The sequence below is a fragment of the Geotrypetes seraphini genome, chromosome 6 (assembly GCF_902459505.1).
Source record: "Geotrypetes seraphini chromosome 6, aGeoSer1.1, whole genome shotgun sequence".
NCBI lineage: Eukaryota > Metazoa > Chordata > Amphibia > Gymnophiona > Dermophiidae > Geotrypetes > Geotrypetes seraphini.
The window spans coordinates 5,497,032-5,736,312 of record NC_047089.1 but is presented as its reverse complement, the minus strand read 5'-3'; the positions used below and the strand labels follow the sequence as shown (position 1 = coordinate 5,736,312).

The following is a 239,281-nucleotide window of genomic DNA, read 5'->3' as shown; positions in this document are numbered from 1 at the left end:
CCTGTCCTGGGTGACCTCCAGCCAGTCAGGTTTTCCAGATATCCCTAATGAATATACATGAGAGAGATTTGCATACCTGTCACTTCCATTATATGCAAATTTCTCTCATGCATATTCATTAGGGATATCTGGAAAACCTGACTGGCTGGGGGTCACCCAGGACAGGTTTGGGAACCACTGGGTTAGAGCAACAGCCTCAGCACCCTGAGGTTGTGGGTTCAAATCCCATGCTGCTCCTTGTAACCCTGGGCAAGTCACTCTATTCTCCATTGCCTTGGGTACATTAGATAGAGTGTGAGTCCAACGGGACAGATAGGAAAATGCTTGAGTACCTGATTGTAAAAACCACTTAGATAACTTTGATAGGTAAAATATAAATTAATAAATGAACCATTTTCACTGCCTTGGGTGAATCTCTTCAAATTAAATCCAAACAATGATATGAATTTTGTGTCCTCATTGCTTCCACTGCTAGGCAAAATTAATTTTGGGGCAGGAAGAAACAGTAGAAGGTTTAGAGATTAGGAAAGGGGAGGTAATAATGAATTTCATGCTTTTCAAATTAACTCCTCCCCCTTTTACAAAACTGCGCAAGAGGTTCTTCTGAGCATTAGAGCAGTGCAGAGCATTCAATGCGCCAGACAGCCTAAAAACCTTGTGCACGGTTTTGTAAAGGGGGTTAAATGACTCATCTTTATAAATTCGAGTGCAAGGCAAGTTATAGTTCATGTCCCCTGCCCCCTGCCCCAGATGGCTTACAACCATTTACTTCCTCGGGTTAAGGGGCATCAACAACCACAGTTAAAACACATCCCCCTCGGTCTACAAAAGGGCACCTATATTACCAGTTGCATTAAAAATATCACTTAATACCAGTAGAACATATTGGAAAGCAAAAAAAATACTCCTGGGTACCCATATAAAATGAAGTCATAAGTGCCAGATCCATGTACGATGATAATAATTATAATAATAATAACAGTTTATATACCGCAATACCGTTAAGTTCTATGCGGTTTACAAAAGATTATTGGGGTACAAGTTGAGTTGACGTACAAGTTGAATTAACTTAAGGGATGTGGGGAACAATGGGGAGAAAGGGCAAGAGAGGGGAAGGAGGGAAGTGGGTTAACTGTCTAGGTATTTCGGGAATAGGTGGGTTTTGAGGCGTTTCCTGAATACCTCATAAGTGGTGGGCAACAGGAGTTGTTCTAGGTCTTTACCCCATAGAGCAGCCTGATGTGAGAGAAGATGCTCATGGTGTTTTTTTTAGTTCGCATCCTCTAACCGGGGGAGAAACGAAGTGCGAGTGGGAGCTTCTCTTGTGTTTGTTGGCTGAGAAGGAGAAGAGGTCAGTGATGTATTTAGGGGTTAGACCGTAGAAAACTTTAAAACAGAGGCAGGCGGACTTAAACTTTACACGAGCTTCCATCGGCAACCAGTGTAGCTGTTTGAAGTATGGCGTCACGTGATCGAACTTCTTTAGACCGAAGATTAGTTAAAAGACCTGGTTGATTCTAATGACCAGAGCGTTGCCTGGATTCAAAGCATTGACACATCACGTTGGGTCTAGGGGGAGCTGGAAACGCATGAAAGAAAAGGTCAAAGGCTGTGCACAGCACTTTCCAGGAAAGACACCCCCTTCTAAAATGCAAATGACAGTAATCAAATATAAAGGAAATAAGGTGGTACCTTTTTTATTGGACTAACGATGCATTTTTTGATTAGCTTTAGTCCAATAAAAAATATATTACCTTGTTTCCTGTATGTTTTGTTTTATTTCTATACTAGTTTTTCAGCCCTTTACATTAACGGGTGCTAGAATAGATGTGCAGACTTAGGCATTTATTTCTTTCTGTCTGTCTTTCTCTCTCCCTGCCCCCTTTCTTTCTTTATGTCTGTCTTTATTTCTGTCTCTCTCCTTGACCCCCCTATCTGTATGTCTTTCATGCCCGCTGTCTGTATTTATAAATAATATTGCTGAAGGGCTGACAGGTGGATGATACCAAAATCTGCAATAGAGTAGACACCCCAGATGGTGTGAATAACATGAAGAAAGAACTAGCGAAGCTTGAAGAATGGTCTGAAATTTGGCAACTAAAATTTAATGCTAAGAAATGCAAGGTCATGCATTTGGCCTGCAAACACCATAGGGAACGGTACAGTTTAGGGGGTGAAGAACTTATGTGCACGACAGAAGAGCGGGACTTGGGTGGGATTGTATGTGATGATCTTAAGGTGGCCAAACAGGTTGAAAAGGTGACAGCGAAAGCTAGAGGGATGCTAGGTTGCATAGGGAGAGGGATGGCCAGTAGGAAAAAGGAGGTATTGATGCCCCTGTATAAGACTTCGGTGAGACCTCATTTAGAATATTGTGTACAATTCTGGAGGCCGCACCTTCAAAAAGATATAAAAAGGATGGAGTCGGTCCAGAGGAAGGCTGCTGAAATGGTGTGTGGTTTTCGTGATAAGGTGTATTGGGAAAGACTTAAAGATAAAAACAAAAGGAATTGACCCCAAAATATCCACAAAGAAGAAAATCCAGAGAAAACCAAAAAAACTCTGTGGAGTGACGATGTTTTTTTCCATTGCAAATGCAAGCAGTGTCTCACTTCGGTTCACCACACAATTGTTTCCCACGTACTCACATTTATAGGACCCCCAGGGACCCCTGAAGAAGACTTTTTGTCGAAATACGGACAGTGTTGGGTCCTATATCCCTAGCGGACTAGGTCCTTTAAGGCTCTTTTGTGGATGGAATTATTTTATGTGGATGATTTTAGTGTACCTTTGGAACTTTGATACTTTCAAATAAAGTCCATTTAGGAACATCGTCACTCCACAAAGACTTAAAGATCTCAGTCTGTATACTGTGGAGGAAAGGCAGGAGAGGAGAGATTTGATAGTCGTTGAAATACCTACGTAATATAAATGTTAATGAGTCGAGTCTCTTTCATTTGAAAGGAAACTCTGCAATGAGAGGGCATAAGATGAAGTTAAGAGGTGACAGTCTCCGGAGTATTCGAAGGCAATACTTTTTTACAGAAAGGGTGGTAGATGTGTGGAACAGTCTCCCAAAGAGGTGGTGGAGACAAAGACTGTGTCTGATTTCAAGAGAGCTTGTGATAGTCACGTGGGATCTCTTAGAGAGAGGAAGAGATAATGGTTACTGTGGATGGACAGACTGGATGGGCCATTTGGCCTTTATCTGCCATCAAGTTACAACGTCTAAAAGAGGTTTGCAAGTAAACAGCTGAGGCCCAATATTTAGCAGGTGTTGATCAGCATTTTGGTGATTGCTGCCGGTGTTATACTCAAAACTTCAATGTTGGATCATGTTTGGGTTCTGGCATTGAATTTCCAGGTTAATGGATCCTGGATATTCCATTTGCTAGTGAGTCGTTCAGGCAGTCTAATCGATGGTTATAGTATATGTATGATGGATTTTTTTTTGTAGGAAAATTGGGCAGACATCTAATGAGATTTGGTGTATTTGGGTGGTCATCTTAAGAGCTCTGTTTATGTGAGTGGGGAGAATTCCTCTCCATACCTGTCTGCTGGGCATTTTGTTTGTGGAGGGTCTTCTCTCTCTTTCAATTTTTGTGCTCTTTCCTGGCATTTCTTTGCAGTTGGCTGCGTTTCTTTTGCTAGTGTCAGTTCTGATGTGGTCTACTTTTGCTAAGTCATGCCTCACATACCACAGGAGGGAGAAACAAGACTGGCATTTGCATTTGCTCTTTATGTAACAGAGCTGGAACTGGCTTGCAAAATCCAGTATATATGTAATAAGGCCCGAGAAGCACCCAGTTTATCCCCTGGTTTGGCCAGTCACAAGGGAATGACAGTAACACATGGAACGTGTCACAGGATTACATGCTTCCTTTAATGGGAGTGGTCCCCGACAGGAATGTGTCCTATTCTTGTCCAGGGTTATTTCCTAATTGTATGGATCTCAGCACCCCAGGGACTTTTGATGTGTGTCATGGGGGATTTTTTTTGCTTTGTACCTGAGGATGACAATTGCTCACTATATCTCCTGATTGCAATACCCAAAGCATGTTAAAAATGTATGTTTTGTAGATGGGGAGGACGGGAGGGCAGGTTGGGGTTTGGGGACGGGAAAGAAGTTATTTGTTGGGGGGTAGATGGGGAAGAGTTTTCGGTTGGCATGGATTCATGTTTCTTGGGCAGTTGATATATTTGTGGGACATATTTCAGCCTATTCCATTGACGTAAAGTCATTGTAGAAGCCTTGCGTAGTCTGTCCGTACAAAAGGGCATTTCGTTTATTCAGTTTAATATATTGCAAGTGAACTACAGAAATGGCAAAGTATAAACACAATTAATTGCATTATAGACAATATACAAGCTCATAAACACATGATCCTAACTAGAATAAGAATAGCCTTACTGGGTCAGACCAATGGGCCATCAAGCCTAATAGCCCTTTCCCACAATGGCCAATCCAGGTCCCTAGTACCTGGCCAAAACCCAAGAAGTAGCAACAATCCATACAGAATCTCAAAGAATCGCAAGATTCTAGAATCCCAAAGGGTAGCAAGATTCCGAAATCCCAGAGCGTAACAAGATTCTAGAATCCCAAAGAGTAGCAAGATTCCGGAATCCCAGAGCGTAACAAGATTCTAGAATCCCAAAGAGTAACAAAAGATTCCAGAACCCCAGCTACAGGCATCAGCTATAGAAATGCCTCCGCTGGGTCAGACCTGAGGTCCATTGTGCCCAGCAGTCCGCTTACGCGGCGGCCCAACAGGTCCAGGCCCTGTGCAGTAATTCTCTATCTATATCCTTCTATCCCCTTTTCCAGCAAGAAATCGTCCAATCCTTTCTTAAACCCCAGTACCGTACTCTACAGAGTAGTAAAGACTTGAGGTGCGTGAATCTACAGCTGATGCCTTCCGGTGGGCCAGCTTAATTGCTAATTTTTCATTGTCTGGCGGGCCAGAGTTTCACACATCTGCAGTACAGTAAGAGGTCCCACGTGCCTATCCCAGTCTCTGTCTCCACCACCTCTTCCGTGAGACTGTTCCATGCATCTACCACCCTTAGATCACTCATGAGCTTATCACCTCTTAACTTCATCCTGTGCCCTCTCATTCCAGAGCACACCAATTAGTCACTATTATTCTGCCTTTTTGGGAAAGCAGTTCTATAGATTTGATGCAAACCCCTCAATGAGTAATGAATGATTGTTCACAATTTTCTTGTAACTAGGCCTGGAGACGTCTTTTGATACCGCATTCTCCATTTAAGGCACTCAGATCAACACAACATTTATTAACTATTCCTTCTCTAAAAATAATAGGGACCAGGAGATCTACCATTTTCTCAGTCGTAGCACCCCAGCTTTGGAACAATTTACCACTATACCTACGCAATGAACCTTCCTTAGAAAAGTTCAAGCGCTCCTTAAAAAGCTTTCTGTATAAGGACACATTCAATACATAGACAGTATAACTTACCAATTACTAAGCCTTTAGACCCTAATCAATCTTAAGGGTAGGTCACCAAATTATTCTTATTTTATTTTATTTTCTTCTTATGTGTTCCCACCATATGTGTTCTTCCCTAAATGTTTCTTTTCTTTCTTTAAAGATTGTAGTTCATCCCCCTTGACTTTTGGACCAGTTTGGATTAGAACATATATAATTTGTATACAATGTCTTATTTTGTCCTCCCTTTTTTTTTTTTTTTTTTTAATTGTTATACTCATTAATAACAAATCTTAATAAACTTGAAACTTGAAGTGGCAAAAAAGAAGCAATATTCTTTTAAAAGAGTTACTGAAAACACCCAAAAGGGCCTCCAACATCAAATTACAAATGTTTACACCAGCCTCCAACATACACAGGCCAGGAAAACAGCCAGCACCTCACCTCCCCCTCAACTTGAAATCAAAACCAGTGAGGGAACTCAATGAAATGAGACGACAAGCACGAGTAAACAAACGAGAGAGGTCCTGTTGAGTGAGGACAGCGTCACAAAGAAGACAGTCCCTGCTCCAAAGAGCTTACAATCTAAACAGGCAAGACAGACAAACAGGATGTCATAGATACAGTTAAGGGGGCTGGATTGGAGGGCAGAGGGGAGTACAGTACAATCAAGCCATTATGACATCACTGATGAGGTTGGCTCTTATTGGTGGAATGAGGCACTATGACATCACAAGCTCAGCTCTGCTTCCCAAAGACTGAAACTCTTCACACTACTACTGTGAATTATTTCTATAGCGCTACCAGACGTACGCAGTGCTGTACAGAAGACAGTCCCTGCTCCAAAGAGCTTACAATCTAAACAGGCAAGACAGACAAACAGGATGTCAAGGAGGGTTAATCTGCTGGCTGGGTTGGAGGGGAGAGGAGTAGGGTTAAGGACTGAAGGCTGTGTCAAAAAAGGTGGGGTTTCAGTCTGCTTCATTTTGTTGCCCTTCAGAAATCATTTGATTTCTTTTTACGGCCATTGTGTTTTGGTGACAGTAGGGTCCATATTTGTCTTTTCTGTGGAGCAAATCTAAGTCTTTTTTGCAGAGCCAATGTTCACAAGCTGGACCCAAGGAAGAAACTGGGGACAGGGCTATAAAACCCACCAGCAGGCTGAATCTTCTAGAGCTTCAAGGGGCCCCTAAGGCTTGGAGGCCCAGGGGCCCCTTGCTCTGTTGGCCCTGCCTTTTTATGACTGAAAATTAGATTGTTGGAGGAAATTCACAAGCCTTATCACTTGACGGTTTACATTAAGAGGCGCCTAATTTTAATTAGTAAATCGGCTTCAACAAGTTCATAATTTAAAAATTAACACAAAACCCGGCCCAAGCCAATATGGGACAGGAATTGAAGCCAATCTTTTTCCTCCACATTTTTAAAGCCACAATATATCTACTCACTATTTTCCCTGAAGACACAAAATACGACATAGATTTTGTTAATTTTCAAATAGCCTATAAGCGGCTCATAAGTTTATGATATTCAAAGTATTGGGGCTTTATTTAGTAAGTAGTGCTCAAAATTCAGGGCAGGTGACATTTTGTTTAAATCGTCCTTGTCCCCCACTAGACGTTTATTTTTTTTTCTACTTTTAGCTTTGTAAACCGGTCAGTATATTAAATTAGAAATAAACTTGGAAACATGCAGTTCTATAAAGAGCTTCGAGCCAATTCCCACCGAAATTTAGGTGCTAGACTTAGGGCTTCTTTTACAAAGGTGCGCTAGCGTTTTTAAACGCACGCAGCGGATTAGCGCACGCTAGCCAAAAATCTACCGCCTGCTCAAAAGGAGGCATTAGCGACTAGAGCATGGCTTTGTAAAAGGAGCCCTTACTCTTGATAAACCTGGTGAAAATGTTGGCATCCAGTCCACATTCTACAATTCTATGCCTCCGTTTGAGGGAAGAGCTAGTGGGAGCCATGCCTTATAGTATAATGTGCACATTTTAGGGAGTGCCAATTAGTGATGTTAATTTGCTCGTCACTCAATTAATTTGCACACACAAATTTGGGTGCACAGTTCTGCGTGACATGTATGGAATCCGGAGAATGATGTCCAAAACTGCATTTTGTTAGGGAGCTTGTAAAGTTGATCATGATTATTGAGTTTAATTATCAAAATATCGGGAGAATGTTCTAGAGGTCTAAAGGTCTAAGTAGTAGTAGGTCCCGTGCAGGGGTATTAGGGTCACCTAAGGGCACTGGACCTATTACATTGAAACATTCAAGAGACAGTTCCTAATCAGTAGAGCTTACAATCTAATCAAACAGGCAAATAGGGCAAGTAGAGGGTTAGGGAAATTTCTCAGGCATGGGTGCTTTACAAGCGAGTGGGGGAACTGGTCAGAATCTTGACTCTCAAATCATATTTCCATAGTAAGGAAGTGTTGTTTTTTCGTCAGAAAGTCAGGAATTTCCCTGAACTCTATAGAGTTACCCAAGACAAGACAAGAGAAGACAATTTCTGTTATGCGTTCCAGAATTATTAGCTCTTTTTATGATGCCTGTCATGGGAAATTTAGCCTCTGGGGATGAGTTCATTTATTTTTATGGACCCAGCTGGAAAAACAGCTTAGTCAGCAGTTAAGACGCATTCTCAAGTCTGTTAGGGGATCTGATTACTGATCAGGTTTTGATTCTCCCCGCAGATTTGTCATTATGCCAAAGTTCCTATTGGTGCTGGGGATTTGGAATGTTTTTTAATTTTATTTTTTTTAGACTTCCTTGATGTGAGATCTTATTGCATAACACATGGAGGGGCATTTTCGATATGACGTCTAAATTCGAAATTGGACGTTTTGCTGAAAATGTCTCAAAAAAACTTCTACAACATTTAAAATTTAAAGCACACAAACGAGAGCTTTTGGTGTTTGTTCACATTTATCTGGCTAATGCGGTTCTTCTCAGTTCTCTGAGGCATTCCTAGCCAGTCTGGTTTTCATAATTACCACTATGAATATGCCTGAGACACCTTAGCATATTACAGAGACTTCTCAAGTGAGACCCGATGTGATGAAAGCTGGAGATAGCAAAGATTGTGACAGGTATAGGATTGGATGGTGCAAAGTTGACAGAAATACATTTTATCATGAACATGTTTTGAAAGCTTGAAATAGACCACTTGAGTTGTGTTTTATTGTGTGTTAGAATCAGCCGCTATATTCCTTACCCTTATCTCTAGTAAAATGTGAATGTATCCTTAGTAGGGTTACTAGACGTCCAGGTTTCCTCCTTTTCGAGGAGATGTCCAGGTGTCCGGATGGCTTTTCAAAACCCGGCACTTTGTCTGACAAGACCTACCCCTAGTGAATCCATGTTGCCTCCGGTCCTGTAATCCACAGGATTCCAGAAACTTCACCATTCTCTGTTTTAAAAGTGTTTCCATTAATTTGCTTACCACAGAAGTCAGACTTATCGGCCTGTAATTCCTTGCTTTTTCCTTACTTCCACTTTTGTGGAGAGGGACCACATCCGCCCTTCTCCAGTCCTCTGGTACCACTCCTGACTCTAGAGACTCATTGAAAAGGTCAGTCAGGGGAGCTACCAGAACTTTCCTAAGTTCCTTCAGCACCCTCGGATGTACACCATCCGGCCCCATCACTTTGTCTATCTTTATTTTAGCTAGCTCCTCACGAACAAAACCCTCTGAAAATCGATCAGGGTCTAACACTCCTCCATCCCTATTCATGTTTGTCTTCTGTGGTCCCAGTCCAGGCGTTTCAGCCTTGAACACAGAACAGAAATATTTGTTAAGCAATTCGGCCTTTTCTTGATCAGCTTCTACAGATTTCTCCCCTTCATTTTTGAGTCTCACAGTGTCACTTTTGCACTTCTTCCTATCACTAATATATCTAAAAAAAAAGTCTTGTCTCCCCGTTTTTCCATGACAGATATTTTTTCTTCCATTTGCATCTTTGCTTTCCTGACTTCTCAACCAGCCTCTCTTAACTTTTCCAGATATTTTTGCCTCTCTTCCACTTTCTGCGATCTTTTGTAATTTAGGAAAGCTAACCTCTTATTCCTTACCTTCTCAGCTACTACTTTTGAGAACCAAAGCGGCCTTCTTTTTCTCTTACTTTTAATTACTTGTCCTACAAAAAGGTTTGTCACTCTTACAATAACTCCTTTCAGTTTTGCCCACTGCATTTCTACTCCTTCCAGACGTTACCATCCAGACAACAATCCTTGACGTAATCACCCATCCAAAAAAAGTTAGTACTGTATGTCGGGCAGAGCTAGAGCACCATAGTTCTCAGTCTTGATGCTTTCCAAGATATCTCGCCCATCGCCCTGGCTCTCATTAGAATTTGCTGTAAGCAGACAATGATATTGCCTGGCAGGTTTGCTCTTTGTGGGCTCAATACTTGATATAATTTTTTTGTATTCTTTATTGATTTTTCAGACTACAAATGCACAATAAATGATTCACATATCCTACTGCATAATTAAATTTCCCCCACCCTCCCAGCTAATGAACAAATATAATAAAACCTTCATGAAATTATTCATTAAATCCTTGATTCAATTCCAATTCTATTCCCTTCCCTTACCCCCCCCCAGGATGTGTATGTTTATTTGACTATAAAATTAAATTAATTATTCCTCTTTACAGTATTTAGCCAGTGGCTCCCAAACGTCCCTGTTGTATGGCCATGCAACATTCCATTTTATAAGTATAACACAGGGATTCCCACTAGAATGTGCATTTTTTTAACCTACGCTTCTCCCTAAATGTAAAATTACCAAAAGACATACAAGAGGAGACTGGAAGACCTGAATATGTATACTCTAGAGGAGAGGAAGGATAGGGGAGATATGCTACGGACATCTAAATATTTGAAAGGTATTAATATAGAACCAAATCTTTTCTAGAGAAGGGAAAATGGTAAAACCAGAGGGCACAAATTGAGGTTGCGAGGTGGTAGACTTAGGAGTAATGATAGGAAATTTGTTTTCACGGAGAAGGTAGTTGATGCATTGAATGCCCTCTGAAGGTGGTGGAGAGGAAAAGAGGTGGATGAACAAAGTAGATGTCTAATCGGAAAATGAATGGTATAAATTGAAGAACTAAGGCCGGCACTGGCAGACTTGCACGGTTCGTGTCACCTATATGGCTGGGGAGGGCTTCGACGGGAACTCCAATAATTTGGAACAAGAGGACAGTTCTGGGCAGTCTCAATGACACAACCCAGCTATTCAGACATGCTAGCCTGCTGAAATTGCTGCTGGGGCCGCTTGATAACAGGAAATCCAAGAGCATTTCACTTTACGGAAGGAGACTGTGCTAACATTTCTAAGTAATTGTGTGTTCTGTAGAGTTTGGGTTGATTTTTTGAGGGGAGTTTTTCTTTTCCCTTTGTATTGAGCATTTCAAATAAGCTACAGAGTGCAAGACTATTCCAATGGTTAGTGCAACAGCTCTAGAACCAGGTGAACTGGGTTCAATACCCCCTCTAGCTCCTTCCGACTCTGAGCAAGTCATTTACCCCTCCCCCACCCCCCTTTTTACTAAGCCACCGGAGAGGTTTCTACCACGGCCCGGAGCTCATAATTCCTATGAATGTCAGAGCATTTAGCATCCTGGGCTGTGGTAGAAAACTCTACCCGCAGCTTAGTAAAAGGGGGCCTTAACCCTCTGCTGCCCAGGTACAAAGTAAGTACTTATGTTTAATATGTAAACCACTTTCATTGTAATCACCGAAAGATAGTATAACAAATCCCATCCTCTTTCCCTTTACAGAGCTGTAGGGCTGACACTTGTTAAAACAATTTCAAGACTGGCCAAAAGTCCTGTCCTGCTTGTTAAGAGAGAACTTGCCTATACTTGCTTTTTGCAGGGCTTATTTTCTCTTTCTTGAAGCTGTAGAACTGGAAACTCAGCAGGAAAACTGAGTAAAACTATTAAAAAACCTACAGCGGATGAGTCACTGAATGAAATAGTCCCTTTCTCCACTTATACTGGCCTTCTGGCAACCTCAAGATATTGTGGGTACATTTTATTCATGACGTGTTTTGCATCTGGACATCTACCAGAGGGCATTTGCGAGAATTCCTTGACTGGTTAAATTTGTTACATAAGCATCTTTGGTTTTCTATGACTACATTCTAGTCAAATTTCATTTTTGGATGTGCTGATCATACAGTTTCGACATTTATAGCTTTTTTGTAAGCCAGTGGAATGCAAATAGTGTTTTGCATTTCTAGTCATCACCTTTCATAGATTGAGTGCTGCCAACAGGTCCATTTTTCCGGCTCAAATGCATTTGTGCCACGGAGTTCAAATTTCAGCCTCACGTTTTGACAGCAAGATTGAGGCTTAGGGGTATCCTCCTTCTGTCATCCATATAGCCTAAGGTAGAGCCAGCATCGTTATGCTCACATTACCCCTCTCTTGAAGTCGCTTCGCTAGCTCCCTGTCCATTTCTACATCCAATTCAAACTCCTTATTTTGACCTTCAAGTGTATTCGCTCTGTGGCTCTTATTCCCCCTGGGAACTCCACTCGTCTGATAAGTCTCTCTTCTTGGTACCCTTCTCCTCTACTGCCAACCCCCGTCTCTATCCCTTGCTGCACCGCATGCCTGTACTTGGTACGTCAGTCTCCGTCTCTGGAGGTTCTGAAAATCCACCTTTTTGAGGCTGCATTTAAATCCTAATCAACCACATATTGGTCCCCCTATCACTTCCACCCCATCAGCCTCCTTCTTACTCCCCAAATGAGCGACATGTATCGATTCTCCCCTTTTTGTCCTGTGTGTCTCTCTTAATTACATTTTAAGCTCTTGTGAGAAAGGACCATCTCTTGTGTGTCTAATGTACAGCACTCCATGCTCCTGGTAGTGCTATAGAAATAATAAGTCATTAATCCCCTCCCCCCCCCGCTCCTTTTACAAAACCACAAAAGGGGTTTTTAGTGCCAGCTGGCGTGCTGAATGCTCTGCACTGCTCTCAACGCTCATAGGAACTCTATAAGTTTCAGGGCATTCAGTGCGCTAGTCGGCGCTAAAAAACACTTTTGTGGTTTTGTGAAGGGGGGGGAAGGTGTTCTCTCTTTAGGTCCAGGTGAATTTCTTTTTACATACACAGTTGATATTTTTATACTACAAAAAGTTAGTCCAGATTTAAATAACTTTGCCTCTAATATTTGTTCTTGTATTACCAAATTGTTAGAACGGGTACAAGTGGATCGATTTTTCACTCTGTCAAAAATTACAAAGACTAGGGGGACACTCGATGAAGTTACAGGGAAATACTTTTAAAACCAATAGGAGGAATCTTTTAATCACTCAGAGGATAGTTAAGCTCTGGAACGCATTCCTAGAGGATGTGGTAAGAGTGGATAGCGTAGCTGGTTTTAAGAAAGGTTTGGACAAGTTCCTGGAGGAAAATTCCATAGTCTGTTATTGAGAAAGACACGGGGGAAGCCACTGCTTGCCCTGGATCGCTAGCATGGAATATTGCTACACCTTTGGTTTTGGCCAGGTACTAGTGACCTGGATTAGCCACCATGAGAATGGGCTACTGGGCTTGATGGTCCATTGGTCTGACCCAGTGAGGCTATTCTTATGTTATCTTATTGTTTGGAATGCGTCCTGGAACAAAAAGGTTTTAAGATTGGTTTCAAGTTTATTGAGAGAATTTTTATGGCAGAGATGGGATGGCATGGCATTCCAGAGTGTAGGAGCTGTGACAGAGAAATTTGTGTTTCTGGTATAATAGAGATCTTTAATCAAGGGAATGGTTAACGGGGTCTGGCCAGCGGATCTAAGGGCCCTGGATGAAGAGTAAGGAATGATGTATTCATCGAGGAAAACTGGAGAACAGGTAAGTTTGATTTTGAAAACCAGCAAGAGAATTTTATATGTTGTTCAGTGTGAGATTGGTAACCTTCAGGTAAGCCTTTAGGGGGGACAGGCTGGCCTTCAGGAGTGGGGTGTAGACCTTCAGGGGGGTGCAGACATTCAGGGGAGGGGGCCCTGGTGGGAGGGAGGGAGGGAGGAAAGGGGGGGTTCATAGAGACGTTCATATGCTGGACTTTGGGGGGAAGAAATAATGGGTGTAACAGAGGAAAGGGAGAGAGATGGTGGACAATGGGATTTAGGGATGAAAGGAACAGAAAGGGAGAGATGGTGGACCCTGGGGTGGTGGGGAAGGAGGGAGAAATGCTGGATGAAAGGGTAGTTGAGAAAAGGTGGATCTGTAGATGGAGATAAAAAAAAGGAAAGATGCCAGACTTCCAGGGGAGGGAAGGGAAACGGAAGGGGAGGACAAAGATGGCAGATGGATGATTAGCATGGAGAAAGAAGAAAGAAGGAGACCCTGGCAAGCAAGTTATCAGAAGACAACCAGAGCCTGGGACCAACAAGATTTGAATAATGGACCAGACAACAAAAGGTAGAAAAATAATTTTATTTTCTGTTTTGTGATTACAATATGTCAGATTTGAAACGTGTATCCTGCCAGAGCTGGTGTTAGATCTCGAACGTGAGCTAGGATTTAAGAGAGAGAGGAAAAGTCTTTTTTGTTTGTTTATTTTGTTTACACCACAGCGCCAGTGTGGTCAGGAGAAGGCAAAGGGGGTGAAGAGGCTATAAAATAAACCCACCAGGATGTTTGAAAAAAAACAACAAAAAACCCAATTGGGCAGGAAAATTGAATCGAATCATCGATTCAATAGATCGAATCGAATCGAAATTTTTCCCCCTGAATCGGACAGCACTACTTTCTGGCTTTATGGATCAGTTTGATAGCAGTATTTTGGATGAGCTGCAGTCGACGTATTTCTTTTTGAGTAGTACCGTAATATAAATTGTGTTTCATTTTCTCTTGGCTACAGTTTAAAACAGACTTGAAAAGTTAGTTCTATACTCAGGTTTCTGACTCTTATTGATCAATAGAATCTTGTTCACCTCCTTTTTTCTGCATGACTCGTGTTTTTAATTTCTTTACTAAGCTTCAATAAATACTAACCTATGCTTAGTAGTGCTTAAAATAGCCTATCGTGGGATGCATTCAGATTTTAGGCAGTGCTAGGGAAGAGCCCGCTGTCCTGGTACATGTGGATACCAATGACAAAGAATTCTGGTCCTCGAGAGCCACAGGCAGGTCTGGTTTTCAGGATATCCACAATAAATATGCATGAGATAGATTTGCATCTCAAGGAGGCAGTGCATGCAAATCCATCTCATACATATACATTGTGGATATCCTGAAAACTTGACCTGGCTCCGGCTCTCGAGGACTGGAATTGCCTCCCCTGACATAGGAAAACATGTTAGGGAGGTTCTGGAAGCCAATTTTAGGTTCTTGGGTAGGAAGTTAAAATCCAGAACCTCCAAGGTAGCATTTTCAGAAGTGCTCCCTGTTCCACGCACAGGCCCCAAGAGACAGGCAGAGCTCCAGATTCTCAATGCGTGGCTGAGGCAATGGTACAGGGTGGAGGGTTTTAGATTTGTAAGGAACTGAGTGACATTCTGGGAAGCGGAAGTCTATTCCGCAAAGATGGTCTCCACCTTAACCAGGGCCGAACCAGGCTGCTGGCGTCAACACGTAAAAAGGAGATAGAGCAGCTTTTAAACTAGAAACTGGTTGCTCACAAAAAGCAGTGTTTGGAACAAGGTATCTTTAAAAGATATTATCATAAAAGGAAACACCGAGTCTCCTGATAGCGAGATTGCAATAAAGGCTACAGTAGACCAGGGTTGCTTAAATACAGAGCAGCCTGATTTTAAAGAATGCAAATTATCCATGCCAACTGCTAAGCAATAGGACAAGCACTGTTTGAAATGTCTGTAAGCAAATGCCAGAAACCTAAGAAACAAGATGGGAGAGTTAGAATACACTGCACTAAATGAAAAGATAGCTATAATAGGCATCTCTGAGACCTGGTGGAAAGAAGACACTGTCATATTGGGGTATAAACTATATTGCAGTGAGGACATGAGGACATAAAGGCTGCCAATCAAGTGGAGCAAGCTTCCTCCAAAGCAAGGCAAATCATAGGTTGCATATGCAGGAGTTTCGTCAGCCGTAAGCCTGAAGTCATTATGCCATTGTATAGATCCATGGTGAGATCACACCTGGAGTACTGTGTGCAATTTTGGAGGCCGCATTACCGAAAAGATGTGCTGAGACTAGAGTCGGTCCAGAGAATGGCCACCCGGATGATCGCGGGTCTCAAGGATCTCCCGTACAAGGAAAGGCTGGATAAGTTACAGCTCTACTCACTCGAGGAACGCAGAGAGAGGGGAGACATGATCGAGACGTTCAAGTATCTCACAGGTCGCATCGAAGTGGAAGAGGATATCTTCCTTCTCAAGGGTCCCACGGCAACCAGGGGGCACCTGTGGAAAATCAGGGGAGGGAAACTGCACAGTGACACCAGGAAATTCTTTTTCACTGAAAGAGTGGTTGACCGCTGGAATAATCTTCCACTTCAGGTCACTGAGGCCAGCAGCGTGCCTGATTTTAAGGCCAAATGGGATAGACACGTGGGATCTATTCACTGAGTTAGGTGAGGAAGGGTCATTGCGGTGGGCAGACTAGATGGGCCGTGGCCCTTATCTGCCGTATATTTCTATGTTTCTATGCAGTGATCGAATTGGTGGAGGCGTGGTATTATATGCTAAGGAAGGCTTTGAATCGAATGGACTGATAATTCTACAGGAGCCGTAACACACCTTGGAATCCCTATGGGTAGAAATTCTATGTGTAAAGGGGAAAAGGATAGTGATAGGAGTGTTCTACCATCTGCCTGACCCAGATGAATGGACATGTTATCAGAAATTAGAGAGGCTTAGAAACTGGGTAACACAATAATAATGGGTGATTTCAACTACCCTGATATTGACTAGGTGAATGTTTTATGGAGCCGTTGGTTCAGAAACTGACAAAAGGTGAAGCAATTTTAGACCTCTTTCTTAGTGGAGCACATGAATTGGTGCAGGAGGTAATGGTGTTGGGGCCGTTTGATAACAATGATCATAACATACTCAGATTTGATATAATCCCTAGAATAAGTTCACACAGGAAATCCAATAGCATTTAATTTAACTTTTAAAAAAGGAGACTATGATAACATGAGGAGAATGGTAAAAAAGAAACTTAGAGGAGCAGCTACAAAGGTCAAAAATTTACAACAGGCATGGATGTTATTCAAAAATACTATCCTGGAAGCCCAGACTAGATATATTCCATGTGTTAAAAAAGGAGGAAGGAAGACCAAATGGCAGTCAGCATGGTTAATAAGTGAGGTGAAGGAAACTATTAGAGTTAAGAGTATCAGAAAGTGGAAGAAGGATCTGACTGAAAATAATTATAAATAGCACAAGGAATGGCAAGACAAATCCAAGGCACTAAAAAGGAAGGCAAAGAGAGACCTTGAAAAGAAGAATGTGCTGGAAACAGAAACACATAGTAAAAGCTTTTTTAGGTAAATTAAAAGAAAGAAGCCAGGAAGAGAATCAATTTTAGACGACTGAGGGGCAAAAGGGGCTCTCAGGGAAGACAAGGCCATAGCAGAGAGATTAAATGAATTATTTACTTCAAGGAGTTACCAGTGCCAGAAATGGTATTCAATTCTGATGAACCAGAGAAACTGTGACGAACTTGTAGTGCATTTCAGAGATTCACTGGTGTGCTACCAAACGCTATTTTTCCAGGCTTCTTTTTGTGATATATTTCTTTTTACCTTTATTACCATGGACCCCTGATGAAGGTTGTCCGAAACACGGACCGTGTTGGGTCCCCTGTCTGGTAAAAGATTTTTAGTTAAGATTTATTTGTCAAAATAAAATTTGCCTGCACCGTGTACAAGTCTGCAGTTTTGGTTTGTTTGCTCTGGTCTGTTTTTTCACTGCAGACGAAGTTGGACCTTTGGTTCTTTTGTTGTTTTGTTGCTGAACCAGAGAAACTCACACAAATCTTTGTAACACTGGAAGATGTAATGGGAACAGTAGAAAATCTCCTGGACTGGGGGCAGAGCTTGGCCACGAGTGAAGATGGCAGCATAATCTCACTGCTCTTCCATGCAAATGATAACCCACAATTGGAAAAATTGCGACCGCCTCAACTTTCCTTTTTGGTGGGCCAGTTTGTTTAGGTTACAAATATGAAAAGATGAATGCTGATATTTTGGGGCATAGCAATTTTTAAAAATTGGTTTGGGGCCCGTTGACATCTTTTGTTACTTCAACATAGTTGTCTTTTATTTTATTTTTATACATATTCAGGACAGGGTGGGGGGGTGGGATATCTTTTTGGTTTATTCCTTGATTAAATTGTTGGATGGGAGGGGAAGGATATTTTTCTTCTGCATTGTTATTGATTGAATTTAAGTGTTTATTTTGATTATTAATGTCTGCATAATTTCTGGCACTTTGTATTAGTTTTGAAAATTAATAAAGATTAAAAAAAATAAAAATAAAAAAAATCTCTTGGACTGGATGGTATACATCCCTGAGTGCAAATGAACTTGTAGAGTTATTGCAATTTTTCTTCAAAATCCAGCATAGTACCAGAAGACTGGAGGGTGGCCAATGTAATATTGATCTTTAAAAATGGTTCCAGAGGTGATCTGGGAAATTATAGACCACTGAGTTTAACGCTAGCAGAGACTAATAAAAAAAATAAAATGACAGAACATATATGAGGGTTCTTCCAAAAGTTTCTGCACTTCATATTTTCGTGGTAACAGGGTGTGTAGTAGAATGTCATGTAACTAGTCAAGCAAAACAGGGTGATTATGTGGAAAAGTGATGTACAGTGCTCCCCTGAAATTTTGAAGGCTGTTCTCCATCCTTACAGATGTATTTCTTTGGGTTATTTATTTATTGGGGTTTATTAACCACCTTTTCACAAAGGGATTCACCTACAGCAGTGTATTACATTACATTACATTACTGACTTCTATTCCGCCCGTACCTTGCAGTTCTGGGCGGATTACAAAAGAGACATCTGGACATTTCCAGGAGAATTACAAGAAGATTGGTGAATTACAGTTGAGGGAATTACACAGAGGGGACTCCAGGGTTAGAGTTAGGACATCTGGATAAATTTTTTGAATAGTTGGGTTTTGATTTCTTTACGAAAAGATTTGGAGTCGTTTGTTGTTATCAGCAGGTTGGAGATGGTATGGTCCAGTTTCGCTGCTTGCGTCGCTAGGGAACCTGTCACTAGGAGTGGGATAGTAGACTTGGGGGTGGGTCAGTAGAGTGGGCAGACTTGATGGGCTATGGCCCTTATCTGCCGTCATCTTCTATGTTTCTATCTAGTGTATAATACATCAAATGGTAATCAGGTCCTTTTTAAGCATTTTCCCTATCTGTCCCGGTGGGCTCCCAATCTGGGGAAATAGAGGGTTAAGTGATTTGCCCAGGGTCACAAGGATTGAACCCATAACCTCAGGGTGCTGAGACAGTAGCTCTAACCACTAGGCCACTCCTCCAGAACCTAAACCTACAAGTCAGAAGAAAGTACTGCAATGTGATGGTTCCAGGCAGGAGCAAGGTTTTCTACTGCTACTACTATTTATCATTTCTAATTTAACATACAACAGACAGTCCTTGCTCAGAAGAGCTAACAATCAAATTTGAGACAGGACATCTCAGGGTTGGGGAGATACAGTGGGTCTAGGTATCTGACAGCAGTGAGGGGGAGTTGAGAGTTGAAAGCAGTTTCAAGAAAGTAGGCTTTTAGTTTGGATTTGAATACTGCCGGGGATGGAGCATGACGTATTGATTCAGGCAGCCTGTTCCAGGCATACAGTGCGGCAAGAAGGAAGGGACGGAATCTGGAGTTGGCAGTAGAGGAGAAAGGTACTCGTGCTTGATCTTCCTGATGTTTCTTGATTGGGTTCGATTATGGGCTACTATATGTTTCAATGTCTGTTTAATATCTGGTCTCCCTGCTCAGCTTGCCAGCAAGAGTATCTATGCCATTAAATTTTGTTGCTTATATTAGCAAGATAGACGTGCCTACAGTATTCCAAGGGTTTCAGGCAATAGCCCAAAACTGAATGGGTCCTTAGCCCTGCTGAACCCAATTGCTTATTTGTCCCGTTTGATGTTATTGAATAGATTGTAAGCTCTGTTGAGCAGGGTCTATCTCCTACATGTTTTATGTACAGCAGTGTTATAGAAATAAGTGGTAGTAGTCGTCATGTAGGTACCTGGCTGAGAGCTTCTGAAGTTACCTACAGGAGGCAGAAAGTACCTTTACAAGCTTTGTGAAAACCCCCCCCCAAGCTTCTTTTACTCACTGTAGAGAATGACACAGGCACAGAATTTGTCTCTATCCCTGCGTAGAACCACAGGAAACCAGCCCATATCATTCTTTAGTGTCTCTCTCAACCTCAGTCCTTCTACATCAGCATTCTTCAATGCAAGGCTTGAGGATCAATGGCTGGAAACCGTCTCGTGTCATTCTTTAGTGTCTCTCTCAACCTCAGTCCTTCTACATCAGCATTCTTCAATGCAAGGCTTGGGGGACAGTGGCTGGAAACCGTCTCGTGTCATTCTTTAGTGTCTGTCTCAACCTCAGTCCTTCTACACCAGCATTCTTCAATGCAAGGCTTGGGGGAGAGTGGCTGGAAACCATCCCGTGTCATTCTTTAGTGTCTCTCTCAACCTGTCCTTCTACACCAGAATTCTTCAATACAAGGCTTGAGAGTCAGTGGTTGTGGTAATTCATGCTCTTATTCTTATGTGAGCCAAGTATAGGACAATGAAGCCATTGTGACATCACTGCTGAGGTTGGCTCTTAGGCATTGGTGGAATGAGGCAATATGACATCACAATCTCAGCTATGGAATGTTGCTACTCTGGGTTTCTACCAGGTATTTGGAACCTGGGATGGTCATTGTTGGAAACAGAATACTTGGCCTGATGGACCTTCAGTCTGTCCAAGTATGGCAGCTCTTATGTGAGCCAAGTATAGGACAATGAAGCCATTGTGACATCACTGCTGAGGTTGGCTCTTAGGCATTGGTGGCATGAGGCATTATGACATCATAATAACTGCTCTTGATACCAGAGATTGTCATTCTTTAGTGTCTATCTCAACGTCAGTCCTTCTACACCAGAATTCTTCAATGCAAGGCTTGAGGGTCAGTGGTTCTGTCCATTCATACTCTGATTCTTCCCTCTCTTCTTAAAAAATGACACGGGGATGGTTTCCCGCAGTTAAGAGCCTATGGAAGAACAGTGCAAGGCACATAAAATATACAGATCACAATTCTTTGTAAAGTCAATCATTTGTTTTAATATGGTAATAATATGATCTTACAAAACTGCTCAGAACCCTAGAACACCTCCCACCATGTTTAAATACTGTAACAATGCACTAGCTATACATTTTGCCCCAAGAATGAAGAAAAAGAATATTAAAAACATGACTTTTTTCCCTTGGTAGACACTACATGTCAAAAACTCATGTACATTGGGTTGGTTCTCTATCCACTTTACTGGTGGTTTCAGTCCTACCCCCAGGAGAGGTTTTTGATCCTGAATACTGTTCTTTCCAACAGACATCATTGAATGTTTGCACTTTCAGAGTCAGGGGTTTGCAACCTCATTAAACACCTGGCCAGGTAGCTGTTCAGGATCCCCAAACTGAATATGTATAAGATACATTTGCATACAATGGAGGTAATGCAAACAAATTTATCTCATGCCTATTCATTATGGGTATTCTTTAAACCTGACTGGCTGGGGGTGAGAATCCCTGCATTAAAGAATCTATTCTCAGTGGTTCCTAAACGTGGTCATGAAAGCACCCCAGCCAGAAGACAGAATGAATATTCAGTAGGGAGATTTGCATGCATGAAAACCAGGCTGCTATGGTGTGTGCTGAGGATTGCTTTAAGCTGGTGATCGAATATTTCTGAAGCTTCCTTCTTTGGACAGATATCATTTGAAGTCTATATTTTTTTCATGACGTAGGAAGGATGAATAGGTCCAGTGGCTGCTGCCAACCCATAGTATTAGGACATGGGAGAGAGCACATGTCCAATCAAACCATTCATCATGTAAGAACAATGACAACTTTCAGACAATGTCCCTTTTTATTTCACTTTTTTACATCATTGTCAGGACTGAAGTTCACAAAATGTCCTCTCCTCAAGGTGCTTCACCCCCTTCTGCCTTCTCAACACCTGTAGGATGAACTCTGGACACAGCATTAAAGGGCCAGGAACGGAGGCATAAGATATATTACAACAAGTATCGCAAACTGTGTATCATGGCAGATTTCAGGGGTGCCACGAGACGCCCGAGGAGAGGCGCCAGCTGACTGCTTACAGAACGTGCCTCATCCTATAGGCAGTCAACTAGTGCCTCTCTTCCTTTCTAGAACCCCACCACTGGCGGCACATCTGCGCATGTCTACGTGATATCAACATGTCGACAACCACACACTTCCAGATGCCCTTCAATCGCAAGCCCATGTTTAGTGTGTCGTGGCTATAAAAGGTTTGCGGCACACTGTATTAGAGAAAGTGAAGGTAAAAGACTTCTGTTTTAAGGAGTGAATGACCTACTTTGCTGTGAGATTTGAAAGGTAATTCATCAAGGCCCTTCTCTACAAAGCCAAACTAGGGGTGTCGGAGTTCTTACCACCATGGCCAGCGCTAAAAACACTAATGCGGCTTTATAAAGGAGGGGGCATATCAATTAAACATCAAAACCCATTAGATATCGGCTTATCATTACAGGACAGCCTGATGAACTCATGAACTTTGTCACTAAATAAAATTAAGCAGCTATGGATATTTAAATTTCTTTAAATATTTTTTGAGGATTTTGGTGTGGTTTGTAAGGGATACTAGGAAGACTGAACGCTGCTCACCCAAACCTATGAGTGATGATACTGTGATGCATTTTCTGGGGGTGTCTTCAATGGTATCAGATAACTCCTGGAGCAGAGTTTCAATAACACACCAATAGTATCCAATGGAAAAATGCTAGCCTGCAGAAACACCTCCGTCTGGTTACACTGTATGTAGGATGCTGTGGCCAGCTCTGATGAAGTCCGAGGAGCCACCAACTATATTGTATGCTACCCATTGCTTTAGAAAGAGGGAAGCACCAGAGGGAGCCACCAAACATTGCTCCTCACCCCGACTTGTCTTCCTGCCTTTTGACTGACCCGATGCAAAACTTTAACACATAACCAAGAGAGTCCCGACTCCTAAGGCCAACATGGCCAGGTATAAGACATTTAGAAACACAACTGAGAGTCTATGGTACTGTAGAAGTGAATGCAACTCATTCTTTCTAACACTAAGATAAGAAAGTGCAAGATGCAATCATTTAACTTCTGCAGTATTGGAGAACAGTTCATATTTAGAGTTGGGTTTTGCAAATATTGTGCTGGAAAACAGACTAGAAAAGCCCCCAATGTCAAATAAAATTGCCCCATTTTTCTGAACTTCAGTCCTGTTCCACAGATCTTACCCCTAGTCCTGTCTTGAGATCCACATAGCTCTACCAATGCACCTCAAACCTGCCCTAGAAAGGCCCTCACACACACACTGCCATGTCTTGCCCTACAGCACTCCACTCTAGCATAATAACGTACCCCAATCCTGCCCTGCATTATTTCTGTCCTATGACATCGTCACAAAGGTTGAGAGCTGTATGGAACAGGATGGTGTCATGAGGTGGGCAGATGTCCCTTAGAGGCGAGGCTAAGCAGTCATTTGTTTGCATGCTCTGTTAATCTCGTATTTCTATACAGATACACTCAATAATGCTTGGGATGGCCTGGTCCGGCCCATCCTTGTTGCATTCCACTGTGCAGAGTGCTGTGGGTAGTCTGCTTAGAACACAGACCTGTTTAAATCAGTGGCTCCACTTATCTCCAAAGAGACCCAGCCTCCGATCTGCAAAAGGAACAGATGGGGATGGAGCTCACATTCTTGTAATCTCAGATTTAAAAAAAAAAGAATTCTTAACATGTTTGCCATAATAAATAAAAAAAACAACAACAAAACAAGCCCATTCTGCTAGTCTCTTTCCTTGTGCCCTGGAGGCATTGTACCAGCAGCTAAAATCCTGAGCGATGAATGAGAAATTGTAGATTCCCTTGGCTAGCTTTTCTCCAAGCCCACACGGCCCTCCTCTCATCCAGATGGGCTTCACATCTACTCTGGGTCCTTTTCATTATTCCAAACCGAGGATGTAGTTGATACCTTGTACCAGTCCAATGATCACAGGCTGCCAAGCAACTAGATAACGCAACCAGTCCAGCAGCTGTCCGTACATCACATGCGGCCTTTCCCAGCTGGAGATCAGACAAGTTAAAGAATAAAAAGCAAGTAAAGAGATACAACAGAGCCAACAACTTCTAGCTCTTGCATCTTGGCAATTTCTATGAAGAAGTGCAGCCTTTTGCACAATACAAACCAACCCTATACCTGCAACAAGAAACTGTTGTGAGCTTCAGTTTGTTGGGTTTAGTAAAATTTCCTGACTTATTACTGTAACTATGCCATTTCTTCTTGGGACGCTCTCACACATTATGAGGCTTGGAAGAAGAGTCTGTGAAAGCTCTCCTTCACCTCCTTCAACATCTGGCTTTAGGAGAGGAGCATACTAACCAAATAGGGGGTCATGCATTTGATATACCAAACAGTTTACATATATACTGTACAAGTACTTTCAAAATACATAATAGCACCCATTATACAAATATGCTGAAGGAGGGCATTAGAGGAAGCGGACAGTCATTTCTAGAACTTGTGAATACATACAACCTAGATTTGGCATGCAACCTTCTCTCCCCTCTCCATGGAGATGGCTAAAGAGCAGATGGCACATTGCTAACGATTTTCCATGTGGAAGGATCACAACAATTATGGTCCGAAGTGAAGGAATTCCAACTGGTTAGGTTCTGGGGCTGTGGGAATCACCTGGTCAGATGGACTTTCGGGATGTCTACAGCAGAGGAATTGTATGCTAATGCATCTCATAGTGGACATCCTGAAAATCTGACTGGTCAGGTGGTCCCTGAGGACTGGGGTGAAACCCACCATTCTAGGGTGAACAATATGCAAAATCTTGATATAGCACTGCTTGCAATTATAGTTCAAACACTTTGATGGATTATTGTGATATAGTACACCTGGGGCAGTTGAAGTACAGAATACTTTTCGCTCTCTAAATATGACGGAATAATATCGTATATAAAATTACATTGGTTGCCAATACAAGCAAGGATAAATTTAAAGCTTTGTGTGACAGTCCTCAATATTCTATATGGTCATGGTCCATCGTATCTGCTAGAATGATTTTAAGGCCAAATGGGATAGACACGTGGGATCTATTCACTGAGTTAGGTGGGGGAGGGTCATTGCGGTGGGCAGACTAGATGGGCCGGGGCCCTTTTCTGCCGTCTATTTCTATGTTTCTATGAATTAGTCTCTTTATCAGTAGGTAGATCAGGACATGCTTTAAGGAAGCAGTTTTACCTTCAATTTCCCTCCCCAGATCATATACGCAATGGAATGCATCTGTTTATCAGCAGACATTTCTAATCTGAAGTTCATTGTACGGCTTTTAGGAAGCTCTTAAAAACATTTTAAAGAAATTTCTATCATGAACTGGACTGTGATTTGTATTTATTGTATTTTAAGGAATTTGTTATTATACTATGTTTAACTGGGTCTGTTTCCAGTAGTTGAATTCATTGTGATCCACCATGAACTCATAAGGGATTTGGCGGAATTCAACGAGATGTAAAAAAAACGACAACCCTGACCCTATTTAACTTTTCATACTCTTAACTGCTCTTTATTTGATTGTTGAAAAGTCATGACAGCTAAATAAACTTGGAGCTTCCAGAGATTATTTAACCTTCAGTTATCAAAGAAATATTAATCCCCTCTTTATAGCAAACATGTCAGAAGATCTGTAGAGATGTGAAAGCACAGTGGAAAGAAGAAAGGGGACACAAGAGGAAGTGTTGAAGCAGCTTTTGACAATGGCCAAACCACATCAATAAAGGCAGCTTCTTAAATCATCGCTATATTCACAGAGGCCCTTGCACTGCAGAAGCAGAACATACGAAGCCTAGCAATGATCAGGGAAGTGTGTGTGGGGGGAACTATAAAGGCCTAGGAAAGGATGACAGCAGCTGGAATGAAATGACGCAGGTGCTACGCTGTAGAAAGGCTCATGTGGTTCTCATCTCTTCCCCCCCCTCCCCTGGGGCCAGGCTGATCACAGTAACAGGAAGAGAGCTGCATAATCCCATTTATTTATTTATATTTTACCTATCTAAGTGGTTTACATTCAGGTTCTCGAGCAGTTTTCCCTATCTGTCCCGGTGGACTCACACTCTATCTAATGTACCCAAGGCAATTGCCCAGGGTTACAAGGAGCAGCACGGGATTTGAACCCAAGTCTAACCACTCCTTCCTTCAATCAGACCATATCTGCCTGCTCTGTCACCCTGAGCCAGACTGCCAATTTAAATTATGGGCAATATCATCCAGCTAACCAGTTCAAGTCAGTAATGTGACTCCAAGCAGCAGAAGGAGCGTTTCAAGGTGGAGTTCCTTTTTTCCTCCTCCTCCTCTTGCAACCTGATTTGCATGGTTGGGAGGGGAATATAGAGACCAGGTTGGGGGTGGGAAACAGAAGGATGGGGTGCAAACTCACAAAAGAACTGGGTCAGAGAGAGCAAGCTAGAGCATGAAAAAAGATCTGGAAGACCTTCTGGGGATAAGAACAGGACAGACAAGGATGGGGAAGGGTGAGAAAGAACTGAGTAGGGGGGGGTAGAGAAGTCTGGGATTCGACCTCAGCGGGATTCAAGAGAGTGCTTGGGATGTTGGAACCTGGAGAGTAACATTACTAGGGAAGAAAAAACCTGGGTGGGGGAGGGATGAACTCTTGGACATTAGAAGAAATGTGTCAAAAAGATGTAAGATCATTCCAAAGTACAGAATTTTAAAACAATTCAGGGCAAGCTGGACTGGATCATTCAGTTTCTCTAGGTGATATAGAATGCAGCGGCATGATTGATCATCGGGTCCTCAAAGTACGTGCTGCTCTGGCCGTCATATCTCAAAAAAGGTTCAAAGAGCAACCAAAATAAGAAAGGGGAAGAAAGGGCTCTTCAGCTTGGAAAAGAGAAGGGTGGGGGTAGGGGTGTGTATGACTGAAATCTACTGCTGTAGAATTGGTAAAAGTTCGATTTTTCACTCTTTCAAACAGTGCAAAGACCAAGGGACACTCAATGACATTATATGGACATAGTTTTTCACTCAAACACACATCTGCTTCTGTGCGTATCCCGTAGCAACAATTCATTTTCACAAGGTTGTGGTGTGGTGGGAAATATTTCCAACATTTTAGATCAACTTCATTCAGGACACGGTGCACTACAAAAAACATTTCGGAGTGGAGGGTTTTTTTCGATTGTGGTAACACAACTGGGTTTAAAAAAGGTTTGGACGAGTTCCTGGAGGAAAAGTCCATAGTCTGCTATTGAGACAGACATGGGGGAAGTCACTGCTTGCCCTGGGATCAGTAGCATGAAATTTTAGTACTATTTGGGTTTCTGCCAGGTACTTGTGGAAACAGGATACTGGGCTAGAGGGACCAGTGGTCTGACCCAGTACGTCTATTCTTATGTTCGTATTGAATTAGTTGCCGGTGATCAGTAGGATCCGCACCTTGGCACCGCTTGCATTACTCTCATTGCAGTCTGTAGCCACAAAATGTTTAGAGGTCGTGCTGACACAAGGGCGATGCCCATTCCAACTACGGATCTGCTTTTGTAGAATCTTATGCTTAAATACCTTTTGAATATTTTTAGAATTGTTCTTTCACATTCAAAGAGCAGAGTATGTGATGTAGAACAGTGATACAAATTCCCACTTTGATAAATTTTAAATTACATTTTTTAGACAGCTGAAGATTACAACATGTGTAGATTGGCCTGGTGGACCTACAAAACATCCCTCCAGTCCTCCCCCACCCTACTAGGGACCACTGAAAAGTTCTGAGACCAAGCAGGAACAGAATGATGTGGAGCCATGAGACTTAGAAGTTGTTCCACACTTTTCTTGTAAGTTTCATGACTCCACATCATTCTCCTCTTGGTTGGGCTCAGAACTTTTCAGTGGCCCCTCCTATTGTGACGTCATGTTGCCTAAGAGCCAACCTCTTTGGTGATGTCACAATGGCTTGGTTTCCCTATACTTGTGCCCATTTACTAGATGCATTTGCCTCATTGAAATAAAAAGAGTGGAATAACTTGTAAGTTTTGTGGCTCCACATCAGCCCTTCTTGGTTGGGCTGAGAACCTTTCAGCGGCCCCTCGTAATTCCCTGCAGTTCTTTTCATGGAAATACATTTGACACTCCCCCTCCACCCACTGCAGTTCAACCTATGGAAGCATATTGCTAGCATAATTACATTACATTAGTGTTTTCTATCCCGCCAATACTTTTCAGTTCAAGGCGGTTTACAAAAAGAGTTGGCCAGGGAGCGTACAGAGTTGATAGAGTGAGCTTACACGAATTGAAGACTAGCATGAGCAATGGGTTTTGGGGGAGGGTTTATAAGGTTTTTGATTAGCTGATTTGACCAATTTTTTGAAAAGTATACTTTTCAGTTCTTTCCTGAATGTTTTGTAGTTGGTCGTCTTGGTCAGTAGCTTGGAGAGGTGGCTCTGGTGGCTTGTAGTTCGTCATACAGTCTTTTGGACCAAATCCATTTAGGGCTCTGAAGAGGGTGCAAAAGAATTTATATTGTATGCGTGCTAGTATTGGGAGCCAGTGTGAGTCTTGGTAAGCAGTGGTAATGTGATTGTATTTTTTCAATGAATATATCAATCTAAGAGCTGTGTAATTGTTTTAAGGTATAGGCAAGGCATGACAGGTATAGGCCAGGGGTAGGCAATTCCGGTCCTCGAGAGCCAGAGCCAGGTCAGGTTTCCAGGATATCCACAATAAATATGCATCTCAAGGAGGCAATGCATGCAAATCCATCTCATACATATTCATGGTGGAGATCCTGAAAACCTGACCTGGCTCTCGAGGACCGGAATTGCCTACCCCTGGTCTAGGCTGTCACTCTTCAGCACTAATTCACACTTTCCCATAACCGTCACCCCTACAATGTTCTCCTTTCCATGGTTGCATTATCAACTTTCAAAAACAAAGAAACATTTATTACAGAGTTAATGTTTCCAAAATTACAGGCATTTAGCACTCACTGTTTATTTATTTAATTCGTTTTCTCTCCCATTCTCCCCAAAGGTTACACGTTATGATTTGCCATACTTACAGTACAAGGTATACAATTTTTATCCTAATTTGACACATACTAGGGATCTAATACCAATATACATAGTTGGGCACCAGAGCACCTAGCACTGAGCTGTCACGGAAGTCTTCTTAGCAGCTATGCTTTACGTAAAATCTACAGTATGCTGTTAGTAATTTAATTACCTTATATCACAATGCAGTAATGTCTTTAACCTGACTTTCAGCCTTCTCCTAAGATCCTCAGAAGTGCTGTTTATGGATTTTCCGATAGGTAGCTGGTTTTAAGAAAGGTTTGGACAAGTTTCTGGAGGAAAAGTTATTAAGTCTGTTATTAAGACAAGGGGAAGCCTCTGCTTTCCTTGGATCAGTGGCATGGAATGTTGCAACTCTTTGGGTTTTGGCCAGGCACTAGTGACCTGGATTGGCCACCTTGAGAACGGACTGTTGGTCTGACCCAGTAAGGCTATTCTTATGTTTGAATCCCTGTTAGGTTACAAAAGTTAGACAGTTCTAAATCTAATAGATGCTGGCACTGGATACCGGATCATCTGTTCTTCTATTGTCCTCTGATACTTAACTTTTGGAAGTCTATATGGGGACAGATTCATCTCATACTGGAATCTACAATTCCATTGACCTATGAGGCAGTCATATGTGGAACATTACTGTATGTTAAGCCCCCCATGGACCGCTATAAATGACGGCTTTTACTGATTATGACTGGGATAGCCATACAGATAATAACTCGCAATTGAAAAAATTGTGATTGACTTAATTTTTCTTTTTGGTGGGCGAGCTTATGTTTAAGCTTTAGGTATGAGAAAATGAATGCCAACATACTAGGGCATTCTAAGATATTTAACTTAGTTTGGGGTCCATTGACGTCTTTTGTACATTTGTTGTAGTTCTTTTATTCCTCTTTTTGTTGGTATAATTCAAACACATCCGGGGGGGGGAGGGTTATATCTTTAATATGGGGTGGGGGTGGGGGTGATATTGCATTGCTACTGTTTGTATTTAAGTGCTTATTTGTTATTGTTACGGATATGAATATCGTCTTGCACTTTTTGTTAGTAATGGAAAATCAATAAAGATTTATTAAAAAAAAAAAAAAAAAGACTTAGCTTATATTAACATAGAGTGGGGACAGGTGCTTCTGACATGTTTTGCCCTGTGGCTTTTTCAAAGAAGTCCCCCATTTCACCATGTCTTGCCATCCCCATCTATTCCTCTGTCCCTACATATAAGCTAAATATTTTTGATATTTTATTTTATTTTTTTTAATTCTTTATTCATTTTCAAATTTACAATAAGTGTAACAATATATCCAAACAAATAACAATAAATATAACACTTAATAATCATCAATGGTACAAATGATATTCTCTTATCTCCCACCCTTCCCACCCTTTCTTATCATATAATTACATTACATTACATTACTGGCTTATATTCCGCCTGTACCTTGCAGTTCTAAGCGGATTACATCAGAAAGATAACTGGACATTTCCAGGAAGAGAAATACAATTAAAGAGGTTGGACCTAGTACAACAAAAAAGATAGCTGGACTTTTCCAGTAAAAGGAATACAATTAAAGGCGTAAGGTCTAAAGCAATTTTGATGAGAGGATTCTAAGAGGGGGTGAGAGGGGAAAAGGATGTAACAATATGTAACAATAAATTTACCCTCCCCTCCCCCCTCATGATCAAACTTGTAAATTTAAGGGAAAAATAAAATAAAATGTCATCTAATCGGTACAATACTTTGTAAATGGCTCCCACACATCCTGAAATTTTCTGAAAACCCCCCGCTGTATTGCAATAAATCTCTCCATTTTATAAACACGACATAAGGAATTCCACCACAAATGATAATTTAATCTACTCCAATTTTTCCAATTATACGTAATTTGTTGAATGGCAACCCCAGTCATTATAAGTAATAATTTGTTGTTATTTGTAGAAATCTGACTTTTTGCTCTCATTACCATACCAAACAGCACAGTATCATATGATAATGCCACTGGGCAATTAATTTGGTCCCAAATTGATTTCCAAAAATTCATAATAAATGGACAATAGAACAATAAATGATCTAAAGTCCCTGCTTCGAGATGACAGTGCCAACTTAGAGCTATCCAATTTTTGTAACCAAACAGGGGTCCATAATGCTCTATGTAACAGAAAAAGCCAAGTTTGTCTCATAGATGCCGACACTGTACATCGCATCCTCCAAGACCAAATTCGTGGCCATTGAGATGCAGTAATTTGATGCTTAATCTCAATGCTCCAAATGTTTCTCAGACCAGTGTTTGGTTTCTTTTTAATAAGTCCAGTTAATAATTTATACCACTGGGCGGCCTGGTGACCCAAGAAGTCCGCCTGAAAGCATAGGAATTCCATACTATAAAAAAATCATTGCATGATGAAGCCTATGGAAAAGACAAACAAACACCTATATGGAAGGACAGTAGAATTTGGTGGCCTCACACTTTCCACTGTGGTTATGGGGCTGAATCCTCCTCTCTATAGCTCACTGCTGTTCTAGAGACAGGTATGTACTGTTTCTTTCAGATTTTTTGGGGGGTGGGAGTGGGTTAGTGACCACTGGGGGAGTGAGCGTGTGTGTGTGATTATCTGGACAGTTTGGGTACCTTTTTGCTATTTAGACACTTTTAAAACAGATCTAGCGCTGAAAGTCTAACTTCTGTCCAGGACGTTTTGGGAAAGGTTTGATTATTACCACAAGACATCCAAGTCTAAGTCCACCCAGAACCTCCCTCCAAATGACCCTTCCATTTTGGACACACAACGGCTAGGATGCCTTATAAGATATCCAGAAAGACAGTTTTGAAAATCTGGCACTTGGACATTTTGGTGAGAACAATGTTCACATGCCAATTTATACCGTTTTTTAGATGTCTTGTTGTTTTGAAAATGCCCCTAATAGCTATACTGAGGTTCCTTTTTCCCACGTGCATCACTTTGTACTTGCTCACGTTAAACGTCATTTGTCATTTTGATACCCAGTCTCTCAGTCTTACAAGGTCCTCTTGAAATTTTTCCACAATCTTCTTGTGATTTAACAATTTTGAACAATTTTGTGTCATCAGCATATTTAAATACCTCACTAGATATTCCCATCTCTAGCAATGGTTCTAGCACAGACCCTTGGGGATCCCTACTATTTATCCTTCTCCACTGAGAATATTGTCCATTTAACCCTACTCTTTGTTTTCTATCTTTTAACCAGTTCTTAATCCACAATAGGACATTACCCTCTACCCATGACTTTCTAAGTTCCTCAAGAATCTTTCATAAGGTACTTTGTCAAATGCCTTTTGAAAATCCAGATATAAAATATCGACTGGCTCATCTTTAACCAAATGTTTATTCATCCCTTCAAAGAAATGTAGTAGATTGGTGAAGCAAGATTTCCCTTGACTTTGTATCATTAATTCACACTTATACATATGCTCAGTAATTTGTTCTTTACAATAATCTCTACTATTTTGCACGGCAACAATGTCAGACTCACCAGTCTATAATTTCCTGGATCATCTCTGGAACCCTTTTAAAAAAATTGATGTTACACTGGACAACCACCAATCTTTTGGTACCATGCTGGATTTTAAAGATAACTTACTAACAGTAGCTCTGAAAGTTAATTTTTCAATTCTATCAGTACTCTGGAATGTAACCATCTGGTCCAGGTAATTTGCTACATCTTTTTGGTTTACAAAGACTTGTTTCAGTTTTATTGAATCATAAGTACTATAGTTCTTACCCACTTCCCTTCTGCAGCGTGACATAATCAGGCTCGAGAAATGAGCATTGACATGGCAGATGAGGTTTAACGTGGATAAGTGTAAAGTGATGCATGTCGGTAACAAAAATCTCATGCACGAATATAGGATGTCTGGGGTGGTACTTGGAGACACCTCCCAGGAAAGAGACTTGGGAGTTCTGATTGACAAATCAATGAAGCCGTCCACGCAATGTGCGGTGGTGGCGAAAAGGGCAAACAGAATGCTAGGAATGATAAAGAAGGGGATCATGAACAGATCGGAGAAGGTTATCATGCCGCTGTACTGGGCCATGGTGCACCTTCACCTGGAGTACTGCGTCCAGCACTGGTCGCCGTACATGAAGAAGGACATGGTACTACTCGAAAGGGTCCAGAGAAGAGTGACTAAAATGGTTAAGGGGCTGGAGGAGTTGCCATACAGTGAGAGGCTAGAAAACTGGGCCTCTTCTCCCTTGAACAGAGGAGACTGAGAGGGGACATGATCGAAACGTTCAAGATAATGAAGGGAATAGACTTAGTAGATAACGACAGGTTGTTCACCCTCTCCAAGGTACAGCGAACGAGAGGGCACTCTCTAAAGTTGAAAGGGGATAGATTCCGTACAAACGTAGAGAAGTTCTTCTTCACCCAGAGTGGTAGAAAACAGGAATGCTCTTTCGGAGTCTGTTATAGGGGAAAACATCCTCCAGGGATTCAAGACAAAGTTGGACAAGTTCCTGTTCAACCGGAAAGTACGCAGGTGAGGCTGGGCTCATTTAGAGCACTGGTCTTTGACCTAAGGGCCGCCGCGTGAGCGGACTTCTGGGTACGATGGACCACCGGTCTGACCCAGCAGCGGCAATTCTTATGTTCTTATGTTTGTGTTTGTCTTGTGGATTAAGTCGCTTGTTGTATTAACAATCCCTAGTGATGTCTGACATTGTTAATTTTATAATCCTGTTTTACCATATTTGTACTTTGCATAATCTTTTTATTATTGTACACTGCCTAGAAGTCTGATTAGGTGGTATAAGAAATTTTAAATAAACTTGAAACTACTGAACACCATTTCTGGCATTATTATCTCCCCTACATTTTCCTCAGTGAAGACGAAGCAAAGAATTCATTTAATCTCTCCTCTATGGTCTTGTTTTCCCTGAGTGTTCCCTTTAACCCCTCGACCCTTTGTTAGCCATGCCGATCATTTGGCCTTCCTTCCTTTTTATTTAATACAAAGATTATATCTGATCTGGGCTTCCAGGATGCTATCCGTAAATGTTTGACTTTTGCAGCTTCCTTTAAGTGAAATAATCATAGACCGGACAGCACTAATGTAAGTAACACTTTAGAAACAGTAACTTTCATTTTAATAAGAAATTTGCCTCTCTCTTCCGAACACCATAACTTAACACCTGAAAACTGGGGGTGGACTTTCTGACCCTGAGGACTAGTGGGAGAGGGGGAATATAAAATGCAGAGCTAATGAAAACTCCATGAACATTCATTCTAGTTTGACCCTCGTGTCTCCTAGGGATTGTCGAACTGAATTCTCAAAGACAAACTGAAAAAAAAATAATAATAATTCCAAGATAACAAAGTTTTTACGCATCATTTCACAGGCCATGTAATTAAAAGAACCTATTTTTCTCGTGACCCCGTTATACATGCAGGTGTTCTAGAAGAAATAGATTTCCAGGGAATGTTAATGAATTTTTGCATTTATTATAGAACAAGTGCATGCAGTTGAGTCAACAGCAGCAGAACCAGGTCCAGGTCCACATGGACACCTTGCAATTACTTGTGGGTAGATGTTCATTAGGTTCTCATACCAGAGCATCTAAAGTGTTTTTCATACTGAAGATGGTTTTCCTCTACCTGATACTTTAGAGCCAAAAGAAAAATATATATTTTTCAAGGAACAGCTCAGAAAAGACTAACTATAAGGCAAAAAAGACCTCAAACAGTTGAACAGTCCTTACTGCACACCAGTTATATTGCCTCTCAATCACTGATCTTTTAAATGGAATATACCCTACTTTATTCTTCATATAAATTCTGAAAACAAACCACATCTCAAAAAGTAGGAAGAATGTTCTAATGATTTCACCTCCAATATACCATAATGTAACACCCTTCAAACGGTGCGCTGCATACAACTCTTCTGAACCTCCATTTTAGTTCAGTCCTTGTTGGATCCATCCCTAGCAGTATTCAAATCCAAGCTAAAAGCCCACTTTTTAAAATCTGTTTTCAATTCTTAACTCCCACTCACTGCTGGCAGATACCTAAACCCACTGTATCATTTCCTCTACCTTAATCTCCCCAACCCTGAAATGTCCTGTCTAAATTAGATTGTAAGCTCTTCTGAGCAGGGACTGTCTATTGTAGGTTAAAATGTACAGTGCTGTGTACATTTCTTTCAGCGCTATAGAAATAATAAATAGTAGTAGGATTACTGTAATGGTTTATACTATTCTTTTCCTGTCCAATCTCTTTCTAGATTTCAAATCCTTCAAAATACAGCAGCTAAAATGATTGCCAAAGGCTGCCTCTCCAGACTCGTATTTTTAAATTGGAATGCCTGGTCTTTAAAATCTCGAATTCAGAATATTTCGATTTTCTTCTCACCCTGATTTACCCCAAGTTGGATAATTTTGTCTGTTTCAATATACAGTACAGAAACCTAATGGAGACATCATGACCTTATCAGGCTGCTCGTTTCTGGTCCTCTTTGCCTACAAGTTGAAAACCAAGCTTTCTTATTAGTTTAAACCTATTTGTTTAATGTCATGTTTTTCTTTCGTAACTGATTATGGTTTTCTTATCCTCTTTAAACTTGAATTTGGGAGTTGGCAGGATCATTTCACACATCATATCTGCACTTCAATGCATTGCTCTGGTAAAGCACAGGGAGGTTACTCATATACAGGCTTTATATTTAAGCAATTAATAAAAGCTTTTATGTTATCATAGGCAGAGAGCCGATATACAATTCTTTGGAAGGTATAAGTCACTTCCAGCACACAGTTCCTCTTAAACTTGAATTTATACTACTCTGTAAAAGATTCTGGGAAGAAACCTGCTGTGAGGCTCAGAATAGAGCTAAGAGCTGGAACAGGACAAGCCCAATATCCCGTGATCCTCCACTTTTGCTTTTGCAAGTAAGATAAGCGTTGCAATAATTTCATTTCTGATATCGCTACTCTTGTAAAGCTGCCATTCCAAATTTCTCAAGCAATAACACTGCTGCCTAGCTCTTATAAAATTTATAAGGCAGATAAATGCGGGATTTATTTCTTGTGTTGTTCGCTTGATATTCCACTTTTACTAACAGGAAAAACAAAGTGGAAAGGAATGCCAATAAATAAAAGAAAAGCCCCACACATACAGGAAGACACAAGACAGGATGTGCAGCTGAAAGATGCTTATACTCACAGAAATTGCTCATGCTTTGCTGCAACCAAGTGCAGGTTCCGAACAATAATAGTACAGTGCTTAGTGGAGCTGGGTTTAAGATGGTTTAGACAAGTTCTTGGAGGAAAAGTCCTGGGATCAGAAGCATAGAATGCCGCTACTATTTGGAGTTCTGGAATCTTGCTTATTGTTTGAGATTCTGTAATCTTGCTACTATTTGGGGTTTTGAAATCTTGCTTACACTTGAGATTCTGTAATCTTGCTACTATTTGGGGTTCTGGAATCTTACTGTTTGAGATTCAGGACTCTTGATACTATTTGGGGTTCTGGAATCTTGCTTACTGTTTGAGATTCAGGACTCTTGATACTATTTGGGGTTCTGGAATCTTGCTTACTGTTTGAGATTCAGGACTCTTGATACTATTTGGGGTTCTGGAATCTTGCTTACTGTTTGAGATTCAGGACTCTTGATACTATTTGGGGTTCTGGAATCTTGCTTACTGTTTGAGATTCTGGATCTTGCTACTATTTGGGGTTTTGAAATCTTGCTTACACTTGAGATTCTGTAATCTTGCTACTATTTGGGGTTCTGGAATCTTACTTACTGTTTGAGATTCAGGACTCTTGATACTATTTGGGGTTCTGGAATCTTACTTACTGTTTGAGATTCTGCAATCTTGCTACTATTTGTGGTTCCGGAATCTTGCTTACTTGTTTGAGATTCTGGACTATTGCTACTATTTGGTGTTTTGGAATCTTGCTTACTGTTTGAGATTCTGGACTATTGCGACTATTTGGTGTTTTGGAATCTTGCTTACTGTTTGAGATTTAAGTTTCTGCCTGGTACTTGTTACCTGGATTGACCCATGTGGAAACAGGAAATTGAGCTAGATGGAGCATTGGTCTCAACCAATATGGCTATTCTTATGTTAAAATTAATTGGATGCATGCATCATGGGGCCAGTATAACTCGTAATTAATACTATAAATGATAACATTTAATATGAATGATTTTCGATTTTACTGATCTGCAGTTTCATCTTATGTCTAAGGGTTTAACAGAACTGGAACCAACCTTAGCTGGCTGATAACTATGCTTGCAGTTTGAGATAGTTTTCTGGTAGCCAGGGTAGTTTCAGTATGAGCAAACCTAGCATTATAGACCACAGGACGAGAGAAATGAGCACTTATCTCTTTTGAATAGTTTTATGAGTGTGTTTTTAAATTAAATTTTGACATTAACCTTTTAATTGGCAGATGGTGAAACGGCTGCTTTACGTAAATTGATGTTGAACGAGAGCCAAGTAAACGTAGATCTCCCATAAGAGCCATAGAAACGTATGATGCTTCTGAGCAACAAGGCCAAATAAAGGGTTAATGCTTAGATTTTAGGATTACGCTTTCCATCTTAATATGTTCAGATTATTAGAAACTTGTTTGGAGCTAGAAAATGCTAAATAAAGGCAACAAGGGTTCCAATCCCTCGTCCAGTTTAATCTTATCCACACCCCTTCCACAAAGCAGGGCTTTTGGATATCGACGCACACTGGCACCATCTATTTGAAACTCAAATTTCACGTATCCCCAGAAAGCCTAGTTAGCTGAGACTTGACTACATTGAGTGATTACCGTGGTTACTTAAATTTTGAGAATTTTTTTAAATGTTTTTTTAACCAGCGCTTTATTTAAATAAAGATCTGAATGTCTGTGTAAATCATGGAAGTTCAAGACCATTGACTCCTGTTCCTTGCAGTTGGATAATGACAATGGTTGTGGTGGGGGAGAGGTCAGACTACCACCACTTGGCCTCACCAGTGCCAGAAATCAGGGCAGAGCCAGTGAGAGTTGGAATCAGCTACAGTGCATTTGGCTTTTGAGTCTGACCATAAATCAAGCTTTATTTGACAGGCTGTATTAGTGCAGATATATATATTAAAATATTAGCATTAGTGCTGGCACAGAGGAGCTGGACATATGCCCAAATTGTATGGGAAGCTCAGGTGATCCCTTCCTGGAAACTGCTCCTGCCTCTCCTTCAATGGCCCAGATTTCCCAAATTCTCCCGGGTCAGGGCATAGGAACTTCTCCTCCCTTGTTCCTAAATCTGTGTGAACCTCTAGTAAGGCTGCCAACCAGCTCAATATTTGCATGACAGTATCTGGTGTATACAGTTTCTCCATCCAGGCAGAGAATATATTAAATCAATTATTTTTTTGATTTCTTTAATTCAATTCATATCCTAAAAACTAACAAAATTTATTTCATCTACATTTAAAATCTACAATAACATGTAATAGAAAGTGCAAAGTTTTTAGGATATGAATTGAATTAAAGAAATGAAGAAATTAAATATTTAATTAATTTTATGTTATGGTATTTTAATGAATTGAATATCAGCAATTGACTATATTTACCCTACTTTGTACAGACAGTTCAGTTGTTCTGCCTCTCCCCCAGGAGGATCACAGCTGGATATAAACAGAAGATCGGAGGCGCTGCGATCTCCCTTCTGCAGGTAAACTTCAGAAAGAGGCCCGGAACCAGGCCATGTCCTATAAGAAGCAGTGGCCCCACACCATCAGCCTAGCCTAAGCTCTATTTTTTATGGGGAGGGGTTTGATTCTATAATAAGTGATGTGTATGAGCGCTGAGATCTTTGCCCTTGCTGTAAACATCCCCTGGTGGTCAGCTTGCCGCAGCTGCAGCAGGTCTTGGGGGCAGGGAGCCTGGCTCTGGCAAGGTGTTGTCAGAGGGGAGTCACTGGATTCAATGCTGCTGGTCAATGAGCACCTGACAGGCCACTGGCCACAAAATGGCCCTTTTTATGATTTTTAACCCTGTGTCAGGTTAATTGTCACCATTAATACAGATTACACATCTAGCCTTTGCAGGGGAGAACTAGTCTGGCTTTCCTATGGTAAGGTGGCATTTGGCAATTCTCTTGTGTGCCCAAAGGCTACGGATTCTCTCCCTAATCCCCCCCCCCACCATTCCATTTAGGGCAACCAATATAGCAACAGAGCTCATCTACTGCTCCCTATAACACCTTCTACTGGTACGTGGCCACACAAACTGAGCACTAACCCTCCCCCCCCCAAATCTCGCATGCACAAGTTCAGGAATAGGGTCAGTTATGTGCGTAACTTCGTTTAAATAATTGGCTGCTAAAGCCACTAATTTGGAATTGCAGTCCGTTCTCGTTATTCGTGCCGAATCAACTGCAACCAATATTCCTCATTTGCACTGCTGTATTCCTGTATTTGTAGGCCGGCGCTTAAAAGCCCCCTAAAAACCAGGTTTTTTGCTTTCACTGTCACCTTCACTCACAGTCAGGCTTAACCCCTAAGCATCCGGAGAGTGAATTACAGGTACTTCAAGTGCTGTCCCTTGCAGGAGCCTAACCCTATTTTCCGCAGTTTTGAGGCTCAATGTGTACTGCTGGAACCTAACCTCTATTTTCCCATTTTGTTATTCGTGATTTGTGAACATTTTGGGGAACTGTACCATGAATAACAAGAACAGACTATACTCACATAACTGTCAGTATTCTAGAAATTCTGCACGCAAAATCCATAGCACTCAATGGGGTGTAGACCTGGGAAGGGCATGAATGGGTTAGACACGTAGGTTCTAGAATACTAGTAGTTATACACTTAACTATCAACAGTTAGGTGGGAGAATTTACACCAAATATTCAGCTAGCATAAGTGTGCACTCCTGAAGTTAGACACCTAACTGTAGACTTACAGATATTCTCAAAGGACAGCAGGTATATATTCTCACATATGGGCGATGTCATCCATGGAACCCAGCACAGTCTGTCAAAAAGTCTTCCTGCCCGATGTAGGCTCATGGGACCTGAAGTTCAATAAGAAAGCTAAGAAGTCAACTAGGGGAGGTGGGGGGGTTGTGAGAATATATACCTTCTGTCCTTGGAGAACACCTGCCCTCCGCACCTTTCAAGATTGTTTACAGAATCAAGTAGTCTTCATTCGCACCGACAATCAAGTCACCATGTTCTACTTGAACAAATAAGGAAGGTCTTGCCTTCTCTGCTAGGAAGTGATAGCAACTGCTCATAACATCCTGCTCAAAGCAGTTTTTCTGGCAGGGAAACAGAACATCTTAGCAGACAAACTGAGCAGACTCTTTCAACCTCACGAGTGATCTCTTAACACTGGGGAACCCCCAAAGTGGATCTTTTTGCTCCCCCCCCCACAACCACAAGCTTTCCCTTTTCTGCTCCAGGCTCTAAACTCCCAATCGTCTAGACTTGAATGCCTTTCTCCTAGATTAGAGGGACCGGTTCCTCTGTGCACTCCCTCCAATACCTCTTGTTGAGAAAGCTCTACTGAAACTTTGCCAAGATCGAGCCACTATGATTCTAATCATTCCCGTTGGCCATGTCAATCATGGTTCCCTCTCCTCCTATAGCTCAGTGTTTGGGAACCCATCACACTACAGTTGTTTCCAATATAACTCACACAGAATGAAGGCTGTCTTCTCCATCTCAATCTGCGTTCATTAGCACTCACAGTATGGTATCTATCTCCCAGCAAGAAGATGCTTTCACACTATCTGCACCAATGTAAGTTACTATTGAAGCTTCCAGAAAACCTTCCACAAAGTGATGCTATCATTTCAAATGAGCTCGCTCCACTGTTTCACTATATGTAAGTTTCTATTCTGGAGAAATTAACTCCTAACTCCTTCTCCTAAAGAAATATCATATATATATATATATATATATATTCTGAGAGGGGAGGGGGTTATCTGGCCCATTTTCAAACTCAATCTGCCTTTTTACCAGCTTGTCTTACATGCCAAGTTTCATCCACACCATTACATTTTCAGAGATTTGTTTTGTATCCAAGTCAGATACTTTTCACTACTTCCATATAATTATTTCCAAATTCTGTTCATTTAGAGGTAAGAATGGAGGTGGACATTTTGTGACATTAGATTGAGGTTGGATCAGTGGCCACAACCAGCAGAAGTTAAACACTTTGCTCCAATCTATTCACAGTCCTCACTATTAAAGCACAATCGTGGGGATTAGTGAAAGAACACTTTGCCACACATGCAATCCCCAGAAAAGGATACGGGTTGCTGAACATTCGCTTCAGATCCACCTTCTCTTTACAGTATGGGCAGGTCTGCTTCTTTCCCACAATGCACCATCCACGGATGCAGAACTCGTGGAACCTGGAGGAGGAGGAAGGTTAAGGAAGGAAAACAGTAATTGCATATCACAGAGAGAGTGAACATCCAACAAAACGCAATCTCAGGCAGGTACCCAACAAGCTCAAATGCTGGACCAGACACCTACGTCTTGCTCTGACAACGCCTAGGAATACTTAGCCACATCTCAACTAGTGCTGTCCGATTCAGAGAAAAAAGTTTCTATTCGATTCAGCCTATTGAATCCATTTTTCGATTCAATTTTCCTGCCCAATTGGGTGTTTTTTTTTCAAACGTCCTGGTGGGTTTATTTTGTAGTCACTTCACCCACCCCACCCCTTTGCCCTCTCCTACCCATGCTGGTGCCGGGGTGTAAACAAAATAAACAAACAAAAAAGACTTTTCCTTTCTCTGTTAGGTCCTAGCTCACATTCGCTGTCTAACACCAGTTCTGACATGATACACATTTCAAATCTGACATATTGTAATCAGAAAACAGCAAATAAAATTATTTTTTCTACCTTTTGTTGTCTGGTCATTATTCAAATCGTGTTCATCCCAGGCTCTGGTTTCTGTTTGTCTTCTATTAACTAACTTGCCAGGGTCTCCTGCTCATTTAACGTTTTCTTCTTTCCCCTTGCTCACCAACCATTTTCCATTTCTGTCCTCCCCTTCCGTTTCCCTCCATCTCCTTTTTTTTGTCTCTATCCCCACAGTCCAGCATTCTCTAATGACCATTTCCCCCATTCAGTATTTCTATTCCCCCTCCCTCCACATCATCCCTTGGGTTCAACTTCTCTCCCTTTCTTTTCCCTCCCTCCATTTCATTGTCCACCATCTCTCTACCTCTCCTCTGTTTTAAGACCCAATATTTCTTCCCCCCACCGTCCGGCATATGCCCCTCTCTTTGGATCCCTTCCCTCCGTGTACTTCTAATAGCTACACCAGTGGGCCCCCTGAAGGCCGGCATGTTTCTCCCTTCTCACCACCATCGTCCGGCTTCCCCGGTCTTACTTTCAAAACTAATTACTGCCTGCAAAGGATCTCTGGTGATATAGCGATTCTAGCAGGCTGCCTTCAGTCTCCGCTGCATATTCCCTCTGCTGCAGTCCTGTCCCTCCTCTGACGTCACGTACTGTTTTGGTCTGGGATGGACCATGGCAGAGGGAACATGCAGGTATGTGGGGAGGAGGGCTGGTCAGTGAATCGGAAAGCTTGATTTTTAAAGAAAATGAATCAATTCGAATCAGGCAGCACTAATCTCGACAGGATAACAGAAAACAGACACATCTAAGGGCAGGCGAGGCTTGCACCATGGTCAGAAGGTAGGGCTGAACCATATCACTCAGCCAGGAGAGTCACCACTGTGACCAAGGGTGTTGGTGAGACATACTCAAATGTCTGTAAATGAATACTACTGCCAACACAAAAGCAAAGCTGAAGCAGGTTCCAACTGTGCACAAGCTAAAAAGTCAGGAGAGAGCAATCAACCCCTGAAAACCAAAAAGAAAAGACAAACATTGCAATGCACAAGCTGGGCAAGGTCACATGACTGTGTCGTAAGATGTAGAAGCTATCTCAGAAAGGGACAGCTAGCAAGCAGGAGGCATTGAAGAGGAAGCATTACAAAGGTTTCTGGGAGGAAATTCACATACTGGCCTAATAGAAAATCACTGAATGATGATGTGCAGCCAATTCCAGCACAAAGGTAGTGATTCAATTTAGAACGAGATATGCCAGCTTTCAAACTTCCTATTAGGGTGATGTACTCCCTCTCAGGAACTGAGTAATGGGTATTAGAATGCAGGGGGGAGGACGGAGGAAAAAGAAAGACCGATACAGAGAAAGGCTGGTTAGACTCAAGCAAAGCCTGCTAGGATGATGGCCACGGGAGTTGGGTGTGATTGTAAGTCATGATCTTAAGGTGGCCAAACAGGTTGAAAAAGGGACGGCAAAAGCTAGAAGGATGCTAGGGTGCATAGGGAGAGGTATGGCCAGTCGGAAAAAGGAGGTATTGATGCCCCTGTATAAGACTTTGGTGAGACCTGATTTAGAATATTGTGTACAATTCTGGAGGCCGCACCTTCAAAAAGATATAAAAAGGATGGAGTTGGTCCAGAAGAAGGTTACTAAAATGGTGTGTGGCTTTCATCATAAGTGAATGGGGACAGACTTAAAGATCTCAATATGTATGCTCTGTAGGAAAGGCAGGAGAGGGGAGATATGATAGAAACTTTAAATATCTACATCGCATAAATGCGCACGAGTTGGGTCTCTTTCATTTGAAAGGAAGCTCTGGAATGAGAGGGCATAGGATGAAGTTAAGAGGTGACAGGCTCAGGAGTAATCTAAGGAAATACTTTTTTAACAGAAAGGGTGGAACAGTCTCCCGGAAGAGGTGGTGGAGACAGAGACTGTCTGAATTCAAGAAAGCATGAGATAGGCAGGTGGGATCTCTTAGAGAGAGGAAGAGATAATGGTTACTGCGGATGGGCAGACTGGATGAGCCATTTGGCCTTTATCTGCCATCATGTTTCTATGTCCTGGACTGCTCCCCGACAACCCCAAAACATCCATTCAACCAGGCAGCCTTTTGAAAGAGCGTTATTCCATTTCTGGCTACTTCCTAGATAACACCTGTGTCTTCTTTCAGACAGCAGCAGCATTTCGTAAAAAACTCCTATACGTGCAAGAATAAAGCTCAAAACAAAACCTCAAGCCACAGGGCTCTTTTCAAGACCCTGCTTACGTGGAATAGCAGCTCTAAGTTTACCATGGTCTGACCCCTGCTTCTCTAACTCCATGACTTTCTACTCAACAATTCATGATTAAATATCATCTTAACTAGCCATACTTTTCTCCCTTGGAACTACATTAGCCAACAACCTTCTGGCCACAGAAACATCACTTCCTTTAATTCTCCTCATTGCAGTGCTTTCTGCTTTCTGGTAGACTTAGACGTTATCCTCTATTTACTCCCAGATGAGTAACATCCTAATGCTGCTAAGTTCTTTCCATAACGTTCTTTGCCACAGACACCCATCTGCATACTGCTTCTTGTTGGGCAAGACCTTGGTTAACCACACTTACCCTAGATCTGCAAGCCTTCCCCACTTGGCAAGGAACACCTCTCTGTGATGTTTATCAATCTATATCTATAACATGGGTCTTTTCTGTTGCACATTGCTCACTTTACAGAAGGAAAAAATAAGTTTTAAAAAATCCCCTTTTGAACCAGCAAACCAAAATATCAGCCTGAAATACAGATTTATTTCAGATGTAGGGTACAGTTCATGTGTGGTGTACCGAGATGAAAAGAACAGATCACAGTGGAAAAAGAAAAAAAAAAAAGGACAGGAAAGCATTCATATAGTGATATGCTCACTCACACAATCGACAAAATAACAAGTGCTCTCTGCTAATCATTAACCACTTGTTTTGTCAAAACTAGAAAAATCCGAATAGGAGAATGGAGCAGAGGAAAGATGTCATTCCCTTAACTGTATCCATAACGTCCCGTTTAGATTATAACCTCCTTTAAGCAGGGACTGTCTTCTTCGTGACTCTGGACAGCGCTACCTACATCTGGTAGTGCAATAGAAATAATTCTTGATTTGGCCAATCAGGGACTTCCCTAGACTCCTCCCTAAGGAAGTCCCTGATTGGCTGAGGGAGGAGCCTGAGGTGCCTTAGCCAATCAGTGCCTTAGGCCTCTCCCCGTGCATCAGATGATGCACCGGGGCGGGGCTTAAGACCCTATTGGGGTGGTGGCTGGCTGAAGAACAGGACTTTCCTCCTCCTCCCGAAGAATTTCAGCAGCGTAGGAGCAGGAGGAGGGTCCGGGCACTCCTCCTGCTCCCGAAGATGGGAGCCTGCCTCAAGGAGCAGGAGGGACCGAGCACCCCTCATGCTCCCAATTTGGGGTCGGTCGGGCGTTCCGTGTCAGGGGTGGGGCCATGCCGCGCTGCTTTTTTTTCTGTTTTAACATTTTTGATGGCATTAGGGAGTTGGCATCCCTCCTGCTTTTTTTTCTCCGGGGGGGAGGGGAGGCGTGGTAGAGCAGAGCAGGGCAGGCAGGAGAGATCATGGCCTGGGTGGGGGGGGGGAGTGTCGGCCAGATCTCTCTTGCCTGCTCCCGGACTCTCCTGCTCGCTGCCGCCTTTCCCTGCAGTGCAGGCCCGCTTTAAAATCACGGGCTTGCACTGCAGAGAATGGCGGCAGAGAGCAGGAAAATCCGGGAGCAGACAAGAGAGATCTGTGCTGGGCTGAGCCCTGACAGCAGTGACAGGAGGCTGCTTCTCCTGTCACTACTGTCAGGGTGTGCGCATGAGCCGTGGGTAGGGGGCATGCTAACGATCGTTTCCATTTGCATGCAGGCCTTTACTGAATCAGTCGGCCGGCATGCAATAGGAAACGGATCGTGCACGGTTTGGAGGTTTAGTGAATTCTGCCCATTGTAAATTTGATTAAATGCTTATCAAATACTAAACATTTTACAATAAAATAGGGGTAAGAACAAAAAAAAAAAAAAAATAACGAAGAGTCCAAATTTACTCAGACAAACACAAAACACAAAATAAACATACTAAGAAGGAGCAGGAAAGGGGGGAGAACTACAATAAATACAGGAAAGAGAACATATATGGGAGAAAACCAAAAGGACTTGAAGGGATCAATGAGAAAAGAATAGTGGGATCATTAGTCAAAAGCATCATTGAAACATATCAGTATAATGAGGACCACAATTTTCTCTGTTAGCGCCCCCTGTCTTTGGAACAGTATCCCGAATTACTTACGCAAAAAAACAACGCTTGCCAATTTTAGGGTGAAGTTAAAGACATTTCTCTTTCTTGATGCTTTTGTAACTTAAACTGTCCTTTTAAGGACGACTTAGATTCAAGAAAGGTTTCTACCTTCAGTTCCCCCTCCCTTTGTTATTCTTCCCCTTGCATGTTCTCTTTCTCTCTATCAATTGTAGTTCTAACTCTTCTTCCCTTTTGTTCCCGTTCATCAATGTCTTTAAAAAATGTCATTTCCCCTGGTTTGTTTTTGTTTAAATTGTATTTTAATTGGCGCACTGTTTTGGCATTTTTGTACACTGCCTAGGTGGCTTGATTGGGCAGTATAAGAAATTTTAAATAAACTTGAAAACTCCTTTAAATTTGTGTAAATTTTGCTCTGTCCGAAGATGAGTTGCTAACGCATTCCAACGTGTAGGTGCCGTAATTGAGAATATTGTTGATCTACGGGTATTTATTATTTTTAGAGAAGGAACCCAGAGCAGATGTTGTCCAGAGAATCTATTAGATTCATAAGCGTACGCAGCGCTGTACATTTAACATGCAATAGACAGGCCCTGCTCAGAAGATCTTACAATCTAATTTGGAAGTACGAACAGAGATTGAGGAGTTTCTTGCAGGGAGAATGATATTATGGTGAGTGGGAGTCAGAAGTTGAAAGCAGCCTCAAAAAAGTACGCTTTTAGCTCAGATTTGAATACTGCTAGAGAAGGAGTCTGATGTAATGACTCAGGCAGTCTGTTCCAGGCATACAGTGCAGCAAGATAGAAGGGATGGAGTCTGGAGTTGACAGTGAAGGAGGCGGCTATGGATAGGAGGGACTTAGATAGATATTGAGGGGCTGCAGAGTGAGTGCACTTGTAGGTCAGTAAGAGGAGTTTGGATGAGGAGCCAATGAAGTGACTTGAGAGTGTAATGGGATTATGGTGGCTTTCACGGAATATAAATCATGCAGCAGAATTTTGCACAGATTAAAAGGAAGAGGGATGCTTGAGAGAAGAAAGTTGCAGTAATCTAAGTGAGCCGTGATGAGAATATGAATAAGGGTTTTGGTTGTGTGCCCAGAAAGGGCAATTTACTACAAAGAATGAACTATGTCTCTGAAATGTCTAAACTTACAACAATGCAACAGGGACAAGTAATATAATTTCATAAAGTATGGGACATTTATCCTCAGTTCCTCATGGCAAAATGAGGTCACTGTCACACCGCGTGTGGGTGGTGGGGTGGGTATACTGAATTTTGTGTTTTTATTGGGAAAATCTAATAAAGAATTACAAAAAGAGAAAAGATATATTTTTACACTGTCCCCCTGAAGGGGTTTTCCAGAGTGCGAAAATCCACCATTCAAGTAGCTCATTTCTAGTTACTGTATCTAGTAACACTGTCAAGATACTGTATTTGCGAGTCACCTTTTCAAAACATAAAACACATTCCTGTAAGTATGTAATTCTAGAGTGGATTGCTTTTCTGGCAGGGCTATTTATAGCCCTAACATGTGCAGGGAGGGGAGTCACTGACTTCACTCTCTCCATTGCGTCAGACTTTTCTTGCTTTGTGATTTGGGAATTTTTACTGGTGTTTGGATGAATACGTGATGAGAATATTTTTGGCTTCCTCTTTCTCTCTCTTCTTGCATTGCTTAGGATGGTGGGGCACTGGGTCCAGTAGAAACATTAGCAGGGGGTGATGTTTTATGAGCTTTTAAGGTCAGAGGCATCTAGAGACAGTTCCAAGTCTAAGGAGACAAGCTCTCCCAATCCTAGTTTTACCCAGTTTCATGTGAGGAGATGCAGTCTTATCTTTATGAAAGGGAAGTCAGAATTCATTCTTGCTCAGGTTATTCCTCCTTGTGTTGGATTATATTGGTTCTTCTCAACTCATTCCTTGGGACATACTCAGCCAATTGGGTTTTCAAATATTCACAATGAGTAACTCAAGAAAGATATAGTGGCGCTAGAAAAGGTTCAAAGAAGAGCGACCAAGATGGTAAAGGGGATGGAACTCCTCTCGTATGAGGAAAGAGTAAAAGGGTTAGGGCTATTCAGCTTGGAAAAGAGACGGTTGAGGGGAGATATGAGTGGAGTAGAACGGGTACAAGTGGATCGATTCTTCACTCCATCAAAAATTAGAAAGACTAGGGGACACTCGATGAAGTTACAGGGAAATACTTTTAAAATCAATAAGAGGAAATATTTTTTCACTCAGAGAATAGTTAAGCTCTGAAACGCGTTGCCAGGGGTTGTGGTAAGAGCGGATAGCTTAGCTGGTTTTAAGAAAGGTTTGGACAAGTTCCTGGAGGAAAAGTCCATAGTCTGTTATTAAGACTGCTTGCTCTGGATTGGTAGCATGGAACGTTGCTACTCCTTAGGTTTTGGCCTGGTACTAGGGTCCCGGATTGGCCACCGTGAAACAGGCTACTGGGCTTGATGGCTATTCTTATGAATACGTATCACATAGATGTCTATAGCAAGGAGCTAGTGTGTGACATTTGTTGTAGATATTCTGAAGACCCAACTGGATGGGTGCACTGTGCACTCCAAGGACTGGGTTAAGAGCCCCTAGATTATGATCACTAGTTCAAAATAAAGCGGTTAGACTACTTTGTGGACTGAAGAAGTTTGATCACGTGACACCTTCCTATCGACTTTTACACTGGCAAGTGTGAAATTCAAGTTTGGTTGTTTTTGCTTCAAGGTACTCTATGGCTTAGCCCCTAAATACATAGCAGACCTTTCCTCTTTCTCAACCAACAGACACAAGCGAAGCTCACACCTGAACTTCATTTCTCCACCGGTTAGAGGTTGTAAATTTAAAAGTCATCATCAACACCTTCTCGCACATCAAGCAGCATTATGGGGTAAAGACCTGGAACAATTGCTTGTGCCTACTATCTATGGAGAATTCAGGAAACGCCTGAAAACACATCTATTCCTGAAATACTTAGGAAACCAACCTATTCAATCTTAGCCCTTAACAACCGAGCGCAAGAACCACCTGTCGCTCAATCTGTACTTTGTTTGTTCACTCAATCTGTAACATTTCTAATCATTGTAAACCGCATAGAACTTCACGGTCCTGCGGTATATAAACTGCTATTGTTATTAAGTGTGCTATACCACAAATCTATTCACTGCTCAGTTTACTGGTTAAACAATATGTTCCTGATGCTGTGGGCTTTCACCTAAATCGGAATTGATCTTTGTTTGGCTCACCCTAATTAGCTCAGGTGATGCAGAGACACAAACCTTGGCCCATTCTGGAAGCCTAGGGAGCAGCTGCCAATTTTGAGCCATACATTGATCAGAAATGAATGTCTGGGGAAAATTAAAGTAAAAACGATGCTGCTTCAGTCTGTGTCCTTGCTCAGCATACACGCTCTACTCTCAGTCAAGGACCAAAGCAATATCTTCCACAGGAAACCTAAAAGAGTCGCCGCACACTCAAACGGAAAGCTACTCGTGTGGCCCAAGAATTGACCTTTGAATGTCAGCCTTGCTGCCATATCGTTAATGCTCTCACACAAAGAGGCAAACCACAAGTCTGAGCATGATGTAAACGGGCCCCTTGCAAGCTCCGTCAGAAGCAGCACAGCTCAATTTACTTAGTGAGGCTGGGAGATAGGTTTCAATTTGCTGTAACCAGCTGAGCCTCACAGCAAACCATTGTAAAATCCAAAGTTTAAATCTCAAACAAGAATGCCTTCTTTTCCCACTTTGCTAGCACAAGACCTAAACCAGGGGTAGGGAACTCCGGTCCTCGAGAGCCGTATTCCAGTCGGTTCTCAGGATTTCCCCAATGAATATGCATTGAAAGCAGTGCATGCACATAGATCTCATGCAGATTCATTGGAGAAATCCTGAAAACCCGACTGGAATTCGGCTCTCAAGGACCGGAGTGCCCTACCCCTGACCTAAACCATGCACACATCTGCCACTCCCAGCCCTCCAGGTTTTTCTCTGAACGCCTTCCAGTGCTTGCCTGTGAAAGCCTTAAATGCAAAGAATTCATGCCGTTTAGGCTCAAAACACAAACAATTTTTAGTCCAAACATGAAAGGCCTGCTCTATCCTACAGCACATTGACTCCATGAAGGTAACAAGGCTTCAAAAGTCTTCCTCAGCCATCCTGGGGTCTCACGTGGATGTTTCTTCCTCTTCCCTCTAGGCCTCCCAAACCTCTTGGTTTGGAGCCTCACCCTGTTGACTAGGGTTCCTTGATCTGGCTGTGCTGCAGTGGGGAATATGGTTAAGGGAGGGTGGGGTTCTTTTATATATTCCCTCAGTCCTACATTCTCACCTCTCCTTCTGTAATCCTAGATTTCCACCTTTCCCCCTGGAAACCGTGCTGCGACTGTCACCAGTTAAAGAATTTGAAAGACTCCTGACTCGAAGGTCTCTTTTTCCTATAGTACCAACACGTTTCCTTCCGTCTTTTCATGAGAGATGCAGACCCTATCACGGTGCTTTTAGACATTTGAAAAGGATACACATGGTTGCAAGACAGTCTGTAGGTGTTTTCTATAATTCCTTCTTCATTAACATCTACAAAGATGGGCTGGCCACACACTGCGCAGACACTGTCAGAGAGATGCTTCGTCGGCATCCCTGAAGCACTGTAAAACTGCATGAAATGGGAAGACAGAGAGAACGAAATAGAAAACAAAATTGCATTATGATCTTAGACTCCAAATCCAAGAAGAATTGTGAATCCCAACACAGTCTGCAAAAACTGAAAACATTTATATACATATGTATATGCACATAAAACTCTGGCAAATACCAAAGAGCTTGCACTAGTGGCTCTAGTAATTCTGCTATGGTAGTTACTATCAATTAGCAGACCACACATTGTACTTTATGAATTATCATCAGAAATGGTGAGTACATGGTGCTATCAAACAGAAGAAAAAAAAAAGAAAAATAGTTTACAAGTCTTTATCCCCTTGAATATTTTTCTGCTGTTTAAAAAAGTACATTTCAAAATGCATTAAAGTGAAATACTGTATTTTTCGCTCTATAAGATGCACCTGACCATAACACATCCACCTCTAGAAAGGAAAAAAACCAAGAAAAAAAAAATTTGGAACCAAATGGTGTGCCCTGTACCCCTTCTGGTGGTCTAGTGGTAGGCCAAGGCAGGGTAAAGGGCACATCTAGTGATGGGCACGTCTAATGGTAGGCAGCCCCAAGCCAGCCCGCCCCCAGCCAGCCAGTCCCAGGTCAGCCCGCCAGCCCCAAACCAGCCACCCATCCAGCTCCAAGTCAGCCAGCCAGCTCCAGGCCAGCCAGCCCGCCCCAGGCCAGCCAACCCCAAACCAGCCAGCCAGCTCCAGGCCAACCAGCTAGCCTGCCAGCCAGCCCCAAACCAGCTAGCCAGCCCTAGACCAGCCCTTCCCTGTACCTTTTTAAATCCTGCCTGCCCATCCCCTGCTCGTGGGCCCAGCAGCTCCAGCCGGCTTCCCTCCCTGCCTCCCGCAGCACCTACTTTGCAGATGGTGCTTGCAGCCTTCGCTCTTCTGGGCTCCTCCTTATTTCCCAGCCAGCGGCGAAACAGATCAGCAGCACTGACGTCAAGCTTTACGCTCTCCCACTCGGCCCCATGCTGATTTCCGAATGGCTGCGTCAGTTCTTGCGAGTCCTGTGAGAACCTACAGCAGCCATTTGGAAAGCAGCGTATCTTTATTAGGGACCCCGTAGAGTAGTGGATGGAGAGGAGATGGCAACACTGCTCACTGATCTCTTAGTCTCATAGAAGAAATGCCCCTTCTGTATGACTGTGGAGGAATGAGAACCCTTCTTAGAGATCCAGGAATGTTGCTAATCCTTGGCGTGAGATCTATCAGTTGACACTTTACTGCCTTCCAGAAGGCACTCCTTATCTAGACTCATCTGAGCCAAGTTTGAGATCCTTCCCAAAACGAAGATGACCCCAAAAACGAAGTTTAATCAGGCTCGAGGAATGGGCATCGACATGGCAGATGAGGTTCAACGTGGATAAGTGTAAAGTGATGCATGTCGGTAACAAAAATCTCATGCATGAATACAGGATGTCCGGGGCAGTACTTGGAGAGACCTCCCAGGAAAGAGAGTTGGAAGTTCTGATCGACAAGTCAATGAAGCCGTCCGCGCAATGAGCGGTAGCGGCGAAAAGGGCAAATAGAATGCTGGGAATTATAAAGAAGGGCATCACGAACAAATTGGAGAAGGTTATTATGCTGCTGTATCGGGCCATGGTGCGCCCTCACCTGGAGTACTGCGTCCAACACAGATCGCCGTACATGAAGAAGGACACGGTACTACTCAAAAAGGGTCCAGAGAAGGGCGACTAAGATGGTTAAGGGGCTGGAGGGGTTGCAGTATAGTGAAAGATTAGAGAAACTGGGCATTTTCTCCCTTGAACAGAGGAGATTGAGAGGGGACATGATCGAAACATTCAAGGTACTGAAGGGAATAGACTTAGTAGATAAGGACAGGTTGTTCACCCTCTCCAAGGTAGGGAGAACGAGAGGGAACTCTCTAAAATTGAAAGGGGATCGATGCCGTACGAACGTAAGGAAGTTCTTCTTCACCCAGAGAGTGGTAGAAAACTGGAACGCTCTTCTGGAGTCTGTCATAGGGGAAAACACCTTCCAGGAATTCAAAACAAAGCAAGACAAGTTCCTGCTGAACCGGAACATAATCAGATAGGGCTAGTCTCAGTTAGGGCGCTGGTCTTTGACCAGAGGGCCACCGCGTGAGCAGACTGCTGGGCAAGATGGACCACTGGTCTGACCCAGCAGCGGTAGTTCTTATGTTCTTTATTTGGCATTGTTGCTCAGAAGCAACATGTGTCTTCTAGGGCTCTTATGGGAGATCTGCATCTCCAAATGCCTGTTACTTGGCACTGTTGCTCTCGTTCAACATCGAATTACATAAAGCAGCCGTTTCACCATCTGCCAATTAAAGGGTTAAATGAGACTTAAGAGGCAAAATCAGCTGCCCAATTCCACAATCATACCATTAATTGACCTGGAGCAAAATGTGAATTAATCAGAAGACATAAGAAAAGAAATCTGCCTCCAACTCGAAAAGAGCTACCCCTACTGAAACCATGAGCTCCTACTATATGACTGCCCAAGCTACAGACCGTCACCTGGGCTCCAAGGACTATGGAACGAAAAACCTATTTAAGGAGCAGCTCTATCTTCCTGCAATGAGTGTGGTCTGTCTTTGCCATTTCTGGGACATAAACTGTAGAAGTCTGTCCTTTAGTTTATGTCGAAGCCCACTCAAGTCCATTCCAATCTATCTTGCCTTATGTCTGCCCATCTCAATATACAAAAACATTTTCATCTATATATGGTTATATGGCATTTATTAATTTATAAAGCAAAAGATTGTTTCTACTGAATCATTGCTTGATTTTGTAATTGTAGGGATTCAGTTTAATGTTATACACTCCTGTATTTTGTGGATAATCTATTACAGTGTCAAAACCCTCCAATCACAGAAGTTATAATTTACTTTTACAGTATTGCCAAACTTGAAAGAAGAGCAAGAGTTAAGGGAATATTCCAATCTTACAGAGGCAGGTCTTGAGAGACAAATCTGATCAATTTCTTTGACTGGGTGACCAGAGAATTGGATAGAGGGAGTGCGCTGGATATGGTGTATTTAGGTTTTAGCAAAGCCTTTGACAATGTTCCACACAGATGTCTAATAAATAAACTGAGTGCCCTCGGGATGGGTCCCAAAGTGACGGGCTGGGTCAGGAACTGGTTGAGTGGAAGATGACAGAGAGTAGTGGTCAATGGAGATCGCTCTGAGGAAAGGGATGTTACCAGTGGTGTACCGCAAAGTTATGTTCTTGGGCCTGTTCTTTTTAACATTTTTGTAAGCAATTTTGCTGAAGGGCTGACAGGTAACATTTGCCTTTTTGCGGATGATACCAAAATCTGCAATAGGGTAGATTTCCCTGATGGTGTGAACAACATGAAGAAGGACCTAGTGAAGCTTGACGATTAGTCTGAAATTTGGCAACTAAAATTTTTGCAAGGTCATGCATTTGGGCTGCAAAAACCCGAAGGAACAGTAGAGTTTTGTACATGAAAGAGGAACAGTACTTGGGTGTGATAGAATGTGATGATCTAAAGGTGGCCAAACAGGTTTAAAAGGCGATAGCAAAAGCTAGAAGGATGCTGCGGTGCATAGGAAGAGGTATGGACAGTAGGAAAAAGGAGGTATTGATGCCCCTGTATAAGACTGGTGATACCTCATTTAGAATACTGTGTACAATTCTGGAGATCTCGCCTTCAAAAAGATATAAAAAGGATGGAATACGTTCAGAGGAAGGCTACTAAAATGGTCAGTGGTCTTCGCCATCAAGCGTATGGGATCAGACTTAAAGATCGCAATATACTTTCGAGGAAAGGTAGGAGATATGATAGAGATGTTTAAATACCTACATGGTATAAATGTGCATGAGGCGAATCTCTCTCATTTGAAAGGAAGCACCAGAATGAGAGAGCATAGGATGAAGTTAAGAGGAGGAAATACTTTTTTTACAGAAAGGGTGGTAGATATGTGGAATGGGCTCCCGAGACAGAGACTGTATCTGAGTTCATGAAGTCATAGGACAGGCATGTGGGATCTCTTAGGGAGAGATGAAGATAGTGGATGAGCAAACTGGATGGGCCATTTGGCCTTTATCTGCCATCATGTTTCTCTGTGTGTGTTTTTGTAGCAGGGAACATATGCTATTTTCTGAAGCGGTCACTTACCCCTATCGTGGATGCCATATAATCTGCACACATTTCTGCAAAGTCCCGCTCAAGAACTCCATAATAGAGGCCGTAAAAGAGGAGAGAAATCCCAAAGTCCATGGCATCTTCTGGTTTGATTCTGCAATTAAAAATGGCAGTAGCTCAAGCGCATGGGAGAAGGGGATCCTGCTCACTAAAAAGCTGTTATTCTAGAATGGTCAGATGCCCCAGTGAGGAATACATTACATTCCTAAGTGCGATATCAGCCATTATTTCCTATCTGGTGTCACAAGAATTAAGAAATATTGTACTGCTCAAGTCAAATACTGTACAGTACTGTTATTATAGAGACACCTGCTGGCCAATATCTGCATAGCATGAGATATTAAATGGTTCTTTGGTTGTGGGATACTTGTGAGTGGAGGATGAAGCAAATGAGAAAAAGTGTCTAAACTCAAGTCATTTGTATAGGCCTCAGATAAAACACATGATTAAAATAGCATGCTATCTTACAGCTGGAAAGTTTACTGTAGGATTCATTAACTGTATATTGCACTAACTCTATATACACTTCTCCCTCCGTATTCACTGTGATAGGGGATTAACAGAACCGCAAATACAGAAAAAAGCGAGAATAACTTTTTTATATGTCATTCACTGTTTTCTATTAAAAACCATCGTGAATATGGTGAAACCACGAATAACATGGTGAGAGACCTGGCCTGCTTCTGAAGGAGAGGCAAAACACAGTGAAGAAAGTGCTGGGAATCAGCGATTTCTCTAAGCAAGCTGTCGTAATTTGGGGGGAGGAGCCAGCATGCTAAAAACCGTGAATAATTGAAACCGCAAATGCTGAAACTGCAAATACGGAGGGAGAAGTGTACAGCATACCCACGTGACCTGTTAAGGAATTTACTAATAACTACAACAAGCAGAGGATTAAAAAATAAAGTTCCCGACACAGCATATTTCACTTTTTATTAGGGAACACTCAATGAAATTACTTGCAATCACTTTTAAAACAAATAGAAGGAAATATTTTTTTTCTCAAAGAACAGTTAAGCACTGGAACTCATTGCCAGAGCATGTAGTTTCAGGGGTTAGCATAGCTGGGTTTAAGAAAGGTTTGGACAAGTTCCTGGAGGAAAAGGTCCATAGTCGGCTACTGAGATAGACATGGGGGAATCCACTGTCCTGGATCAGTAGCATGGAATCTTTCTACTCTTTGGGATTCTACATGGAACGTTGCTACTCTTTGGGGATTCCTCATGGAATCGTGTTATTGTTTGAGAATCAGCAAAGAAGTGGGGAAGGAACTGTACACGTCAACCTGAGATAAAATTGAGTTTATTAAATACAATCATCTATTAAGATGCAAAACATATGAGATAATCAGTTTGTCTTTCATATACAATCATCTATTAAGATGCAAAACATATGAGATAATCAGTCTGTCTTTTAAAGACAGACTGATTATCTCATATGTTTTGCATCTTAATAGATGATTGTATTTAATAAACTCAATTTTATCTCAGGTTGACGTGTACAGTTCCTGCCCCACTTCTTCTCTGTTGCATATTTGCCATTGTTTGAGATTCCACATGGAACGTTGCTACTCTTTGGGGATTCCTCATGGAATCTTGTTATTGAGATTCTACACGGAACGTTGCTACGAGATTCTATAATGTTGCTACTATTTGGGTTTCTGCCAGGTACTGTGACCTGGATTGGCCGCTGTTTGAAACAGGTAACTGGGCTAGATGGACCATTGGCTGTTTCTATTATGAATCTGTAAAGCAGTTTGTTCCCGAGGTAGATAAGTAGAGCGGTTTTCTATACCAAATCTGATAATGTTGTCAGTTACTAAGTGATATATTATTGCACTAGTCATTAAGCCCGTTACATTAACGGGTGCTAGAATATATGTCTGTCTGTCTTTCTTTATTTCTGTCTCTCTCTCCCTCCCGCTATCTTTCTTTCTGTCTGTCTCTCTCCCTGGCCCCCTTTGTCTTGTCTGTCTTTCTGTCTCTCCCTGCCCCTGTGTCTTTCTTCTTTTCTTTCTGTCTCCCTTCCTCCCACTGTCTGTCTTTCTTTCTATCTGTCTGTCTCTCTCCCAGCCTCCTATGCAGCAGCATTTCTCTCCCCTCCCACTTCCCTGTGCAGCCACAGCAGCATTCCCTCCCTCTCCATTTCCCTCCCTTCACACCTCTTCCCTGTGCAGCAGCAGCGTTTCCCCTTCCCCCCCTTTCCCTTCTCACGGTCTAGGCAGCTTCTTTAGTCCGTTGCCGCCCCCCCCTTCCCTTTCCTTCCCGCGGTCCCGACAAACCTGCCGACTCCAGCCTTCAGCACACGCTGCTTTGGGGCCTTCTACTGCCCTGATTTACTCTGCCGCGTCTCTGATGATGTCATCAGAGACATGCCAGAGTAAATCAGGGCAGTAGAAGGGCCCGAAGCAGCATGTGCAGAGTACTGCAGGCTGCTGGAGTAGGCAGGTTTGGAGTCGGGACCACGGGAAGGGGGAGGGGCGGCAAGACGTCAGGAGAACTGAGTTACCGAAGAGCAGGGAGTCCAGCAATGGTGACCAGTGCTGCGAGTGTAGGTAGGAGCTGGGGACTCGCGCATGCGCACTCCTGCTTGGCCACGGAACTACGGAACATGGAACAGGGAATACAGAACACGAAAGTTGGAGTGCGCATGCGCGGCTAGCGTTTTATTATATAGGATGGTTATTTATATTTGGTTTACTGCAAATTTCTCGAGCTGCGATTGTTGCATTCTTTGAATTGTTGAAACCACCCAAGATAAAGAGTTTCTTTCGGCAGTGGCCATCTGAAAAAATAAAAACAGGGCTAGAAAATTCCAGGATCAGAAAGCAATTTCTAGTCACCATGGCTACCTGGCATCTGGGATTTGCCAAGCTCTGCCTTAAGCAAATGCCTATGTAATGGTGAAAGAAAAGCTCATGAGATCCGATTGAGCTTGAAGCCCAGAAGGAACAGCAGTTACCAGACGCACCTGAAAATCAAGTTCAGTCCAAACAGAGTGAACATGATCGCCATATAGCCCACAATCCCAGTGGCATAGCTCAACTTGTACAACAGCAGGAACCATTTATAAACCAATCTGTAAGAAAATGAGAGGAAAAAAGTGAGATTTTTGCAATAACCAACCATCAAAGAGAGCAAGACTGGAGATGGGAGTTATAGTTAACTATCCCCCGCTTGTATACTGACTTACCAACACAAAACTGAGACATACAATTTCAAAAATACATTACGACATACAACAGCATTGGTTAAAATACAATTTCAATGCATTACTATCAGTTAAAACATAGGTTAAAAATGAATGAAATATAAAAACACCATCGTAAATATTAAAAAAAAAAAATCAGCATTCTTGTTTATCAAATAAGTACGTTTTTTATCATTTCCTAAATGTAAAGTAAGAGTTGGCTTGAGCAATCAACGGGCCCATCCAGGAGTTCATCTTCCCTGCTTGATACGCCAATGTCCTGTAACGACAGGCCCTTGGGGTGGGGAAGATGAACATACCCGAATAAAACAATTTCAAGTACGATATCAAATAAGAGGGTTATAATCCAAAAAGTGTCTTATAAAAGCACTCTGGCCCCAAATAGGAGCCAATGCAGTCTGGCATAAAAAGGACTAACATGATCTAATTTTTTAAGACCAAAAGTCAATGGACCACAGCATTCTGAACTACCGTATTTTCACGCATATAACGTGCGCGTTATACGTGTTTTTACAAACCGTGCATAACCTTGCGCGGTATACGCGTGAGCGCGCTATATAAAATTTTTTTTACATAGTTCCCACCCCGCCCGACGCCCGATTCATCATCCGGAAGGACCGCTCGTACCCCCACCGCTCGCACTCCCACCCCGATGGACCGCTCGCACTCCCTCCCGAAGAACCGCTCGCACCCCACAGCCTCCCCCCTCCCCCATGGAAAAGCTGTCTACATTGTTTCCGGATGCCAGTGAGCCCAGCTGCTTCCTCTGCCGGCGGTCCTGCCCCTTCTCTGAGCACTGCTGCGCTGCTTCCTCTTCCGGCGGTCCCGCCCTTTCTCTGACGTCAGAGAAAGGGTGGGACCGCCGGAAGAGGAAGCAGCGTAGCACAGGGCTCAGAGAAGGGGCGGGACCGCCGGCAGAGGAAGCAGCTGGGCTCACTGGCATCCAGAAACAAGGCAGACAGCTTCTCCCTGGGGGAGGGGGGGGAGGCTGTGGGGGTGTGAGCGGTTCTTCGGGTGGGAGTGCAAGCGGTCCATCGGGGTGGGAGTGCGAGCGGTGGGGGTGCGAGCGGTCCTTCCGGATGATGAATCGGGCATCGGGGGGGGGGGGGGCATCAGGCTTTCAGGATGGGGACAGGACTTCAAGGGGGGACAGGCAGACCTTCAAGGGGGGACAGGACTTCAAGGGGGGGCAGCCAGAGGAGAGTTGGGGCAGCGAACGGAGAGTCGGGGCAGCGAAAGGAAAGTCGGGGCGGGTGAAAGGAGAGTCGGGGCAGCCAGAGGAGAGTCAGGGCAGCCAGAGGAGAGTCGGGGCGGCATGCGCGGTATACCCGTGAGCGCGGTATATAAAAATTTATTTACATAAATTTGTGTTTCCCGCGCGCTATACCCGTGTGCGCGTTTTACTTGGGTGCGCGTTATCTACATGAAAATACGGTAATCGGAGTCTTAATAAAGTTTTTTTCTGGTAACCCTAAATAAACAATATTACAATAATCCAAGGTTGCTGGTCCAGTCTACTGGATTATCTACCTTGGATTATTGTAATATTGTTTATTTAGGGTTAGCAAAAAAGATTAAGACTCTGATTAGTTCAGAATGCTGTAGTCCGTTTGAGTCTTAAAAAATATGATCATGTTAGTCCTTTTTATGCCAGACTACATTGGCTGCCATTTGGGGCCAGAGTGTTTTTTTATTAAACTGCAATAACGGTTTTTAGCGCAGGGAGCCATGCTGAATGCTTCGTGCTGCTCCTGACGCTCCTAGAGTTCCTATGAGTGTCGGGAGCAGCGCAGCTCCCTGCACTAAAAACCACTAATGCGGTTTAGTAAAAAAAAAGGGGGGGGGGATTTATTAGGTATTTCCCTGTCCCCAGAAGGCTTACAAGCTAAGTTTGTACCTGAGGTAATGGAAGGTTAAGCAACTTGCCCAAGGTCAAAAGGAGAAATATTTGACCTGGACTTCCCTGGTTATCGGCCTGATGCTCTATCCACTAAGCTACTCTTCCACGGCACACATTCAGCTGGAATTGAACTGTCTAATGTGTTCTAGGATAGAGATTTCAATGCTGCTCCAAAATATTCAGCCTCAGAAGGAAGTTCACGCCACCATGCTTCAAGATTTTGCCTGGACGTTCTAATCCTCAGCTAGATCATTATTCATTCTGGCGTCCCTCTTTCATTGTTTAGATGTCTCACGCCACTCTCCACTTCAGGTGCATTGCGCTCATCTCAACGGAATCTACTGACAATGCAGATGTGACAAAATAACGCTAACCCCATTGTTGGCGCAGTAGGTCCATAACTCTGGAATAGATGAGCAAAATACTCGACATCAAACTTGCCAGAAAAGTCTAAAGTCCTGTTGAAGACGCTTTTGGATTAAACCAACGAGGGAGCCATCAAGCTCAGACTGGTGGAGCCAACTGGGGAAGTGGGACACTAAACACATTGAAAGCATTTTAAATGGATTGAAACTCTAATTGAACTTTGCTTTTCCTTTAAGGTTAAATTTTTACTTTTGCCCATTTTAATTACTACATCGGAAATAATCTGTAAAATGTACAGCAGGAAAACCTGAATAAATCTGAACATGGTAGTAAAGTACACTTCATGATACTGAGCACTATTTATTCCTTCTTGGGTCAGACCGATGGTCCATCAAGCCCAGTAGCCCGTTCTCACGGTGGCTAGTCCCTGGCCAAAACCCAAGGAGTAGCAACATTCCAACATCTCAAAGAATAGCAAGATTCCGGAACCCCAATGAGAGCAACATTCCAGAGCTGAGATTGTGATGTCATAATGCCTCATTCCACAGCCAACCTCAGCCGTGATGTCACAATGGCTTGATTGCCCTATACCTGGCTCACGTAAGAACATAAGAAGAGCCATACTGGGTCAGAACAATGGTCCATCAAGCCCAGTAGCTAGTTCTCAAGTGGCCAAAACAGATGATCTTTTCTCTCTTAGTGCTTCATAGAGTTTATTTTCTCCTCATATGTCTACAACTACTTAAATTCTATAGCGCTACCGGATGCCAGCAACGTTCGGGCCTGGAGGACTGTCACTGTGCTGACAAGTGGGGAAAACCCCTAATGACTAAGTGAAGACCTCATGCGTCTTGGCCTGAAGAAAGTTCCAAATAGGGTTGGAAGCACAAAAGTTCAAAAATGATTCGACACATTGTGATTCAATCATGGCAGGAGATAAGCCTTTGTGAAATTAACAAAGATCTACCTTCTCTTGAATTTGGGATAAGCCCTTTAGAATTTTCACAGATTCTTCCAGGTCTTTCAAATTCACATCAGTGTGAGAGAGGAATGGGATAGACTCTAACTTACCACTGCGATAACAGGTAGGAAAGCTAACCAAAGGGGAGAGTGGTCTAGTGGTCAGAGCTGCTGTGAGTAGACAATGACACGGGGACAATTTTTCCCCATCCCCGCAGGAACTCAATTTCCCCGTCCTGTCCCCGTGAGTTTTGTCGCTGCCCCTGACCAATTCCTGTAAGCTCTGCCTTAACCCTTTCAGGACCATAAGGATCGTAGGCCAATTTTTGTGGTTTTGACAACATTTTTATGGTAAAAAGGGCTTGCAGATGCCAAAAAATTGATTTTTTTTGTGAAATATTATTTTTTTAAAAAAAAATCAAACTTCTGGCTTATGGACAGTGTGGCAAGTGAATCTTCTCGTCAATCTGGCAACGACACTAATGAATGAATGTCGGAACCAGTTTGTTTACATAAAGGCAGTATCCTATGGAATCCGTACATATCAAATTTAGAACTGTAGACTATCCCAATCAAAATTTATAGGATTTTAAAGTTATGGGACAAATATGTCCCTTGGTCCTGAAAGGGTTAACCGCACAAGCCTTGAACACTTATTATTTTAAAGTGTTTGAGGCTTGTACAGATGAGGACAGAGCTTACAGGGATGGGGCAGGGACAGGAAAAGAACTGGACAGGACGGGACAGGAAAATGAGCTCCCACGGGGACAGGGAAAAATATGTCTCCGTGTCATTCTCTAGTTGCGAGTTCAATCCCAGCCTGCTCCTTGTGTTTTACAGTCCACTTTGTCCGAAGTAAGTTATTGTCCGTCTTCCTCATTTTATTGTACATTGCTCTGAAATTTGGAAAAAGTGATATTATCAAAATTTTAAATAAACTTGAAACTTGAGGGAAAATACTTAACAACAACATAAGAGTTGTCATACTGGGAAAGACCGAAGGTCCATCAAGCCTAGCCAGTATCCCGTTTCCAACAGTGGCCAACCCAGGTCCCAAGCAGTAAAACAGATTTTATGCTTAATTCAAGAGTACCCGATCACTATTCAATGTATTGTAAATCATTTTGGGTTGACCTCTTCATGAAAAGGTGGTTAATAAATCCATCCATAAATAAAATCTACAGAACTTAATTTATTTTCAGTTTTATTGTACAATACCTTTCATAGTGCTGTATTTGACGCTACAGTGAAGAACTAAGCTCAGAGAATTTGTAGACTTAATTGGAGATCAGCTTAAAATGCTATTGTGGAAACTTTCCTTTTCTTCAGGAACGTTTTCCTCCATTTTCGTTGTGTTGTGATCACCAGTGACCCCCCCCCCCCCAACCTACCTCTTTTCTTTACTTTTACTTGGGCTTGTTCTTTTTCTAATTGTAAAATACTTCTTCAATCATTTCTTATTGTTCCTTGCTTGAGTAATTTTATTAAATTGCATACCTACCGTACCTGAAAGCAGTTACTTACCGTAACAGGTGTTATCCAGGGACAGCAGGTAGATATTCTCACGGATGGGTGACATCACCAACGGAGCCCCGGTATGGACCACTTTAAAAGTGCATCGCCACTTTAAATCTTCAGAAAACTCACGATAGTCCGCACCGACCATTCGTGAGTGCCTTCCTGACCGATGTAGGCACGCAGTCCCTCAGTTAGGATAAGCCAGCTAAGAAGCCAACCCAGGGAGGTGGGTGGGTTGTGAGAATATCTGCCTGCTGCCCCTGGATAACACCTGTTACGGTAAGTAACTGTGCTTTATCCCAGGACAAGTAGGTAGCATATTCTCATGAATGGGTGACCTCCAAACTAACAGAAATGGGATGGTGGGAGTGTTGGCCTTTAGGAAAATAAATTTTGTAATACAAATTGGTCGAAGTGCCCATCCCGTCTGGAGAAAGACTCCAGACAGTAGTGAGAAGTGAATGTATGAACTAAGGACCAGGTGGCAGCTTTACAGATCTCCTCAATGGGAGTAGATCTGAGGAAAGCTACAGAAGCTGCCATAGCTCTAATTTTGTGAGCTATGACATGACTGTCCAGTGCCAGTCCAATCTGAGCACAGCAGAACGAGATGCAGGCAGCCAGTCAGTTGGAAATTGTTCTTTTGGAAACAGGATGCCCCAACTTGTTTGGATCAAAAGAGAGGAAAAGTTGGGGAGATGTTCAATGTGGCTTTGTCCTGTCAATATAATAGGCCAAAGCCGTTTACAGTACAAAGTATGCAAAGTGGTTTCTCCAGCACGAGAATGAGGCTTGGGGAAAAACACTGGTAGAACAATTGACTGATTAAGTTGGAAGTCAGTGACAACTTTTGGAAGAAACTTTGGATGTGTACGTAGAACCACCTTGTCATGATGAAAAACTGTGAAAGGTAGATCTGCTACTAATGCTTATAACTAACTAACCCTTCTGGCAGAGGTGAGAACAATAAGGAAGACCACTTTCCAGGTGAGAAACTTGAGATATGCTGTGGCCATTGGTTCAAATGGTGGCTTCATCAAACTGGAAAGAACCACATTAACCTAGACTACAGGAGGAGGCTTGAGAGGTGGTTTCACATTTAAAGTCCCTTCATAAATCTCGATACCAATGGATGAGCAGTGAGAGGTTTTCCCTCTACTGGCGTGTGAAAAGCTGTAATAGCGATGAGATGAACTCTGATAGATGTAGATTTAAGTCCAGAGTCAGACAGAAAGAGAAGATAATCCAAGGAAGTTGGATCATGATGATGAAGAAGACACCAGGAAGAAATCCTAGTCCACTTTTGTTGGTAACATTGCTGAGTGGCTGGTTTCCTGGAGGCGTCAACAATATGTTGAACAGGCTGAGAGAGACGTAATTCAGAAGAGCTCAACCCTGGAGAAACCAAGCAGTTAGGTGGAGCGATTGCAGGTTGGGATGAAGAAGTGATTCTTGATTCTGAGTGAGCAGAGTAGGAAATACTGTAAGAGGTATGGGCTCCCAGGAGCTGGGTTGAAGTAGAAGGGAGAACCAATGTTGCCTGGGCCACCGTGACGCAATGAGGATCATGTTTGCGGTTCCTTCTTGAGCTTGAACAGAGTTCTCAACATGAGAGGAGTTGGAGGAAATGCATATAGAAACAGGCCCGTCCAGTCCAAGAGAAAGGCATCTGCTTCCAGACGGAGAGGAGAATAAAGCCTGGAGCAAAACTGGGGCAACTGGTGATTGTGAGGAGCTGCAAACAAGTCCATGTGTGGAGTTCCCCATTGAGTAAAGATGGACTGGAGAGTTGCAGAGTTGAGAATCCATTTGTGAAACTGAAGAATTCTGCTGTGGTTGTCTGCTAGGGAATTCTTCTCCCCTTGAATGTAGACAGCCTTCAAGAACAGAATGCGAGCTGTCACCCAAGTCAAGATTTTCTGGGCCTCCTCACACAACAGGAGAGAGCCCGTGCCTCCTTGCTTGTTTATGTAGTACATTGCTACTTGATTGTCTGTGCAAAGGAGGAGGACTTGAGGGCAGAGAAAATGATGGAAGGCCTTGAGGGCATAACACATTGCTCTGAGTTCCAGGAAATTGATGTGAAATTTCCGTTCCCTGGCGGTCCAAAGACCTTGAGTCTGAAGATCGTCCATATGAGCCCCCAGGCATAGTCGTGATGACTTTGTGATGAGGGGGCAAGTGAAAAAGGAGACCTCTGTAGAAATTGGAAGAGGTCATCCACCATTGAAGTGACTACAGAAGAGATGAGGTCACAGATATATGTTGTGAGAGACGATCTGTCGCTTGTGACCACTGAGAAGCAAGGGTCCACTGAGGAGTGCGAAGATGTAGCCTTGCCAGTGGTGTCACATGGAAGCCATGTGTCCTAGAAGAACCATCATATGCCTGGCAGAGATGGATTGAAGAGGAAGCAGTTGCTGACACAGACTTATGAGAGCCTGAAGGCGATCTAGGGGAAGAAACACTCTCATGAGAGTGGTGTCTAGGATTGCCCAAATGAACTGCAGACGTTGAGTCGGAATGAGATGTGATTTGGGAAAGTTGACTTTGAATCCTAGTATCTGAAAAGAAATGTTTTGAGATGTTGCTTGGACTACTTCATAAGATGAAACAGTCTTGATCAACCAGTCATCCAGATAAGGAAAGATTTGAAGGCTGTGGGAATGAAGAGATGCGGCCACTACAATGAGGCACTTCGTGAAGACTCTGGGAGAAGATGCCAGGCCAAAGGGAAGGACCTTGTACTGGTAATGACATCGATTGATCTGGAAACGGAGGTACTTCCTGGAAGCTGGATGAATTGGAATATGAGTGTAGGCTTCCTTGAGATCCAGAGAGCATAGCCAGTCGTTTTGATTGAGGAGAGGATAAAGAAGGGTGAGGGACAGCATCCTGAATTTCTCTTTGACCAGAAATTTGTTGAGAGCTCTGAGATCCAGGATGGGTCTCAGTCCTCCGGTCTTCTTGGGGACTAAGAAGTAACAGGATAGAATCCCTGATCTTGCTGATTGAGGGGAACTTCCTCGATGGCGTTCAGCAGAAGGGATTGAACCTCCTGCAGAAGAAGGGAGGACTGTGCAGGGTCCAAAACAGACTCTCTTGGAGGATGGTCTGGTGGCAGGGTGTGAAAATTGAGAGTGTAACCCTGACGAATGATGGTGAGGACCCAGAGGTCTGATGTTATGAGCTCCCAGCGAGCTATGAAAAATTGGAGACGGCCTCTGATGGGTTGAGGCAAATGTTGACGTTGGCTATGCTCTGAAGAAACACGTCAGAAAGGCTGGGTACCTTTATATGGGCCAGCCTGTTGCTTTTGCTGCTGTTGACGTGGCTGTTATTGTTGCCTCTGTCTCCTGGGTTGAGACTGGGCTGGAGTTGCAGGTTTCTCAGCATACCTTCTCTGATAGGAAGAGGCTGATCTGAAGGGGTGAGAAGGTGAAGGTTTCTTTTTGGGCTTCATCAGAGTGTCCCATCTGGTCTTATGTGCAGACAACTGTCCATGGAGGCACCAAAGAGCTTGTCCCCCAGACAAGGTGCATTGGCCAACCTGCCCTGATGATTAACATCCAGTTCAGACACTCGAAGCCAAGCCAGATGACGCATGACCACTGACATTGCCGTAACATGTGAGGAAAGCTCGACAGTGTCATAGATGGAACGGACTATGTATTTGCGTAGTTGGAGCAGGTAAGAAATGAAGCGCTGAAAAGCAGGCAACTTACATTCAGGCAGATATTTTTGGAACGTGGCAACTTGTTTGACCAAATGTTTCATATAAAATGAGAAATGAAAAGTGTAGTTACTGGACCGGTTGGCTAACATAGCATTCTGGTATAGCCTTTTGCCAAACCGGTCCATCGCTTTGCCCTCTCTTCCAGGGGGTACAGAGGCATACACACTAGCCACTGAAGATTTCTTCAGTGTTGATTTCACTAGGAGAGATTCATGGGGGAGCTGTGATTTGTCAAACCCTGGAATGTGAACCACCCTATATAGAGAATCCAGCTTGCAAGGAGCCACAAAGATGGTAAGAGGTGTTTCTAAATTCTTATAGAAGATTTCCCGCAAGATCTTGTGGAGGGGAAATTTGAGAAGGTCCTTGGGCAGTTGATCGTAGTCCAAGGCATCTAAAAACTCTTTAGCTTTTTCAGAATCAGCTTCTAAGGGAATGGCTAAGGTTTCAGACGTTTCCCTTAGGCATTTGGAAAGAGATGATTTCTCAAACACCATAGGAGCCTCTTGCGAAGAGTGGTGAATAGATTCATCTTCTGAAGAATCCTCCTCTTCAGATAAATAAGGCTCCTGCTCAGAATCTCCCCAAAGATCCGAATCCCGAGTTGTTCGGGGTCAGTGCCCAGCACTCTGTGTCAAAGGCTTGATATACTTTAATTTCTTCGGAGTCTTTCCTGACTGCACCAACACGGTCTCAGGTGACGTCTGAGCTGAGGATGACTGGCGTCAGCGGCTCATTGACATCGGTTCCTTCATGAGACATGATGGTACAGATGGAGACTCCTGTGCAGGTGCTACAGGTGTCGAGGGCTCAGACCTGACTGGCACTGGAGGAGTTGATGTAAACATGGTTGGCATCAGAAGTTGGAACTGCTCCCTTAATTCCTCTTGCAGCAATTCTTTGATCTGCTGCTTAAAGGTAAACACCGGTACTGCTGGCTTCTTTGCTGGTACCTTCGGTGCAGCTCTACGCTCTGGCGATGAGGAGGCCGATGTTGAGGCACTCACCGAAATCGGAGCAGAGCACTTTTTGGGTCTCCTTTAGGTCGGCAGGACTTGACTCACTGCTGCTGAGACCTGAGGCCTAGAGGAAGTGGGGGAAAGCTTCTTAGTCGGTTTACCCACTGCAGTCAACACCGAAGATGGCTTTCCCGGTGTTGATAAGTTTTGGTGTCGACTTAGACGGCGCCGCTGGCACCGAGACCAATATCGAGTCTCCTTCCATGCCCGCGTTGAAAAGGAGTTGCTGCTGAATAAGACGATTCTTAAGTGTCCTCTTCTGAAACGACGAACAGTGGGAACAAGTCTCTGGACGGTGCTCAGGCCCCAAGCACTGGAGACACCAGCAGTGCGGATCAGTTATGGAAATGGAGCGAGCACAACGTCCACACTTTTTAAAACCCGTGTGCGGATGGGACATTGAAGGGAACACGGCCTCAGTGAAATCAAAATCCGAGGCTGTGAAGGTGGAACAAGCCCCGCCGAGCCGACCCCAGAAAAGGGAAAAAGTAAAAATTTTTACTTTTTTTTTAACCAAAAAAGAACAAACAAACATAATAAAACAAAAACTGACTAAAAAGTCAGAAATCCACGAGAGCGGGAAAGCAGTGGAAAAAAAAGATTTCAACAAACGTTGAAAAAACGCATCTTCTTAGCTCCGCGGAAACTAAGAAACTGAGGGACCGCGCGCCCTACGTTGAATGGGAAAGCACTTGTGTATGCGTGGTTCGGGCTATTGCGAACTTTCTAAAGACTTAAAGTGGCAATGCACTTTTAAAGTAGTCCGTAGCGGGGCTCTGTCGGTGACGTCACCCATCCGTGAGAATATGCTGCCTGCTTGTCCTGGGATAATGCAACTTGCCTCAAGCTACAACTGAGAAATGCATGGGCCAAACTAAATATTTTATTTAACAAAGCATAAAAAAGAAAACCTGGTGCCAGCTGTAACTCTAGGAAGATGTTAATTTCCATCTCTATTTCTGTATTAAAACTGTAAGATCCTAAACTAACTGCAGGGGTCAAATGGATGAGAGCAATAAAAGGAAATACCTAAATCACAAGTCAAGTCTCACCTGGGGGTGGTCTGTTCAAGAGGTTTGCGGGTTGCTCGGAAGGTGATAAAGGCTGTGACAGCCGAGAAGAAGACCCAGATACCGAGGAACCTCCACCAGTGCAACTTTACTGTGAAATACAAAGGGACGATCCACATCTGGAAGAGGGTCACCATCTGAAACCAGAGCCAATCAAGGACATTGCTCATTGAGTTCTGAATACACACAAATCTGGCTACACTTGCAGCTTCTTTAAACACAGATGGAAACCCTTCAGCTCCATTTGATCTTCCTGAAGTGACTAAAACCCTCACATTTTGCCAACACACTCACATTTTCTTTCATTTTTGATGCTATACTTAGTACTTGAAAACCCCACACCTTCTCAAACTCTGTAGTTGTTACGGGAATTGCATTATATGCCAATGCATCGATACGTGGTCTGATTTCCTAGGCGATGCTAAATAATAGAAAGCGCTGTCTAAAGGAATTAAAAAGGTTTATTTAGCAATTAATTTGCAAAAATCAGAATGAAAATCCAATTTAATCTTCAATTGCTGGGCTGCTCTATGCCTATATAGGTTCAAGGTGACTTACAAATCAAGAAGTTCACATTACTTTTAGGAGTAACAACAATGAAATATACATGAGATGTAGTAATCATTCAATAGAGGGGAACATTGAGCTGTCAGAATTACAGGACATAGGTTTGAAGTACAATACAGTTGAGTTAGATACAAGTAGATTGGTGGGATTATATTATGTCGAGTTTGGGGAGGGAGCTCTTGGGTTTCTGGAAGGGTGAAACGCTGTGTAGGTTGCTCTGGAAGAGCATACTTGTTAAATATCGATGGAGTATGTTTTCTCAAAAAGAAAAGTCTTCAGTTTCTTTCAAAAGCTGAGGTTGTTGGGACCTGCCTTGATAATTATTGGAAGGTTGTTCCAGGTCTTGGTGCCATGGTAGGTGAGTAGTGAGTTAAGTATGGTACAAAATTTTAGTAAGGCGGTTGAGAACAAGAAAATCTCTGTGCAGGTCAAACATGTTCCTAATTACTGGATCCATAATCTAAACTCTTAACATCGGCTTTGTCCCTACAAGTAAAGATATGCATTTTGAGAACACACACAGGTTCCCCCGACAACATGGCTCTTTAACAGTCTAAAGCAGTGGGTCCTAACCCTGTCCAGGAGGACCACCAGCCAGTCAGGTTTTCAAGATAGCACCAATGAATATGCATGGGGTAGATCTGCATGCCTGTCACCTCCATTATATGCAAATATCCCTCATGCATATTCATTATGGCTATCCCAAAAATCCAACTGGTCCTCAGATAAACTGGTCTAAAGCTAAGAAAGTCAACAATGTCTATTTACCCAAAGTTTCTGACATGTGATCTCGTTAACGGCGCCTCTGCATGACCAACATGCGATCTCGTTAACGGCGCCTCTACGTGACCGACATGCGATCTCGTTAACGATGCCTCTGTGTGACCGACATGCGGTCTCGTTAACAACGCCTCTGCGTGACCGACATGCGGTCTTGTTAACGGTGCCTCTGCATGACCGACATGCGGTCTCGTTAACGGCGCCTCTGCATGATTGACATGCGGTCTCGTTAACGGTACCTCTGCGTGATTGACATGCGGTCTCGTTAACGGCGCCTCTGCGTGATTGACATGCGGCCTCATTAACGGTGCTTCTACGTGATTGACATGCGGTCTCATTAACAGCGCCTCTGCATGATTGACATGCAATCTTGTTAACGGCGCCTCTGCGTGATTGACATGTAATCTTGTCAACGGTGCCTCTGCGTGATTGACATGCAATCTCGTTAACAGCACCTCTGCGTGATTGACATGCGGTCTCATTAATGGCGCCTCTGTGTGATTGACATGCGGTCTCGTTAACGGCGCCTCTGCGTGATTGACATGCGGTCTCGTTAATGGCGCCTCTGCATGATTAACATGTGGTCTCATTAATGGTGCCTCTGCGTGATTGACATGCCATCTTGTTAACGGCGCCTCTGCTTGATTGACATGCAATCTTGTTAACGGCGCCTCTACGTGATTGACATGCAATCTTGTTAACAGCGCCTCTGCATGACTGATGTGCAATCTCGTTAACAGCACCTCTGCGTGACTGACATGCGGTTTCATTAACGGCGCCTCTGCATGATTGACATGCGGTCTCATTAATGGCGCCTCTGCGTGATTGACATGCGGTCTCATTAACAGCGCCTCTGCGTGATTGACATGCAGTCGCCTTAACGGTGCCTCTGCGTGATTGACATGCGGTTCCATTAACGGTGCCTCTACATGACTGACATGTGATCTCGTTAAAGGCGCCTCTGCGTGACTGACATGTGATCTCGTTAAAAGCACCTCTGCGTGACTGACATGCAGCCAGTGCTGTTTTTGTAGGCAGCGGCTGATGTAGGTACCATTTCCAGAATTCAGCCCAAAATGCCTCTACTGTCAGATACTGTGAAATAACACACACCCCTGTAACTACTTAGAAACTAAGTACCAAACAGAATATATGGAGAGCAGACCTGAAGTATTTCTATTTGGGAACGATGGCAGCAGAAAGACCATGTATGACTATTTCAAGGGACACATCTCCCACCTCTTAGGGGACACACCAGTGGACATGATGGCTGAGAACCACTTTTTTAAGAGGATAAATGCTTTACGATAAAGTGAGGGTTTAACAACTAGAAATAAAATATCGGGTTTAGTTCCCAATGCAATGTTTGAATCTGGGCAAGTCACTTACAAATTAAGTACAGTAAAACTTTGGATTGCAAGTAACTTGGTTTTCAAGTTTTTTACCAATACAAGCAAAATATTTGATTAAATTTTAACTTGATTAATAAGCAAGGTCTTGCAATACGAGTACGTACAGTATACACACATCACATCATCACAACTGAAACAATGCTTCTTATCTCTCTGACGCTGTGGGTGTAGTGACTGTTCTAAATGAGCAAGATCTTGCCATATAAGTACCTATAGTATTTTGCATTAAGGTTTTTGGGTTGTGGAACGAATCGTCTGATTTTCCATTATTTCTTATGGGGAAATTCGCTTTGATATACGAGTGCTTTGAATTACAAGCATTCTTCTGGAACAAATTATGCTCGCAAAACAAAGTTTGACCATACTTGCATATAATATGTAAACCGCTTTGACTTCTTTTAGGCAGAATGAGGCAGCTCTGAAAACTGTCTCAAAGTGACCAAACAAGAGCCAGCAGATGAAAGCACAAAAGACAGACCCTAATCCAGACTATGGATATTCATGCTGGACCTTACATTATATGAACGAGGATGCCGTTGTTTCCACTGTACCAAGATAAACTGCGCCACCACCAACGTGGCAATGAGGATAAGGACCATCTCGGCATGCATGGCTTCATGGCCCTTGTGCTTGGCATGCATCCGGGCATGTTCCACGCTGAAAGCAAAGCAAAAAAAAAAATAAGTCATTCTTTCACCAACCTTAGTTATCACATAATTATTTATATACCACTTCCCCCTTTTTAGAACAGCATGGCGCAGTTTTTAGCTCTGGCCGCAGCCGTAACAGCTCCGATGCTTATAGAATTCCTACGAGCATCTGAGCTGTTACGGATGCGACCAACGCTAAAAACCACATTGCGCTTTTGTAAAAGGGGAGGTTATAACCTAAGCGGTCAAACATTTTCCCTGTCTGTCCTGGTGGGCTCACACTATCTGATGTACCTGGGGCAATGGGGGATTAAGTGACTTGCCCAGGGTCACAAGGAGCAGTGTGGGATTTGAACCCAGAACCACTGCATCATACTTTCCCTTCCATGGCACAAACTTGAGTAACTAGCAGATAGCTAAGTGCTAACTCTACAATTTTTGTTTTCACTTTCAATAAAGCTATTACAGCTCTTTAACCAAAAGCAAAAATTAAATTAAGGGCCATTCAGAAATGTACACAAGGTAAGGAACAATTTTTTCCTCATTTTGATTTTTTTATGTTCTTATTTTACTTGGCTTTTTGTTTGTTTCTTGCTTTTCTGATTTTTGGGTGCCAAGGGCCAAATTTAAAGGCTCCCGAGATTTGAAAACTCTGCATTTAACATTCTGCACTATGGAAAGCAACTAGACAATACGGTCTGGATTCTCAAACTGATGCTGATTTTATAAGCACTGGTTGATGCCCAAACTCAGTTAAAAACGCCATTCAAATGACGTTTTAAAGGTGCCTTTAAAAAAAAAAAAAAAAAAATTGGCGCTGGAATCACAATTCTGTACCCAGCGCCATCACTTAATTGACATGCAATCGGACCGTGGTGTCAGTTACAGAATCCGGGCCCATGTCAGAAAAGAAATTCCGTTCTCTAGATTTTATGCACCACTTTAATTAGTGGAAAGCACCATTTTGATATCTATCATGTTTAACTGCAACTTGTTCTTACCCAGAGGGTTTCCATCGCTGGCAGTGTTCAAATCCAAGCTAAAGGTCCACTTCTTTGAAACTGCTGTCAGATACCTAAACCCACTGTGTCATTTCCTCTACCATAATATCCCCAACCCTGAAATGTCCTGTCTAAATTAGATTGTAAGCTCTTCCGAGCAGGAACTGTCTATTGTAGGTTAAAATGTACAGCGCTGTGTACGCCTTTCAATGCCATAGAAATAATAATAACAAACAGTAGCTGGGAGATGAAATACGTTTATTTTTATTCATTTTTCTATACCGTTCTCCCAAGGGAGCTCAGAATGGTTGACATGAATTCATTCAGGTACTCAGGTATTTTTCCCTGTCTGTCCCGGTGGGCTCACAATCTATCTAATGTACCTGGGGCAATGGGGGGATTAAGGTACTTGCCCAGGGAAACAAAGATCAGCGGGGGTTTGAACCCACAACCTCAGGGTGCTTAGGCTGTAGTTTTAACCTCTGCGCCACACTCTCCCCTCATGTAAATGACACACTTGAGTCTACTCCTGGCTAAGGCACTATGGTAGCTATTTTGAAGCAAGATGCTAGAAAATAAATTGCCGAGGCACCTGCCTGACATTCTGCACGAGAGCACAGTGGTACCACACCGACGCATTATGGCCTCATGACATGTCACACGCAACAACATATCAACAGTTCATGTAAAATGTCATTCCATAGAGTAGAACGAGAACAGTCAGTTCCTGCTGAAACAGGTTCTCCAGGATTTTGGCACAGGACTGGCAAAACTAGCAGCTCACTTAGGCTGAGCAGCTTTTATCTGGAACTAGACTCTTGGGTACTGGCATTATAAACTTTCATTTATACCTATATGAGATTATTACCCCCCCTCCTCCCAACTCAACCATTGCGGTGATAGCCCTTGGCCAGATTACAGAGACTGATTCTTTCTGGATCCGGTACACATGCACCTTACTTCCATTCAGTAGGTGTAGCCAATTAGCAATGACTGGGATGTCCTCCCTGCCAAGAGCTGTGTGAATGCCACCTTTACAACATCTCCAACTACACTGGGTAATGAAAGACAGTTCTGGGAGCAGAACAGTTGTAAAAGAACTAAAAGTAAGGCTTCAACTAAACCTAAGAATATACTGTGCTTCCCCGAAAATAAGACAGTGTCTTATATTCATTTGGGGCCCAAAAAAGGCACTAGGTCTTATTAGAACATAAGAAATGCCTTCACCGGATCAGACCTTAGGTCCATCTAGACCGGCGACCCGCACACGCGGAGGCCAAGCTAGGTGTTCCCTGATGAATCCCTTGTTTACCCGTATCCCTCAATGTGATTTGCAAGAAGGTATGCATCCAACTTGCGCTTGAATCCCAGAATGGTAGTCTCCATCACAGCCTCCTCTGGGAGAGCATTTCAAGCATCCACCACTCGCTGTGTAAAGCAGAACTTCCTGACATTTGTCCTGGATCTGTTGCCCCTCAGTTTCAGTCCATGATCTCTTGTCCGTGTCACATTTGACAAAGTGAATAACGATGTTTCTTACTCTATTTTGTCGAATCCTTTTAGTATTTTAAAAGTCTCTATTATATCCCCTCGCAGTCTTCTCTTCTCGAGGGTGAACAATCCCAGTTTTCTGAGGCGTTCTTTGCAGCTCAAATTCTCCATACCTTTTACTAGCTTCGTGGCTCGCCTCTGCACCCTCTCCAGCAGGGTTATATCTTTCTTTAGGTAGGGAGACCAGTGTTGGATACAGTACTCCAAGTGTGGTCTGACCATTGCTCTGTAAAGCGGCATTATGACGTCCGCCGATCTACTTGAGGTATGTACATGATCATCTCTCCCTTCCTCTCCTTCACCCCAATTCTTCCTCTTTCCTTTCTCTCCCCCATATGTACAGCATCTTTCCTCCCTCCCATCCCTTGTGCAGCAGAACCCTTGAGCATCCTCCCACCCCATCGCGCAACTGAACCCCTGCTGACCCTCCGTCCTTTCCTCCCCACTGACCACGAGCGAGCCCTACCTTCATCGGAAGCAGTGTTGGGCTGGCAGCACTCTAAATAGGCTGCTTAGCCTTGTCCATCGGGGATTTCATTCTGCCGCGTTACTGATGATGTCATCAGTAACTCAGCAGAGTGAAATCCCCGACGGCAAAGGCCAAGCAGCCTGTTTAGTGCTGCTGGCCCGACGCTGCTTCGGTTGAAGGTAGGGCTCGCTTGCGGTAGGCAGGGAGGGAAGGATGGAGGGTCAGCAGTGGGGGGGTTGCAGCCAGGTTGAACAGTTGCCGGTGAATCCCGGGACTAGGGCTTATTTTTGGGATAAGTTTTATTTTCGGGGAAACACGGTATATATCCCAGTGAATTAAATTTTACTTATACAGACACATCTGAGTTGAAAGATCAAGTGTATCTTGAGCTTTCTCCCTTTTTTTTGGCTTAAATAGTTCACTAAACTTAAGAAATCAGGCTAGACTATTACTGAAAGTGGGAGGAAGGGGAAAGTGGCCATGCAGCATTCCCAAAGCTACTCACCTCCAACGGTCCTTCGGTGACAAATTAGTCATATCAATCTAGGGAAGAAAGGGTGAGGCAGCCATGTTAGTCCACTCTTAAAGATAATATGCAGAAATAAAACAAACAAAAAGAATCCAAGTGATACCTTTTTTTATTGGACTCACTAGAAGCAGGGGTAGGCAGTTCCAGTCCTCGAGAGCCACAGGCAGGCCAGGTTTTCAGAATATCCAAGACACAATAATGTATAAGAGAGATTTGCATCTCAAGGAGGCAGTGCATGCAAATTCATCTCATACATATTCATTTTGGATTTCCTGAAAACCTGACCTGCCTGTGGCTCTCGAGGTCCGGAATTGCCTACCCCTGAACAAGAGCATGGTTAGAAAAGAAAACAGAAATGACCAGAGATCAGGTCAGCAGCTGCAGCCAAATTGTGGAATCAGTTGCCAGGCATTTCACGTTTGTGTTTCTACAGGCTTAATTTGATTAATTAAGACATTTTTATAAAGTTTTGCTTTAATTTTACTGTTTGAAATTTATTAGGTAATGGGCATGAGATATTTATTTATTCATTTACTTTAAAAAAAAAAAGTTGTTACAGATTCAAAATATTAATTTGGATTTACTACATTGCCTTTAAATGCAATAGCCGAACAAGATGGTAGAGAAATCTATTGGTTCAGTACAGAAAAGGAAGTACAATTTTTGGATATGACGGCACCTACCACACTAGTTCAACATACAGACAAACAAGGGTTCAAGGACTGGGGTAGACAGAGCCTGGAGGACCATCTGATCAGTGTGAAAAAGCGAGTAAAAAAAACAAACAAACAAGTTTAACAGCTATTTTTAAATTTCTTAAGGAAGGCTCACTAGCCTCCTGTTCTATTAAACTGCGCTAGCAGTTTTTAAGCGCAGAGAGCTGCGCTGAATGGCCCGCACTGCTCCCGACACTCATAGAACTCTATGAGCGTCAGGAGCAGCGCGGCTCCCCGCGCTAGAAAACTGCTAGCTCAGTTTAATAGAAGAGGCCCTAAGAGTAGATAAAGGTAGTGAATTCTGCAGTGCTGGATTTTCTCCAATTTTGTGCTTTTTGTAAAGTGGTATATTTTATTTATGTGAATAAGTACAACGGTGCTGCTTGAATGCAGAAGCTTCTTCACTGTATGCAAAGATGGGTAATGTACGTTGAGTTTATCTCCCATAGATTAACAAATGTGGTGCGCCATTTTATTTGTGAGATTACGAGAGCATCAAACACGCAGCTATACCACAGAACTTTTGAGCAATATTCAGTCTTACCGGCAACATAACAAGCTTTATCATCACCCTTGAAGAAGCCCATTGGTGCGAAACGGATGGGGCCACCGTCGGGTTATTAAGATAAGTGCTTGACACCACAAAGCCATATGCAATATTATTGAGATTTTCAACATATAGCTGCTGGTTATTTAATGCTCAATTGAAAAAGAGAGTTATTGATATTTAATCACAATATTAATTTATATGTACAATACACATTGAATTATGGAAAATTAAATCCACATAAAAATTAAAAAATTATACAGGGGTTTTGGACCAGGGGCTTTGGAGTTCCACCCCCTCTCCCACTGTTGTTTGTTAATATATGTGCAAAAATGTTCCTGTTACCCCTTTTTATATTTGTAATTTGCTTTGAAACTGTGTTATAAGCGTTTGCATCAAATGTTAATAAACATGAAACATTAAGTGGTGCCACTAGGATGTTTGGCTGTTTCATGCCAGTCCCTAAAATCCACCGTACTGACACTTAGCTGACCACAATTGAGGGCAAAAGGGGAAGAAACAGGAGCTGCCAAAAATCAGCAACACAGTTGGAACTGTCATTGGGACACTGACCCCCCCCCCCCCCAACACACACACACGCACACACTTGAGGGAAGGAGAAAGCAGAGACTTCCTGGGGAGGGACACAGAGGGGTTATACAGATGGTGTTAGGAGGAGAAAGGAGTAACAAGAAGGAAAAGGAAACCCAAAAAATGCTTGCCAGGAGGGGTAAAAAGGGAAGAATGAGAATACAAGAAAAGCACAATGGAAAAGGTATTTATTTTCCACTGCGACTCTTTGGGCTCCTTTTACTAAGGTACGCTAGCGTTTTTAGCGCACGCCCAAAATTACTGCGCGCTATGCTACGCTTCTAGAATAACGCCAGCTCAATGCTGGCGTTAAGATCTAGCGCGCACTATTCCGCGCCTTAGTAAAAGGAGCCCTTTGTAATTCTGGGCAACTCATTTACGGTAACCCTCCATATGTTTAAATACGTAAACTGCTTTGATCGTATCCACAGGAAGGCAATATCTCGGTCTCTCTCTATATGCAGAGGACATTGATGAGAGAATTTTAGAACTGCAATGGCACCTGAACCTTGGATAACTTCTTGAAGCTTAAATGCTGCCAAAACCTGCATCATGTTTCTCTCTGATCAATTTCAGTATTGCTATAGTGGATAAAATGCACAATCTTGGAGTCATTCTAGATTGCAGCCTCTCCATGAAGAACCATCTCTGGAGAATAATCTCTGTGATAAGTTAAGGCCTGCAAGATGTTTATTTACATGAGGTCTTTTCACTCAGTACATTTTTCCCTGCTTTGACTACTGTAATAGCCTTTTAGTGGGAATCTCAAAGAAGTATCTGAGAGCCCTACAAGTTGCTCAAAATGCTACAGCTAGAATCATCATTATTATTGGAAAATTTGACCATATAACTTCAGCTTTAATCTCACTTCATTGGCTTCCAATTGAACAGAGAATCTTCTTTAAGTTTCTCTGCCTAACTTACGCTCTTCATAACCCGGACAATTTCTGCATTGTTGCCTACCAGAATGCTATATTCCTCTGGTGATCTTCTTCTGGTTAAAAAATGATAGAAGATCTCTCTTCGGTGTCATGGGACCTAAACTTTGGAACGCTATGCTTTCAACTCTCCGTATACCGTCCAGCTTTGGATCTTTCAAGAAAAGACTATTCTTTGCCTTCATGCCTATGGGGTTTTCATGAGTGTACCCACTGTCGAATTGTCTTAGTTTGGTGTTTTAATTATCACTAACTGTTCATTGCCTATAGTTTAGAGTGGAACTGAAATGTAGAAATCCCACCCCCTTCTTACCCACCCCCAGATCCAACATCTCTCAATCTCCTTTTCCCCCTGTTCCATTCTCTCTCCTCCCTCCTGTTGTCTAGCACATTATCATACTTTCCTCCCCTTTACCCCATGAGCAGTGACACAAACTTGGTGATGAGCATATCAGCCATTAACTTCAACCAATGGCCCCTTCCAGTTCTGCAGCTCACTTCCCTCTCCTCACTCAAGGTTCCAAAATATGCCCCCCACCCAGTCTACTTTAAAGTTGGTTTTCTGCAACCTGCTCCAAAACTTTCCCTTTGGCCCTTTCTACCTTCTCTGACATCACTTCCTGTTTCTTCAGACCAGGACACAGGCAGCATATGTGCAACATTACCACTGCCAGGGACTAACATAAGACCTTGCGTGAGGGGTGTAGATGATGGATTGCACTGAGGACAGGGCTTGGGAGTGAAAGAGAGCAGAAGAGATATTTGCAGGAGATAGGAAACACTGCAACGTGATTAAAGGTTTTAGATCGCAACTAATAATTAATGTAGAAGTGCATTTTGGGCCAATGAATGGTTCAGAATTCTGCACGGACACAAGAAAGGCAACGATTTGCAATGCTAACACAGCAGTACAAACAGAAAATGTAATAGCAAGAGCTTTAATTCAACAATCACAAATGCCTGACATGGCCACGTTTCACCTGAAGGCTGCGTAAGTAACATAGTAGATGACAGCAGATAAAGACCCGAATGGTCCATCCAGTCTGCCCAACCTGATTCAATTTAAATTTTTTCTTCTTAGCTATTTCTGGGGAAGAATCCAAAGCTCTACCCGGTTCTGTGCTTGGGTTGCAACTGCCGAAATCTCCGTTAAAACCTACTCCAGCCCATCTACACCCTCCCAGCCCATCCCCCACCAAATGGCCATACACAGACCGTGCAAGTCTGCCCAGTACTGGCCTTAGTTCATATTTAATATTATTTTCTGATTCTCTCGGGTATTCATTCCAGCGTATCCGAACCCTCTCATCATTTGAGGGATACAGACCGTAAAAGTCTGCCCAGCATCGACCTCATGTTCCAAATTGCTGGAGTTCCCATCGAAGCTCTCGCCAGCTCATTCTAAACTGAACTGTCATATATGGGGCACAGAGCATTCAAGTCTAGTTCTTTCATTTTCTAATTAGAGATCCACTGTGTTCATCCCACACTCTTTTAATCTTCACCACCCTCTCTGTGAAAAGAAGTTTACTATCCTACATTCTCTATTTAAGTCCTCTAGTTTTACCATTTCCCCTTCTCTGGAAAAAACTGCTCTATATTAATACCTTTCAAGTATTTAAATGTCTTTAGAATTTCTCCCCTGTTCCTCCTCTCCTCTAGAATATACAGATTCAGGTCTTCTAGTCTCTGCTCATAGTTCTTTTGGCGCAGACTCCCCTACCATTTTTGACGCCTTCCTCTGGACCGCTTTAAGTCTTCTCAAATCCTAGGCCAGATACGGCCTCCAAAACTGAACAAAATATTCCAAGTAGGGACTCGATGACTTGAACAGGGGTATTAACACTTCCATTCTTCCACTGGTTACTCCTCTCCCTATACAGCCTAGCATCTTTCTGGCTGCAGCCACCGCCTTGTCACACTGTTTTGTCATCTTCAGATCCTCAAACACTATCACTCCAAGGTGCACTTAAATCTCCCTCGAATTTCTACTCCCCAAATGCATCACTTTGCACTTCTTTGCACTGAAGTTCAGTTGCAGACCCTTTTTCATGATTTCCACTCCCTCAGGGGTGTCCGCTCCGTTACAAATCTTGGCATCATCTGCAAAAAGGCTCACAAATATACTGAACAGAATTGGCCCCAGCATCGGTCCCTGAGGCACTCTACTACTCATCTTTCCCTTCTCTTTTTATAGGCTACGAAAAATTTGATCAATTTCAAAATTTCTATGTTCAAAATCACTTAATATTCTTATTCATTCTTTGGTGATCTCTAAAATTGATTACTGTAACGCTCTTTTTAAGGGAATCTCTTTGAATGAAATAAAACGTCTACAGATCATTCAAAATGCTTCCATTAAGCTTATAACTAAAACTAGGAAGTTTGATCATGTAACTCCCCTTCTAAAGAATGTGCACTGGCTTCCAGTTACCCACCGGATAACATACAAACTATGCATATTCACTTTCAAATCTCTCCTTAATAAAACTCCAGCATTCATATATAAATTATTAATTCCTTATTCTCCAAATAGAACATTGAGATCCAATGAACAGAATTTACTAACAATTCCATCTCTTAAGGTTATTAACACAAGATGGCAATTTATTTTCTCTGTTACCGCACCTCAAACTTGGAACGCCCTTTCCATTTACTTAAGGGAAGAGCGCAATCTGGAGAAATTCAAAAGTAATTTAAAAACATTTCTTTTTAGAGATGCCTTTGGTAATTAACTAAACAGTTCGTAGGTCAAATTATTTTTATTGTATCATATTATAGCTTTTATTTGTTTCCCTTTTTGTACTTTCCCTTTTTTGTTCTACTTTCCTATATTGATTTTGTATTTCACCTCCCTTCTTTCCTTGTGTTTATGAGTTTGTTAAGTTAAACTTTTAATCCCTTATGTCGTTATACATAGTTTTGTATTGTATTGTCTCCCAGTTATTGTAATTTTAAATTGTTCATTGCTTAGAAATACGATTAAGCGATTAATCAAAAAAAACATGAAACTTGAAACTCCAAGCAAATTCCATTAACCACCACCTTTTGGCATCAACCAGTTTCTAATCCAGTTCAGCAGTTTGGGTCCTAACTACAGCCTGTCAAGTTTGTCCAAGAGCTTATAAGGAAGCACTTCAAAGGTTTTGCTGAAATCTAAGTAAATTACATCTAGTGCACACCCTCAATCCAAGAATTCAAGTAGATTCACTTGGCACAGTTTACCTTCAGTAACTTACTTTCTTATCGCACTGGTTCCAAGTACAGAGTATGCTTACAACCTTTACTCAGCTTCCACGGGGAATGTCATTAGGTCATAGCACAGAAACTAGACGGTGCTAATTACTCCTGATATCAAATACATTCTACCTAAATTGCTGTTTATGTAGCTTCTTATCTTTCTCTTAAAATGGTTTTAGGTGTACACCACTCTGATTTTACCTTGAAAAGGTGGACTATCAAACCCTGAATAAACACCCTCCCTCTTCCCCTAATTTCAGGTTCCTTGATCTTTGCAAGGTGACAGGAAAAACTATCCAGCACAGCCAATATTAAAACATGTAGACATACATGCACCCTCTTATTTATGTTGTTCCTTTGGAGATAAAACATGCTCTGCACTTTATCAAAGAAAAGAAAAACCCCAAACATAAGGAATCAAAAGAACATGGCATCAATTACCTTCAACAATATAGCAGGAGATGAATTTTGATGCATTTCAAAATGGAACTACGTATGAGTTTTAGATTGATTAACCGTTCCCCTTAACTGTATCCATGACATCTTGTTTGTCTGCCTTGGCTGTTTAGATTAAGAACATAAGAATTTGCCTCCGCTGGGTCAAACCAGAGGTCCATCGTGCCCAGTAGTCCGCACCCGCGGCGGCCCATCAGGTCCATGACCTGTCATGTTATCTTGATTTAGCCCTATAGCCCCCTTGTTTTTATCTATACTCTTTCCATACTCTTATCTACCCTTATCTGTAAGCTCTTTTGAGCAGGGACTGTTTTCTTCTTCTTTGTGACTCTGTACAGGGCTGCGTACATCTGGTAGCGATACAGAAATAATTCATAGTAGTAGATTTGTGCCTCTTAGGGTTTGGTGGTCTGAGTTATACGTATTAACTTGTCTTATGATTTTTGCCTGCCTACTATTTAAAGCTATAAACGGAGACAGCCCAACCTACTGGGACAATCGACTAATTCAATCTACCTCAACCAGACACAGGAGAACCCACACAATATTCACACATCCGCCAACCAAAAACGTCAAACGAAGAAAACTGTATGACAACCTACTGGCCACCAGAGCAGCGAAACTGGACAGACAACTCACCAATCTGCTGATTTCGACCACAGACTACAAAACCTTCAAAAAAGAAACAAAAACCCTACTCTTCAAAAAATACATAAAACCAATATAACACAAGCAGACATGCCCCAAACTCCTCCTAAAATACTATCTACTTCTTAGCAAATTAGAAAATGCTCAAATTATTCCTTAAGAACTTCTTATTACCTTAACAATATGTACTTCTTAATATCATAACAATTCTTATGTAATCCGCCAAGGTAAAGGAAGGAATAGAAATCACTAATGTAATGTAATGTATGTTAATTATAAACAGCCTAGTTTGGGGGGAGGAGATAGGCAGGTTATAAATCAAATGAAAGAATTTATTACCCATCACTTTGAACACAACCATAGAGTCAGAGCAAAGGAAAGTTCCGGAGAACTTCAGGTTAAAAAGGGGGGAAATAAGACAAGAAATCCCAAGCTGCTAAAAAGAGGTGCACAGTGGGGGACAGGGGACATATTGTTACGTTCGCTCCAGGTGCTCAGTTTTCAGATCATCCTTTTCACTCATGGAAACAGCTTTTGAAACTTGCCCTTCTCACAAGAATTAGACTAGAGGAACGACTTAGTGAGAAATATAAAGAAATATTTTATTGTGCAGGCCACATTATTACTGTCACACTGGCTTCGAAAAGCAAAACATGCTATATCAAATTTTAAACCTCATCCCAAGGAAACTAGGACAGCCAATAAATAGCCATGGTTTCTTCAGCTGTTTTCTCTCATGACTATCCACCCTAATTGATAGCACTGAATTTGGTCTGTGGATTGGTTTTTGTTGGGTCCAGAGAAGAGCGACTAAGATTGTTAAGGGGTTGGAGGAGCTGCCGTACAGCGATAGATTAGAGAAACTGGGCCTCTTCTCCCTCAAACAGAGGAGATTGAGAGGGGACATGATCAAAACATTCAAGGTACTGAAGGGGATAGACTTAGTAGATAAGGACAGGTTGTTCACCCTCTCCAAGGTAGGGAGAACAAGAGGGCACTCTCTAAAGTTAAAAGGGGATCGATTCCGTACAAACGTAAGGAAGTTCTTCTTCACCCAGAGAGTGGTAAAAATCTGAAACGCTCTTCCGGAGGATGTTATAGGGGAAAACACCCTCCAGGGATTCAAGACAAATTTAGACAAGTTCCTGCTGAACAAGAACGTGCGCTGGTAGGGCTAGTCTTGGTTAGGGTGCTGGTCTTTAACCAGAGGGCTGCCGCGTGAGCGGACTGCTGGACCCAGCAGCGGCAATTCTTATGTTCTTAATTTGGTCTTCCTTCTTAACTTCTATTTTTGTCTTTTTAAAAAATTTGTACTTAAGTATATGGTTTGAATGATTTCTGTCCTTTCATTATATGGTATTATTTTCATGTAACTACTGTCATTTGGTTTTACTGTGGAACCACTCTGATCTGTGCATCAGAAATAGCAGTAGAAACATAGAAACATAGAAATAGACGGCAGATAAGGGCCAAGGCCCATCCAGTCTGCCCACCCTAATGTCCCTCCCCTACCATTGCCCTGTGAATAGATCCCTCCTCTTCCTTTGCCCTGTGAATAGATCCCACGTGACGATCCCATCTGGCCTTAAAATCAGGCACGCTGCTGGCCTCGATCACATGTAGTGGAAGACTATTCCAGCGATCAACCACCCTTTCTGTGAAAAAGAATTTCCTGGTGTCAGCTCGTAGTTTCCCTCCCCTAATTTTCCACGGATGCCCTCTTGTTGTCGTGGGACCCTTGAAGAGGAAGATATCTTCCTCTGTCTCTATGCGGCCCGAGAGATACTTGAACGTCTCGATCATGTCCCCCCTCTCTCTGCGCTCCTCGAGTGAGTATAGCTGCAATTTGTTTAACCGTTCCTCGTATGGGAGATCCTTGAGTCCCGAGACCATCCGAGTGGCCATTCTCTGAACCGACTCCAGTCTCAGCACATCCTTGCAATAATGCGGTCTCCAGAATTGCACACAGTATTCCAGGTGGGGCCTCACCATGGATCTATACAATGGCATAATGACTTCCGGCTTTCGGCTGACGAAGCCTCTGTGTATGCAACCTATGACTTGTCTTGCTTTGGATGAAGCTTGCTCCACTTGATTGGCAGCCCTCATGTCCTCACTGACGATCACCCCTAGGTCACGTTCTGCTTCAGTTCTTGTTAGGATCTCGCCATTTAGGGTGTAAGTCTTGCATGGATTTTGGCTGCCCAGGTGCATAACTTTGCATTTTTTTTGCATTATCGCAAGGATGTGCTGAGACTGGAGTCAGTTCAGAGAATGGCCACTCGGATGGTCTCAGGACTCAAGGATCTCCCATACGAGGAACGGTTAAACAAATTGCAGCTATACTCACTCGAGGAGCGCAGAGAGAGGGGGGACATGATCGAGACGTTCAGTATAGCAAATTCTAGACAAACAAATATTTCAGTACATCCTTGAAAAACTCCCAATCGCATTTTTTAATCTAGTTATCCAAAAATAATCCCAGTTAAAACATGAGCACTTAGGCACTACCAGAAACCAAGCTACCAAGAAAATGAATAAACCAGTTTAACTGCATTTCAAGATGACAAAGCAATGGACCATTAAAATAAAAAATATTTTAAGAAAACCCAAATGGAAAAAGGAACAAGCTGCACAAACAATGAGAAGATACACCAAGAGACTCTGAGAGGACAGCAACACAGATGATGAAAATCCACATCTCATTAGAAGCTGTAAACGTACTTTCAACAAGCTCTGAATTTTGGAACATGAGGGCTCAAAGCTGAGTTCATCAGAAGTTTGTTCCAAAGGAATAGATCAAGGTAATTGAGCTTGTATGTGTAATCTCCAGATGTATTTTTGTGAGAGTTGGAAGATCAGAGTCCAGATGTGGTAAGAGTGGTTAATGTAGCTGGTTTTAAAAAAGGTTTGGACAAGTTTCTGGAGGAAAAGTCCATAGTTTGCTGTTGAGACAGACATGGGACGGTAGCTTGGAATGCTGTTACTATTTAGGGTTTTGCCAGGTACTTGTGGCTTGGATTGGCCACCATGAAGATGGGATACTGGGATGCCCTCGGTACACCTGCTCTTACAAGCAGGGTCAGGCCTGGCTAGTACCTGGATGCGAGACCACCTGGGAATACCAGATGCTATAGGCTGAGGGGCCCTATGTTGGACAGCAGCGACACAGTGGAGACACACACTACGCAGAAGGCAATAGCAAGCCACTCCTGTACAATGCCATGAAACATCAGAGGAGGGATTCCTCGCTGTGTGTTGCCAGGGATCGGTAGCTGATCTTGTGGCAAAAACCATCCATCTATATCTATGTCTATATATATAGGTTTTTTGGGAGGGGATAGGGGGAAAATCCCTGTAAAGTACTGAGATCTGGGAGAGCACATTAACACATGTAGTCTTCTATGGACTGTTTGCCTTCATTCCTTGTATAAGTGGGGCTAGAGTTTGGTGGGGGGAGGTGGAGGAGAGAAGTGGATTAGGGAATGGCGTGAAGATCTACTATTTTATTTTAATCACCATCATCTGGGGTCACATGATTTATAAATATATAAATTGGGTCCCATTGGTTAAAAAGATTGGGAAACACTGTCCTTACCCAATGATAATCCCCCCCCCCACACACACACAAAAAGCTCCAGCGGTCTCTCAAATCTACCTTGTGGTAAGCTTCCTTGATGACAAAATAGTCCTGCATGATCAGTCACTGCTAAGGATTCTCATCAAATTCTAAACACCACCTTTCTAAAGTACTATCCTCAGGTCGTTGTATCCCAAAGAGATCCTGCTGATGAGGTCCCTGAAACCATAGGGCTAGGGTTCCCAAACCTATCCTGGGCAAACCCCAACTACTCAGGTTTACAGGATATCCAGAATGAAAAGGCATGAGATAAATTTACATACCAAGGAAATGAATTAATAAATACCTAACTGGCTGGGGGTTACCCCAGGTCAGGTCCAGGATTCACTGCCATGGAGTGTCTGAACTCTAAGGGAACACTGACAGAAACAATCTCTTGCAGTTTTATAAGAAGTTCTATACGAAATTAAAAAAGCTGATCAATGGCAAGTGCGATACATCAATTTCTGCAAAAGTTGATGTGCGGAATTCCGGTTGGTATAACAACCAACCATACGGAAAGCACATTCTGAAGATATATATATCTCAAACCTTTAAGCAGTATCTTCAAATCTGTAATTAGGAGGTTAGATGTGTTTGTGGTTCCCAAACTCTGTCCTGGGGGACCCCCAGCCAGTCGGGTTTTCAAGATATCCCTAATGAATATGCATGAGAGAGATTTGCATATAATGGAAGTGACAGGTATGCAAATCTCTCTCACGCATATTTTGTATGTTACTCTGTTCCTCGCCTAGATTTGTGGGTTATAAATAAATAACTATTCATTGGGGGTATCCTAGGATGTCCAAAGGCGCCTAATACCCTGGTCTCAATCCGACTATTACGCTATATTACTATGAAACAGTGGACCCCCCCCCCACACACACACACAAAAGCAAAGCTACAAATATCCTCATCCACCGAGGAAACGTGGAAGACAAGACCTTCAGAACCAGCCTATTCCCCCTACAGTAGAATATGTCCTCCCTGGAAGTGGAGGACAGGCGAGACCCCCTCGAGACACTGAAATGCCAGGAAGGTTTGGGATGGCGGGAGATGCCAGCAATTGTCTCCCAATAGGGCCAACTGAGGGTCACAGGTCAGAGGTCAAACCTCGCTTTGCCTGTCAAACTTTTATGACAGCACCGGGAAGGGCAAAGTGGACGGGCCAAATCCCCGCCCTCCCTTCCAGCACCTAAGCTCTTTGGGAAGGGGACCTGCCCTCTTGAGCCTGCCAGCAAGGGAGTCTCCCCCCGTCGCCGCTCCGTTTACCTCCTGCTCTCCGTCGCCCAGAACCTCCACTTCCAGCACCGCCGCCATCTTAGACCCCCCCCAGGCACAGCCAGCTGCTTCCGGCGCGGGAACCAATCGGCGAATTCTTCCGCCACGTGGCGAGCCAATGGCAGGAGGGCAGTGACGCGGCGGCCGAGCCGGACACGAATCGTGGGGGATGCTGGGAGATGTGGCGGAAGCCTGGGCGTGCGGGAAAGTGGTCGAGGATCAGCGCATGCGCCACGCTGGTGCCGGGGTCGGGTCCGTGCAAGAAGCGGCTCCTGAGGAAGAGCTCGGCGTCGGTTGGAGCCACGAGAGGTGGGAAGGGCGGGGCTGCGCTTTTCCCGCCCAAACAAGACTTTTGCTGCTCTCTTAGCTCTTAGGCCTAGATTCACAAAGCAAACCCACCGTGGACCCATTCACTTCCTTCCCATCGGCTGGCACATCGCAAACAAGCCACTGAAGCCCTGGCAGCCCCTATCCTGCAACCCCTAACGCGCCTGCCCGCCCCGAACGCCCTGCCTGCCTGCTCTGAACACGCCTGCCTGCCCACCCCAAACGCCCTGCTTGCCCGCCCCAAACACACCTGCCCGCCCTGAACACCCTGCCTGCCCTGAACGCCCTGCCTGTCTGCCCCAAACGCCCTGGCTGCCCGTCCCGAACGCCCTGCCTGCCCGCCCCAAACACACCTGCCTGCCTGCCCCAAACACGCCTGCCTGCCCCGAACGCCCTGCCTGCCTGCCCCGAACTCCCTGCCCGCCTGCCCCGAACGCCCTGCCTGCCCGCTCCGAACACGCCTGCCTGCCCGCCCCAAACACACCTGCCTGCCTGCCCCGAACACCCTGCCCGCCCACTCCGAACACGCCTGCCTGCCCGCCCCAAACACGCCTGCCTGCCCGCCCCAAACACACCTGCCTGCCCGCCCCAAACACACCTGCCTGCCTGCCTGCCCTGAACACACCTGCCTGCCCTGAACGCCCTGCCTGCCTGCCCCGAACTCCCTGCCCGCCCGCCCACCCCGAACGCCTTGCCTGCCTGCCCCGAATGCCTTGCCTGCCCGCTCCGAACACGCCTGCCCGCCCACCCCAAACGCCCTGCCTGCCCGCCCCAAACGCCCTGCCTGCAAGCCCCGAATGCCCTGCCTGCCCGCCTCCCTTCCCTGCACTTCAAGCACATGGTTTTAACCCGCAGGCTTAAGTGGATTGAAACCAAGGGCTCCATTAAAACGATCGCCTATTTTTAAAAAATCTATGCCTGCCCTGAGGTCCAGCGTATGCGCAGACCATCTACAGATGGTCTGTGCATGTGCTGGGATCGCTATCGAGCGATCCGGGAAGGCAGATGGGAGCATTCCTCCAATCGCCCCCATCTGCATATTGGGCTTCGGGAATTCATCAGACCTGCCCAGATCGGGCCCAATCGGGCAGGTTCATGAATCTAGCCCTTAGTTCACTCTCGCTGTCTTAACACCAGCTCTGGCAGGATACACGTTTCAAATAGAAAATAAAATGTATTTTCTCTACCTTTTGTTGTCTGCTCATCTTGTTGGTCCTAGGCTCTGGTTTCTGTTTGTCGTCTGTTAACTCACTCACCAGGGTCTCCTGCCCCTTTTGACATTTCCTTCATTCCTCGTGCTCACCATCCACCTTCCATCTCTGAACCTTCCCTTCCTCTGACATATCCAACATCTTTCCCACTATCTTCCATCTGTCTCTGCCTTGTGCCCTGTGTCAAACCTCTCTATTCCTTCCATGCAGCATCTCTCCCTTCCTCCCCTCCATTATTATGTGCAACATTTCTTTCTCTCTACCCCCCCTGTGCACCATCTCTCCCTGCCCTCCCCACTATGCGCTACATTTCTCCCTCTCTTCTCCATGCATGTCTCCCTCCCCTCCACCATATGCAGGATTTCTCCCACTCACCCCTTTCTACCTCTTTGTTGCACTCTCTTCCTCTCTACCCCATGTCCAATAATTCTTCCTCTCCCCCACTGTGCAACAGCAGCTTTCTGTCCCTCCTTCCTATCCCCCTGTGCAGCAGCACTTCCTAACCCCCCTCCCCCAATCTGACATACCACCAGCTCTCCTAATGCAGCAGTAGCAGTGAACGGCTAGCAGATGCAGTCTCTGAACAGGCTTGTTCACAGCCTGCCACGCCAGGGCTTCCCTCTGCCACATCATCAGCCTGCGTCTGCTAGCCATCCACCACCACCACTGCTGCTGCTTTAGGAGGCTGGGAAAGGCTGTTCACTGAATCATTGAGTCCAATTTTGTGGGGGAATGAATTGATTCAAATGTATGATTAGATTAACTTGTCTTCTTTAATATTTCTGGGCCGTAGACTGTAAAGTCTGGTATTGTCCTAGGTTCCAAATGCTAAAGTTGTCGTCCAAGCTCACTGCAGCCTATCCAACGATCCCACCATAAAGTCTGGCCAGTAACATCCTCATGTTCCATATTACTGGAGTTCACATGGATGCCCACCCCAGCCCATCCTACACCAAAACACTATATATGGAACACAGACTGTGCAAGTCTGTCCAATATTGGCCTTAGTTCTTTAATTTACATCCTTTGTTTTCTAATTGGAGATCCTCTTATCTTTATCCTACACTTTTTTGAATTCCATCACAATTTTTCTCCCCACCACTTCCCTTAGGAGGGCATTCCAAGTACAGCAGCAGGAAAGTTGGCTGCATGATTCTTGAGGGGAGGTCCCAGCTTAGAGGGAACACTGCATTTTAAACTCTAGTTTTGAACCTTCTCTTTGTAGGCATCTTTATTGCTTACTGGTAAGTTTTTTGTTGCAGTTTCATTATAACTATCATCTTTGTCTCTCATACCTGCCTCTAAAGATACAGGGCAGATTTCATTATAGGTCGTTTTTTTACCTGGGCTCGGTTATTGTGGTGGAGACAGTCTTAAAGGGAGGTTACGGTCAACATAATACTGGAAAACAGATGGAGAGTTGGATGACATAGAAACATGACGGCAGATAAAGGCCAAATGGCCCATCCAGTCTGCCCATTCATAGTAACCATTATATATTTCTCTCTCTGAGAGATCCCACGTGCCTATCCCAAGCTTTCTTAAATTCAGACACAGTCTCTATCTCCATCACCTCTATCGGGAGACTGTTCCATGCATCTACCACTCTTTCTGTAAAAAAGTATTTCCTTTGATTACTCCGGAGCCTGTCACCTCTTAACTTCATCCTTTGCCCCCTCATTGCAGAGTTTCCTTTCAAATGAAAGAGACTCGACTCGTGCGCATTTATATTATGTAGGTATTTAAGCGTCTTTATTATATCTCCCCTCTCCCGCCTTTCCTTCAAAGTATACAGATTGAGATCTTTAAGTCTGTCCCCATACGCCTTATCACGAAGGCCACGTACCATTTTCGTAGCCTTTCTCTGGACTGACTCCATCCTTTTTATATCTTTTTGAAGGTGCGGCCTCCAGAGTTGTACACAATATTCTAATTGAGGTCTCACCAGAGTCTTATACAGAGGCATCAGTACCTCCTTTTTCCTACTGGCCTTACCTGTCCCTATCATCCTTCTAACTTTCGCACTCACCTTTTCAACCTGTTTGGCCACCTTAAGATCATCACATACAATCCCACCCAAGTCCCGCTCTTCTGTCGTGCACATAAGCTCTTCACTCCCTAATCTGTACCATTCCCTCGGGTTTTTGCAGCCCAAACGCATGACCTTGCATTTCTTAGCATTAAATTTTAGCTGCCAAATTTCAGACCATTCTTCAAGTTTCACCAGGTCTTTCTTCATGTTATTCACACCATCTGGCATGTCTACTCTATTGTAGATTTTGGTATCATTCGCAAAGAGGCAAATCTTACCCGACAACCCTTCAGCAATATCGCTTATAAAAATGTTAAAAACAACAGGCCCAAGACCAGAACCTTGAGGGACACCACTGGTAACATCCCTTTCCTCAGAGCGATCTACCCTCTGTCGCTTTCCACTCAACCAGTTCGTGACCCAGCCTGTCACTTTGGGACCCATCCCAAGGGCACTCAGTTTATTTATTAGATGTCGGTGTGGAACACTGTCAAAGGTTTTGCTAAAATCTAAATGCACCACATCTAGCATACCTCTATCCACTTCTCTGGTCATCCAGTCAAAGAAATGGATCAGATTTGTCTGACAAGACCTACCTTTAGTGAATCCATGTTGCCTCCGGTCCTGTAGCATTCTCTGTTTTAAAAGTTCTCCTGTTTGGTCATCAAGCTCCAGGTCTGTCTCCCTGGTTGATGGCTGTGCAGAGCTGTGTCTCATGTATTAATTGGTGAATGTGAGTGGCATTTGGCAATAGGTGCGCTGCGGTGTGAAGCAAGCTACGCAGCCGCACAGCTTAGAGGGAACATTCCTACTTCTGTTCCCTACTATGAGCTCATTGCACAGACATTCTTTAGCCAGCCAACAGCTGCTGGAGGAGGCAGGACCTGTAGCTTAGGAGACATCAACCTTTGTCCTATTGGCTGGCTAAGGAATGTCTGACCAATAGTGTGTCCTAAGCTACTGGTCCTGCTTCCTTTGTAGCTTATTGGCTGGCTGAGGAATATCTGACCAATAGGTTGCGGGAGGAGGCGGAAGCAATAGCTTTAGATCACAGCCTTACTTTCTTCTTTCCCTTGATTTTAGCTCTGATGTCTGGGCAGTGCTGGGGAGAATATTGGGGGTACTCTAGTACCCACAGAGCTGGTGCCTATATATAAGGGCACGTCACTGTCTCCTGTTGTGCTCATGTACAGTAGATCCTAAACTCTCTGAAGCAGGCAATTATTGTTTACAAGTTTGAACAAATTCTATAAACTACCTTTAGCTTTCTTGGAAAAAGGTAGGCTAAAAATCCTGATTTCTCTTTTGCTTTGGCTCATAATAAAGGCCTTTAGTGTTTGCAGAGGTACCATCAGAATTACTGTCAAACTACTTACATACAGTGGCAGTTAGCACTGCAGACTGAGCATAGATGGACACACATGTAGCTCTGTGAATTCAGATAGCAATTAGCTATCCAGGTTATAGTATATTTCATAAGACCATTGTTTCTAGAAGATTAGGGCTGTGCATTCGTTAGCTAGACACCCAATTTTGGGCAGGTCTGAGCCCAAAATGAATGGGCATGAGGATCCTACTCCCAGGTGAACAGGGATCTCAACTGCTCTCCCCCCAACCCCCCGGTACATGTAGTTCTTTGCTGACAGTAGGCAGCAAGTCATACCCGCTGCTCTCGCCATCCCTGAGCCTTTCCTCTGATGCAGCTTCTGGTCCCATGAAGTTGTCAGGGAAGGCTCGGGGCTGATGTTGATGGCGGGCAAAGGAAATAAGAGAGAAGTTCCTGGTTCAGTTGTAGAGGGGGTTGGTGGTGGAAGCAGGATTGGGGGTGAGCATCGGGAATGTGCGAGTTCATCTGTCCAAGGTGCAGAAAGAGGATCTGTACCAACTGAATGAGCCAAATGGCCACGGTGACAGGTCTAAAGCGCGCAAGACAATCGCGCGCGGACAAAATCGCGCAGACAAATCAGCACTAAGACAATGACGCTCACAGACAATTGCGCTAAAGACAATTGCGCGCCACGATATCTCCGTGCAAGACAATTGAGCGCAGCGACAACTCAGCGCAAGACAATTTAGCGCAATGACAATTCAGCGCGCCACTAGAAGCCGCTTGCCGATCGAAGGATACGCGCACGTACAGCACGTTAACACGCCATGTTACATGTGATCACGTCAACGCGTGTTCAGTATGATTCCCTTGACTCTTTGCGTTTTCAATATAAGTCACGTGAATGCATTTTCGTTACTTTGGCCACTTACAATGCTACTGTAAGCTGGGAATGGGGGACGCTCCTTGTGGCGACAAAGTTAATTAGGGGTGAGTGTCATCTTTATTTTTGTATTTTTTATTGGACTCGCTGAATACTTTTCTTGAGGACAATACCAGAAAATATAAATTAATCATAAAAACACTTTCTATTGCTAGTCTCAGGGGGAGGTTTGAAGGCAGGAGCAGAGTGCTGTCTCCTCCAGGCTCTTGCTTTGGCTCTCTTGTCCCTCTCCTCCTCCTCACTGTTGGCAAAACCATGTAGGATATGCTTTGTGTCTTAAGCTGTGGCTGGGAGGGGATTATGAAGAGAGAGAGATGCTGATTCTATGGGTTTTGTCATTCTAGGTCAGAAGAGAATGGCATTTTCACCAAAGAGCTGGACTCTTTGGGGTTTTATTTGATCCAGTGAGAAGAAGGTCCAGAATGGCTCCAATTAAACTTCGACATGTTGTGTCCTTCAGCTCTCAGGTCAGTGTCCTAAGGATTTGATTAGTGGTGCAGTTCTCTCCTGGGTTTAGAGGACAGGAAGGGGTCCGTCTTGTCCTCTGCTCCCATTAAAAGCAGCCGCCTATGCAGGCAGATGCTCTACAGGTGTTCTTTTCTGCAGCCCTGAGTTGGACTGCTGACTTGCTGAACTGAAAGTAGATCACTCCCAGTTGGAAGGGAACCCGAGGAGGCTACAATGATATCAATCCAAGATGGTTACAGGGAGGCCAGTGCCCTTGCAGGTTGTATTAAGAAGGCCCAAGTTCCTGAACATGCAGATCTGGTTTTAATGTTCTCCTTAGCCAGTGGACTAACGACTGTGCACTTAACCCATGAAAATAACACTAGTGGTGGTCTGTTGTAGCTGGTGTCCCCTCTGATCTGGTTTCTGGCCCATTTCCTGTTAGGATCCCAGGTATCCAGTGGAGAATCTGCTGAGGGACAGCGGTGTCCTGCCATGGCTGAGCTGCCCTCGGGACCGAAGTCGGCAGCTGCGTGTGGAGCTGCAGCTGGAACAAGCCAGTCTCTTTGGATATGTTGATATAGGTATGGTGACTGCCAGATTTGCTGTCTTAGTTTGCTTTGCCAATTTGTCCCTTCTGACTATGTCTTATGGATTCTCAGTAGACCAGGGAGGGAAGAAGATGACACTGTGCAATAGGACTACTGGGGCAAGAAGTAGGGTATTTGTGTATGATGGGAGTGGCCAGGGTTTATAGGGGCAGACTGTGCTAATGTGATGGGATAAAGGAAAGGAGAGGGAGGCTGTGTCTGAGTAAGCCTTCTGAGCATCTTGATCCTTGCCATGACAATGTCATGAATTAGACTAATGTAATGCCCTGTACATCGGCTCCAGCTAATTCAGAATGCTTCAGCACAACTAATAGAAGGCTTCAACTCACTAGTGCATAAATTACTGGGGAGTAAACACAATATTTATTTATTCAATTTTCTATACCATTCTCCCAGGGGAGCTCAGAATGGTTTACATGAATTTATTCAGGTACCCTGTCTGTTCTGGTGGGCTCACAGTCTATCTAATGTACCTGGGGCAATGGGGGGATTAAGTGACTTGCCCAGGGAAACAAGGAGCAGTGGGGGTTTGAGCCCACAACCTCAGGGTGCTGAAGCTGTAGCTTTAACCACTGTGCAATACTAGAAATCAAACTGTAGTAAAAGTGAGCCAAGTATAGGACAATGAAGCCATTGTGACATCACTGATGAGGTTGGCTTTTATTGGTGGAATCAGGCATTGTGATGTCACAATACCAGCTCTGGTTATCAGAGACTGAAGCTCTTTACACTATTCAGTTTTCTATCCCATTTTCCCCAAGGAGCTCAGAACGGGTTACAGGTTAAACTTATCTGCATCACGAATAAGACCCTGGAGGGAGAAGCTGCCACCAGATGTGCTCTTCACAACAAGTGGTCGGCGGTGGCTGACGGGGAGGCCCGGCTGGAGCGTTCAGCGACTTGTCTCAGAAGGCCAGCCTCCCTGTAATGGAATGATTCCATTATGGCTGTCCCATTCCATCACACAAGGTCCTCCTCTATTCTCATTAAAAGAAATTATAGCTTATTATTTCTATTCTGCGGATTACAAATTGTACAATGTGATATGCATCAGCGAGCCTTTTTGGGAGTAGTCCTCACGCTCTGGGGTTACGTCTAACTCCAGATTACCTGTACTTCAGGAGGCAGGTGAAAGCTTGACTCTTCTCCCAAGCCTTTAATAAATACGGTAAATTGACTAACTAAATCAGTTCCTTGTACCTTTTTTAGCTATATAAACAACTTGCCTTGAGTTTGGCCTCCCTTCCGTTTATCCCAATGGATTCTGTCCCGCCCGTCTTGTCCCCATCTAATATCTGCACTTGGCCCCTCGGTTACATGGGGAATCCGTAGAGCATTAGCAGCATTTCTGTTATCTGAATGTTTCATTAGGATTATGCTGACATTGTATTAGATATCTCTTTGAATTTCAGTGCTGTTTTGTTACGGTTTCATGACGGACCTACTGTTAGGTTTCAGTTTGCTTTTCCATAGTAACATTCAATCTGCCCAATAGTTACACGCATTATAAATCAATGATTAAATTAAACTGTCTTTTTTTCTTTGATTTTTCTGGGCCATAAACCGTAGAAGTCCGCCCAGTACCATTGTTAGGTTCCAACAACTGGAGTAGCTGTCAAAGCTCACTCCAGCCTATCCAAACCATCTCATCATTTGCATGATACAGACAGTGAAAGTCTGCCCTGCACCGTCCTCGTGTTCAAAATTATTGGAGTTCCCCTTGAAAGCCCTCCCCAGCTCATCCTAAACTGAATTGCCATATATAGGACACAGACTATGTAAGTCTGCCCAGTACCGGCCTTAGTTCTTCATTTTATAGAATTAATTTTTGAATTAGAGATCTTCTGTGTTCATCCCACGCTTTTTTGAATTCCGTCACCGTATTCCTCTCCACCACTTCCTTCGGGATGGCATCAACCACCCTCTCCATGAAAAAGAATTTCCTAACATTACTCCTAAGTCTACCATCCCTCAATTTGTCTTCTAGTTTTACCATTTTCTCTTCTCTGGAAAAGATTTGGTTCTATAGTAATACCTTTCAAATATTTAAATATCTGTATCATATCTCCTCTGTTCTTCCTCTCCTCCAGAGTATACATATTCAGGTCATCCAATCTCTTGTACGTCCTACCAGGTGAAATTCACTGTTCATTATTCTTCTGAATGTTTTTATGTTTGTGGGGTACCAAAGGGATCACCTATTTTGCATATATTGTTTATTCTGTTATGTCCCTTTTGGATTCCATACACTAGGTTTTCGATCCCTTCCCGCAATCCAGGAGATGCAGAAATCCAGCACATGCTCCTCCCCCTTAGTGAGAGCTAGCGCCATCTGCAGTTTCAATTTCTGCAAGCAATCCATGTGGAAATCTTTTGGATAAGTTCTGCATCTGCATGGATTTATTAAAGTATGATGCTTGGCTTTGGGACTCAACTGCAGATGGCTCTAAGTCTCACTAAGGGGAAGGAGCACGTGCCGGAAAAGTATTCGGTTTCTGCAACTTTTGGATTGCAGGAAAGGATTGAACACCTAGCGTACTGAATCCAGAAGGGACTAATAGAAAGAAGATTATCGAAGGTGAGAACCTAATTATATTCACTGATGGAATTATTATCTTTATTCCGTTTGAGGGGGGCAATAGAAAATGTGTTGGAGGGCTTTAAAAGATGCCTAGATACCTTGGAATTGTGGGCTAATGTGATTTAAATTGAAACTTAATAGAGATAAGACTAATCTAAAGCACACAATTTATCTCGAGTACCTGAATAAATTCATGTAAATCGTTCTGAGCCTCTCCTGGGAGAACGATATAGAAAAATGAATGAATAAATAAATAGAGTTCTTAGGACCAATGTTGCACACTTCTTCCTGTTTGAAATGTCTTGATTGTTAGAAAGGTGCTGTCTCTTTAAAAATGCTCTCAATAACAGCTGGGAGATATGTTCGTCATGAAAGGAGAGAGGGCAGTGAAGGCATGAGAGAGATCTGACCAGAGCTCGAGCAGTAAAGCTGGTGGGAGATGGCTAAATTTCAACAGTTGAGAGATTAGGAAAGGGCAACTAATCATTTTCCATTTGTTATACCACATTTTCCGATAAATGGATCAATGCGGTATACACAGATAACTGCATAACACAAGATAAGAAACACCAAATGGTCCTTATCTTTGAATATCTGCTACGTACGTATATGTCGGCCTTCCCGGGAAACTCTGAAGGGTTGAACTGCATAGAGGCATCTCCTTGTTCCTAGACAATCGTTTATCCATCCTGTAGAGTCTACATGTGTGCTGGGTGGTGTCCTGCTTTTATCTTGTCAAATAATATGGGGCCTGGGATTTTGGAACTTTTTCTTATATACTCAGAAAAGATTTGCTAGTTCCGGCCCCCATCTTTGATTTTTATACGGCCCTCTGTCCTGTGTAAAAACACCTTGTATCGCCAGTGTGGGAAGCTGAAATTGTACCCTGTGCAGTAATCTGTCCCGATTTCTCAGGGAACTGTGGCTCAGCCCTGCTTCAGATCGATGTGGGGCGCTCCTCCTGGCCCCCGGACAGACCTTACGTCACCCTGCTCCCTGCAACCACATTGATGACGCCAGCCAACTGCAAATTGGGTGAGAACCGCACCAGCGTTCGGATGTTTAAAGAAGGTGAGCCTGCAAATCAGTAAGGTTAGCTCTTCACTTCTCAGTGGAAAGAATGCTCTAGAACAGGGGTAGGCAATTCTGGTCCTCAAGAGCCACAGGCAGGTCAGGTTTTCAGGATATCCACAATGAATATGTATGAGATGGATTTGCATGCACTGCCTCGGGATGTAAAGCTATTATTAGTCTTCTCTTCCCTGTCTTAGTCTCATCTTACATTTGTAAATTCCACTCATTTTGTTTCCTCAATTTTTTTGCTATCTACTTTTGTACTTTTCATGATTTTAGAGAATTTATATACAAGGCTGTACACATGATAGATGAGGATAGAACTTTTTTTCACCTTTTTAGATCAATGCTGCCACCTGATGGATAGTTATAAGAATTGTTTGGTGTCTTCATGTTACAAGTGGAGAAAGCATGCAAATATGGCTCATAGAATTTTTTTTCAGCCACTCTGGGCAGGTTAATGGGTTTGTGTGGACATATTTGTGTGTTGGTGTGTGACTGTGATTGATCAGGAGAGATATGTCGTGCCCCCACCCTGCCGAACTCTGCCCAGCTGGTAAGTCCCTCCTATCTGTGCCATTCTCCTTCTCTGCCAACTCCAGACTCTTTCCCTTCTATCTTGCTGCACCGTATGCTTGAATCCCTACGGTGGACTCCATCTCTGGCAGTGTTCAAGGCCCAGTTAAAAGCCCACCTCTGAGAATGCTTTCAACTCCTAAATCCTCTCACCTTGGGTTCTGAATCCTCAACCCTATATGTCATGTCTGTCCAAGTTAGATTGAAAGCTCTTCCAAGCAGGGACTGTCCTATTAAATGCCAAATGTACAGCACTGCGTATGCCTTTCAGCGCTATAGAAGTGAAAAATAGTAGTATATAACATAGAAACATAGAAACATAGAAATAGACGGCAGATAAGGGCCCACGGCCCATCTAGTCTGCCCACCTTAATGTCCCTCCCCTACCTTTGCCCTGTGAATAGATCCCATGTGCCGATCCCATTTGGCCTTAAAATCAGGCACGCTGCTGGCCTCAATCACCTGTAGTGGAAGACTATTCCAGCGATCAACCACTCTTTCAGTGAAAAAGAATTTCCTGGTGTCACCTCGTAGTTTCCCGCCCCTGATTTTCAACGGATGCCCTCTTGTTGTCGTGGGACCCTTGAAAAAGAAGATATCTTCCTCCGCCTCGATGCGGCCCGTAAGATACTTGAACGTCTCAATATATAGACTGCTGCTGTTTGGAACTGCTTCCTCCATAGAAATATTGAGATTTTTGGGGGAAAGGGGTTCATTATCTTCTGCCTCACTGCACAGAAACTTGCTCCAGATCACCTCCCTGTGACCTAGAGCAGTGTTTTTCAACCTTTTTACACCTATGGACCGGCAGAAATAAAAGAATTATTCTGTGAACCGGTTGAAGAACACTGGACTAAGTCGTGGGCCAGACCCCGCCCATCTCTACCCAATCTCCACCCCAGACCCCGCCCCCATAATAGCACTAATTGCACCTTGCACGTCCCGTGCCTCATCTGGAAGCCTTCCCTCTGACATTGCAACGTTAGAGAGAAGGCTTCCGGTTCAGGCGCAGGATACCTGTAGGAGCCACTGCCTGTGGCTTTGTGCACTGAATCAGGAAGAGAGAGCTGGCTTGAAGATAACGCCGCATTGATCGCACCGTGGATTGGCGGTTGAAGAACACTGTTTTGGGCCTGATGCACGTGCTGGCCCTGTGGACCGGCACTGGTCCATGGACCGGTGGTTGAAGAACACTGACCTAGAGATTCCTTCTGTGCTCCATTTTTACTTGAAGCTGGATCCTACCTACAGTCTCTTGTTACTAGAGCTGCCTTACCAAATTATTATTATTATTTTTTTTTAAGAGTGTGACGTGTGGTTAGAGCTACAGCCTCTTCACCTTGAGGTTGTGGGTTCAAACCCTCCCTCTGTCCCTGGGCAAGTCACTTAATCCTCCGCTGCCCCAGGTACATTAGATAGATTATGAGGCCATCAGGACAGAGAGGGAAAATGCTTGAAGTACCTGGATGTAAATTGCTTCGAGTCTCTGCCTTTGGAATTCCATACTTCATGACTTCTTTGAGGGAATATCTTACTCCTCTTTCCGAAAACTTCACTATGGATCCATCCAAAGCCCATTAACAAATGACTCTAACTAAATATCGTATCCGGCGCTAGCCTTTCTTGGATGATAAATTGAGGCGCTTGTTCAGTCTATTGAGCCAGAATGAAACTCAGAACTATAAACTGTCTAGAGTTTACTTTATTTTCAATTTTAATCTTTCTCGTTTTCCTGTTATTGATATTTATGGCTTTGAATGGATGGACCGTTCTGGTCTTTATCTGCCATCATTTGCTTTGTTACTATATATTTAAGAAGTTCAGTTCACTCGGGGTGGGGGGGTTGCAGGTGTTCTGGAGGGGGGAAATGCAAACAGACTGACATACTTTGCTGTACATGTTCTGGTACGAACCTTCTTCGTTGTAGGGCCATTCCAGCCGGGGTGTGTCATTTGTATGCGGCTGGACTTGCCCATTTTCTCCCTGCTTTGTATCTGTATTCTTCATTGATATGTTTGTTTGTTCTTGAATAAAAATTATTTCAAACAAAAAAAAAAAGTTCAGTTGTGGTAAACTGTTTTACCATATCCTGTGACACCTCACTATAAATCGATGGCCTCTTCACTGTTTTTGCAGGGGCCTTGCCTGATTTTATTTTTGTCACTACTGTCCGCCGCAGTAGGAATGATTTTTCCTTTTCTATTTGCACTGCACAGCTCTGTTGGCGCTATGCTGCGTTTGAACTATTGTGCTGGCTTTATAGCAGGGGGGGTCCAACTCAGCCCTCGCCAGCTCGGGTTTTCAGGATTTCCCAAATGAATATGCATGAGATCTATTTGCATACAGTGGAAGCAGTGCATGCAAATAGATCTCATGCAAATTTATTGGGGAAATCATGTTTGACTCTTGGATACTCTGTAGGGTCGGATACAACTGAATGGATAGTAGTAATTTCAAATCTTGAAAACCCGCCTGGATTGCAGCCCTCAACGACAGACGTTGGACAACTCTGCTTTATTGTCTCATGAGGCTGTGAGACTCGCACGGGAGTTTGGACACGGTCTGGCTCAAACTTGTATAATGCACATGGTGGCCGATGGCAGTAGTAGTTGACGAGAGCATCCAAAATTCTGGTTTTCTTGGCAGAATATTTCCTAGTGCCTGGGATCTGTAGATTCCTTCCTGCCTTTAGGTTAACTTTTTTTTCCCCTCAAATTTTTGCATGGATACATCTGATTACAGCTTCGTGCTGAGTTGGTGGTTATATAACTAATAGAGAAACTGTTCTTGATGACTCAGCACAGCTGTAAGCACTATACTGGCCATTCCCATCCCAGTTCTCGGGACACACCTTGTCCATCAGGTTTTCAGGATATCCACAATGAATACGGTATATATGAGAGATCTGCATGCACTGCCTCAAGTGGGATAGAGCTGCTGCCTTTGCACCCTAAGGTTATGGGTTTGATCCCAGTGTCGCTCCTTGTAACCCTGGGCAAGTCACTTATCCCTCCATTGCCCCAAGTATGTGTGAACTGCTTTGACCTCGATTGATAAGGCAGTATATCAAATGAAATAAAGTATAACTATAAACGTGAGTATTTTGGAAAACTCTTCATCTTCACGTTTCCAAGCTTTGGAAGTCTTGTTGTTTGCCTCACCCAAAGATGCTCTTCTCGACCTCAGTCCTTACTCATCCGGTTCCGACAGGTTTATGGAATTTCCTGAAGCGTGCTTTACTGTTTGGGAAGAAATCTATATAATTACATTGGTTGGACTCGGATCCTCCTATAGTTTATCAACGGAGATCTTTGATGATTCATCAATTGAAGATGAAACGTCTGAATATTTCTCTGTAAAGAGATGTCAACTTCAAGTGACTTGGGAGCCTTTTTGGGCTCGTAGCCATGTATTGAATATTTGAGGGTGCATTTGCACTGTCTTAGCTGTGCTGGCTCCCATGACACTCCATGTGGGTTTTTTTTTTAATTTGGGAGGGGGTGGCTTTAGGTTGTTTTGTTATTCAAAAATTTTGATCTGAAATGACTTGTAGTTGTGATCTTTTGTGCTTTTGACTAATAAACAGTTTTTGCAATAAATGTTGTGAGCAGAAGGAGAGACACTGGGAAGTCCCTGACACTAAGTTCTGTTGCCGTCTGTAGGAGACTTTCTGCCTGCATCTTTGAGTGAGAAATGGGATCGGGTCCGGATTACCTGCAGCCAGCCATTCCACAAGCACTCCCAGTTTGGGCTCTCTTTTCTGCGATTCCGCACCCCACTGGATGAGGAGAAGAATGAGATGACAGAGGGCCAGAGAATGAGTGAGGTAGTGGGCCTGAATCCATAACAGAATGACACTATGATTTACAGATGCAGGCTTTGTTAGGCCATGTCCCTTCCCAGAGGAGGAATGTGGTTTCTGTATATGTGTTCCTTATTTAAAGTATTCAGTTACTCGTCTTCCCCAAGGTAAGGTATGATTTTATACAGCTCATAGAAGTGGCACTTGAGTTACGGCTTAAAATATAGGAGAAACCGATATTTGTTCTGGGTGCATTCAGCATAAACATCCATTTTAGAAAAATAAATATCTAGAATATGAACATGTTCATTGCAGTCAGCATTTTCGGTTGGTCTAACCAACGTCAGCAAAGGCCTGTGGGACATTATATCAATCTGACTCTGGAATTCTGTGCAGGAGAATATAGGGTCTATCTGCATCAACATTCCAGAGTCAGATTGATATAATGTCCCATAGGCCTTTGCTGACATTGGTTAGACCAACCGAAAATGCTGACTGCTAGCAATGTGTAAGGTTTAGCCCCCCAAATGTAAGGTTTGGAGGGGTAATGTTGAAGTGGCCTTACAATCTGCTAGGTCCCGGGTTCGATACCCTCGTTGAAGATTCAGTAGGAAGTAAAATTACTGACAAAGACCACTAAGAATGCTTGCATAAAGAATATATATATTGTGTAGAAATAAGCTTAAGTTCAAGTTCAATTTTATTTGATGAATTGCCTATAACAATTTCTAAGCGATGTACAATTTAAAACATCATATGAGATAACAGACTGTATTAAAAACAAAATTTTTAACAAATTTTTTAAAAAAACAATAATTTATAACATACAATGTTAGAACTTAAGGGGTAACATGACTAACTAGATACAGTAGGAAAGAGGGGCACAGTTACAGTATTCTCAGTCTAAGATAGAAGAAACATAAAGGGTAAAAACACATAGGAGGGGGTAAGGGATATATTTAGAAGGTTAAAAGTTTTGAACATGAAAAATTTTTAAATATAGTATTAAATCATTAAGTAATAAAAGCATCTTTAAATAAAAAGGATTTTAAAACTTTTTTAAAGGAGCTAAGGTCTTTTTCTTTTCTTATATAAAGAGGCAGGGCATTCCAAGTTTGAGGTGCTAAAACGGAAAACGTTTCGTTTCTTCTTGTGCCCACTATTTTTAAAGAAGGGACTGATAGTAGGTCTTGAGATGAGGACCGAAGAGATCGAAGAGAATGATAAGGAATAATCATCCTGGATATGAATTGTGGTTCATTAGATGCCATGGTCTTAAAGATTAGTAATGCTATTTTAAAAGTGATCCGGTGGTTAATAGGCAGCCAATGCGATTTGATCAGTAATGGAGTTACGTGGTCATATTTTTTTGCTTTGTGGATTAGTTTTATTGCAGTGTTTTGAATATTACAGAAAAACAAGATTCATAAAGATACATCAAGCATTACAATTAATGAGAGAGAAAAGAGTTTACCTGCCTTACAGAGTCCAGAGGAAAGAGAGAGAGGGGAGAGGTGATGTTCCAGACAGAGAGAGGGGGTGTTGCAGAGAGGAAGCTTTTATAGGTAGAATCTATTGAATTTCCCAGTATCTTTCTGTTTAGAATTTATAAAGTGTTTGAAACAATGGTTAGTTTAATTGATAAGGAAGGTGTGATACTTGCAGGCATGGTAGATGGGATCAGTCTCTGGCTTCTTTGTCCCATTCAAGCAGCCTATCTTCTTGATAAACAATCCAGTCTGGCTGGATGCTTCATGGATGTGAATTCTGTGCAGGAGCATTTAGGGTCTGTCTGCAGAGTCAGATTGATATAATGTCCCAGAGGCCTTTGCTGACGTTGGTTAGGCCAACTGAAAATGCTGACTGCTAGCAATGCTAGGGCTGACAATCGCCAGCACATAACCGGATATCTTTGAGACTTTGGAAACATAACTGCATACTGTCCCAACACTGTCCCAGCAACTGATTTCCTTGCCAGTTTGACATTTGGGAGAGATAAAAACCACTACGGGATTAAGAGGGCGGTTCACCCCATTTCCTCCTGTGGTGTGCTGTTTGATAACAGCTGTTTATCAAATCCTAAATGTGCTTGATAGCAGGTGTAACTCCCGAGGTCAATCTATTCAGAACGGGGCTAAACATTTGTATTAAATAGGGAATGAACATCTATCAACCTGCACAAGACGCACCTAGACACACTCTTGCACTTGGGTTTGAAAAGGGCATGTCCCAGACTTTACAAAATAGGGAAGGACGTTTGTGCAAGAGAAGTATTTAAGTGCTAGCTTATGCTTTATCAAACTCAAATATATTTCTATTTCCCATTCACACAGAATGAAACGTTGCACAGGGAGTCTGACACCACTCCATGGCTCTCCAATCCGTCTGTACGTAGGACATTCTTCCCAGAAACCCAGACGTAAGGAGGATGTGGGTCTGTCCTGCTAAACTGTGGTACAAATCAACATGAGCACAAGCAAATGGGCTCCATGGTTGCTCTCTCCTTTCCCTGTGAATTTCCACCAGTAATGATTCGTTATTCCTGATGGCCACAGGATCAACCTGTTGCCTCTTAAGTGCTAAGTTTATATATCTGCACAAGGAGCTAAGTGTGAGGAGGGAGGGGCAAGCAGTAAAAATGAAAGTGAAACCATTTGAGCAGAATACTCCACACGTCTTGAGATCTTGTGTGTAAGGAGATGCAGCACATCTGGAACTGACATGTGAACCTTTATTCCATCTACTTGGGGATATCTTCTGTTTGCATTTCTTCTGTCCTCCGTTCCTTCCTTTTCTGGGTCAGTCATCATGGTTGAGAGGAGCACTCCAAGGCTCCCAGTGAAGCTTGGCTTAAGCGGACTCTTGAGCTGGTCTGTAGATGTTGGTTTTGTCTAATAGTTGGAAGTTCACTCTCTTCTGTCCCGGCCTTCATGGCACCTGAGACTGACCCTGGGGAGCTGGCATCCCTTCACATTGCTTCACCTCTCCAAAACAGAAAAAAACCTGTTCAGAGTTGCGGTGATGGTAAACGTAGTGTTCTCATCCCAGGTCGTATAAAACTGGGGTCTTGAATTAAAAGCTTGATGACAGTTGTAGGTTTAAGGAGTTAAATTAGAAGCTGACTGAGGGTAGTGAGAATGACGGGGGATTATTTCTATTTTATTTTTAATTTTCGCTTTATTTTTGTTAGGCTTGTTTAATTTTGCTATATTTTTCCTTTTATTTTTAGAATTTTTCTTTGGGGTTCTTTGATATTGAGGTTGTCCCTTCTGTTGTGCCTTTTAAGCACCTATAGTATAGAATTTATAGTATTATATTTTTACTCTTCCTTCTCTTTATATAGGTAAATGTAAGTACCATATTTTTTGCTCCATAAGATGCATTTTTCTCCCCAAAAAGTGGGTGGAAATGAGGGTGTGTCTTATGGAGTGAATACTGCTACAGCCCCCCTCCCCCCCCGTACCTTTTTGAATCCCAGCGGCTGCTTCCTGATGTCTTCTGTCAGCGGCAGAGCAGCGCACAAGGCAGGTGCAAGCTTTTCGCGCACCTGCCTGGTCCAGTGCTGCTCGCTGAATGGCTGCCGTCAGTTCTCACGAATCCCGCGAGAACTGACGGCAGCCATTCAGTGAGTGGCACGGGACCAGACAGGCACGCCGCTCTGCCGCTGCCGGAAGACATCAGGACAGGAGGCAGCCGCTGGGATTAAAAAAGGTACCAAGGGGGGTCCTGCCTTCCTCAGGGGGGGGCCTGCCTGCCTGCCCTGTCCCGGCCTACCACTAGACCACCAGAGGGGCGCAGGGTACACCATTTGGTTCAGAATTTTTTTTCTTGGCTTTTCCTCCTATAGCTAGGTGCATCTCATGGTCAGGTGCGTCTTATAGAGTGAAAAATAAGGTAATTATTTCTTTCATAGGTACTTTAGTTAGATTGTGAGCCTATTGGGACAGAGAGGGAAATTCAGAGTACCTGATTAGATTTTTTGCCATTACTTAAGTCAATTTGGGAGATTAGATTAAGTCTCCTTTGGGAGATTTATCTAATCTAATCTACAATTTATGAGTTCAAGACAAGGCACAATTTGAGTAACTGCAGAGCAGTAGAGGGGGGAGAGGAGAAGAGACAGGGATAGGGAGGAAGGAAGGTCTTCTAGGGAGGAGAGTAGAATTATCGATATATTTTACATTGAAGATATTGAAATCTCAGTCAAGTAGGCTATTGATTGTCAATGAAGTGTGTTGTGGTATATAGAAGAAGGGGGAAAGGAGTGAATCCGTGATGAAGGAATGAATGGCTTTGTGTTTTCCTTTTTACAGGAGTGCTGTGGAAGAAACACTGAAGAGCAGGCTGCAGCAGCTAGACCCAGGTTCTGCACCCCACATAGGGAACAGTGTGTGTCTAAGTCGCACTGCACGCATGGTGATCTTGGCTGCTCGGTCCCGCAGGCTTATTTTCCCACCAGGGGGTAGTAGAAGTGTGGAGGAAAGGAAATATCCCCAGGAGGAGGACAGAGGGGCATCGGTGAGCCATTCTGAGTCAGGTAAGGTTGGAAGTCTTCAGTCTGTGGATTCATTTTTTTTACTCTGTCAAAAATTGTAAAGACTAGGGGCCAGGCAAAGTTACAGAGAAATGCTTTTAAAACCAATAGGAGGAAATCATTTTTTTTTTGTACTCAGTTAAGCTCTGGAATGCATTGCCAGAGGATGTGGTAAGAGTGGTTAACATAGCTAGTAATTGAGACAGACATGGGGGAAAGCACTGCTTGCCCTGGATCGGTAGCATGGATTGTTGCTACTTCTGACCCAGTACGGCTATTATGTTCTTATTTGGTGTATTCACCATGCAATTCATTGCTTAAAGGGATAACTCAAAAAGAAATAAAGCGCCTTCAAATAATTCAAAACTTGACAATAAAACTCATTTCGAATGCGAAAAAATGTGATCATATATCACCGCTCTTGAAGAAAGCTCACTGACTCCCAGTTGTTCATAGGATCGCTTATAAGATAGTATTGTTAACATTTAAAATGATTAATTCAAAAACACCTGAATTTATACATAATCTGTTAATTCCATATGCACCGTTGCATGCACTTAGATCCGTCGATCAGCAATTATTAAGCGTGCCCTCTTTAAAAATAATCGGGACAACGCGCTTAGAAATCTTCTCCACCACAGCTCCTCAGCTGTGGAAAAATTACTTAACCGCTTTAAAGGGAAACTGAAAAGCCACTTGTTTAAAGATGCCTTCTCATTGTAGCTTTGATTTTACTAAACACTGATCTCTAATTAAAACTCTCTTTTAACTTTTTCCCTTAGAAACTAAACTAAAACTTAGTTTTATAGACTGAGTCATCAACCAAGAGGAGCTCGACTCGGTTAACAATAATGTAATACATAAATATAAAAGTAGACTGAAATAGTTAATTTCCAAAATGTTTAGCAAACAAAAAAGTTTTCTGAACTTTCTAGAATAAAACAAAAGCACCTACTGTAATTGTTTATCTATCCTATAACAAATATAGTTCCTCCCCCCTCTTCCCTCCATTTTCCAGTATGTCTAGTTTATGTACTTTTAACGTTGAAAAATTTTTATTTTTGTATTTTGCCTAGAAAGTTTTTTTGTTTTTTTGTTTTTAAATAGTTTTTATTTAGAAAGTTGCATACAAAAGAAAAACGACAACACTCGGAAAACAAGTACAACCATAAACCAAAACTCACGGTGAAAAAGTCTACCACGGGTTCCTTCACGGAGACTAAATTAACCCAACCAGAAAACAGAACAATATCCATCCCCCCATCCCCCCCCTTTCCCGAAGCCCATCTTTCCTGAGCACGCCTACTCAAGTGTACGCCAACTTCTTACATGTCAGAGAAGTTCATGAATCAGCCCTTGAAGTCCACTCCTCTTTTTGGTTTTCTTTGACCCCCCAATAATCCTGGGTCTGTTGCCAAGTGTTGCCTTAATTTATGCCATGCTTTGGCAAATTTTCTTTTCTTCTAGAAGTCAGCCCAAAAACTTACGAGCCAGCAGCTTATGGTCTCCATGAAAATTGAGGCACTCCACTGCTGCTCCTCTAGGGTCTGATGTCCTAGGCCTGTTTTTCCATTCCATGTCCAAGAGAAAAGAGAGAGCTTAATAAACTGGACATTTAACGTCCCCTTAAAGGCCACGGATAAATACATGGCTAGCAGTCCCCACCCACTCTTGCCATCACCCAGTCTTTTAGCCCGCTCCTCTCCACCAGTTTTATTGCCTCTTTTAAATTGGCCATCCCTAACCTTAACCTCTGACCCTAACTACTCAACAAGCCACTTAACCACCACTATCACCTCTAGTTCAAAGCGTTAAGCTAATCAGTGACTCTGTCCCTTTCCCCCCCCTTATCCCTGCATGCCAGTCGACTTCCCCGTTTTGTTTCCGTCTCCCCAAGCCAGATAACTTACTGCCTGGGCTGTGGAAGCATTTTTCTCCTCTGTATTGTGTGGGGCTGTGACCTGAGACAAGAGTTCCTGTACCCGCATGGCTCAGATTCACCTAGAGACCCCCAGTCCTTGCTCTGGCAACAGATATGGCAGATACAAAAATCCCAGGCTTCAGAGACATTTCCAACTGTTGATGGGACTTGTTGCCTGGGATTTGCTAAGTCCTGTCTTATGCTCAAGCAAGTCTGAACTTAGAGGTTCTTGTGGAGGCTTACAGTGTCTGAGCCATGGCAGCATGTGGAGCTCACTTGAGACTGCCACTCTGCAAATCTCCATAAAGGCTAATGTGGACACTTTGTGAGGAAAAAGAATCCCAATACAGTAGTAGAATTTCTGCCTATTTCTCTCTGAAGTTTAGAGTCCAACTTCTTTCCCCTTAGGACTCAAACTTGATCTCTCTTCCCATTGAATTAAAACAAGACAAAACCCTGAAAGGGAAATAGTGGTACCTTGCCTTTTGCATTTAGCAATAAGTGTGTAGCTAGGGAGAGTCTTGCTAGCTCTATAGTTATCTCCAAGGACAGCAGGAATCAGGTCCTTACTAGTTGGTAGCTAGAAGCTTTTTTGAGGACCAACTTCAGGTATAATGCTTCCCGTGCTGTGTTGTCGCGTTGGCTGCCTCAGTTATCTAGAATGCAGTTTCTAGGAAAGTCAGAGAACTTTGTGAGGACTTGAATCCTTATGCCTGTGAAGAACACAGTGGGCTGCTGAGGGCACCTGTAAGTGAGCTTCAGCCCACTTGAACAACATCTGCACCTCCAGGCGCAATGGGGCACTTCTGGTACCTTGTCTGGTCACATAAGCTACTGTGGTGGCATTGTTGGAGAATACCATGGCGGCCTTTCCTGTCAGGAAAGTCTCCAGTGTGCTCAGCGCCAAACAAATGGCTCTCTGTTCCAGATGATTTATGGACCACTTGCTTTCTGATGAGGTCCACTTGCCCCTGTAGAGGGCAACCACAGCAGTGGGTCCCCCAGCCACTCAGGTTGACTGTGTCACCTATGAGGTGATTCGGAGGGGCATTCCCTTCAATGAGCCGTCAATGTAAGCTATGTCAGGCCTCCAGTGACCAGGGAGCTGCATCTGTAGAGAATGCCTTTGCGGAGACCACCTGGAGTGGACGCATATGCAATTTCCAGGGTGGCCACCATCGAGCTCAGAACCTGAAAGTAATGCCAGGCCGTGGGGCTTGGTAACACCAAGATCTCCGTGATCTGCTGCCTGAGCTTCTGTTTGTGTGACTCGGGAAGAAAGAGACAGCCTTTCACTGTGTTGAAGCAGACTTCCAGATATTCCGAGCGCTGAATCGGCTGTAGTTGACTCTTCCTGAAGCTGACTATCCTACCGAGTCCCTTATTCAAAATCTGTTTGGAATTCCATGGGGGCCACTACCACGATGACTGACTGGGCCGTCTTCATTCAGAAGTGTGGAATTCTTAGTGCCTTGTTTAAGGACTTTAGGTCCAGGAAAAGTCTGTGCCTTTCTTGGACACTGTGAAGTATATGGAGTATCTGTTGGAGGCCCTCAATTTACAAAGAAACTTCAAGTAAATAAAAGCATGAGAGTAGAAGTATCAGTGATACGTGCTGTAGTTCCTTTGTCCTGAAAACACATGGGTCTTGGCTGGAGAATCTCCTCATTGTCCTCACTTTGTCCTTTTAGGCTCCTGTCCCGAGTCCTCTGGGGCTCCACCCATGAAGAAAGTCCAGCAGATGCCGAGTAGCAAGAGGAAAGCGAGACAGGAAAGCAACAGAGGAAGGTAAACTGATGAAACAAATTGTTTTCCATATGTTAGCTGAATATGATTATTCCTCCCGCAGGGCTCCTGTCTCTGTGTCTTCCTGAGTATCTGCAGCCTCCAGGGGCATCCTTTCACCAGTTCCTTTAGCCTGTCAACTACCTGAATTGTTAAGCAAGACGGTTTAATTCTTTTTGGGTTCTTGCTAACAAAAAACCCCCAAACAAATTTTCTGAAAAGAATTGTTCCATTCTTGTGAAATTTTCCCAAATGAGACCGCAATTTTAAGTGTCATGTCTGGATATTATTCTATTTTTTATTTAAATGTTTTTTGTTTTTTTTAATGATTGTAAACGTCTAGATACTTTTTTTGATAGGCAGTATATCAAAGAAATGATAAACTTGAAATTTTATTCTTTTTTAATTTAAATTCTTTATTCATTTTATAATTCACAAGTGTACAGCAAATATTAAACAATATATAATACAATATCACTTGAAAATCTACCATATTATACAACAAAAAGATATATCTCCCACCCCCTCCCTCATCCATATACAATAAAAAAAAATATACCACATGAATATATTATCTTATCATTCATATATATTATTAACAAAAATCCAACCCCCCAATCTACATGTAATAATTAAAATTGGGAAAAGTGTAAATTATTCATTATAATAATTTAAAAATGGCCCCCACACATCCTTAAATTTCTTATAGTAACCTTTTTGAACTCCAACGCTCTTTCCATTTTAAACACGTGACATCCTGAATTCCACCAGAAACAGTAATTCAGCCTTGTACAATCTTTCCAGTTATACGTTATTTGTTGAATGGCAACTCCTGTCATGAAATTTTATTCTTAAAACAACTCAGACAGTTTCTAATGCTTTCATACGGTTGTGCTAGTATTAAATAGGAGACACAGTTGCCTTTTTTAATTTCTTTTACTTTGAATGCTGCTTATTTACTATGATACATTACAAATAGTTATTATCAAAATACATTTGTTACTGCAGAGATAAATTGCAGTCTACTTGAAAGGTATATTTTGTGTGCCTTACCTTTGGAAGGTCTTAATAGACCTTAGATTTATTTTGATAAATACACTTCTGCTCTGGGCTAATTTTATTTATTCTCAATTGGCTCATACCTTTTTCAGTTGTAGCTCAGGAGGTGAGGAGTAGCCTAGTCCAGGGGTAGACAATTCCGGTCCTCGAGAGCAGGAGCCAGCTCAGGTTTTCAGGATATCCACAATGAATATGTATGAGATGGATTTGCATGCACTGCCTCCTTCAGATGCAAATCTATCTCATGCATATTTATTGTGGATATCCTGAAAACTGGCTCTGGCTTTTGAGGACCAGAATTGCCTACCCCTGGCCTAGTGGTACAGCTGCTGTCTCAGCACCCTGAGGTTGTGGGTAGAGAATGACACGGGGACAAATTTGTCCTGATACCCGCAGGAACTCAGTTTCTCCACCCTGTCCCTGTGTGTTTTGTCACTATCCTTGTCCCATTCCTGTAAGCTCTGATTCTGTAGCGCCCGGTAGACTGGTATAGTCCTTACGAATGGGTATATATCTCATCATGACCAGCAGGTCGAGATTGAAACAAAACTGTGGAATAGTACATAAGAAGTACCTCCCCCTATTCCTATCAGTCTTCTTTCAGTCTCAGCAGGTGTGAGGAGCTGTACCCATTTCCTGAGGGGACACTGGAACAATTGCTTTGAGATCTAGCAAGTGCTGAAGGGTCTAGCAAAAGGCCAGCATCTTCTGTGCTGCCTGACACGGAGATGCTAGATATGATCTGACAGAGAACGTGCAAACTCCAGAGCATAACCAACCCGCACCACCTCCAGGACCCACTGATCGGATGGGATCTCGCCCACTTGAGAAAAAAGGGGGTGCCAGCAGCGAGTCATTGTGCAGGACGGGCAGCGGGGGAACCGGTGGAGGGATTCCCAGCCCCTCGACAGGTCCCCTGAAAGGACTGCATGCGCTAATAAAACTGACCCCGGGAAAACCCGGAAGCCTGGAAAGTAGCAGCCCCACGCCGATACTTGCGGAACTCCTGCAGATGCCTACAGGCAGTGCCACCTCGAGGCAGTGCCAGGCGGGCATGTCCTCAGATAGAGTCACCGTAGAGTCTGAACCAACTTATCTAAGTCCTCTCCAAACAAAAAATACCCCCGCAAGGGAAATATGGTAAGCTGAGTTTTGAATGCGGCATCCGCCGACTAAGCGCGAAGCCACAAGGTACATTGCGCGGCCACTCCAAAAGCCATAGACGTAGCTGACGACCGCACCAAGACCTAGAGAGCATCCGAGAGGAACGAGGCAGCCCTCTCAATCTTTGCCACCTCCTAATCCACCAAGGATCAGTCATCAGACTCGCGATCCAGGGCATTGAAACACAGCGTGAGCCATCAGCCCCCCAAGGCAGAGACATCAAAATTCTGTTTAAGAATGGTCTTCAACTTACGCTTTTCAGAGTCCCAAAAGGCAAAACCACCCTCAACAGGCACGGTATGCTGCTTAGAAATCGCTGAGACCACTGCGTCCACCACTGGTGACTTTAAAGTAGCCCTATTCCCCTCTGGGATGGGATACCAACAAGCCATGGCACGTGCTAACCAAAACTGCACCTCTGGTGTATTTCACTGCACCAGTACAAAATCCTGATGCAGAGGAAAAGAGCGGGAAACAGTACAGATCCCCCTTAGAAGAGGGTCCCCCACACGCAGGGTCTCCAGTAGCACTTCCTCAAAACGCAGCACCAAGACCTGCTTAAACAGGTCTGGGAGCTCAGCCCTCTGAAAAAGGCTCAATACGGACACCTCATTGCCGGAAGGCGGGAACCTCAACGCCCCGCTGTCAGCGGCTGTCCCCTCAGGAGGATCCTGGAATTCATAAAGGGTCCAGGTCCTCATCCAGGTCAACACACTCCTCTGACCACCAATCCACAACCCAAGGCACCCATGGGCGCTTGGATGAGGGGACGCCAAAGGAGAAGAGATAGGCATAGCCACAAGGGGTGTGGAGAAATCCCCCCCCCCCCTCCGAAACCCCCTGGGCACATGTGGGACCCCCAGCTGCCTGTAAATACGCTCTGCACAAAGAAAAATGTAAATCGGGGGAAAAACCCCCGGGAGTCCCATAGGACACCCTTCCACAGCAGGGGACCCAGCTGAAACCTGCCCCTGTGTTTCCAATTCCAATACAGGGGGAAGGTCACCTGAGGTTGCAGTCAAAATGGAGGGGCCAGACAGAGAAAATGGCGAAGTTCCCTCCAAAAACAACCCCTCCAGGGCCTGTAGCAGCTGGGAAGCCTGAACAGTCCCAGCCGCTAAAGCAGGCAAGCTGGCATCAGCAGTCAAGGGAATCCCTTTGTGGGCGGTGGAAGAAAACCAGGCCTCCCCACTGCTCCCTGCCGACTCGCAAGGCACTATCAGTGAGGAGCTCTGGGCGCCTGCAGCCGCTGCCGACGGAGCTACACCACCGCACTGGCCCGAAGATCAGATTTCAGGCCGACCGCGAGTGCCTCGCGTCTGGACCAAATTGTGCCCCACTCCCCCTGAGAAGAGCTCAATTGATCCATACGCGACCTAGCTAGAAGAAAAGTGCCGGTTAGTACAAAAATACAGTAAAATAGAGTAAAGTTAAAGGGAAGCACTACCTCAGGATTTTTTTTTTTCAGAACAGACTCCACAGGCTCTCAAAGCAATATGCCTTGCTTGATTTAGGGGGCAAGGCTTACTGCTAAGGCTCCTGTAAAAAAATGTGGGGAGGTGGAGGAAATGAGGGAGGGATCCAGCACAAGACCCACCGGGTTTGACACCCCCGAGGTCAGACGGACCCCAAAACAGGGCCCATCCAAGCTCAATCCGGCCAAAAACAGGGACTAGAAACCCCTAAACAAATTCCAACTGCCCTACCAAGGGAGATGGGTACTCAACACCTGCTGGGAACTTAAAAAAGACTTATAGGAATAGGGGAAGATATCTCTTATGTACTACATTACATTACATTACAGATTTCTATTTCGCCATTACCTTTCGGGTCAAAGCGGATTACAAAAAGAGTTATGGAAGAAGAGTTACAACGTTAGATCAGAGAAGGTTTCCAAGAGAGGGAAAAGTAGGATCTGGGGTTAGGGAGGGGATGGTAAGAGGGGGGTTAAGCTTTATCATGGTATTAAGCTTTATTAAGGGATTTCTTGAAGAATATAGTTTTTATTTCCTTTCTGAACATCTTGTAGTCTGGGGTTGTTGTCAATAGGTTGGAGACTTGGTTGTCTTATCTTCGCTGCCTGAGTGGCCAGTAGTCCATTGTATAGTTTTTTTCTGTTTTACTTCTTTGATTGGGGGGTAAGTCAATGGGGTGTGTGTTTTTCTATGCCTGGTAGAGGTGGTTTGGATGAGGCGGTCGTTTAGGTAGGTTGGGCTGTCTCCATTTATAGTTTTAAATAGTATACAGTAGAATTTAAATTGTATTCTTTCCTGGATTGGAAGCCAACTATTCCACAGTTTTGTTTTCACCTGCTGGTCATGATTGGGATATATACCCACTCATAAAGATTAACCTCTACCGGTCTGGAGAAGCTAAAAGAAAGTAAATTAGCAGGTAGGAACCTAATTTCTCCTTTGCTTCACAATTTTTGTTTGGGATATACAGTATGTAGTGGTGGAGATTTACCAGCTGCAGAGGTTGTCCTCTGTCATCAGTCTCTAGCATGTCACGTTACATCTAGGCCCTGACTCCCGAGCTGCAGGGGAGACTCTGTAATGCACTCTCTGGACTCAGTAGCTGCTCTTGAAACCACAGGTTTGTATCTCGCACATCCCCTGGTGGACTCAGACAAAGGACAAGAGGGGGAAAAGGACAAAAGGGTCAGAATGGCATTTCACAGATGAGATCGACTGCTGTAGAAAGTGGCCCAAGGAGAGGTGAGGAAGCCGGAAGCTGCCCTATCTGTGGAGGTGAGTCTGGCAGTGTTACCTGGAATGACACCTGAACATTATTTTCTGCACACTTCACTTTTCTATTCTAGCTAAACCCCTTTTTAAAATTTAACTTTAATATACAAGATCGCTCTTGTTTAAGAAACTCAAAAGAAAAAAAGAACTCTGAAATGTATTCTTCAGGCATAAAGTCTTATCTTGTTAAGACCACAATAATAATAGAGAGAGGGGGGTTGAAAGAAAAGTAAGGAGACCAATTGCAAGAAACTGTTAAATCCGAAAGGCTCAACACAAAGGATCCCTCATCCATTCCTTATTTATATCTGACACAATTACACTTAAACAAGGAAGTTCTTCTTCACCCAGAGAGTGGTGGAAAACTGAAACGCTCTTCCGGAGGCTGTTATAGGGGAAAACACCCTCCAGGGATTCAAGACAAGGCTAGACAAGTTCCTGCTGAACCAGAACGTACGTAGGTAAGGCTAGACTCAAGTAGGGCACTGGTCTTTGACCTATGGGCTGCCGCGTGAGCAGACTGCTGGACACGATGGACCACTGGTCTGACCCAGCAGTGGCAATTCTTCAAATCTAGGAAGGCTTTTAATTGCTCAGGGGCAAAAAAGGTGTATTTAGTCCCATCCACCTAACCAAGTATTTGCATGGATATGCTGGAAGACATCCAAGACTTCTCATCTCTTGCTTCATGGCCAAAAAGGTCTTCTCTTCTGAGGGGACTTTGTCAAATCCAGATGGATCCATGAGTGACATCTGAAGGGGGACCAATGTGGTACTTGTGTTTTCTGGGCCCATAGAAATAATGATGAGAATGTGCATCGAGTTCTCTGTCTCTACAGGAGAAAACCACAGAGCAGAACCCTGTGAGCCCAAACCCATCTGAATGCGTGGAGAAGGTAACCCTGTTCTGGCTTGCAGGCTGAGTTCTGGAAACAACTGGATGATTCTGTTTAATGTCAAGTGATGTTTGTGGATTCTGTACTTCTCTCCAGTACTGGGTGGTGGTGTGCAAGAGAGCATTAGATACTGATATCAAGATTTGAAGGTCTGTTCTGTGAAGGGGTTGTATAAGCAGTTGTTACTCAGTTTTAAACTTCCTTTTTTATTCATATATCTTTTTAACTGGCTACATATGCACTTTTCCCCCTCAATATTTGCGGGGGTTAGGGGGAATGCTGACCCATGAAGGGGAAGTGTAATTATAAAGTAATGAGAAAAAAGTGGCACTTGAGGAAGATCCAATTCAATATGGTTGTACGGGAGTAATTCTAGGAAGACTTCTTGCATGTAGAGTGTGCTGCTCACGAGGAAGCAGGTTCTTAGAAACCCATTAGATTTCTCCACAGATTGTCAGTAAAGGGCACTCCAAACCATCGTCTTTGTTTCCTGTAAACACTTCTTGGTTGGTTTTTGAGAGATGCTTCAGATTGTTGTCTTGGTGAAAGACCCATTCTCTTAGCAGCTTTCTGAATCTATCTGAGCACCTGCGGATAAGAACAGTCTTACTGGGTCCATCAAGCCCAGTAACCCGTTTTCATGGTGGCCAATCCATGTCACTAGTACTTGGCCAAAACCAAAGGAGTAGCAACATTCCAAGCTACTGATCCAGGGCAAGCTGAGGCTTCCCCCATGTCTTAATAACAATGGACTTTTCCTCCAGGAACTTGTCCAAACCTTTCTTAAAACCAGCTATGCTATTCGCTCTTACCACATCCTCTGGCAATGCGTTCCAGAGCTTAACTATTCTCTGAGTGAAAAAATATTTCCTCCTATTGGTTTTGAGTGTCCCCTAGTCTTTGTAATTTTTGACCGAATGAAAAATCGATCCACTTCTATCTGTTAAGGACCTTACTCTCAAGGCGGTGTTTCTGATAGCTGTCAGAGCTGCCTTGTTATCCATTTATCTCCTTTTGGCTGTTTTGTAGTCCAGGCACTGTTTTTCTGTATGTGACAGAGCAACTGTTGTACTTGAGTCCAGGTCTCTCTGGTTTGATAGAGAAAAACTACAGCTTAGCCAGATACAGATTTGAAGCTAAATTAATGTAGCGCTCCCCTGCTAGGAGAGGCCTCTATTTCTCTACTTGTTTTCCTGGTACCATTCTTGTGTGTATACTTATATATCTATATAATATTATTTTTTTAAGAAGGCTGTACATAACATATTTTTTTAGCTGTGAGTAATCTTGCTTCTCGTCTTCTTTCCTTGTCCTCAGGTTCATTCCAGCTGGATTTCCTTCCCCTTCATGCTTCTCGCTGTGGAGAGGTGGTGGATCTTGAAGAGTCCTCATCCTCTTCAGAGGAAGCTCTGCACAGCGGAGGCATCAGTTTCTCCCACACGGAGGAATCTCCCTGGGTCTCGTGTCCTCTTTGTGGCTTTCGGTACAGTGCCTCGGTGATTGAACAGCATGCCAGCAGGTGTGGCGAGCAGGAAAGCTCTGGCACCTCCTCGCCTTGGGTTGAATAGGACAGAAGCGTCGCATCTGACCGCCATGGGAGATGTCTCGGAAGTCTCTGCTCTCAAACTGTCACTGTTTACATTTATCTGCTGACTTGGGAGAACGTGGCCTGGGGTTTCTAAAACTCAAACACGGCAGAAAGCCTGGGCATAACATTCTGCACGTAAAGATGGAAATGATGTGTTTTGGTCCAGTGTCACCAGTCAGAATCCAGTTCTGGTTTTTTTACTGACATTCTGGTCCTGTCTGCAGTAGTGGTTCCCGTTCCACCTCCCCCCCCTTTTTTTTTTTACACCTTTGATTTCTAATCTCGATTTGTTTTGTCATGGCACACCACTGCCTTCCTTTTCTTCCTTAATAATACTGTTCATTTTGATAATGCTGCTGAATGTAGGTAGTGTTACACATGGGTGATAATTCCTCAGGTATAGGCTTAATAAGTCCTGGTCCTGGAGAGCTTACTGTTAAATAGGAAGATCCTTAGTGATCTTGGGTAAATCTCTTTCTCACCTGATCTTTTCTCCCACCTTTGCATCCGCAGTATTTCTGCCTCTGCCAGTGTTGCCACCTTCCCTTCATCCCGCTGGATCTCTTCCAGCTGTTGTTCCTTATCTGCTGCTGCCACCACCTTCATGACCAGCTCTTTCTGAAGTCAGCTCTGTAATCTTGTAAGTCCTAACTTTCCAGAGGGCAGAGGAAGAGATAACAGTGGCTAAGGCGTGCTGTTTATAGACTTCTCCTACGAGTAGGAAGGCAAGGAGCAGGGGACTGGGGTTAAAAAGAGGTAAATAAGGTGGGGTAGCATATACAGATGGCCTAACGTATGTCAGGCTGGGAGGGTCTGATCTGTAGTAGGGGTCAAATTTTCTCCCCATCCCAGCAAGTTCTTTTCAGGTCCTTCCCCCATTCCTGCAAGCTCCGTCCGTCATAAGTGTTTGAGGCTTGTGTGGTTAAGGCAGGGCTTACAGGATAACTGTATCTGGATGATAATTATGCTGTGGACATTATCCATTTTATGCTCTATCCTACTGTGTCAGATACGGGGACCTGTTCTGCAGCTGGGATCTCTTCAGGATGAGACGGCTTCGGTCCCCCTTGAGTCTCTGCCACTGGGGGCCAGACATATTTCCCTGTTAAAAGGAAATGAGGCCATGAAAGTCGAAAACTCTTTCAGCTGCAGACTATAACGACTCTTTTGGCTTATCTGCTTTTTAGTCCACCTGGACCAACGTGGCTCATGCTTTATACATACAAAATGATAAACAGAAAACGACAAAAGCAACATGGAAAAAATAAATTACTGTGTTTCAGTATCTTCTATTGTATGTTGAACTGCAGCAAACTAGCACAATTATGTTCTGAGCCATCATTTTGAAATAATAAACAAATGACTTGCACTGGGGTTCCAAAAGCTCTACTCAATAAAAATCCCTTCAATCACTGTAAAGGCTGCTGATCTGTTGTAGAAAGGTGCCCTTTCTAGCATCTTCAGATTGTATGTTCAGGAATTAAGTGACATGCTCCAGTTCTTAACGATCAAGAATATACCGGTAAATATTTAGCAGCTGGTAGTCAGTGTTATTTAAAATGCTGACCATTGCCGGCTAAACTAGCCCTAGATATTTTATGCTAGGCCATCTGTGGGCACTGGTGCTGGATTTCTGGGTCTTACTGGACTTCTACTACTGTTAAAATGTATGTGGGTTCTGGCTGATATGCAACTGGGATTCACATAAGATACTTATACAGGTCCCGGTTAAATACTGACGGGGGGTCTGTATTAAGTGGAGTCCATATATTCTGATACTTGGTACTGCTCCCAAGGCAGCTCCAGTCCTCTCTCCTCTTAATTCCAGAAGGTCTATTTCAGTGGTTCCCAACCCTGTCCTGGAGGACCACCAGATCAGTCGAGTTTTCAGGATAGCCCTAATGAATATGCATGGAGCAGATTTGCATGCCTGGCACCTCCATTATATGCAAATCTCTCTTATGTATAGTCATTAGGGCTATCCTGAAAACCCGACTGGCCTGGTGGTCCTACAGGATAGGGTTGGGAACCACTGGTCTATTTAACTGACCCTGGTGATCCTTGCCCCTCATGGTGCCTATTCAAAAATAGCTTCTGCACCTTCTGGTAGTAATCTTGCAGTACCGCAAGACTACCACTAGAGACTGTGGTAGACATGTTTGAGCGGACACTGCGCCAAAGAGATCCTGGTAAGAGAGTTAAGGGAAATGGGATTTATTTGTATATTGCATTTTTGCGCTTACACATTCAAAGCGGTTTACATAAGACAGTGTAAAGCAGAAACCAAACACTGAGACCAATGTAAGTAAAATTTAAATGAGCAGATGAAGGTAGAAAAAGAAATTTTATTTTCTCTTTTTTGATTGAAATATTAGCTTTTGGAATGTACATATGCCAGAGCTGACCCCTATAAAGAAAAAAAACATGATTGAAGGTAGACCAGGGGTTGGGAAGGGAAGAAAGATGTCTCTTTACCCTTACCTTGACTGTACTTTCATAGGCCCTGTTCCCTAGCATGAGGCACAGAACTGGCTGAGTTTTATGAGATTTTTTTCTTGGGCAGATCTGCTTTGTAACAGATTTTTAGACAAATAATTGGCTTTGGGAGTTTGTCTCCATATTTTATTACACGTATAAATGCACTTAAACCAGTGTTTCAACTGCCTGAGTGCAATGAGACAGTTACCGGGATGGAGAAAGAGCAAAGTAAGTAAGCTGGGAAAACAGCAGCAGAAAAACAGCTTTAATTTCTCTGCTGGAACCTCCAGGGCTTTGATTGAAACAGTAGCGTTCTCCATAATGACAAGCCCTATTTGCTCACAGTGCCTCTGGGGAACAGCCAGGTAAATTCAGCATTTCACCTGCCCTAGCGCTGAAAGGATCCCCTTCTCTTCCATCCTACTGTGCAAAAAGAGATTGCGAAGGGAAAACGCCATTTCAGCTTCCTCTGCCTGGGGCTGGGGTTTTTTTTCTTGGGCACTGTTCAGTTTCACTGCTTTACTTTTTATTTAACAATGGATCTTGCCACTAAGGAGCTGCACTCTCATCATTTTCCTACAGGACTTTAGCTCATGGTCTTTTCAGTAGAGAGGGAAGGTAAAAGAAGTCATGGAGAATCTGACAGTAAGTACTGCAGAAAGGTTTTGGCATTTTCCCTTGCTGGGGTACAAGACTGGGTATGTCATTCAGCACCTTGCAATTTGAAAATCTGCAGTTTCTACTTTCAGGGCTGGCAACATGGTGGAAAACAGGATATCTGAAAACTGAAACCCTTTCCCTCCATTTCCCTAACGGGTTCTATCTGGGCTGTTTTTGAGCTGCGATGGGTCTTGTATTGGTTGTATTGCCTGGCCTGGTGGTTTATGTATGAGGGGCTACGGAAAAGTTCTCAACCCAACCAACAAAGTTTCCATCAAGGGCTATACACTTATTTAATTGATTTTCCACTTTTTTCATACTGTCGGAAAAATTCAGGACGAAAAAAGTGGGAAAGCGATGGATTAAGTGTAAAGCCCTCCATGGACACTGCCCCAACTTTGTTGGCTGGAGTGAGACTTTTTAGTGGCCCCTCATTTTACATACAAATATTTCCTCTGTCTCTAGTGGATTTTGTGCCTGGGGCAACGGAGGATTAAGTAACTTATGTTGCCCGGTGTCACAAGAAGCCACAGTGGGAACGGAATTGTTTTTTGCCCACCGTGCCAACCATTAGCGCTAAGCCTCCTTTCCCAATTCAAATGTGGAAGAGGCAATGGAAGAAGAGTGTGTCTTAAAGCACCACAGACATGTACAAGACTGTATAGATATCTTTGCAAGGCAAGTTGTTTGAATTAAAGTTAAAAAATTGTCCCACCGGGCTTGTGTCAGTTGCTGATCTTTTTCCTGGGTCAAACTCAGTTTTCCTTAAGGTTCTATCTCTATACTATTGTCTGTCTTGATTGTATTAAGATAGGCAGTGCTAGAGCCCTTAGTGACGGTGCCTGGGAAAACTAATTTTAATAAATTGTGACACTTATAATAGGAAAAAAAACTACTATGGGAGCTTGAGAGGCAGTATCGGTCTTCTCTTTAGATACGAGCTGACATAATTTTCTGCTGAACACTACATTAGCTAATGAAGAGTTTTGAGTTATGACTGATGGGTTTTTCACACAGTACTTATCAAAACAAGTTGGGCCCAAACTCTGGAAACCATTTCTTATCTCCTGCATATTAATGACTTTGTACTTTTCTGTTACATATGCCTCCTCTAGCCAGGTGAAACACCACTTAAGCAAAAAATGGAAACCAGTCTCCAAAACCTGAAATATTGCTATATAACCAACAAAAATGGACACAGCCAGACTAAAGTCCAGTAACTTAAATAACTTATTTGGTTATTTAATTAATTATATAATTAGCTAGCTGATCACCCTGTGTTACCTGGATATTTATTTATGCTAATCTTCTATTACTCTGTTATACTGTCTCTGAATCTCTAGCTGTAGTAACTCTGTCTCTCATCCTGTAGTCGGCCTTCACGCTGTTGTACTGTCTCTGAAGCTCTAGATGTAGCAGCTCTCATCCTGTAGTTGGGTTTCACACTGCTGAACTGTTTCTGAAACTCTAGATGTAGCAGCACTTGGCCAATTGCCTTACGTTTCCTTGGAAGCATTGTTATAGCAATGATGTCACAGCTGTGTGACATCATTAAGCTGATAAATAATTGAAACTATGTTACTCTGTAATTCTAATAACAAATCTGTAATTCTAATAACAAATCTGTAATTCTAATAACAACTCTGTAATTCTGACAAATAATTGTAAATCTGCCTGTCTATGCAGATCCTAATGTAACTCAATGTAAACCGCCTTGAACTCACATGGGTATGGCGGTATATAAAAATAAACTATTATTATTATTATTATTATTATTATCATTCCCTAAGCTTCACACGATTGGTCAAAGCAGTTTTATCTAAATAACATACATCACCCCCCTTCCCACCCCCACAGTATTTTTCCCCAGATAGTAAGTGATATGTATACCAAGTTTGGTTGAACTCTGAGTTATGCTGGAACATACATACATACATAACTAATTGAAAAATCAACAGTTATTTATATTTTTCCATGCATAGTCTAGCAGTTACAGGGAGGTGGGGGTTTTTTTGACCTATGATTATACCAAGTCTGGGTTTACAGCGCTGCAGGATGATGTCCATTGGCGCAGGCTGTCCCACTCACTGAGGTCATCCCCTCCCCCAATTACGAATGTTGGGGGAGAGATTTGCAGTTGCTGCTTTAATAATTGTATTTTAAGTTTTATAATCTTTTTCCTATTTTTTATTTTAATTAGAATTTATTTTGTAATTTATTATTTTCTTTGTATTTTACTTTCCTATTGATTATGGAGTTCTTTTCTTTTTTGTTTAGTACTATGTAAACCACTATAATGATGTATCGAATACTGATCTATAAATACTAATAAACATAAGTTATTTAAGTTATAGGACTTTAGTCTGGCTGTGTCCATTTTTATTGGTTATATAGCCCTCTAGCCAGGTGTCATGCATTGAGCACCAATTAGCATAAAACCTGGGTTTTCCAGCCTTTTCCCACACACAAAAAAGAATTTTGACTCTTCACAATAAAACCACAGATGGGAAAATCTCTTTTGGGAGTACTGGGCATGTGTAGAGTGTAGGTGGAGGCAATAGGAGAAGAATAGCACTGAAGCATTGTTTCACTCTATGGTGTGACCGCACTTTCAATTTTGTGTGTAATTCCAGTTACTGAATCTCAGAGATATAGCAGAATTAGAAAAAAAGCAAGAGGATGGGATGATTCCATATGAAGGCTAACTTAGAGAAGAGACAGCTAAAGGGAGTTATGATAGAGGTCTATAAAATACTGAGTGGAGTGGAACAGGTAGAGGCGAACCACTTGTTTACTCTTCTCTAAATACAAGGACTAGGGGAAACAATGAAACTTCTAAGTAGGTTTTGGAGGGCTCACCATACATTAGAAAAGGGTTATGGTGAGGTTTACCTGACACCCTTTATGGTGCCCCACTGGCCAGTGTAGTATAAATGGGGGCTCCTCCAAATAGCTTGGGTATGGATGTTTTGAACTTGGATGTTTTTGTGGTCAAAATAGCCCAAAAATGTGTCCTAAGGTTGGACATCCTGATGGTCAAGACCTCTAAATGGGCAATTATTGGGAAAAAAAAGATGGATGTCCAGCAGTTTCAAAAATGGATGTTTTCAGCATCAGAATTTTGGACACACTACTTAGGACATCCAAATCAGATTTAGGTGCACTATTGAAAATGGCCCTCCATGAATTGAAATGTGATGTGCACTCTCTCTGCAAGCTTAGCTTGTGATTTTTTGGCATAGGGAACCCACAAAATTGTGTGCTAGATCCTAGTGCGTCTTTCTGAGCTTCTTATCATGGAGGTGCCCAACTCTTAGTTTGTAAAGCAGGAAACACTGCAAGTTAATTGGAATGCAAGGTTATTGCCATTATCTTCCTCCCCGGGGCTTAATTATTGTAGAGGTAACATAGTAAATAATGGCAGATAAAGACCTGAAGAGTCCATCCAGTCTTCCCATTAGTGTGTGGCGCAGTGGTTAAAGCTACAGCCTCAGCATCCTGGGGTTGTGGGTTCAAACCCATGTTGCTCCTTCTGACCCTGGCCCCCCACCCACACACACAAACTATTACCCCAGGTACATTAGATAGATTGTGAGCCCACTGTGACAAACAGGGAAAAATGCTTGAGTACCTGAGCTTCCTTGATCATGCATATAGGGAAAAAGAACCCATTGTTCAACTACAAATTGGGGGGGGCATTGTTGGGAGACAGCAGTCTTGAGAGAGACTTGGGTGTGATGGTGGATGAATCATTGAAGCCATCTGCACAGTGCGCAGCAGCCTCGAAGAAAGCCAACAGGATGCTGGGCATCATAAAGAGGGGCATAACAACCAGGACACGGGAAGTCATCATGCCATTGTATCGAGCGATGGTGCGTCCACATCTGGAATACTGCGTTCAATATTGGTCGCCGTACCTCAAGAAGGACATGGCAGTACTTGAGAGAGTCCAAAGGAGAGCAACGAAACTGGTAAGAGGGCTGGAACACTGCCCATACGCTGAGAGGTTGGATAGGCTGGGGCTCTTCTCTCTGGAAAAAAGGAGGCTCAGGGGAGATATGATAGAGACCTTCAAGATCATGAGGGGCATAGAGAGGGTGGATAGGGACAGATTCTTCAGGCTGAAGGGGACAACAGGTACGAGGGGGCATTCGGAGAAACTGAAGGGAGATAGGTTCAAAACAAATGCAAGGAAGTTTTTTTTCACGCAAAGGGTCGTGGACACTTGGAATGCGCTACCGGAGGAAGTGATCAGGCAGAGTACGGTACAGGGATTCAAACAGGGATTGGACGAATTCCTGAGGGATAAAGGGATCGTGGGATACTGAGGGAGGAGCTGGGATGTAACACAAGTATAGAAAGCTAACCAGGTAATAAGTATAGAAACCCAACCAGGTCGTGCATGCGCAAGACCAGAGGGTTAGGACTTCGATGGGAAGATAGGACTTCAATGAGAAACCAAGGTGGCAAGGGAGCCCCTTCTGGTGATTCAGACAGGACGTGACCTGTTTGGGCCGCCGCGGGAGTGGACTGCCGGGCAGGATGGACCTATGGTCTGACCCGGCGGAGGCACTGCTTATGTTCTTATGTTCTTATGTAGAATGGTATAGAAAATTGAATAAATAAATAAAAATGATTAACTTGTCTCTTATTTGATATTTCTGGATCATAGACTGTAAAGTCCACTTGGTATTGTCTTAGGTTCCGAATGCTGAAGTTGCCGTCCAAGCTCAATTCCACCCTATCCAACCATCCCATTTGCAGGATATCTACCATAAATCTGGCCAGAAACATCCTCATGTTCCAAGTTAGTGGAGTTTCCATTGATGCCCTCCCCAGCCCACCCTACACCAAATCATCACATGTGGGACACAGACCGTGCAAGTTTGTCCAGTACCGGCCTTAGCTCTTTAATTTACATCCTCCATTTTCTAATTGGTGTAAGGGTTACCATATTTTGTGTAAAAAAAATCCGACACGTGGCCATGCCCTGTTCTGCCGAGCCCTTCCCTATTCTGCTTCCAGCCCCTCCCCCAGCAAGCTGCTTCTTTTAATTCCTGACCACCAGGCCGTGTCCAAGGACCCCCGAGCATGCACGGATTCATGTGATGTCATCCACACATGCTCAGCCGCCCTCCAGATGCGGTCACAAAAAAAAAATCCAAGTAGTTAAGAGGCTACAAAGAGCACAGCAAACAAGCTGGTGCTTATGTTTTTATATTTAAGACAGCCGAAGACCCAGTAATACTCCTGAAGAAGGCATTTTTATTTTTCCAAAACACGGCCTGTGTTGGGTCATTTGTATTTGATACATTATTTGGTTTTTATCTCGGTCAATTGTGATTGTATACATCCTTTGTGGATTATTGTTAAGTTATTTGGTTGCTTATTAAACTACAAACTTTTGTTCCACAATCTTTTTTATTGTTTTCTTGTTCCATTTCCTTTGTAGAATCTTTTGGTGCTATTTGGATTTTTTTTTTCTTTTAATACGACAATACATGACAGTGAAAGTAAGGGGTAGAACTACAATAAGTAAAGGAAAGTAGGGGAGATAAATATTCCTGTAGGTTTCTTCTATACTTCCCCGTCTGCCTCAGTTCCTCCAAGTCCGCCACTCTAGCCTTAAGAGATTCAAGATAGTCAACGTTACGCCCATCTTTAAAAAGGGATAAAGAGGTGACCCGGGAAACTATAGACCAGTGAGTCTGACCTTGGTTCCGGGGAAAATGGCGGAAGCACTGATAAAAGACAACATAGATGAACATTTTGAAAGAAACAAGCTTCTGATAACCAGCCAACATGGTTTCTGCTAGGGGAGATCGTGCCTAACAAACTTATTGCACTTCTTCAAAGGAATTAACAAATGGATGGACAGAGAAGACTCCCCCATAGACATCATATATCTAGATTTCCAAAAAGCCTTTGACAAGGTACCCCATGAACGCCTACTTCGGAAACTGAAGAACCATGGGGTGCAAGGAGACGTACATAGATGGATCAGAAACTGGTTGGCGGGTAGGAAACAGACGGTAGGAGTGAAGGGCTAATACTCGGACTGGAGGAGGATCACGAGTGGTGTTCCGCAGGGCTCGTTGCTCGGACCGCTGCTATTTAATACATTTATAAATGATCTAGAAACAGGGACGAAAAGTAGATAATAAAATTTGTGGATGACACTAAACTATTTAGTGGAGCTCGGACTAAAGAGGACTGTGAAGAATTGCAAAGGGACTTGAACAAACTAGGGGAATGGGCGACGAGATGGCAGATGAAGTTCAACGTTGAGAAATGTAAAGTACTACATGTGAGAAGCAGAAACCTGAGGTACAGTTATATGATGGGAGGGATGTTATTTAAGGAGAGTACCCAAAAAAGGGACTTAGGGGTAATGGTGGACATGACAATGAAGCCGACGGCACAGTGCGCAGCGGCCGCTAAGAGAGCGAATAGAATGCTAGGTTTAATCAAGAAGGGTATTACTACCAGAACGAAAGAAGTTATCCTGCTGTTGTATCGGGCGATGGTGCGTCCACACTTGGAGTACTGCATCCAATATTGGTCACCGTACCTTAAGAAGGATATGGCGTTACTCGAGAGGGTTCAGAGGAGAGCGACACGATTGATAAAAGGTATGGAAAACCTTTCATACACTGAGAGTGGAGAAACTGGGGCTCTTTTCCCTGGAGAAGAGGAGACTTAGAGGTGATATGATAGAGATTTACAAGATCATGAAGGGCATAGAGAGAATGGAAAGGGACAGATTTTTCAAACTTTTGAAAAATAAAAGAACAAGAGGGCATTCAGAAAAGTTGAAAGGGGACAGATTCAAAACGAATGCTAGGAAGTTCTTCTTTACCCAACGTGTGGTGGACACCTTGAATGCGCTTCCAGAGGGAGTAATAGGGCAGAGTACGGTACTGGGGTTCAAGAAAGGATTGGACAATTTCCTGCTGGAAAATGGGATAGAGAGGTATAGATAGAGGATTACTGCACAGGTCCTGGATCTGCTGGGCACGATGGACCTCAGGTCTGACCCAGCAGAGGTATTGCTTATGTTCTTATGCTTATGTTCTTATGTCTGGACAGGTACCTGGAGGACAAAGGGATTGAGGGGTACAGGTAGGAGTAGAGGTAAGGTTATAGGGACAGGATTAGAGGTAAATTATAAAATTAGTCAGAGACCACTGTTCAGGCAGTGGGCCTGATGGGCCGCCGCGGGAGCGGACCGCTGGGCAAGATGGACCTCTGGTCTGCCTCAGTGGAGGCAACTTCTTATGTTCTTAAGACCCTTGAGCTCTTTGCACTGAGCGCACACATATGATCTCTCACCAAATGGGAGATAACCATACATGTGGCACTCGATGCAAGAACTGGATAGCATCCATCTTACTACTGTCTGTATCTTAGTATTGGTGAATTCTTTAGTTATTTGACTGTGCTAAGGGAGTGGCCTTATTTGGTATATTTTACACTGCTGTTTTGTGTTTGCTTCTCAATGAATGCTAATATACTGTTTAGGGCAAATTACTTTCTGATGAAAATACCCTATGGTTACAGTTTTCCCTCTTGTATTCCTAATTTGGATAATTGACTATCAATTTGGATAATTGACTATCAATTGTGCCTGGGGTGAGTGGGGGGGGGGGGGGTGAGTGACTAAGGCCAAAGAAATTTAGACATATCTAATACCTACATTGTAGTGCTCTAGGGCTCTAATGATTAAATTTATATATTTGCTTAATGACACAAAGAAAAAAGTGAAGGCGACCACAAGATGCTGAAAATCTTTATTCTTCAAACATAAGACTCAAAGATGTTGAGCACCTTGTGGTCACCTTCGCTGTGTTCTTTGTGTCCACTGTGAGAAGGTCGGATCTCCTGTTTTTGTCGCACTGCTTTGTCTAATGAAATAGATTTTATCAATAAATATTCTGTTCTGTCCCAAGCTTTAAGTCAATAAGCTGCTTATTGTAGAAGCTTTATTCATGTTTTAGATGTTTAAAAGCTGACATTTAGATATCCATGGACATCCAAATTAGAGTGTTGTGCAGGGACAGAAACCCCACCCATCCCCGCCAGGATCCTCTCCATCCCCACCCGTCCCCGCCAGGATCCTCTCTGTCCCCACCCGTCCCTGTCAGGATCCTCTCCGTCCCCACCCGGCCCCCGCCAGGATCCTCTCCATCCCCACCAGGATCCTCTCCGTCCCCACCTGTCCCCGTCAGGATCCTCTCCATCCCCAACCGTCCCCACCAGGATCCTCTCCCTCCCCACCCATCCCCGCCAGGATCCTCTCCATCCCCACCCGTCCCCGCCAGGATCCTCTCCGTCCCCACCCGTCCCTGTCAGGATCCTCTACGTCTCCACCCGGCCCCCGCCAGGATCCTCTCCATCCCCACCAGGATCCTCTCCATCCCCACCTGTCCCCGTCAGGATCCTCTCCATCCCCAACCGTCCCCGCCAGGATCCTCTCCATCCCCACCCGTCCCCACCAGGATCCTCTCCCTCCCCACCCATCCCCGCAAGGAATTACCTCCATCCCCGCCTGTCCCCATAAAAAGCAGCAATTACTTCTGACAGGATCATCAATTCCACAGTTTTTTGTGTGTTTGCACTGCTGTTTTCCTTGTGGAATCTCTTTGGTGGAACCCTTTTCTTGTTTTCCGTTCAGGTAATTAACTTATAAACCCCCTCTTTTACTAAGGCTGACGTGTCCATTATATTATATGGATGAACCCTGCTTCCAAAGCCTTCCATCCCCGTGGGAGTCCCGTGGGCCAGAGGGGGGTCCCCATGGGTGCTTATATTATATGGTGAGCCCTCCAAACCCATCCAAAACCTACTATACCTACATAAAGATGACACCTGCAGGCTTAAGGGCTATTGTTTTGGTGTGCATTATTTAGCACCGAAGTATCTTATAGGAAACATTATGCCACATTCTCTGCCTCACCAGCTGCGTTCTATAGCCCACGCGGACTTATAGAAACATGATGGCAGATAAAGGCCAAATGGCCCATCCAGTCTGCCCATCTGCAGTAACCATTATCTCTTCCTCTCTCTAAGAGATCCCATGTGATTATCCCAGGCTTTCTTGAAATCAGACACAGTCTCTGTCTCCACCACCTCTTCCGGGAGACTATTACATGCATCTTACCACCTTTCTGTAAAAAAGTATTTCCTTAGATTACTCCGGAGCCTATCACCTCTTGACTTCATCCTATGCCCTCTCATTCCAGAGCTTCCTTTCAAATGAAAGAGACTCGACTCATGCACATTTACATTACGTAGGAGTTCAAGAAGGGATTGAACAATTTTCTGAAGGAAAAGGGGATAGAAGGGTATAGATAGAGGGCTAGTATACAGGTCCTGGACCTGATGGGCCGCCGTGTGAGCGGACTGCTGGGCATGATGAACCTCAGGTCTGACCCAGCAGAGGCATGGCTTATGTTCTTATGTCTCTATCATATCTCCCCTCTCCTGCCTTTCCTCCAAAGTATACAGATATGTTCCAACTGTCAAGGAACTGCGAGTGCAGGTTCTAGGTACAGTATATTTTCATGTATAGGTCCCAGGGAATGGAACAAGATTCCATTATACATTTGTCAGCAGGATAATTTGCAGAATTTTACAAATTACTGAAAAACCCCCAACTTTTTTGTACAATGAAGTATGGAATTTAAATTTTGTATCTTAAATTGTGAGGAAGCGCTGGTCGCTTTAGTATTTTATTGTTTGCTTGAAATTGTTGTGGAATGTATGTTGTCATGATGATGATGTGTGTATTTGCTGTGACCCGCCTTGGAAAAGGCAGGATACAAATAAATAACTAAACTAAACTATAACGTGTTCCTGGGACTTTTTAATGTGATGCTCATTGCAGAGCCCCTAGAGCAGACATGGGCAAAGTAAGGCCCGTGGGCCATATCCAGTCCGTTTAGTTTTTTAAAATGGCCCGCCAACCACAAGCATCGAGCCGGCAGCACTCTAAACAGGCTGCTTCGTGGCCTTCTCTCTTCAGGGAATTCCTTCTGTCGCATCACTGATGATGTCATCAGTAATGCGGCACACAGAAGGCTCTGATGAGAGAAGGCCGCGAAGCAGCCTGTTTAGAGTGCTGCCGGCTCGATGCTGCTCTGGAGGGAGGTATGTAGGGCTCACGGTTGGCGGGATTCGGATGGGAGGGAAGGATGCGCAGCGGGGACTGGTGCTCAAGGGTTTTGCTGCACAAACACTCCATCCATCTGCTCTTGGTCTGGCTGCTCTGTCAAATTTAAGTACCCATTGTGGCCCACGAGTCCAAAAGTTTGCCCACCCCTGCCCTAGAGTGACCCTTTGCTATGCTGTGCTCACCATACACATAAGAACATAAGAGTCACTAAATCCCACACTCTACTCAAGTGCTCTATCAGTACAGTCATAGAACCTCTATTTTTCTTCCCCCATTACCCCATTCATAACCCTGCCCTCCTCAAACTGCTATAATGTAGTATATACATTCGGTGAACCCGTTTATACATAGCATAACTCAAAAATACTGGATTGGATTAGATTAGATTTTGAAGGGCTCACCATAAAATACAAGCAGGTTATGGTGAAATGTGTACCTGGGGCTTTTTAATGTGATACTCACTGCAGTACCCCCTAGAGCGCACCTCGGCTCGTGCCAGATGTCTTGGGCCAGTTTGCTAAGAATGCTGGCTGTTTAGATGTCCCAATAGCTTGTTTTTGTGCATTTTTCATTTGGACATCTTTGTATTTGAAAACGACTAAAAGGCACTAAGGTCATTAAAAAAAATTGAAAAGATAGATGTCTTGCTATTTTGAAAATGGATATTTTCTCTACTGGTTTTCTGGACGTCTTTCCCAAAACGTCCAAACTCAGACTTAGGTGTCCTATTGAAAATGTCTTAGCAAAGGAGTACAAGGAACTAGATTAACAGAAGAGATGGTGGTGGCAATAGGGGGAGTAAAGAAAGTCTAGAACAGGAAAGGGAGGGTGCTTGTCACAATACCTAAATTTTGATCCACTAGCTGTCCATTAGAGCCATATTTTAGCAAAAAGATGAATTGTACAAATAGACACTATCTGATCTCAGCACAGTTGGGAAATCTAGAATATGAATAATTGTATTTTGTAAAACTTTCGTTAGTAGAGGGGAAGTGTTGACAAGAATCATCTGTGATTTAATGCTTCTTTTCTTCCACCAGCAAGCCAACTGGAGGGAAATAGTCAACAAGAAATTGAAATTCCCCATTGCACTAATTTCTGCCATTCATGATGGGAACATCAACCAGGTGCAACAACTTCTGCATGTTGGCGATGGGATCTTACGGCAACTGGATGATAATGAGGACCGCTCCTGGCGGGAGGCCCTCAACCTGGCCATCCGTACTGGCAACGAGGAAATCATGAAGACCCTGCTGCAAGGTGTCAAGTTTGACTTCCGTCAGATTCATGAAGCTCTTCTGGTGGCTGTGGATACCAACCAGCCAAATGTGGTAAGAATTCTGCTGGATCGGCTTGACCAGGAAAAGGGGATCAAGATGGACATCAAGTCCTTCTCGCTGGCCTTCTTTGATAACTCCATCGACAACTCGCGCTTTGCTCCTGGTGTGACCCCTCTGACCCTTGCCTGTGAGAAGGACCTATACGAAATTGTGGAAATGTTGATGAAAAAAGGGCACGTCATCACTACGCCTCATAAGATCTCCTGCAGTTGCTTGGAATGTAGTAATGGGCGCAAGTATGATCTACTCAAATTCTCCTTGTCGCGCATTAATACGTACAAGGGCATTGCCAGCCGGGCCTATTTGTCCATAGCCAGTGAAGATGCTATGCTGAGAGCCTTCAAGCTAAGTAGAGAGCTCAAACGTTTGTCCCGAAAAGAACCAGAGTTTAAGGTCTGTCTCATTTTTGTTCCTTATTTCATTTATATTTTTTAATGCTACATCTCTAGTCCGAGACAACTGACTGTTGTTGGGTTTTGCATCCAGTTCTGAATGAGGTTTGTGCTGAGCAGTAAAGAGGTCCATCATTAGCAGAGAAATCTCGTTGTTCATATAACAAATGTTGAATTGGCCCCCATAGAAAGACTGGGGAGCATTAACAGAGGTAGCAGGGTTTTAGTTTTGAAACAGTAGCTGTTAGGCCATGAAACACCAAATGTATGACTAAGAATATATAAAACAGGTGTAAAAGATGCAAACAGGCCAATAATTATATGGCCAGTGACATCAAGAATTTCTTGATACACTTGCTGTAAGATGAAAAAATGAATAAAGATTAAAAAAAATATTACATTGCTATGATTTACTGCAGTGAAAGCTAGGCACTTACCTTTTTACTGGACTAAATATATATCACTCACCTTATTTCTGACATGGTCTAATCTCATTGCATTATCCTCAAATACAATTTTGAAACATTGTCAGCAGGCCTGAAAGGGTTACATACCTTACAAAGGTTGGAGAGTGATAGTTTTTCTGGTATCCGCTGAAAATCAGGGGAGGGAAATTTCATGGGGACTCCAGAAAGTATTTCTTCACCGAGATGGTGGTCGATCATTGGAATGAACTCCCACGGCAGGTGATTGAGGCCAACAGCGTGGCAGATTTCAAAAATAAATGGGATATTCATGTGGGATCTCTAATGAGGTAAGGGCAGGAGGTTGGTGAGCAAACTCATGGGGGAAGGGTCACTGGAGTGGGCAGACTTGATGGGCTTTGGCCCTTTTCTGCCGTCATTTTTCTATGTTTCTATGCCGTAGCACTATATTTAAGAGCAGACAAGAGAGAGTTGTGTCTCATGACCAAAGCTGTGCTACTCAGCTCACATGCAGCTGAGTCCTAGCCATCAGAATATATTGATAAATGACATGCTTATTGGCAGTGTATATTCTTGTCCAGCAGCACCTCCGTTTCTGTGATCCCTATGAGGATAAATCTGCAACAGCCTTTTTGATAAATTCCTCTAACTTCTCCCCCCCTCTTCCTTGCCTCCCCCTCGGACCTTGACTTACCTCAGTCTCTCGACTCTTCCAATTCTGTCTGCCACCTAACGGCTTAACAAAATGGATCACCCTATCCAACTAATCACCCCTTCTTCTTTACCCCCCTTACTTAACGCCTCTGCTCGGCTTTATCGAACGCCGCAATATACATCCCCGCTGTATGTAACACTACTGTATGAACTCCGCTATATATATGCAACTTACAACAATTGTAACTTCTCTGCAATAGTAACCGACCTGAAAATAACTTCACCGCAAATGTAACATTGCCGAAAATGTAAACGTAGCTATGCCAAAAAAATAAAAAATGTGTAACTTCGCTGCAATGTACAGTCTCTTCATCTGTTAACCGCATAGAACTTCCATGGTAATGCGGTATACAAAAATAAAGTTATTTTTATTATTATTTATTCTGGTGGCCTCATTTTTCTGAATTCTCTGAGGATAAGGTTCTCCAATAACGAAACGTCCTCACGCAGTTTCACAAAAAAAAAGATGTGACATATACTATTGAAGTGAATATTCAACACATCAAGCTTGCATATCCGCTCTGTTCCAACTGGTTTCACCCTCCACAAGCTTCTTCAAGGAGCATCATAGATGATGCGAGGCAGCATCGCTTATCCCGTGACCGAGGCAATATGGCAAGACTCCAAAACGTTAATTGCAGGGCTGCATATAGATAGGGATTTAGCACTGCAACTGCTACTACTTATCACTGATGCAGCGCTGTACATTTTGACATTTATAGACAGCTTGCAATCTAACTTGGACAGACAGACGTGACATAATCCTAAGGAGTTAGGAGTTGAAAGCACTCTCAAAGAGGTGAGCTTTTAACAGGGCCTTGAATACTGCCTGAGACGGAGCCCGCCATAGGGCAGCTTGTTCCAAGCATACGGTGCAGCAAGGCAGAAGGCACGGAGTCTGGAGTTGGCAGATGAAGAGAAGGGCACAGAATGGAGGGACTTACCAGCTGAGTGGAGCTCACAGGGGGGGATCATAGGGGGAGATAAGTGCAACAAAAGTGAAATCTGCCTGGGAAAAATAGAGATGGTAGTGGTTTGACCAGGAAGAAGAAGTTGGATAAAATAGATCAAGAATTCTTTGGAGTCTTGTTATATTGCGATACTGCCTTGCAACATCTATGGGCCATTTGGCCTTTATCTGCCATCATATTTCTATGTTTCTATGGGATCTCTTAGGGAGAGGAAGGGATGGTGGATAATGCAGATGGCATGGTCCATTTGACCTTTATTTGCCGTCATGTTTCTACGATACTTCTTGAGATGCTCATGAAGGGTTGGAGCAGAGCTGATCTAGGCGTTTGTGTTGAATATTCATTTTAATTGTTTATGAGACTTCTCAGCTTTTTCACTTTTTTTGTGAAATTATTTTGTGAGGATGTTTTCTTGCGAGAAAATTCTGAGATTATGGATGTCTTAATGGATTAATAAAGAGTTGTCTATTTTTTTCAGAGATATTTTAAAAAGTTTTTTTAAGGCTTACAGTAAGAATACCACCTGTTCTGGGATATCATTTGAGCCTGTTTGGGTTGGTGGTCGCTTTCTTTTTTAGTGTATACTGGAGATCCAGGAAACTTGTGTGCCATGTCCGTAAAGAACAGAGATTGTGTGCTGGAGGCAGAACTACTGAGTAACCCAAATTCCAAAGGGATGCTTGATGCCAGTTCTGGCTGCCTGGCTCCCACTTCAAATGCATATTAGAAACATAGAAACATGATGGCAGACAAAGGCCAAATGGCCCATTCAGTCAGCCCATCCGCAGCATCCACTATCTCCCTAAGAGATCCCACATTTTCTTAAATTCTTTGTCTCCACCACCTCTACCACTCTTTCTGTAAAAAAAATTTCCTTCAATTACTCCTCTTAACTTCATCCTATGCCCTCATTCTGGAGCTTCCTTTCAAATGAAAGAGACTCACCTCATGCGTATTTATGCCACATAAATATTTAAACATAGAAACATAGAAATTGACGGCAGAAAAGGGCCATAGCCCATCGAGTCTGCCCATACCAATGACCCACTCCCTGACTTTTACTCTCCTATTGATCCCATGTGAATATCCCATTTTCTCTTAAAATCTGACACGCTGTTGGCCTCAATCACCTGCTGAGGCAGCTCGTTCCAATGATCAACCACCCTTTCGGTGAAGAAGTACTTTCTAGCATCACCCTGAAATTTCCCTCCCCTGATTTTCAGCGAGTGTCCTCTGGTTATCGAGGGCCCTGTAAGACTGAAGATATCATCTTTCATCTCTATATGCCCCGTGATATACTTAAAGGTCTCAATCATGTCCCCCCTCTCTCTTCGCTCCTCCAGCGAGTACATCCGCAGTTTTTTTAGTCTTTCTTCATATGTGAGATCCCTGAGCCCCAAGACCATCCTGGTAGCCATTCGCTGAACCGACTCAATTCTCAACACATCTTTCCGGTAGTGTGGTCTCCAGAATTGAACACAATACTCGAGATGAGGTCTCACCATGGATCTGTACAGTGGCATTATGACTTCAGGTTTTCTGCTGACAAAACCCCTACGGATGCAGCCCATCATTTGTCTTGCTTTGGACGAAGCCTTCTCCACCTGATTTGCAGCCTTTATATCATCGCTAATGATCATCGCTAAACATCTCTATCATATCTTCCCTCACCCACTTTTTCTCCAAACTATATACTGTATATTGAGATCCTTAAGTCTGTCCCCCATATGCCTTATGATGAAGATCACCGACCATTTTGGTAGCCTTCTTCTGGGCCGACTCCATCCTGTTTCTATCTTTTTGAAGGTGCTGTTTCTAGAATTGTACACAATATTCTAAATGAGGTCTCACCAGAGTCTTATACAGGGGCATCAATCCCTCCTTTTTCCTATTAGCCAATCCTCTCCCTATGCACCCTAGCATTCTTCTAGCTTTCACAGTCACCTTTTCAACCTGTTTGACCACCTTATGTTAATCACACACTATCACACCCAAGTCCCACTCTTCTGTCGTGCACATAAGTTCTTCACTCCCTAAATTGTACTGTTCCCTCTGGTTTTTGCAGCCCAAATGCATGGCCTTGCATTTCTTAGCATTAAATATCAGCTGCCAAATTTCAGACCATTCTTCAAGCTTTGCTAGATCCTTCCTCATGTTGCAGCTCCTGGCGCTTCAGCTGTGAACACAGAACAGAAATATTTGTTTAGCAATTCTGCCGTACCTTTATCAGCTTCTACATATTTCTCCCCTTCACCTTTGAGTCTCACAATGCCACTTTTGCACTTCCTATCACTGATATATCTAAAAAAATGTCTTGTCTCCCCATTTTACCGTGTCAGCTATTTTTTCTTCCATTTGCATCTTTGCTTTCCTGACTCCACGACCAGCCTCTCTTAACTTTTCCAGATATTTTTGCCCGTCTTCCTCTTTCTGCGATCTTTTGTAGTTTATGAAAGCTAACCTCTTATTCCTTACTTGAGTACCTGATTGTAAAAACTGCTTAGATAACTTTGATAGGCGGTATATAAAAATCTAAATAAACTTGAAACTTGAAAACTTGAAACTTACCTTCTCAGCTGCTACTTTTGAGAACCAAAGCGGCCTAATTTTCCTCTTTTACATACTTGCCTCACAAAAAGGTTTGTCGCCCTTACAATCGCTGCTTTCAGTTTTGCCCACTGCATTTCCACTCCTTCCAGACGTTCCCACCCCGACAATAATTCCTTGAAGTAAACCCCCATCCGAACAAAGTTAGTTTAAAAAAAAAAATCTAGAACCTTTACTTTTGAATGAGCCCTCTCTTAGGGATACCAGACATCTGGATTTTTCCGGGTATGTCCTCCTTTTGAGGATATGTCTGGGGGTTCGGATGGCTTTTAAAAACCCAGCACTTTGTCTGGATTTTGAAAAGCCTTCTCTAAATCACGTGGGGCAGGAAGAAATCTGCGCATGTGTGGATTTCCTCCTGCCCGACGAGAGCAGGCAACGGGGGGCAGGGCTAGGGCAGGATTGGGGACGGGACTGGGGCGTAACAGGGTAGAACTGGGCAGGCCTGGAGGGGCTGGTCTAGGGGGTCCGAATTTTACTGGCAACCCTACCCTTTCTACACCTGTTGCTACTTCTAGATTAAGCCTTATTTAAACATTTTTTCCAAACCAAGTTTCATTAAAAATATTTTGAATACCCTTCCTGATGTTGCTTCTTTCCCAAAAGTTTTTTATTTTTGTTTTTTTTTTCTTTCTTTTATAACAAATGTAGTTTATCCTTATATTCCTTATGTATCTTTAATTAACTATGGATAGGTTTGTATGTTTTATTGTCTCAAATGATTTAATTTGTTCCCCCAAATTTTTAATATTGTTATACGCATTGAAAATTTTTGATATTGCGTTTAAATCAAAACTACAATAAACTTGAAACTTGAAGTAGGTGTAGAAACAATGGGACAGGCCATAAATTTCTCTTTATGTTCAAATCTGTTTTATTAATATAAAAAGAGAACCAACAGAATCCAAAATATAGAGAGTCAACAAGGCATAACAGTGCAAGAAAACACAACCCACCCAATCCCGCCCCAACAAAGCAGAGCCCCCTCCCCCAACACACACATACATGAGAACGGTAGAGAAGGTGACCCAGAGATCTCTAACACCCCAGGGGTCCGGACTCTTGTGGCCCCTGGATTATCCAAAAAGGGGGGGAATCCTAAAAAAAAAGATTGCAGTATCTGGTGCCCAGCTAGCGTTCAATATTTCATAGAATTCAAAATGAGGCTGCGCCCTCGCGGGGAGAGAGAATTCAGATAAGCATCCCAAACGATCAAAGAGTGACCACGTCTGCGTGGGCGGCCCATCGTCTCATGGGCCTCCCACAAGGCCAAAGTATGCACCAAGGATCGCCATCCCCAAAAGGACGGCGGTTCAGGTACGGTCCAAGATTGCAGGTTACGTTTCCCTTTAAAATCTGGGAGGCTTGGTAGGTCTGTGGAGAAAAGAGATCTTGGCACCATCACAGATAGCTAATGCTGCAAGTCACACCACATGTGGCAGGGCAGGAACACTCTACAGTAGGAATCGGAATATGTTCTGGAAGGTTCTCTTTTCTCTTCAAGCCCGAGTACCTGAGCCTGGAAAAACTCTGCCAGGAATTTGCTGTGGAGCTGCTGGGAATGTGCCGGAACCAGAGCGAGGTCACGGCGGTGCTGAACGATGCTGGAGACGACAGTGATGAAGAAGGGGTGGATAACCAGGCTTTTGAGGAAGGCATCCCCAATCTGTCCCGGCTCAGGCTGGCCGTAAACCACAATCAAAAGCGGGTAAAGCTAGAGCCTAATGGTCTTGTAGTAGCTCTTAATTATGCTTTTTGACTGTACTGTATGTTGGATTCTGCTTTGGTCGTTCTGGCCGAGCAACGAACCTGCTCACACAGACTTATACAATTCTGTAGATGTAATTGCCAGTTTTCTGATCCTTCCCTTCTATGTTTATATCGCTTAAACTATAAATAAGAACAAAGCGGTTTACAAAATAATATGCTATAGTAATAAGATAATAAAATAATTCCATTCAGATAGGAAAGCTCAATCAGACATAGCAGAAACATCCAGAGTGTCAAGTCCAAAGAGAAGGCTAGCGTATAATAATGTGATTTTAAACTCCTTTTAAACCTTACCAAAGATTCTTCTTTTCTCAGTTCTATCAGCAAGCTACTCCACAAGACTGGTAGTAGATAGAAAAAAGCACTGCTTCTAGTAGAAGCCAAATGTGCTTTCGATATGGGAGGTAAAGCTCTTCGATTATCATCTAAAAATCATAGAACATCACCAAGGAAGACAGATATGGCTCAGCCAGAACTCTAATTGCAGCTGGAGATTTAGCACTGCAACAGAAGTGAAACCTGCTTAGGAAAATAGAGATGGTAGCAGCTCTGTTCCCTCTATACCAGGGGTGTCAAACTCAGGCCTGTGGACCCGCAGGGTAATTAAATTTGGCCTGAGATTTGGCCCACTGTTCGTCCCCTCCCTCCATCCCAGTTTCCTGGTCTCATCTTCAAAGCAGCCTGCAGAGGATCACCAGTCAGTTGCAGCGATCCTAGCAGACTGCCGTAGCCTCCACAGCACGTTCCCTTTGCCGCAATCCCACACCTGATGTCAGAGGAGGGGCAGGACCGTGGCAGAGGGAATGTGTTGCGGAGGCCGAAGGCAGTCTGTTAGGATCACTACAGCATTGGCGATACTCTGCAGGCTGCCCTAATTAGCTGAAGGTGAGACCAGGAGGCCAGGGGGGAAGCTGGAGGACGCTACAAAGATGGAGGAACATGCAGACCTTCAAAGGGGGGGGGCCTGGTACAGATGTACATGGACAGAGGGAGGGAGGGAAAGGGGGTCCAAAGAGATATGCATATGCCGGACTGAGGGGGGAGGGGATGGGGGAAAATAAATAATGGATCTAAAAACAGAGGAGAGGGAGAGAGATGGTGGACAATAGGAGGGAAGGAACAGAAAGGGAGAGAAGTTAGACACAAGGGATGGTGTGGAGGGGGGATAGAGATACTGGATAGGAGGGTAGTTGGGAAAAGAAAGGGAGAGATGGTGGACCTTGGGATGGTGGGAAAGGAGGGAGAGATGCTGGATGAAAGGGTAGTTGAGAAAAGGAGAGATGGTGGACCTTGGGATGGTGGGAAAGGAGGGAGAGATGCTGGATGAAAGGGTAGTTGAGAAAAGGAGAGATGGTGGACCCTGGGGATGGTGGGGTCCATCGCTGCAGCTACGGGGATGAAGATGAAAAAAAGGAAAGATACCAGACCTCTGGGGGAGGGGAAGGAAGGGAAACGGAAGTAGAGGACAGAGATGGAAGATGGATAGTTAGCATGGAGAAAGAAGAAAGAAGGAAATCCTGGCAAGCGAGTTATCAAAAGAAAACCAGAGCCTGGGACCAACATGATTTGAATAATGACCAGACAACAAAAGGTAGAAAAAATAATTTTATTTTCTGTTTTGTGATTACAATGTGTCAGATTTGAAATGTGTATCCTGCCAGAACTGGTGTTAGCCAGCAAGCGTGAACTAGGACCTAAAAGAGAGAGGAAAAGTCTTTTTTATTTATTTTGTTTACATCACAGAGCCAGCATGGGGTTGGAGAGGTTGTAACTAAGACTAAGGGGTCCTTTTATTAAGGTGAGCTAAATTGGTTAGTGTACCTTAATAAAAGGCCACCTAAGTATCTTAATAAAAAAATGTTCCTATGTTTTAGATTTCAGCCCCTTATGTGATTGACACCCTGCTCTAAACTGAGCAGGAGTCCTCCACCTATAGCCCTGCCAGTGGGTGGCACTATTTCACTATCACATTTTCAATAGTGAGGAACAGGCAGGGAAACCTGTGTAGACGTCCGGATTTCTCCTTACAATTATCCCACCAACATTCTATTGTGATAGAGTCCGCCTTAAAACGTTTCAAAAATTGGAGGACATGTCCGGGGGTCTGGATGGCTTTGTCCAGGTTTTGAAAAGCTTCTAAAATCGCTGTTGGGCAGAACGGCATCCACGTGCGCATGATGTCATCATGTCGTAACCATGCAGATGCCGTTCTGCCCGATGAGATCGGGCAGCGGGGGCGGGGCTAGGGCGGGATTGGGGCCGTGACGGGACAGGGATGGGAGGAACCGGGGGCAGGTCTAGGGTATCTGGATTTTCCAAATGGAAAATCTGATAACCCTACTAATGATGGAAAAAGACAGTATTTAAGAACTGCCCCCCACTGGCAGGAATGCAGTTGGAGGACAGAGGGTGGTGGTCTGGGTAAATTACATCCGGAGGAGCTGGTTCTGGGTTACGTAGAAGAACTTCCACTAGTTTGATATTTATTTCTGATTTTACGAATGAATATGTGTTGACTCTCCAGGGTATGGTTTATTTCATTTATTTACAGTACAATAAAACCTTGGATTGGAAGTAACTTGGTTTGCAAGTGTTTTGCAAGACAAGCAAAACATTTTATTAAATTTTAACTTGATATACAAGCAAGGTCTTGCAATACAAGTAGAGACAGTATAAAGTACTTCCCTGAAATTCGCGGGGGTTCCATTCCAGGAACCCCCGCAAATTTCAAAAAATCGCGAATACAGTTTTTAGGCAGGGGAGACAGGAGAGGGCAGCCAGTGAAGGAAATCACTCGCTGTATGCTCCGACCGCCTCTTCCTATACTAAAGTCGGGCCTCACCAATCAGGAGCTGCTTTGACACGCAGCTCCTGATTGGTAAGGCCCGACTCTAGTACAGGAAGAGGCGGTCGGAGCATACAGAGAGTGATTTCCTTCACTCGCCGGCGCTCTGGCTGCCCTCTCCTGTCTCCCCTGCCCAGTCATTTGCGGTCGGAAAATACTGCGAATGACCGGGACCGTGAACCGCCGACCGCAAATTCGCGGGGGAGCACTGTACACACATCACAACTGAACCGATGGTTCTTCTCTCTCTGACGCTGTGTGAATATAGTGACTGTTCTAAACAAGCAAGGTCTTGCAATATGAGTACTTATAGTATTTTGTATTAAAGTTTTTGGGTTGTGGAACAAATTATGCTCGCAAACCAAGGTTTGACTGTATTTCTAGACCACAAATCTAACAATCCTAAGTGGTTCACAGCAATGAAACATCCATAATCCATAATATATCAATCGTACATTACAGAACTCATATAAATCACAAATTATTATCCTGCTAAAAATTCCTGATGTGACCATTTTCATCATAATCTTATTCTCCATAAACCTATAGATATCTTAGGTGCAAATACCGTAAAGCATGATGACCTAAACTTTTCCAACCTAGTAACCTTAAAAGAGGGAGGTTTTAATTGCAAATCATTAGAGGAATGCAACATTTTACACGGCTGGTAAACTTTCAATTTAGCAGAAATAAGAACATAAGAACATAAGAAGTTGCCTCCACTGGGTCAGACCAGAGGTCCATCGTGCCCAGCGGTCCGCTCCCGCGGCAGCCCATCACGTCCATGACCTGTGAAGTGGTTTCTGACTATTTCTGTAACCTACCTCCACTTCTATCTGTACCCCTCAATCCCCTTTTCTTTCAGGAACCTATCCAGACCCTCCTTGAACCCCTGTAGCGGGCTCTGGCCTATAAGAACATAAATCAATGGAGAAATCATCTGATTTAGCACTTTAAAAACCATGCTTAGTATTTTAAATCTAATCTAATAATTGCTAACCAGTGGAATGATTTCATAATGGGAGTAATATGGTCATAACATGAAGCTCCCAGCAGAATTCTCACTGCAGTTGTTTTGCGCAGCTTGTAAAGTTCTCACATAGCTTTTGGGTAAATAGCTAAGAGCCTATTAAGAGGGGGTGCTGAAAGGTTTTCAGCCTAACCAAGAAGAGAATGACGTGGATATGGTTCAATCAATGATCTGAAACAATGTCAAAAAACATAGACTTGGGCCGAGAACTTTCCAACACCCCATTGTATGTGATAAAAGTGAGCCAAGTATAGGACAATGAAGCCATTGTGACATCACTGATGAGGTTGGTTCTTATTGGTGGAATGAGGCATTATGACATCACAGTCTCAGCTCTGGTTACCAGAGACTGAAACTTCATACTACGAGGGGGTGCTGAAAAGTTCTCAGCCCATTCAAGGAGAGAATAACGTGGATATGGTTCATTCAATGATCTGAAACAATGTCAAACATAGAATTTTGTTTCTGCAAATTGGCACTTAACGAAGTAAGATAACGCTCTTTTCAGCTCCAGTGGCAAAATAACGCTCAGAATTTAGGAAGTTGCTTGATTGGGCTGATAACCTTTCTGCACCCCTTCATACAATGATCAAAAATTGGAAATATAGTACTTTTGAACCACTGAATGAAAATTAGGTCCAGTCAAGAAATCTCTTACTCTATGTATTAGCCTCGTATAGTCGAAAGCGGTGGAAACCCAGAGAAGAAGTGGGCAGGCCGAGTGAGCCATTGTGTGGGAAGAGACCTTTTCTGTCGATGTCCTGCCAGTTGTGAACTTTCTTTTCTGTTCTCTGTTAGTTTGTGGCTCATCCCATCTGTCAGCAAGTGCTCTCGTCCATTTGGTGTGGGAGCCTGTCGGGGTGGCGAGGCAGTACCAACATCTGGAAGCTTTTCATTTCTTGTATCATCTTTACCACCATGCCTTTCCTCTGCATGATTTACTGGGTTGCTCCAAAATCTAAGGTATGCAGCATCGGAACACATTGTCTGTTATTATACTGCTGTTCTCCCTTTGCTGTACTACATAACATAACTTTATTCTTCTATACCGCCACAATCAAACGATTTCTAGGCGGTTTACACAGAAGAGAGCTGGACAGTCAGCGAAATACAAAATACTACTAATAAAAGTACATGTTTCCTAAAGTATAGACAGTGTAGGGTTTTTGTTATGAATTTATCAAATAGTACAGTCAATTTCTTTTCAAAATGCGCCATAAGGCAACATGGCTCCATTAATAATAATTACCCAACCAGGACTGTTCTTTACTTGCTTGAAATGCAAGCATCCTGTCCAAAAATACCTGTATCTGCAACCAGTGATCTTCGGATATGCAAATAAATTGCAATTCCTGGTTATCCCCGTAGGGCTGTATAGCACGAAATGAGATAGAAGGTAGGTAGGGGTTGTCATCGTACCCCATTCCTACTTAGTCATTATGTTGACCCTTCTACCTCTGACAATCATCCTCTCCCCTCACAGTGATCATACTGCCTGCTCTCTCCTGCTGACTGTCATCACGGTGCTCCCTGTCCTGCCCAGTCATGACATCACTCTTACTCAATGACAGTCACCCTCTCAGATCTTTTCACCTCCTGACAGTGATCAAAATCCCTCTCTGTCCTGACCATCATACCATCATCTTTTTTCCCTCCTCCCAATAGTGAACAGATTTCACTTTTCACTATTACACATTTAGATAAGTTTTCAGATTTTGCTAGTTCCCTCCAGTGGTGTAGCCAAAGGTGGGCTCATGCCCAGCAAATAGCAGCCCACCTATGACGTGATTGGAGGCGATCCGCCAGCTACAAACTCCTCAAGCCTCTCCCTCCCAAGTACCTTTTAAAAGAGCAGATCTTCACTACCAGCGTGACTGATACACACTGCTTGTACTGGCCCTATTAGTGAGAAGTAGTGTTTGTCTCAATCTTCTGAGAAAGGTTTCTTCCAGTTTTTATAGGTAATACTTTAATTTAAAAAAAAAAAAAAAGTCATTGAAAACAGACATTGTGACAGATTTTCTTTTCCTTCTGCTTTTTGTTCTCTCCAGATTGGAAAGGTCTTAAAAATCCCTGTGATTAAATTCCTGTTGCACTCTGCATCTTACCTCTGGTTCCTCATCTTCCTGTTAGTTGAGTCTTTGATCATGGAACAGAAGCACGATCTGAATGTAGACAGAGACCAGAATCTTCTGGAGAACTCATTTCACATGATCTGGGTAGCAGGTGGGTCTCTCTTCCTTTTATTTCAGTGTATAGACTACTTTTTCATTAATATGTTCAGAGTAGATGTACATCATTAAACATGAAGTTATCAATCATATGAACAGAATTGTAAGGCCCACTAGGCCTTTACTGAAGAGCTATGGCATAGTAAGTAGATGCTTTGCATGACAAAACTCTCGTCTTTTTCTCTCCCTTCAAAGGCTTTCTCTGGTTTGAATGCAAAGAGGTCTGGATTGAAGGCTTACGCAGTTACTTCCTGGACTGGTGGAATTTCCTGGACATTGTCATCATTAGCATGTACCTGGCTTCCTTTGCCCTCCGACTCCTGGTCTCTCTGAAGGGGCATTTCATCTGCCTGGATATGCCCTCATCCAGAGAATGTTACTACTTCACTAAAAGCAGTGAGAGATTGTTCTTGAAGCCTGCACCATCCATTTCTTTCTCTACAGCCGCCTCTCAGATTCGGATGTCCCTTTGTCCTGTTAGAATCACTGCTCTTTATAGCTGGAGTCTTAGTCCATGGGGCTTCTCTATGCTCTTGTGATTTCTGCATGCCACCAACTTTTCAAAATCATGCTAAACAAAAGCTAAACTTAAAATGAGAAGCATGAGATCCCCTCTACCATACGCATCCCCAAGTAGCGGGACCACCCCCAGAGATTTCACTAAAATAGATTTCTACTGTTATCTACCCCATCTATGTACAACATCCTGTACAAGGTGAACTGCATGGTTGCAATGTCCTCTCCCAAAATAGTTTCCATCTGACTTTTCTACCACTGATTTGTTAGACATCAATCCCTGTGGGGTGATGCTGGCAGAAGGTATGGTGAATTTCCAGATACCACAGCCCTGAGCCCCAAGCTCCAAGCTGTAGGGACAACGCTGATGCTATCAGTTTGAAAGTCTGTTGAGGTTGGTTACATAAGTTAACCAGAGATATCCTCTGATTATGAGTCTTGGCAATCGCTTAGGTAGTGCTCTTCAAAAGAAAAGTGGCAGACATTTTGTAATGGGGAAGGGAGTGTCCAAAGTGAAGTCTTTTTGATTAAACCTCTACCATTCCTTTAATCTAATATGCATTCCCCCTGAATCCTACTCTTTGTCCCTAGAGGTAAGACCTCCGAGGGGAGGTCTTTTATAAAAACCACCTGATAAAGTGAGAGACAGTCCATGATAGGAAGCAATATGATGAGAGGCATTGTAGATTTCATTCATTGATATCTGATCTTTGGCCTTCCAGATAGGTACGAATGGAAAACTGAGGACCCTCAGTTCATTGCTGAGGTGCTATTTGCAGTAACCAGCATGCTTAGCTTCACTCGACTGGCCTACATCCTCCCAGCCCATGAGAATCTGGGCACTCTGCAGATATCCATTGGGAAGATGATCGATGACATGATCAGGTTGGATAGCTCTCCTGTTCAATTTCTTTTTCTTTACTACAATTGCTAGCTTTTTCTTAATTCTTAGGGCATGTCTTCCCAGACATCTTCTCAGGAACTCTCATGTCTTTGGGTTGCTATGATTTTCTCTAAAACATATATTTGTGCTTAAACAAATGATATGGAGCACATGTAGGATGTATCTGATAGCAATGGTTACATTTTGATTCTGTCAAATGGACGGATGAGAGTAAGTTTGGTTCTCACTCAGGCTCCTGTCCTTTCAGCTGGGTGGGATGGAAGCTGGTAATGCTTATTGTCTCAACAAAGAGCAGTTCTCTAACTGACACATTCCGCTTCCTCAATCACTAGAAGCTACTAGAGAACCTGAGACCATGCCGAAGATATGAGCATGGTGGTCAAGATGAGGGGGAGGAAGAAGAGGCTGTGCATGATGGATTCATGATGGGAATGGAATAGTGAAGAGTAGGGGTTCGCTAAGAGGAAAGGAGAGAGATTGCATGATGGGAGGATAGTTAGGAAGGGATAAATAAAGAGGCTGTGGTCAGTTGGTCCTTTCTGGAGGAATTGGGAAGTTCAGTGTGGTTGGTTGTAAGATGTCAAAATGGGCAAGAGATGATGAAGATTGGAAAATTTTAAATGTAAGGGGTTCTAATTCTACCACATTACAACTCTTTCTTGTCCTCTGGAATCCAATCTGGAGAGCTGAAGCAATGGCTGAGTTTATTTTTGCATTTTAAAACGGGACCAAGAAACATTCTGCAAGGCTAACTACAGAATGCTACATGATTCAGCTCTTCATTTGGGGTTTCATTAAATTCTATACAACTGAAATATCATCAGATCACTTTTTCACAAATGACTCCCTGGTTACCCTTCTCTACAGTCTCACCATTTCCCCTTACTTAGGAAACAACTGATGCGCTCACTCCTCATGCTTTCTCAGTTGGCATAGGCAAACAAAGCACGTGCCTAGGGCCCTCTAATGCAGTGCTTTCCCATGCAGCCTTTAGCCCCTGGTAAGTCAGCTGTTGCCAGGACGGAGTATATAGGGGGCCAGAGCCACCACTGCTCACTGTCCACCACACCCTACACCTTGAGATGAAGAACAGAAACTTCTCCTCTGCTGCTTTCTCCTCTGTAGTCATGTGGAGCTCCATCTGCAGGAATTTCAAATGTATTTATATTAAGGTAAAGGGCCCAACATATTTACTACTTCTTAATACTTATAATTTTTATAACGCTGCTAGACATATATAGCACTGTACATTAAAACATTCAAGAGAATATAAGAACATAAGAATTGCTGCTGCTGGGTCAGACCAGTGGTCCATCGTGTCCAGCAGTCCGCTCATGCGGTGGCCCTCTGGTCAAAGACCAGCGCCCTAACTGAGACCAGCCCTACCTGCATATGTTCTGGTTCAGCAGGAACTTATCTAACTTTGTCTTGAATCCCTGGAGGGTGTTTTCCCCTATAACAGACTCCGGAAGAGCATTCCACTTCTCCACCACTCTCTGGGTGAAGAAGAACTTCGTTACGCTTGTACGGAATCTGTCCCCTTTCAACTTTAGAGAGTGCCCTCTCGTTCTCTCTACCTTGGAGAGGATGAACAACCTGTCTTTATCTACTAAGTCTGTTCCCTTCATTATCTTGAACGTTTCGATCTTGTCCCCTCTCAGTCTCCTCTTTTCAAGGAAGAAGAGGCCCAGTTTCTCTAATCTTTCGCTGTACGGCAGCTCCTCCAACCCCTTAACCATTTTAGTTGCTCTTCTCTGGACCCTTTCGAGTAGTACTGTGTCCTTCTTCATGTATGGCGACCAGTGCTGGACGCAGTACTCCAGGTGAGGGCGCACCATGGCCCGGTACAGCAGCATGATAACCTTCTTCCTTTTAAATTTTTAGTCTATTTAGAGCTCCTCCACCACTTATTGAGGATTAGTCATACTTTGTGATTTATTATTTCATTGTCTAAATTTCTAATAAGAAGTTATTCTTGTAAGGAATATTTCTGTTAACACTGTATTTTTTCTTATTTGACTGATGATTATGTCAAAAGTTTAAAATTTAAATAAAGAATTTAAAAAACAAACAAAAAACATTCAAGAGACAGTCCTTGCTCAGTAGAGCTTACAATCTAATCAATTGACAAATAGGGGGTTAGGGAGTTTCTCAGGCCTGGGTGCTTTACAAGCGAGTGGGGTAAGGAGTTAAAAGCAACCTTGAAGAAGTGGGCTTTTAGCCTGGATTCGAATACTGCTGGGGACGTAGCTTGACATAATGACTTGGGTAGTTTGTTTCAGGCGTGTGGTGCAGCAAAAGAGAATACTTAAGTGTTCAAGGCTTGTGCAGATGAGAACAGAGCGTGCAGGGATGGGACGAGGATGGAGATAGATCCCATGGGAATGGGGACACATTTAAGTGGGACATCCATGCAGCAATGTCAGACAGGCAGGCTGAGATTCAGACCTGGATTCATTTAGAGATCTCTGGTATGGAGAGGTAGATCTGGGAGTCGTCAGCATAGAGGTGATATTGGAAACCACTGGAGGAGATCAGGGCACCAAGGGAATGAGTATAGATGGAGAAAAGAGGTCCCAGGACAGAGCCTTGGGGTATATCACTGCATACACTAAAGGTGTGATGTGAGACATAGGAACCATGAAAGAACAGAGCCCTAAAATCCAAGTGAGGACAGCGTATCAAGGAAAAAGTGGTGGACTACAGTGTCATAAGCAGCGAAGAGTCTAAGGCACATCAAAGGGCTAATTGTGCCCTGATTCCTTGTTGAGGTGTGTCCTGGTGTAGGACAACAGGTGATAGAGCTGCTGCCATGATCTGAGCTGGATAGTATGACTCACCTCTTGTGGGGCATCTTCACGCCCTAAAATACTCCCAATCTAGTCATCTGCAACCTTCAGGAAGGTCAAATTTACAAGGGTAGCTGAGGATTGACTCAACATGCCCGGTTCATGTTTTAGTAGAGTTTTCCAGCTGCTTCTGATTGTGCTTTTTTGATTTCTCCTTTTAGGTTCATGTTCATCCTGATGATCATTCTCACGGCATTCCTGTGTGGCCTCAACAACATCTACGTCCACTACAGCGTGTCACAAAAACTTGGGAAGTATGAGCTTGTAATGCTTTCTCTGGTTTCTACTGAGCAATCTGGGAGAATTCTTTCTATCTAGGCCAGGGGCAGGGCAATACCGTTTTTGGTTGAAGGGAGTAAACAAAGAAGTCTCCAGCCCCGCCCCAAACTCCTAGTGTTGGTCAAAATATTGGGTTCGGGGGAGGGGAGGTCATGGCCTTAATGGCTCAGTCCATTGCACTGCTTATGAGGTGGGCTGGTGGCAAGGTTTCTTAGCACTTCATAGATAAGCTCCTCTCTGGAGATGCAGGCTTGTATGTGACTTCCGGCATGTTCTCCTCCTCCTCCGAGGAGTTTGGGTGAACTGCGGTAGATTCAGGATTGACATACATGTTCTGCTCCCAGGAAGATATAAACGTCTGAACCTTCAATGTAAGCACACTTTTTCAAGATTTACTGTATGTTGTTTTATAAAATTGATCTTTAATGGCGGGAGCAACAGTATCAAACATCCGGCCATCTGGACTAAATAGAAAGGATTGGGATAATAATAATCAGTTTATATACCGCAAGGCCGTAAAGTTCTATGTGGTTTACAATAGTTAAATAAAACGATAAAAGAAGTTGAATAGAACTAAAAAAAGTTAAAAGCCAATAATTAGAGACACTAAAATGATCAAAATAGTGCATAATACAATTTTTATGAATTAGCTGCCTAAATACTTCAAAATATTCCTAAAATTGGCTAAATCCCCCTGTGCCTGAGCCAGAAGTCTGTAACTGTACTAAGTACAAGAGCAATAATGAAGTTGAGGTCAAAGATATCAGTATGAGCCCACCCTAAATCGTGGAAACCTTTTGGCTCAGGCTAAATCTTATAGGTGACGAGCACCAGACATGCGTCTAAATGAGAATAGCCTCATACATCATCAAATCTATGACCATTTTCTATAAACAAAATCATTCGTAACAAGTGAAAAAGTACAGGCTTATGGTTCAGGAACAAGGGGAATATGAGGACATAACAAACAAATACCCCATCACAGACTAAACCAAATACTTCAAAAACAGAGATGTTTTTAGATGTCTCCTAAATTCCCCATAAGCAAAAACAATTCTTCTAAATCCTTACCCCAGAAGGCTGCTTGATAGGAAAAAAGATTTTGATGATTTTTTTTAAGTTGACATCCTCTAACAGGCGGAAAAACAAAATTCAGATGTGAGTTTCTCTTATGTCTGTTGGTTGCAAAAGAGAAAAGCTCAATTCTATATTTGGGAGCTAATCCAAACCAAGCCTCCAACCTTGAACTTCACCCGCGCCTCCAATACTCGATAGGAGGGTGTTACGTGATCGTATTTCTTCAACCTAAATATCAGCCTGGCCGCCGCATTTTGTACTAATCGCAATCGTTGCATATTCTTTTGGGAAATTGCCAAATAGGCAATATTGCAGTAAGCAAGCTGGCTTAATATAAGAGACTGTACCAAAACTCTAAGGGCTCCTTTTACTAAGGCAGGCAGGTGTTCGTACATTAGATGATGTTAGGTCTAATGGGAGGCTGCTTGATTTTTCACGACTGCAACAATCATTTGGTATTTTAAAGACTCAAAATTATAGATGGTTGAAGTTGAAGCAGGCCATTCAGAGTGGGTTCCCTGATTAGCTAAATTTAAAAACTTACTATAGTTTGCAGATCCTATCATGCTTCCAGACAGATCTTTTAGGACATCAGGCCGCCAGGTGGTATAAATTAATTTCTGAATGCTTGAATAAAAAAACCAAAAAATAGTCTTAGAGATATTTGGAGCATGGAGATAAAGCAGTATATTTCTGCATCTCGATGGCCAGAAATTTTGACTTGGTGGTTGAAATGTACAACATCAGCATCTATGAGACAAACTTGGTTTTTCTTGTTGCATAGGATTTTTTGGACCCCCAGTTCGTTTGCAAAAGTTAGACAGTTCTAAATCTAATAGACGCTGGCATTGTCATGTTGATATAGGGACTTTGGATCATCTGTTGTTTTATTGTCCTTTGATACTTAATTTTTGGAAGTCAATATGGGGCCAAATTAATGTTGTACTTGGGTCATCGATACCATTGACTTATGAAGCCATAATTTGTGTTACTTTACTTTGTTGGATGGTTATAAAAGCCGGCTTTTCTTAATAATGACTGGAATAGCAATGCAGAAGATTACATGCACTTGGAAGAGTTATGATAGACTTAATTATACTTTTTGGTGGGCGAACTTATGTTGCAGTTACAAATATGAAAGAATGAACGCTGAATTTTTGGGATATAGTAATGCATTTAGAAGGGTGTGGAGCCCGTTGAATCACATTAGATGTCATGTACCTTTCCTTTTTAGTTAATTTCCTTACACATCCAGGGTGGGAGGGAGGGAGGTGGAAAGGCATCATTATTTCTTATATTTAGTTTATTGAAATTCTAAATGTGGTTATACTTTTATGGATGAATGGGAGGAAGGGGGGGAGAAAATGATTGTTTTAGAATGTTTGTATATTTAAAGTGCTTTTCCTGATTCATTTGTTTAAAATTTTTGCAATGCAGTTAATATTTGAAAATTAATAAAGATTAAAAAAGAAATCAGCCAGAAAAAGACAGGCTATTTGCTTGCTGATGATCCAATCCATAATTAAAAAAGCTTTGTTTCTAACAGATCTAGTATTAAGATATGTAGATGAAACATGAGCAGATGTATTAGGCATGATAGATGTAATACTTCTAATAGGTTTCACTTCCCTTTTTTAAAAAGTACGTTGATGTCTTCCATTGCTTGTAATTACAGTGATCTTACTTGTTCTATCCTCCCGTTGGTTAACGATAAGTCTAGTGGATACATCAAGATTACCAACTTTTTGTACCTTTTGATTAAGATTAATTGAATGTAACCGTGGATAAAGTACATTAACATCCTTAATACTACTAAAAGATTAATAGTTGCAAATTATTATATCTCCTTCCTAACAGATTAAATATAGTGATTTCCAATGAAAACCTGTGTGAGAGGCTGAAAAGCCAAAAAAAAAAAACGGTTTGAGAATAGGTGGAGCAAGCTCCTACACCAGATGAAAATGATTCAGTAACAGGCAAGACTAACACCAAGGTATGAGAATAGGTGGCGGTGGCTAGATATGGTGATTTGGGGGGACTTCCTTGACCCAGCTGTGAGGCGAAACGTGTTGGAAGCACCAGTGTCCACCCGACGTTGACACAAACTAAGTTTTGGCATTATTTCACTAAAGTTTAAGTTAAATCATCACAGAGAATTGATTGTTAGTAAAGAAAAATATGAAAAGCTTAAAGATCATATGACGAGCTGAGTGTTGTCCATCTTGTGAAAAGTGAAGCAACAGAATCCATAGGAGGCACTTCTGAAGATCTATTTAAAAGGCTTTAAACACTGCATTGTGATATATTCATTTCATGATACCGACATTATTTAAAAAGCTCTTGTAGTGTACAATCAAAGTACAATAATGTAATAAATAACACCCAGAAAAGCTCAAAATGGACGTCCTCTTGTGCTCAGTCAGCTAAAGGTGTAACACATCCACGAGATCTGTGCCATTTAAAAAAGAAGAAAAGAAAAAAAGCCCTGAACAGCTGAGTGGCAGGAGGCTGCTTTGGGGCTTCACCAAACTGGCTCTGTGCATGTGCAAGAGCCGGTTTCTAAACGAGCGATCGGATGGGATTATGGCTGTCCTCCGCAAATCTCATCTGCATGGGAAGCCGTTTGACCACTGATCGGCCGACAGCGACCCGCATGGTCTTAACGACTGTTTTTAGTGCATGTAGCTCTGAGTCTTTGGCAAATCTACCAAAAGAGAATTACAATAGTCAATCCTATTACTAACGTATGGATGACAGTAGCTACATTTTCTTTGGAAAGAAGGGGTTATAAGTCTGTTATAACAAAGGCAGATGTAGAAACTGATCAGCTTTAGGAAGGTAGCAGTATATGGTTAAGTGTTTATCCCAAATAACCCCCAACACTTTCGATTGCAACTTTTAGCTGTAGTTGGTCATTAGTAAACTTGTGTGAGATATATATAGCTTTAGGTTTCTAAATTAAAGGCCTAAAGGGCTCATTTTCAAACCTGTGGCGCTTTGTGTGCCTAAGTGCTTTGAAAATGAGCCTCTACGTCTTGTATGTGAGTGACACTACGAATCCTGAAAGTCTGCTTGCTCACGATGGCCTCTCTTATTTGCTCTTTCTGGCAGCTTTAATGAGACCTTCCAGTTCCTGTTCTGGACTATGTTTGCGATGGTGGAACGCACGACCGTAGACATGAATCACTTTGTGGTGGCGGAGTTTGTGGGCCGTGCCCTCTTTGGGCTCTTCACCATTATCATGGTCATCGTGCTCCTCAACATGCTGGTTGCCATGATCACCAACTCCTTCCAGAAAATAATGGTCAGTCACCAGACAAAACCACCTGTGAAAAGCAGCTGCAAAGTACCTGGGTAACACAGTAGCCTTCTCTACTAAACATGTAGCTAGTTAGGGCACTTGGAAGTGAGGCTTAGGTGGCTGTGACCACGTGGCACTAGATCAGTGTCTCGCAAACCTTTTTAGCTCTGACACACTAAATGGAATAAATGTTTTTTTGTGGCACATTAATAATTTAAATTATAAAATTGCAAATCCAACAAAAAATTAAATTTGAGAGTTATTTATTTAAAGTTCTTTGAGCTGTGTATGGGTAATTGTAACACGGGTGAAACTAAAGTAGATAGAATAGAATTGCTAATCAATGAGATTGTTTTTGAGTGCAAATTAACTCAAAACGTGGTTTGATAGTTGACAAGCATTTCATCATCCACCATTTGCAGTTGTTCTCTTTTTTTCAATGCCACTTCTGTCGGAGCTGAAAATCCAAGCTCGCAAAGATAAAAAGATCCAAACGGTAACAAAACCTCGATTGCTTTGTTGCTCAAGTTAGGATAACCACTACATAAAATTAAAATTACTTGCCTTTAGTTTTCAAGGACCAATCACATCAAAGAACGCTCATAACATTGACAGGCTTTTGCGTACCCAACATACATGTCATCTATTCTAGTGTATACTTATGAAGGGAATTTTTAAAAATAAAATAAAATTCTGGAATCTTTTCGGGGCACACCACTGTGCCGTGGCACACAGTTTGCGAGACACTGCACTAGATTTATCTGGGTCATCCATTTTTGCTGCTATACCCTAACGGAGTAGTACAGATTAGGGGATGACTTTCTTCTATGCATGAAAAAAGAGAATCAGTGGAGGGAGGGGGTGATTTTATTAGGAAGGAGCAGGAAAGAAGGAATAGTCAAGTGAGCTACTAGGGAAACTAGTATTGAAGTCCCAATGATGTTCCTTGTGGCTTTGGGCAAGTCTCTTACTCTTCCATTGCCTAAGGTACAAAATTAGATTGTAACTAATCTCGAAACATGGGAAGACCTACTGTATGCGAATGTAGCTTGCTCTGGATTCCTACTGAAAAGGTGTGAATTCAATTTTTTAAAAATGTGATGATCTTACAGTAGTCAAACATATTGATAAGATGGTGTCAAAATCTAAAAGAATGTTTGGTTGCCTAAGGAAAAGAATGGCCAACAGGAGGTGAGATTGCCTCCATAGAAGTTTCCGGGGAGATCTTATTTAAAGTACTGTGTACAATTCTGGAAACCATACCTTCAAATGAATATCACCTCGAAGGAGTTGGTCCAGAGGGTGGCTGTTAAAATGGTCAGTGGTCTCTATTATGAAGCTAGGGGAGATATGATAGATTTTAAGTATGCTTAGGGAATTCATGCTCAAGAGGCTCTGGAATAAGGAGTCAAATGATGAGTGAACAAAATAGAAAATACTGGACTCACTTATTGCAAATAAACAGTTCATTGCCAACAATGTTTGTTTATACTGCGTTGCGATAGACTCAATTTCCATTTATCAGCAAGGAACTCATGATTCAGTTAAAATAAAGTGTTTAAATGCTTGCTAAAAAGGAAAGGCATTTCCGAAAAGGTTAGCAAGTGTGCTTCAGATCTCAAATCCAACGGAAAGCATTCCAAAGAATTGGACCAGATACTATAAAAAATCTGCACAAGGACTTGCTTAAATGTTCTCGGTGCACCAAGGGAATATCTAGAAGATTGTTCTTGTGGATCTCAGGGTCCTGGCAGGACTGGAGATAGGAAAAATACAGTATAACCGTACTTTGCCATTTAGGACATCATGGGTTAAAGGTAGAATTTAATGGGGCATTAAAGGGGTAATTCTATAAGTGATGTCTCCAGTTAAGGCACCCTGAGACCACAATGAAGGAACCCATTCTAGAACGGAATGGAACTAAGGTACCCAGGTTCCATTATGGAATACTTACATAACCTGGTCATCACACCTAACACTTATACCAGCCAGAGAGCAGGTGTAAGTGAGAGCTCCTACATGTGGCAGGGATGTGTACAATGTGCAGTATCCTGTAAGTCAGTGGTCTCCAACACACGGTGCCTGAAGTCCTTCATTGCGGCCTCAGTTGGCTGAATGCTCTTCATATCCTCTAAATGTGTTAAGTCCTGGGAGAACAATATACGCCAGTGCCATGCTAAGTCAGCCCAAGGTCTGTAGAGTCCACCATCCTGTCTCCAGCAGTGGCCAGTACTTGGCCCATCCAAAACAGTAGATCATTTTCAGCTCTCATTTCAAGAGATGAGCGATGGCTTTCTCCAGTCTACCTAACTAAATATTTATATTGACTTTAACTTAAGGATCTTCTCAAAAATTATGGTGAATCCAGCTGTCACCTTGATCACATCCTCTAGCAAGGATGGAGTCGGTCTAGAGGAAGTCTACTAAAATGGTGTGTGGTTTTCGTCATAAGGCGTATGGGACAGACTTAAAGATCTCAATCTGTGTACTTTGGAGGAAAGGCAGGAGAGGGGAGATATGATAGAGACATTTAAATACCTACGTTGCATAAATGTGCATGAGTCGAGTCTCTTTCATTTGAAAGGAAGTTCTGGAATGAGAGGGCATAAGATGAGGTTAAGAGGTGACAGGCTCCGGAGCAATCTGAGGAAATACGTTTTTACAGAAAGGGTGGTAGATGCAGGTGTAAAGAGCCTTAGCTTATAGGAAGAGGAGATGCAAATGTGAGCCTTAGCCAATAGGGAGAGGAAGAGATAGAGTTCTATGACATCACAATGCAGGTGTAAAGAGCCTTAGCCTATAGGAAGAGGAAATGCAAATGTCAAGAGCCTTAGCCAATAGGGAGAGGAGGAGATAGTGGACGCTGTGGATGGGCCGTTTGGCCTTTATCTGCCATCATGTTTCTAATAGATTTCACAGCCTATGGGTACTTTCTGAAAATTGTTTCCATTCTGCTGGTTGTCGTCTCATGAATGTCATTGAGTAGTTTAAGGTAAGATACATTTTGGTGCAGAAGATATTTTCCTCTCCCTAGAGGACTTACAGTCTAAGTTTGAACCTGAGCACTGGAGGGTTAAGTGATTTGCCCAAGGGACCCTGTTTTCTCTGGTTCACAGCTTTCAAGTTAAGCATCGGTTACTTGTTTAACTATTGCACCCACCCAATCCTATCCCCTCTGTCTTATCTCCAAGCTGAAGAGCTCAAACCTGTTTAGATTTTTTTCCATCCCCTTTATCATTTCTTGTCTCCCTTTCCTGGTTGCACTATGTCCTTTCTCACAATGGAGACAGCTCTGTGGGTGCTTGAATACACCCAATATTGAACAAATTCATTGACTGTATTCAGGGAGAGGTCATTTCCAGCGGGTTTAGCCCCCATAATAATTTTCAAAAGTTGGCTCCTGTGCTCCAGGTTCCCAAGTTTATTTCTCCCCCTCCTTCCCTTTTGTATCAAGTCAGTGGTTGATAGTGTGATTGGTTTTAATCCCCTTTGTAATTCTTATATGTTAAATTTATTGTAAACTGCTTAGACGTAATTATAGGTGGTATATCAAATTAGAAATAAATTTGAAACGTCACTGGATAACCAGCTGAGCTGGTGAGCACACCCATTTTTTGTGGTCTAAAAAAAGGAAAGAAAATCACCATTTGGAAATCTTCTAGATCAGTGCATTTCAGTGGACTCTTTTGGCATGTGTCCTCATTCTCACCACATGGGGGCGGTGTCTCTTTGCTGCAATTCACTTATTACACGCTCACTGACTTGGCCGCGGTGTTCTTTCCAGGATGATGCTGATGTGGAGTGGAAATTTGCTCGATCCAAACTCTACTTGTCCTACTTCAGAGAAGGCCTGACCCTGCCAGTTCCTTTTAACATCATCCCTACACCAAAATCTCTCTTTTATGTGATCAGGTAAGTCTTTTTTTTTTTTTTTTAATGTGTTCTTTATGATTTGTTGGTAAGGATATTAAACAAGTTAAACAGGAAAGACGATGTAGTCAGAGCAGTGCACATCGAGCGTGAGATCAGTAGTCTTCATGCACGGGTATTGCTGTATGTTTATAGATAATGTCTTATTTATTTCCAGAATCTACAGCTCAAATGATCAATAAGAGATATGACTCAAATATACATAACGAAATACAAAGTAAAACGCTGACGTAACATAGTAAATGATGGCAGATAAAGACCTGAACGATCCATTCAGTCTGCCTATAAGTTACACCCATTAAAAATGAACTTGGCTCTTCTTTGATATTTCCATCTCAAGCCCCATTTGCAATCCGCTTCTCCCTTTAGCACCTCCGAAAATGTCCACACAACTCCTAAATGTCCTGACAACTAATCCGCCTTGAACCGCAAGGTAATGGAGGAATAGAAATCACTAATGTAATGGAACGCGCTTCCAGAGGCTGTTGTAGATAAGAAAACATTAAATGGTTTCAAAGAAGGTTTGGATAGATTCCTAGAAGAAAAAGGGATTGGGGGTACAGATAGGTATAGACCACTACTCAGGCAATGGGCCTGATGGGCCGCCGCGGGTGCGGACCGCTGAGCAGGATGGACCTATGGTCTGCCTCAGCGGAGGCAACTTCTTATGTTCTTATGTTCTTATGTAGACTGTAAAGTCTGGCATTGTCCTAGGTTCCAAATGCTGAAATTGCCATCCAAGCTCACTCCAGCCTATTCAACCATCCCGTTGTTTGCAGGACATCTGCCCTAAAGTCTGGCCAGTAGCATCCTCATGTGCCATATTAGTGGAGTTCCCATTGATGCCCACCCCAGCCCATATTAAAAGCAAAATTCGACTTGAAGAATATAAAATGAGTAAAAAGCAAATGACATAAGACACAAAGCTCAATAAAAATAACAATGAAGACTACTGATTGCCAACCAACCATTGGAAATGCCTGCCTGAGATAAATAATGCTAATATATTGAATACAGTGGTGCCTCGCATAACGAACGCCTCGCACAGCGAACGCTGCGCACAACGAACTTCATGTCTTGCTTCCTACAACGAACTTCGTTTCACACAACGAAGTCGCCCGAGCTGCATCCTTCCGCGCAGGCACTGCGCTTAACTGCCCTCTCTCCGCCTGGCTCCCTGTGCAGTGGCGGACCGTCGGCTCGCAGGGGCCCGGCGCCTACTGCTGATGCGTTGGGGGGGGCGGAGCTACTCTCGCCGCTTCCCCGATGCTAGAAAAAAAAAAAAAATGAACAGTCCCAGTTTTTGCCGCTGAGACTCTGCCCTCTCTCACTGTAAAATTAGACTCTACTTAGTCTGTCTTTAAATTTAAAAAATGTGTGTTGTTTTAAAAAACAATTATGTTTTTAGATGTATCTAAATAAAAATAATAACAAAAAATGTATCTTTTTTTATGTCATCTTAGCATATTTTATGCTACAGAACGAATTATTTTTTTTAACATCTATTGTTATGGGAAAACGCGTTTCACATAACGAACTTTTCGCATAACAAACTTGCTCCTGGAACCAATTAAGTTCGTTGTGTGAGGCACCACTGTAAATGCATTCACAGATATTCTGTAGGCCACCTAAAAACTAGGAGGGGAACAAAGTGGAAATAGAGAAGAGTGGAGAAGATGTGACCCCCAAAAATCAAGTAAAATGAAAGAGATTTTAAACACCTTAATCTACCAGAGCATCAGCTATTATGTGCTAGACAGAAAAGAACAGCCTTTCATCAGTTTCCTAAACTGGACATGGTTAAGTGAAATTTTTCCAGAAGGTGGAGATTGAAAAAAGGCCAGTGCCCTTGGAGTCTTAATTAAGTCCAGGTTATATGTCTGGCCTTCTGCAGGACTGGAAGCCAGTGTCGTTCTTGTAGGACAGATGTGATTTGATCGGTAGCTTGTGGCTAGGGTTACCATATGGCTCCAGAAAAAGGAGGATGGATTGAAACATCTGTGTTTGACTTCCGTTGAAAGCAATGGAAGTAAGGAGGACGGGTCAAGACATCTGGGTTCTACTCAATGGAAGTAAAACCCAGATTCTGGAGCCATTGCAGTTCTCTACCATCCATGCTGGATAGCCAAAGTGGGGGTAACTTCTTCATCACCAGTGTCAACTAGACATGTCCATAGTAGATCAGAAGCCCTTCTGGTGATAGGAAAATACCTACCGTGCCTTCATGTAACACATTTTGGGAAAGGGGATGTATCCTTTCTGTGGTTACAAAGTAGTTTACACATTCAGCCTAATTCTATAGAGTGCACAAAAAATTTCACGGGCTCCCAATTTGCATGCACAATTTAATTGAATAAATGGGAAATAAGAACATAAGAACAGCCATCCTGGGTCAGACCAGTGACCCATCTAGCCCAATATCCTGTAACCCAGGTCCCAGGTACCTGGCAGAAACCCAAAGATTAGCAGCATTCCAGAATCCCAAAAAGTAACAAGATTCCAGGGCAAGCAGTGGCTTCCCCCAAGAAATTATTGGTGCTAACATGTGCGTTATAGCTGCGGGCTCCGTGTGGTTCCGAAAAGGGATGTGTGGCCATGGGATGGTCATGGACGGATCGTGGCATAGCTATAGAATAAGGGGGGGGGGATCCGTATACGTTTTCAGTTGGTGTAAAGTTAGGCCGATTCCTGGCGCTAAGCATCAGCCTATAAACGGTGCCTACCTTCGTCTGCCATTTACGGTAGACAGTAGACTAGTGCTGAGCACTAATTTTTTTATGTGTTGAATTTTTAGGCTTCTCTCCTGCTTAGTGTCCCCTCTCTCCTTTTTCTGTTATCTGTTTGTCTAACACCGGAATTGTACATAGTCTTGAACCTATTTAGGCATAGAGCGACTCACAAATTGTAGTTTAGATTAGATTAGAATTTAAGCCTGGTCTATAAAGGTACTTATTTTGTACCTGGGTCATTGGAAGATTAACGCTGTTTTTTAACAAGCAGCTGTAAGGGTTTTATTGAGCTTCGGAGCATTTACCTCACCGGCCCATGGTAAAACTCTCTACCGCTGCTTGATTAAAGAAGCCCTAAATGATTTGCCTGGAATCATAAGGAGCTGTGATAATTAAAAACAGCTTCACAAAATGAGATGGCTAACTCTTATTTATGTATTTTTTGTTTAGGAGTGTTTTTCGATTTATTTGCTGTTACAACCCCAAGAAAAAACAAGATTATCCTCCTATTTCAAGCATTGTAAGTCTATGGTTTACGGTCGGTTTTGTGCCTCGTAGAATAGGGTTGCAGAAACCAGAATGGAATTGTCCAGATCCGAATGATGTGCACTACATGAGTGTCCTCCAATTCTTCTGGTAATATGATGATCTTTATTCCTCCAATATCACAATGATACATTCAACGACTCAATGACTCGACATGTACATGTTTCGGCCAACAGGCCTGCCTCAGGAGTCTTAAAAGTCACGAATGATGATATTCAAAGTATGCTGGTACTCAAATAGATTTAACCAAAACTCAATCAAAAAGGAGTGTCATATCTCGTATGATACGAATGCTGCCAACTAACACCAAGCGTTTTGCTATCAAGACGCTCGGTGTTAGTTGGCAGCATTCGTTAGTTGTCAGCATTCGTATCATACGAGATATGACACTCCTTTTTGACTGAGTTTTGGTTAAATCTATTTGAGTACCAGCGTACTTCGAATATCATCATTTGTGTCGAGTCATTGAGTCGTTGAATGTATCATTGTGATATTGGAGGAATAAAGATCATCATATTACCAGAAGAATTGGAGGACACTTAAGTAGTGCACATCATTCTGAGCTGGAAAATTCCATTCTGGTTTCTGCATATTTGCGTTTTTGTTTTTCCCCTGTTTTTTCCTTCTTAGAATAGGGTTAACACGTGCATGTCCTCTCTTTAGAGGATTGTCCCAGATGGATTTCCAAAATCCGGCAGCTTGTCTGGGTTTTGGAAGGCCCTGAACTCGGGAACATGTCTGGAGAGCCACCAAGCACGCATGGATATGACGCGATGATGTCACCCACACGCACGCATCCACGCATGCTCAGAGGTCCTCCAGATATGGCCTGGACTTGGAGAAGAAGAAATAGGGATTGTGGGGGAGGCGGGGCTGGAGGTAGGGTGGGGGCACATGTCCTCTGGTAACCCTGTCTAAACTACAAACTGATGTGGACCCCTCATTGTTATAGATAAAGAGGCAACCCCCCACTGCCTGACCACAAAACAGTGTCACACCACTACACAGTTGACCCCTATTGCCTGAGCACAGAGCAGTAAGATACCATCTCACAGTGGCATGGTAAGGGTGAGTAGTGGCCCTCCCCTGCCCTTTTCTCCACCCCCTCCCATTGTGTACGCATTCCCTTCCCCGTACCATGCCCGTGTCAGTGTCGGCTCGCCCTTTGACATCACTTCTAAGGTGTGGGTCCTGGAAGTGACATTAAAGCGCCAATGCCGACGCAGCCACGTCAGTAGGATAATGGAAAACCATGTCTCATTTATGACATCATAGAAATACAAAGTGGCAGCTTCTTGGCCACTTGGACCAATATACCATCCAACACGAAATCTTGAACAATGGGAAATATCTGTTGATCGGTTGCACGGGTATGCCTTTGCTCTGGCGTTCCATAGTTTAGGGTGGCAGTTTTCAGAGGAAGAGGCGATTCTTTTATCGGGCCTGTGATTTTTAACACACTGTTGCTTCTTGTTTTAAGTCTGGCAGAGGGGAACCAGACATGACAGAACCTCGCTCCTCCTATCGGCTGCAGGTGATCAAAGCTCTGGTACAGCGCTACATCGATACAGCCAGGCGGGAGTTTGAGGAGAGCAAGAGGAAAGGTATGGCATTCTCTGCACATCCTCTCCCCTTACATAAATGCCTTAGGCTTCTTAACTCCTTGCTAGGTCACTTGTTCTGATGGGAGACTTTAGGTGTTTGGCAGAACTCCCTATAAAATGTCTCATTGCGGTTCAAGTGAATGGTGAGGTATCATTACTTGGAAGCAAACTTTCTACTCCGATTCACCAAAGATGAAATGTTAGAGTTAAGAGAGGAAAGCCATAGAACATAGACCATGATGGTCTGTTGAATTAATCCAAAGTTGAGTGATTTTTCTAGCACTTAGGTATTGCAGGAGAGTGCCCTGTTTCTTTTCTTTTTTTAATAAATACGGTAGTGACTGTATTTCTTCCATATCCTGTAAAAAAATTCATTTGGTCCAATATTTGTCATCATGGCCCTAATTTTCAACACACCTTCCTAGAAGTCCCTCAAAATTAGGGTTACCATATGGCTCCAGAAAAAGGAGAATGGATTGAGACATCCAATTTTTACTTCCATTGTTTCAGTGGAAGTAAAACTCAGATGTCACAATCTGTCATCCTTTTTTTTCTGGAGTCATAAGGTAATCCTACTCAAAATAGATTTGGAAATGGTCAGGCTCCAAACGTTAATAGGAGCTGAGTCTATTTCTTCTTCTTGATATCTCGGTTCTTAACCAACAGATCTTGGAAACCGCATCACTGAGCTAAATAAAAACGTGGGCCGGCTGCACACGGATGTGAAGAAGCTCCGACACACAGTGGTGGATAATGTGTTCTCTGCGAACCCCAAAGATGACGCCCTTTCTAGATACATCATGAAGATGAGAAGCAGCTTCCAGCACTATGACCAGGAGTCCATCAACTCGGGCAAAGAGTCTGCTGAGGTCACAGTACACCAGGACACCAGTCAGGAGGCTGAGGTGAATCCTGCTGAGGAGAATCCCACTGAGGTGAATTCCACCGAGGACGAGTGTCCACCATACCCAGAAGAGCTGGGTTTCACGACAGAAGATGAGACACCACCTAAGGAAACCTAAAACCATGTCACTGTAGGTCTTGGTGTGAGAAAGTTGGAGCAGGAGCTGTGACTGAGGAGTGAGGTGAGAGACGGACAAACAGTATAGCAGAGCTGCTCAAGCTATCCTCGAGGCTCCATAGCTAGTTCGGTTTTAGGATGTTTACAATGGATATGATTGAAATAAATGTGCATATGTTGAGTCTCCAGTGTATGTAGATTTATCTCATAGATATTTGTTGTAGATATTTTAAGATCCTGACAGCTTGGGAGGGGGTGGCTATGTGAGGGTGGGGGCAAGTTTGATAATCCTTGATCTACAGAACAAAGTATATAACATAAATGTCACTTGAGGGATTAATAATAATAACTTTATTTTTATATACCGCAATACAGTTCAGAGCGGTTTACAGAGGAAGAGACTGTATACAGACAACGATATTACAAAAAACTTTACAAAATTACATTAGTATGGTAAAATCAATCAAATTATTCCTGGAAGTGTTTTAAAAATACATCAAGGCAGAAATGGAGTCAGAGAAATTTATCAAAGAGATAAGTTTTGATTGACTTCCTAAAAGTTTGATACGAAAGTGCGTTTGAAATAATATTGGTTAAACATTTATTCCATTTGCCTGCTTGGAATGATAATGTTCTATCGAGGAGGATTATACCTCCCTGGCACTAGGGAGCGCTATTTCCAGCAATGGCACCAGCAAAGCTGAATGGCATACTTAATAAAAATTTCCAATTACAAAAAAAAAAAAAAAAAATTGCCTAAGTTGACGAATGGCAGTTGACAGAATTCCAGAGTTCCCCCCTCCCCCCCATGCTCTGGAAAAATCATTTTAGTTTTTGTATTTGTAGAAGAGCTTTATTAAACATCAAAGAAAAACATGAAAGGACAATGAATACAAAACATCTGTGACAATATCAACATGGAAACGTACAGGAAGAACAACCAAGTAGTATTCTCCCAATGTGGGCAAAATTTGAATCCCCTTTTATAATATAAAACTCGTCGCCCCCAACTAAAACCCTGACCCACTCCCCCAGAAGAATACAGTGAACTTCCTGAGTGCATTAAAATTTGAATCGTCTTTAGCCATAATGTTATATGGCAACAGTAATTGGTATTGGTGGCTTCTGCTTGGACAAGTCCTGTAAACAATATACACTTGTGCATTAACCGGTCAAGGAACAATTTGCTAGGGAAAACACATCTTTTGAGTCTTCTGCAGTTCTTCCCCATGTGTTCTACAATTTTATGGAGACTGACAAAGGCAACAGATACAGAGATGGGGACTAGGAGAGACCCGTTACCATTAAAATATAGGCTCGCATTTGATTGGGTTGCCAGATGGTGCGAGGTTATCAGAGGCAAAATGAGTTAGTCCTGCTTAGAAAATGTCATTTGCTCATCCTTATGGCCAGTGGGGTTGCTCTTTAGTTCTGTTATGGAGCAGCTTTGCAATTACAAAATTCCTTTTCCAGAATCCAACGACAGGGGCTCTGAAAGACTCAGCTGCTCATTCATGTGGAATTTGATGGATTTTCTTCCTTCAGTTTTATAGTGATGCACATTATTATAATCCAAATAAAATAATCAAACAAAAAAAAAAATCACCACAATAAACCTATACAACAAAATACATAAAAATAATAAAAAAATTAAATCTGCTGAATTCTTATGGTATAAACCATTGCAAATGGTCAATTTTAAGAGGTTAATGAAATAAAAGATAATCTGTCACAAGGAAATACTTTTATGTCTAAATGTTTTTTATTAAGTTTCAGTGCGCAAGCAAACAACTTCAGCAAAACAAAGCAATACACTTACAAATTTTGCACAGGTAATATCAAGACCCCCCCCCAACTCCTCCCATCCCCCCAAACAGAAACAAAAGAGATCCGAGGACAGGAAACAAAAGAATACTCATATTATAAGTTCATTAGTCGACTTCTAGCAATAGGCGTAAGACTCTGCCAAAAGCGCTCCCAAATCAAACAGAATCTGCGGCCAGGGCCAGTGTCCAGGTCTGAAAAGTGCCGACGCTCCATAGAAGCATGTAGGATCATCAATGATCGCCAATGACTGAAAGTTGGGGGTTTGCTGGCCAGCCACTGAGACAAAATTGCCTTCTTGCCAAGTAACATCACTCGAGCCACAAAAGCTGAAAATCCTTTGGGTTTGGGAGAAGCAATAGTATAAAATCCAAATAATACTCTGAGAGTCGTCCACCGTCTACCCCAGAGAGAGGTGGCGTAGTGACCCAGTCGCTGCCAGAATTGTAGAATACACGGGCATGACCAAAACATATGTCCCAACAAGGCGTGTGCCTGAGTACATTTCGGGCAGTGATGTACCTGGGTGATGCCCATCCGACATGCTTGTGTAGGTGAAATACATAGGTGAAGGAGAAACTTAAGCTGCAATTCCCAGGGTAGAATGTTTCTGGCTATGCATTTCATTTCTTTTCCTGATTCCCTTTGCCCTATTCACTTTTGAGCAGCTAAATTTAGACCCTCTAATAGGGAATATTTTCCATTTACTAGATCTATGCAACTAAATTTGGTTCTAGATATTTTGTGTCTACTGACATCTAAATAGGAGAAGGCATGCTAGGTGGTGGTGGGGGGAACAGAGACAGAAACTCTGAATTTTCTTAACAGTTTCCTTCATGAGCAAAAAAAAAAATGAAAAGAAGATAATTGATGTCCAAGAATGTTTTCATTTTAGGGACCGCCTGTAATTCCGTAAGAGCTCTCTGCAGTCCTAATGTATTATCACTATTAGATTTGAGGTGGATAAAACAAGATATCACAGCATTAAAATATGCTTAGTTCTGGCCCAAACTGCCTAGGAGCAGCAGGGATCGTGTGGAAATGGAACATGTCTCAAGGCAGAAGGTAAGCTGCAAAGGCTGTTTTCCTCTTCCAACATCCATTGCCCCAGGTACGATAGATAGATTGTGAGCCCACCAGGACAGAGAGGGAAAACTGCTTGAGTACCTGAATAACCGTTCTGAGCTCCCCTGGGAGAACGGTATAGAAAATTGAATAAAATAAATAAAAAATTAAGTATTTTTGTTTGTTTAATAGGGGATGTAATGCCCGAGACATTCTAGGACATAAGTCTGATTGCATGTGCTAGGGACATGAGAATCCTACTGAAATTAAAATGAGTTGCAGCATCACCAATGGAACAAAACCATCCCAGGGAAAGATAGAAATAATGGGGCCAATGGATAAAAGAAACTTAACAGCTTGTATAGCCGTCTCCCCCCCCCCCCCCCCCACCCAGAGGTAGCATTCAGGAATTCACAGCAATCACATCTCCCCTCCTCAGGAATAAAGAAAATACTAGGGGATGGGATCAAAAAAGAAATTCCCCTATCTACACCCCCCAGCACCCGCCCATACCCCCCATCCCAATCCAGCCCCTCCCACTGTGTAAGACACAACAACAGAACCTCACCAAAGTGGTCCCACTGGTGTGTTAGGGCACAAAAGGATGCCTTCCCAAACTCCGAGTCAACAATAATAATGTAACAGAGCAAAGCACAAAATACAAACATCATTATCCCAATCAAGGGCATCAAAATCTATAAGAAATATAACTCGTTAGATAATAGTCCACAAAAAGTCTCAATCAGGAACCCATTATGGTTGCCCCAGTGCAGTCAGCACAGCAACAGACTGACAAAGATAAGAAAAATTCTCTATCCACAGTCTCCTCAGTTAGTGGGACTTTGCGGGCAAAGCAAATGAGTGTTGATATAGTTGGCAGCCTCCACGGATGAATTGAAAGAGTGCCACTGACCTTGTTGATGAATTCTCAAAGTGGTTGGATAGATACACATAAATCATACCTTTTTCCCTGCCAAAGTAGTACAAAGTGGGTAGAATAATTTCTGCTTTTCTGTTAACACTCTTGACCTATTCACCTTTTTTTTAAAGTACATTCAATTTGTACCATCTTTTAATCTTTTGTAAACCGCAAAGAACTTCACGGTCCTGCGGTATATAAACTGCTATTATTATTATTATTAGTCCTGAAAAATTTGAATCTCAGCATCTCTAAATTTTAATGTTTCGTTGCAGTTTATACTGACACAAAATTTCCACCTTATGATTGTAATTAAGCACCTTGGCGATGACCATCCGTGGCCAAGATTCCCCAGTTTGCTCCCGCCCTAAATGGTGAGTACGTTCAATACGTAGGGGGCCCACATCTCCCCGCATGGGAAAAGTATCCCTCAACCAATTTTCCAGGGTGGTCAACAATGCAGGGCTCATAAATCTGAGGTTTCAGGGAATCCCAAAAATCTGAGGTTAGATCTAGGGGACCTATTTTCTAGATCTTCCAGGCGGTCTGCCTGTTGACAGGTAAGGTCCATCAATGCCTGCAACGTGGAAGTTTGGGTCCCCTGAGCATCTTCAATCCCCGAAACCCAGGTCTCTAGCTCAGTAATGCAGCGAACAGTGTCTGACATTTTAGATTCCAGCCCCGCAAGCTGTTCAGAGAGGCGATCTAGGCCTGGCTGTAGCGCCAGCGCTACAGCCTGTGTAATATCCTGTAGGGTCTCAGAAGAAAGGTGACTCACTGTTGCCGCGGAACCAGCCGCCATCTTGTCCTCCGCCGGTTTTGGCCGTTCGTGATCTTTTTTTGTTGTGTGGGAGGCCATCGGTATCGTCGGGGGTGCCAGAAATTTGTCCATGCGCCAGACCGCCTTAATAGTGGCACCACCAAGAGCTCTTTGCACTCCATATGAGCGAAGAAATTGCCAATTTTTGTCTCGGGGTTCGGGAGCTCAGGCAAAAGGCGTCAGCCCGAGCTTACTGCATCACGTGACCCACAGGGAAATACTTTTAAAACCAAAAGGAAATATTTTTTCATTCAGAGAATAGTTAAACTCTGGAATGCATTGCCAGAGAATGTGGTAAGAGTGGATAGCGTAGCTGGGTTTAAGAAATAATAATTGGATAATTTCCTGGAGCAAAAGTCCATAGTCTGTTATTGAGAAAGACATGGGGGAAGCCACTGCTTGCCCTGGATCGGTAGCTGGAATGTTGCTACTCCTTGGGATTCTGGAATCTTATTACTCTTTAGGATTCTGAGTGGAATGTTGCTTCTCTTTGGGTTTTGGCCAGGTACTAGGGACCTGGATTTACTACCGTGAGAATGGGCTACTGGGCTTGATGGACCGTTGGTCTGACCTAGTAAGGCTATTCTTATGTTCTTAGCCTGATCTGGGCAAACCATGTCAGCAAATAGGATTCAGAATGCCGCGGCCAAGCTCATCTTCGCTAAAAGTAAATTTGACCATGTCTCCCCGCTCCTGGCCAAGCTCCACTGGCTTCCGATAATCGCCAGGGTCCACTATAAATGCGCCTGTTTTACTTTCAAAATCCTATATGGTATCCTCCCTCCCTTTATCCCTCTTTCTTGGAATTCCTCAAACCCTAATACCACCAGATCCTCCCACAAATTAAAACTATCCTTCCCCTCGCTAAAAGGCATTTCCCACACAGGAAAGCTAGGGACCTCCCTCCACTTCAAAATCACTGAGCTCTGGAACAACCTTACCTCCCCTCTTCGGAACTTGAGCCCTCTCCAAGTTTTCCGCAAACATCTGAAAACCTGGCTTTTCTCAAAAAATGTAAGTCTCTCTCCAACTTAGGAATCAAGGAAACTTATATCTTGGCATCCCAAGTCCTCTAAATTTTCTTCACACTTCTACCTCTAACCCTCTGTTGTAGTTCCTTCCTATTTCTCCTACTGTAAACCGCGTCGAGCTCTACGAACGTGGAGATGATGCGGTATACAAACCTAAGGATTAGATTAGATTAGGAGTGGCCACTGAAAGGGCTCTTTTTTGAGTCTCTACCCACCTAGTTTTCAATAAAGGAAGCATATGCAATCAACAGTGCCGATTCCTTCTTGGTGTTTACAAAATCAATTCTTCAGAGAAGAGATTTAATCCCCGTCTCACATACTACCTTCTGGGCCAGTGAAAGAATTTTAAAAATAATCCTATGAACAATTCAAAGCCAGGGCAGGTCTTATAATGCAGGGGGTCATCTTAAACCCATGAACAACCAAGGTTCTGTGTTTTGAACTAATTAAAGCCAACATCTGGGCCTGTGATAAGCCTATGAAAAGGGAATTACAGTAGTCTAGGCTGGTTCCAACTAAGGTTTGATGGTAGCTAATTTTAGTTTGGCCAACAGAGCTCATAACTCTTTGATAGAAAGGAAATGGAAGTCCAAACTCTGAACAACTGTTCTAAGATTAATGCATGTGGTTAAGTGTTTATCCAAAATTATCCTCATAGATGGATTTCATTCTTTAACTCATGCTTCTATGCTGCCTGCTTGCTGGTTTGTCTCACTACCTACAACACTTCTACTTTAACTGGATTCAGCTGTAATCTATTAACATCTGATCATTCATATTAGAAAGAAACACTCCAATTAGAGAATGACAAGGTGGCAGTTACCTGCGCATAGCTGTGGGTAGCTGCAGGTAACCCACCAAAATGGTGGTGGTGGGGGGAAAGTGCTCACTGTGGGCACGGGGACAAGGCCATCCACCGCCCTGTAGAACGGTGAATGGCCGCATCCCCGCACTTAAGGGAGGGAAGGCGTGCGGTCACCGATCGCACGAGGCCCCCCACCCTCCCTCCCTATGGCCAAATCTATCTCCCTCCCTCCCTCCCCTTACCTTCGCGGGGCTTTAGTAAAGAAACTTATTGAAGCTGGCGAAGCCTGCCTGCCTGCAGTCGCACGTGTGTGGGCGGAAGCTTCTCTGACGTCAGAGGAGAAGCTTCCGCTCACACGCACGCGACTGCAGGCACAGGCAGGCAGTCTCCGCCGGCTTCAGTAAGTTTCTTTACTAACGCACCGCGAAGGTAAGGGAGAGAGAGATTCTCGGGCCGCTGAAGGGCGGTGAAGTGGCGAGAGGTAAGGGTGGATGGTACGGGGACGATGTGGACGGGGTCGGTGGTCCGAAGATGGGGCAGATTTTTTTCTCCGTATCATTCTCTAACTCCAGTTTCTTAAACTGATGCTGAGGGACACGTCCTCAATTCACAGTATATGTGTTTGTAATAATTGCTTTATCAAGTGAATAAAATGGAATTGAATGGAAAATGGACACTGACTGATGATTTTCCTGATTAGGGTTTCTCAGCCTTGCTTGAATAATAGCTGATTTTAGTATCTTTTGGAAAACTCCATTTTGAAGAGATTTGCTCACTATGGATTTGCAGCCCAGGATCTTCAGTGTAGCCACAATCTCCAAAACTCTTTCAACATTTATTTATTTTTCTATTCTGTTCTCCCACGTGAGCTCTGAACACTTTACATGAATTTATTCAGCCACTCAAGCATTTTTCCCTCCGTCCTGGTGGGCTCACAGTCTATCTAATGTACCTGGGGCAATGGGGGGATTAAGTGACTTGCCCAAGGTCACAAGGAGCAGCGGGGGTTTGAACCCACAACCTCAGGGTACTGAGACTGTAGCTTTAACCACTGCAACCACTCTAGAAATCAAATTTTAGCAAGAGTGAGCCATTGTGACATCACTGATGAGGTTGGCTCTTATTGGTGGAATGAGGCATTATGACATCACAAGCTCAGCTCTGGGTACCAGAGACTGAAACTCTTCACACTATTCTCCCAGGGGAGCTCAGAACGGTTTACATGAATTTATTCAGATACTCAGGCATTTTTCCCTGTCTGTCCTGGTGGGCTCACAATGTATCTAAGGGGGCAATGGGGGGATTAAGTGACTTGCCCAGGGTCACAAGGAACAGCATGGTTTTGAACCCACAATCCCAGGGTGCTGAGGCTGGAGCTTTGACCATTGCGCCACACACTCCCATCTGTCCAGACATTCAACTTTGCATTATTGCTTAGAACAAGGCTCCTGATGAGACAGTTGGTTTGTCCAGACTGTCCTCTAGATTTATGTCAAAAAACCTTCCTCCTACCTGAGAAGGCCATTTTTATACATAAAGGTAGGAGGAAGGTTTTTTGACCGATGATTGTAAGTAGTCAAATCAAAGGTTTTTTAGACCTGGGGTGTCTGAGGTCTTTTTTTCCCCTTTGCATGTGGTATACTTGGTCGTCCAAAGTATTATACCATGTTTTCCCAAAAATAAGACAATGTCATATTAATTTGGGGTCCAAAAAACTCATTAGGGCTTATTTTCAGGGATGTCTTATTTTTTCCATGGAAACTTAAAAGAACCCAACAACAAGGCAAAAAATAGTCAAGGGTTCCGTGAGTGATTGCAGGACAGCAAAAACACCAATACTCAACGCAAACAAACACTAAGAAAATTAATGTAATAATAGTGATAGGTACCCTCAGTGCGCAGGTTCAGCGACGGGAGCGAACTCCAACGCTTATGCGAAGAGGTAGAGGCTAGCAAGCCCCCACCTACACACCATCATGGGGTACCAAGGATGTGTTTTAAATCAAATAACACTAACGCCAAAGAACAGTGCACAATGAACACAGGTGAAAAATAGTGAAATCACAAACTGCAATCACTCAGGGAACCCCTCAGCCAACTTCCCCCAAAAAGAGTGATTGCAGTTTGTGATTTCACTATTTTTCACCTGTGTTCATTGTGCACTGTTCTTTGGCGTTAGTGTTATTTGATTTAAAACACATCCTTGGTACCCCATGATGGTGTGTAGGTGGGGGCTTGCTAGCCTCTACCTCTTCGCATAAGCGTTGGAGTTTGCTCCCGTCGCTGAACCTGCGCACTGAGGGTACCTATCACTATTATTACATTAATTTTCTTAGTGTTTGTTTGCGTTGAGTATTGGTGTTTTTGCTGTCCTGCAATCACTCACGGAACCCTTGACTATTTTTTGCCTTGTTGTTGGGTTCTTTTAAGTTTCTGTGGCAAATCTTTTTTTTGGAGCAAGTCGTATTATTTTTTCCATGTACAAGAATCATCTCCCCCTTCTTCTCTTCCATCCCAATTCTTCATCTTTCTCCCCCATCCCCATGTGCAGCATGTTTCCTCCCCTCCCTCCCATCCCCCTGTGCCGCAGAACCCCGCCGACCCTCCTACTGAGACTGACATACCTCTGCTCCGAGGCCTCCAAAAACAGCAGTGGCGGCAGCGCTCTAATGGGCTGCTTTGCGGCCTTCCCTCTGCTGCAGCAATGGTTATGCATGAGAGAGATTTGCATAGAATGAAGGTTGTGCATGCAAATTTGTTATTCTGGAGATCCTGACATGCAGACTGGTTTGAGAGCCCCCCTCCACTGAACAGCCTAGGGCACCTACTATTTAGTCTGTGTCTATGTAGCTACTTCCAGCTATGAACTGAACTAACTCAGGTATTGAATGCCAGGGCCTACACAGTTTCCAGCGTGGATTATCAGGCTGTGTCCACTGGGTACCAGCCAATATTCAGACCCTGCATAATGGTAGGCCAGCTGTTTTGCTGTCTTAACCTTGTGGTGACTTAGAAGGTAAGTGAACTAAAAATTGCCACCAAAGCCCATCCCTAACTTATCTGGTTAGCAGATATATTCAGTGCCACAGAATATTGGCTGCTGGCTTGGTTAGTGGGGTTTAACTGGGCCGGAGCCAGGCCTTCATTTAAGAAGTGATCACTCAGCAGCAGCTCCATAGCAGGGATAAATGAATGCACCTACATTCTATAATTCACATAGGCACTCGCTTGCGCTCCCTGAGTGCTGCCCTCACCCTGCCCAAGTAAAGAATGTGTGCATTTTACACTGGCTGGCACGTCATGAGTCATTTATGCATCGACACTGCTACTTATGCAGCTAAATAACTAAAGAACCCAAATTTGCACGCATTGTTCACGCCTAAAACTGGCCACTATCTTATTAAATTGCCTCCCAGAGGATAATTCTCTATAACTCGCCTACAGGTGGGCACTGGGATGAGGTGCACTGAGCATTCTAGAATGCCAGTTGTGCACCTACGCTCGTGTAAATACTTGTGAACATAAGTGCCAGTATTCTATGAGCTGCCTGTCCATGACCGCTCCCAGATCCACACCCCCGAGCAATTGTATTTCATGAATTCAGTGCATTAAGTTTGCAGAATCCCAACTAAGCACAGTTTTGCACTTAATAGCAACTGACAATATTCTATAACTTGTGCACCCAGCTTTGTGTGCTAGGCAGAAAATTCATTTAAAGTAGGGGAGTCTCCACAGTGTAAGTGTACCTTCCTATGCATTTAGAAAGAAAAGTTTAATATGCCAAAGTATGTTGCTATGCAATGCTTTGTTTAATCGTCTAAATTGGTCTGGCTGTGAAAGATAATTGTGTGGTGGTAGAGGAACGAGAGTTAGGCCAGCCCTGGGCAGAAACCTAATAATACTGTAAAGTGTTATTATAAAGTCGGCTCCTCAAACAGTGCACAAGGGGAATGAGTTCTTTCTTGGCCATCTCCATGCGCCTTCTGCTCACGCTGGGCAACTTGCAGGTATGAGGTTAATCTGAGCAGCTGTCCTGAGAGGGCCCTGCTGTTAGCTGGAAGAGCACTGGGTGTCCCTGCAGGCCCCAACTTGTTCTCGGAGCCTAATTAACGGGAAGCAGCCTTGCAACTGTCACCTCTTCTCTGCGTTCCTTTCAGCGCACGGACACCTGCGGCTTTGAGGAACTGGAAAAACAGCTACATAGCCTACCACTCCCGCAGGAGCAAAGCTGCTGGCCAAGATATTTTTGCATTTGCTCAAAATGTCATGAAAAACCAAATGAATGTCACTGGAAAGCTACTTTACTCATAGTTATTTTATTTACCACCTATTAATTGTCTAAGTAATTTTACATGGTGGATTGAGTGACGTGCCCGGGGTCACAAGGAGCAGCCTGGGGCTTGAACCCACAACCACCAGGCCACTCTTCCTCTGCCTCCCAGTGTGACCTCTTCCAGTCACTCCTGTTCTCACTAAATAGAGACATTTCTGGGGTAGACAGGGGCAGTTTTACTTAATGTTCAATTACTCCAGGAATAATTTACACCAGACTATGTGGATGCATCCCGAAGTAATGCTCTAAATAAAGTGCAGGAAATGATGCCAGATTAACGTCCAGCTTCTTTATGTTAGATGTCCAGGGAACAGACCCAGGCAGCTGCCTAGTCTAAGTCCTATTATTTGTACAGTGTATTAAGTTTCAAGTTTTTATTTTGGTTTGATGAATTGCTTATTTAATTTACTAAGCGAATTACAAATTTTAAAAAGTATAAGCATATACTAATTAATTATTAAATATAATAGGTTAAACTGACAGACTTACAGATTAATAGATCCTTAAGGAAAGAAGGGTAGAACTACAATTCAATGTTTAGAGTAAAGAGAACATAAATGGAAAACACAATGGGAGAAAAAGCTAAAACAAAACGTTGAGCATATTTAAAGATTAAGTTACTTTTAAAGTGACTCAGATCGTTTTCTTCTCTTATATATTGAGGTAAGGTGGTGGAGCCATTACTGAGAACATATCCTGTCGTCGTGTTCCTATAACTTTCAATGAGGGAATTGCTAAAAGCATCTGTCCAGTTAGAAATAAATCCATCAATAAATAAACCCAAACGGTGCTTCTGCTTTACTTATGAACATGAAATTCACATTTCACAATTGCCTCTACTACGCTGATAATTATCTTAGCAGCTTAGCTGTGCTTGGAGACCATCATCTCTTCTTCCCAAGGAGACATGACTAATGGTGGCTATTAATGAATAGACTAGAGCAACATCCCTGAGCACAGAAATTCAGCAAGCTTACTTAGCAGCATTTGCACTGTGGGAGGAGGGATAGAAGCAGCTCCTTAAGGACTCATATGCTACTGAGAGCTTTCCTGGCTCACCCACAAGATGGCACTCTTTACTTACAGAAGCAGCTCCTTAAGGACTCATATGCTACTGAGAGCTTTCCTGGCTCACCCACAAGATGGCACTCTTTACTTACAGAAGCAGCTCCTTAAGGACTCATATGCTACTGAGAGCTTTCCTGGCTCACCCACAAGATGGCACCCTTTACTTACAGAAGCAGCTCCTTAAGGACTCATATGCTACTGAGAGCTTTCCTGGCTCACCCACAAGATGGCACTCTTTACTTACAGAAGCAGCTCCTTAAGGACTCATATGCTACTGAGAGCTTCCCTGGCTCACCCACAAGATGGCACTCTTTACTTACAGAAGCAGCTCCTTAAGGACTCATATGCTACTGAGAGCTTTCCTGGCTCACCCACAAGATGGCACTCTTTACTTACAGAAGCAGCTCCTTAAGGACTCATATGCTACTGAGAGCTTTCCTGGCTCACCCACAAGATGGCACTCTTTACTTACAGAAGCAGCTCCTTAAGGACTCATATGCTACTGAGAGCTTTCCTGGCTCACCCACAAGATGGCACTCTTTACTTACAGAAGCAGCTCCTTAAGGACTCATATGCTACTGAGAGCTTTCCTGGCTCACCCACAAGATGGCACTCTTTACTTACAGAAGCAGCTCCTTAAGGACTCATATGCTACTGAGAGCTTTCCTGGCTCACCCACAAGATGGCACTCTTTACTTACAGAAGCAGCTCCTTAAGGACTCATATGCTACTGAGAGCTTTCCTGGCTCACCCACAAGATGGCACCCTTTACTTACAGAAGCAGCTCCTTAAGGACTCATATGCTACTGAGAGCTTTCCTGGCTCACCCACAAGATGGCACTCTTTACTTACAGAAGCAGCTCCTTAAGGACTCATATGCTACTGAGAGCTTTCCTGGCTCACCCACAAGATGGCACTCTTTACTTACAGAAGCAGCTCCTTAAGGACTCATATGCTACTGAGAGCTTTCCTGGCTCACCCACAAGATGGCACTCTTTACTTACAGAAGCAGCTCCTTAAGGACTCATATGCTACTGAGAGCTTTCCTGGCTCACCCACAAGATGGCACTCTTTACTTACAGAAGCAGCTCCTTAAGGACTCATATGCTACTGAGAGCTTTCCTGGCTCACCCACAAGATGGCACTCTTTACTTACAGAAGCAGCTCCTTAAGGACTCATATGCTACTGAGAGCTTTCCTGGCTCACCCACAAGATGGCACTCTTTACTTACAGAAGCAGCTCCTTAAGGACTCATATGCTACTGAGAGCTTTCCTGGCTCACCCACAAGATGGCACTCTTTACTTACAGAAGCAGCTCCTTAAGGACTCATATGCTACTGAGAGCTTTCCTGGCTCACCCACAAGATGGCACTCTTTACTTACAGAAGCAGCTCCTTAAGGACTCATATGCTACTGAGAGCTTTCCTGGCTCACCCACAAGATGGCACTCTTTACTTACAGAAGCAGCTCCTTAAGGACTCATATGCTACTGAGAGCTTTCCTGGCTCACCCACAAGATGGCACCCTTTACTTACTCACTGCCATAGTACAAACATTCAATACAAAAAAAAGTCTTCAGGGTTGATATTAAACTTACAACAGTCTTATTTTTTTTTTTTTTATATATACTGGCTATCATGGATTTTTCTAAAGCCAAATACTCAGAATCAGGTTGTATTTGGATACTAGTACTGAATTTCCAGGTTTTCATCGGACACCAGAAGAACATAAGAGCTGCCATCCTGAGACAGACTGAAGGTCCATCAAGCCCAATATCCTGTTTCCAACAGTTGCCAAGCCAGGTCCCAAGTACTTGTTTCTAACAGTGGCCAACCCAGGTCCTAAGTTCAAGTTTAATATATCTCTTGATTGATCGCTTAGTCAAATTTCAAAGCGATGAACAATTTAAAATACATTCATTAAAAATTACAAAATAAACAATACAATACAAACTTTAAAATAGTAACATGCTAGTTGCTAGATCTCAAGTAGTAAAACAGATTTTATGCTGCTTATCCTAGGACTAAGCAGTGGATTTCCCCAAGCCATCTCAATAGTGGCCGATGGACTTCTCTTTTAAACCCAGCTAAGCTGATTTCACTACATTCTCTGGCAACAAACTCCAGAGTTTACACATTGTGTGGTTTGTTTTAAATCTACTACTTAGTAGCTTCATCGCATGCGCCCTAGTCCTAGTATTTTTGGAAAGAGTGAACAAGCGCTTCACGTCTACCCTTCCCACTCCACTCAGTATTTTATAGACCTCCATCATATCACCCCAAGCCATCTCTTCTCCAAGTTGAGAGCCTTAGCCGCTTTAGCCTTACCTCATAAGGAAGTCATCCCCTTTTATCATTTTCATTGCCCTTCTCTGTACTTCTAATTCTACTATATATTTTTTGAGATGTGGTGACCAAAATTGCACAGTATTTGAGGTGCAGCCACACCATAAAATGAAATAAAAGCATTATAAAATTCTCATCTTTGTTTTCCATTCCTTCCCTAAACATTCCTAACATTCTTTTTGCTTTCTTAGTCACTGCCACACTTTGAATTGAAGTTTTCATTGTATCTTCAATGACACCTAGATTATTTTCTGAGTGGTGACTCTTAATGCCAGTACCTGGATAGCTATCCAGACAGTTCAACCTAACTTGCCTAGAGTTCCCTGGGTGGTATCTGACCAACTTCTGACTCCGTCTTAGTGATATCCTCAGAACAGACACATTTGCTAATAACTTTGGTATACCTCAAGGCTCTATTCTGTCCCCTCTTCTTTTCAACATTTTCCTAGCCCACTCTTGGGCAGTTTGTCAGCTTCTCCATCTTTGCATATGCCAATGACATACAATTAACACACCCGATCGATATCACTAACATTGATGACATTCTTACTATCAACAAAAAATTGGAAAAAATAAGTGACTGGCTCTACACTAATATGCTCCCTCTCAATGTAAACAAGTCCAAATCTATGATCTTCCCAATCAGGCAAGGTCAATCGCTACTCTCACCCATTGAATTTAGGTCTATTCCAGTTCAGTCAGTTAAAACCATGAAGCTTTTGGGAATTACTCTGGATGAGAAACTTACATCTCAAGATCACATCAGTTAATAATAATAACAACAGTTTATATACCGCACCGTGAAGTTCTATGCGGTTTACAATGATTAGTTTGTCCAAAGCAGTATGCCCTTACCAACCACCGAAGGGAAAATATTCTCCTCTTAAAATTTGCAGGGTCCATGGTTCATTTACAGACACTATGATAATTGTATTACCTAGGGGTGATAAAGATTCTACTTTGGTACAGAATTATAGACCACTTTATGATAAATGCTGATGCTAAAATTTACAGATACTAGCCATGCACTTGTAAAACCTTTTACCTGATGCGATTTCAATTAACCAAAATGGATTTCTGGCTGGTAGATCGTCCAATAATACAAGATTATTTTTGGAAATAATTCAATCTGCTTCAAGTTCTGCGAATCCGTCTATTACACTTGCCTTAGATGTAGAAAAGGCATTTGATCGTGTAGAGTGGCCTTTTTTATTTCATTCCTTAAAATGGTTTGGAGTCTCTCAAGCTGCTAACAGTTTAATTATAGTTCTATATACTTGTCCTGCCATGAGAATCCAAATTAACAATAATTTGTCCTTTCCATTCTTCTCAACAAGCGTTTCGCCTTTGCTATTTAATGTGGCGCTAGAACCCTTCCTGTTAGCGATTCAACATCATTCTGACATCTATGGTATTCAATATGGAGATACAGTAGCCAAATACTCTGCATATGCTGATGATATTTTGATATACACAACTGTGGTTTCTATTCCTTCTGCCCTTCATATTAATTAAATGATACTCTGCCGCTACAAATTAGAAACATAGAAAGATGACGGCAGAAAAGGGCTACAGCCCATCAAGTCTGCCCACTCTACTGACCCACCCAATTTAGTCTGTGTGCTAATGACCCAATTCTTTAACTTGATCTTCGTAGTGATCCTACGTAGGTGTCCCATTTATTCTTAAAGTCAGGTACGCTGGTGGCCTCAACCACTTGCACCGGAAGCTTGTTCCAGCGATCTATCACTCTTTCCGTGAAGAAGTACTTCCTGGTGTCGCCATTAAATTTCCCTCCTCTGAGTTTGAGCGGATGTCCTCTTGTGGCCGAGGGTCCTTTGGGAAAGAAAATGTCATCTTCCACCTCGACACGTCCTGTGATGTACTTAAATGTCTCAATCATGTCCCCCCTCTCCCTACGTTCCTCAAGAGTGTAGAGCTGCAGTTTGTGCAGTCTCTCTTCGTACGAGAGACCCTTGAGCCCCGAGATCGTCCTAGTGGCCATCCGCTGAACCGACTCGACTCTGAGCACGTCTTTATGGTAATGTGGCCTCCAGAATTGCACACAGTATTCCAGATGAGGTCTCACCATGGCTCTGTATAGTGGCATTATGACTTCAGGTTTCCGGCTGACGAAACTTCTTTTGATACAACCCATCATCTGCCTTGCCTTGGATGAGGCCTTCTCCACTTGTTTGGCAGCCTTCATATCTGCACTGATGATTACTCCTAAATCTCGTTCTACTGAAGTCCTAGCCAATGTTTCTCCATTCAAGGTGTAAGTTCTGCATGGATTACCGCTACCAAGGTGCATGACCTTACATTTCTTAGCGTTGAAGCCCAGCTGCCAGGTCGAGGACCAGCATTCCAATGTAAGCAGGTCCTGCGCTATACTGTCTTGCAAGTTGCTTTCACTTACTATATTGCATAGTTTGGCGTCGTCGGCGAATAATGTTACTTTACCTTGAAGCCCTCGAGTCAAGTCCCCTATGAATATGTTAAAAAGGGTGGACCCAGGACCGAGCCCTGCGGCACTCCGCTGGTCACCTCCGAAGTCTCAGAGAGGGTGCCGTTGACCACCACCCTCTGACGTCTGCAACTCAGCCAATCGTTGACCCATGTAGTCAGTGTCTCGCCTAACCCCATCGATTTCATTTTGCTTATCAGCCTGCGATGTGGGACGCTATCAAAAGCCTTACTGAAGTCTAAGTACACGACGTCCAGAGACTCTCCCGAGTCTAGCTTTCCTGTTACCCAGTCAAAGAAGCTTATGAGATTGGATTGGCAGGACCTACCCTTGGTAAAACCATGTTGACTGGGATCCCTTAGGTTCCCCTCATCCAAGATCGTGTCTAATTCACGTTTAAGTAGTGTTTCCATGAGTTTACACACTATTGATGTGAGACTCACCGGCCTGTAATTCGCAGCCTCTGCCCTGCAACCCTTTTTGTGCAGAGGGACGACATTAGCTGTTTTCCAGTCCAGGGGGACTCTCCCCTTACTTAGGGAGAGATTGAAGAGCATGGATAATGGCTCCGCCAGGACATCAGCCAGCTCTCTGAGCACTCTTGGGTGCAAATTGTCCGGTCCCATGGCTTCGTTCACCTTGAGTCTTGACAGTTCGCTGTAAACATCAGCTGGTGTGAACTCAAATTTCTGAAACGGGTCTTCCGCGCTTGGTGTTGCTTCCAGCTGTGGCCCATGCCCTGGTTTCTCGCAGGTGAAGACTGAGCAGAAGTATTCATTCAGTAGTTTGGCTTTATCAGAATCTGCTTCCAGATAATTTCCGTCCGGTGTTCTAAGGCGTACTATCCCGTCTGTGTTCTTTTTCCTGTCACTAATATACTTAAAGAAGGATTTGTCACCTTTTTTGATGTTCTTTGCTAAAGTTTCTTCCACTCGAAGTTTGGCCTCCCTAACCGCTGTTTTGACCGCCGCAGACTTGGTCTTATATTCAATGTTAGCTTCCCCTTTCCCGGGATGTTTGTAGGAGAGAAATGCCTTTTTCTTCTCCTTGACGAGGTACGAGACCTCATCTGTGAACCATTGGGGTTTCTTATTTCTTTGTTGTTTATTTACTGATTTTATGTAGCGGACAGTTGCCTCGTGTAGGGTCAATTTCAGGGTTGACCACCAATCCTCCACACTATCAGTCACTGCTTTGTCCTGCAGCATTTGATGGACGAAATCTCCCATGCGTGCGAAGTCAGTGCCCCGGAAATTGAGTACCTTCGTTTTTGTTTGCGATCTAGGGAAGCCCTTCCTAAGGTTGAACCATACCATGTTGTGGTCACTGGTGGCTAGCGTTTCTCCTACTGAGACCTCCGATACGCTTTCCCCGTTTGTGAGTACCAGGTCCAGGATCGCCTGGGCCCTAGTGGGCTCTAGTACCAATTGATTGAGCCGTACTCCCTTCATGGACGTTAATAGCCTCCTGCTACTACAAGTTGTTGCTGAGAGTTAATTTGATTTAATTGAATCAAATTAAAACCAAACTTGTGCCTAATTGCCCTAGCATTGAAAACGAGATTTCCCAATATAGCTTCACATGGGCCAAAACTAAACTTGGGCGTACTATTTGGCCCCACTATTGAGGAAACAATGCAATTAAATGAAGAATATCTGCTGGTGACTGTCTGTGAACTGACTAAAAAATGGTCTTCTTTGCGACTCTCCTGGTGGGGGAGACTTGATACTATTAAAATAATTTCTCCAAAACTTAACTATATTCTTCAGATGCTTGTGATCTACTTTGACTTTATATTTTACTGCAAACTTGAAATGGAATGGTAAACCTCCACATCTTGCATTCAAAGCTCAGAAGCATTTTGGTGGAGTAAACTTCCCTTGTTTCTTTACTTATCATACGGTTCTGCCTGCCTGAGTATAATAGTTCTCCTAGATGGTTAAAAGCTACGTCACATAATTGACATAATTATCCTCTTCAGCTTATACCAGTCTCCACGTTTGATAAGAAAGTTCCTGCTGATCGGCTCATACGGGTTCTTCATGTGCAGTGAAACAAATGGAAACTGGTTTACCTGTTGTGTGGTCCAACACGTATCATACTCTGACTTGGCACAATGCTTACTTTAAAATTCTAGGTAGAACTATTAATTAGTTGACCTGGCAACAGGTATATGGTCCCTTTATAATGTAATGATTGGATGACATTTCTGGAGTTGCAAACTAAGTATCAGATACTGAATAGTTCATATTTTCGATGGATTCAACTTTTGCATTGTTTGAAAGCCAGTTATCTTCTGCTATCCTCAAGTTTGATTGTGTTTTCTTCAAAGATATCGACCACAAAAGGTGCTGCATCTCATTGGTATAAATTGTTGCAACAATCTACTTATCGTCGCCCAGTTGGAACTGAATCAGTGTGGCAATTTCATCTTTCTAAACAGCAATGGAAAGTTATCTGGTTTTCTCTGCATAAATACTATTTAAATTCTACTGCATGCTATTTAAATCGTTAAACGGAGACAGCCCAATCTACCTAAACAACCGCCTCTACCAAACTACATCACCCAGACATAGAAAAACACACACCCCTTTCACATACCCTCCAATCAAAGAAGTCAAACGGAAAAAACTGTATGACGGACTACTGGCAACTCAAGCAGCAAAACTAGATAACCAAGTCTCCAACCTACTGAATACAAGATCTTCAGAAAAGAAATAAAAACGATACTTTTCAAGAAATCACTGATTCACTCTTAACATATCAATTACTTTCCATCATCCTGCCTTCACCCCGCCCCACAGATACTACCAGTTCTTCTCAACTTCTCTTGAATTCACCAATGATCCAATATTGTAACCCACCTTTTATAACTCTTTTGTAATCCGCCTTGAACTGCAAGGTAATGGCGGAATAGAAATCTCTAATGTAATGTAAATCAATAAAGTCTGCTGCTTTAATGCAATCGCTCCTTCTTTGTGTATCATAAAGCTGTGTGGACACCCTACACGATGTCTTAAGTTCAGAAATGCTGAACTGAATCTTTGCTGGTTTTGTAATAAATCTGTAGGCACCGTTACACAATATGCTTTTCCATTGTGATCTATTACACATTTATTGGCATAAAGTTTGGTTAACCACTTGTCCTTTATTGCAGACCTTCGATAGCATCCTGTTAGGTGGCTTTGCTCTTAAGTATATGTTGACAGCAGACCAAAACTCCTACCTAATCTTTTAAATTTGGCTATTAAAATTGTTTTAAGTCATTAGAAGGAGGCCTCTGCCGTTGAGTACATTACTTGGTGGAACACTTTGTCTGAAAGAACTAATGCTGTGTGTTCTTTTACTAAATTATGGGAGCCTCTTTTGACTGGTGAATATGTATCATTTAATGTGGTATCATAAGCTGTACAATTTGATATTTGTATTGTTTATTCTATATAATAAAAAAAAACTTATTGAATTAAAAAAAAAAAATTTGTAGGGGAACAAGATCCATTATTTGAAATTTTGATGCTTCATTTAGGTTTGAAAGGATTGCTCCAGTCCCATAGTTTGGAACATGCTTGTGTTTGAAGTGTTTAATATGTTTGCCTTATTTTAAAATTAAAAAAGGTCTGGTGACCATTATATGGTCTGCCTTTTTCTGACTTAACATTACCATTCCAAAATCCAAAATAGGCCTCGTCCCAAGGATTCCAGATAAAGTATCTGGTACCTGTTTCAAGGTCAGAAGTAGTTTGAAAAACCAATAACTTGATCATGTTGAAAGAGACTTCACCTAATACATGACCTCTTTCACGTTGGGCTGATGTCTTTAACCATCTTAGTGCACAGTGAACAAAATATTTTACAAGCAAATTAAAAACATACAGCTATGGGGGCCTCCCCGACACTAGAAATATCCAATCCACGTGTCACACGTTAAAGAATTGAGCGATAACTGCTTCAATACAAATATTGTACTTTGAAGGTGCAACATAGATTTTTTTATGTGGACATTATTTGCTGTAATTTCACTTTGTGATTGGTAGTGTAACAAGTATTAAATAGATATTCTTAAATGCTTTCATATTGGCCAAACATGATATGAATTTGAAATGTATGATTGCAAAATACAGATTTAACACCAACATATACCATAAACCAAATATAGCATTTTGAAAGGTGATACAACCCTGCCTTCAAAGAGCATTTTCCTTTTAACCATTTTAGGTAGTTATGCTTAAAAAGTGAGGGATTTTTGAGTCAATAAATTACTATAAAGAAGAGCTTTATTGAAAGAGCAGAACAAGTCGAAAGAGAAGACCTTTCAACAACCAAAGTCAAATGACGATCATTTGTTTTCAAATCTTTTTAAGAATATGATTACAAGTTGGAAGAAACATTGGTATATTGTACAGGATTTGGATCCTGACTTCTGGGGTCTACCAGAAGAGCTCAAAGATCAACCACCACATTATCTACATTCTTGTTTATGTCACATTTTATGACATCTTAGTACAAAATACGGTATTTTTTAGGAAACAGCACCCAAATTCTTAGCAAAAAACCAGAACATTGTAAAGCACATTCAATAGTATTAACACTCTAATTGAGGCTCTCTCAAACAAGTCACAATAAGACTGAGAAAACCATGTAGACACAGCTGCCGTTGCCAGACGAGTCCCGTCACAACTGTGGACGATGATATACTGTGAAGATCTCCTAACGTGGAGGCACATAATTCTAGTGTCTGGGGCCCAACTTTCAAGCTATCCATGATGAATATTAGGAGACAGACTGTGACTGCATGCAGACTTGAGAAACAGGTTAAATTGTATGTCTTGCTTAATCTGAAAAACAAGATTGATTTTGACCTTTGGGACTCCTGCCCTGAAAACTAGTCTTAAGGAGATTGCAGTACAACAGTATATCCAGGTGAACCAAAGTGGTTCACACAGAAAGTAGTACCTCATTCATGGCCCAATCATTGAATGCAGACAGGTTTTTTTTTAAAAAAACGTGTTTATACTATGGATCACTAATCGGGCTAATGATTTCAATTGAACAGATTTTTAAAAAAATTTACTTCTCTAATTCTTTGGTCAATTGCTTGATAAATGACGTTTTGCTGTTCTTGTGTTATATTGAAACATTCCAGGAATTTCAGCGAGTTAAATGCTCTCTTCTATCGAGGAACCCTGCTAAAACTGAGCAACACCTGTTCTAATTCAGAAAATTCCAGGAGCAGTGCTGGTTACTGCCAAATATTTTTAGAAACTTTTTGCCTACTTCAATTTAGTCTACTTGAAAAGACAAAGAAAATACTCAGGTCTTGGTCACTAATAAAGTAAAACTGAGAAACTTCTTAAACACATGTGCTTAATCTCTAATTCCTCGAGTATGTGCCGATATGATTTCTGCCTACTTGTCAGTTTAGTAAGAAATTAACTCGCCTGAAATCTCATTTATAAAAATAGATCACAGTATACAAGGCTTCAAGCATAACTTAAAATCTGCAGACACCTGTACAGAAAAAAAAATAATGCAATAATTTTTTAAAAACTGCAATATGAAAATTTATTTCGCCATTTTAAACAGCTGTGCTCCTATTGTGGTTTAATAAGGTCAGTAATCACACTTGGTTTCATGGGTCTCGCTTGACAAAATAAGGGGACGGTTAACGATAAAAGGAAATAAGGAAGCAACTGTGTTGTCTTATTATTCTGCACATTCTAAATTGCGTATTGGCTGAATTCAGATAAATCCCTCTGTAAATCTATATTTCAAAGTGTTAGAACATGCAGCAATGCTGTGAAAATAGGGTCAATTTGAGCTTTATTTCCATTTCCCATTGATATTCCTTTTATAGCTTTTAGCTTTTAACGGAAAAAACAATAAAATCTTCCAAGTGAATAGCCACAGATATTTTATTTCAACTAAGCAGATCTTTGCCAAAAACTGATTTAGCAGAAACAACTTTCTCTTCATTTTCACTTCCTCATCTTTCTCCTGATCGCCTCCAGTGCCTCTTCCCGTTCCTTGACAAGTTCTTTCAAACGTCGTATTTTTTCATCCCGAAAGGACTCACTTGGATCCAGCGGTGGTGCAGGTAAAAAGTTCTGGACAGGAAATGGTGCAACAGTTTCACTTTGAACTGAAGGAGGCTGAGGGAAAGCCTCCTCAACCGAAATGGCTTCATCGCTGCCACTGTGCGTTACTGACAGGGTGGTCAGGCTTTCTGTCTGAGGTACGGGGGAAATGTCTGAGCAGTCCATGCTCTCCTGCAGCACATGGGAGACTTTTAAGCTTTGCAAGTTACTGCAGCCATTTTTCAACTCGGAGAGGATGATGGTACTAGTAGAATCTTTTTCACCTTTAGTCTTCTTTACACTTTCCACATTAGAAAAACTTTGGAATTTTCTCTTCAGGGGGATCACTTGCTCTGAGGATGAAGCCACCTGTACAGGGAAAAAAGAAAGTTTAAATAATAATAAAATCTCCTTTCTAAGAATTAGCTGCATTGATCAAGCAAAGATGGTCTATACCGAAAGATTATAGAAAAAACCATCATGTTTGAAACTGGAAAACTAAGTTTGGTTTTATCTTAACCGAAATGAGAACTGGCTGCAATTAAAACAGCTTTGAGGACTACACATCATCTGAATAAACCAATCTATAGCTAAATTGCAACTTGTCACAGAGGCATCCGCCCTACAGCACAGTTACTTACCGTAACAGGTGTTATCCAGGGACAGCAGGCAGATATTCTTGACTGATGGGTGACGGCATCGACGGAGCCCCGGTACGGACAATTTTAGAGTGATTGCACTCTAAGAACTTGGAAAGTTCTGGCATGCCGCACCGCGCACGCGCGAGTGCCTTCCCGCCCGACAGAGGCGCGCGGTCCCCAGTTAAGATAAGCCAGCTAAGAAGCCAACCCGGGGAGGTGGGAGGGACGCAAGAATATCTGCCTGCTGTCCCTGGATAACACCTGTTACGGTAAGTAACTGTGCTTTATCCCAGGACAAGCAGGCAGCTATTCTTGACTGATGGGTGACCTCCAAGCTAACAAAAGGAGGGATGGAGGGAAGGTTGGCCATTATGAAAACAAATTTTGCAAAACAGATTGGCCGAAGTGTCCATCCCGTCTGGAGAAAGCATCCAGACAATAATGAGATGTAAAAGTATGAACTGAGGACCAAGTAGCAGCCTTGCAGATTTCCTCAATAGGAGTGGAACGGAGGAAAGCTACAGATGCTGCCATAGCTCGGACTTTATGGGCCGTGACAGAACCTTCCAGTGTCAGTCCGGTCTGAGCATAACAAAATGAAATGCACGCTGCCAGCCAATTAGACAACGTACGTTTAGAGACAGGACGTCCCAATTTATTCGGATCAAAGGACAGAAAGAGTTGGGGAACTGATCTGTGGGGTTTCGTACGCTCTAGATAGTAAGCTAGAGCCCTCTTACAATCCAAAGTATGCAGAGCTTGTTCCCCAGAATGAGAATGAGGTTTTGGAAAGAAAACAGGCAAAACAATGGATTGGTTGAGATGGAATTCAGAGACAACCTTAGGGAGAAACTTTGGATGCGTACGCAGAACCACCTTGTCATGGTGAAAGACCGTAAAAAGTGGATCTGCAACCAGGGCATGAAGCTCACTGACTCTCCTGGCAGAAGTAAGAGCAATAAGAAAAAGTACCTTCCAAGTGAGAAACTTGAAAGAAGCGGTAGCCAAAGGTTCAAATGGAGGCTTCATCAAGGCGGAAAGAACCACATTGAGATCCCAGATAACAGGAGGGGCCTTAAGAGGTGGTTTCACATTAAAAAGACCCCGCATGAACCTGGACACCAGGGGATGAGCTGATAGAAGTTTTCCATGGATCGGCTCATGAAAAGCAGCAATGGCACTGAGGTGGACTCTGATGGAAGAAGACTTAAGGCCAGAGTCAGACAAAGAAAGCAAATAATCCAACAACGTCTCCACTGCCAGGGAAGTTGGATCAAGATGATGAAGAAGACACCAGGAAGAAAATCTCGTCCACTTCTGATGGTAACATTGCAGAGTGGCTGGCTTCCTGGAGGCATCTAGAATGGAACGAACGGGCTGAGACAAAAGCGTATCATGAGAAGTCAGCCCGAGAGATACCAAGCTGTCAGGTGCAGAGACTGGAGGTTGGGATGTAGAAGGGTCTCCTGATGCTGTGTAAGCAGAGAAGGATACAGTGGAAGAAGAAAAGGTTCCCTGGAACTGAGTTGAAGTAGAAGGGAGAACCAATGTTGTCTGGGCCACCTCGGAGCAATCAGAATCATGGTGGCTCGTTCCCTCTTGAGCTTGAATAAGGTTCTCAACATGAGAGGCAGAGGAGGGAAAGCGTACAGGAACAGATTTGACCAATCGAGGAGAAATGCATCCGCCTCCAGACGGTGAGGAGAGTAGAGTCTGGAGCAGAATAGGGGCAGCTGGTGATTGTGAGGAGCTGCAAAGAGGTCTATCTGAGGAGTGCCCCATTGAGCGAAGATAGACTGTAGAGTTACAGGATCGAGTGTCCACTCGTGAGGTTGGAGAATTCTGCTGAGCTTGTCCGCTAAGGAATTCTGTTCTCCCTGAATGTAGATAGCTTTCAGGAAGAGATGGTGATCTATGGCCCAAGTCCAGATCTTCTGTGCTTCCTGGCACAAGAGGCGAGAGCCTGTCCCCCCTTGCTTGTTGATGTAGTACATTGCCACTTGATTGTCTGTGCACAGCAGAAGGACCTGAGGAAAGAGAAGATGTTGGAAGGCCTTGAGGGCATAAAACATCGCTCTGAGTTCCAGGAAATTGATGTGATGCTTCTTTTCCTGGGCTGTCCAAAGACCTTGAGTCTGGAACTCGTTCAAATGAGCTCCCCATGCATAAGGGGAGGCGTTGGTGGTGATGACTAGTTGATGAGGAGGCTGATGGAACAGAAGACCTCTGGATAGATTTGAGGATACCAACCACCATTGTAGAGATTGACGAAGAGATGATGTCACAGAGATGTGTCGTGAGCAAGGATCCGTCGCTTGGGACCACTGAGTAGCAAGGGTCCATTGAGGAGTTCGCAGGTGAAGACGTACGAGGGGTGCGACATGAACTGTGGATGCCATGTGACCCAAGAGTATCATCATTTGTTGGGCAGAGATGGAATGTTGTGGAAGTACCTGCTGACATAGAGACTGAAGAGTCTGAAGACGGTTGGATGGTAGAAATGCCCTCATGAGGAGTGTGTCCAATATCGCTCCAATGAATTGGAGTCTTTGAGTGGGAATGAGATGAGACTTGGGTAGATTGATCTCGAATCCTAATATTTGAAGAAACTGGATGGTTTGGTTGGTGGCCAGGAGAACTGCTGGAGCGGATGTGGCCTTGATTAACCAGTCGTCCAGGTAAGGAAACACCTGAAGGTGGTGAGAGCGCAGAAAAGCAGCTACCACGATGAGACATTTGGTGAACACCCTTGGAGAGGAAGCAAGACCGAAGGGTAGCACCTTGTACTGGTAATGACACTGATTGATCATGAAACGGAGATACTGTCTTGAGGTTACATTGATTGGAATGTGAGTGTATGCTTCTTTGAGATCGAGAGAGCATAGCCAGTCGTCTTGGTTGAGAAGAGGATAAAGAATGGCTAAGGAAAGCATCTTGAATTTTTCCTTTACCAGATGTTTGTTGAGATCGCGAAGATCTAGAATTGGTCTGAGATCTCCTGTTTTTTTGGGGACTAGAAAATAACGGGAGTAGAACCCCTGACCCTTTTGATCTAGAGGCACTTCTTCTATAGCGTTTAGAAGAAGGAGGGATTGAACTTCCTGAATGAGGAGGGCAGATTGAGGACTGTTCAAAGCAGACTCTTTTGGCAGGTTTTGGGATGGAAGAGTCTGAAAGTTGAGAGAGTAGCCGTGGCGGATGATGTTGAGGACCCATTGGTCCGAAGTGATAACTTCCCACCGGCTGAGGAACAGAGAAAGACGACCTCCTATAGGTTGAGGCAGGAGAGCAGATATAGGAGTACTGGCTATACTTTGGAGAAGTAAGTCAAAAGGGTTGTGTCTTCTGCTGTGGAGTTGGCTTAACAGGCTGCTGTTGCTGTTGTTGCCTGGGAGGCTGACGCTGTTGCTGCCGTTGACGCCTGGGTTGCTGAGCAGTTGTTGGCAATGGCCGAGCTGTGAAACGGCGTTGATAGGCTGACTGTTGTCTAAAAGGCCTTGTTGGGGGAGGCTTTTTCTTATTTTTAAGAAGGGTATCCCAACGTGTTTCATGAGCCGACAGCTTTTGAGTAGTCGAATCCATGGATTCTCCGAAAAGCTCATCCCCTAGGCATGGGGTGTTGGCTAACCGATCTTGATGATTAACATCAAGTTCAGATACCCGAAGCCAGGCCAGGCGACGCATTGCCACAGACATTGCTGTCGCTCTGGATGTAAGTTCGAAGGTGTCATAAATGGATCTAACCATGAACTTACGCAACTGAAACAGAGAAGACAAGCAATGGTGGAAAGATTGTTGTTTCCGTTGAGGAAGGTATTTTTCAAAAGAAGCCATGGTGGTAAGGAGATGTTTCAAATAAAAGGAAAAATGAAAGCCATAATTTCCAGCTCTATTTGCCAACATTGCATTTTGGTAGAGCCTCTTACCAAATTTATCCATGGCTTTGCCCTCTCTGCCAGGAGGAACAGAAGCATATACACTGGCTCCTGCAGATTTTTTAAGGGTGGATTCGACAAGTAAAGATTCATGAGGAAGTTGTGGTTTGTCGAACCCAGGAATGGGAATTACTTTGTACAGAGAGTCTAACTTACGTGGGGCCCCTGGAACCGTTAAGGGAGTCTCTAAATTCTTGTAAAAAGTCTCCCTCAAGATGTCGTGAAGAGGGAGCTTCAAATATTCCTTTGGAGGTTGGTCAAAGTCCAGGGCGTCCAGAAAAGCTTTAGACTTTTTGGATTCAGCCTCCAAAGGAATAGACAGAGAATCACACATATCTTTCAGGAAACTGGAGAAAGATGAAGTGTCATGCTTAGAGGATGGGTCATGTACAGCAGACTCCTCCTTATCTGAGGAACATTCTCCTTCAGAGAGAAAAGGCTCTTCTGAATCTCCCCACAGATCAGGATCCCTGACATGGGGAGAACGATCTCGAGACTCCGGGGTAGTTGGGTCTGCATGCCGGGTCTTGCGCACCGACTTACCCGATCTCATCGACATCGACCCAGGCGATGTAATCGGTTGCACCGGAGCCGAAGTCTGTACCGATTGATGCTGAGCTCTCGGCTCCGGCGCAAGGACTGGCATCGATGTCGATGAGGTGGAGTGAATCGGTACCGAGGGAGTGGATACCGACAATATAGGTTGCTCCACTATCGGTACCGGCTCAGTGCGGACCGGCACCGGAAGGTTCGGTGCTAGGATCGATGGAAGGAGCTGTTGCAATTGCTGCTTGAGCTGTTCCTGGAGAATGGCCGTAATACGGTCATCAAGGGATGGCACCGGTACCGCTTTTTTCTTCTGCGGTACCTGCGGTGCCGCTCGACGCCCCGGAGATGAGGAGCCTGATGTCGAGGGACTCACCTCAATAGGGGCGGAGCGCTTCCGCTGGCGCCTCACAGTCGGCAGGATTGGACTCACTGCACTCGAGACCGGAGGACGTTCCAGCGGGGAAGGCTTCTTAGCCGGCTTACCTGAATGTTGGGACGCCGGTGCGGAATCTCGCGGCGTCGAAGAAGAGGGTGCCGACTGAACCGGTGCCGAAGTCGGAGTCGATGGAACGGGATCGGACATCTCGGCACCGAAAAGTAATCGCTGTTGTATTTGGCGATTTTTTAATGTTCTCTTTTTCAGTGTGGCACAGCGGGTGCAGGTGGAGGCCTGATGCTCAGGACCCAAACACTGTACGCACCAGTTGTGTGGGTCCGTGAGAGATATGGGCCGAGCACACCGCTGGCACTTTTTAAAACCTGGCTGAGGGGGCATGAACGTGAACACCGCTTCAGCCAAATCGAAGGCCGAGGCTTCGATGGTGGCAGAAGGCCCCGCAGGGGAAAAGCCAAATTGAATGAAAAAACAAAAGTTTTTTTTTTTTTTTTTTTGAAAATAATGAAAGAAAAAGAAAGAGGCAAAAGCCAAAAAGGTTTACGCGAGCGGGAAGGCAAGTTCAAAAAATTTTCAACAGCCGTTGAAAAAAACGCGTCTTCTTAGCTCCGCGGAAACTAAGAAACTGGGGACCGCGCGCCTCTGTCGGGCGGGAAGGCACTCGCGCGTGCGCGGTGCGGCATGCCAGAACTTTCCAAGTTCTTAGAGTGCAATCACTCTAAAATTGTCCGTACCGGGGCTCCGTCGATGCCGTCACCCATCAGTCAAGAATAGCTGCCTGCTTGTCCTGGGATAACAAGAGGTTCCCCTACACAATTCATCTGCAGCACTAGAATGTTACAATGCTTAAGGAACCAAAACGGAAGGGAAGCTAAGGTCCAAGACAGTAACTCAAAATTCAAACATGAAATTGCTGACCTACTGTTAATGATCTGTAACCTGTCGCTAAAATCGTATGTATTACCTGAAGATTGGAGGGTGGCCAATGTTACGCTCTAGCAAAGATCCGAGAAATTACAGATGGGTAAGCCTCACTTCGGTGCCGGGCAAAATGGTAGAAACGACTATAAAAAAATAAAATTGTGGAACACGTAGACAAACATGATTTAATGAGATGGAGTCAGCATGGGTTCAGCTGAGAGAGATCTTGCCTCACAAATTTGCTAGACTTCTTTCAAGGTGTGAATAAACTTGTGGATAAAGGTGAGCCGGTTGATATAGTGTATCTAGATTTTCAGAAAGCTTTTGATAAAGCTCCTCATGAGAGGCTCCTGAGAAAATTGAAGTGTCATGGGAAAGGTGGCAAAGTTCAGTTGTGGATTAGGAATTGGTTATCGGATAGAAAACAGAGGGTAGGGTTAAATGGTCATTTTTCTCAGTGGAGGAGAGTAAACAGTGGAGTGCCTCAGGGGTCTGTACTTGGACCAGTACTATTTAACTTATTTATAAACGATCTGGAAATTTGAACGACGAGAGAGGTGATCAAATTTGCAGATGACACTAAACTGTTCAAAGTTATTAAACGCATGCAGATTATGAAAAATTGCAGGTGGACCTTAGGAAATTGGAAGACTGAGCATCCAAGTGAGAGATGAAATTTAATGTGGATAAATGCAAAGTGATGCACATTGGGAAGACTAACCTGAATCACAGTTACCGGATGCTAGGATCCACCTTGGGGGTTAGAGCCCAAGAAAAGGATCTGGGTATCATCGTAGACAATATGATGAAGTCTTCCGCCCAATGTGTGTCAGCAGCCATAAAAGCAAACAGGATGCTAGGAATTATTAAAAAAGGGATGGTTAACAAGACTAATAATGTCATAATGCCCCTGTATTGCTCCATGGTGCGACGTCATTTGGAGTATTGCATTCAATTCTGGTCTCCTTATCTCAAGAAAGACATATCGGGCTAGACAAGGTTCAAAGAGTGACCAAGATGGTAAAGGGGATGGAACTCCTCTCATATGAGGAAAAATTAAAATGGTTAGGGCTCTTCAGCTTGGAAAAGGGACAGCTGAGGGGAGATATGATTGAAGTCTACAAAATCCTGAGTGGAGTAGAACGGATAACAAGTAGAGGTCTGCATGGGAATGGGGATTGCAAGGATCCCCCCCTGGCCCACGGGAGTCCCACGGGGACGCCCTCCTGGCCCATGGGACTTCCACGGGGATGAAAACAGGATTTTATTTACTGAGGCCTACCTAAATTCTGGCGATGCAGCTGCGACAAGTCAGGCGCCATGGCGGAAACAGCCATGTGAGCTCAGCACGTACAAAGCTGAAAGCCTTGCTTGCTGATTGGTCCTGCGGCACGGCGGGGCGGGATCAGCAAGCAAGGCTCTCAGCTATGTACATGCTGCTTGTTTGCTCTATGGCTGCAGGTCTCCTTTCTTTGGGGCACCATACCTCCCTCATACAAAGGCCGGGAATGCAGAGTTGGTTCCGTTCTCAATAGGGGAATAAGAGGATGTCTCGGTAGGCTGGACTGCATCACGGCACCGGCTCACTGCTCAGCCACTGGGAACCCAGATTCGGTCCTGTTCTGGGTGGAGGACACTTGGGGGGAGGGATGGCTTGTTTGCGCCATCGTGCTGGCTCACTACTCCATACGAGTTCTACAGCTCATCCTTAGCCACTGTCCACTTCCATTCCTTCCTTCTGCCAGGGATCTTTAGTGTTTATCTTGTGCTTCTTGAGTTTGAATTTTTTATTTTGCTTCGACTGCATCTCCTTGGAGGCATTTACCCACTGTTCTTTATATGGCCGAAAAGACAAAAAATGCAGAGGAAACCCATGGCATAAACATGTTTCTACATTGTGGGTTTGCTTTATGGAGATGACAGAGTATATCTGACCATCATTAAAAATGAAAGTGTTAATGAGACATGAAAACTCTGCCGGCAAAAGCACAGAGTCTGTCCCATTCTAGGGGGAAAAAACCTAGCGGGGACCTAGCTGCACCACAATATTGTCTTCTAGAAAGCATAATGGACTGGGGGGGGAGGGGTCTAGCAGTGTGTGACACCATTTGGACCCATGTAGACTTGCACGGCCATTCTGATGCTGACCTGAGGTCCCTTTCTCTCCAGCACCTTCCCTCTCCTCCATTTCCATTCAGCATCTGCCCCTCCCCCTCTTTCCATCCAGCATCTGCCCCTCTCTCTCCCGCTTCTGCCCAGCATCTGATCTGTCTCCTCTCTTCCACCTTTCTGCCCCCTCTGTCATCCCATCCATCATTCACTCTTCTTTCTCCCCCTTCCATCCAGCATCTGCCCATCTTTCCCCCCTTTCAGCTCAGAAACTGCTTCATTTCTCTTTCTCTCCCTTCTATTTAGTGTCTGCCCCATCTTTCTCTTTCCTCCATTCCATCCGCATCCTCTCCCTCTCCTCCCTTCCATTCAATTTCTTCCTCCCCTCTCTTTTTCTTTACATCCATCATCTGTCTTTTTCTCTCTCCCCAGGCATTCCAGCTTGTCTTATCTTTCCCCTTTCATCCAGTGTGTCTGATCCCTCCCCCTTTCTATCTACAGTCTGTCTTCTCTCACCTCCTACATCCAGTATCTACCCCCTCCCACCTGACACCTCAGCCGCCGCCAGACTGATGCGAAGCCTTCCCTCCGATGTCAGCTCTGACTTCGGGGGAAGACTTCTGGGTCGGCTACATATGGGGTGCTGCAGGCTGCCTCCAACCCCTGATGTTATCTGGACTCAAATGAAGGGGTGGGAAAGAGTGCATTTTTGGACACAGAAGGCATGAACTGGGGTGAGAGGAATGGAGGGAAAGAGATGCTGAGGTGGGGGAAGGAATAGAAAGGGAGAATTGGGTGTGGGTGTGTCAGTGAGCGGGAAAGAGAGATGGTTGTGTACACACAGGGAATGAAAGAAAGAGGAGAATTTTTGGTCATAGGGAGGGAGGTACAGAATATGACAGGGAAGAAAAAGATGAGAGTGAGAAATGTGGTGGCAAGGGAACAGTGGGACAGACTGAAAGGGATGTAAGAGGGAGGAATGTTGGACAGTGGTGAAGGGAATGGAGGGAGAGATGTGGCATGGTGCTGGAGAGAGGTGCTAGAAGGAGAAATGTTGGGCATGGGGCTGGTGGGCAGGCACGAAAGATGAGAAAGGGATAAATGCTGGACCATGGTAGGAGGAACCAATGGACAACAACAGAAGAATTTACAGAAGATGGGAAAGCGGAAAAAAGAAACTGGGACCAACTTTATGGAAAAATAAGTCTCCAGACAACAAAGGTAAAAAACGGAATTTATTGACTAAAATATGTTAGCTTTGGGAAATGTATATAGCAGATATCTTTGTATTGTGTTCAAAAGAAAAGGAAATGCATTTCTGGTTTTATTTCTACAGTGAAGTACTTGCTGACCCTTGCTGTGACTGGTGGGGATCCCCAAGCTCCGTCAGCAGAGGACCTCCTCTAGAGATGGCTAGAACTCCCCTCCACCAAGCACAGCAGTCACTGGCAGCATCCATGAGCCACTGAGGTGCCAGCATCTGTGACTCAGGGACGCTACTGCTGCCTGCCAAGCTTGGCAAAAGGGAACCCTGGCCAACTGCAAAGGAAGTCCTCAGCTGACAGCTTGGGGGTTCTCATCAGCTGAGTATTTATATTTTATATTTACATTAGACTAGAGGCTCTGGTAGAAACCCGTTTACAAAGTATGTATTCTTCCCAATAAATATTTCCAAATTAATAAAGTCTCTTTGCTTATTTGTAAATGGGTCTCTACCAAAGCCTTTAATTCAGTAGCATAATTAAATGAAATAACTATTTCTGAGGTTTATAGGGATGGGCGGGGACGGAGGGGATTCCTCACGGGGATGGGTGGGGACGGAGAGATTCCTCGCGGGGACGGGTGGGATTCCTCACAGGGACGGGTGGGATTTTGGCGGGGATGGGTGGGATTTCTGTCCCCGCGCAACTCTCTAATAACAAGTAGATCAATTTTTCACTCTGTCAAAAATTACAAAGACTAGGGGGACACTTGATGAAGTTATAGGGAAATACTTTTAAAACCAATTGGAGGAAATTTTTTTTTCACTTAGAGAATAGTTAAGCTCTGGAACGCGTTGCCAGAGGATGTGGTAAGAGTGGATAGCGTAGCTGGTTTTAAGAAAGGTTTGGACAAGTTCCTGAAGGAAAAGCTCATAGTCTGTTATTGAGAAAGACATGGAGGAAGCCACTGCTTGCCCTGAATCGCTAGCATGGAATATTGCTATACCTTGGGTTTTGGCCAGGTACTAGTGACCTGAATTGGCCTCTTTGAGAATGGGCTACTGGGCTTGATGGACCATTGGTCTGACCCAGTAAGGCTATTCTTATGTTCTTATGTAAAATACAGAGACACAACATCTCAAAACCGAACAGAGAAAGGCTAGCAATGGAATTGTGAAACGGAAAGATGCTATGAACCATTATGTTGAGACTGAGGAGGAAAAAAAGTACATGTGCTTAACAAGTACTACTGTTCCGTCTTCACCAAGGAACATCCTGGAGTAGGACCTCGGCTGGCTGATAACAATGGGCCATACGCCAGTGGGCTTCTAAATAAAAATCCCCAAGGGGGAGAATTGAATCTGCCGCCCCAGCAACTTTTCTAGGTGACCTGCCATTTGGGAATTCACGAGACTGACACGGGAACTTGAGGCAGCCATTTTTGATGGTGGATCTGCTTGGAAGAGGAGTGTAGGAAGATCACACCTGCCCTGCTAACTATTACTACCATTTATCACTTATATAGCACTCAAAGGCATATGCAGTGCTGTACATTTTGACATTTAATAGACTGTCTCTATGTAATGTAATTTATTTCTTATATACCGCTACATCCGTTAGGTTCTAAGCGGTTTACAGAAAATATACATTAAGATTAGAAATAAGAAAGGTACTTGAAAAATTCCCTTACTGTCCCGAAGGCTCACAATCTAACTAAAGTACCTGGAGGGTAATAGAGAAGTGAAAAGTAGAGTTAGAGGAAAAATAAAAATAAAATAAACATTTTAACAAGACAGCATTGATCTAAATACTTTGGAAGGTAGAAGAGAGGAGAGAAGGCTCAGAAGAGCTTAATCTAACTTGGACAGACAGACATGACAGAGGGTTGGGGTTTGCAGAACCCAATGTGAGAGAGTTAGGAGTTGAAAGTAGTCTTAAGAGGTGGGCTTTTAACTAGGCCTTGAACACTAACAGAGACGGAGCCCACTGTAGGGATTTAGGCAGCTTGTTCCAAGCATACGGCGCAAGGTAGAAGGGACGGAGTCTGGTGTTGGCAGAGGAAGAGAAGGGCACAGATAAGAGGGATTTACCAGCTGAGCAGAGCACACGGGGGAGGGGGGCAGCGGACATAGGGGGAGGTAAGCGAAGAGAGATAATGAGGGGCAGCTGAGTGAGTGCATTTGTAGGTCAGTAAGAGGAGTTTGAATTGTATTTGGAAACAGATGGGAAGCCAATGAAGTGACTTTAGGATAGGAGTAACATAGAAACATGATATCAGATAAAGGCCAAATGGCCCATCTATTCTGCCCATCTGCAGTAACCATTATCTCTTTCTCTCTCCAAGAGATCCCATGTGCCTATCCCAGGCCCCTTTGAATTCAGACACAGTCTGTCTCTACCACCTCTTCTGGAGGACTATTCCATGCATCTACCACCCTCTCTGTAAAAAAAGTATTTCCTTATATTACTCCAGAGCCTATCACCTCTTAACTTCATCCTATGCCCTCTCATTGCAGAGTTTCCTTTCAAATGAAAGAGACCCGTCTCGTGCGCATTTACATTACGTAGGTATTTAAATGTCTCGATTATATCTCTCCTCTCCTGCCTGAGTATAGCAGCTTTCCCAGAATATGAGTCATGGAGTCAAATTCTGGACAGATTGGAGGGGATCAAGATGGCTAAGTGGAAGGCCTGAGAGTAGCGAATTACAGTAGTCTAAGTGCGAGGTGATGAGAGCGTGGATAATGGTTTTGGTAGTGTGCTCAGAGAGGAAGGGTCGGATTTTGATGTTTAGAGGAAGAAGTGGCAGGTTTTAGTGATATGTTGTATGTGGACAGTAAAGGAGAGAGGAGTCAAAGATGACCCCGAATTTATGAGCAGAGAAAACAGGAAGGATGAGAGGGTTGTCCAGAGATAGAGAACAAGGAAAGTGGGGAGGTGTGTATAAGCAGGAAGATGAGCAGCTCCATTTTAGCCATATTCAGTTTTAGATGGCGGTGAGATAACTAGGCAGCAATGTCGGACAGGTAGGCTGGGTTTCAGTAGAGGTATTTGGCGCAGAGAGGTAGATTTGGGAGTCGTCAGCCAAGAGGTAATACTGGAAGCCATGGGAGGAGATCAGGGCTTCAAGTGAGCAAGTGTAGATTGAGAAAAGGAGTGGTCCCAAGTACACCAATCGCTAGCAGGATGCCTGCGGAGGAGGAACCACCGTTGCATACACTGAAGGTGCAATGGGAGAAATAGGAAGAAAACCAGGAGAGGGCAAAACCCTGGAACCCCAATGAGGACAGCGTAGCAATAAACAGTATCACTGCTAGACAACCAGGGCTTTAAAGGTAAGCTCTGGAGGGGTCCCTAAAGTTATTCGAAATTTTTTTAATATTCACATGGGAGCTGTGGCCCCAATTCCCGCAAATATGAAGGGAGACCTGTAATTCTAATTTTACACAAATGAAATGGCAGGTGAACACAAAGCAAAATTTGCCACGTACCTAGGTGAACACATTGTGCTGTTTGTGAATTTGGATGCTTCCACAGTAGAAATAAGTAACTTTATAGCGCTGAATATCATTTTTGCTCATTTCATTTTAGCAGTACAGAATTATAACTTTGTTAACAAGATGTTTGAAATAACACTGGAGAATTTGATGGGTAGCAATGTCAAATCTTTCATTTCTTCTCTTTTTTTTTTTTTCTCCTACCTCATCTTTATGTTTAATACTTTTCTTGTCATATATGTTATACATTTTGGAATTAAGAGATAAATAGATTATGCTAAAGTTTCATAATCCCCGTTAGATGCTTTCCGATACTTATCCACACTTTCCATATACAGTATATTGGATATCTGCTCAACTGCCTGTGCTCCATTCACACTTTATCTTGACCAATGTGTTCTGATCCACTAAGATCCATAATGACAGAGAAAAATGAAAGGGGCATCCTACCGCCATCTGGCAGCCAATCGGGATGCATGTTTTTAGAAATAAAAAACTCCCCAAGGCAGGACGCTATGTTATAGGCATTTGTCACAGGTCGGGACACCTAAGTTTGCCCAAGGGTGGGTGTGGTTTTGCCTGGAAATGTCCTTAGGTGAGTTTAAGCAGCCCTTGGCGTCTCCCTAGAGCCGTAACAGACACAGATGTGGCTGGCTGAGCTGATCACGTCAAGAGAAAATACCCCTGTTGCAATGAGCTGAACCAGCGAACCCGACACATACCCCCAAAACTGGCAGGAGGGATACTTACTCCCTCCTGTCACCGACTCTCCAGAACCCCTGACACCCCCCCAATTGTAGTCTAGCAGGAGTGATACCCGCTCCCTCCTACCATTGACCTTCCAACACGCCCCCCCGCCCCCCAAATTGTAGCCTGGCAGGAAGGATGCCTACTCCCTCCTGTCACCGACTCTCCAGAATCCCTGACACCCCCCTAATTGTAGTCTAGCAGGAGTGATACCTGCTCCCTCCTGCCGTTGACCTGCCAACACGCTTCCCTCCCCCCAAACTATTACCTGGCAGGAGGGATGCCCACTCTCTCCCGTCACCAGCCCTTTCGATCCCTCCGAACGCCATCCCCAACCCTCAAGACCCCCCCAACATCCCTGAAACCTTAACACCCCAGTCCGACTGGGAGGAACCTTAGTAATCTGAGCCAATCGGGGCCTTAGGCCTCCTTCCCGGATGCAATGGATGTGGCCTAAGACTGAAATTGGCTCAGATTGGGAAGGAGACCTAAAACCCCAATTCGGGAGAGGCCCTATTAGGCATTTGAGCCAGTCAGGGCCCTAGATCCCTCCCAGTGCATCTCAGGAAGCACTGGGAAGGCCCACCATTTTGAAGAGGTGGGCCTGCCAAAGGGAGTAGGCATCCCTCCATTGGACTTTCCTCAGGAAGGTATGGGGGGGGTGGGGGGGGGTTTCAATGGATCAAAGGGGCCAGTGGAAATGGTCATCCCTCCTGGACTACAACTGAGGGGGGAGGGGTGTGTCAGGGGTTCAGGAGAGTTGGAGGCAGTTGGCATCCCTCCTACTGGGCTACATTGGATGAGTGTTGGGGGTTCGGGAAGGTTGGAGGAAGGAGGGAGTGAGCACCCCTTCTGTCAGGCTATAATTGGAGGGGGGTTATAGGCGGCAGAAGGGAGGCATGCTGATTTCGGGGGGTATGCATCAGGGGGTCCTCTGCTGCAGCCATCTCAGCTGATCGTGGCAGGGGTATTTTTCCCCCGATCAGCTGAGCAGGCAGGACTCTCTGAAAGTGCAGTTTTGGGAAGTCCTACTGGCTCAGCTGATTGGGGATTTCCTCACTGCGATCAGCTGATGACAAGGGATCCCTCAGTAAAGATAGGCGGCTGAACTGCCTATCTTTGCTATCAGGTTATGGCACGATTCTCTAAGTAGTGCCTGTGACAAGGGCACTGGTTAGAGACTCAGGGGGTTTAGGCATCTGTTTGATAGGGCAGATGCGATTTTGCATAGGACTCCGGTACCTGATTCTCAGCCACCAAGAACGGTGTCCTATACAGATTCAGGCCCAAAGTGCTTAAAGTTTATAAAGAAATAAAATCTGCTGTAGCGCCATTGCTTTAATGACCCTTTACTTACCTCATCTGCTTTCCAATACTCTTCTGGCTTTGTGATATCGTTTCCAAAGTCAGAGTCAGAGTCCGAGTCAGAATCCGAGTCCGAGTCAGAATCTGTACTGCTGGAGTCTGATGTAGTTGACAAACTTGGCACAGGAAGTCTCTTCAGTTCTACCCTGATTTCTTTAAAGATACCAAACCTCTTTCTTAAGAGAGAATCTTTCTTCTTCCTGACTATTAAACTATCCTCTTCCCAAGGACACACAATCTCAACTGGGATCTGAAAGTACAAAAATGCAGCGATTAAAGACTTTTTTCCTCATGCTACAATACGCACACACTTCAAAGGAATAACTAATGCTTGAGATACAGGATAGAAAACAAATGTTTATCAATCTGGGTAAGGATAATGCATTTGATATACTGTAGTACAAGCAAAGCGGTTTCTTGGCTACTATAACTATCTTTGAATGTAACCCATGTTGAACTAGACAGTGAGATGGGATAGAAGTACTGATATTTAGTTTAATTTACAGTGCTGTTAAATGTGTTTCCTGTTAGTTCTGTTCCTACGTTGTTTACCCTGTTATATGTATTTATTTGATATTGGGTTACAGGCTGTACATACAGAATGCATAGTCAAACGGGTTATAAATTACCTAAGCAGTTTTTATGATGTATGTAAACGTGTGCGCCGTTCTCAGCTCTTCTGGGAGGATGCGATATAAATGCAAATGAATAAAAATGGGCCCTTTCTCCATTTTTGTGATACATGTACAAACAGCTGAGCTCATTCATTAGCTCAGGTAAAGTAAACGTATACACAGAAAAAGTATAAAATGTAAATATATTTTTAAAAATGAAAAATGTGCCACCCTTGTCTGCTCTTTGATTGTTTGTCATTAGATCCCCCCCCCCCCGCCCCGGCAAAAGCGATGAACCTAGAAATGCCTAAATAAAAGTTTTCTGTGCCTGCTTGTTGGTGCCAACTCCGAGGGGAATTTCTCCTTAGGAATCGCACTTTCTTTCTCGCTCCCTGCAATGTTTTGATACAATTTCAGCTGCTTCACGGCCGTCGGACCTTTCATCACTCAACACCCTAGATAGAGAGGGCATCGAATGAACTGCTCCTAAGTGGCTCCTCTGTTTGATCATTTGGTTTGTTTAGTTAAAGGTACATCCTCTCATTTACGATGATAATTACTCTTCAAATTTCCTCATTAGTTGCCTCCTGGCCAGTCACAGTTATTAGTATCAAAATCGAGTTGCTGCCCTAGGATGTGGCTCACTTTTGAATTATTGGCCAACATATTAACAAGAGCTTCAGGATAGGGGAAGATTGTTCCTTGTGCCCCATTTCATCCTCTCTAAAATGCAAGTGTGAGAAGACTATCAAACTCTGGCAAATGTTGCAGTTAGATTTTCTAATCTATCCTTGCTAGGGGAATTGGGTTTGAGTCCCTCGTGCTACATTCATGTTTGGTCCCAGGAGGGCACATTGGATCAGCCGTTTTACATTTCAACAATCTGCCATCTGCTGGGCAGATGCCCCTGTACCCGAGGCAGGCTTTCATAAGCTGAAACACGGACTGTGGCGGGTCTGCAATCAATCTGAGTCAAAGACTGTTTTACTGACTTTTAAAAAATGTTTAAATGTGTACAGTTCCATCCCCACTTTTTCATTATCTGCCATTTCTTCATGGAGCAATCTTTTCCCTTTTTTTTTTGCTGTGCATTCAGTTTCACACGTTACAGGCCACCAACTTGATTTAGTAATCTAGGCAGACATTGTCCTCAACTGCTAAATTTTACAGCATCTGATCTGATCCTTCATCTTATCTTCTCCACAGATCCCATTTTCTTCTGTTTTTTTTTATAAGTATTTTTTGAAACTCTATAAATACAGCAAGGAAAGTCCAAACAGGATCATGAAACAGAATAGAGGTACGAATAATCATAAAGGAATCCCGTAAGTTTAGCAGTAATTGAGAAGGAAAACCCAGTGCTGGGCAGGCTTCTCTGTTCTGTGCCCTGAATGTGTATGAACAGAAATCTGCTTGACACTGGCCTGGCAAAGACAAATCAAGTACGATACGTTTGTTTATTTTATTTAAACTTTATATACTGCCTTTACTGGCAAGCAAGCCAAAGCGGTGTACATAATAAAAACTAAAAAAAGAAATTCAGAAAGGAATGCCAGCTGTCACTCTACAAGAGTTAATTCAATATGTATTATCACATCGCACATTGTGAGTTTATCTTGTTGGCCAATTGGATGGACTGTGCATCTCTTTATCTGCTGCCACCGAATATGCTAAAATGGTAATTTCCCTTTCCTCAAGAGTTAATGCCATTTACCACTACCCTTCTGGCACTTTCCTGTCAACCAGTTTCTAACCCAGTCAGTTACCTTAGGGCCCATACTGAGGGCACTATTTATAAATGTGCTATTACCAAACCTTCAACTCTGACTCAAACTCCTACTGATATTAGGCTGGTAGATATAAGCATAACATTATTTTGAAGCTGAAGTCAGAGCCAGTACATTTTTACAGATTCCACTCCATCCAAAATCCCTTGACTTCAACTGTGCAGAATTATGTCACAGCTTTCATAACATCTAAATACCCACATCTAGTGTTCCCTATTGATTCAACAGTAGAAAATCGCCTGGGCCAGATGGTATATATCCCAGAGTCCTGATAGAACCGAAAAATGAACTTGCAGAACTATTGGTCATTTCTTTTAAAAACCAGCATAGTATCGAAAACTGGAAGGTGGCCATCCTGATGCTGATTTTTAAAAAGGGTTCCAGAGGTGAGCTGGGAAATTATACTGGTGAGTCTGACGTTGGTGCCGGACAAAATGGTAGAGACTATTATAAAGAACAAAATGACAGAACATACCATATATACTTGAATATAAGTTGATCTGAATATAAGTTGAGCCCCCCATTTTTCCCCTCAAAAAGGAGGAAAAATTGTTGACTCGAATATAAGACTGGCAGCTTAATATTCAAGTACCCTGCCAGGATCTGCACCCAGCACTCCCTCCCTCCCCTGTCAGGCTCTGCACCCAGTCCCCTCCCTGCCAGGCATTAAACCCAGCCCCTTCCCTCTACCCTGCCCCCCTTCACTACCCATTGTACTTCCTCTCTGCTGATATCCTGCATGCCACCACACCTTCCTTATGATCTGCGTACCTGGAATTCCTGGTGGGACAGAGGTGTAGTGGGCTCCTGCCCCACTGATGAGCAGGTCGCTGCCCTGAGTTCAGCTGTACCGAGCAGGAGTGCACTTTGAGCACTGCTGCTCAACGCTGAGCAGTTTCCTGAATGGCTACGGCGAGTCTCATGAGAATTCACGGGAGCCACTCAGCACAGAGCAGCAGCGCCCAAAGCGTGCTCCTGCTTGGTACAGCTGAAGCCAGAACTCATGGCAACAACTGGCTTAGCAGTGGGGCAGGAGTGCAGAAAACTCGCTCCTGCCCGTTACACCTCTGAACTAGAGAATGACACGGGGAAAAATTATATCCCCGTCACTGCCCCGTCCCCGGATCACCATCCTCTTCACCGCCCCGTTCCCACCGTCCCCTTCACCGCCCCGTCCCCGTCTCTGCCGTCCCTTCACTGCCCTGTCACCGTCCCCGCTGTCCCTTTCACAGCCCCGTTCCCATCTTCAGCGTCTTCTCCTCTCCGTCCCCCCACCCCCAGCATCCTTCATGCGGTCCAGCAGCTCCCTCCCACCGGCCAGCCGTGCATTTCTCTCCCTCTCTCTTACCTTCTCTTGTGGCGAAACTGGCAATTTGTATAAGGCTATGCGCTGTATTACAGCCGAAGCCTTGAAGTCATATCGGGTTGCCTGCTAGAAAAGTCTCCTCCGATGCAACCGGAAACAGGAAGTTGCGTCAGAGGAGATTTTTCCAGCAGGCAACGCGACGCAACTTCAAGGCTCTGGCTGTAATACAGCGCATAGCCTTATAGAAATTGCCAGTTTCAACAAGAAAAGGTAAGGGAAAAGGAGGGAGATGCATGGGCGGTGGGAGAGAGGGAGCTGCCGGATCGAACGCTCGTTCACTGCGTGTGCTAACCATTCACCGCTCCACGGGGCGGTGAATGGCCTTATCCCCAATCTCGCGGTGACCGTTTTGGCCGGTTACCCACGGCTAGCCGCGGGTAACAACCACTGTGCCATTCTCTACTCTGAACCACCAGGGATTCCAGGTACGCAGATCATACGAAAGGCATGGCAGCATATTGGCATATAGGAGGTACAATGGACAGGGGAAGGAGGGGGAACAGGATGCAGAGCCTTGTTCAAATTTTCTGGTCACCCAATCAGGTTCGTTTGGCACGATTTACCTTTAGTAAAGCCAGGTGAACCGGATGATATTGTGTATTTGGATTTTAAAAAGGCATTTGACAAAGTATCCCATGAAAGACTTCTGAGGAAATTAGAAAGTCATGGGAAAGGAGGTGATATTCTATTATGGATTAAGAACTGGTTGAAAGACAGAAAAAAAAAGAGATTGGGTTTAAATGGTCAATATTCTCAATGGAGAAGGGTAAATAGTGGGGTTCCTCAGGGGTCTGTGCAGGGACCGCTGCTTTTTAACATATTTATCAATGATCTAGAGATGGGAATAACTAGTGAGATAATTAAATTTGCTGATGACACAAAGTTGTTCAAAGTTGTTAAATTGCAAGAGGATTGTGAAAAATTGCAAGAAGACCTTATGAGACTGGAAGACTGGGCATCAAAATGGCAGATGTGAGCAAGTGCAAAGTGATGCATGTGGGAAAGAGGTACCCGAACTATAGCTTTGAGATGCTGGGTTCCATGTTAGGAGTCACTGCCCAGGAAAAGGATCTAGAGGCGTCATTGTTGAGAATATGTTCAAACTCTTAGCTCAATGTGCTTTAGCTGCTAAGAAAGCAAATAGAATGTTAGGAATGATCGGGAAAGGAATGGAAAACAAAGATGAAAATGTTATAATGTCCTTGTATCACTTTATGGTACGGCCGCAGTTCGAATACTGTGTGCAGTTCTGGTCGCCATATCTCAAAAAAGATATAGCGGGATTAGAAAAGGTACAGAGAAGAGTGACAAAAATGATATAAGCAGGATTAGAAAAGGTACAGAGAAGGGTGACAAAAATGATAAAAGGGATGGGATGACTTCCCTATGAGGAAAGGCTAAAGCAGCTAGGGCTCTTCAGCTTGGAGAAGAGACAACTCAGGGGTGATATGATAGAGGTCTATAAAATACTGAGTGAAGTGGGAAGGGTAGATGTGAATCGCTTGTTCACTCTTTCCAAAAATACTAGGACTAGGGGACATGCAATGAAGCTATTAAGTAGCAGATTTAAAAGAAACTGGAGAAAATATTTCTTCACACAACGTGTAATTAAACTCTGGAATTCATTGCCAGATAATGTGGTGAAATCAGTTAGCTTAGCGAGGTTTAAAAAAGATTTGGATAAATTTCCTAAAAGAGAAGCCCAAAGGCCATTATTGAGATGACTTGGGGAAATTCATTGCTTATTCCTAGGATAAGACACATAAAATGTTTTACTACTTGGAATCTAGCTAGGTACTTGGGACCTATGTTGGCCACTACTGGAAACAGGATACTGGGCTTGATGGACCTATGGTCTGTCCCCGTATGACAATTCTAACACAGTATCTATTTCCAATAGCGGCCAATCCAGGTCATAAGTACCTGGCAGAAAACCCAAATACTAGCAACATTCCATGCCACCAATCACAGGTAAAGCAGTTGCTTTCCTCGTGTCTATCTCAATAGCAGACTATGGACTTTTCTTCCAGGAACTTGCCCAAACCTTTTTTAAACCTAGATATGTTAACCACTCTTACCACATCCTCCAGCAATTTGTTTTGTTGAGTGAAATATTTCCTCCTCTTTGTTCTAAAAGTATTTTCATGCGACTTCATTGATTATCCTCTAGTCTTTGTACTTTTTGAAAGAGTAAAAATAAAAAAAAGTGATCACTTAACTGTTCTCTACCACTCAAGATTTGATTTTCCCTCAGCTTAAGAGCCCCAACCTCTTTAGCCTTTTCTCATATCATTTATTATTTTGGTGGTCTTTCTTTGAACCTTTTCTAATTCTGCTATATCTTTTTTGAGATATGACGATCAGAATTGAACGCAATACTCAAGGTGAGGTTGTACCATGGAGTAGGGTAACCAGATGTCTGGATTTACTCATCATTCCACTGAACATACATTCTTCTAGGCCTCGCTAACTACTGTATATTAAGCTAACTCTCGATAGCAGGGATGTTATAGTCTTCTCGCTAGCTCCGACTGCTATGCTTTTGACCTGGTTTTCCATTGCAAATGCAAGCAGTGTCTCATTTCCGGCTCACCACACAATTGTTTCCCACGTACTCACCTTTATAGGACCCCCAGGGACCCCTGAAGAAGACTTTTTGTCGAAACGCGGACCGTGTTGGGTCCTGTATCCCTAGCGGACTAGGTCCTTTAAGGCTCTTATGTGGATGATTTACTTTGATGTGGATGGAATTATTTTATGTGGATGATTTTAGTGCACCTTTGGAACTTTGATACTTTCAAATAAAGTCCATTTGGGAACATTGTCACTCCACAGAGTTTTTTTGGTTTTCTTTTGACCTTGTCAATCATGCTTTCTAAACCATTTACGTGACCTCAACATTACCAGTCTGGCCCTGCCGTGGTTTCATTTTTACCTAACAGAGCATTTGTACCTAGTTTGCCATTCAGGTTCCTCTTCTAAACCATTTCTCTCTGGTGTTCCTCAAAGATCAATCTTGGCACATATTTTGTTTTAACATTTTTCTGCCACCCTTAACTCTTCTATTACAATCTGAGGCTGGAGCTTTAACCACTGCACTAGAAAACCAGTAAGCATAAATAGGCTTTAAAAATATTTTGCACAAGCTTCTGGAGGAACTCTATAGCCCATTATAAAGGCAGACTTAGGGAAAGCTGATAAGCAGAATGGAATCTTACTAAATTTTGGGATCCTGTTCGATATGTCTGATCTGGATTAGTCACTGTTGAAAACTGAATACTGGCTTGGTGAACCTCTGATCTGACCCTCATGGGCTGAGAAAATCCTGCATACTACTTTTCTGGCCTTCTCATTTTATCTAAAGTTTCTGGGAGCAAGGATTTCACCTTCCTATCTGTTGTAGTTCCAAGACAGACTTGCTTTATGCTCTCTATTGCTTCCCTTTAATGGTGATATACACTTCTCCCTCCGTATTTGCGGTTCCCGTACCTGCGGTTTCGATTATTTGCGATTTTTCGGCCGCTGACTCCGACCTCCAAAAAACGTCACCACTCAATTTTTTTTCCGTTTATTGTTCTGTACAGTCCCCTGAAATTGCTGGTTATTCGCGGTTTCATTAGTAAAAATGATGGTGTTTATTTAAAACCGCGAACAACATATAAAAAAGTTATTCGCAGTTTTTTCATATTTGCGCCTATTGGCAGCCTGCATCCACTGCGAATACGGAGGGAGAAGTGTAAACACAGGACATATAAAAATGAACTGTGTCATATGCCCAACCAGTGACTCTCATATAAACAGTACATTCCCAAAAATCATTCACATATATTTCTTATATATAAATAATCATAATTAACGTTGTGATCTTCTGAGTTTTACCTTCAAGGTAATGTGACAACATCGCTATTAATAAACACTTCTTCATTAGGTCATTTAAATTCATCAATATTAAAATTGCACTTTTTATCTTCTTATGTATAGGAGACCCGATTTGCCCAATTAATTCCATTTTACATGTCAAACTTTCCAAAGGCTCTTCACAATGATCTTACTTTGCAATTTACAAGAGTTATAAAGTGAATCCACTTACCTCTTCCTCTTTTACATACACACTGCCAAATTGTTTAAAGTGAAACCTAGCGTCAGCTGGTCCATTCCTAGAGGACTCTAATTGTTGGCTATCTACCGCATAATGTTCTTCTTCCAGTAGGTCATTCCTTTCCACCACAGTTTTACCAGGCCCAGCGTCTGCTTCTAGTTTCACGTTAGTTTTTGCATTTAAATCTGTTCTTGGAACATTTCCACTTTTATGTTTGGACAACACTATATTAACCACTTCACTGGTAAGTTTTGTGACAGAGCCAGAACTCGCTACCTCTGGTGCTTTTCTAGGTAACGTTTCATTGGGTCTTTGGACACTCTGACAGGGCTGCTTTTCAGGTTCCTCTGTGAGGATGTCTGAGCCTTTCTTGGTCAATAAATACACTTTCCCATTGCACATAACTAAAGCATTATCCTTTATTGGAGTTATTTTATTTATGGTTGCTCCAGAATTGGAACAGAGCGATAAGATATTTGCAGAATTGTATTCCACATTCCTCATTTCTGCCAAAGATTTAAGTATCTTGGAAGCTGTGTTATTGGATGACTTAACAGGAACAAGGCACGGTGATGATGACAACTGAGGATTCTCTTGTACAACCCATTTCATTGGAGACGCTTGGGGCTGTTGACTCTGTGAAGCAACTATATTTGTTTGTGACCTTGTCGTGACCATTTCTCGTTTGGGGCAAATGTTTTTTAAACGCTGGGAACCCACTGTTCTCACCGTGTTGACTGGAGACACATAGATGACGGGAGGAATATTTTTAGTTTGCTGTGCTCCAGAACTAGGTACTGCTGTTAGTATTTTCTGCTGGATGGCAGGTGGAAAGCAAGAGGCTGAAACAGACTTAACTTCGGCATGAGCTGGAATCTGAAGATGATGCCCAGAGGGCAACACTGGTGACTTCACAGTCAGTGGTAGATTTTTAGCATTAATTGACATATATGCTTTGTCGCTTTGTTTGGAGGAAAGTGATAGAGAGATATTTGGCAGAGATGGCATAGAAGCGGTCTGGACTGAGGAAGAGGAGCAGACGGAGGAGGAGGAAGAAGAGGAAGTCCTGTTATTCACAGTGATTACTGGAGAGGTGTTTGTATTAATATGACTCGTTAGAATGTAATTTCCAGTGTTCACCTGCTGGAAAACAGGTACCTGAATTGATGAAGCCGCAGTAGGGCTTGGAAACTGTGCTTGAAAAACATGAATCGGGTTTGCTGTGTTCGGAATCGAAGAGGAAGAATTCCTATTTTCCACAGAGGCTAATGGAGATGTGACTGTATTAATCTGATTTGTAAGAATGTAGCTTTTAGTGTTAGGTTGCTGGAAAACAGGTACCTGAATGGATGAAGCCGCAGTGCTGTTTGGAAGTTGTGTTTGAAAAACATGAACTGGGTTTGCTGTGTTCACTTTTGAAGCGTCACATAAAACAGAGTTCTGAGCTGGTGGTGGCTGGTTTCCAGAAGATTTGGAGACTGGAATTAGTTTTAAGACATTAGCTCCATCTGTTCCAACATTCTGAACTAGTTGGTACATACATCCTGCAAGACTGAAATATACAAAAGATCAAGTTTAGATTTCCACACTTTGACTACCCTAAAAAGCCAAAAATACATACCATTAGATACATCATCAAAAGTATTACTAGATTATGTTGCAAAAATAAGTTACCTTCCAAATATCACAGCTCTAAATCATTAAGACTCTTTAAGGTGATTAGATATATCACAGAATATTCAAATTGATATCCCTAGTAGCTGAATATACAGTTTGTTGCAAAAATAAGTTAGACAGAATTGAGCCAGTTTCTATTATTATGGCAGAAAGGTTTTCAATGCTGAATGGTACAATTCAGGGAAGCTCAGTGATGAAGGATGGAAGCTTCCAAGCACCGGGTTTCCTAAATATGCCTGGAGCTGGCCTAGCTAAAGCTACTCTGTACCAGGAAGAGCTGAAGAATGGTATGGGAAAAACAACCCCCAAATAAAAATTAAAATCAAGAGAAAAAAATGTACAAACATAAGAAAAATGTTTAAAAAAATATACCCAACCCCAAACAAATAAAAAGAAATCCACAACAAAACTCCCCAAAAAACGTATACCTAGAAAGGAGAAATTAGATCTTACCTGCTAATTTTCTCTCTTTGAGTTTCTCTAGACCAGGGATCTCAAAGTCCCTCCTTGAGGGCCGCAATCCAGTTGGGTTTTCAGGATTTCCTCAATGAATATGCATTGAAAGCAGAGCATGCACATAGATCTCATGCATATTCATTGGGGAAATCCCGAAAACCCGACTGGATTGCGGCCCTCAAGGAGGGACTTTGAGACCCCTGCTCTAGACCAGTGTAATAGCTTATTTACAGGAGTACCCCAGAAAGAATTAAAACATTTACAAATAATTCAAAATGCTGCAATAAAATTAATAACACAATCTAAGAAATACAATCATGTTACCCCCCTACTTCGAAATGCCCATTGGCTGCCAATTAATCATAGAATTTCTTACAAAATCTCTCTCATAACATTTAAAACAATTCATTCTAAACTGCCCCAATTTATTGATAAATATCTTATCCCATATGACCCACCCCTCAGTCTTAGATCATCTAATCGTAAATTGCTGACGGTCCCCTCCCTTCATATAATAGGAACCAAAAGGCCTGACATTTTCTCAGTCGTAGCCCCTCAACTTTGGAAGACCCTACCAGCTCTTGTTAGAGAAGAAGCCTAAAGAGTCATTTATTTCAAGAAGCTTTTAACATTTGATTGAAATTTTACAGTATCCTTTTTAACTCTCTTAAGGAATTAAGCAGCAACGAGCCCTATCCTTTTGTTTTTTTTCCTTATTTGTCTTTCGTTCCTATCCAAATTGTATTTCTAACCCTTCCTTTTGTCTCCCATCTGTCTCATTTATCCCTTTTTAATATGCCAATAAATTATTAGTTGATGTTTCTTTGTAATTTTTTTGCTTTTTGTAAGTATTAATGGTATTGTTAATGGCATTTTTATTATGCTCATGCTCTTTTTTTTATATATATTATAAACTCGCTTAGAAATTAGATAAGCGATTAAATCAAATTTTAATAAATCCTTGAAACCTCAGCAGCACAGTAAATTCTGGGCTGCGACTGGAGGGCACCTGGAAATGCGTGGATGTCATTATGTCAACATCCGTGCAAAGGCCTTCCAGACGGGGCCCCGAGCTGCCAGTGGAGGGGGGGGGGGGGTGCTGGAGCAGGAGAAGAGGTGTGGGTGTCAGCTGCCTACAGGATGTGCTTCTCGCCGTGAGAGGCATGTCCTGTAGGCACTCAGCCAGTGCCTTTCCTCCTTGCTGGCGTCTCATGGCACACAGTTTGCAATACACTGCTCTAGATTATTCTTGATGAGTGGGTATATGGCCTCCTACCAACAGCTGGGGATTCTGGGAACTACTGAGAGACATTATCGTATAAGATCCTGGGCAACCCTACTGACCAAGAAAGATGGTATAAAGAAACAGACCCACAACCACCCACCCTCCTTTTGGGAGGACGAGCTAAATAAATAAATAGTGAGGGACACTGGCAATGTCCGAGGCAGAAATCAGGCATTTGTTACATCGACTGAAACCAATGCTTGCACCATTTGATTTTCATACTGTAGTTCAGGCTATGGTCTTGTCGAGACTTGCCACTGCAGGTTGTACAAAACACAGTGGCAAGATTGATTATGGGACTGTCCAAATATGATCACATTTCACCATATCTACAGCAATTGCATTGGCTACCAGACGCCTTCAAAATACAATATAAAGCAGTAATGATCTGCCATCAATTCTTGTATGGAAACATCCCAGAGTTGTTTAAAACTAACAAGTCCAGTTGCACACCAAACAGATCATTACGTTCTAAAAATTCAGCTTTACTGAAGATGAATGTAAACCCAAGGTTTGTTGAAACTGGCCAAATGACTTTCTGCTGTGCAGGAGTTAAAAAAATGGACCTCCCTTGTGGGCCAAATACGAAAAAGGTCTGAATAAGATTCCAAGCTATAAAAGCCTCCTCTCTGCTCTCTCAATCTATCTATCTCTTGGCACTCTGGTCCTCTCTTGTTTCTCTTGAGTTCTAGCTCTCTCTCTTTCTCCGTCTATCCTTCTCTTTATCTAAACTTGGACAATCACCCCATCCCCCTTTTCTCTCTCTCTCTGCCTTTCCCTGGAACTTCACGCTTCCTTCTGGACTCTGTAAGGCAGGGAAACTGCTTTGCTCTCTGCTTAATTGTAATGCTTAATTGTTGTAATGCCTATGAATACTACTTTTCTGTAAGACTATTTCTATAATATATTCTTTATGCAATCACCTCTGGCTGTGCCTCTTTGATTCTACTTCCTGGTGAATCTTCAGTGAGGGAACTGAACCTGGGACCGGGCGTTTGTCAGGGCGCCTCTCAAGTGACCCCACCAACCATATATTGTGGGGGCCACTAACAAACCTGACAATAACCACCAAACTACAGGAAATTTCCTCATAATACACAGAAGCAGCATCTCATTTCAAAGTGTTTGTGAGATGGCTTGTTAAAGATGAAGTTACCCAGAAACCAATTTTGCTCAGCTTGGCATGTTTTTATGTCCTCTAGTCTTGTACCCAGGGTCTTCAGGGAGGGGGGGTCCCACAAGGAATTCTTCTTCAGTTATCTACCTGTTCCCAATTCTACTTTCTGCAGAAAAAAACAAAACACCCTGTTTTCACAGTTCCCTGCAAACTGGCCCAATAGTCGTTACCTTGCCCACAGGAACCAATCTTGACATCAAACAAACCTCCAAAATACACAACTCCGACCGATCAGACCCTTCTTCCAGAGTCACTACTTTGCGATACTGACACAGATGCTGATACTATCCCAACTAGACTATTGTAACTCACTTTATGCAGGAATAAACACCACCCTCACCTGGAAACTTCAACTGATTCAAAACACAGCAATACGACTAACCTTCAAACTGAAAAAATATGACTCCATCTCGCCATACTTCAACAAACTCTACTGGATATCAATTGATGCTCGCATTAGATTGAAAATATGTATTATGTACCACATCTTGTATGCAAGCTTAGCCATGCCTCTCATAAACCTCTCCACCAATTCAACCAGAAACCCCTTCTTATCCTTCCATCCCCTAAAGCAGGGGTGTCAAACTCAAATCACATAAGGGGCCGAAATCTAAAACACAGGCTAAGTCACGGTCCTAATTTTTTATTAAGATACTTAGTCTTAGTAGAAGTATAGGGTTACAACCTCTCCAACCCCATGCCGGTTCTATGGTATAGACTTTTCCTCCCTCTTTTAGGTCCTAGTTCACGCTTGCTGTCTAACACCAGCTCTGACAGGATACACATTTCAAATCTGACATATTGTAATCACAAAATAGAAAATAAAATGATTTTTTCCAGGAGTCGGTAGATAAATGTTCCGACTCCGACTCCTCAGTTTTTTGTACTTCAGACTCCGACTCCAGGTACCCGAAATTTCCTCCGACTCCAACTCCATAGCACTGGTTAATTTTCAGATCATTAAAATGGAATGTCAAGTTGAGAGAAATGAGCATTTTCGACACCACCTTCTTTTTGCTTTTAATCAAGGTTCTAAGGCCGCAGAAGCTGCTTGCAACATTTGTGCTGTGTATATAGTGGGTGCTATAGCTGAAAGAATCGCTCGTGATTGGTATACCAAGTTCAAAAATGGAGTCGGTAGATAAATGTTCCGACTCCTCAGTTTTTTGTACTTCTGACTCCGACTCCAGGTACCTGAAATTTCCTCCGACTCCACAGCCCTGATTTTTTCTATCTTTTGTTGTCTGGTCATTTTGCTTTTCCATCATCTTGGTCCTAGTTTCTCTTTCTGATTTTTGTCTACTAATTTTCTTTCCAGTGTCTGCTGTCCATTTTTCCTCCTCTTCTCTCTTGTTCCATTCCTTCCTTATGCCTGTCTCCAACATTGATTTCTCCCATTAAGCTTTCTTAACTTTTTCTTTTTTGCATCTGTCCTCTCAAATCTTGCCCTCTCACCCTTTTTTTTTTAAATTTTCAGCTCTCTGTCAATTCTCCATCTCCTCTCAGTCCATAGCTCTCTGATTTCACATCTCACTCCTTTCCCAGCCTATTTCCTTCTATCTACTCCCCATTACCACATCTCTGCTCCTCTTCTCTCCCCTTGGTCCAACATTTTGCTCCCTCTCTTTTCTGTTGTTCTTCCCTCCCCCCTTGATGCTGAACAATGAGATGGAAGCAAAAAAAAAGATGCTGCATCTCTCTCTTCCTTCCACCCTCAGGCCTAACATTTCTCCCTCCCTTCTATCCTTAGATCCAACTTCTCTCCCTTTCTCTTCCCAACTGCCCACCAACCCATCTCTTCCCCTGTCTGCCTGCCTCACTCCCTCCCTCCCCACAGTTCCACCATGTCTCCCTTTCTCTTCCCAACAGTTCTCCCTTCAAGTATCTTTATCCCTCTTCCTCCACACCACCCAGGTCCAACCTCTCTCCCTTCAAGTATCTCTTTCTCTCTTCCTCCACACCACAAAGGTCCAACCTCTCTCTCTTCATAGCCCAGCACGTCTTCCCTCCAGTGCCTGTCCCTCTCTCCTCACAGCCCAGCATGTGTTCTCTCCCGCACCAGTCCGATGTCGCCATCAAGCTGAAAAATCAGCTGGCCTCTGCAGTGATTCAGCAAAGTTGTCCATGGCTCCCCTTCCTGCTTTCCGTCTGCCATGGTCTGATGACGCGCAACTTCTGGTTTCTGCTCGGTTGGCCCAAGGCAGATGAAAATCAGGAAAGGGAGCCAAGAACAAAGAACATAAGCAGTGCCTCTGCTGGGTCAGACCAGGGGTCCATCATGCCCAGCCGTCCGCTCATGTGGCAGCCCATCAGATCCAGGACCTGTTAGTAACCCTCTACCTATACCCTTCTATTCCCTTTTCCTTCAGAAAATTGTCCAATCCCTTCTTGAACTCCAATACCATACCCTGTCCTATCACGCCATCTGGAAGCGCATTCCAGGTGTCCACCACCCGTTGGGTGAAGAAGAACTTTCTAGCATTGGTTCTGAATCTGTCCCCTTTTAATTTTTCCGAATGCCCTCTTGTTCTTGTAGTTTTCGAAAGCTTGAAGAATCTGTCCCTCTCCACTTTCTCTATGCTCTTCATGATTTTGTAAGTCTCTATCATATCCCATCTAAGTCTCCGCTTCTCCAGGAAAGAGCCCCTGTTTCTCCAATCTTCCAGCATATGAAAGGTTTTCCATACCTTTTATCAAACGTGTCGCTCTCTTCTGAACCCTCTTGAGTATCGCCATATCCTTCTTTAGATACGGCGACCAATATTGGATGCAGTACTCCAGATGCGGGTGCACCATCGCCCGATACAATGGGAGGATAACTTCTTTCGTTCTGGTTGTAATACCCTTCTTGATTATACCTAGCATTCTATTCGCTTTCTTAGCCGACGGCTTCATGGTCTTGTCCACTATTACCCCCCAAGTCCCTTTCTTGTGTACTCTCACTCAGTAACAGCCCTCCAATTGTGTAGCTGTACCTCGGGTTTCTATTCCCTACGTGCAAAACTTTACATTTCTCAACAACATTGCTGAATCGCTGCCAAGGCCGGCAAGTTTTTCAGTGTGACAATGACATTGGACCAGCATGGGAGGGAAGACATGCTGGGCTGTGAGAAGGGGAAGTTTATGAGCACTGCCACGGGCCATATAAAATGGCCAGGCAGGCCAGATTCAGCCCGTGGGCCTTGTGCTTGACACGTGCCCTAAAGGAATAAAATACAAGTGCACATTCAGAACACTTATCACCTAACTCGGCACAAAAACCTGGCACGACCTCCCTACAGCAATCAAAACCGAGCCCAGCTATCTCAAATTTAGGGAAAAAAATGAAGACTCTTCTCTTCAGGGCAACACAATCCATTCACAATCAATAACCTGCACGGAATGAGATTTCAATTCTTCAATGAAAACTGTTCCGCTAATTTCTACCTACCTTATTCCACCTTCTCTCTCCTCTCTCAGTCTCTTCTCCCCCCTTTCTTCAATGCACTTCTCGAATTGTACACCGCCTTGAACCTACTTAGGCATAGAGTGACTCACAAATTGTAGATTAGATTAAAACTATCCAAATATAAACCAAGGTAACCATTTTCCCCCCAAAGGAGAGGGAAAAATGGCTGTCTTGAATATAAACTGAACTCATGGTAGTCTCGTTTACTGTGGGAACTTGCGGCAGCCATTTTGAGTATGAGACTGCACGGGGCAGGAGCATAGGGGGATTGCTCTTGCCCTGGCTCATCACTGGACCAGCAGAGTTTAGAGGCTTGAGATGGGTCCATGTCTGTTTTATCATTGCCTCTGTGAGAATTTCCCTAACCCCTATAAAAAGCTCTTAACAAGCATGAAAAATTTTTTTACACTGCTCGATCACAGCATTCTAGATATTTTACAATTAATACATAACTGTGAGGTGTGGCACTGCCTTCTTTATGTTGGGGTTATTACAGGTATTTTAATTGTTTGCATCGTTTTTAAGTTAATTCATGTGATAAAGTTTAGCTATATTCTGACCTATATTATGAACGTAAGACTTGCCGCTGCTGGGTCAGACCAGTGGCCCATCATGCCCAGCAGTCCGCCCTAACTGAGACTAGCCTTATCTGCATACATTCTGGTTCAGCACAAATTGTCTAACTTTGTCTTGAATCCCTGAAGGGTGTTTAACCCTATAACAGCCTCCGGAAGAGCATTCCAGTTTCTACCACTGTCTGGGTGAAGAAGAACTTCCTTACATTCGTACGGAATCTATCCCCTTTTAACTTTACAGAGTGCCCTCTCCTCTCTACCTTGGAGAGGGTGAACAACCTGTCTTTATCTACTTTGTCTTGAATCCCTGGAGGGTGTTTTCTCCTATAACAGCCTCAGGAAGAGCGTTCCAGCTCTCCACCACTCTCTTGGTGAAGAAGAACTTCCTTAAGTTTGTACGGAGTCTGTCCCCTTTCAACTTTAAAGAGTGCCCTCTCATTCTCTCTACCTTGGAGAGGGTGAACAACCTGTCTTTCTCTACTAAGTCTATTCCCTTCATTATCTTGAATTGCTGTGATTGGCCACAAGGGCAGTATATCAAGAGATGTGTATGAATAATTCAAGTTTTATTAGGATTTTATTTACCGCCTATCAAGGTTATCTAAGCGGTTTTTTACAATCAGGTACTCAAGCATTTTCCCTCTCTGTCCCGGTGGGCTCACAATCTATCTAATGTACCTGGGGCTATGGAGGATTAAGTGACTTGGTTTTGCAGTGCCTGATGTGTGGACTGAGGCTGCAAACTTTTCCCGAGTTAATTTGCACTTACCAGCTGGGACAAACACTAGCCACGCCCCACACTGGGGGGTGAGAGGTTTTAAATTTGCTGTAAGGTGCCTGAGGAGCATGACCAAGCAATTGCTGGTTGAGAATGGAGATTGATGCTGGCTGGTTTTAAGAGTTAAAAGGTTAATAGTCATTATAAAAAGATTTGGCCGATTGGGCATCCCTCCTGCCGCTTTCGTTTGGGGAGTTGGGGGGGGGACGGGTGGCCACAGCCACTAAACTTATTGCGGCAGGGAGATCCCTTGCTGCGATAAGCTTAGCGGCCATGTCTACTTACAACCCAATTCTCTTTATGTGCGATTCTATATAGGACACCTGTCGGCTTCTGAGACTGGGCATCCTATACAGAATCCGGGCCTAAATGTTTACTTTGTTTCTTTTATTATTTTTATGGAGATAGTTGAGGAGATACTCTTGCTGGAACCACTTTTTGTAGGTGATCAGAGGAATTGAAACAAAATCACTATTAATTTGGAAAACTAAATACAATAGTAGTCAATTATCAGGGCCTGATGGCATTTACCCCAAAGATTTAAAGGATCTGGAAATCTGCAAATTTTCATTTAAATCTGTCTCTGTACCTGATAACTGAAATGTAGCCAAGGTAACATTGGTTCTCATAAAGGGCTCCAGGTTGATCCGGGTAACTATCGTTCATAGAAGAAAGTGTTTATGTAAAACTCAAAGTGGACACAACCATGGGACGACTGAATCCATTCCAAGAAACAGGAGTTCACAGAGGTTTTAATAGGCCAGAGATTTATTTATTAATTCCCTGAAGATGGGAGAGGTTCCATGGGATTGGAAGACAATGGACGTCGTCTCTCTCCACAAAAATGAAGAGGAAAACTACAGGCCAGTAAGCCTCATTTTAATGGTTGGAATAGTAATAGACAAATAACTATGGTGAATTTAGGAAACACCTAAAGACATACCTGTTCTTGAAGTACCTAGGTAGTGGAGCTGCACAATCTCTCCCATAACAACCACTAATCTTCAACTATGTAAGTTCCACTCAATTTGTAGCACCTTTCTTAATCATTGTAAACCGCATAGAACTTCACGGTCCTGCGGTATATAAACTGTTATTATTATTAGACTAGAGGGAGGCACTGCTGAAGGAAAGGATAGTGAATGGATTTATATAATCTGAAGAAAATCTTGTCAAATGAATCTGATTGATTTCTTTGACTGGGTGACCAGAGAACCCGATCAAGGACACACACTAAATATACACTTCTCCCTCAATATTCACGGGGGTTAGAGACATAGCCAGCCCTCGAATATTAAAAAAACAGCAAATAATATTCGGGCCGGTACTGACCCACCCCCCTTGAGACTACGACGGGAGCTTATGGCAGCCATTTCCTATGAGTGATCTGCATGGGGCAGGAGCGTAGGAAGATCGCTTCTGCCCTGAAAACCCGCTAGACCACCAGGTAAGGCTTAAAAGGGATTCTGGGGAAAAGTGGGAGGGAGGCAGGGAAGGTCTGGAATTCAGCTTTAATTTAGAAATAAAAAAAAAAAAAATCACGAATAACTCAATCCGTGGATGCTGAAACCACAGATTCAGAGGGAGAAGTGTAGTCTATTTAATCACATCATTCAAGATAATTTATATACGGTATGTTATATAGCACTAGTCCAAGTACAGATCCCTGTGGCACTCCACTAGTCACCCTTCTCCATTGAGAAAAATGGTCATTTAACCCTACCCTCTGCTTTCTGTCCAATAACCAATTCCTAATTTACAACACAACATTTCCTCCTATCCCATCACTTTTTAATTTTCTCAGGTGTCTCTCAGTGCCAAAAGCTTTCTGCAAATCTAGATACATCATTATCAACCAGCTCTTTTTCATCCATGTTTTTTTTTATGACGTCAAAGAAATAAAACAAACTGGTGGGGCAAGACTTCCCTTTTCTGAATCCATGCACGGTCCCATTAAACCACATTTGTGTGTTCTGTAATTTTAGTCTTTAAAATGGTTTCCATTATTTGCTCTGGCTTACCTGTCTGTAATTTCCTGGATCACCCTGAAACCCTTTTTAAAAATTGGAATTACATTGGCCACCCTTCAATCTCCAGGTACTACATATGATTTTAATGACAGTTTACAGCAATTTCAGATTTGAATTCTTTCAGTACCCTAGGGGTGCATACTGTCCGCTCCAGATGTTTTACTCCTCTTTAATTTGCCGATTTGGCTTAGTATGTCTTCCAGGTTCAGAGCAATTTCTTTCAGTTCCTCTGCATTGTCACCCTTGAAACCCATTTCTGGTACAGTTAGAATCAAACCCAATTACAATTGATTGTAGTTACTGCTGTGTTACACTAAGTGTTATTAGTTTCGAGATCCCGGTGTCGTACATGTATCTGAATGCATTATTGGACTGTATCTTTTCATAAAGCTTAATAAAAATATTGAACTACAAAAAAAAAAAAAAAAAAAGAATCATCATCTGCCAAGTCTGCTCATCCATGCCATCTACAATCCCTTCTTCTGCTTTACAGATCCTATATATCTGTCCCAAGCTTTCGTCTCTCCATCACCTTCACTGGGAGGCCGTTCCATGAATTCACCATCTTTTCCATGAAAGAAGTATTTTCTCAGGTAACTTCTGAGTCTGTCCCCTTTCACCTTTAACATCTTCTTCTGTAAAGATTGAAGCAAATAATTCATTCCGTCTCCCCACTATAGCCTTGTTATCCCCATGCGTCCCTTTTGCTTTGTGATGATCTTATTAATTCCGTCACAGGCTTTCTGCTTCTCATGTGCCTCAAAAAGCTGTCACAGGTCTCCCTCCATATTCGCAGTTGTAGAAGACACGAATTTGGTTATTTGTGAGTCTCCAAACAAAAAGCCTTTCTCTGTTCTCCACAGCTTACCTTTGAAGCTCCACAGCTTACCTTTGTAGCAGTGAAGCGGAGCAGGAGCAATCTTTCTATGTTCCTGCCCCATGCAGATCCACAATCAAAAATGGCTGCCACAATCTCTTGAGTCAGTTTCGTGACTTCCTGAGATCTCATGAGACTGCTGCGGGAATTTGAGGCAGCCATTTTTGATAGTCATTTCTGGCCAGTTACATAGAAACATGATGGCAGATAAAGGCCAAACGGCCCATCCAGTCGGCCCATCCGCAGTAACCATTATCTCTTCCTTTCTCTAAGAGATCCCACATGCTTAGCACACGCTTTCTTGAATTCAGACAGTCTTGTCTCCACTACTCTTCTGGGAAACTGTTCCATGCATCCACCACCCTTTCTGTAAAAAAGTATTTCCCATAGATTTCTCCTGAGCCTCAACTTCATCTTGTACCCTCTCATTCCAGAGCTTTCTTTCAAATGAGAGACTCGACTCGTATGTATTTATGCCATGTAGTTATTTAAACGTTTCTATCATATCTCTCCTCTCCTGCCTTTCCTCCAAAGTATACATATTGTGATCTTTAAGTCTGTCCCCATTCGCTTTATGACAAAGAAGACCATGCACCATTTTAGTAGCCTTCCTCTGGACAGACTCAATCCATTTTATATATTTTTGAAGGTGCAGTCTCTAGAATTGCACAACTTCTCTTTTCTCCCGCACCAAAACCAGCGGGCCAGCGGCAAGGTTGGGAGCCCCGCTCCAGCAGGGCGTGTGAGCACAACTCCGCCCATCCCCCAATCCAGCGGGGAACACCTTAGAAAAGGCAGCAGCAGGTGCGGGAGCTCTTTTCTCCCGCACCGAAACCAGCGGGCCAGCGGCAAGGTCGGGAGCCCCGGGCGCTCCAGCAGGGCGTGTGAACACGACTCTGCCCATCCCCCGATCCAGTGGGGAACACTTTAAAAAAGGCAGCAGCAGGAACGGTGTGCAGCCATTCGGCACGCCAGCTATGGCGCACGGCAAAGATGCGTGCGCCTTAGCATGCACCTTTGCGAAGAGACTGAGCGGAGAGACGAAAAATCTGAGAATGAACAGAAAGACTGATTCCAAAGCCACCTGATATGTATAACAACTTGTTATAGCTCTTAAAAAAAAAATCTAAAAATATGTAATACTATTAGTGGGTAGAATGTACTAGACTAGAAACTCTATATCCTCACTGAACCATGTGTGCATTTATTTTCTAACCAATAGAGCAGCATAATAAGGGCAGCATAGTCTATTTGTTTAAACGTCAAAAGTCTGACTAATGTCTGTTTGAACTAAAAATCTGACTAATATGAACTATTACCATTAGAGGACAGAATTAGAAGACAGAACTTCAAAAGTCTGACCAATGTTTGTGAGCAAGACCAATGTTTGTTGAATTTAAAAGTCTGACTAATGCGAACTATTACCATTAGATGACAGTATTATACTACATTAGTAATTCAATTGTATTAGAAATGATTAACTCCTCAAACCCATACCGAACTCAGTATATTAGATTTGATTAACTCTTCAAATCCCATATGGAATTACATCAACGTCTTAACCAATACGACAGCATAAAAGTCCCAACATAACAAATTCCAACTAATATAAAACACTACCAGGGCGGAACCAGTTAAAGGCTTCACGACTCAATTTTTGATCCTTCCTGCCCCAACCACCTCAATCTTGATCTTCTCCGGACTCAACCACCTCTCACATCGATTAACGGGACTCAGGCGTGGGAGAACACTATTCCCCTCCCCACCACTGTAAGTCACTGAGCCAGTTGGAAGGCCCAGCAACTCAACATTGAACATCTCCTGCACTCTCCTGACCCGGCAACCCTATTCCATCGTCAAACCAAATCGGGACTCAAGCGTGGCAAAAATCCTCCACCCCCCCCACCGTCACTTGCTGCCAACCGTCTTCAAACCCTGCAACCCTCTTCCATCGACAGAGCTGTTGAGCACTCCGCCTCTACCCACCACTACAATGATTGCCACACTTAGTACCACCATGAGAACCACACCACCAAAATATCCACAAGCAATCCTACTGATAACCCTGCTCCTAACTGACTGGAAAGCAACTGCAAACAATATATTTCCAATACCAATCATAGCAAATTCCAAGGGAATTTCCCAACCAAACTGGCATCTCACAATAGACAGAAACTCAAACTATCAGTCTTACACATATCAACCCGCCCCACAATCAACAAGTAGAAAACCAACAAACCCATACAAGACCAAGAAACAACCCCACCAAAGATCACTCATATACCCGAAAATAACTCACAACACACCAATAGAATACACCACTCTCAAATGTGCATATGTGAACATCAGAGCCATAGGCCCTTAAACAGAACGCAAAAAAAAAACTGGATAGAAGAAGATAACCTAGACTGCCTCTTCCTCACAGACATATGGCTTACCTCTGATTAGGACCCCAGAATAACTGAAGTTTGCCCAAAGAGTCACAAATTAACATTAGTCTGCAGAGAAAATAAGAGGAGGAGGAATTGCCATCATAGCCAGAAACACCATAAACCTAAAAATCCAAGACAAAACAACCAACCCATACATGGATTTACTAGCCTGTCAACTTTCAAGCACACCACTTAAAGGAACTCTAACATGCATACTATGTTACATAACCCCAAGTAACTGGAACACAGCGAAACCAATATTTGAAGAATTTATATATTGAAACTCACTAGCGACAACCTACAACCTACTTCTGGGAGACCTCAACCTCCACCTCGAAAACCAATCCTGCAACATGCAGAAATCTTACTATCATATCTCGAGGCCTTAACATATAAAATCTTAAATCCTCAAACCACACAAGGAAAAGGACACCAATTCGACATCGCAGCCTACATGTCCCAACAGCCCACATAACCAGAGATCCAAACATCAAACGGAAAATGGAACCGATCCCTTTGGTCTGACCACTACACATATTCTTTCGAAATCAATTGGACCAATAACAAAAGCATTCCAATTACTTAACAAGCAACTTACAACTCAAGTAAACATATTGATCCCACCACATTCTGGACAAAAACAGACACCATAATCCAATACTACACACCCAAAGACTTCATCTCACAATGGAACCATCTAAGTACTGCAACCCTGGGTGAACTAGCCCCAGAAAAACCCAAAACCAAAATCCACAGAAAATCAGACAAGTTGTTTGACAACGAACTACTCCAACTCAAAAGACAATGCAGACAACTAGAAAGAAAATGGAGAAAAAGCAGCCAAGAGTCCACAAAAACAGCATGGAAAATAATAAACAAAAAATATGAACAAAACTAAAAGAAATCTTTACTATTAGAGGGTCATTTCCCACAAGAACTCAGCAAAATCATCATAACTCCGATACTAAAAGACCCCAAAGGAGCAACGGACCAACCATTCAATTACAGACCTATAGCCTCAATCCCACTGTACGTCAAGCTGATGGAAGGCCTCGTAGCCAAAACCTTAACCTCATACCTAGATAAACACAACTTACTCCACCCCACAGTCTGGCTTCAGAGCCAACTACAACACAGAGACCCTACTAGGAACACTAATGGACACTACCAGACAACACCTCTGTACAGGCAAGAAAATCCTGCTCATACAACTAGACCTCTCTGCAGCGTTCGACCTGGTTGATCACAACATTATCCTACAAACACTAGACTCCATAGGAGTCTCAGACAAGGTACTTTCATGGTTCAAAGGCTTCCTACAATCCAGAACCTACAGGGTTAAAACAAAGTAAGAAAATCTGAACCATGGTTCAACCCCTGCGGAGTTCCCCAGGGATCACCCCCATCACCCACACTATTCAATATATACATAACCTCCCTCAGCTCCTACCTAGACAAACATGGCATAACCTCATCAGCTATGCAGATGACATCACTATTCTCCTCCCCTTCGACCACCCAGAACCCACCATGACAAGCACAATACACAGAACACTCAAAACAGTAGCAACATGGATGACAGAGCACAAACTAAAACTTAACCCTGAAAAAACAAACTTCATCCTCCTAGAAAACAGTAAAATTCCTACCTTAACAAATCTAGTAATAAACTCGATCTCATACCCCATCCAACCCACACTAAAACTTCTGGGAGTACTAATTGACAGAGGCTGTACCATGCAACCACAAATCAACAAAGTAATAAAAGCATCATTCGTGACCATGAGAAATCTAAGACAAATCCAAAAATTCTTCGACAGGAAACAATTCCTACTTTTGGTACAATCTCTTATCCTTGGACTAATAGACTACTGCAATATACTATACCTCCCATGCCCAGCGACCATGATAAAACAATACAAAATACAGCCCTAAGACTCATCTACTCATTGAAAAAAATATGACCACATCACAGAAGCATACCATGATTCACACTGGCTCCCAATACAAGCAAGAGTACACTTCAAATTCTACTGCCTACTATTCAAGGCTATTAATGGAGAAAGCCCAACCTACTGGAACAACTGACTAACTCAATCCTCCTCAACCAGGCACAGAAGAACCCACTCACTATTCACACATCTACCATCCAAAAATGTCAAATGAAAAAAACTATATGACAACCTAATGGCCACCAAAGCAGCTAAACTGGACAAATCTCCATTCTACTGTCCTTGACCAGACTACAAAACCTTCAAGAAAGAAACTAAAACCTTACTCTTCAAAAAATACATAAAACCTATTTAACACGACCAGTTCCTACCCAAACCCCACCAACCCACTCTATACCCTTAATATATTCTTAATTATGCTTCTAATTACCCAACAAACTCTTATATGCTTCTAATTACCCAACGTTTATCACCTTAAGATCTCGACAACTCTTTGGTAATTCTTAGAAGGGATCAAGGGGTAACCCGGGAAACTACAGGCCTGTGAGCTTGACCTCGGTTCCAGGGAAGATGATGGAAGCAATGGTAAAGGACGCAATATGCGAATACATAGAAAACAATGGACAACTGAAGGCGAGCCAACATGGCTTCTGCAAGGGAAGGTCATGCCTCACGAACTTGCTGTACTTCTTTGAGGGAATAAACAGCCAGATGGATAAGGGGGAATCCATAGACATCATTTACCTTGACTTCCAAAAAGCCTTCGACAAGGTACCTCACGAACGGCTACTTAAAAAGCTGTGGTACCACGGGGTACAAGGGGATATCTACCGATGGATCAAACACTGGTTGGCGGGCAGGAAGCAGAGGGTTGGAGTAAAAGGCCAATACTCAGACTGGCAATGGGTCACGAGCGGAGTTCCGCAGGGGTCAGTGCTGGGACCTCTACTGTTCAATATATTTATTAACGATCTGGAGGCAGGGACAAAATGTGAGGTTATCAAATTTGCTGACGACACCAAACTCTGCAGCAGGGTTAGAAACACGGAAGACTGTGAAGACCTGCAAAGGGACCTAACGAAACTGGAAGACTGGGCAAAAAAGTGGCAAATGAGTTTTAACGTAGAAAAATGCAAGGTCATGCATGTAGGGAAAAAGAACCCGATGTTCAGCTACAAAATGGGGGGAACACTGCTAGGGGTGAGTAACCTTGAAAGGGACCTGGGGGTGATGGTCGACACATCACTGAAACCATCGGCGCAATGTGCGACAGCCTCAAAGAAAGCAAACAGAATGCTGGGCATCATCAAAAAAGGTATTACAACCAGGACGAAGGAAGTCATCATGCCGCTGTATCGCGCAATGGTGCGCCCGCACCTGGAGTACTGTGTTCAATACTGGTCACCGTACCTCAAGAAGGACATGGCGGTACTCGAGGGAGTGCAGAGGAGGGCGACTAAACTAATAAATGGTATGGAAAATTTTTCATACGCTGACAGGTTAAAAATGCTGGGGCTGTTCTCCCTGGAGAAGAGGAGACTTAGAGGGGACATGATAGAAACCTTCAAAATCCTTAAGGGCATAGAGAGAGTAAATAAGGACAGATTCTTCAAACTGAGGGGAGCCACAAGCACTAGGGGTCACTCGGAGAAATTGAAAGGGGACAGGTTTAGAACAAATGCTAGAAAATTCTTTTTTACGCAGAGGGTGGTGGACACATGGAACGCGCTTCCGGAGGAAGTGATAGGCCAGAACTCTGTACAGGGGTTCAAGAAGGGTTTGGATAGGTTCCTGGAAGATAAAGGGATAGAGGGGTACAGATAGAACTTGAGGTAGGTTATAAAAGTGGTCAGAAACCACTTCACAGGTCGCAGACCTGATGGGCCGCCGCGGGAGCGGACCGCTGGGCGAGATGGACCTCGGTCTGACCCAGTGGAGGCAACTTCTTATGTTCTTATGTTCTTATGTAACTCTTATGACATTTCTTATGCTATGTCACAATTCTTGTAACCTCCTGAAAACTCTTATGTAATCCACCTTGAATGACAAGGATTGGCGGAATAGAAATCACCAGTGTAATGTAATGTAATATTCTAAACGAGGTCTCACCAGAGTCTTATACAGGGGCATCAATACCTCCTTTTTCCTACTGGCCATACATCTTCCTATGCACCCCTAGCATCCTTCTAGCTTTTGCCATCACCTTTTCAACCTGTTTGGCCACCTTAAGATCATCACATACAATCACATCCAAATCCCGCTTTTCTGTTGTGCACATAAGTTCTTCACCTCCTAAACTGTACCGTTCCCTCTGGTTTTTGCAGCCTAAATGCATGACCTTGCATTTCTTAGCATTATATTTTAGCTGCTAAATTTCAGACCATTCTTCATGCTTTACTAGGTTTTTCTTCATGTTATTCACACCATCTGGGGTATCTACTCTATTACAGATTTTGGTATCATCTGCAAAGAGGCAAATCTTCCCGAAAGTCCCTCAGCAATCTCACTTATAAAAATGTTAAAAAGAACAGGCCCAAGAACAGAACAGAACGTTGAGGCACACCACTGGTAACATCCCTTTCCTCAGAGTGAACTCCATTGACCACTACCCTCTGTTGTCTTCCACTCAAACAGTTCTTGACCCAGTCTGTCACTTTGGGGCCCATCCTAAAGGCACTCAGTTTATTTATTAAACCCCTATGTGGAACACTGTCAAAGGATTTGTTAAAATCTAAATATACCACATCTAGCGCACATCCTCTATCAAATTCTCTGGTCATCCAGTCAAAGAAATTGATCAGATTTGTCTGACAAGACCTACCTCTAGTGAATCCATGTTGCCTTTGATCCTTTAATTCACCAGATTCCAGAAACTTCAACATTCTCTGTTTTAAAAGCGTTTTCATTAATTTGCTTACCACAGAAGTCAGATTTACCGACCTGTAATTTCCTACTTCTTCCTTACTACCACTTTTGTGGGACTGCCCTTCTCCAGTAACACTCCCAACTCTAGAGAAGCATTCAAAAGGTCAGTCAGCAGACTCACCAGAACTTCCCCAAGTTCTTTCAGCACCCTCTGATGTATACCGTTTGACCCCATCGCTTTGCCTACCTTCAATTTAGCTAACTCCTCACAAACACAACCTTCTAAAAATCGATCAGGGTCTACCTCCATCCCTTTTCACATATGTCTTCTTCGGTCCTGCTCCCGTCACTTCAACCATTAACACAGAACAGAAATATTTGTTAAGCATTTCGGCCTTTCCTTTATCAACTTCTACAAATTTCTCTTCTTCACCTTTGAGACTCACAATGCCCCTTTTGCACTTCTTCCTATCACTAATATATCTAAAAAATGTCTCCTCCCCTTTTCACTGTCGGCTATTTTTTTCTTTCATTTGCATCTTTGCTTTCCTGACTTCTCAACCAACCTCTCTTAACTTTTCCAGATATTTTTGCCCGTTTTCCTCTTTCTGTGATCTTTTGTAGCTTATGAAAGCTAATCTCTTATTCCTTACCTTCTCAGCTACTACTTTTGAGAACCAAAGCGACCTTCTTTTCCTCTTACTTTTCTCACAAAAAGGTCTGTCACCTTTATAACTCCTTTCAGTTTTGCCCACTACAGTTCTACTCCTTCCAGATGTTCCCATCTAGGCAACAATTCCTTGACGTAATCCCCCATCTAAACAAAGTTAGTTTTTGTTTTTTTTAAAGTCTAGAACGTTTACTTTTGAATGAGCCCTCTCTATACCCATCTTAATATTAAACCATACCATGCAGTGACCACTGGATGCCAGACTACCCACTGTAACATCAGAAACACTTTGCCCGTTTGTAAACACTAAGTTCAGTATGGCCCCCATCCTGCATGGGCTCCATTACCGTTGGAACAATTCTCCTTGTAGAGAATCCAGGTTCTCCCTACTTCTAGAAGGCCCTGCAACAGGGATACCCCAATCAACATCCGGCATGTTAAAATCACCTATTAGTAAAACTTCCCTTTCTTACTTATATTCTGAATGTCTACTATTAAATCTCTGTTCACTTCTTCAACCTGTGAAGGAGGTCTGTATACATATTTAGCATTCCCTCTTTCCAAACTGATCCAGTGCCTCTTCCTTACCCTGCAGAACTGGCAATTATGTGGCTTTAATATGATCTTTAACATTTAATGCTACTACCCCACCTTTTCTTTCTACCCTGTCTTTCATGAACAGATTACAGCCCAGTATAACTATATCCTAGTCATGGTTCTTCGTGAACCATGTCTCCATGATCACCACTATATCCAACTCATCTTCTTTCATCACAGGTTCTAGATCCAGAATCTTGTTTTTCATACTTCAAGCATTAGTATATACTGCTTTCCAGACATTGCCCTTTTCCCATCCGTGTAGAGGTATTCAGTGATTTACTTATCTGAGGGCTTATACTCACCCAGAGGCTTTGATCACCCTGCCCCATCCTTTCTAGTTTAAATCCCTGTTCAGTAGATTAGCCAGCCTGCTGCCGAAGACTCTTCTTCTCTTCTTTGATAGATGCATATCATCCCTACTCAGCAGCCTTTGAAAAATCATCCCATGGTCCAGGAAGCCAAAAGTTAATCATTTTGAATATATATCTGCATAACTCTAAAAATATGGAAATAATCAAAGTTGAGTGTTTACCTGCAGGTGAATGTAAAGTTGCTTTGAATATTGTATGAACTGTTAATAGCTTTAAAATGCTAACATTTCTCACAAAAATTGTTACTTTTCCCTTTGAATTTTCTGTGATTGGAAAGAAGCTAAATTATCAAGGCCTAGATAAAATTAATGCAATTAAGATATTTACTGAGTCAAGCCCTATTTTCATTAGGGATGACTTGGTATATAAATCTAAGATTAGATTAGATTTACCATTTTTTCTTAAAATTTCTACATCATCCTTTTTGGCTGTTTGGATCTTTTTTCATGTATTTAAGGAGGGTAAAAATAAAGAGAAAATTTGTTCTAATGATTTGAGTTGCCTGGTTAAACTGGGAAGCCTTAGTCCCTCAATTCCTCTGCACTCCTCTGGATGGGATTTACTACCAACTGACAGACCCCACTGACCTTTCTTTTGCCCTAGAGAGCAAAGCAGAGGCTAAGCTGAGAACTCCTGCCCTCCTTCATGTGCTGTGTAGCACTTGGCGCAAGGGTGCTCTTTGGGTGCCCATCCAGCACAAATCTGGCATGAATTGAAGGTAACTGAGCCCGAGAACTCCATCCTAGCCAGTTTTGAGGGACAAGGAGATTTGAAGGTTCTGGAGAACTTTGAAAACAAAAAAATTGGTAAATCCAAAATGGCCGCCCCAGCAGCATTTTAGTGCCAAAAACAACTCCAAAACGCTTTAACTAAAATAAAATTCCCCCAGTAATTTGGGAGATTTTGGATGTTGGGAAACCTATGGGAAGGAGTAGAATCCTGGAAAAAAGATTTTAAAGACTCCCCTGATTTTTTTTTATACGCTGTTAATGGCCTTACTCACTGTGTATTATGCTGGAAATATACTACAGCTTGCCTTAACTACAAAGGTAGCTGGATGTGGGAGAAGAAATTGTTGCCTCAAACGGACCGCTCCTCCAACGCTGAATCTTCATTCTGCCAGTTGGATTGCTGTCTGACTGAGCCTTGAACCCCTGTGGACCCAGAAGGGGCAAGACAAAACATAGTCGACACACTGTGGAGACCTGCTGAGCTCCCTATGGATACTTGCTTAGCCTGCGTTCAAGCCCCTGCAATGCAGTAGGCGAGCAATGGTACAAGGGGAACAGACACTGAGCTCTAGAAAAGTTTCAGCAGGCTGGTCAACAGGTACCACAAAGGGATTGGTCTGTCAGCCACTGTCTTCTTCTCCACACAGGCAGAGCTGAACCCTTGAGAAGGGGAGCTCTGAGCACAGAAAGCTATCAAAAATTTGCTAAGACGACAAAAAAAAGTTATATATATATATATATATAGGGATTCCAAATCTGGAGTGGATTCTTTCTGCAGAATGACACACCTATTGCACTAGAAATAGAATTCAGACCTATATACACATAGCCAAGACTTTCATTGTGTTTGTCCAATTATATGATTGGCATGTTGGAGACCTGGCAATCAGTTTTTAAGCATGGATGGCTAGGGCACACACAAGAATAGTGGGCACAGTTTCTGTCCACTTGTTGGTCAGACTGGACAGTGTATATGGGTCTCTGTGTTAAATAATATAAATTCCTGATTGTTTTGAATACTGCTGTTTTCTTTGCTCTGGAATAGTGTTTCCTCTTAACCATGGATGTTTCTATATTTTAGGATCGTACTCATGTGGTCCTCTGCTCCCCAGTTTTTCCTTTTATAACTTCTATTTACCTATTTCTTTTTTATTTTAAAATTTATTAAATTTTTCCTTTTAATTTTCTAACCTACACTCTTGTCAAAGTTTGTAAATCTAGTCCACTGTAAGGATGGGAAATCTTTCTTTTTGGTATTGGCTGTTCAAATTCACCCTTTTTAAAAATTAGAGGGCGACTCTCATCACTAGCCACCATATTTTCTTGCTCTTTCTATTCTTTCCACTTTTAACTGGTTTCAATATCTATTTCTCTGAAATTGTCCCCGTCGAGCACTTCTGGCCCCCTAGTGGCCGACATCCACCTCGCAAGGCACCATGGGAATTCCGATGCTTCTGAGAACACAAGCAGCCATTTTGTTCCCCGAAGCGGAGAGCATAAAAGGCCTCTCATAGTTTTCATTGGAAGCAAAACGTCTACGATTTTATTTATTAACCGCGCGCTATTACCGTGAAATGCACCCCCCCCCCCATAGCGCTAAGAGCCCTGCCCTTCCTCGGCGTTGCCACTGCCACTCCCTTTGGCCGCCTCCGCTGCAGTTGCACAGCGCCACCACTGGGGGCAGAGGAGCCGCCACTCACCTGCGGCTGGTGCTAGTGCTGGTGCTGGTGGCCCGCTGGGTGTTGGGAAGGAGCAGCCGCTGCGTTTGGGACATGGCGTCCGTCCTGCCGCCGAGGGACTAACGCTCTCCTCTTCCGCCCGCCCAGCTGACTATTGAAGGGGGAAAAAAAATCTGCCAAGTCTTTCCGCAGGAAGCGCCTCGTTCGCCCTACCGCTTCCGGGTCGCCACCGCTGACGTCGCCGGAACTCGCTCTTCCGGGAGCAGGGCGGCCGGGGACACCTAGCGGCCAGTCGGGGTGCTGCCGCGAGGAGGTCCGGGCTGAGTCAGTCGGGGAGGCGCTCGGTGACGGCCGCCACCTTCTGCGCTTGGCGGACGCACGTGAACAGCTGCTGAAGCCCGTTGGGAAACTCTCGGCCGCGTCGCGAGCGCGGGCTACGCAGCCGACAAACCGCCGTCCCGGACGTGACGTGACGCGGCGCCGGAGTGTGATTAGTCGGTTGTGACCTGGTAGCGTTCAAGATGGCGTCTGTGGTTTTCACTTCCGGCTTACTTAGCTTGCCTTCAATACTTGGACAATTTAGGATTATTATTCCTTTAGGTTTTAAAAATCTAAAAGGGTCGCTTTAGGTTTTAAAAATCCCGACAATGCGGCCAACAGAGCAAGACAAAAAAAAAATAATCAATTTCTCTTTTAAGGCAATTTGGGGGTTGTGGGATGACATCTTTGGCTCTTGATTTGGGCGCTACTTTCCTGTCTAGTGTCTTCTATCCTACAATCCTCTACAAGGAATCTGTGTAGTTAACAATAAGAATTTAATCTAGTTCTTCAAGTGATATTTTTAAGTCAGATCTTGTGATTGTTAAAGGGAAGAGATGAAAGATACGAGGTTGGCTATAGAGAGAAGAGATATGTCTTTAGTTTCTTCCAGAAGTCAAGATAAGTGGTGGGTTATCTTAGCTATGTTGGGTTTTTGTTCCAGATAAGAGGTTCTTGGTAGCCAAAGGTAGCTTCAAACATCTTCTTCTGCCAACCTTGTTGAGTGAATAGAGGTGGTTTTTTTGTTTTTTTTTAATGTTATTGTTTGAGATGTGGTGTTAGCACCCTGGTTTCTGTCTCGGTATATCATAGTCAGAGGACGTAGGACCTGTTTAATATCATAATATCATACCTTCATAAAAAATCAGGAGGCCTAAAGAAAATGTCTTCCCTAAGTCCTACTACAGATCATGTCTTTTTCTATGTGTTAATAACAAAAAAAGGCTCTTTAGCATTGTACAAAATGTTACTGTTTACTATATGTGCCTACTTTTCTAAATGGTTGGGGGTGCTAAACAAAGGTGCTTGGAAAACGTAATGTGACAGACTTCTAGGTGGAAAATGGGCTGAGTAAAGGTAGACTCAGTATTTTTGTGCATTTTTATAAAATATGTGCATATGTGCCTGTTCTTTACATACACAAAATTACTTCTTAGAGCAGGTATAACTTTGTGTTGGAGCTCAGGGAGTTATTGTACAAAGGCATATACCGTATTTGCCGGCGTATAAGACGACTGGGCGTATAAGACGACCCCCCAACTTTTACAGTTAAAATATAGAGTTTGTTATATACTCGCCGTATAAGACTACCCCTTCTTCCGCACACCTTCTGCACAACCTTCTGCCTGCCTGTCCCCCCCTTGAAGGTCTGCACCCCCCGAAGGCCTGCACCCCCCCGAAGGCCTGTCCCCCCCCCCTTGTAGGCCTGTCCCCCCTTGAAGTCCTGCCTGCCTGCCTTTCCCCCCCTTGAAGGCCTGTCTCCCCCTTGAAGGCCTGCACCCCCCTTGAAGGCCTGCACCCCCCCCGAAGGCCTGTCCCCTCTTGAAGGCCTGCCTGCCTGCCTGTCACCCCCCTCCCCCTTGAAAGCCTGCCTGCCTGCCCGCCCGCCCCACCCTGAAGGCCTGATGCCCCGACCCACCCCGAAGGACCACTCGCCCCCCTGGCCTCCCCGCACCACCTATGAAGCAGCCGCAGCAGGATCGCGAAGTCAGCGTCAGCGATCCCTGCGCTGCTTCCTGCGCCACGGTCCGCCCCTCCTCTGACATCAGAGGAGGGGCGGGATCGCTGACGCTGACTTCGCGATCCTGCTGCGGACTGCTTCACAGGTGGTGCAGGAAGGTCAGTGGGGCGAGCGGTCCTTCGGGGGTGGGGGGGGATTGAACGGCAAGGCCGGGAGCACCCCCTTAGGGCTGGCACCCGGGGCGCACCGCCCCCTCCGCCCCCCCCTTGGTACGCCACTGCATGTAAACAGTACCCGGCGTATAAGACGACCCCCGACTTTGGGGAGGATTTTAAGGTACTGAAAAGTCGTCTTATACGCCGGCAAATACGGTAAGTATATATGTTGCTGGACATGATGGACCTTTGGTCTGTCCCATTATGGCTTTATGTCTTTATGTATAGGATGATTTCCTCTGGAATTTTTGATAACAGATTAAATGATATACCTGAAAAGGAAATGTTTTTCAAGAGTGATGATGTGGAGGAACTGAAAGAAATCTCGGTGAATTTGGAAGATATACTGAGCCAAATCGACAAGTTAAAGAGTGATAAATTACCTGGACCTGCTCGTATATATCCCAGGGTACTGAAAGAACTCAACTCCCCCCCCAACAATTGCCGGTAGGAGGGAGCCCAACCCCTCCTGCCGGAAGACACCCCCCCTGCTAACCCCCCCTCCACTAACCTTAAAAGTTGGCTGGTCAGGTTTTCCTACTGTCCAGCCGGCAGGCCAGCTTACGTTGAAATGAGGTGGGCCTGCTCCGGTGCATTGTGGGATGTACCGGGGAGGGGCTTAAGGCCTGATTGGCCCAGGTGCCTAAGGCCCCCGCCCATAGGAGGGGCCTTAGGTGCCTGGGCCAATCAGGCCTTAGGCCCCTCCCTGGTGCATCCCACAATGCACCGGGAAGGGGCAGGCCCGCCTCATTTCAATGGAGGTGAGCCTGCCAGCCAGACAGTAGAAAGACCCGTCCGGCAAATTTTTAAGGTTAGTGGAGGGGGGAGGTCTTCCATCAGGAGGAGTTTGGCTCCCTCCTGCCATGATCTTCAGGGGGTTGGGGGTCTTCCAGACAGGAAGGATTTGGCATCCCTCCTGCCTCGTTTGGGCGGGGGGGGGGGTCTGGCAGCCCATCTCAAAAGCATGTCTGTAAGTCTGAATTCTCCAGATCCAGCAAGAATATCTGCAAAATGTCATTAATGCATATGTATTTTTTTATCTGCATAAAGTCCAGAAATGTTATAGTACAATTTTTATGTGAAAACATTGCTGGAATTTACTTTTACACTGACCCCCTTAGTGGCTTCTTCTATGCAGTCCATAGAGTAATGGTGCCTTTTAGACATGATGAGATGTGTAATATAATGTAACCCTTGTCCCGCTCATAGAGTTTTTTGACTAGTGCGGGGGTTAGCGCGTGATTAAACATTGCGCGCTGAAGCCGCTAATGTGTCTTTGTAAAAGGAGCCCTAAATTTCACAGCTGACCAAAACAAAATGTCTAAATATTTCATTGTTAAAAATGATGCAAGGGAATGCAAAATATTATTAAACAGAATTACTTTAATTTTAAAAACAGTTTATAAAATAAAGGGTCAATAATGCACTCTGCGGTAAGCACATGTTCATGTGTACTGCAGCTTTGCAAAAGGGCTCCTTAATTTCTTAAAAATTGAAGTCCTAGTACTAGCCACTGGACATTATACACCACTGAGGGTTCCTTTTACAAAGGTGCAATAGGGCCTTATCGCGCAGAATAGCACACGCTAAAATGTCACGCACACTAGCCGCTACCGCCTCCTCTTGAGCAGGCGGTAGTTTTTCAGGTCCGGTGCGTGCGTTAAAAACACTAGCGCACCTTAGTAAAAGGAGCCCTAAGTGTGGCAGGCCTCAAGCTGTTTTTCTGTTCTCTGTGATTCTCCCATGGGCCATTTTGGCATTCAGACATAGCCCTTCCCATGATAGAACATTCTCACCACTCGGTCACGGATCTGTTTTGTATTTGCTGCATATACGAATGGGTTTAACATAGCTGGTAGAAGGACATAAATGTTGGCCAAGATAATGTGAACGTGATGAGGGATAGTTTTTTGTCCAAACCTGTGTGCCAAATATGTAAAGAAAGCAGGTATATAAGCTATTAAAATGACACAAATGTGAGCTCCGCAGGTGCCGAGAGCCTTTTGACGTGCATCTTTGGATCCAAGCTTGAACACAGCCTTGAGAATCATGATGTAAGAGCAAATAATGGCTATCAGATCAAACAACCCAACAAAAGCAGTCACAAATAATCCGTACGCATTGTTGGGCCTGGTGTCCCCACAGGCCAATTTTACGACCCCCATGTGGTCACAGTAGGAGTGCGAGATTACAATTGATTCAAAATACTGAAACCGTTGAACCAGAATGGGGAAAAATATGCCCAGGGTGATAGCTCGTATCAGGATGGTCAGTCCTATCTTTGCGATTAGCACATTTGTTAAGATGGAGGAATATCTCAGTGGGTAACAGATAGCCACGTATCGGTCGTAGGCCATAGCGGCAAGGATTCCTGATTCCACAACCGAAAGGGAGTGTACAAAAAATATCTGGCTCAGGCAGGAAACATAAGTAATTTCTCCAGAATGGAACCACAATATGGCCAACGTTTTAGGCACTGTGGTGCAAGAGAAAGCAACATCATTAACCGCAAGCATTGAAAGAAAAATGTACATGGGCTCGTGGAGGGTTTGGTCTGCTTTAATAATGTATAAGATGGTAGAGTTTCCCACTAGGGCTATGACATATACAGTGCAGAAAGGGAGAGAGATCCAGATGTGGTCAGCTTCTAGTCCAGGGATTCCAACCAGGATGAACGTGGAAGGATGGAAGTGAGTCTTGTTGGGAGCCATCATGTTGAGATGATGAAATCCCTTTCGGTGGTTCACAAAACTGGTTTCTAACAAAGAGCAAAAACAAATTCTGTACATCAAAGAAAAACTTTACTTTCTAACAATGTGAGAACAAAAATAATTCATTAAACCAAAGAAAACCTTTTGGCATTAACCAGCTTGATATAAACCTTTATGTAAACAAGTAATTTTATAACGGAACTGTGGATGTCAAGATACATAGGCACATATGTTGAATCTATTTA

At 43.3% G+C, this 239,281-nt stretch overlaps 5 protein-coding genes across 9 annotated transcripts; 2 read left to right on the top strand and 3 right to left on the bottom strand.

Annotated features, from left to right (window-relative positions):
• Window positions 1–20,736: 20,736 nt before the first annotated feature.
• RNF121 (ring finger protein 121) lies at window positions 20,737–87,629 on the bottom strand. 2 transcript variants are annotated; one of them, XM_033948141.1, is made up of 9 exons: window positions 87,504–87,629; window positions 75,453–75,490; window positions 71,792–71,933; window positions 68,500–68,654; window positions 57,709–57,816; window positions 54,712–54,832; window positions 50,440–50,573; window positions 41,075–41,176; window positions 20,737–23,775 (listed from the first exon to the last, which is right to left on the bottom strand). In XM_033948141.1, exons 1-9 carry the CDS (start codon window positions 87,549–87,551, stop codon window positions 23,655–23,657), a joined length of 969 nt encoding a protein of 322 aa, XP_033804032.1. In that variant the 5' UTR covers window positions 87,552–87,629; the 3' UTR covers window positions 20,737–23,654. The 2 variants fall into 2 exon arrangements, with proteins under 2 accessions (XP_033804032.1, XP_033804033.1); XM_033948142.1 differs by lacking the exon at window positions 87,504–87,629 and adding an exon at window positions 81,950–82,049.
• LOC117362180 (short transient receptor potential channel 2) lies at window positions 87,586–119,506 on the top strand. 4 transcript variants are annotated; one of them, XM_033948137.1, is made up of 10 exons: window positions 87,597–87,821; window positions 93,697–93,819; window positions 94,245–94,383; window positions 97,886–98,062; window positions 102,304–102,467; window positions 104,777–104,862; window positions 106,757–106,980; window positions 110,590–110,686; window positions 115,502–115,656; window positions 117,867–119,506. In XM_033948137.1, exons 2-10 carry the CDS (start codon window positions 93,775–93,777, stop codon window positions 118,115–118,117), a joined length of 1,338 nt encoding a protein of 445 aa, XP_033804028.1. In that variant the 5' UTR covers window positions 87,597–87,821; window positions 93,697–93,774; the 3' UTR covers window positions 118,118–119,506. The 4 variants fall into 4 exon arrangements, with proteins under 4 accessions (XP_033804031.1, XP_033804028.1, XP_033804030.1 ...); XM_033948138.1 differs by having other exon boundaries at window positions 87,601–87,821; window positions 97,907–98,062; XM_033948139.1 differs by lacking the exon at window positions 97,886–98,062.
• A 671-nt stretch (window positions 119,507–120,177) lies between these two features.
• LOC117362179 (short transient receptor potential channel 2-like) lies at window positions 120,178–164,648 on the top strand. The gene is made up of 13 exons (XM_033948136.1): window positions 120,178–121,260; window positions 132,490–133,182; window positions 139,403–139,606; window positions 144,342–144,506; window positions 145,595–145,769; window positions 145,970–146,170; window positions 147,013–147,175; window positions 150,205–150,297; window positions 154,511–154,703; window positions 158,485–158,612; window positions 161,810–161,879; window positions 163,386–163,509; window positions 164,176–164,648. The coding sequence occupies exons 1-13, from the start codon at window positions 121,246–121,248 to the stop codon at window positions 164,529–164,531; spliced, it is 2,580 nt and encodes an 859-aa protein (XP_033804027.1). The 5' UTR covers window positions 120,178–121,245; the 3' UTR covers window positions 164,532–164,648.
• Window positions 164,649–185,464: 20,816 nt separating this feature from the next.
• LRIF1 (ligand dependent nuclear receptor interacting factor 1) lies at window positions 185,465–234,614 on the bottom strand. The gene is made up of 4 exons (XM_033948823.1): window positions 234,133–234,614; window positions 210,500–212,060; window positions 202,635–202,892; window positions 185,465–187,651 (listed from the first exon to the last, which is right to left on the bottom strand). Exons 1-4 carry the CDS (start codon window positions 234,204–234,206, stop codon window positions 187,184–187,186), a joined length of 2,361 nt encoding a protein of 786 aa, XP_033804714.1. The 5' UTR covers window positions 234,207–234,614; the 3' UTR covers window positions 185,465–187,183.
• Window positions 234,615–238,085: 3,471 nt separating this feature from the next.
• LOC117362447 (olfactory receptor 52K1-like) lies at window positions 238,086–239,039 on the bottom strand. The gene has a single exon (XM_033948824.1). It carries the CDS (start codon window positions 239,037–239,039, stop codon window positions 238,086–238,088), a length of 954 nt encoding a protein of 317 aa, XP_033804715.1.
• Window positions 239,040–239,281: the final 242 nt, after the last annotated feature.

What these genes read in the sequence shown, in the direction of transcription:
- RNF121 (XM_033948141.1), bottom strand. Translation starts at nt 87,551, where the DNA reads ATGGCGGCGGTGCTGGAAGTGGAGGTTCTGGGCGACGGAGAGCAGGAG. An exon ending in TCACCGAAGGACCGTTGGAG is followed by an intron (nt 71,934 to 75,452) that starts GTGAGTAGCTTT and finishes CTTTGCTTTCAG; the next exon opens with CGTGGAACATGCCCGGATGC. An exon ending in CTTGAACAGACCACCCCCAG is followed by an intron (nt 57,817 to 68,499) that starts GTGAGACTTGAC and finishes ATTTTCTTACAG; the next exon opens with ATTGGTTTATAAATGGTTCC.
- LOC117362180 (XM_033948137.1), top strand. Translation starts at nt 93,775, where the DNA reads ATGGCTCCAATTAAACTTCGACATGTTGTGTCCTTCAGCTCTCAG. An exon ending in CGTTCGGATGTTTAAAGAAG is followed by an intron (nt 98,063 to 102,303) that starts GTGAGCCTGCAA and finishes TGCCGTCTGTAG; the next exon opens with GAGACTTTCTGCCTGCATCT. An exon ending in AAGCTGCCCTATCTGTGGAG is followed by an intron (nt 115,657 to 117,866) that starts GTGAGTCTGGCA and finishes CCTTGTCCTCAG; the next exon opens with GTTCATTCCAGCTGGATTTC.
- LOC117362179 (XM_033948136.1), top strand. An exon ending in TTACTACTTCACTAAAAGCA is followed by an intron (nt 146,171 to 147,012) that starts GTGAGAGATTGT and finishes TTGGCCTTCCAG; the next exon opens with ATAGGTACGAATGGAAAACT. An exon ending in ATCCTCCTATTTCAAGCATT is followed by an intron (nt 161,880 to 163,385) that starts GTAAGTCTATGG and finishes TCTTGTTTTAAG; the next exon opens with TCTGGCAGAGGGGAACCAGA.
- LRIF1 (XM_033948823.1), bottom strand. Translation starts at nt 234,206, where the DNA reads ATGTCCCAAACGCAGCGGCTGCTCCTTCCCAACACCCAGCGGGCCACC. An exon ending in AGCACTAGCACCAGCCGCAG is followed by an intron (nt 212,061 to 234,132) that starts GTGAGTGGCGGC and finishes TGTATATTTCAG; the next exon opens with TCTTGCAGGATGTATGTACC. An exon ending in TGTATGTAAAAGAGGAAGAG is followed by an intron (nt 202,893 to 210,499) that starts GTAAGTGGATTC and finishes TTGTACTTTCAG; the next exon opens with ATCCCAGTTGAGATTGTGTG.
- LOC117362447 (XM_033948824.1), bottom strand. Translation starts at nt 239,039, where the DNA reads ATGATGGCTCCCAACAAGACTCACTTCCATCCTTCCACGTTCATCCTG.